Source organism: Rana temporaria, chromosome 1 (assembly GCF_905171775.1).
Source record: "Rana temporaria chromosome 1, aRanTem1.1, whole genome shotgun sequence".
NCBI classification, from domain to species: domain Eukaryota; kingdom Metazoa; phylum Chordata; class Amphibia; order Anura; family Ranidae; genus Rana; species Rana temporaria.
Window position 1 is genome coordinate 182,611,812 of NC_053489.1, and position 227,604 is coordinate 182,839,415.

The 227,604-nt window shown below is 43.4% G+C and overlaps 2 protein-coding genes across 18 annotated transcripts in view; both read left to right on the plus strand.

Moving 5' to 3' along the window:
- Positions 1–20,240: 20,240 nt before the first annotated feature.
- Positions 20,241–166,753, plus strand: MPHOSPH9 (M-phase phosphoprotein 9). Of its 5 annotated transcripts, XM_040347296.1 has the most exons (24): positions 20,242–20,347; positions 39,515–39,600; positions 46,240–46,363; positions 66,413–66,502; positions 72,734–73,242; positions 79,995–80,103; positions 82,931–83,015; positions 84,361–84,455; positions 86,187–86,303; positions 88,766–89,184; positions 90,512–90,685; positions 92,127–92,214; positions 96,995–97,210; positions 111,561–111,608; positions 111,790–111,854; positions 114,322–114,423; positions 127,178–127,330; positions 132,367–132,521; positions 136,903–137,064; positions 145,241–145,361; positions 145,532–145,620; positions 146,439–146,596; positions 165,138–165,206; positions 166,631–166,753. In XM_040347296.1, exons 1-24 carry the CDS (start codon positions 20,330–20,332, stop codon positions 166,730–166,732), a joined length of 3,354 nt encoding a protein of 1,117 aa, XP_040203230.1. In that variant the 5' UTR covers positions 20,242–20,329; the 3' UTR covers positions 166,733–166,753. The 5 variants fall into 5 exon arrangements, with proteins under 5 accessions (XP_040203235.1, XP_040203230.1, XP_040203232.1 ...); XM_040347298.1 differs by lacking the exon at positions 136,903–137,064; XM_040347297.1 differs by lacking the exon at positions 127,178–127,330.
- Positions 166,754–184,707: 17,954 nt separating this feature from the next.
- PITPNM2 (phosphatidylinositol transfer protein membrane associated 2) overlaps positions 184,708–227,604 on the plus strand; it is a 439,829-nt gene continuing 396,932 nt past the window's right edge. For 5 of the 13 annotated variants that reach the window (XM_040347302.1, XM_040347306.1, XM_040347308.1 and 2 more), the window contains exon 1: positions 184,716–184,999. The gene's annotated coding sequence lies outside the window, so the exon portion shown is untranslated. Of the gene's footprint in view, positions 185,000–227,604 lie in introns of all 13 variants that reach the window. The other 8 variants (XM_040347309.1, XM_040347312.1, XM_040347314.1 and 5 more) reach the window with 4 other exon arrangements.

Below are 227,604 nucleotides of genomic sequence, written 5' to 3' on the forward strand. Positions count from 1 at the left end.
CATATATTTTGACATGTTTGTCATTGGTCTCTGTATTTTCTGTGAGTTGACTTAAAATAAAGTATTCAAAAATGAAAAAGAAGAACACAGGGACATGACCTCTAACTAACTGGAGGAAAGTTTGAAATTAATCTTATGCCGCGTACACACGATCGGAAAATCTGACAAGAAAACCGTGTTTTTTTTTCCGACAGAATCTTGGCTCAAACTTGTCTTGCATACATACGGTCTCACAAAATTCCGACCGTCAAGAACGCGGTGACGCACAACACTACAACGAGCCGAGAAAAAAGTTCAATGATTCCGAGCATGCGTCAAATTGATTCCAAACATGCGTATGATTTTTGCGCGTCGGAATTGCATACAGACGATCGGAATTTCCGACAAGAACTTTTCTTGTTGGAAAATTTGAGAACCAGCTCTTAAATTTGACTTGGCGGAAATTCTGACAGAAAAATTCAGATGGAGCCTACACACGGTCAGAATTTCCAACCTAAAGCTCACATCAAACTTTTCTTGTTGGAATTTCCAATTGGGTGTATGCGGCATTAGAAAGTATTTTTTTACTGAAAGGGTAGTTGGTGATTGGAATGAACTACCAGCAGAAGCAGTGAGACAATCAACAGTAAATGGCTTCAAACATTGAGCTATACTCAGACGATACATTTAACCACTTGCCGCCCGCCAATGACAGATTGACGTCGGCAAAGTGGTCGTAGAATCCTGACTGGACGTCATATGACGTCCTCAGGATTCTGAGCCGCTGCGCGCCCCCGAGGGCGCGCATCACAGCGATCGTTGTTGCAGGGTGTCAGTCTGACACCCCGCAACACCGATCAAGGTAAAGAGTCTCTCACGGAGACTCTTTACCACGTGATCAGCTGTGTCCAATCACGGCTGATCACGGGGTAAACAGGAAAAGCCGGTAATGTCAGATGTGAGTAGAGGAGAGCCGATCGGCTGCTCCTGCTGTGACGGGGGGGTTTGTGATGATCGATTATCAGCACACCCCCCCCCCCCAAGGATGCCCACTGGACCACCAGGGATGCCCACTAGACCACCAGGGATTAAAAAAAAAAAAGGTATGCCACCCTAGACCACCAGGGATGGCACAAAAAATGGATGCCAATCAGTGCCGCAATGGATGCCAATCAGTGTCCACAATGGGCATCACTGATTGGCAGGCATTGTTTGGCACTGGCATCCATTAGTACAAAACATAGGATAGTGCCCATCTATGCCCATCCGTGCCACCTATCTGTGCCCATCCATGCCGCCTATCAGTGCCCATCCATGCCACCTATCAGTGCCCATCCATGCCGCCTATCCGTGCCGCCTATCTGTGCTGCCTATCCAAGCCCATCCATGCCGCCTATCAGTGCCGCATATTAGTGCCCATCAATGCCACCACATCAGTGCCACCTCATCGGTGCCCATCAGTGCCACCTTTTCAGTGCCCGTCGGTGCAGTACCATCAGTGCCCATCAGTGAAGGAGAAAACATACTTATTTACAATGTTTTATAACAGAAACAAAAAAAAACGTATTTTTTCAAAATTTTTGGTAATTTTTTATTTATTTTTGCAGAAAATAAATATCCCAGAGGTGATCAAATACCACCAAAAGAAAGCTCTATTTGTGGGTACAAAATGAAAAAAAATCATTTGGGTACAGTGTAGCATGACCGCGCAATTGTCATTCAAAGTGCAACAGCGCTGAAAGCTAAAAATTGGTCTGGGCGGAAAGGTGTATGTATGTATGGAAGTGGTTAACAAAAAAATTTCGCAGACTCAATGTCTTTTTCTTTTCTGCCTACACTTTTTTATGTTTCTATGAAAGGGAAGGCAAACGACCTACAGGTATTGCAGCAGAGATTGAGGCTCGGTTCACACATATGCAAAATAAATGCATCTTGAAAAACATCCAATTTTTGCAAGACAATTACTTAGAGTCCCCAAACATTTTAGCAAAGACCCTAGAGAATAAAATGGCGGTCATTGACATTCTTTATGTCACACAGTTTTTGCGCAGCGGTTTTTCATACCCAATTTTTTTTTAGAAAAAAAGCAGCCTTTGACCTTAGGGTTATGTACCTTCCTTCCAGGAGAGTTAGGCAGAAAAAACAGCACTTTAAGTGTTAACAACACTTTCCTCAGTACAGCTCCTCCCAGGGGGCGTGGTCCCCCGGGTATAACCCACACTCTGCCTCAGCAGCTCCAGTTTTTTTCTGCCTAATGTCAGGAGAGGACATGGCCTTCTGGAGTCCCTGTACTCTGGAATTTTTTTGTGATTTTTTTCCGCTTTTATTTGTTTTGTTCCTGCATTTTTGAATCCTGAGATTCTTCTATTAACTTCCGACTGGGTGACAGGCTGGGTCTTGACTCTTGTAGTCCCCCCATGTTCGGCCATCGAGCGTGTGCCGGCCCTCAGCTCAGCTCTGGGTCGTCCACGACAGGCCCTATTGCTCCAGGGGCGGCCGGGGAACTACATGTTCCATGACACACATATGACCGGTCTCTATGGCCTTGTCACAGTGTGTCTGGCCGACAGCCATGCCGTTTAGCGGACGTTGGTTCTGTCCGGGATGCCTCCAGCCGGTGGTCGCAGGACGGGTAAGTAGTGGCCCCTTGCCCTGGCAAGGTGGTATGGCTGGTGCTTCTCTGGGGAGGTTGACTGAGGGTCCGCCCTGCTTTCCTCTCCCTCCTTCCCCATACTGGGTGGTGGCTGTGAGGGGGGGCCTCCTGGGGTTCTATCGCTACTGAGGTGCTGTGATTTTTTTACGTTTGGGGGTGCTGCTGTGTGTGCTGGCCGTGTGTTGTGTCACTGGGTTTTTAAACTGCGTTTGGCCGCCATTTTGCCGCAGTCGCGGTTAACATGGTCGGCGGCCATTTTCCTGTAGCCCGCATGGTGCTTTTTACCTCAGACGGCGGCCATCTTGGAAAAGTCTTGGACTCTAGTGCCTGAAATAGCGCTGCTAAAGCCTGTGAATCATCCCTGAGGGACAGACGCAGCGCAGCCAGCACTTCTCAGCATTCCTCAGCTCACACTGCAACCGGGTGGGGTGGTGAGTCCCCTGGGGGCCCCTGCCTTCTGTTTTTTGCAGCCGGGAGGTGATCGGTGGGTTGTTCTGCTTTGCAGTACTAGGGTGGCACAGCGGTGGGGCATCATGGAGCTTCTACCCCAGCAATGCCGGAGTTAAGATTTTTTTTTAGCTGCTGTGTATTTGGAAAGGGCAAGGACTTTTTAACGCAAAACGGTGCTATTTTTTTTTTTTTGGTTCAATATACTTCAATGGAGAAGCTGCAGAAAAGCATGTAATGTGTTTTTGTGGCAATTTGTGTTTTGTAATCTGCCCAACAGATTGGCCCAAAAAAATTTAAAAATGCAAAATTTTTTTTTTTTTAAGACTATTATCCGATTAATCGGCCAACTAATCGATTATGAAAATAATCGTTAGTTGCAGCCCTAAACTGAACCGAACGCAGGGAAACCGCAGCCAGACATATGTGAACTGAGCCTGAGAGTTTTGTCATCTGTGCTAGAAAGGAGGGATTTTGGGTGAGGGGAATTGTGCTAGAAGGGGAATTTTAGAGAGGGGGAATGTGCACTAGAGGCATGATTTTGGGGGAGGTGATTTGTGTTAGGAAGGGGGATTTTGGAGAGGGAGGGGATTTGACATAGGAGTTGAGATTTTGGCAGGGGGGGGGAATTTGTACTACAAGCAAGGATTTTGGGGGTTGGCTCTTGTGCTAGAGGTGAGATTTTGGAGGGGGGGGGGGGTTTGTACTAAGAGAGAATGGGGGGGGGTGCTAGTAGAGGGGGTTTTGGAGGGGAGGTTGGTTCTACAAGGGAAATCCTTTTTTTTGGGGGGGGGGGGGGGGTTTGTAAAAGAAATGGAATGGGGGTTGATTTTGGAGGAGGAGGCGGACGTTCGAGCTAGGAGTGGGGATTTTGGAAGGAGAGATAATTTGACTAGGAGTGGGTATTTAGGGGAGGGAGAATTGTACTAGAAGTGGGAAATTTTGGGTGGTGAGGGGGTGGATTTTGTGCTAGGAGGAGAGATTTTGGAGGGGGGGGGATTTTACTAGGAGTGGGGAGTTTGTGGGGGTTTGCTAGTAGATGGGATTTTGCATGGGGGGGGGGGGTTAGTTCTGGAAGCAAATTCTTAGGGAGGGATTTGTACTAGGAGTGGGGAGTTTTGTGGGGGTTGTGCTAGTAGATGGGATTTTGCAGGGGGGTTTGTTCTGGAAGCAAATGAGGGGGATTTTTGCTAGGAGGTTGTGCTAGGAGTGGGTATTTTGTGTTAAGGAGGGAGGTTTGTGTTGGGAGGTTTTTGAGGGGGGTTGTGCTTGAAGCAGGATTTTTTTTTTGTGGGGGGTTTGGATAGGTTTGTACCAAGAGTGAGCATTCGTGTTAGGAGGGGGATTTGCGCTAGCAGGAAAGATTTGAGGGGAGCGGATTTACAACCTACAGACCACTGAACTCTGCCTCACACGCTACATTTTGGAGCTTGTTCACACCATTAATTCCTAATGGCATCCCCACCCACGCATCTAGCAAATGTGCGTGCCTGCTAAGATGCACAGTACTGTAATCATGCTGGCACCGTTTTTGCATGTTTCACGTGATCAGACTGATGTGGCCCAAGATTTTGCACAATTCTAAAGGTTGCCAGAATAAAGGTTGAGTAACGCTTCCATAGACTATCAGTATTTTCAGTCCTAATTAAAATGAGCAGTTCTATTTTTTTATATGCACACAATAAAGGACTACTCCAGTTGGTCATCATTTTGTAGTTTTTATCATTTTATTTCATATGCACATTTTTTTTTAGAGAAACATGTAACCTGCCATTGTTGACCTAAAAAAAATCTAGTTCCTGGATGTCTTTGGCTTCAAAAGTGAGAATTTCTTAATTGCCCAATCGTTTGGGGAACAGACATGGGCACAATTGTTGGTAGTCTTAGAGCTCATTAAAATGGTTTCAAAAGTCAGAATTCCTGAGCTGCGAGATTGCTTTAGGTACAGTAATTGAAGCAAAAGTGTTGTAGCCTCTGAGCCAGCAATGAAACCAATCATCAGCCATGATAATAAGCATGTTTGAGAATGTATAAGAAAAATGGAGAAAAGGTCAAGTTAGCGCAGGATTTAGGATTCAGTAAGTTCACGGTTAAATTGAAATTTTAATGAGTTTAAAAAAAATAACATAGCATAGCTTTTAATTATAGAAGAGGTTCAGTGTGTCTCTTCTGTCATAAATGCTTCATTTCTGCCTGCCAGCATTTTTTCTAATTGTACACAGGGTCACACATTTGAAGTTTAGTGTAGAATCTCGGCAGTCTGTGAGAGCTAGGAGCAAAGTAACTCCAATGTGCATATGTAGAAGTTGTGCCATCCCAGCCTGGGCAATCAAGCTGGCCAAAGACTCCAGACCTGAAAGAAGGGAGTGGCGAGGGGGTGCAGACATTGTTTTACCGGAGGAGAGCACTTTACAGTGCAAGTGTACCATAATGTGCAAATATCATGAGCGTGTTTGCACATTATGGCAGAGCGCCTGGGGGCCCGATAAGGTCCGCTTTAATAAAGACAAGTTTAATTCCACTTGAATTTTTAGGTGTGTTTTTGATAAATGTTCTTTCTTTTACAGTGAGGTTCATTGACGCAAGGTAATTAAAGCGGAGTTCCACCCAAAAGTGAACTTCCGCTCATTTGCCTCCTCCCCCCACCTCCCGATGCCACATTTGGCACCTTTCAATGGGGAGTGGATACCTGTCTTTGATAGGTATCCTGTTCCCACTTCCGGGAGCCACAGCCGCAGCTGCTGACGTCACTGCTCGGCTCCCTCCTCCTCCCCCGGCCGCCAGGCCAGTAGGAGAGAGGAGCAGAGCCTTGCGCATGCGCAGTAGGGTTCCCGACGTAAAGCCGTAAGGCTACACTGCTGAGTTCCCTTACCCGCAATGGCGGCGGCAGCACCCGACAGCTCATCGAAACATCAGCTGCGGTGCTGACAACGCTGGACTCCAGGACAGGTAAGTGTCCTATTATTAAAAGCCAGCAGCTGCAGCTGGCTTTTAATTTTTGCAGCGGTGGGCGGATCTTCACGTTAACATAGATATATATATATATAGATATATATATATACACTGTATAGGTTAATATCTATCCCAATACTGAACCTAACCTAAACTGCACTGCCACTGTTTGCTAGCATGGAAACAAATCTATATACATTAACACTATAGATCTATAGATTACGTAAGGAGCTGGACTACTGGTAAACACTAATGTATGCTTAATACATTTTGTCATATACAGTATACATACAATACATACACTGGCCATTTTATTAGGTACACTTATGTAATTGCTTGTTAACAAATTGCTAATCAGCCAATCACATGGCAGCAACTCAATCCATTTAGGCATTTAGACGTGGCGGAGACGACGTGGCACTGTTGTTGGTGCCAGACAGGCTGGCTGAGTATTTCACACACAACCATCTCTAGGGTTTACAAAAAAAATCTGAAAATAAATAAATAATCCAGTAAGCTTTAATTGTGTGGATGAATATGCCTTGAAAGAGGAGAATGGGTAGAGATGATAGAAAGGCAACAGTAACTCAAATAATTACTCATTACAACCAAGGTACGCAGAATACCATCTCTGAACGCACAACACATCGAACCTTGAAGCAGATGGGTTACAGCAGCAGAAGACCACACCGGGTGCCACTTGTCAGCTAAGAAAAGGAAACTGAGGCTACAATTTGCACAGGATCACCAAAATTGGGCAATATTGGAAAAACTTTGCCTGGTCTGATGAGTCTTAATTTCAACTGCGACATTCAGATGGTAGGGTCAGAATTTGGCATAAACAACATAAAAGCATGGATCCATCCTGCCTTGTATCAACTGTTCAGACTGGTGGTGGTGTAATGGTGTGGGGGATAATTTTCTTGGAAAAAGAAGAAATCTCGCACCAAACCATATATGTAAATAAATATATGAAAGAAATTAAATAAAACAAATAGCCAAGCTGCTCTCTGTGAAATTACATGGAGTGCAATTGAACAGTGAAATAGAAGTTAAGAGGCGCTAGCTCATAAGTGTTCATAACACTAAAATAGTGGATTATGCAAACAAAAGGGAAGGGGATGACCTATGTATAAATGAGTGAATGTAAATAAAATAAAAATTGAACAGTTGAATGTGATTAATAGTGACCATACATAATTAATTATACACAATGTTGAAAAATCAATTAATAATAGTGCACAAAAAATCCTTTAGGAGATAAGTGAAAATTGTGCCAAAAAGAAAGTCCATGTATATATAATATAAAGTGGATCCTCAATGTTAATAGATAGAAGATATTCCACCTTCACCAAGATAGAGACAGACCACCAAAAGTGCTCATGGATGGCACCTTACCGCAAATAATGGACCGCTTTAGTTAAAAAGGGGTCACATAAGCAAAGTAAAGATAGATTTCCAGGCTATGATCTCGCAGTCTTGATACCGCCACATTGAAGGGGTGCCTAGCCCCGGCACTGAGGTTGAAGACATGTGGTAGTATGGGGAGAGGAGATGTAATCCCGACGCCGGCAATGGAGCCTGCAGAGCCGCGATGGCATGCGTTCCAACCCTCTTTGTTGTGCTTTAATGCCCGGCGCTGTCACGGACAATACACACGTCTATGAGGCTGGGGAAGCGCACTGAGGCTTTATTATAAAGGGCTGAGCAAACAAGTCCCGTCATTTGCGATTGACGGGACTTGTTTGCTCAGCCCTTTATAATAAAGCCTCAGTGCGCTTCCCCAGCCTCATAGACGTGTGTATTGTCCGTGACAGCGCCGGGCATTAAAGCACAACAAAGAGGGTTGGAACGCACGCCATCGCGGCTCTGCAGGCTCCATTGCCGGCGTCGGGATTACATCTCCTCTCCCCATACTACCACACGTCTTCAACCTCAGTGCCGGGGCTAGGCACCCCTTCAATGTGGCGGTATCAAGACTGCGAGATCATAGCCTGGAAATCTATCTTTACTTTGCTTATGTGACCCCTTTTTAACTAAAGCGGTCCATTATTTGCGGTAAGGTGCCATCCATGAGCACTTTTGGTGGTCTGTCTCTATCTTGGTGAAGGTGGAATATCTTCTATCTATTAACATTGAGGATCCACTTTATATTATATATACATGGACTTTCTTTTTGGCACAATTTTCACTTATCTCCTAAAGGATTTTTTGTGCACTATTATTAATTGATTTTTCAACATTGTGTATAATTAATTATGTATGGTCACTATTAATCACATTCAACTGTTCAATTTTATTTTATTTACATTCACTCATTTATACATAGATAATTTTCTTGGCACACTTTGGGCCCCTTAGTCCCAATTGAGCATTGTTTAACCACTTACCGACCAGCAGTCGTCATTATATTGCGGCAGGTTGGCACGATCCCACGAGCCGCCGTAGCTGTATGTCTGCTCCTTTAACCACTTCCATACCAGGTACTTACGCAGCTTCCCGCCCAAGCCAATTTTCAGCTTTCAGCACTGTCGCACTTTGAATGGCAATTGCGCGGTCATGCTACACTGTACCCAAACAAAATTGGCGTCCTTTTTTCCCCACAAATAGAGCTTTCTTTTAGTGGTATTTGATCACCTCTGCGATTTTTTTTTTTTGCGCAACAACTAAAAAAAGGCTGAAAATTTGGAAAAAAAATTACGTTTTTATTTTTTTCTGTTAAATTTTTTGTAAATAAGTTTTCTCTTTCAATTACGGGCACTGATATGGCGGCACTAATGGGCACCGATGAGATGGCACTGATGGACATCGATGAGGTAGTACTGACGGGCACAGATGAGGTGGCACTGATTGGCGGCGCTGGTATGCGACACTGATGGGCACACATAGGCGGCACTGATGGGCACACATAGGCGGCACTGATGGGCACACATAGGCGGCACTGATGGGCACACATAGGCGGCACAGATGGGCACTCATAGGCGGCACAGATGGGCACTCATGGGCGGCACTGATGGATACTTATGGGTGGCACAGATGGGCACTGATAGGTGGGCACTGGGCATGGATGGGCACTGTGGGGTGGCACTGATGGACACTGGGGTGGCACTGATGGACACTGGGGTGGCGCTGATGGACACTGGGGTGGCAGCACTGATTTTTGCCAGGTTGCCAGTCAGTGCCCATTTGTGGGCACTGACTGGCATCTTTTTTTTAATGCTTTTTTTTTTTTTTGCAGGCTTTTTTTTTTTTTTTTTTGCCCACCCTGGTGCTCCAGGGTGGGCATCCCTGGTGGTCCAGTGTGGCGATCCGAGGGGGGGCTGCGCTGATAATCAATCAGCGCGAACCCCCCGTCAGGAGAGCCGCCGATCGGCTCTCCTCTACTCGCGTCTGTCAGACGCTAGTGAGGAAGAGCCGATCAACGGCTCTTCCTGTTTACATCGTGATCAGCCGTGATTGGACACGGCTGATCACGTGGTAAAGAGTCTCCGCCGGAGGCTCTTTACCGAGATCGGAGATGCAGGGTGTCAGACTGACACCCCGCATCACCGATCGCCGCGATGGGCGCGCGCGGCATGAAATCCTGCAGGACGTTCTAGAACGTCCTGTCAGGATTTCATAACCACTTCCCGGATGTAAATCGGCTATAGGCCGGGCGGGAAGTGGTTAAGCATGATAGCAGAGGCCCGCTGCACTGCGGGGGTGACGATGCTCATGACCGGCGATCGCGGGCATGAAAGGCAGAACTGGGACGTGTATGTGTAAACACAAACATCCCTGTTCTGTGAGGAGATGCAGATCGTGAGTTCTTAATAGCTAGGACCACGATCTGTCATCTCTTTTAGTGAGTCCCCTCCCCCCACAGTTAGAACACACACTAGGGAACACAGTTAACCCCTTGATCGCCCCCTAGAGGTTAACCCCTTCCCTGTCAGTGACATTTATACAGTAATCCAGTGCATTTTTAAAGCACTTATCGCTGTATAAATGCCAATGGTCCCAAAAGTGTCCGATGTGTCCGCAGTCCCGATAAAAATTGCAGATCGCCACCATTACTAGTAAAGAAAAATAATAATAATAAAAATTCCATAAATCTATCCCCTATTTTGTAAATGCTATAACTTTTGCGCAAACCAATATACGCTTATTGTAATCTTTATTACCAAAAATATGTAGAAGAATACATATCGGCCTAAACTGAGGAAAATTTTTTTTATTTTTTTTTTAAAAAAAATTGGGGATATTTATTATAGCAAAAAGTACAAAATATTGTGTTTTTTTTTTCAAAATTGTCGCTCTTTTTTGTTTATAGCGCAAAAAATGAAAACCGCAGAGATGCTCAAATACCACCAAAAGAAAGCTCTATTTGTGGGGAAAAAAGGATGTCAATTGTGTTTGGGTACAGTGTCGCACAGCCGCGTAATTGTCAGTTAAAACAACGAAGTGCCATATTGCAAAAAATGGTCTGGTCATTGAGCCAAATGTTCCAGGGCTGAAGTGGTTAACCACTTGACGACCAGCTCACACACATTTACGGTGGCAGGTCAGCTTGTTCCCACGAATCGCCGTACCTGCCTGTACGTTGGCTCCTTTAAAAGCCATAGCAGGTGCATGCGCCCGCTGAACGGCGTGGGACCTGATGCACGTGGCCAGCAGCCACGATGTCCACCGGCCTCCCTCGATCGTGGGCATGAGAGCCAGAACAGGGGATCTGTGTATATAGACACACAAATCCCTGTTCTGACAGGGGAGGAGAGACAGATCTGCTGTTCCTAGTAACTAGGTACAGAGATATGTCTCCTCCTCCAGTCAGTCCCACCCCCCCAGTTAGAAACACTCATGAGGGAACACATTTAACCCCTTGATCACCCCTTGTGTAAACCCAAATGTTGGTGGACAAGTGTCAATTGTCTAAGCACCTCGTCCCACTAAATAAAATGAAGAAAAGGGGGTACCAGTGGAACCCAGGGACTGTTAATCGGTGCACAATAGAGATTCAAGAGTCAAGGAGTATGAAAAAATAGAAAAATATTTTATTTAGACAATTAAATAACATCAATTACGATACATAAATGAGGTCTCCATTGGATGGTGCATAGGAGATCGAATGAAGCATTGACTGATATATTGCTCTACATGTTTCGCTCGATAGGAGCTTCTTCAGGAGCGTTATGAGCAATGCTGGGTATCAAAAAAATACAAACAATTAATTGACTGTAAACATTACATAAAGAAAATAGATGCAAAAATTCAATGCATATGGTTATTACAAAGTATACAAGGGAAATATGTGTAAACCCCTTCACTGCCAGTGACATATATACAGTAATCAGTGGACATTTTTAGCTCTGATTGCTGTATAAATGTCAATGGCCCCAAAAAAGTGTCCGATCTGTCCACAGCAATGTCGCAGTCCCGCTAAAAATCACTGATCGCCGCCATTACTAGTAAAACTATTTTTTTTTTATGTCATAAATCTATCCTGTACACGCTATAACTTTTGCGCAAACCAATCATACGCTTATTGCGATTTTTACCAAAAATATGTAGAAGAATACATATTGGCCTAAACTGATGAAGAAATTTGTTTTTTCTCAATTTTTGGGGAGGGTATTTTAATGCAAAATATATATATATTTTTTTAAATTGTCAGTGTTTTTTGTTTATAATGCAAAAAATGAAAACCGCAGAGGTGATCAAATACCACCAAAAGAAAGCTCATCAATTTTATTTGGGTACAGCATTGCACGACCACGCAATTGTCAGAGCGACGCAGTGCCGGAACACAAAAAATGGCCTGGTCATTAAGGGGAAAAAATTTCTGGGGCTGAAGTGGTTAAACGCCATGGGCTACCTGAGTATTGTTGCTGACCATGTCCATCCCTTTATGACTACAGTGTACCCATCTTCTGATGGCTCATTCTAGCAGCATAAAAGCTCAACTCATCTTACCACTGGTTTCTTGAACATGACAATGAGGTCACTGTACTCCAATGGCCTCCACAGTCACCAGATTCCAATCCAATAGAGCATCTTTGGGATGTGGTGGGAGATTCCCATCATGGATGTGCAACCGACAAATCTGCAGCAACTGCGTGATGCTATCATGTCAATATGGACCAAAATCTCTGAGGAATGCTTCCAACAACTTGTTGAATCTATGGCATGAAGAATTACGGCAGTTCTGAAGGCAAAAGGAGGTCCAACCCGGTACTAGCAAGATGTACCTAATAAAGTGGCCGGCGAGTGTATATATATATATATATATTTCACAGACCTAGCCAATAAAAAAAAACAAAAACACCACTGCAAAGCCCTCTATGATAGGACCTGTGTCCTATCAAACCTAATATCAAATTATTCAAGACTATTAACAACAGCACAAATTGAACCTTGTCAGTGCAGGGGCAGCTCTACTGCAAGGGAGGATTTTCCCTTTCTCCGGAATTAGGTTATAAATGAATATATTGCTATAGATAGCTCCTTTGTTTTATTAATGAATGCTTGTCATTCAGAAGTTGTCACTGCTTCTTGTAACTACTACCAATAGCAGTATGCTTTGCAAAGCAGCAGCACCATCTGGTGGTTAACATGATAAACACATAATACTGTGAGCTTATGAAAAAAATGAGTGTATGTACACCCTCATAGCTAGATTCACAGAGAGTTACGGTCGTAAATTTAAGCGTATTCTGGAAACCAGATACGCTTAAATTAGGTTAAGATACGAGCGGTGTAAGTCTCCTACGCCGTCGTATCTTAGGGTGTATATTTACGCTGGCCGCTAAGTGGCGCTTCCGTTGTTTGCAGCGTCGAATATGCAAATGAGCAATATACGCCGATTCACGAACGTACGTGCGCCCGTCGCAATTAGTTACGCCGTTTACGTTAGAGATATGCCGGCGTAAAGATAAAGCTGCTCCCTAGGTGGCGCAGCCCATGCAAGGTATGGACGTCGGAACAGGCCTATCTTTTTACGTTGTTTGCGTAAGTCGTACACGAATCGGGCTGGACGTAATTTACGTTCATGTCGAAACGGCATACTTTGGAGCAATGCACACTGGGATATGTTCACGGACGGCGCACGCGCCATTCGTTAAAAACTTCAATCACGTCGGTTCACCAGTCATTAACATAAAACACGCCCCCCTGTTCCACATTTGAATTAGGCACGCTTAGGCTGGCCCATTTACGCTACGCCGCCGTAACTTAGGAGGCAAGTGCTTTGTGAATACAGCACTTGCCTCTCTGACTTACGGCGGCGTAGCGTATATGCGATATGCTACGCCGCCTCAAAAGTAAGCCGCCCTACCTGAATCCAGCTATCAATCTATTCTTCAGTATATTTGTCATAAGGCTGTATAGGGTTTTACCGGAGGAGTGCATACAGCAGGCTTAATACATGTTGACATGTGTTTTGTGACTCCGTCGCTAGGTCTGTAACCTGGAAATCTAGCCAATACTCCCTGTTGCAGGCTGACAATGCTAATCCACAGCCCAGCAATGTAGTCGGCCTGCAACAGGTAGTGCTCCAAGGAAGAATCTCAGATTCTCAAAATAATGTGCATTGGGGCTTTTTTTTAACCTGCTTTGCAGAGCACTTTGAATGTCAGAGTGCATCATAACATGCCCTGGGTGCCAGGACAAGGTAACCCCCATGAACATGCGCAGGTGGTACATCATCCCTGGCAGGCCAGTCACAATTTTTGAAGACTACAGAAGTGGAGGAAGCACAGGAGAAAATGGCTAGTGTGACAAATAAGAATTAAATTATCCACCAATAATTGTCTTCCTTAAAGCAGGTGTACCCCTAAAAAAACTGATTCTGTTCCTGAATAACAGCACAGTGCTTGTGCTGTATAATGTGTCCCTTTCTATAATCTAAAATATCTGGCTGATCCTGCCTAGTGCTACCCTCCCCTCTGTAAACTGACCAAGTTTATCATGACTGCTGATCCATGACACCGTGGTAAGTTTACAAGCCTCTGTCAGCCCACTGTCTCTCCTCTCTCCCCCTCCCTCCCTGCCTGGCAACTAGTCTCAGTGCCCCTCCCCTATTGCTGCTATGATACTAAATCCTGCTAAAATAACTATGTTTTATTCCTAGAATCCCCTATGTTGGATTAACCACTTCCAGACCTTAGGTGTTTTTCAGATTTGGTGTTTGCAAGACTAAAACAGTTTTTTCTGCTAGAAAATTACTTAAAACCCCCAAACATTATATATATTTTTTTCTAACACCCTAGAGAATAAAATAGTGGTCATTGCAATACTTTTTGTCACACCGTATTTGCGCAGCGGTCTTACAAGCGCACTTTTTTTGGAAAAAATTCACTTTTTTGAATTAAAAAATAAGACAACAATAAATTTGGCCCAATTTTTTTATATATTGTGAAAGATAATGTTACGCCGAGTAAAATGATACCCAACATGTCACGCTTAAAAATTGCGCCCGCTCGTGGCATGGCGTCAAACTTTTACCCTTAAAAATCTCGATAGGCGACGTTTAAAAAATTCTATAGGTTGCATTTTTTGAGCTACAGAGTAGCTCTAGGGCTAGAATTATTGCTCTCGCTCTAACAATCGCGGCGATACCTCACTTGTGTGGTTTCAATACCGTTTTCATATGTGGGCGCTACTCGCGTATGCGTTCCCTTCTGCGCGCGAGCTCGTCGGGACGGGGCGCTTTAAAAAATGTATTTTTTTTGTTTTCTTATTTATTTTTATTTAATTACTTTTTACACTGAAGAAAAAAATAAATAATTTGATCACTTTTATTCCTATTATAAGGAATGTAAACATCCCTTTGTAAAAGAAAAAAGCATGACAGGTCCTCTTAAATATGAGATCTGGGGTCAAAAAGACCTCATAACGCATAGTTAGACTAAAATGCAAGAAAAAAAATTAAAAAAAATTAAACTGTCATTTTTTCAAATGACAAAAAAAAAATGTTTCTTTAAGAGGCTGGGCGGGACTGACGTTTTGACGTCACTTCCGCCCAGCAGAGCTATGGGGACGGGCGAAGGAGATTTTTCCTTCAGTCTCGTCCCCAGTCAGCAGCCGAACGCACCCGATCTCCTCCGCCACTACCGACGGCTCCAGTAAGCGGCGGAGGGCACGGGAGGGGGGGGCCCCTCTCCCGCCACCGATAACGGCGATCTCGCGGCAAATCCGCCGTGGAGACCTCGTTTGTGGCAGCAGCTGTTGCCGTTACCGAGATATCCATCTTTAAAAACAGGACGTACATCGTCGTGCGCAGGTCTGGAAGTGGTTAAAGTGATACTAAAGTCTTGGATTTGCACAGAGAAGCGCAAATCCTCCTCTTCTCGGGTTCCTTGTCAGGGCTCCTGGCCCCTCCCCATGCCAAGTGCCACCACAGCACAGCATTTTTTACTGACAAACATGGAAAATTTACTGGCGGAGCACATTTTTTACTTGTAACCTGAGAAATTACAGAACTCCTATTTAAAACTAACACCGTGAATATTTGAACAGTATAAACATGATAATGAAACACTTAAAAAGTCAACACAGAATGAAATTATCAGCCCCTAATATTTACTGGCAGTTGTAAAAAAAAAAGCACTGATTTTTACAAACTGTCAGTAAATTTACTGGCGGTTGGCAACCCTGCCCCACAGAAAGCAGCCGTGGCTTGTCCGCAGACCCCCTCTCTCCTCATAGGCTCACTGATTTTGACTGACAGCACCGGCAGCCAATGGCGCCTGCTGTTTGTCTCAGCCAATCAGAAGGGAGAGTCCCAGACAGCCAAGTCTCTTGTGCAACATCGCTGGATCAAAATGGGCTAAGGTAAGTATTAGGGGGGCTGCTGCACACAGAAGGTTTTTTTTATCTTAAAGGGGTTGTAAAGGAAACATTTTTTTTTCATAATAAGCATCCTTTACCTGCAGACATTCCTCTTTTCACTTCCTCATTGTTCGTTTTTGCTCAGAAGTTGCTCTATTTCTTCTCTGTTCTGTTCACTTCCTTCTTGTCTGATTGTTACTCACCACCGTGAAGGGAGGCTTTACTGCGGTGGTCAGTGACGTGCTCGCCCCCTCCTGGGAACTACATCTGTGTGGCAGGACGCTCTCTACGTGTTAGAGACTTCAAGGAGGTGTGAATTACTGGGCGTGCCGCAATGCATACTGGGAAATGTAGTTCTTACATGAACAAGTGATGAAAACCAGGAAGTGAATGAGAGAACAGGAACTAGAACGCCGGAGGTGATATAGATGAAGTAATTTAATAGGTATTTACTTTTTTTTTAACAGAATCATTACACTATTCTGTCTGTCTACCTTGCAGACATTAATTTTAGGCAAAACATTTTTTCCTTTACGACTCTTTTAATGCATAGAGTGCATTAAAGTGGTTGTAAACCCCCCTGACCTATTTTTACATATAGGTAATCCTATAATAAGACCTATATGAACTGAAAATATCTCTTAAACGTGCACCGTTTAGGAGATATTTGCCTTGTAGTACGCCGTTGATGTCATCGGCGCATGCACAGTGAAGAAACGGCCCTGCGAGCCGTTTCTTCCCCAGCGTGTGCCGTGATTGGGCGAAAGTGACTCCGGCCAGAGCCAAAGTCTGTGGTTGCAGGAAAGTGCCACATAATGGGCTAGTATGTGATGCATACTAGCCCATTATGCTTTTACTTTGCAGGGTAATAAAGAGGAAGTAAAACCCATCAGGGTTTACTTCCTCTTTAAGATAAAAAAAAACTTTTGCCTTTAGAACCACTGTAAAGTTATGTGCCCCAGTGTATCTGCCTTATAAAAAAATATGCAGCTTTATACCACCGCTTGGGGATCACGTGACCGCCCACCGCTGACGTCAGTGGGGGACTCTCAGCCCCTCCCAATCTAGTTCTCAGATCAGGAGAGGAGAGCGGCGGTGAGTCACGTGAGCGCCAAGTGCAACTAAGGTATGAAGCTGCATATTTTTTTTTATAAAGCACATACACTGGGACACATGAAACTTTATCTAACAAAGAGGATTCTAGGAATAAGATACAACCACTTTAAAGGCTGCCTACCCCACTTCTGCTGGACACAAACATATTGAAAATAACTGGCAAAAAAAGTATTAAGACCCCTTTCCCATTGGGGCGGTTTGCAGGCGCTATTGCGCTTAAAATAGTGCCTGCAAACTGACCCTAAACAGCGGCTGCTGTTTCTTCAGTGTGAAAGCCCAAGGGCTTGGCTTTCACACTGGAGCAGTGTGCTAGCAGGACCGCTCCAAATGTCCTGCTAGAAGCATCTTTGGGGTGGTGAGAGGAGCGGTGTGTTTACCGCTCCTCCACCGCTCCTTCCTATTGAAAGCAATGTCAATCCGCGGCTATACCGCCGGCAACGTGCCTCTGCAGAGGCGCATTGCCGGCGTTATTAACCCTTTTTCGGCCTCAAAAGGGTTAAAACTGCACCGCTAGCACCTGAATACTGCCGCATTTCCAACTGTAATAAGCAACGCTAAAAATAGCGGCGCTATACGCCACCCCACCTCCCGCCCCAGTGTGAAAGGGGCCCAAAAGTATTCAGTGTGCATTATTATTATTAATCATATTTACTTTACTTTTTGATAAACAAAGATGGTTTCTCCCCAGTATTGTGGGGATTCATATCGTCATTGGTGGGATATGTATTACTAATACCTAATCAAAATTCCCCAAAAATGTGCCCCAGGTTTTTTACTATTTGTGTTTAGGTGGCTTGCTCATTCTTAGCAAGAATTGCTGCTGTACACTTTCTTATGCGTAGGAAAGCTATTCAAACTTGCTCAGTGCGATAAGGAGTTGCCTAAACTAAGGCACCTTTCACACTGGGGCGGGAGCCGTGGTGGCGGTATAGCGGCGCTAAAAATATCAGCGCTATACTGTCGGATTCGCCGTGGGATTCGGCCGCTAGCGGTGCGGTATTAACCCCCGCTAGCGGCCGATAAAGGGTTAATACTGCCCGGCACCCGCAATGCGCCTCTGCCGCGGTTTCCCATTGTTTTAAATGGGAAGGAACGGTATACACGCCAGTGCATCACCTCAGTGTGAAAGCCCTCGGACCGCTCGGGCTTTCACATTGAGTATGCAGTGCAGGAGTTTTTCAGGCGGTATAGCAGCGCTATTTTTAGCGCCATACCGCCTGAAAAACTCCTCAGTGTGAAAGGGGTCTAAGAGCTAAGAAATTATTTGTTCCCAGGCTCCTATACCTGTGATCTCTGTTTAAGACCCCATTCACACCTGAGCGTTTTGTAGCTTGAAGCCTAAAGCTAAAAAACGCTGGAGAGGAAAAAAATCTATTATTCTCTATGGAGATGGTTCACATCTCCACTATAAAACACCTGAAGCCAGAAGTTCCAAAACGCCTGAAGCTCAAACAAGTTCTGGGACTTTTTTTTTAGGCAGATTTGGGCGTTTTTCTGCTTTTAACATTGGTGACCCTAGACCTGTCCAAAATTGCGGTAAAAAATGCCGCAAAAATCGCTACACTTAGGTGTGAATGCAGCCTTAGTTCTGATGCCTATTTACTACCTCTGCCTGTTTCCTGACAATCATTGGCTACTGCCTGTCCCGACTTTTTTCTGGTTTCATGATGACCTTGCTTGCTGAAGCAGGTGTGATTTTCTTCAGAGCTGGAGACAGGTGTAATTTTCTGCGGGGCCAGAGACAGGTGTGATATTCTGCAGGGCTGGGAGACGGGAAGACAGGTGTGATGTTCTGCAGGCTGAAGACAGGTGTGATGTTCTGCAGGGCTAGGAGAGGGGTGACAGGTGTAACGTTCTGCAGGGCTGAAGACAGGTGTGATATTCTGCAGGCTGAAGACAGGTGTGATGTTCTGCAGGCTGAAGACAGGTGTGATGTTCTGCAGGGCTAGGAGTGGGGTGACAGGTGTAACGTTCTGCAGGGCTGAAGACAGGTGTGATGTTGTGCAGAGCTCGAGATAGGTGCGAAGACCGATTTGAGGTTGTACAGGACTGATAACAAGTGTGATGTTCTGCAGAGATGAAGACAGGTGTGATGTTCTGAAGAGGTGATACCGCTCTGAAAAAGCTGCTGATCCCTTAAGTGGCTCCCGCCCTACTGAGGCTGACAGGTGCTGGCTCTGCACAAATTCATGGGATTGGAAAGAAATCCTGGACTGCCGCACTCTGTTAAACACCGTCTTTATTGGATAAAATCAAATCAAAACATGTTTCAAAGTGTTCACTTTCTATTTTTGACTGCACTGTTTTTGGATCATGTTTTGATTTGATTTTATCCAATAAAGGCGGCGTTTAACGGAGTGCGGCAGTCCAGGATTTCTTTCCAATCCCAGGTGTGATGTTCTACAGAGCTAGAGAGACAGGTGTGATGTTCTGCAAGGCTGGGAGAGGGGATACAGGTGTGATGTTTTGCAGAGCTAGAGGCAGGTGTGATGTTCTGCAGAGCAGGAGACAGGTGTGATGCCCTGCGGGGCTGGAGACAGGTGTGATGTTATGCAAAAAATAACAAAAATATGTTTTTTTACCTTAATAACTACCTCACATTGCTTTTTGCCTAGCATACTTGTTTGTGGCCTAAATACTACAATTTGCACCTAAAAATTTAATTTAGTAGCTTTTGTGAAATGCCAGTAAAAACGTGGCTGCCCCAGTAAATTTCGGGTATCGTGCCAGTAAATTTCAATCTGGTAGGTTGGCAACACTGACAGAGAGGAGAGTCTGGGTGCACCAGACATAGCGCCGTCTGCCCATCCCTATCACTGAATCAGCAGCCGTCACTTACTGTCTATTCCCCTCGGCCTCTGCCTTTCCTCTCCGGTCTGCCACGGACTGGGCACCGAACCTAGTGCGCGCGCGCAGCCCCGACCACCTCAGTCAGGCGCGAGCACGGGGTTTAAGCCCCATACACACTATCAGTTTTCCTGCAGGTTTTCTCTTCAGGTTTACCAAAACCATGTAGTGCAAGGGCCTGCCTCATTGCATACAAATTGAAACTCTTGAGGTTTGACCTCATATTAGATGGTTTTGGTAAACCTGAAGAGAAAACCTGCAGGAAAACTGATAGTGTGTATGGGGCTTTAGAACACACATGACCTGCTCTCAGCTGTCACCTTTGTGCGCTCATCTCTCTCTTCAGTGTTTGAATTCCGCAGACAGCCAATGACAGTCTCCTCCTGACTGGCCCGTTAGCACGGACCAGTCAGGGCCAAACAGTGGGCGTTAGTACACGCCCACTTGTCGCTCCGCCCAGCTTTATTGACACCAGCACAATGTTTACACCGCTGGAAGGCTGGATGGCCGGTGTGGGAGCTCTCAGTTATGGCATGGGACAAGCAGGTCAGTGAGGATGGGGACAGGGGCGGCTAGCATGGGGGTTGTGTGCTCTGTGCTTGATTCATATTCTGCTCGTATATGTGTGTCCGTGATGTGCAGCTTCCCCGGCTATGTGCGCTCTGCAGAGGGAATAAATAGAGAGGAGTTAGAGCAGTTCTATCGGGGACAGTGTCAGGCCTTTGTTATGGTTCAGCACACAGGAGCCCCGCCCCCCAGCACTGATAAACAATGTGTGACAGACTCCAACTATACAGGTTACCACGGAGTGTGAGCACTGCTTCTCCGACACATGTATTTCCTGTGTGCGGAGCCTGAGGAGAGAGAGGCCGGGGAGTGACGTCTACACCTCCCCCCCTACACGTCTGCCCCCTTCCCGCCAGCAGCTGGAGCGAGTAGGGCAAGCATTGGCTGATGCATAGCGGGTGCGTCCAATCACAAAGACCTACTACAGCAAGTTTTCTAGAACAGGCAGATCTGTCCAATGAAAAGGCGGAGGGGCGGGACTTGTATGAGACTGTTGGAAGCAGAGAGCTGAGGCTGGTGTGATATATATATATATATATATATATATATATATATATATATATATATATATATATATGTGTACTCGCCACCTTCTGTATTTTTTGCTAGAAAATTAATTACTTAAAGCGGGAGTTCACCCGATTTTTTTTCTTTTTTTTTTTTTAACATTAGATTGAGGCTCATTTTGTGAAGGGGAAGCGGGTGTTTTTTTTTTTTTTAAATTGAAGCAGTACTTACCGTTTTAGAGATACATCTTCTCTGCCGCTTCTGGGTATGGTCTTCGGGACTGTGACGTTCCTATTTGATTGACAGGCTTCTGACGGTTGCATACATCGCGTCACAAGTAGCCGAAAGAAGCCGAACGTCGGTGCGGCTCTATACGGTGCGCACCGACGTTCGGCTAGTTTCGGAAAATCGTGACACGATGTATGTGACCGTCGGCAGCCTGTCAATCAAATAGGAACGCCCATACCCGGAAGCGGCAGAGAAGATCGCTCTCTAAAACGGTAAGTACGGCTTCGATTTAAAAAAAAACACCCGATTCCCCTTGACAAAATGAGCATCAATCTAATGTTAAAAATTAAGTTTTCGGGTGAACCTCCACTTTAATATATATAGACCCTAGAGAACAGTGGCGGCTGGTGCTCAAAATTTTTGGGGGGGCGCCATCAAACGCAGCCACTGTGCCATGCCACCAAATGCAGCCACTGTGCCATCAATTGTCACCACTGTGCCATGCCATCAAACACAGCAACTGTGCCATCAATTGTCACCACTGTGCCATGCAACACAGCAATTGTGCCATCAATTGTCACCACTGTGCCATGCCACCAAATGCAGCCACTGTGCCATCAATTGTCACCACTGTGCCATGCCATCAAACACAGCAACTGTGCCATCAATTGTCACCACTGTGCCATGCCATCAAACGCAGCCACTGTGCCATCAATTGTCACCACTGTGCCATGCAACACAGCAATTGTGCCATCAATTGTCACCACTGTGCCATGCCACCAAATGCAGCCACTGTGCCATCAATTGTCACCACTGTGCCATGCCATCAAACACAGCAACTGTGCCATCAATTGTCACCACTGTGCCATGCCATCAAACGCAGCCACTGTGCCATCAATTGTCACCACTGTGCCATGCCATCAAACACAGCAACTGTGCCATCAATTGTCACCACTGTGCCATGCCATCAAACGCAGCCACTGTGCCATCAATTGTCACCACTGTGCCATGCAACACAGCAACTGTGCCATCAATTGTCACCACTGTGCCATGCCACCAAATGCAGCCACTGTGCCATCAATTGTCACCACTGTGCCATGCCATCAAACACAGCAACTGTGCCATCAATTGTCACCACTGTGCCATGCCATCAAACGCAGCCACTGTGCCATCAATTGTCACCACTGTGCCATGCAACACAGCAACTGTGCCATCAATTGTCACCACTGTGCAATGCCACCAAATGCAGCCACTGTGCCATCAATTGTCACCACTGTGCCATGCCATCAAACACAGCAACTGTGCCATCAATTGTCACCACTGTGCCATGCCATCAAACGCAGCCACTGTGCCATCAATTGTCACCACTGTGCCATGCAACACAGCAACTGTGCCATCAATTGTCACCACTGTGCCATGCCACCAAATGCAGCCACTGTGCCATCAATTGTCACCACTGTGCCATGCCATCAAACACAGCAACTGTGCCATCAATTGTCACCACTGTGCCATGCCATCAAATGCAGTCACTCTGCCATCAATTGTCACCACTGTGCCATCAATTGTCACCACTGTGCCATGCCATCAAATGCAGTCACTGTGCCATCAATTGTCACCACTGTGCTGTGCCATCAATTGTCACCACTGTGCCATGCCATCAAACGCAGCCACTGTGCCATCAATTGTCACCACTGTGCCATGCAACACAGCAACTGTGCCATCAATTGTCACCACTGTGCCATGCCATCAAACGCAGCCACTGTGCCATCAATTGTCACCACTGTGCCATGCAACACAGCAACTGTGCCATCAATTGTCACCACTGTGCCATGCCATCAAACGCAGCTACTGTGCCATCAAACGCAGCCACTGTGCCATAAATTGTCACCACTGTACCATGCCATCAAACGCAGTCACTGTGCCATGCCATCAAACGCAGCTACTGTTTCATCAATTGTCACCACTGTGCCATGCCATCAAACGCAGCCACTGTGCCCCTCAATTGTTGGCACTGTGCCAATTGTCACCACTGTGCCCTTTAATTGTCACCACTGTGCCCCATGATGCCACTGTGCCCATTGTCGCCACTGTGCCAATTGTCACCTCTGTGCCAATTGTCACCACTGTGCCCCATGATGCCACTGTGCCCATTGTCGCCCCTTTCCCTGTAAAAAGCACTTACCTGAAGCTTCCATGTCCTCCCTCGATGTCTTCTGCCGCTGTGGTGAAGCTTCAGCCAATCAGGTTCCTGATAACCAGAATCCGGGAACCTGATTGGCTGAAACGGCCGTTTGTCTTATGCAAGGACCGCAGATTTCCTGCGCTCCGAGTATAGACATCCGAGAGCCGGAGGGCGGTACTGGAAAAGCCTATCAGAGTCGCTGGCTTTGATAGGCAGTTCCCCTCCGCCAACCAGCTGCCGCTATTCGGGTAACCGGCGTCCCACGTCCGGTTATATGAATAGACCAGGCAGCTGGCAACCAACAATAACATACATTCGTGCATTTATGCACGAATGTGTGTTATTTGCGAGAGGGGGTGGCGCTGCAGCGCCCTCTATAGACGGCCGCCAGAACTGCGGTTAAAATGTCAAAATGACATTTTAGCCGAATAAAAGTTCTTAAAGGGCCCGTTTTTTTTTTCTTTTGTGTGACTGTGGGAGGGGGGGGGCGGCGCCCGTGCGTCCCTATGGACGGGCCGCCACTGCTAGAGGATAAAATGGAGATCATTGCAATATTTTATGTCACACTGTATTTGCGCAGCAGTCTTTCAAATGCATTTTTTTTTTTTACGAGAAATACACTTTCATGAATGGAAAAAAAAAACCCTAGTAAAGTTGGGCCAATTTTTTAAATATAATGTGAAAGATGATGTTACACCGAGGAAAGGAGAAAGTTGGCTGGTCATGTGATCGCAACCTCGGCAGTAAAATTGGGTATTTGCATCATTTATTTTTATAAATCGGACACAGAGGGGGTACTACAATAGGAGGCAGTGCTGATGGTGTATACAGGTTAGAGCAGCTTCACAACCACTTTAAGCACATTTTGTTATAATATCTTGTGACATAAAAATTTCAACTATCACAAGCTTATTCTTCGGTGTCTATGCTTTCAGAAAACATATACTGTATAATGATTTGGGGGATTTAAGTAATCTTCAGGCTTGAAATAATTAATTTAAATTGGGGGGAAAAAAATGCAAACGTGTCTCCAGCAACTAAAGGGTTAAAACATGATTTTGTCTGTATAACCACTTAACGACAGCCCCGTGTAGATCTACTGCTACAGGGCGGCCGCTACGCAGAATCACATATAGTGTGTGTGTGTGTGTGTGTGTGTGTGTGTGTGTGTGTGTGTGTGTGTGTGTGTATATGTATATATGTATGTGATTCTTCATTCTTCAGGGGTTTGCTCGCGTGCCCGGCTGTCATTCGTCACAGCACATGCCGATCACCGGGTCCTGGCCAATGATTGACCACAGGCACTCAGTCATTGGTTCTGAGCTTCACCAAACACTGGACCGTGAATGTAAACAACAAAAATCTGTGTTGAGAGGGGATCTTGTTGTTTGTTTATTCCCTGGGAATGAAAACCACTAGATCACCAGCAAAAGCAGCAGACAGTACATACTTGTTAGGCACACGTTTAACCCCTTGATTACCCTAGATGTTAACCCCTTCCTGCCCAGTGTTACTAGTACAGTGACTGTGCAGATTATTAGCATGGATCACTGTAATAATGTCACTAGTGATGTCAGTAGCCATTAGTCCCCCCCCAGCATCAGTTAGTGTCAGATTGGCATCGCAGTAACGCTATAAGTCACTGATCGCCGCCATTACTAGTACAAAAAGCAAATAAATAAAAATTCTGCTATATATCCCGTAGTTTGAAGATGACATATATATATTTTTTTTTTTACCAAAGACATGTAGCAGAATATATTTTGGCCAACATTTATTAAGAGATTACATTTTTTTTTTAATGGGACATGTTTTATAGCCAAGTAAAAAAAAATATATATTTTTTTTAAATTGTAAATGTTTATATAACAAAAAATAAAAAACCGAGATGCAATCAAAAACATTATGTACTTGACATACATTTTGTTTGGTTACAGCGTTGCATGACCATGTAATTGTCAGTTAAAGTAATGCAGTGCCACATAGAAATAAATGGCCCTGTCATGAAGGGGGTAAAACCTACAAGAGCTATAGTGGGTTATGATCGTGTTCTGTCTTTAGATTTCCAGACGCAGATGAGTGAAAGTGGTACAGTACCATGAAAAAGTATTAATTTCCCCCCCCAAATTTTGCACATTTTGTCATGTTGCAACCAAAAATGTATTCTATTGGGATTTTATGTGATGGATCAATACAAAGTGGCACATAATTGTGAAGTGAAAGGAAAATTGTAAATGTTTTACAAATAAATATCTGGAAAGTGTGGCATGCATTTGTATTTGGCCCCCTGAGTCGATACATATTTATGTGTTCAAGGGGTATGAATACTTTTTCAAGGCACTGTATGTAAGGGAAAAACTTTAGCTTTTTTGTCGTTTTGGATAAAGCGTGGAAGGATTAAACCCACCTCAATATAAAAGTGATACTCGAAATATTTAAATATTGTGCAAAAATTCATTTATTTCACTAATACAACTTAAAAGATGAAACTAATATATGAGATAGACTCATTACATGCAAAGCAAGACAGTTCAAGCCGTGATTTGTCATAATTGTGATGATTATGGCTTACAGCTCATGAAAACCCCAAATCCACAATCTCAGAAAGTTAGAATATTACATGCAATCAATAAAACAAGGATTGTACATAGAACAATATCAGACCTCTGAAAAGTAGAAGCATGCATATGTACTCAGTACTTGGTTTGGGCCCCTTTTGCAGCAATTACTGCCTCAATGCAGCGTGGCATGGAAGCGATCAGCCTGTGGCACTGCTGAGGTGTTATAGAAGACCAGGATGCTTCAATAGCGTCCTTCAGCTCTTCTGCATTGTTCGGTCTCTCATCTTTCTCTTGGCAATGCCCCATAGATTCTCTATGGGGTTCAGGTCAGGCGAGTTTGCTGGCCAATCAAGCACAGTAATCCCACGGTCATTGAACCAGGTTTTGGTGCTTTTGGCAGTGGGGGAGGTGCCAAGTCCTGCTGGAAAATGAAGTCAGCATCCCCATAGAGCTCATCTGCGGAAGGAAGCATGAAGTGCTCCAAAATCTCCTGGTAGACGGCTGCGTTGACCCTGGACTTAATGAAGCACAGTGGACCAACACCAGCAGATGACATGGCTCCCCAAATCAACACAGACTGTGGAAACTTCACACCGGACTTCAAGCATCTTGCAGTGTGGGCCTCTCCATTCTTCCTCCATACTCGGGCTCCTTGGTTTCCAAATGAGATGTAAAATTTGCTCTCATCAGAAAAGAGAACTTTGGACCACTGAGCAACATACCAGGTCTGTGTTTCTTTAGCCCAGGTAAGACGCTTCTGACGTGGTTTGTTGTTCAGGAGTGGCTTGACAAGAGGAATACGACATTTGAAGCCCATGTCCAGGATCTATCTGTGTGTGGCGGCTCTTGATGCACTGACTCCAGCCTCAGTCCACTCCTTGTGAAAGTTCCCAACACTTTTGAATGGACTTTCCTGACAATCCTCTCCAGGCTGCGGTCATCCCTGCTGCTTGTGCACCATTTTTCTTCCACACTTTTCCCTTTCACGTAACTTTCTATTAATGTGTTTTGATACAGCACTTTGAGAACATCCAACTTCTTTTGCAATTACCTTTTTGAGGCTTCCCCTCTTTATGGAGGGTGTCAATGATGGTTTTCTGCACAACTGTCAGGTCACAGTCTTTTCCATGATTGTGATTCCTACTGAACCAGACTGAGAGACCATTTAAATGCTCAGGAACCCTTTGCAGGTGTTATGGCTTAATTAGCTGATTAGAGTGGGACACTTTGAACCTAGAATATTGCACCTTTTCACTATATTCTATTTTTCTGAGATTGTGAATTTGGGGTTTTCATGAGCTGTAAGTCATAATCATCACAATTATGACAAATCACGGCTTGAGCTTTGCAAGTAATAAGTCTATCTCATATATTAGTTTCACCTTTTAAGTTGCCTTAGTGAAAAAAAAGAACTTTTGCACGATATTCAAATTTTTTTAATATCACCTGTAGTTTTAGCTATGTCTGTGTTGATGGGAAGATTTCTCTTAATTTTCTGTCTGAAAGATGGAACAGGAAGAAAGAGAACATCTGTGTGAAACAATTCATTAGTTTTTATTTTTTTTCCCCACAATTTGTGTTTTGAGAGACCGCTGTGCCATAAAATATTGCAGCAACCACCATTTTGTTCTTCTTTACTAAAAAATATATGTATTTATCGAATCCAACCACAAAGCCGAACAATACTAAGGACAATGATAATCAACAATTCCATACATCCTGAATCCAAAAAATGACCAGCATAACAAAAATAAAAAATCCAAAGTACAGATATATAACCAACAATAGGATAGTCATAGCATCAACCATGGCACCATATGGGGAATGTCAGGTCAAATGCACCCCGTTGGACACAGGGATGCACCGCAATGTAGTGAACCCAATAGCAGACTGCTGCGGACAGAGGAAACGTGAGCCCAAGATTCCCCAGGGCGCGGAATCTAAGGTTCAGCAGGTGTTCACCAGAGCCTCTAGTGGTGAGGATGGCCTTCGCTGCAACTGAACCCAGGTCGCAGCCCCTGGGGTCCCCCAGGTCACGCTCCATAGGGAGAGAGGGGAAGCAGCCACTCAGAACAGAAGGGATAGTGATGGGTAGCAACAGGCAGACGAGGGTAACCAAGGGACAGGCCAAAGTTCAGGGTCACAGGCAAACGGGAGTAGTCAGAGACGAGCCAAAATCGGTACACAGAAAAGTTAACGTAGCACACGGCAAACAGGAACTCAAGCTAACAAACAAAGTTAAACAACAAAGCAGACCTACAGTGCAACAGTTAATATAGACTTCCTGGGATGGCCTGGGGTGGGGCCATACAGGGAGGAGAGATGATAAAAAGGCAGCCAGAAGAGTCAGGCCTCTAATGGGCACATGGAGGAGAAGGTAAGCTGCCAGACATTATTGCATGTCCATGACAGGGAATATCCGAACAGAATTCTATTGCCCATCGATAATTGTCTGCGTGGCAGGACCCACAATTTTTTTTATCTTTTCTTAACAAAACAAATCAAACGGTTTGGCTTTTAGGAGGAAAGAACTTCCAAAAATAGAAAGAAGGCAAATGAGAAGATGGGATGGAAGGGTAAAAAAAGAGGGGGGAGGGATTTGGGGAAAGTGATGCAAATGTAATGCAACAACCAGTACAATAGGACACTCCGATGCATCTCCCCCTGCGAGGATCCTGGACACTCTGAGATCCAGTCAGATCTAACCATTGGCGAGGTAAGTATTATAGACTTGAGAATAGAAGAACGCTGTTCAATAAAACCAAGTCTTCTGCTGCTGTTCCTCCCTTCACCATAAGGCCACAGTAAGTTCCTCCATCAATTGAGTCTCCCCAGTCACAGCAGACCATTGGCCCAACGAGCAGGATCAGTACAGATTCCCATTTTGAGATACACAGACCCTAGACGCATTAATCAAATGGACCAACAGTGACTTTTTGAAATGGCATTTAGACATCAGAGTCAGATATAATAAAAAGGCCTTGGGGTGGTCCTCAAGCTGAAGATCTGTGAGCTCAAAGATCATCTCCTGGACTTTCTCCCAGAAAGAGCAGATAAGCTGGCAATGCCAGAAAATATGGTATAGCATTCCATGCTCTTGACGGCACCCCCAGCCGGGAAGATTTTCGACAACGTAGATTCTTTGTACCATCTGGTCAACAATTTGTACTCTGCCTCCTAAAACCCGTTTTGAGATTGTAGACTTCTGGAAAAAAAACATAACATGGTTCCTTTGTTCCTCAAAAAGCGTGGGACCTTTCCATCCTCTGAACAGGGAGGGTCTGCAGAAGATACAAGAGCCGGGGCAGGACATTCACCTTTTAATATATTGTTTTTCCCAAAGCTAAAGTTTCAGGCATGCCAGCGTTTAGGACTGCGCTAAAAGCTTTGGACAACATTTGAAGACCTATGGTGTGCTGGCGAATATGTTAATTTATCTTTGTGTCCAGTATCCAGCTGGTAATCGCTGAAGCACCCACTGATGACGAGTCCTGTTTCAGGAAAGTGTGAGATGGGATTATAGTGAAGATCTGCACGAATCATAGCCACCAGTGCCAGAAAGTTTCCCTAAAGATATCCAAAACCGACGGCATAATGTACACCCTCAAATACTTAAATGGATGTAAAGGCAGATTTTTTTTTTTTTTTATCTTAATGCATTCTATGCATTAAGATAAAAAGCCTTCTGTGAGCATCAGCCCCCCTAACACTTACCTAAGGTCCCTCTCTGTCCAGAGATGTCCACGAGTGTGTCAGCCATCCGAGATTCTCCTCTAGATTGGCTGAGACACAGAAGATTAGCTCCCGCTGCTGTCAAAGTCAGCTAGCCAACCAGGGGAGAGAGGGGGGCCGGGCTGGGCCAGGGCTCTGTCTAAATGGACACAGGGAGCTGTGACTCGGCTTGGGTGCCCCCATAGCAAGCTGCTTGCTGTGGGGGCTCTGAACAGGAGGGAGGGACCCAATGAAGAGGAGGATCTGGGCTGTTTTGTGCAAATCTACTGGAACAGGGCAGGTAAGTATAACATGTTTCTAAAGTTTGTTATTTTTACAGGGGGGGAAAAAATAAATAAAAAATCACTTTAAGTTTAGTGGTCTCTCATGTAAACAGGAAGTTAGCCTGGATTTGTTGCAGCCTTCTTATTAACCCACCCACCCAACATCACATGACGTCAGTAGGGAGGACCCTCACCATGCCAACATCCAAAATATATATTTAAGGATTGAGCAAGTCAAAAAAAATTGTGGGCACACAATGAGAGGGAGAATCGGTAAAAAAGTAAAATTTTATTACAACATAAACATACAAACAACACCTTGTATGGACACAGTTACCCAATAATACAGTTATAAAGGACTAAACCTATGGTACAAAAATTAATTCAAAAATGTGCTCGTCTAAGCGTTTTCACTAAAATATTAGCTTTCTTAGGACAGATACTGGGTAGGTGGCGGTAAACTTGTGGCTCAGGGTATGGGAGACCAAACTGGCAGACAACCAAAAAACAAAATTGCATACGTGTTTCGGTGGTAGTAGGATACACATATATCATGTGGTCTATAGTAGATACCACTGGTATATAATATAGTGGTCATGTATAGGTATTGGAGTATAAATCGCACACCATGGTAAGCGGTTACAGTTTCCCACTATAAGCGCGTTCAATACAGTATCCATTGTACCAAGAAGTGACCCATGGATACAGGACCAAATTATTAAATGGGTAAGTATACAGTCTAGAACAGTGATGGCGAACCTTTTTGAGCCCGAGTGCCCAAACCGCGACACAAAACCAATTTAATTTTTTCAAAGTGCCAACATGGAATAAATCTACCAGCGGCTCTGTACAGGAGGATAGGACTGATCATCCCTTTGAATGAGCCCTAAGGGACCAACAACCTTACCATTGTGTCCTGATAAAAAACCTTTGTGCTTTTTCAAAGGAGTGCATTGTGCTCAAAATACAGGGATGGGATGGATCAGAGATGGGATGCTCAAAATACAGGGATGGGATGGATCAGGTATGGGATTCTAAGAATACAGGGATGGGATGGATCAGAGATAGGATGCTCAGAATACAGGGATGGGATGGATCAGGGATGGGATTCTCAGAATACAGGGATGGGATTCTCAGAATACAGGGATGGGATGGATCAGGGATGGGATTCTCAGAATACAGGGATGGGATGGATCAGAGATGGGATTCTCAAAATACAGGGATGGGATGGATCAGAGATGGGATTCTCAGAATACAGGGATGGGATGGATCAGGCATGGGATTCTCAGAATACAGGGATGGGATGGGATGGATCAGGCACGGGATTCTCAGAATACAGGGATGGGATGGATCAGAGATAGGATGCTCAGAATACAGGGATGGGATGGATCAGGCATGGGATTCTCAGAATACAGGGATGGGATTCTCAGAATACAGGGATGGGATGGATCAGAGATGGGATTCTCAGAATACAGGGATGGGATTCTCAGAATACAGGGATGGGATGGATCAGAGATGGGATTCTCAGAATACAGGGATGGGATGGATCAGAGATGGGATTCTCAAAATACAGGGATGGGATGGATCAGAGATGGGATTCTCAGAATACAGGGATGGGATGGATCAGAGATGGGATTCTCAGAATACAGGGATGGGATGGATCAGAGATGGGATTCTCAGAATACAGGGATGGGATGGATCAGGCATGGGATTCTCAGAATACAGGGATGGGATGGATCAGAGATGGGATTCTCAAAATACAGGGATGGGATGGATCAGAGATGGGATTCTCAGAATACAGGGATGGGATGGATCAGGCATGGGATTCTCAGAATACAGGGATGGGATTCTCAGAATACAGGGATGGGATGGATCAGAGATGGGATTCTCAGAATACAGGGATGGGATGGATCAGAGATGGGATTCTCAGAATACAGGGATGGGATGGATCAGGCATGGGATTCTCAGAATACAGGGATGGGACGCTCAGAACACAGGGCCCTTCCCAACAAAGCATTGTCCTCTGCCCCCTTCACATCCCCCCCACATACACAGCAGTGTCCTCTGCGAGCCCTCACCTCTCCCTCCCTCACCCATAGCACTGTCCTACCTGTGCATGTGTTCAGCCACAGTCCTCCATATTGCCATGCTTCAGTGCTGGAGGCCCGGCCTGCACAGGAAGCCGCTCTCCTATTGGCTGCCCAAGTCCAGGAAGGGAGGATCATTCTTCTCTTCCTGGCTATTCAGAGGCATTGCGCGCTGCTTACAGCAGACACTCCCTCTGTGTTATTTCCATTGGGCTGCTTTAGTGTATGCAGGGAGGGCTTTACAAACATCTGCCGTCCCATTGCCCGATCGCATTAATGATAGAAAGGGAGCCGGCTACTCCGCGCCCGCACGAGTGAAAATAACTGCATTGCTGGGGGATTCCCTCTCCTATCCTGGGAGCCTGCTGAGTGCCCACAGAGAGGGCTTGGCGTGCCAGCTGTGGCACGCGTGCCACAGGTTCGCCATCACTGGTCTAGAAGTATAGTATAGAGGCAAATGGAATATCTGAATATGTAAATACTACGCTTATCACATAAGGGGAGACCTTTGTGTTGGCGGCTCAAGTTGGTATTGCCGCATACATAGGGGAAAAATGGGCCCTCTTTGGTGCTACACCCCTGTGTACGGCTTTCCTTGCTGTGTGTGCATAGTATTTACATATTCAGATATTCCATTCGCCTCTATACTTAAGAAGACTGTATACTTACCCATTTAATAATTTGGTCCGGTCAATCCTTAAATAAGTCCTATGACGTTGTAGACTTTGAGCTATAATATCTGAATGATGCCCGCAGCTACAGACGTCATTTAGATATCTCTTACAGCCAGCAATTCCCTTCACCATAAGAACAAACATAGTGGCTTTTTAGCCGATTGATCATTCTTACAGGAGGGGAGGTTCCCTCAATCCCCCCCCCCCCCCGCCGCCCTCCGGTGCATCTCCGGGCTTGCTCCTGTGGCCGGCCAGACAGTTGGTTCGCTGAAGTCTATATGATCGTTCGGAGGCCAGAAGTAATGCTATGACATCAGGCCCAGCCTCTGCATTTGAAAAAATGCTGCCGCCTCGTCTGGGAAGCCAGGATCCTTCTCTCCCTTTTTTTTTCTTTTCCTTTTTTTCTTTTCATTTTTTTTTTTTTTTTTAAAGAAAGCAGAAAAATAAATGTCCCCGCGTGCTCGCTCACAGAAGCGTTCAAACCACACGTGAGGTATCGCTTTGAACGTTGGAGCGAGAGCAATAATTCTAGCCCAAGACCTCCTCTGTAACCTGAAAACTTTTTTAAAGCATCGCCTATGGGGATTTTTAAGTGCCGAAGTTTTGCGCCATTTAACGAGCATGTGCAGTTTTGAAGCGTGACATGTTTGGTATTTTTTCACTCAGCGTAACATCATCTTGTGAAAAAAAAATTGGACTAACTTTACAGGATTTTTTATTTTATTTTATTTTTTTAATGTGTGGACCTTTTTTTCCCAACGAAAATTGTTTAAAAAAATTGATAAGCAAATACCAGGGCGAGATAAAAAGCAACTACCGCCATTTCATTCTCCAGGGTCTCCGCTACAAAAAAAACATATATAATGTTTGGTGTTCTGTGTAAATTTTCTAGCAAGAAAATATGATTTTAACATATAGGAGAGAAATGTCAGAATTGGCCTGGTAGTCAAGTGGTTAAATATATATTTTAAACGACTAATATAAATACCGCGATCTGACTTGGCACTATCCTCTTACATTTCCCTATACATTTGCAATTGGACTGGGAAGATGCAAACAAAAACTGCACCATGGTATGCAAATGTTCCATTGTAATATCTTAGACCCCTTTCAGACTGAGGATGTTTTCAGGCATTTTAGCACTAGAAATGGCCTCTAAAAGGTGCCTAAAAACTGCCTCTCATTCATTGCAATGAGTGCTTTCACACTCGGGCAGTGCGCTTGCGAGACGTTTACTTTAAAAAAATGTGCCCGCTAGCGCCGAAAAGCGCCTCCTAAAGAACCGCAGAAACGACCGGCGCTTTGGCGCTGCAGTGTGAAAGGGGTCTTAAACCCCTCTTGTCTGTAAAATAAAGATTATATAAAAGAGAAGTGGGAAGCGAATCAGCTGTACTGCATTTAACTGTATTGGCAAGAAGCATGCTTATATAGGAGGGATGAGCAAAGTAATGAAATCATTACCTTCTCACTGACTATCTAACACGTGTGCTTTAATGTCTGCAGCTTACATACAGTATGTGTCAATGCTGGCCATCGGACAGAGGACAACTAATGGCAGAAAAAAAAGTACTTTTGGGAAAATATCTGAACTGAAATTTTGTTTAAAAAAAAACAAAAAAAACTTTTACACAGACAAGATAAACAATTCCTTAAAGCGGAGGTCCACCAAAAAAAAATAATAATTAAAAACCAGCAGCTACAAATGCTACAGCTGCTGACTTTTAATATATGGACACTTACCTGTCCAGCGCGGCCATGATGTTGGCAGCCAAAGCCGATCTGTGTGTCTGCTCTCGGCGGCGGCGGCATCCTCGGTAAGGGAACCGGGAAGTAAAGCCGCCACGCTGCGCGTCCTCAGTGGTCCCTACTGTCTTCTGGGACCTGTGTGTCTCCCAGAAGACAGCGGGGGAGGACAGAGTAGGCGCCGGAAGTGGCGTTGATCACCGCAGTGATCTATGCCAGGAAGTGGGAGCAAATACATGTATTAGACAGGTATCTGCTCCCTCCTCCCCCCTGAAAGGTGCCAAATGTGAGACCGGAGGGGGGGGGAGGATTCCAGAAAGTGGAAGTTAAATTTTTGGGTGGAACTCCACTTTAAAAATGCAACATTATTACATTGCTGGTACCTGGAAATTGGCTTTTAATTTTAATTTCAACTTTTGAGTCTGATTGTGATTAACGAAAAGACATCTGTCTGTTGGCAAATGGTTGGTGTTTGGGTCCCGTTATTCTGAAAGCAATTAGTTTGTAAAGCTTTACTTTTCTAACCTGCCATATTTGCCATGGTGAACAGTTCAGTTGATGGAGCCTTGATATGTTTCCTTGTTCAGCTGGGGGTAACAGTGCGTTGAAAAAAGTATTCACACCCCTTGAGATTTTCCACATTTTGTCATGTTACAACCAAAACCCTAAATAGATTTTATGTGATAGACCAACACAAAGTGGCACATAATTGTGCAGTAGAAGGAATATGATAAATGTTTTTCAATTTTATTTATTTTTTTATAAATAAATATGTGAAAATTGTGGCATGCATTTTTGTATTCAGCCTCCCTGAGTCAATACTTTGTAGAGCCACCTTTAACCTTAATAGCTCAAGCTCTTTCAGATTCAATGGCGAGTGTCTGTGAACAGCAATTTGCTTGCAAGTCTTGCCACTGACTCGCAATTGGATTTAGGTCTGGACTTTGGATCATTCTAACACCTGAATTTGCTTTGTTCTAATTTTACCTCTGGCTGTATTTTTTGGGGTCTTTGTCCTGCTAGAGCAGGGATATGCAATTAGCGGACCTCCAGCTGTTGCAAAACTACAAGTCCCATGATGCCTCTGCCTCTGGGTGTCATGCTTGTGGCTGTCAGAGTCTTGCTATGCCTCATGGGAATCATAGTTCTGCAACAGCTGGAGGTCCGCTAATTGCTTATCCCTGTGCTAGAGGATGAACCTCTGCCTCATTCTCAAGTCTTTTGCAGACTCTTAACAGGTTTTCTTCTAAGATTACCCTGTATTGGCTCCATCCATCTTCCCATCAACTCTGACCAGCTTCCCTGTCCCTGCTGTAGAAAAGCATGGTGTGTTCAGGGTGATGTATGGTGTTAAATTTCCACCCCACATAGTGTTTTGCTTTTAGGCCAAAAAGTAAAATTTTGGTCTCATCTGATCAGAGCACCTTCTTCCACATGTTTGCTGTTTCCCCCACATGGTTTCAGGAAAACTGCAAATAGGACCTCTTATGGCTTTCTTTAACAATGGCTTTCTTCTTTCCACTCTTCCATAAAGGCCAGATTTGTGGAGTGCCCCATACACACGATAGAATCCATCCGCTGAAAAATCCCAGCAAATGGGTTTCAGCGGATAGATCCTATGGTGTGTACACGCCAGCGGATCTGTTTCCGCGGATATATCTCCCCTGGGATGGATTCCAGCAGATCGAATATTCGCTGACATGCAGAACATATGGATCCGCTGGTCTGTATAGACTCACCGGATCCATCCGTCCGAAGGGATCCCCCGCATGCGTCGTAATGATTCGACCCATGCGTGGAATTCCTTATATGACAGCGTCGCGCACGTCGCCGCGTCATAATCGCGGCGACGGCGCGACACGTCATCGCCAGAGGATTTCGGCGCGGATTTCAATGCGATGGTGAGTACACTCCATCGCATTAAAATCTGCTGAAATCCTCCCGTGTGTATGGGGCCTAATAGTTGTCCTGTGGACAGATTCTCCCACCTGAGCTGTGGATCTCTGCAACTCCTCCAGAGTTACCATGGGCCTCTTGGCTGCTTTTCTGATTAATGTTCTCCTTACCCAGCCTGTCAGTTTAGGTGGACGGCTATGTCTTGGTAGGTTTGCACTTGTGCCATACTCTTTACATTTTTGGATGATAGATTGAACAGTGCTCTGTGAGATGTTCAAAGCTTGGGATATTTTTTTATAACCTAACCCTGCTTTAAACTTCTACACAACTTTATCCCTGACCTGTCTGGTGTGTGTGTGTTCCTTGGCCTTTATGATACTGTTTTTTTTCATCAAGGTTCTCTAATAAACCTCTGAGGGCTTCTCAGAACAGCTGTATTTATACCAAGATTAAATTGCATACAGGTGGACTCTGTTTACACATTAGGTGACTTCTGAAGGCAATTGGTTCCATTAGATTTATGTGCCACTTCGTGTCGGTCTATTGCATAAAATCCAAATAAAATACATTTAAGTTTTTGGTTGTAATATGACAAATTGTGGAAAATTTTCAAGGGGTAAGATATATATATATATATATATATATATATATATATATATATATATATATATATATATATATATATATATATATATATATATATATATATATATATATATATATATATATAATCTCTCCTATCTAATTTTTTTTTTTTTTTTACTTAAAGCGGGAGTTCAACCATTTTTTTTTTTTTTCCTTAGCTTCCTGCTCGTTCGGTCTAGGGGAATCGGCTATTTGTATTAAAATATGATCCGTACTTACCCGTTTTCGAGATGCATCTTCTTCCGTCGCTTCCGGGTATGGGTCTTCGGGAGCGGGCGTTCCTTCTTGATTGACAGACTTCCGAGAGGCTTCCGACGGTCGCATCCATCGCGTCACTCGTAGCCGAAAGAAGCCGAACGTCGGTGCGGCTCTATACTGCGCCTGCGCACCGACGTTCGGCTTCTTTCGGAAAATCGTGACGCGATGGATGCGACCGTCGGAAGCCTCTCGGAAGACTGTCAATCAAGAAGGAACGCCCATTCCCGCAGCCCATACCCGGAAGTGGCGGAAGAAGATGCATCTCGAAAACGGGTAAGTACGGATCATATTTTAATACAAATAGCCGATTCCCCTAGACAAAACGAGCAGGAATCTAAGGGGAAAAAGTGTAGGGTATGGGTGAACCTCCGCTTTAAGGCACTAATTCCAGTCTCATGTGTTACATGATCATAACATAAGCCTGCCATTGTTTTCCATACGTTGTGTAAAAACATTTGATCTTCTGCTTTGGGGCTTGTGTAGTCCTGCCTATTTGTCAAAGGTTTCCTTTATGTGGCAGTTTGAGGAAACTCTAACACAGGGAGAACATGTAAATAAACTACATGGTAGTACCCTGGTTAGAAGCATCAGGACCCCAGATCTATCCAATGCTAATTCAGTATTTATTCCCCTATTAATGTCATTTATGTGAATTAACAGAATAAAATATGCAAGAATGTTCTGCTGCTAATCTGCAGAATGGGATCTTTCTTCTATTTCTAACCTTGTTTGGTTCCTGTAGCAGATGTTGGGATAGAATTACTACTTGTGTGCTTCAAGTACTGGTTGTAAATAATACAACACTAGGGAAACAATGTTTTGCCTGAAAGGAGACAATTGTTTATGCACCGTGCAGCTCCTTTTTATTAGTGCACTCTAATAAAATCCCATTTCTTGAGAGAATATATAAAGTTGTATCTTGTTTATCTGAATTGTGTTATGAATTGCATGTATTCCATAGTTTCATCATAATTGTCAAATTTTTACTATGTTATAAAGGTGAACTTAACTGTGCATAAATGCCCTCCTCCAAGCCAGCATTAAAAAATAAAAAAATAAAATAAAAACAGGCATGGGTGCAGTTGTCCTTTGGTCACTTTCAGATATTTGGGAGCTGGCAAGGACCAGAGGGATTTAAGGGGTTCCATAGGAAATTATTTCTTGACCGACCCTTTTACTTACTGGTGCTGCAAGATAATTCTTAGAATAAACATTTCTAAAGCCCTATACACACGATCGGTTTGTGCGATGAAAACAGACTGATGGACTGTTTTCATCGGACAAACCGATTGTGTGTAGGCCCCATCGTTTTTGTTTTCCATCGGTGAAAAAAAAATAGAACATGTTTAAAAAAAAAATTCCTATGGATAAAAAAAACGATCGTCTGTGTGGAAGTCCATTGGTCAAAAAGTCCACACATGCTCAGAATCAAGTCGACGCATGCTCGGAAGCACTGAACTTCATTTTTTTTCAGCGCATCGTAGTGTTCTACGTCACCGCGGTTTGGCACGGTCTGATTTTTGACTGATGGTGTGTATGCAAGACTGATGAAAGTCATCTTCATCGGATATCCGACGAAAAAATCAGTCGGATTAGATTCCATCAGATATCCGATCGTGTGTACGAGGCTTAAGACTGCTTTTTTTTTTTCTTTCTTTCTTTCTTTCTTTCTTTCTTTCTTTCTTTCTTTCTTTCTTTCTTTCTTTCTTTCTTTCTTTCTTTCTTTCTTTCTTTCTTTCTTTCTTTCTTTCTTTCTTTCTTTCTTTCTTTCTTTCTTTCTTTCTTTCTTTCTTTCTTTCTTTCTTTCTTTCTTTCTTTCTTTCTTTCTTTCTTTCTTTCTTTCTTTCTTTCTTTCTTTCTCTTGGTTTTATGCCTGTGTCCTAATTTGGGGGGATTTACCCTCATGCTCTTCTCCAGAGACATGACGGGAAGTAACTGGAATTCTCCCCAATGTGAGAGGAAATTCAACCTTTGACCAGAACAGATGACCCATTGCAACATACTCCAGTGGGGTCACCTGGATTCCCCCTTACACCCTATTTTGGAGAGATTACTTGAAGTAACTACAATTTTCCCCAAATTTAGAGAAGATCCCACCTTTGATTGCTTTCACCAGAACAGGTGACGTTGGTGGGGACCCTTATGTTTGTCCTAACTCTTGTTTCATTGGGCATAGATATGACAAATGGTGAGGCCAGATATTATTTAATTGAAACAGACAGCAATAGAAACCTGACCTGAGTTTATAACTCGACTCTTTCCAAAACAAGAAAAAAAGTTTTAGTTGGTGTACAACCGGCTATTTTACATGAGTCTGTAACTTGAACCTAATTTACATCCAGGAAAATGTGTTTCCCTTTTCCTTCATAGTGTGTAATAGAAGACCGTAAAGCAATCATGGATATGGACACATCAGATTACACCCAATCACCCCCAGAAGCCAGTATTGGAGGCGGGTATGTTAAGAAATGGCTAACCTTTTTACAGTATTTTATAATCCAAGTCAAATTGGAAGATTCACATAAGCTTTATTGAGGCCAGTCACCCACATCCACCACAACTGTGTATGCTATAAAAATGTAATTCCAAATTGTATAAGAAAGAGGGCAATCCTGTATTTTGCACAAAGATTTTCAAGCAAGACTTTTCATACTTTGTTTGCACTTAATTTTTCATTATTGCACGTATTAATATAGACTCCAGTACAAGATTATCACGTAATGCCTGCATTGGCTAACATATGTGGTTGTTGTGTCCCCAGAAATTTACATAAGCTTGTTCAACATTTTTGTTATAAGAATTATTGTAGTGTATTTTTAGAGTGCTTGACGCATTTATTTATTTAAAGCTTATCTCCAGGAATTCAGCTGCTTTGTAAAATCTGCTGGATTACTATGAGTTAGTTATTTGTAAAGTCTTGTTTAAAAATAACAAAAAAAAAACATGTCTTGCCTCCTCTGTGTAGTTGGTTTTGCACAGAGCAGCCTGGATCCTCTTCTTCTCAGGTCTTTCTTGGCTGCTCCTCCCTCCTGTCGAGTGCCCCCACAGCAAGCAGCTTGCTATGGGGGCACCCAAGCCAAGCTGCAGCTCCTTGTGTCCATACAGACACGAAGCTGCCATTCGGCCTCACCCTGTCTCTCTCCCATAATTGGCTAACTGACTTTAATTGACAGCCACGGGAGCCAGTGTCTCTGCCAGTCCGAAGGAAACTCGTGGACGGCCGAGGGACTCGTAGACATCGCTGAAGAGAGATGGGGCTCAGGTAAGTATTAGGGCAGGTCTTGATAAATTTGCTTGGAATCTAGGAGCCAGAAAACGTGCCCGTCCCGGCGAGCTCCCGCGCAGAAGCGAACACATACGTGAGTAGCGCCCACATATGTAAACGGTATTCAAACCACACATGGGGTATCGCCACGATCGTTAGAGCGAGAGCAATAATTCTAGCTCTAGACCTCCTCTGTAACTCAAAAGATGCAACCTGTAGATTTTTTTTAAACGTCGCCTATGGAGATTTTTAAGGGTAAAAGTTTGTCAGCATTCCACGAGCGGACACAATTTTGAAGCGTGACATGTTGGGTATCAATTTACTCGGCGTAACATTATCTTTCACAATATAAAAAAAATTGGGCTAACTTTACTGTTGTCTTACACTTTTTTTTAATTAAAAAAAAATATTTTTACCCCCAAAAAGTGCGCTTGTAAGACCACTGCGCAAATACTGCGTGACAGAAAGTATTGCAACGATCGCCATTTTATTCTCTAGGGTGTTAGAATAAAAAATATATATAATGTTTGGGGGTTCTAATTAGAGGGAAGGGAATGGCAGTGAAAATAGTGAAAGATTACACATTAGAACAGCTGTTTAACTTGTAATGCCAACGGCCACCACCAGATGGTGCCAGCTCACAGAAGGAAGAGCTTGGGACTTCACAAGGCCGCAAAGCCGCGGCCTAAATTACTGGCCGTCGCGGGAGGTGGGGGCACACGGAGACACAGGATCCTGTGCCTCTGTGCATTGGGAGTGTAGCCTCCAGTTGTAAAAAACAGATAAGTCCACGAGGTGGCACGTACCTCGTTGGACTTAACCCATAGTAATCCAGCAGATTTTACAATCTGGCTGAGATTTAGGCAAGCAGCTTAAGAGAAATGTTGACCAAAGCTTTTTTTTTATTTATTTTATTTTACTTTTCTTGAGGGTCACAGAGTACATTTACAGTTTGTTCTTCTGTGACCCAGAGTCAGCTTATAGTGGGCTATTGCCCATTATCAGCCAACAGAGCAGAGTCACACCAGGCTCGGGAAGCCTGCCTGATTGATAGGTGGCTGTACAGCTGAGAGCTGTGCTTACCTCCTTCCTCATCCTGGCCTGTTGGAGCAGCAGAGGCTGTCCATCACTGCTCTTCGCTCAGAGCAGACCAATAGTTGAGTGACTAATGATTAGGTGACTGCTCAGTTTTCTTAGAGCCAGTGTGTGACAGCTGCAGCATCACATGGAGGTGAGTATATAGGTTTGCGTTTTTTTATGTATAACTCCATCCTTCTCCTTGCACAGATAAAATACATACTGTATATATGAACTGTTAAACCAGTCTTGTGATCCAGGCACTTCTGCCAGAGTGCATATTTCACTTATCCTTCCAATACTTCTACACAAACAAAACCCATTCCTGGCTCGTTTAAAGCGGGAGTTCACCCATTTAAAAAAAAAAAAAAAATCTCCCCTTAGATTCCTGCTCGTTCGGTCTAGGGGAATCGGCTATTTATATTAAAATATGTGCAGTACTTACCCGTTTTCGAGCTGCATCTTCTTCCGTCGCTTCCGGGTATGGGTCTTCGGGAGCGGGCGTTCCTTCTTGATTGACATTCTTCCGAGAGGCTTCCGACGGTCGCATCCATCGCGTCACTCGTAGCCGAAAGAAGCCGAACGTCGGTGCGGCTCTATACTGCGCCTGCGCACCGACGTTCGGCTTCTTTCGGAAAATCGTGACGCGATGGATGCGACCGTCGGAAGCCTCTCGGAAACCTGTCAATCAAGAAGGAACGCCCATTCCCGAAGCCCATACCCGGAAGCGACGGAGAGGATGCGTCTCGTAAACGGGTAAGTACTGCACATATTTTAAAATAAATAGCCGATTCCCCTAGTAATAACGAGCATGAAGCTAAGGGGAAAAAGTGCCCTCTAAGGGTGAACCCCCGCTTTAAGCATTCATTCAGACTACTGTAGTTCCTTGCAATGTGTTTATGCACATGCATTATGTCACACACTAATGTGCATTGCAGTGAATAGAAAAGTGCACATTAGACTTTTTAGCAACACGACACACCGTGTTTGTTGGCTGCTACTGAACAGTTTGTCAGGATACTTATTACAATGAATAGCAATGTACAAAGGGCTACGCGTTGTGGTTTTATGCTGCAACGCATGTTACCAAAATGCACAAGTGAGAATGGACTCTTAAGTGTTTACTTCAGGGGTGTCCAAACTTGTTTCAAAGAGGGCCAGATTTGATGAAGTGAACATGCGTGAGGGCCGACCATTTTGCCTGACATTCTTTGACCCATTAAAAATTTGGTTCAAGTGTGTTTGTCAGAGCACTGCTCAACAAGAATTCTCTCGCTTTTGTGGCCCCAACGAATCCCCTAGCCCCGATCAGGACTAAGGATGAGCTTGGGCGTGTTATTGGGATATACTGTATTTATTGGTGTATAACAAGCACCTTCACTTTAAGAGGGAAGTTTCAGGAAAAAAATGTAATTTTAATGAAAAGAACTGTGAAGCAAAATAAAGGTCAGTGCCTATCGATGCAGCCTCACCATTGCCATGAATGCAGCCTCCCCATTGCCATGAATGCAGCCTCCTCATTGCCATCAGTGCAGCCTCCCCATTGCCATCAGTGCAGTCTCACCATTGCCATCAGTGCAGCCTGATCCATTCCCATCTGCAGCCTCGGAGGGGACAGGGGGGTGATGGGACGAGCGCCAACAGATTACATAAAGGAAAATCTCCTGTTTACTCGGCGGCCTCTTTAATACAAAGTCCCGCCTCCTATGATAGACAGAACGTCATCCAATGGCAGCCCAGGAGACGGGACTTTCTAGTACAGATGCCACTGAGTAAACGGGAGATTCGTAATCTGAGGGCGCTCGTTCTGCCCCCGCCCTGTCCCCTCTGAGGTAGCACCGATGAATACAGTATATATCTTTAGTGGCCCAGGGGGCCGCAAAAGATATATATATATCCAAATTACCAGGGGGGCCATATTAAACCGGAACAAGGGCCGCAATCGGCCCGCGGGCCGGACTTTGGACATGCCTGGTTTACTTCTACTTAGAGGGGCAAAATATGTGAACAGATGATGCTCATCATAGGGAAGAAAAATAACAATCGCAACAAGTTTTCTCATCTGTTCAATTGATGTCCCTGTGACCCCAGGAGCAGTCAGGCAACAAGAATCTGCCTGATTTATGAATATTAGATTTTCTCCTAATCCCACCGCTATTGTAATCTCATGTCTCTGGCCAGCTGTAGGCACATCTGTCATTGCACTGTAAGCAGAAAATGGAGATTGTATATGTAATGAACAAATATGATATGTAGTATACAAATAACAGATTTATTTTTTTAAACCATTAACTGTTTACTTTTAATGTTTAAACATTAAAAATACTATTTTTTTTTCTAAATAAATGCTACATATACTGCCATTGTGTAATTAATGCATGCATATTTCTTTCCTTTTTTGTAATACAACCATTTCATTAGTAGTAATTTCAGGTATTGTTTGTTAAAACAAAATTCTATATTTTTTTTTTTCCACTTCTCTCTTTTTTTCTTTTTTTTTATGAGGTTCTTACAAGAACAACACATGACTCATGCAAATATGTGAGCAAATGTGTGTTCATTATTTCCAGAACAGCAATCATCAAACTTGACAAAGATACATTTTTCAAACTGTAAGATGTACTGCCCACTCCACTTTGTAAAGTAGGCATAATCTAGGTTATTTAGCTATATTATGCTCTGGAGAAAAAAGTCTAATCCTATCCATTCTGTTTTGCTGCAACATTTAGGAAATGGTATAGATACAAATGGCCAAAATATTGGCAAATGATCAAAAAAGCCCTTTGAAGCCAGGAAGTCTTCTTTCTGTATATACTCCAGAACAGGGCTCGACAACCCCCGGGCGCCAGGTCGCAATTGCGACTAGAATTAGCAACCTGGCCCCTGGGGCGGCACAGCTGGGGTACCCCGTCTCCGTGCCGCACCCCCTCGCAATCGCGCCGGCCGGTAATTGAGGCCGTGGCTTTGAGGCCTTCTGCAGTCCTTTGGTTTCTTCTGGAATATGGCGCATTCTTGTGGTGGCCGTTGGTATGACAAGACAACCAGCAATGCTAATGGCGCTTCCCTGCCTGTTTTCATCTCCTTCCCATATATTTTACATATATATATATATATATATATATATATAAACACCCTAGAGAATAAAATGGTGGTCATTGCAATACTTTCTGTCACACCGTATTTGCGCAGCGGTCTTACAAGCGCACTTTTTTGGGAAAAAATACACTTTTTTTTATTACAAGATAAGACAACAGTAAAGTTAGCCCAATTTATTTTATATTGTGAATGATAATGTTACACCGAGTAAATTGATACCCAACATGTCACGCTTCAAAATTGCGTCCGCTCGTGGAATGGCGACAAACTTTTACCCTTTAAAATCTCCATAGGCGACGTTTAAAAAATTCTACAGGTTGCATGTTTTGAGATACAGAGAAGGTCTAGGACTAGAATTCTTGCTCTCGCTCTACCAATCGCGGCGATACCTCACATGTGTGGTTTGAACACCGCTTTCATTCTCACGTATACGTTCGCTTCTGTACGCAAGCTTGGCGGGACAGGGCGTGTTCCTGGCTCTTAACTTTTTTTAGCTGGCTCCTAGATTCCAAGCAAATTTTGTCAAGCCCTGCTCCAGAATGTATGTAAAAATGGAAGCTGTATATTATGATTGATACAATAATTATTTATTTCTGACATTTGTATAGCACCAACACATTACACAACACTTAAATGTCTGTTAAATAGTTTATTCAGCCAGAAAACTTGTGAGCTAATAAGTACCTGTACTGTCTGCCTCTAGACTGTTATCAGTTAACATTTTACCTTGTAATGAAGAAGGGAGGGAGGTGTTACGTAGCCCTTATGTACTCCCTGTCCTAGGGTGACAATGCTGCTCGATATGGTTGTCACCTTAGGACTGAAAGTGTATTAATGCCAGGATTATCAGGTTAAAATGAAGGGGGGGGGGGTGAACGCAGCCACCACATCTTTTATAAATTTTACTGTTGGCATATCGGGTATGAGGTTTAGTCACAGTAGATATATAGTAGCTGCGGGTTTTGTAATGTTGGCTTGCCCACAGGTCTTCTTTCAGAATGTTAAAGGGTCAGTCCACCCAAAATTAGTATTTCCATGTTTGGGTAATGTTGAAAGTGTCAAGATCTCCCTGTTTGTATATGGAAGATGCAGCAAGGAGTTGGAATAAAGAAACATGGAAAACTCTTATGCTGACAGGTACAGTGTTGGGAACTAGAATTTCTTCTTGGAATGTCCTAGCCAACCAGGCTCCAGCTGTAGCTTAGAGTTCACTTTAGGTGGACTGACGCTTTTTTTTAAAGAGAAGCTGTCACTTTATCAGTTCACAGCAAAATGTCCGTGTGCGCTTATAGCTCTCGCACCTTCACTGCCCCACTGCTCTCATTGTTTTGTCACAGCAGGGCTTCCAGGTGTATGAGCTTGTGACCTCCCCCATAAGACCGTATATCCAATTACAAGGCCAAACACTCTCCCTTGGAGAGTGATGCCCGTGACGTCTTTCACCCAGGTAAGCTCTGACAGTGCAGCTTACCCAAGACTCCTGTATTAGGAAGGCAACAAGGGAGTGTGGATAGGCAAGTATGGCTTCCTGGGGTGGTGGACCATCAACTCCTAAGAAAAAATGTATTCAGTTTTTTCTGTCTATGTATTGCTAGAAACATATATTTTTCTTATTCCTATTTTGTTTTTTTCTTTCTGTGTTATACTTGGCATCTAGAAGTACAATAAATAAAGGATTGCCCCTCTCTGAGAGCTCTCATCAGTGTCCTGAATCTCAGGCATCTTCTGCTGGAGAACTTTGTGGCATTGAACAGACTGATTCTGAAGACAAAAAAAGTGAGGTAATATTTAGTGCAGGTCTTCTGCATTAGACTGGTAATAAGCATAATAGTAATGACTTTGTGTTGTACATTGACATTTGTAAAAATGTAATTGTATTACATGTAGCTCACTGTTTACTACACCCAATACCGAGTGTAAAAAGATAAAGTTCTGTGAAGTGTTGGTGCTATATAAATCCTATATAATAATAGAATATTGGGCTTGTAGCAAGTTACTAATTTCTTTGGGCTTACCATGTAATAATTGTGTTCATAACGGCTTGGATATATAAGCACCATGTCGCCTGTCTCTGCATTGTCGCATCAAAACCAAAAGAGAAGGAGATGTAATAAACAGGTATATGATTTGTTGGTGGGGAGGGGAGACCAGGTACCTAGTTTCGGCTAGGCCATCCTAGCGGAAGACCCCCCCCCCCAAAGTCTTCTGGGACAAGTCAAAGGTTCAAGAAAACTGCAGGACCATTTACAAAGTACAAGCCGAAGCCGAAAGCAGCATAGCTGGCTGCCCAAAGTTAGAATACCGGGAAAGGGAAGGCTAGTGAAGAATTAGCCCAGGTTAGGACGGCGCTGGATCACTGGACAGAAAAGTGTCCTTTTATTAAGTCCCCTTTCACACTTATACGACTTGTCTCACGATTTTGCACTGCAAAATCGTATGACAAGTCATTCTCCATGATTTTCAATGAACACCATTCATACTGGCACGACTTTAAGTCGTGCCGACTTCAAAGTAGTCCCTGCACTACTTTTGTCTACTTCCATGCAATTTGATGTCCATAGACCTCAATGTTAAACCCTCAAGTAGCATACAAAATCGTACCTGAATAATATAGACACGAATTCAGTACAACTTTGTAAGCACAAGCAGCTTTTTAACTCTTGTCCCACCCAATCCTTTCAGCATAGAAGCCCCTCTCAAGCACATTTTTCGACAACACATTCACTTCCTGGTTATTCCCTCAGGAACAATGTGCTCCAAACAGGTAAAAGAAAAAAAGACGTCCTCGATAATGAGCAAATCATTCGTGCCCAGCGATTTATGATTTGTGTGACCCAAACTACAAAGACAATATCCCACTGACCACCAATGTAAGAAGCATTCTTCTCACTGACCACCAATGTTAGGGACATTCTTCCCACTGACAACCAATGTAAGGGACATTCTTCCCACTGACAACCAATGTAAGGAGCATTCTTCCCACTGATCACCAATGTAAGGAGCATTCTTCTCACCGACCACCAATGTAAGGAGCATTTGTCTCATTCTTCATTATAGAGGACCCAAAATTGACCCCTATCTTCACGATTGGCAATGATGGGATGTACCCAATATCAACGTCTTCTCCGCCTCCGCTTCTCCTCCTCTTCTTCCTCATGCACTGCTACTGCCGCAGCAGCAATGACAACTGCGGTGGCAGGAAAAGGAATTGCCTCACACATGTATGTTTTTATTGGTTAATGCCAAAGTTGTGCTGATCCCAAATCGCAGCAGCATAATCGCGGTAAAATTGCTGCAAAATCGCGCGACTTTGAAGTCGTATAAATGTGAAAGGGGCCAAAAATGTTGTCGGCTACAGTATTTGCAGCTGCTGACTTTTACTTTCAGGCCAAACATTTTCAGCAAGTATAGAAAACAATTATTTACTTAATCATGCATTGCAGGTAAATACATATTAGGGCTGGATCAACTAATCTACATAATCGATTTATAATCCAGTATTAAAATAGTTTGTCAACTATTTTCATAATCTATTAGTTGGCCTGCATACAGAATGCATTATTTGTTTACATATCAGAAAATCCGGTGCAATACACGTATATCTCACATTCAGTACACCATCCATACATGTCAGTAAGTGCCTAAAAAAAAAATTGTGAATGTATGAGGAGCAATACTTCATGCGACATGCAGACCTGGGCAGGAGAAGGAAATGATTCAAAGTGATTTTAAAGTGGAGGTCCACACAAAAAGTGAATCTCCGCTTTTCGGAACCCCCTCCCTCCCCTCCGGTGTCACATTTGGCACCTTTCAGAGGGAGGGGGGGTGCAGATACCTGTATAATGCGGAATAGTCACGCCTCTTTACCCCCCCACTGTCTGTTGGGAAACACACAAGTCCCAGAACACAGCCGGGAACAGTGAGGACTCGCGCATGCACAGTAGGGAACCAGGCAGTGAAGCCGTAAGGCTTCACTTCCTGATTCCCTCACCAAGGATGGTGGCGGGGGTAGCCGAGAGATGAGCGATTGCTCGGCTTGGGCTGCTGACATCTCGGGCACCCAGGACAGATAAGTGTCCATTTATTAAAAGTCAGCAGCTGCAGTATTTGTAGCTGCTGGCTTTTAATACATTTTTTTTTCTGGAGAAGCCAGAAGCACCAGTGCGGGCACACCAAAAGAGGCGAATAGGGGCTGCTCTGTGCAAAACTATTACAGAGTATGACATGGTGTGTATTTTTTTTTTTTTTTTTTTTTTTAAAGCCAACATTTACTATCACTTTAAGGTCTCTGTACAGGGAAGATCAGCATCTGAACCCAGAAAAGTTGGAGGGTGATAGACTGGAGGTAATATAAGGCATTACATTTAAAGGAAAAGTTTACCAGAATTAAGCATTATATTTAAAAGTCTCAGCCTTTAGTACTACTTTTATTATAAAAGATTTTCATCCCCCCCCCACCACCCTTCATATTGATTAATTTCTGACCTGACTCCCAGTTAAAATATCCTGTATATCCAACCTGGTGTGTGTATCTTTTTTGTTTTGTTTGACATGTGTCGCCCTTCCATGTTTTCCTTGCTGCAAAGGGCAGTTCTAGGTGGGGGCAGTGGCCATTTGTTTGTACTTTGGGTGTTGCTCTGTAGCCTGCAGAGGCAGTGGTGGAAATTTGTCGATACCTCAAAGTACCTCAAAGATACCTCAAAGCATATGCTCCATTCCAGGGGATTCTGCCATCTGGAAGATTTCTGAGAGAATCAGTTTCTTGGTGGATGATTTGAAAGACCCCAATCTGGTGATGTCTCTGGCTTTAAGTACCATCAAGGGACAGATCTTGGCCTTGCCTGTTCTGTTTCAGAGACCTATTGCATCTCATACCTTAGTAAAAGATTTTGTCCCTGTGAGACCTTAATGTAGTCTGGTCTGTCTTGCAGACTTCACATTTTGAGCCTTCCTGAGAGATTCCCTTGATGCTCCTTATGGGCAAGGTGGACTTTTTGGTTTCCATTACCACATTGACTAGCAGGGTCTTGGCGCTGTCTGTGCTCTCTTGCAAGGAGCTTTTCATGGTTAATCTCTAGGATAAAGTGGTGTTGAGGCCTGGTTTTCTCTCGCCTAAGATTGCTGTTTTTTTTTTCTGTTTGAATTGGAACATTATTTTGTTCTTTTATCCTATTCCCAACCATCCTAGGACTTCACTCCTTGGCTCTTGTTCAAGCTGTTCAAACCTATTTGAAGGCTATAGCTTTGTTTTAATTGTCTGAGTCCCTGTTTGTTCCATCTGAGGGTCCTTGCAAGAGTCGGGCTGCCTCTCGATCCACTATTTCGAGGTGGATTAGTCAGCTTGTTTCTCTGGTCTGTGGCATCAAAGGCAAGGTTCCTACTTTCCTAGTCAAAGCCTATTTCACCAGAAATGTCAGTGCTTTTTGGACAAATGAACATCATGCTCAAGTTTGTAAGACTGCTGCCTGGTCTACTCTTTATACATTCACTAAAGGCTAGTACACTTGGTCCGAATATTGGCCCGTTCAACAGAAACAAGCCACCATTCAGCCAGTGTATATAGCAGCCTGTCCGACAGAAGCCAGCCTAACGTCTGGCTGCTGTTAAGCAGACATGCCTTAAAAACCAGCAGCATCCCATCAGGAGTTTAGTCCTCCGGACAGTTCCCCTGTCGGAACACAATAGCTCAGTGGGGAGATGGCTGTACTAACATCACATTGTTAATTGGTACAGCAAGCTCTTCAGTGTGTTGTGTTTTTTTTTCCTTAAGCCCGCCAACTGCCTGTGTCTACTAGGCTTTAGTTTTACCGGCTAGATGTTCATGCTTCTGCAGGCGCCAGTTTTGGCCAAAAAAAAATTGCAGACAGATTTTTAGTGGGGGGGAATATTACAGTGCACACATACTAAAATAACATTTCAATTCTGAAAGGCTATTTAAAACACCTGAACATATATTCAGCAAATAAGCAAAAAATATGGGGATTTTGTCACACTATATGGCCACATAGGGCCAGATTCAGAGACAAGTTACGCCGACGTATCTGTTGATACACCGCGTAAGTTGTAGGATGCGCCGTCGTATCTATGTGTCGTATTCTTGAAACCAGATACGTCTGAATTTCGGCTTGATCCGACAGACGCAAGTCTCCTACGCCGTCGTATCTTTGGTGCATATTTACGCTGGCCGCTAGGGGCGCTCCCGTTGATTTACACGTCGAATATGTAAATGACCTAGATACGCCGATTCACGAACGTACTTGCGCCCATCACCGTAAGCTACGCCGTTTACGTAAGGCGTACGTCCGGCATATAGTTATCCCACATAAAGCAGGGGTAAGTCATGTTAGGGTATGGACGTCGGAACAGCCGTCGGATTTTACGTTGTTTGCGTAAGTCGTACGTGAATGGGGATGGGCGTAGGTTACATTCACGTCGAAAGCATTGAGCCGACGTATCTTAGGGAGTATATGCGACGTGATTCTGAGCATGCGCCGTTTGTTCGGGAATTTATTTACATGGGGTTACGGCTAATTTTAATACAACACGCCCACTACCTTCCTAATTTGAATTAGGCGGGCTTACGCCGGCCCATTTACGTTACGCCGGCGCAAATATGGGAGCAAGTGCTTTGTGATTACTCGGCTTGCCTCTCAATGTTACGTCGGCGTAGCGCATATGAGATGCGCTACGCCGGCACAAAGATACGCAGATGTACCTGAATCTGGCCCATAGTGCTTAAGCCCACTACTGCGTCAAAGTACCCCATCAGTGGGTCCTACACTATTCATAAAATGAAGATCCCGCTTCTCAACCATGGGAGAAATGCATGCCTCTAACACAGGTGAAACAGGATCTTTCATCCTGTGAATAGTGTAGCACACACTGATAATGGGGTACTTTTGACTGTAGTTTTTATTGATTTTTTTTATTTTTTTTTTTTAATTCAGTTTTTTTACCAAAAAAATGGGAGCCCTGTTAGGGGGGCTTTGGTGAAATATAAGGGGTCTAAACAGGGGAAATCTGTGCCACAGATCTGTGCCTAGGCACACCTGGTACACCCTGTGCGCACGCCTATGAATTTTTGTATGTGTGCGCTGTAATCTTTTACTCTGTTTGTGGGTCTTATAGCTGCACCATCTTCTTCTCCTTTTTTTTTTTTTTAAAAGATTTTTATTAACAAATCGGCATTACAATATAGTTCACAACCGACATTTCAGGTCCCGTAATTACAGTGTCAGGCTGAGATCTACATTTCCAGGTTGTAACATTTCACAAATCCATAAAGCCTTCTTCCTAACATTTCTCAGCCAGGGTAATTTCAAGCATTTTCCTGTCTAATGCCCAACCTTTAAGTTCGGAGGAGTATACAAATCGCTTTCTTCATGGAAAAATCCAAGGTACACAACAAGATTGCGCAAGTAAATTCAGTCCTTATCTGGCAGGATCGGGCGGCTCTCAGCGCAGAGAGGGGGGCCACTGACCCCCGGGCCGAACAGGGGGGGAATCCAACGCTCAGTCCCCCCCACCCGGCCCCTCACCCGCTTGCGTCCACCCAAGCCGACCAGACCCTCTCGAATTTTTTTTAAATCAAAAACGTCGTTTATTGAGCATAAAGAAAAAGGATGACGGGCACATTAATAGACCCTCTCGAATTTAGCAGGGCATCGCCTACTCTCGTATGTAAGTTTGTAAAGGGGTAGCACCGAATTCACCACCTTTTTCCAGGAGTTAATGGTGGGGGGGGATCAACCGATTTTCAATGCAGCATTATCTCCCTCCTAGCCTGAAACAGGGAAAAAGTAATGCAGAGCTTAGTGTATCTGCCCCCTCCACCTCTCCCAAGTGGTTGAGAAAGAGCACCAAGGGGTCAAAAGGGACCCTGGTGCCCCCTATGTTATTAAGCATCTCCGCCACCCCCTCCCAGTATGTTCTGAGTCTTGGGCAGTCCCAAACCATATGCTAAAATGTCCCCTTCGCGGTCCTACACCTGGGACAGTTCGGGTCTAGATGCGGGTATATTCTGGCCAGCCCTGTGTAAGAATTTGAGCTGCAATCATGGATGGGATATATGTGGTAATGCAGTCCTCCCATTCCTCCTCCCCCAAAGTAGAGATGTCCTCCTTCTATTTGTCCATTGAACGATTGTGTTTAACATCGTGGGCTACCATTAGGTATAGGTACAGGGTGGAAAGGGGTTTCCTCATTGTGCTAGAAGTCAGCAGTCGTTCAATGGAGTCAGGTTCCAGAGTTAATGCGTCAGGGAATTGAGCCCTCATCGCATGTCTCAGCTGGCAATACCTAAACTCAAAGGAATTGGGTAAGGGAGTACAGTCGTTTCATTTCACTGAAGGGTATGATTCTGATTCTGCCATTCGCTATGACATGCTTGAGGGTGGCGATCCCCCGTTTGGCCCACTGTGAGGGGTCCGGTACATCACAAAGGTGCGCTAATCCCATGACAAAAAATGTGTATATATCAACGTGTGTGTGTGTGTGTGTGTGTGTGTGTGTGTGTGTGTGTGTGTGTGTGTGAGCCTGAATATTCAGCTCATAAAAATTTGCAAAAAATGGTTACAATTGTGCAACCAAATATATCAAATGTGCATCCTTCACATAATAAAATTGAAAGCACTGGGAATGTATCCTATAAATCCTTCCCAAGAATGAATGTAAAACAAACACTGAAACAATTAAACGTCCATAGCAAATGACATTCACTGTGGATAGATGATGGATGGATCCTTAGATAAAAGATGCAGGTGATAATACTGTTTTTCACACCACAGCCAGGTAATAGGCAATAATAAAAGTAGCCACACAGGCTGCTTACCAGAACTGTAGGATCTCTATTACGGAGATCATATGGGCACATACAGGAGGGATCAATCTGGTCACGGACCGATCAGCTCACTCATCCAACCCGATCCTCTCCTCCACTTTTCAGTTCCAGGTGCTGTGGTGATCTCCGTGAAATCCTTTTCTCCAGGACTGGATTAGCTCATGCAGGATATTTAAAAGAGAAAAAGGAAGGCTTCATAGTGCAGTAGATTTAAAACAAAAGTTTTTATTCCATTTGCTGGGCTACTGACATCTTTAGAAGCAAAAAGTTGCAAACAATTAAAATGATGCTTCTCAGCCACAGCTCAAGCCTGTCAGCTGGTTAGTGGTGACGTCCGGTCCTAATGCTCCAACCGACGCAGCGTTTCTCCATAAGAGGCATTATGCCTCTTACAGAGAAACGCTACGTCGGTTGGAGCATTAGGACCTGACGTCACCACGAACCAGCTGACAGGCTTGAGCCGCGGCTGAGAAGTATCATTTTAATTGTTTGCTACTTTTTGCTTCTAAAGATGTCAGTAGCCCAGGAAATAGAATAAACTTTTGTTTTAAATCTACTGCACTATGAAGCCTTTTTTTTTCCTCTTTTAAATATCCTGCATGAGCTAATCCAGTCCTGGAAAAAAGGATTTCACGGAGATCACCACAGCACCTGGAACTGAAAAGTGAAGGAGAGGATCGGGTTGGATGAGTGAGCTTATCGGTCCGTGACCAGATTGATCCCTCCTGTATTTGCCCATATGATCTCCGTAATAGAGATCCTACAGTTCTGGTAAGCAGCCTGTGTGGCTACTTTTATTATTGCCTATTACCTGGCTATCGTGTGAAAACCCGTATTATCACCTGCATTCTTTACCCAAGGATCCATCCACAATGAATGTAATTTACTATGGACATTTAATTCAGTCAGTTTGTTTCAGTGTTTGTTTTACATTCATTCTTGGGAAGGATTTATAGCAGGGATATGCAATTAGCGGACCTCCAGCTGTTGCAAAACTACAAGTCCCATCATGCCTCTGGGTGTCATGCTTGTGGCTGTCAGTCTTGCTATACCACATGGAACTTGTAGTTCTGCAACAGCTGGAGGTCCGCTAATTGCATATCCTTGATTTATAGGATACATTCCCAGGGATTTCAATTTTATTATGTGCAGGACGCACATTTGATATATGTAAAGCACGCACATCTGAAAGATTTGGTTGCACAGTTTGTTTGTTTTTTGGATTGCGCAATTGTTACCATTTTTTTGCACAAACTGCAATATTTAACATTTTCATTTTTGGGTTTACATAATCTTTAAAGGATACCCAGTTGGTTATGGTTGCAGTATGGATTGGTCCCCTCTACTGAGGTTTTCATTAGTGTAGCAAGGTTCCTTTCTAAATATGCTAATTGTCTGCCTTACTTCAAGTTTAGTGTTTTTTTTAATTGAATGACTCTGAACAAGTATGCAGTATGTAAACTCAGAAATTTTGATATGCACTGCTTTATTGTAGTTCAGTGGCTCTGGTATCATTTAAACTATAGAATCAGCAGTGACAACCAGTCAGCATTTTTAGAAAGAAAGGTCAGCAATGGCAGCTTTTTTTTTTCTTCCCCCATTTCTGTTAGTAGCTGACAAATTCCTTTTTACCTTCTGGAAATGTTTGGCTGTGTGGAATAGCCATAAAATACTGTGTGTGTGTGTGTGTGTGTGTGTGTGTGTGTGTGTGTGTGTGTGTGTGTGTTTTTTTGTTTATATATATATATATATATATATATATATATATATATATATATATATATATATATATATATATATATATATATATATATAGCATTTCAGTGACAGGGGGTTGGGCAGCTGCATGACAGATGAGGTTCCATATCGAGAAATTTAAAGTTATGCACTTTGGTGCCAAAAATACATGTACATATTGGAAGCGGGTCCCCTGGAAGAATCAATTTTTTTTGCAAATTATGGTGGAAAGTAAGTATTTGGTTAATATCAAAAGTTCATCTCAATACTTTCTTATATATCATTTTGTTGGCAATGACAGAGGTCAAACGTTTTCTGTAAGTCTTCACAAGGTTGTCACACACTGTTGCTGGTATGTTGGCCCATTTCTCCATGCAGATCTCCTCTAGACAGGGCCGATCCGCCCTATAGGCTCACTATGCAAGCCGCCTAGGGCCCCGCAAAGCTGCGAAGGGCCCCCCAAATTACTAGAGGCCCCGCCTGGTGAGAAGTCATTTTCGCCCCCTCACCCCGCTTCTCAACTCGCTGGCTGCATGGGAGAAGAGGTAAGAAGTCAGCACCCCCTGCTTCTCAATTTAATGTAAGATGTCATTTCCGACAGCAGAACACCCCCCTCCCCCCCCCCCTGCTTCTCAACTTTCTTTAATGTGACATGTCACTGTCGTCAGCGCCCCCCGCTTCTCATTTTTAATGTGCCATGTCATTTTGCTTAGGGCCACAGGGAGGTCAGGATCGGCACTGCCTCTAGAGCAGTGATGTTTTGGGGCTGGCACTGGGCAACACGGACTTTCAACTCCCTCCAAAGGTTTTCTATGGGGTTGAGATCTGGCGACTGGCTAGGCTACTCCAGGACCTTAAAATGCTTCTCACGAAGCCACTCCTTCGTTGCCCGGGTGGTGTGTTTGGGATCATTGTCATGCTGAAAGTCACCATTTTGTTACATGTCACACCCATACTTGGGGTGTAATATGTGACATTTTATTTTAGAGCAGTCCTCGCACCCCTCGCAGATTAGATTAGAGGTTGGAAACAAAAGCTTAATTCAGTGTTTTCTGATAATACCAAATTTTGCTGAGAAATGGTTTTGGCACAGGATATAGCATCCATACGTCAAGACGTTAATAAAATAGGGGGGTTGTGCAGCTGCATGACAGATGAGGTTCCATATCGAGAAATGGAAAGTTATGCACTTTGGTGCCAAAAATACATGTACATATTGGAAGCGGGTCCCCTGGAAGAATCCATTATAGAAAAAGGTTTGGGGGTGCTTGTAGATCAGACTTGCCAATGGCATGTAATGCCAAGCCACAGCTAACAAAGCTCACAAAATACTGTTGTGTATTAAAAAGGGCATACATTCAAGAGATAAGTCAAAAATTTGACTGCTTTACAAAACACTGGTTTGGCCAGTTCAGCGAATGCCATCAAAACTATTAGGAGGGGTGGAGGACCTCCGCTAGGAGGATTGATTGCAAAGATTCTGGAGGCGCTCAAGTGGGGATATGATTACATTGTGCAAATAAAGGTGTATAATTTAATTAAAAGGTGACTTCAGTAACTAAACAGTTTAAGGTCCCTGAAGAGGACATGTGGCTACAATTTGAAGTTCCAGGAAAGGAGGTTTAACTTAAGGATGTGGAAAGGGCTCTTTATTGATAGAGCAGTTAAAATGTGTCAACCGCTGCACAAACATTGATATCTTCCTTTAAGAAAGAGAATATGGGAATTTCTCTTATCGTCCATGGACGGACACAGCTCCTTAAATCTTGACAAGTGGGTTATGTTCCCTGTTTACAGGAGAGGACTAGGCAGAAACATGTTAAATAGTTAAATACATGTTACATTAACAGAGTTGAACAGCCCCGCCCAGGGGGCGGTCCCTCCAGACATAACCCTCCTCACTGCAGCATGCAGCCTCAGTTTCGTTCTGCCTAGCAAAGGAGAAGGACGTATGGCTCCCTTTGGGCCCAGCGCCCTGAGGAGAAATTTTATTTTATTTTACTTTTTCTTGAAGAATCTTCTTTCAACTGTCGGCTGAGAGACAGGCTGGATAATATAGATCCTTGTAGTCTACTCAGTCCGACCAGCAAGCGTGGGCACACCTTTGCAAAGAGGCTTGGTCTGCCACGCCATACCCCATGACTCCTGGGGTGGCCGGTGAGCTTTGCTCCGAGGTCCTCCTGCTTCGGTGGGTTGGTACGGCTGGGCATTCCTGGGGTTCGGGGGTCCCTTCCCCTTACTTCCCTGCTCCTTTCCCTTGCTGCATTGCTAACATTGCCGCTGTCAGGGGGGAGGGGGCCTTCCTGAGGGGACTGTGTTATCTGGTCTGTGTTTTTTCTTTTTGTATTGGGCTTTCCTGTGAGGTAAAAAGCCCTGTGATGAGCACAGATGTTTATGATTATACTTCAGCAGACGCTGACTGATTGGTGACACCTGTAACGGTTTTGCTTTTTATGCTGCATCTGTGTCTTATCCTTTAATAAAACAGCCCTAGGAGGCTTTCCTGTTTAAACACAGGTCCCTGCAAAAGTTACCTCACGGTTCTTTTCCTCACAGGCAGCGCTGGGCAGTCTCCTCCTGAGGGAGTCCCCTGGTTACCCCTGGTCAGCGCAGCAAGTGGGTGAGAGGCCCTGAATAGGGCTCTAGGAGCTTTTGTCTATTTGTATGGACAGGTGTGCATATTATAATACACACTATGTAAATATTGGAGTCAGTATCTGGGTCCTTCCCCTACATGCTGGTGGTGGCAGCAGGTGTTAGCACCTGGGATTCCCACAGAGTTTTTATTGTTAGTCCTGGACACAGTTTGTGCCAGGGTGGGGGTGGACTGCGGGCGGGCGGTAAAAGAGTGCCCCCTTCCCCCGTTATCCCCTGGGGAATGCTCTGTTATGGAGCCATGGACCAGGTACCTAGTTAAAAAAAAAAAAAAAAAAAAAGCAGAATAAGGCATTTATGGGTGTGCTTTTTACTGCTGCAAGGGACTCTCCTAAGCTGCATAGTGCAGCTGGGTTTCCGCCGAGGGCTCGGTCTTTTTTGGATCACACAAATCAGACCGCTGTGTAGGTTTTTTCCTTCTGTGCCCTTCTTTGATAATTTCTGAGATGCGGAATGAGAAAAGCCGCTGAGGGCTTTTGTAGTCCCTCACCGCCGGGCGGGAACCCCCACATGTATGGATCTGACTGATAGAAGATCCGAAGTACTGACCCGTTCCATGTTTACCATGCTGGGGTCTGGCTTGCGGGCCTATTGTGGCCACTACACTGGGGTCTCAGTCGATTTTCCTGTGGCCGCGTTCTGAACGCTCGGCCATCCTGGAGTAGTCCTGACCCCCTAGTGCTGTATACAACTCAGAGTGAGCATTTTGCACCAGACAGTGGAGGAGCACCGACTCTCTCCTGAGGTTATTAGCCTAGCGGACCAGCTGGTCCAGGGCCTCATATAGGTCTGTGATTCCTTATTGAATGCTGCGCCCTTGTTATCCAGGGTGTCTGTTTCAGAATGGTTTTATGCACACGGTGGTGTAGTGCTTAACTCCAGTACTTGGCAGCAAAAGAGTCATTGGTTCGAATCTGCACACTGACGCCAATCTGCCTGGAGCTTGCATTGTCGCTCCCTGTGTCTGCGTGGGTTTCCTCCGGGTACTCCGGTTTCCTCCAAAGACATGTGTGCATACACCTACATAATATACATACACACTATGTGTGTGTATTATTTAGGGGCAACCCTCCCAGGCCGTCAAAGGCCCAGCTGGGGGACTAATCTGTCCCTGGGTGCATAAGCCGATCACGCCGGCACCCAAATCCTGCCAATGTATATAGCCTTCCCTCCCTGTCTCTAGGTGGCAGGGGCGGCTTGCAGGTTCACAATTCAGTGAAACCTCCCTGCTCTCCGACTAGTGGGTCTGCGAGGTGGTCTCTTCGGAGTACTAGATAGGGTTTCCTCCTATCCACAGAACAAAGTTCTGTCCTTGTGTCTTCCTCTCCCGGCCCGTCGGTCTGCCTTGGGCAGTGTGGGATTTGCAAAGCTGCGAGGTAATTTTACCTTTCCTGCAGGACGAGAGTTTTGGGGTTTTCTATGGGCCTCGGGCCCTAAATACCTTTGTGAACGTCGGGTAGTTCCGCATGGAATCCATTTGTTCGGTGGGCGCTTCATCCGGGGGATGTCCTGACGTCCTCGGACATCAGGGACGCATACATACATGTCCCGTTTTGCACATGTCACAGTGTTTTTTTTTTTTTTTTTTCTGTGCTTCGTGATGAGAGAAGGGTCTCTGTCAGCCTGTGGCCCTCCCTTTTGATCTGGCGTCGGCACCATGGGTTTTCAGCTAGGAGCTCGCACTTATTTGAATTTTGTTGGGACAGCGAGGCTTTGCCTCATTGGCTACTTGGACGACTTTCTTCTGAGAGCAGCTTCTGTCTCCGACCTAGTGAATGGGTTATTCCCATTCAGACCCTCCGAAGATTCGGGTGGATGTTAAACGTTTAGGCCAGAAAGTGTAGCTCAGTGGCAGCAAGCCTGCCCTCCATGTGTGCGACCCACGGTTCAAATCATGGGCATGCTAGGTTCCGACTCAGCGTTGGAGTATCTAGTGTTGATCCAGACTCCTCAGTGGCAAAGGTCCTTCTTCCCCTGGAGAAATTGCAGACTCTTCAGTCTGCGGTGAAGGTATTGGCATCACGCAATCGGTCTTCTCTCCGGGCGCCTGCTGGTTCGGGGTCTGTGGGTAGCCTCCTTCAAGGTGGTACTGTATGCCCAGTTCCACACCCTGGTTTTCCAGGGGAACTACTGTTCAGGTGGTAAAAATCTCTTGTCTCTGAAATCATTAGATTCCTGTGCGCCACCTAGTCAGAGTCTCTCTGAGTTGGTGACAGAGATTCCCGACTCTTCGGTCCGGGAAGTTGTTCCTTCCTTCCAGTGGTCGGTGTTTACGACGGATGCCAGCTCACGGGTTGTGAACCTGGAGGTTCACAAAACTGGGGGGTCCAGTCGGCCCTGAGTCGCTGGACTTGCGTGGACCTATGACCACACCTCCTTGAATGTGTCTGGTCTCGGTAGCTAGCCAGGGTCGGGCCTGGCTAGTGCCTGGTGGGAGACCGCCTGGGAATACCAGGTGCTGTCTACTGTTCATTGTCCTACTATTTTAGCCGATCAGGCTATGCTTCTCCTTGTGGTCGACCGATCTGGTTTCAGCCGGACAACGCCACGGCCGTGGCTTCAGTCTACCATCAGGTATGCCGGCAGGCGCACTACTGGAGTCGCCAGATGCTGGACCAGGGCGACTGGTCTTTGTGCTTGGGGTGTTTCGGCTCCCTTGCAGGAGGTGAGCCTCACATGGCATGGATCTCCTGGCAGCTTGTCTCCGCCGCAAGGGTGTCAACGTTAGCGGCCAGGTCTAGTGATCTTGTACAGACGCGTCAGTCGCGCTGGTGGCCCTGTGTTGTCTGTATCGGTAATTTTTTGCCATTCCTCCATGGTAGTTGCTTCCTCGGCCGCTCCACAGAGTGGATGCTGAGGAGACCCCGATGATTCTAATCGCTCCAGATTGACCTTGGCGTCCTTGGTACGCTGATATTGGGTGCCTGGTAGCGGAGGCACCCTGGCGATTGCCAGGGCAGGAGGTTCCTGTCTCAAGGTCCCATACTTCCTCCTGTTGTACAGTCACTGACTTGCTCAACATGGTTATTGGAAGCCAGACTTTAGGTGACCAGGGTCTGTCTGACTCGGTCATCTCAACAGGGCACCGTAGTCTTCTTCCGGAGGATCTACCGTCGCACCTCTCTTGGTGCAAAGGGATGGAGTGACGTCCACGGGCATACTCTCGGTGTCCAGGGTCCTGCTGTTTTTAAAGCTTGGATTGGATCTAAAAATTGCTTAAAGCACCGTTTGGGGGCAGATTTCAGCCTTGGCTGTGTTCTTTTAGTGGCCTTTTTGCGGCCCGTTCCCTGGTGGGTCCCCTTTTTTTGTGTGCAAGGGGTTTGTCATATACTTTCCCCTCTTGGCCCATCTCTTCCCCCATGAGTTTTGACTCTGGTGCTCTCGGTTCTTCAGGAACCTTCCTTTTGGAAACATCAGAGAGATTTTCTCTTGACACTATCTCAGAAGGTGGCCCCTTTAGTGGCCTTTACCTCTGTTAGAGGGGTTTCTGAGTTGGCGGTCTTGCAAGCCACCATGCTTGATCCCCCCCATAAGGATTAGGTGATGGTGCGCCCGCGACCTTCCCTTCTTCCGAAGGAGGTTTCGGCCTTTCATACTTTAGCCGTGGTACGCGCTTTGCGGGTATACCAGCCTACTACAGCTCCATTTCGGAGCTTCTGACTCTCTTTTGTGTCGGTGTCTGGTCCACAAAAGGGCCTGGCGGTCTCGTCGACCACCATTTCTCGGTGGATCAGGCAGGCCATCATACAGGCCTATGCTCCTAATGGGCGGGCCCCCCTTTCTGGTCACGGCACTTTCGACCAGGGCAATTGGTGCTTCCTGGGGTTTTTAATTTTTTTCCGACATCATGCGTCGGTCTCACAGGTGTGCGAGGCGGCGATTTGCTCGTCCGTTCACGCTTTTTCCAGAATTTACATGGTTGCTGTGAGTGCATCTTATGATGTTTTTTTTCAGCCGCTAGTTTTTGCCGGCGGCTGTTTAAAGTTGCACCTCCTCCGTTGAGGAGCTCTGCTTGTTTTGGGGTGAAGTTAAAAATTGTTTTTACTGATATATTTCCCACCCCTCGTTTTTTGACACTGCTTGGGGACGTCCCACTTGTCAAGATTTAAGGAGCTGTGTCCGTCCATGGACGATAAGAGAAAATAGGATTTTTTGTACTCACCGTAAAATCCTTTTCTCTGAAGTCCATGGACGGACACAGCTCCCACCCCTCCTTTTTAGGTTTGTACTGCTTGTTACGAACTGAGGCTGCATGCTGCAGTGAGGAGGGTTATGTCTGGAGGGACCGCCCCCTGGGCGGGGCTGTTCAACTCTGTTAATGTAACATGTATTTAACTATTTAACATGTTTCTGCCTAGTCCTCTCCTGTAAACAGGGAACATAACCCACTTGTCAAGATTTAAGGAGCTGTGTCCGTCCATGGACTTCAGAGAAAAGGATTTTACGGTGAGTACAAAAAATCCTATTTTTTGGTGTATATACATTTTTTGTGTGGGTGCGTACACACACACACACACACACACCAGATCTACTTTTTTTTTTTAACTATGTACTGATCACACTGCAGCCATTGAAGGGGTGCTGCTATTCTTTAATAATGAAGACCTCCAGAAAAAAAAAACTTTTATACCACCTCCTGGATCACTGCCTGTTATTTACAATTTACACTTAAATTGTACGCCATTGGTAGAGCTTTCTCTATCCTTCAGGTGCTCTGAAAGAAAATTTGTGGCAAGCAATCCTGTCTGCATCTACCGTCATCTCCCCTGTTTATTCACAAAATAATTTTGTACTTTGTGAATGGGTTTACATAATATAAGGTTTCTGTGATTGGACAAGAGGAAAAGAGGGGTTAAATGGAGCTATGGTCACTGTGTAGGATAGCTGAATGTCTCCTATAGGCGTGATAGAAGTGATGCCAAAGCTATAATGAGCACTCAGCCATCAATTGTGCAAGTTCCCCTACTTAAAAAGATGAGAGGCCTGTAATTGTCATCCTAAGTATACCTTAACTAATGAGAGACAAAATGTGGAAATAAATCCAGACAATCACATTGTCTGTCTGATTTGGAAAGAATTTATTTGCAAATTATGGTGGAAAATAAGAATTTGGTCAATATCAAAAGTTCATCTCAATACTTTCTTATATATCCTTTGTTGGCAATGACAGAGGTCAAACGTTTTCTGTAAGTCTTTACAAGGTTGTCACACACTGTTTCTGGTATGTTGGCCCATTCCTCCATGCAGATCTCCTCTAGAAGAGTGATGTTTTTGGGGCTGTGGCTGGGCAACACAGACTTTCAACTCCCTCCAAAGGTTTTCTATGGGGTTGGGATCTGGAGACTGGCTAGGCCACTCCAGGACCTTGAAATGCTTCTTACGAAGCCACTCCTTCGTTGCCCGGGCGGTGTGTTTGGGATCATTGTCATGCTGAAAGACCCAGCCACGTTTCATCTTCAATGTCCTTGCTGATGGGAGGAGGTTTGCACTCAAAATCTCACGATGCATAGCCCCATTCATTCTTTCATGTACACGGATCAGTCGTCCTGTTCCCTTTGCAGAGAAACAGCCCCAAAGCATGATGTTGCCACCCCCATGCTTCACAGTAGGTATGGTGTTCTTTGGTTGCAACTCGGCATTCTCTCTCCTCCAAACACGACGAGTCGTGTTTCTACCAAACAGTTCTACTTTGGTTTCATCTGACCATATGACATTCTCCCAATCCTCTTCTGGATCATCCAAATGCTCTTTAGCAAACCTCAGACAGGCCCGGACATGTACTGGCTTAAAGGGGTTGTAAAGGTTCGTCTTTTTTATTTTCTAAATAGGTTCCTTTTAACCCTCCTGGCGGTAACCCCGAGCGTGACTCGGGTTGGATTTTTTCTGCTGCGATCGGTATCCCCGAGTCATGCTCGGGGTAAGCTATGCAGAGCCTGCAGCGTGCGCTGGCTTACCTTGTCCTGGATCCAGCGATGTGGTCCTCCTGTGCCGCCGATCTCCGCTCCCTGCGACCTTACGACGCACGGGAGCGGAGATCGGCGCCAAATTCAAAAACGTAAACAAACACCTTACATACAGTATACTGTAATCTTATAGATTACAGTACTGTATGTAAAAAAAAAACACCCCCTTGTCCCTAGTGGTCTGTCCTGTGTCATGCATGTTCTTTTATATAATAAAAACCTTTTTTTCTGCCTGCAAACTGTAGATTGTCCATAGCAACCAAAAGTGTCCCTTTATGTCAAAAATGGTTTTAGATCCGCTAAAAAACAGCGATAATAAATTATAATCACTTGCAGAATTGTGCGATAGCGATTTGTGGGGAAATTCGTCATAAAAAAAAAAAAAAAAATTATGACAGCAACAATTCTGCAACTGAGAAAATTTCAGTGATTTTAAGTTGATTACATTATTGAATAATTTTTATTAGAATTATATTATTATTTGTTATAATTATTTATAATTATTTATTATATTATAATTTATCATTTTGTTTTTAAAAAAATGTCATACCCGGGATGCCTATTAGATTCTTGTTTGGTCAGATTTAAGTGAGTTATTCCTAAGAATTACAGGCCTACAGTATAAAACACCAAATTTCCTTGCAAATAATTGTACCGCTTTTGGTACGTAATTCCAGACAGAATCATACCGCCAGGGAGGTTAAGCTAGTGCATTGTTGGTTCACTTACCTTTTTCCTTCGATTTCACTTCTAAGTCCCTGGCGGCGTAGTGTGTTACTGATGGTAGCCTTTGTTACGTTGGTCCCAGCTCTCTGCAGGTCATTCACTAGGTCCCCCCGTGTGGTTCTGGGATTTTTTGCTCACCGTTCTTGTGATTATTTTGACCCCACGGGGTGAGATCTTGTGTGGAGCCCCAGATCGAGGGAGATTATCAGTGGTCTTGTATGTCTTCCTTTTTTTAATTATTGCTCCCACAGTTGATTTCTTCACACCAAGCTGCTTGCCTATTGCAGATTCAGTCTTCCCAGCCTGGTGCAGGTCTACAATTTTGTTTCTGGTGTCCTTTGACAGCTCTTTGGTCTTCACCATAGCGGAGTTTGGAGTGTGACTGTTTTGAGGTTGTGGACAGGTGTCTTTTATACTGATAACAAGTTCAAACAGGTGCCATTAATACAGGTAATGAGTGGAGGACAGAGGAGCCTCTTAACCACTTCAGCCCCGGACCATATTGCTGCTCAGTGACCGGGCCCCTTTTTACGATTCGGCACTGTGTCGCTTTAACTGACAATTGCGCGGTCGTGCAACGTAGCTCCCAAACAAAATTGGCGTCCTTTTTTTCCCCCACTAATAGAGCTTTCTTTTGGTGGTATTTGATTACCTCTGCGGTTTTTTTTTTTTTGCGCTATAAACAAAAATAGAGCAACAATTTTGAAAAAAATGAATATTTTTTCCTCAGTTTAGGCCGATACATATTCTTCTACATAATTTTTGTAAAAAAAAAAGGCAATAAGCGTTTATTGATTGGTTTGCGCAAAAGTTATAGCGTTTACAAAATAGGGGATAGTTTTATGGCATTTTTATTAATATTTTTTTTTTACTAGTAATGGCGGCGATCAGCGATTTTTATGGCGGACACTTTTGACACATTTTTGGGACCAGTGGCATTTTTATAGCGATCAGTGCTATAAAATGCATTGATTACTATAAAAATGCCACTGGCAGGAAAGGGGTTAACACTAGGGGGCGAGGAAGGGGTTAAGTATTTTCCTTAGGTGTGTTCTAACTGAAGGGGGGTGGGACTGACTAGGGAAAATGACTGATTGCTGTTCATACATTGTATGAACAGACGATCCGTCATTTCTCCCCCTGACAGGACCTCACTCTGTAACAAGCGATTGCGGGTGCCCGGCGGTGATCGTGCCCCCCGGGCACGCACGTCGGCACCAGGGGCGAACGGGGGGCGCCCCTATTGGCTGAAACGCGAGATGACGTAGAGCTACGTGATCTCACGCAGCCGAGCCGACCTGCTGCAGTATAACTGCGGCGCCTGGTCGGCAAGTACCGGTAGTTAAAGAAGAAGATACAGGTCTGTGAGAGCCAGAAATCTTGCTTGTTTGTAGAGGAGACCAAATACTTATTTTCCACCATAATTTGCAAATAAATTCTTTCCAAATCAGACAATGTGATTGTCTGTCTGGATTTGTTTCCACATTTTGTCTCATAGTTGAGGTATACCTTTGATGACAATTACAGGCCTCTCTCATCTTTTTAAGTGGGAGAACTTGCACAATTGGTGGCTGACTAAATACTTTTTTTCCCCACTGTAATTCTAATAAAATAATTGTTTAGTAGTTCTTTAAGGTACCATGGTAGGTGGAGACCTCTCTATGTGGTGGGGCATCCAATCAAATGGTGAATCTCCATTTTTTAAATCCTCTTTGACATATAGCCAGTTGTTATATGGTCTCTGTAAATAATTAATATAATTATTTTGCCACTGGCATCATTAATAATACTTAATTGTGTGGCCAACAAAAGTATACTAAACTTGTCAGTGGACTTTTCAACTCTAGCCTTTCAAATCTTTGTTCATCAGCTAGTTTAAGTATGTAATTCTTTCTTGCTTTGTTATTTAGGCCCGGTGGTTACAGTTATTTCAACTGGTAGAAAAGCAGTGTCAAGAGCAGATCGATGCCCAGCAAGAACAATTTTCCCATCAATTACAGGTAAGGCACATCTTTTATTTATTTTCTGTCCACATAGCAGCTTTTTTATACATGGTGTTTTTTTTATGTGTTTAAACATGTCTTCTGTTTGTGTGTGCGTGTGTGTGTGTTTTTTTTTTTTTTTAAGTTTGTTTTAGAATATTGTAGTATAATATCCTCAAGTTGGAATCAGATTTTCGGTTAGGATGGCTACAGTCTCTGGATATATTTTATAAAGTTGTGGGCGGCCCACCCCATATCTCACTGTAAAGAGGTCCTGTCATGTCATATTCCTATTACAAGGGATGTTTACATTCCTTGTAATGGGAATAAAAGTGATCGAAAATTATTATTATTATGATTATTATTATTATATTTTTTTTAAAGTGTCGAAAAAAAAAAATACAATTAACAATAAAACTTTTTTTTTTTGTTTTTTTTTAAGTGTCCCTGTGTGCTCGCACGCAGAAGCGAACACATACGCAAGTCCCACCCACATATGAAAACTGTGAGGTGTCACCGTGAACGTTGGAGAGCAATAATTCTAGCCCTAGACCTCCTCTGTAACTCAAAACATGTAACCGTTAAAAATTTTAAAGTGTTGCCTATGGGGATTATTAAGTACTGAAGTTTGGCGCCATTCCACGAGCGTGTACAATCTTGAAGCGTGACATTTTGGGTATCGATTTACTCGGCGTAACTTCATCTTTCACATTATGCAAAAAAATTGGGCTAACTTTACTGTTTTTTTTTTTTTAAGCATGAAACATTGCTGCACAAATACCGTGCGAGATAAAAGGTTGCAATGACCGCCATTGTATTCTCTAGGGTTTCTGCTAAAAAAACATATATAGTGTTTGGGGGGTTCTATGTAATTTTCAACAAAAACATTTGATTTTTACATGTAGGAGCGAAGTGTCAGAATTGGCCTGGGTGCCAAGTGGTTAAAAGGGCTAAGCTGGAAGGGAGCATTTGTCTTTTAGACACCTGCCCCTTCTATGACACTTCAGTGAGAGGCGTGCCTCCACTGCAGCATTTTTATTGGACAGGTGGGACTTTATATATAAATCTTCTTTTTTTTTTTTTTTTTTCATTGCAGGGGAGGCGGTGCCTCCCCAGACTGCACGTCCCTGCGAGACTGTATGGCCCAAAACGCAAACGGTTATTTGCTGACTCTTTCAGCAGGGGCCACAAATGTGCTCCCACTCCTTCTCTGGCAGTATCTGATTGCTCTACGGTCTTTGCGACCTCTGATCCTTCAACCCATCTCCCATTTGACCACAGAACATCTCCATATACTATGGTAAATGTTAATGTAAATATTCTCTCATCACCTCCTCCCATGCTCGTCTACAGGATTTTTCCAGAGCCTCTCCAAGCCTATGAAACTCCTTACCCCAATCTGTCCGTCTATCTCCTACTCTATTAGCTTTTAGAGGATCCCTGAAAACCCTCCTCTTCAGAGAAGCCTATCCTACCCACATCTAACAACTGTATTTTAATTTTGTCCATCTGATCACCCCCACATCTACTACCCTTTTGTTCCACTTGACCCTCCCTTCTAGATTGTAAGCGCCAACGTGCAGGGCCCTCTGATCCCTCCTGTATTGAATTGTATTGTAAATGTACTGTCTTCCCTGATGTAAAGCGCTGCGCAAACTGTTGGCGCTATATAAATCCTGTATAATAATAATGTTAAGGGGAAGGTGTTTTGTAAAACCATATATATTATAAAAGTCGCTAAGAAGACATGTGAGGTGAAAAACACTTAAAGCGTTTGTTAGCCCCAATATAATAAAAATAATATGCCGTTCCTTTAAAGCATGTTATACAGCACAATGCTTGTGCTGTGTCATTTGGCCCCCTCTATCACCTGAAATACCTGGCTGATCCTGCCAGTTTCTACTTTTCCATCTATACACTGATCACAATATGTCAGTGCTGCTGAGCCCTGACACTGTTTGTCAATGTACGTGCCTTCATCATACGCTGCTAACTGCAGCTCTCCTATGTCTCCCTCTGTCCTCCCCCTTCCCCTCCCTGCCTATCACCTCTCACTATTGCTGATCTTGCTCCTTTCCCCACTGCTTCAAAACAAACTGCCTTCTATGGTAGTTTTGAAGGCAACTCTGAGAGTATCCACCTCACAGCGGGATCACCACTCACCATTTTTATGTTGCATCCTTAAAGCGGAGGTTCTGCGGTTTCTCGTTTTTTTTTCTTTTTTTTTTTCTTTTGTGCATTTTATAGGGTTACAGATGAAATCAAAACACTCACTTGCTAGCCGCTTTGAAAACCGATCCAATCGATATCCGTGTGAAATATAAACTTTTAAAAAAACAGCCTGGAGTTTTCCTGTGCCGTCAACACTTCAGGGTTGCCATGACAACGGGTGTCGTCATTTTAAGTACACGCCCTGTTGTGATTTCTACCTGTATTCCCTCTTTTAAAATGGCGATTTCGGATACGCCCTAGACACGTGACCCGCTTGTCGAGTCATGTGACGAGGGAGATAGCACACATCTTCGAAATCTTGCGCTTCAGATCGTCTCCTGGGAATTATGACACAGAACTCCCAGGAGACATTGCGGACAGGTCCCAGCGCCCACACTGGGGCGTCAGGGAAAGGAACACCCACTCCCGTGGGGAAGAATACCCGGAAGTCACAGCATATACCTTTTTTGAATCTCTGTAATTACATAGAAATTAAAAATAAGAAATGTTGTTTGCAAAAGTATAAGCTCCGTAGATCGGGATTATAGAAAGTTAATATTATGGGTGAACCTCCGCTTTAATGGTTTCCAAAGCTGAGCCACAGCTTGCACATCTGTCTTGGACACAGAGTTTCAGAATTTCTGGACCAACCACTACATCAGGCAGATGTTTCTCAACTTCCAAGTACTCCTGATTTGCAAAGCTGTGAAATGCCCTTTGTTTTTTTTAGCAGTGACACAAGGTATGGCTCTGGTGTCAGGAATGCATCCATCCTGACTTGGATTTATGAAGAAAGGTTGCGAGCACTGAACTTGTGCTCTCTGGAGAGAAGACGCTTGAGAGGGGATATGATTTCAGTGTACAAATACCATACTGGTGACCCCACAAAAGGGATAAAGCTTTTCCGCGAAAAGGGAGCTTAATAAGACACACGGCCATTCACTAAAATTAGAAGAAAAGGGGTTTAAGTATAGAGGGTTCTTTACTGTAAGAGCGGTTAGGATATGGAATTCTCTTCCACATGCAGTGGTTTCAGCGGGGAGTGTCGATAATTTAAAAAAACTATTAGATAGGCACCTGAACGACCACAACGTACAGGAATATACAATGTAATACTGACATAAAATCGCACATAGGTTGGACTTGATGGTCTTGTCTTTTTTCAACCTCAACTACTATGTAACTATGCATAAGTATAACATGTTTGTTGTTTAAAAAACAAACAAAAAATGAGCCTTTACAAATCACTTAAAATAAAATAAAAAATACATTAAAATGTTAACCTTTCCGGGAATGTTAAAGGGGTATGTATATGGGTATTTTGGGAAAATACAGGACTGCAGAGAGGGGCTGGGGGAGAGGAAAATTCTGATTCTTATTATTATTTATTTATTTTTTATTTTTTTCTCTGTCTTTTTATTTTTTTATTTTTTTTTCGTCTGTGTTTTGTTGTTGTTCTTGTTTTTCTTGGATGCCCTTCCCGGGACTCCGGGGAGGGGAAGATACGAACGAAAGAGGAATATGCCCAATAGGGGATATATAATAATAAGTAGGATTGTGATGGTTGGGTTGTATTATTGCTTTTGTATTATGTAATATGTATTGTATTATTTTGCTTTAAAATAAAAAAAGAGATTAATTAAAAAAAAAAAAATAAAAATGTTAACCTTTCATTGCCACCGATTTAAAGCTTGCACACACACTTGCGGGGCTCTCTTCAAAAAACATATTTTAAATTCTCCTGCAGGAATGATTATTATTTTTTTTTTTTTTATAGGTGTGACAAGCCTGGGTCTTGCACCTCCATCTTGGTCCCGATTTTAGCCAGCCAGACCCCCGTTGATGCATTTAGCACTTCTCTGAACATTCTGTGAATGGGTTCTGCAGCCTCCTGGGATATGTGACAGGAATATCCAAAGAAGCTGCGGGAGTAGAACATGTAATTTTGAACAGGGCTATAATGGTGGTGGGGTTGGAGGCCCTGGGGCAAAACAAAAGCTAAAATAACCCTGCCCAAAAAATAAACACTGGCAAGTTTTTCCCTCGTCCCCCTTTTTTTTTTTTTTTTTTTTAAATATACACATGTTGCAGAGTTTTTACATTACATCCTGACTGTTAAAACCCTTGCCACCGGAACAGAAAGTGAGGGAAAACGCCCTATTTGGGCAATGATAAAGCCACATTGAATATTAAAGCAGAAGTTCAGTAATTTCTTATAACCTTCCATCTATGCCCTTAAAACATTTTTTTCTGCCAGTAAATGCCCTATACAGCCCACTTCTTGATTCTTGTCTGATTAAAAAGCCTAGGCTTATGACATCATGCACAGCTCTCCATTTCACTCTCATGAGCATTTGCCAGAAAGGGAGGGGGATGAGTCACAAGAGGGCCAATGAGAGCTGCAGAGCTGGAGGTGTGTGTGTCTGTGTAAATCCAGGAAGTGAACAGGCAGCAGCCCACAGTTAAAATGATTTCAGTCAGACTCGGTGGAGGGAGATTTCTGCAGCATATTTGACAAGTTCAGAATCACAGTGTATACAAAATAATATGCAGTGGTTGGAGGGAAGCTTTAGAATGGCAAAGATGTTTTTATTACAAATTATGGGAGCAGATTGCAGTTCCTCTTTAAAAATAAATAACAGTCAATAATAAAAAAAAAACATCTAGGGAGCTTTTCATAGTGAAATGCAGGATTGGTAATATACAATAATATTGGTGTTTTAAATGCTTATGCTGTATTTTATGAAGAAATGCTTTAGATATCTAGGGGGTCCAGAGCTATTTGTTCTGTGCAAATGGGAGCAAAATTGAATGTAATGCTGCGTACACACGATTTGAATTTCTGATGAAAAAAGTCAGATGGACTTTTTTCATCGGAAATTCCGATCGTGTATGGGCCCCATCAGACTTTTTTCCATCAGTGTTTAGAAATAGAACATGTTTTATTTTTTTATGATGGGGGGGGGGGGGTTGGAAATTTCTATCGTCTGTATGTAACTCCGACGGAGAAAAAACCCACGCATGCTCAGAATCAAGTTGACGCATGCACAGAAGCATTGAACTTAATTTTTCTCGACTCGTCGTAGTGTTTTACGTCACCGCGTTTTGGACGGTCGGAATTTGGTCTGACAGTGTGCATGCAAGACAGCTTAAACGGAATTCGGATTTTAGGCCATCGGAAATTCCAATCGTGTGTACGGTGCATTAGGCTTTTTTCTTTCTAGGTAGAAAGTTCTTCATAGAGTGAATCAGAAAAATACCATGTTATGATTACTAATTGGAGCCCACGATTGCAGTGAATTTGTATTTATTTCCTATGATCATCAGCTACATCTAGTGGCCATAATGGGATATTTTTCTGCTACACTCAACCTGCAGAGAAAATAGCCTTCTAACACTTGGTTATTGCCCCCATTCGCACAGCAAGATTTACATGCAGGTTCCGAGAACAAATATCTCTGCACATTTTTTTATAAATACACCCCTATGTTGTATAAATACATTTATCATTTCCACTAGCTTGCTTGACTTTTCTAGCATATTAACAATAACAAATATCGTTTGTCTAATATTTCAGGCTTTTTTTTTCTTGTTTGTTAAAATTATTATTTTTCTTGTTTTTAAATGTCTATCTATTTTTGTTGTAGTATCTCATTGTGTAAAGGTTAATGTTTATGCTTCAGTAGTAGCTTGCAAGTTTTTGGCAGCTGATTGCAGTAATTTTACTTTAATTAGTCCCCACGATCTTGGGAAATTTTCATATTCTAGTAAGCCTCCAATGCTAAAATAAGAGCACAATTTTATCTGTTTTAAATGATTTTTATTATGCATTTTTCTGGATGACATTATGTGGCTGTATTGCTCCAGGTTTGAAAATAATCAAGTTATGAAGTGTTGTGGATATTTGGCGGTGAACGGTTGTGGGATAGGGGTTTTTGTCCTTATCTCACCTATGAAATTCAATGTAGTATCCTGGATTAGTCATTCCACTGGTGAATTCTAATAATTATAGCTTCAATGCTTTTGTTTTACTTCCAGCTCATCCGCAAGGAAATTAAACATCTAGCCCAGTTACAGGGAAACAGCTCTCCTCGGAACTGTAGGACAGGCGATGCCATCTTGACTCAAGCAAGTTCCCAAGATGAAGAGAGGGGAGAAAGCACCAACACAGCATTCCATCTGTTTAGAGAACTTGATATCCAGAAAAGAGCCTTCATTACACAGGAGCACTTTCAGGAGAGTACTTCCATCAGCAGCGGCTACGGAACACTTTCTGCCTCTGAGCCAAATGCTTGTTTAAGCGGCTGTAGTCAAAATACCTCAGGGAAGGCCTGTCTTTCTACAAATCCGACTTCTGTAGAATGCAGAACTGAGTATACCAGGCACCCTCGCTCAACTCCTTCACCTGTAGACAGTGAAAAACCTTTCATACTGGTACCTGATGGAAAACATCTAACACACCTTGAGAAATCTTCTGAAGGAAACCTGTCAGAAAGCCATATGAACTATGAGAAAAAGGGTGTCAGCCAATCTAACCAGCCAAACAGGTAAGTACCATTGATGTGGTATTAACCCCTAGAGTCCCAGTACAGCAGTACAGCTTGTGGAACTGTTGTGCCTTCTTTTTCAAGACTTTGATAGATATATATATATATATATATATATATATATATATAATTAATAATATATAAAAAAAATCAATCTCTCTCAAATTTTTACTGTGGGTTTATTCCTTTTGTGGTCAAAGATAATTGAAGCTTAGGTGCCCAGGCCAAACTTGGCAGTGTCAGTTAACTTGACCAATTTGCCCACCTAAATGAAAAAATATTTTAAGCGGTTTTCTGCCAAGCTGTAGCTGCTGACCTTTAATATTGGCACACTTGCCTATCCTGGAATCCAGCGATGTCCGAACCCCAGCCGAAGTTTCCATCGGGTGGCGCGGCGGCCTTTTGGCTTCACAGCCAGGTACCTACCGTGCATGTGCCAAGCGCGCTGTGCTCTGTTACTGGCCCGGCAGCAGGGGAGGGAGCCGAACTTGTGGCGTATCTCACTGCGGCGAACAGGTACCCCAAATGTGGCACCGGAGGGGGTTGAGGAATCGAATAAGCAGAAAGTTCCACTTTTGGGTGGAACTCCGCATTTAAGGACACATCTTATTTGACACACTGATTTTAATAAAAAAAAAAAAGAAAAACTGTTTTTAATATTATAATTTTTTTTCTTTAAAATTATAAACACATTTTACTTGCCTGCTCTGTGTAATGGTTTTGCACAGAGCCACTCTGATCCTCCTCTTCTTGGGTCCCCCACTGGCGCTTCTGACCCCTCCTCCTTGCTGAAGGTAAAACGCCTTCAGCCTTTAGAACCATTTTAAAAATGTGCAGTAAATATTTGCAATACATGTGCATTTTTCGATGTTTCTGCTTTAAAGAGGAAGTAAACCCTGATGGGGTTTTACTTTTTTTTCCCCCTGCAATGTAAAAGCATAATGTGCTAGTATGCATTGCATTACCTGCAAACAAAGCCTGCAAGGTCCCCACTGGTGGCCGTGTCCACCTTCACCCCTCTTCCTTCCGGGGCCGTGGACTCTGGCTCTGTGAATGGCTGGAGTCACGCATGAGCGAGTGAGCCGATGGTCACAGCTCGTTTTTTTTTTAGAAATAGCACGATCGTGCCCTTTCTTTAGTGTGCATGCGCCGATGACGTTGGCGCAAGCGTTTATGGTAAATATCTCCTAAACCATGGCACATGATATAAAGTCATAAAAAAATTAAATGACTGTGTATTTACTAATGTATAGCAATTTATCTTAAAATACCTTTTAATTCAGCCCATATACTGAATATCTGGCCTCCTGCCTCCCCCTGTTTATTAAACATCCAACAATAATAACTGTAAAAAGAAGATAAATGCAAGCTACTTTAGACTTGTTAGTCCATTTCCATTGATAAATGAAGGCTACCATCTAGATCAGACCTGGGCAAACTACGGCCCGCGGGCCGTATACGGCCCGGCGGACCTTTTAATCCGGCCCACCCCCGCTGCCGAAATCGCCGCCGCGTTAATCACCGCGGCGGGGAACATTACAGACAGCGTTAGTTTGAACAGCTGTTTTCCCCGCCGCGCATAGACACTCCCCCTTGGACGGATCTGTCCAATCGCGAGCAAGGGGGAGTCCCATAGACACTCCCCCTTGCTCGCGATTGGACAGATCCGTCCAAGGGGGAGTGTCTATGCGCAGCGGGGAAAACAGCTGTTCAAACGAACGCTGTCTGTAATGTTCCCCGCCGCGGTGATAACAGTAGGCAGGGCCGGGAGGGGTCACTGTGCCCAATCACACGCAGCCACTTGTGCCAACACATGCAGCCACTTGTGCCAACACACGCAGCCACTGTGCCACCATAAATTGTCGCCACTGTGCCAATCACACGTAGCCACTGTGCCAATCACACGCAGCCACTGTTCCCATCAAACGCAGCCACTGTGCCAATCACACGCAGCCACTGTGCAATCAATTGTTGCCACTGTTCCCAAACACAGCCACTGTGCCAATCACATGCAGCCACTGTGCCAATCACACGCAGCCACTGTGCCAATCACACGCAGCCACTGTGCCAATCACACGCAGCCACTGTGCCAATCACACGCAGCCACTGTGCCAATCACACGCAGCCACTGTGCCAATCACACGCAGCCACTGTGCCAATCACACGCAGCCACTGTGCCAATCACATGCAGCCACTGTGCCCATCAAACGCAGCCACTGTGCCAATCACACGCAGCCACTGTGCCAATCACACGCAGCCACTGTGCCAATCACACACAGCCACTGTGCCCATCACACGCAGCCACTGTGCCCATCACACGCAGCCACTGTGCCCATCACACGCAGCCACTGTGCCAATCACACGCAGCCACTGTGCCAATAACACGCAGCCACTCTGCCCATCAAACGCAGCCACTGTGCCAATCACACGCAGCCACTGTGCAATCAATTGTTGCCACTGTTCCCAAACACAGCCACTGTGCCAATCACACGCAGCCACTGTGCCAATCACACGCAGCCACTGTGCCAATCACACGCAGCCACTGTGCCAATCACACGCAGCCACTGTCCCCCTCCTGTGTCATGTCCCCAGCCTCTGTCCCCCTCCTGTGTCATGTCCCCAGCCTCTGTCCCCCTCCTGTGTCATGTCCCCAGCCTCTGTCCCCCTCCTGTGTCATGTCCCCAGCCTCTGTCCCCCTCCTGTGCCATGTCCCCAGCCTCTGTCCCCCTCCTGTGCCATGTCTATAACAAGTACTCGTACCAGTTTTCCAACAATGATATTTACTGCTTTTTATAAAGAAATACAATTGATTTTATGCAGTATTGAGTTTAGCCTTTTGGCCCGGCCCTCAAAAATATTTTTAGTTTCTCATGTGGCCCCATCGAAAAAATAATTGCCCACCCCTGATCTAGATTTAACAAAACATTTTCCTTGGAGTAAGATTCCTTGTTGCTGACTTTATTAGAAATTGATTGTATTGCACAGCCTTTCAAATCTTATCTCTTTCTTCACAATACTTTGAGCTTTTTATTGTAGCTTCTTTTTCGTTTCTGATTCTATTCAGTGTCTGTCCTTTTCTTTGACTACTCTTTACCTGAATACACATTACTCAAAAATAGCTTATAGATAAAGTGTGCTAGCCTAAACGATTCATGTTGCCAATAGCCATCAGTAGGAGTATATGGTAAATATCTCCTAAACTGTGCCGGTTTAGGAGATATTTCCAGTACCTACAAGTAAGCCTTATTATAGGCTTACCTGTAGTGAAAAGTGGTGTGTAAGGGTTTACAACCAATTTAAAGTGTGTAAGTTCATTGCGCAGTTTAGAAAAATGTAGCCATACTTGTAGCACAGATGCTGAGCTCAGCCGCTGTGGTGGTAGAGGCAGGAAAAGTGCACTACGCATGTGGAAGTCTTAAAAAGTAGGGCTGTTACTGATTAAAATGTTCGTGTTCGATTTAATCAATTATTATTATGTGGATATTACAGTGGGGGAGAGGTCTGTGGATATTACAGTGGGGGAGAGGTCTGTGGATTATTATTATTTTTTTTTAATCGACTAATTTCGATTAATTGTAACGCACGTACATTTTTCAGATCACCGCAATATATAGTCCCCACTGTAATAGCCACAGACCTCTTCCCCCCCCCCCCCACTGTAATAGCCACAGACCTTCCCTCCCCCCACTGTAATAGCCACAGACCTCTCCCCCCCCCACTGTAATAGCCACAGACCTTTCCCCCCCCACTGTAATAGCCACAGACATCTCCCCCCCCCCCCACTGTTATATCCACAGACCTCTCCCCCACTGTAATATCCACAGACCTCTCCCCCACTGTAATATCCACAGACCTCTCACCCACTGTAATAGCCACAGACCTCTCCCCCACTGTATAGGAAGATTAGTGCTTGCTTAGTCGTACCAGAGAAGCCAGCCGAACAAGAGCAGTTGAGGCTGGGTGATGACATCAGCGTGCCGCTCTAGGCTCACCTAGGCCGCCGCCAGGTGGACCAAGATGGCCACCGCTCCGGGAGTAAGGCCGAAGCCGCGGCCTTTCCTATGGCCGAGGGAGCAGCGGAGCTCCGGATCATGTGGTGTACCGATCTGCATATCTGCACCCATTCGGATGACGGATCATTTACGATCTATTGCACCACTAGTACCGATCAAAGAATTTTGATCGATCAAAAAAATGTATGATTAATCGAGGAATTAATCTTTAATTTCCACAGCCCTATTAAAAATGAAAGAAAAGCTCTGTCCTGCATAGGATCTAATCACTCACAATAGTAGTTTTTTGACCAGGCTGCGAAGAAGCGGCACCTGGTGTACAAGTATAGCATTGACAGCAGGAGTAGAAGCATAATGACAAACATGCATACACACCTACAGTATGTGGCTGCAGCATTGTTCAGATGCTGCAGCTGCCCCCCTGCATGCTCTAAGACCAACAACTGAGTGAATACATGATCGCTGGTCCCGCAGATTTCAGTCTTCACTTGGCGAAGAACAGTGACTGTCACTGGCGTCTCTATGCTCTGCCCCTCCAGCACTCACTGGAGAGCCAGGTTGGTAGGGGCATGGGAGTGGCTTGCTCAGGCTCTCAGCGACGGGCTGGGAGACTGAGCCGGATGCTGGTCAGGCATCTGAGTGGGTTCGGATATTATTGTCGGGTCGGCTCTGTGATGTCAGCTGACGGCAGGATTTTGCCTAATGTCGGCTGAAATAAGTGCACTCCTGTGACCTAAATTGCGCGGACTCAGTACCTGCCTGTGAGAATGTGTTTCCAGCGCGATCTCATCGCGCTGGTTCTTGCGACAGGGTGCTGTACATGTCGCGCTGGCTGCAATAGGAAAAACACATTACAGTGACGGGGATCCAACTTGGATTTCCGCCAATTCCAGACACTGTGTTTGATATGAATCATTAGGGGGAACTCCATGACAAATTTTAAACAAAAAAAACGGCATGGGTTCCCCTCCAGGAGCATACCAGACCCTTGGGTCTGGTATGGATTGTAAGGAGAACCCCCCTTACGCTGAAAAAACGGCGTGGAGGTCCCCCCAGGATCCATACCAGACCTTTATCCGAGCACGCCGGCCAGTCAGGAAAGGAGTGGGGACGAACGAGTGCCCCCCCCCTCCTGAGCCATACCAGGCTACATGGGGGGGCTGGGTGCTTTGGGGCAGCGGGTGCCCTTCGCCCCCCCACCCCAAAGCACCCTGTCCCCATGTTGATGGGGACAAGGGCCTCTTCCCGACAACCCTGGCTGTTGGTTGTCGGGTCTGCGGGTGGGGGCTTATCGGAATCCGGGAGTCCCCTTTTAATAAGGGCGCCCCCAGATCCCGGCCCCCGACCCTAAGTGAATGAGTATGGGGTACATTGTACCCCTACCCATTCATCTGAAGGAAAAGTGTAAAAATGTAAAACTTACTACACAGGTTTTTAAAGTCATTTTATTAGGCAGCTCCGGAGTCTTCTTCCGACTTCGGGGGTCTTCTTCTTCCGACTTCGGGGGTCTTCTTCTTCCGACTTCGGGGGTCTTCTTCTTCCGACTTCGGGGGTCTTCTTCTTCCGACTTCGGGGGTCTTCTTCTTCCGACTTCGGGGGTCTTCTTCTTCCGACTTTTATATAGGTCTCTTATGACGTCAGTCCCATCATGCTACGGGTGGTGACGACATAATTACCAGCCCCTTATGTCGTCACCCCCGGACGCATGATGGGACTGTGACGTCATAAGAGGCCTATATAAATCGCTGCGCACCGCACACCCAGCATTACAGCGGGAGGGAGCGTCATGGCAACATCAGAAGAAAAGAGGAGGGAAGAAGACGACGGAGGAAGACCGTGCCGCTGCTAGTAAAAGAGCTGTAAGAAGGTAGAGGAGCAGCCCAGCAGAAGGAAGAAGGCACCTGAGAGCGGGAAAAGAACCAGAGAGCGCAGAGACGACACCGGAGAGCAGAAGAAGAGAGCGGAGAAGTCGGAAGAAGACCTCCGGAGAACGAGAGGAGAGAGCGGATAAGTCGGAAGAAGACCCCGGAGCTGCCTAATAAATGACTTTAAAAACCTGTGTAGAGTGAGTGTTTTTTTTTTTTTTACTTTTTACCCCATACTCCTACTCACCTAGTTTGGGGGTCCGGGATCTGGGGGCCCTCTTATTAAAGGGGGCTCCCGGATTCCGATAAGCCCCCGCAAAACCTGACAACCAACGGCCAGGGTTGTCGGGAAGAAGCCCTTGTCCCCATCAACATGGGGACAGGGTTCTTTGGGGTGGGGGGCCCCCAAAACACCCAGCCCCCCCCCCATGTTGAGGGCATGCGGCTTTGTACGGCTCAGGAGGGGGGGGGGCGCTCCTATAAGGGTCTGGTATGGATTTTCGGGGGAACCCCCACGCCGTTTTTTTGGCGTAGGGGGGTTCTCTTTTTACAATCCATACCAGACCCAAGGGCCTGGTATGCGCCTGGAGGGGAACTCATGCCGTTTTTTATTTGGCGTGGAGTTCCCCCTCATGATTCATACCAGTGTCTGGAATTGGCAGGAATCCAAGTCGGATCCCCGTTCATTGTAAGTCGGACGTATGTCGGCCTTTTCCCTTCCCTGCGAGCCAGCTCGGCACTGGGTCACGGGTTGCGGGTCGTAGGTGGTCAATCTCCGCGATAAAAGCAGCGAGATTAACACAATATCGCGGTCACCTACTGTATGTGCATAATGCCAAAATGTTTTTACATGGCTGTATTGATTTTGTTTTAGTAAACCACTGACAACATGGGCCCAGAAGCTGAGAAAGACTCATCAGAAAAGATCTGTTCAAATGGAACAAAGTTCTTCCAAACAGTCCAATCCACACCTAGAAAGAGATGTAAGTTCTGTTTTTTTTTTTCTTCCTTAATATGAGTTGACACTGAACTTCTTGTATTGTTGTGCAGAGAGTTTTGTTCACTGTGTTGGGAACAGAGCTGTCGGTGCATATTGTGTTCTATTTAGCTGTGTGTCAAATTGAATTTGAAAGTAAAATACTACACCTTTTTTATTACCAGAGTGGGACACAGAACTAAATAAAGTGGAACTGAAAATACTAATCTTTCTTTTGTTCATTGAGAGACACAGCTGTTAATTGGAGATCGACCATTTACAAGTGGGCTCTAGTGCCATCCACAGAAGTAGGATGTGATGTGCACAAGAAAAACAAAGCTGGCAGCTAGGAGGATAGCCACCTTTTTTATATGGCTTAAAGAGTAAAATCACCTTTACAATAAAATTACCCTAGCACTTCAGCATCCCCAGTACTTTAAAAACACTTGGTGTTACTAAACCTAGGACCCTGCGTTCACGATATCTGGTCTCCCACAGTACATATAAATGCAACAATGTTGGTAACTATAAATTGCTAAATACCTTTTCTCATCAGCAGTATATAGCAGCCATGTGACTTCTATCAGTGCCTGGACAAAGTTTGTAGTTTTCACACTGAACTGGCTGTCTTATCAGGATCCAGGACCCCTGACCCTCTGTTTGGATAGGGCTGATTGGCCCTGTGCTAATTATATGCACTCTCCCCACCCCAAAAAAGCAAACACTAAAAATACACACCAAATTCTGCAAGGCATTTTGATAAGCAATCACCAATATAATTGGTCGTAAAATAAAACAATGAACACATAAGTCAACAATTAGTCAAGGGTAGTCGGAGGAGAACCACCTAAGGGCTTCCTAGGGTGACATATCGGGGACTAATTCAGAATACAAAAAGTCTCCTTGACTCCTAGAAGAGACTACTCCGTAATGAGGGAGAAGCAAAATGTAGGAGTCAATCTGAATTATGTGCTATTTTATTTTTGTGGATCCTCATAGCAAAACACTCAATAAATGCATTAAAGGAGAAGTACCGCCAAAGCTCATTTGGCTGTACCTTTGCTGTGGATCACAAGAGTGCAGTTCGTTCTGCACCCCTGTGACTCGTTTTCAGCTGATGTCCAGCTGTCGGCTGACGTCGGAGTTGGTTCAGGCTGGGGAAAGATCACAACCATATGGTCGGGATCTGCTCAGGAGCCTGGACCGGCACCTGGTTTAGCCTCTCAGTGAGCTGCTTCTGAGCAGAGCAGAGAGCAGTAACTGATAGTCAGTAGCTCTCTGCTCAGGGAGCACTGAGAACCAAGCAATTAGCAATGTTTGATCACTCCGTTCTCACTCCTAGAGCCAGCGGGGCACAGATGCAGCATCAGGCAGATGCCGCATCAACCTAGGTAAGTATAATAAAAATAAAAAAAAAACACACTTCACTGCTGGCTCTTGTCCCTCACACACCGCAGTGATTTCCATTGCTTACAGTAATTTTCTAATGCTTGTGCCATATGCTGTCCACTTCATTAATCTGATGCATTTATAAATGGCACTGCTTGAAATGCAAAGAAAGACAAAACATGTAAAGTGCAAGTTGCTCTTTAAATATGTCACCTGAAAAAGACAAAATACAAAGTAGTATGAAATTTTAAGATACATAATGTAAATGTATAAATGTATCCTTACCTGTTTAGGACCTGCCCTAAGAAGCACAGCATTGCTCTGTAGAACATGGGGACATAGAGCTTGTTTTTCTAAGTTTTTGAATGGGAAATTCAGTGGCACTTTAAAATGTAGCAGAGAAAGCACACATATACAGTAACCTTAGCCATAGAATGCTCAGTAGGTCATGGAAGTTTAGGAAAATCATATACTTTCCTATCAGCAAAAGTGTCATTGTTAAAATATACCTTTTAAAGCCAACATGCAAAATTGTTCTCCAATGACAAATCTATGGCTGTCATTGGAGAACTGAAATACTGTACAGGGTGTTCTGAAAGCATTCATTTAGAAATGTCCAACATTCAGCATTAGTAGCCAAATGGTGTTCTGTTTTAGTTTGCTCTATCCACACTGTTTAATGTAGAACAGCATCTCAACCTTTTCTCAGTTGTGGCCCTCTTAACACTATGCAGAATCTTGCAGGACCCAGTCTAAAATGTAAAAAAAAAAAAACGTAAGTATTATTTATCAATCGCAACCCTGAGCTTGGGACGATGCACACAACCACCTTGATCAAACTAACTGTTCTTCAGAAGCACCCCATCCTGTCATAGGTTTCCTCACATTTGAGCCTCCTTGATGTCAGAGGAGCCTGTGTGTGTGTGTGTGTGTGTGTGATCCCCACCCATCATAGTCTGAGTCCCCTCATCAGAGTCAGAATCTCCCCCATCAGACAGTGTCTCCTATACATGAAAGCCCACCATCATATGGAAGTCGCCTCATCAGTACAAAACCTTTTCATCCATCTCTGATCTACACCATCGCGGGGAACGCTCACACCATCCCGGGGAACGCAATTGGCACCACAGGGTGCCGCAGGACCCTACTTGTAAAACAATGTAGAAGACTGACAGATTAATTGGTATTGCGCTACAAACTGACTTTTGTGTGAATGAATAAAGTTTAGCTGATTATGTACAGATAATGGAAAAGATGGGGGACTGCCTTGTATCAAGTCAATAATGCCAAGATGGTAAAAATGGGCTGCTAGAACATATTTAACATATTTCTCAATTTTGGCATTACTAAGGTGATACAAACTCTCAATCTTTGATGTTGGTGTAAAAGAAGTTATGTAATGCAATAGCCCTTCTAACTCCCTACAAATCTTTTTTTTTTTGCAGTCTGACAACACAGATCTCTCTTCAAACATGTTTTCCCTCAACAATCGTGCAGAGAGTGTAAATTCCTTATTTTCTGCAGGATCAGGTAAATATGCCCACAGATATGAAGTGTTGTCTACTTTACATTACGTTTCACAGTGTCCCTTTTTGTTATTCCCCCCCCCCCCCCCATTTATTTATAGTTTAAGTAATGTCAAATCGGAGGGTGGGTCATATACTAATAACTTTTTAAGTACTATTGAGTATATCTGACGCACTGTGTTAGCGATTTATTAAGCATCCGTAGGTAAAATTTGAATAAATTGCCCTCAAATGTCACAACATTTGTGGACCTGGGGTTCTTTATGCAAAGAAACCTTCGCCCACCTAATGCCAAATGCAAAAGTTGTTTTTCTATGGACAATAAATTGCAGGGAGGCAGAAAAAATCTATTTTATGCAGAATATTTTTTTTAGCTACAGGGCATATGATGGTAAGATGATAATTTGTTTTGGAGAAAATCTTAACTCCAGGGATGTCTAATAAGTCAAAAAACACCCATTGCAGAGATCATGGCAAATAGTTTACTAGATGTGAGTTGGCATAGCATACTACTGCAACCCAGAATTGCTTCTGGATATCCACATTTGAGACAGCAAGAGGAGAAGCTTAAAGCGGTTGTTAACCCACTATAATATGATCATGCCATCCTCTGTTATACTGTATAACGCTATGTGCACCTGTGCCCATTATATCGCATATCAGAGCGGCTCCCTGCGCTCACGTGACTCCTCGGGTCTCTCATGCTGACTGCTATAGTGGGCAGGGCCGAGCACTGCCGCTGACGTCAGCCGGGGGGGGAGAGAGAGTAGAGAGATCCGGGGAAACGCATGAGCGCCAGGAGCCGCTCTAAGATACGGTATAATGGGCATTTATTTTTTTTCAATACAGCACAGGGGCACATGGCGTTATATAACGGAGGGGATGGCATGATCATAGTATAGATTTGATTTCACCAGGAGGGAGAATTGTGGAGTGGACAAAGCTGACAGTCGGGGGGCGGGGGGTTAGGAAGAAGAGGAGCAGAGAGTAGGGCTGCGGATGACTGAAGCGCGTGAACTGACCACGGCGTCAGGGCACAGCAGCCATGATGTACCATGGTCAGTTTACAGGGGTGGGGGCATAGCCAGGCAGGATCAGCAAGGTTTTTTTTAGGTGATACGGGGGGCCAAGTTATACAGCACAAGCACTGTGCTGTATAACATGCTTTAATGGGATGGGATCCATTTTTTTTTTTTGTAGGCTAACAAACACTTTAAGTTCATAGGATATGATGGGTTTGGGGATATAAAAGAATGATAAAAACCACAAAGTGTCTTTCTCAATTCATTATAACTTTTGATTGTTCAATGTCACTTTTCTTTAATGTTTTCTCTTTTTGTTTTGAGTAGGGTTTACATACTGGATGTTGGATGAGAAGGACTTGTATCATCCTTTGCCTGACAACCTTGAAACTGGCGTTTCCAAATTTTTTCACTCTAAAGAGGTATATATACATAAAGGAGGCCAAAAATATTGTTTCTTTGATTTTACATACTATTTTCTCATGGAAGAGGGTATGTAAGCCCTTCAGCTCCCACCCACAAATTTTAGTAGTTCTTAAATATTGGGGGAGAGAACCTGTTGGGTCCCTAACGAAATCTGAATATCAACTCTGCAAGAGAAGAGAAAGTATACTCGCCTCCTGGGTGGCCTGTGACTCTTGCCTCTACTCCATTCCAGAGCTGTAGCTACCATTAGTTTAACAACATTTGACACTTCAGGAAAAGTCAGATGCCTGTGTCCCTGCTGTATGCTGTGGTTTCTTTCTCTGACCCCTACAACACTTCTGAATCTTGGAGCGGTTGTTGGATTTCTTTAAAGACCTGGCAAGGGGCAAACTGGCTTAACATTACAATTTTTAGTAAAATCCTGCACTGGCTTTTAACACCCATTGGTAACTTCAGCGTACGATTCCCCCACTTATTCTTCAAGCTCTGACCTTTACCCCTAAAATAGTCTCATTCCTTCTGCTGCACTCCCATTTAAGTAAAATAATGAAAAGGCAATAGGCAGAGAGAGTGCCTGGTCATAATGGGCCAGATCCACAAAAGGGATACGACGGCGTATCTACTGATACGCCGTCGTATCCCTGTTTCTATCTTTGCAACTGATCCACAGAATCAGTTTCCAATAGATAGGCAGAAGATCCGACATGTGTAAGGGACTTACACTGTCGGATCTTAGGATGCAGTACCGCATCCGCCGCTGGGGGCATTTCGAGTCGAAATGCCGCCTCGGGTATGCAAATTAGCACTTACGGAGATCCACAAAGCTTTTCAGCTTCGTTTTTTCTCCGTAAGTATTAGTTTGCAATCCTAAAATTAGGGCTGCTTTTACAAGGCCTAAACTGTTTAGGCCTTGTAAAAGTAGACCCTTCTATCCCGCGTCGCTGTCTTTTTTTTTTTTTTTTTTTTTTTTCAAATTTATTTTTTCCGCCGCAACCTGGCGCAACGTAAAACCGCGCAAAGCATGTCTGGAAAATGACGTCGTGAGCATGCCTAGTACGCCCGGCGCGGGAGCGCGCCTAATTTAAATGGGACTCGCCCCATTTGAATAGGAACGCCTTGCGCCGGCCGGATTTAAGTTACACAGCCGAAAATTTCTAGGTAAGTGCTTTGTGGATCGGGCACTTAGGTAGAAATTTTCCGGCAGTGTAACTTAAATGGGAATATTTAAGTTACGGCGGCTGGCTGTGGATCTGGCCCAATGTCCACAGCAGAAGGATGGATGTGAAATTTAGGTTTTCAGTTAATGCAGTGTTCTGTATTAAACAACATTTTAGTATATGATGGTGGCTGATTGTGAGCTCTGGAAATGCCCATGTAAAAGTTTTTTTTTTTTGTTTTTGTTTTTTAACATTTCATAGTATATGGAGTTCCATGTTTGCATATTTCCTTTTCTTGGACGTGTAGAATCGTTTAATAATTTCATTACAGTTCCCAGGGGACAGCATGAGTAAGAGAAAAGATCAGAGGATAAATCCGCTAAATCAAATAAGAAAACTTTGTATTTTTAATTCCTTGCAAAAAATTACTGTGTTGTAGTGGAGTTTTGGTTGTCATTGTTGCTGCTTATTACATTTTTTTTTTTCCAATTAACATTTTTTTTTTTATTGGTATAAATCGGTTCTGCTTATTACATTTTAATTACATTTTTTTCCCCTTTTATTTCTAAGCCTGATGAGGCAAGGATTCCATCTCTCACAGATCTATATCAACAGAAGCAAAGAGAATATGCACAGCGGCCTGCCTGGGAACCACTCTCTCCTTCTGAACACACTCACCCTCCAGAGGTAATCATTCTATTAGGCTAAGCTGCTGATGTACTAAAGGGTCTAATGGATTTAGGGTTGTGTGTTTAGGCCTCCTGCACACAGGACCTTTTTTGCAGCTGCTCCTAGGGGCGTCTGACTCTTTCTTTTTTTTCACTGCCACTAAACTCCCCTGCATGTTAGCCAATGGGGGGCATTTACTAAAGGCAAATCCACTTTGGACTACAAGTACACTTGGAAGTGCAGTCGCTGTAAATCTGAGGGGTAGATCTGAAATGAGGGGAAGCTCTGCTGATTTTATCATCCAATCATGTGCAAGCTAAAATACTGTTTTTTTTATTTTCCTTGCATGTCCCCCTCGGATTTACAGCGACTGCACTTCCAAGTGCACTTTCAGTGCAATTTCAAGTGCACTTTTCACTTGTAGTGCAAAGTGGATTTGCCTTTAGTAAATGACCCCCAATGTGTCCATGCACACATAGGGGGTTATTTACGAAAGGCAAATCCACTTTGCACTACAAGTGCTAAGCAGGGCCGGACTGGAAATAAAAACCAGCCCTGGAAAAAATTTCATACCAGCCCCACAGCATTATTATACCAGCGTAACAGCATAGCGTCATTATTTTCTTGTTCATGAAAAGAAAATTCCAGTTAATAGTGGTAAAAGTGGTCAATCATCAAGGGGGACCCCAGGAACTCAGAACGTGGGGGGGACCGCCTTCCACAGAAAGAATACACTAAGGTAAGATGGGTTACTGATATAAGACGGAAACCTTTATATCAGTGCCCCCTTACATTATCATATTCACTTCCCCCTTACATCAGTGACCCCCCTCAGACTGGCCTAGCGCTGCTGTCACTGACCTCCTCTCAGGTGCACTGTACAGGGCTCAGTCAGTCGGCTCCAGCTCAGTGGCTCTGGTTTTATCCTATATAGTCTCCTCTCCACAGTCCACACACATGTTACTTCTCCCATGACCCCCATCCCGGCGGTGCTCCCACTCTTGACTCCTCTCCAGACTCCCTCAGAGACTGCAGATATGAAACAGGAGATGGTCAGAGGCTGCAGACATGATACAAGAGCTCAATGCAGCCTCTTTAGTGCCCATCAAATGCAGCCTCTTTAGTGCCCATCAAATGCAGCCTCTTTAGTGCCCATCAAATGCAGCCTCATTAGTGCCCATCAAATGCAGCCTCGATGTGCCCATCAAATGCAGCTTTACTGTGCCCATGAATGCAGTCTCCCTGTGCCCATCATTGCAGCCCCTCCTATGCCCCATGACCCAGTCTGCAGTCCCTGTCTGTGGGAAGGTGTGTTGTTGATGCTCGGTACGGTACCTGCAAGCATTCAGCGGCTGTATGGAGGAATATAGAAAGCTAAATTCCTCTATATACAGCCCCCTGCCGAATCCGATCCTCCCATAGGGCGAGCTGTACGGCAGGCATCTCCTCTCCTGTGTATCATCACTGTGCTTGCTTGCATTCCAGGTCTGTGTTCGGCGGTGAGGCTGTAACACCGTCCCGCCCCCCTAGACCGGTTTGTGTGATAGGCTGAACACTAATTCTATCTACTATCACATGAGCCGGTCTAGGGGACGGAACCGTGCTACAGCGTTACCGCTGAACACAGACCCAGCCAGCTCCGTGATGATACACAGGCAGGAGAGAGGAGACAGGGAGCACTACAGCCCTGCAACTGAAACCGGCCACAGGACAGGCAGCCTACCGGGAAATCTCCCGATATCCCGGTAGGCCAGTCCGGCTCTGGTGCTAAGTGTACTTGGTGGAAGTGTAGTCACTGTAAATCTTAGGGGTAGATCTGAAATGAGGGGAAGCTTTGATGATTTTATCATCCAATCATGTGCAAGCTAAAATTTTATTTTCCTTGCATGTCCCCCTCGGATCTACAGCGACTGCACTTTCAAGTGTACTTTGCACTTGTAGTGCAAAGTGGATTTGCCTTTAGTAAATAACCCCCATAGGCCTTTATCAGCATTTAGAAGCAGAAAAATCGTCTGCCAGTGAATCCAGGAGGAGCAGAGTTTGAGCAGAAGAAAATGCTTGACTTCTTGTAAATGTAACACAAGGTGAGTTTAGTGCTTGAGCGTTAATTCCTTTCAATGGCCAGAATAAACATGCCTAAATGCATGGCCCAACTATTTTATAAGGGCAACATCTTTTAAAAAAAAAAAAAGGCATTGTAGCTTTGGTAAAAATTAGGAATTACACCTAAATGAAAATAATTTCGCTGACTGTTCAGCTTGTCATCACTCGATGGTAAACATCCCTTGTGACGGTAATAGGCAGTGAAATGTACTCTTTATGGAGGGATGCACTCTGCACTTGAAAGTATTAAATTTTTCATAATGGCTTTATTGAAACGTTCTTCGAAAAAGCATGCATACGCTATATGTTTGGTGTACACATTTGCTTAAATAAAGTTTTTAAGAAAAGGCATCCATTTTTTCTTTTCTTTTTTCCAGATATTAACTTTGGATCCAACTCTACACAAAAAGCATCTTCATGGTGTTAATCTGTGTAATGATGGCTACACAGCTCCTTTAACACCAGACTCTATTTTGGAAAGTGCTCCATACAAGCAATATGATGAAGAGTCGTTGTCTGCTGCCTCTTCACTGTTGGATTCACCAAACAGATCTCCTCACAGCCCAGTGGCAGATTCTGAACAGTGGAAATCTAGTAGATATCGAACAAGTAGAAATTTTAACTACCAGCTATGTCAAGGAGATGCTAGTGTTGATGAAAGAATGAACTGTACTGAGGATGATGCCAATAGCTTGACTCCTTCCTCCATACCTCAGTCACCATTGCCAGTTGCAGAAGAGAATTTATCCCACCCTTCTGGTGTCCTCTCTGTGGATCACCCTGTGATGCTTTCTAAGTACGTGCTTGTTTAAAAGTTCATTACAGTATATTGCTAAATTTGATTCATGTCTGTGGTGTCTTGCATCTAAAGATGCCAAAATCTGTGATTGGATTACTATACCATATTAAACCTTGTTCAACCATGCAAACATTTTATATGGAAGGAAAAAAGATCTTATTGAATGTCCTCCAGGTTCCAAAGAACAATTAGTTTGGAAAATATTTCCTAATTCACTATCCTTTTCTGAAAAAAGCTGGTCCTGTGCACTATAAGCTGTGGTAACTTTTTGCCTGATATGTACTAAACCGTGGAAGTGTGTGCTATATGAATCAAAAATATGTGTTTCTGATGTTTATAAAGAAATAAGCTATTGAGGTGGATTTACTAAAGGCGAAAATACTGTGCATGGCAAGTGCAGTTGTCCGTATCTGAGGGGCAGCCGCAGGCATCATCCCGGTACCGTTGTTTAGAGCGGGCGATCGGCTATCCAAGCATAACAACCGATGCGGCTAAAAGCCGCTCGGTTGTTATGCCGGAGGAGCGGGAGGGGACATCCCCCCCCTCCCGCCGCCTTTCGCCGCTCTGACCGGGCCTCCCGTCCCACCGGGAGACCCGATCCTCCATCCGCCGCGTTCTGTGTTCAGGCGGAGACTGACACTAAGCCGTAAACGGCTTTGATTCAGTCTCCGCATTGAAACCACGGAAGCGACGTCATGACGTCACTTCCGGGTTTCTCGGCTGCCAATGCCGCCGGATTTAAAAAAGTACACAGTATTCAGAATTGCCCTTTTCGGCGATCTGAATACTTTGAAGTGCAAAGGAGGGCTCGGAGGTCTTTTAGACCCCGATCCCTCCATAAAGAGTACCTGTCACCACCTATTGCTGTCACAAGGGATGTTTACATTCCTTGTGACAGCAATAAAAGTGATCAAAATGTAAAAAAATAAAAAAACACAATTTAATATTATAAAAAAAAAAAAAAAAAATAAGAAAACAAAAAAAAAAATGTTTTAAAGGGTGAACCTGCTTAATCGCGCGATTAATCGTGAGTTAACTATGACATTAATGCGATTAATCGCGATTAGAAATTTTAATCGCTTGACAGCACTAATATATATATATATATAATGTGTGTATATATGTGTATGTGTGTATATATATATATATATATATATATAATATGCGCATAAGCCCATACAGTTCCTTTAGAATTAGTTTTTGCTCTTGTATACTTATTATTATTATTATTATTATTATTAATAATAATTATTTATTATTATTTGTTTTGTCTATTGCTAGCTACTTAAAACTTTGATTGCATATTTCTTCTTCTTCTTTTCAGTATCAGACAGAGTTTAAGAGAAAAACATGCTCGCCACTTGGCTGACCTGCGGGACTACTATGAGTCAGAGATCAGTAATCTCAAGCAGCAGCTTGTAGCCAATAACAAATCTACTACTACTACTACTACTACTACCTCAGAGGAGCTGATGAAGATGAACAGCTTGACTGAGCAGTAATATACTCAACTTTGTTCATATATATATTTTTTTTCTTTTAGGAATGAGCATATGTATTTACCAACCTTTCAAAAGGCATATGTGTTCTCATCTGTTGTGTTTCTTTTAGTACTTGTTCTATCCTCAGTTGTTTGAATTTTGGTAGAGCAAGGTATTACAATACCATCAAAGTTGTCTTAGACAGGCATTTCATATTCCTTCTTGTAAGTACATGTGGCAGACCCATGGCAGAGTAGGAGTACACAGATAGGAGAAGAAAGCTGACTGATCCAGCCTTTTTGTGCTGCCATTTGCTATCACTGGGAAAGTCATGAATTAGGAGCTTTAGAAAATGCTCTCCCTTAACACTTTTTTCTAGACTAAAAAGCCATGACAATTTCCCCATCCTTGCTCTGTTCTGTTGCAGATACTTTTATACTCCTCTAAACTATGCTTTAAAGCATGCTCCATTTGATTGCTTTCAGGGTGGTTAGGTTGTGCATGCATCTTTGACCATCCTCTAATGTGGTCAGCCTTAAAGTCAGTACAGTGTTTAATGTTCGTCTGGCTCGTAATACGTGCACAAAATACTGTATGGCAATGAATTTGATTTCTTGGCAGCTGTACCTTTTTTTTGGTAAACGGCTTCATCAGATGTTTGTGATTTATATTAAGGAAGTGTTCTAGAAACCTATCATATTATTTGAACTGGTAATTGTTCCTATTTATCTTAAAGCGGAGCTCCACCCTAAAGTGAAACTTACGCTGATCGGTAAAACCCCCCCCCCCCCCCTCCGGTGTCACATTTGACACCTTTCAGGGGGGTGCAGATACCTGTCTAAAGACAGGTATTTGCACCCACTTCTGGCCACAAAAGTCTCGGGCAAACTGCGGGCATGACGTCCCCTCCCGTACTCCCCCTCTTGTGTGCTGGGAAAACTCGGCTCCCAGTACACAGCGGGAGCCAATTGGCAGGTGCAGCGTGACTGGCGCATGCGTCGTAGGGAACCGGGCAGTGAAGCCGGAGCGCTTCACTTCCTGGTTCCCTCACCGTGGATGGCGGGGGAAGCAGCAGAGTGACGAGCGATCGCTCGTCCTCTGCTGCGGACAGCGCTGGACTCCAGGACAGGTAAGTGTCCTAATATTAAAAATCAGAAGCTGCAGTATTTGTAGCTGCTGGCTTTTAATATTTTTTTTTCAGCGCACATCCGCTTTAATGTAGGACTGATTTTATGAAAATTATTGAAGTGGGAAATCGGGACTGTTTTTTTTTTTTTTTATCCATGTTGGCTTTCATTCTCCAGTTTGTGCTAGGAAAATGTAATTTTATATCTGGTCACTATGTGCAAAAGCAGCTTTTATTATAATTTTTTTCTAGTTTACTTTAATACTAAAATTCTTAAGATTTTCAACTAGTGCTACTGATAGAAAAAAAGATTCTTACTTTTTTTTCTTTAGGTGTGCGAATATGGAAGAAGCTTTGGCAGAAGCCAGCAAACGAATTCGTATGCTTGAGAACAAAAATAATGATTTAGAAAAACAAGTGGTAAGAATTGTATATACAGTATCTCATTTTTCTGACATAACACATGGAGAAATTAACAATATTGCTTCACAGTGCATAGAAAATTCTAAAGTATTGAATAAGTTAGTTTTATTTACTACCCAGTCTCCTTCCATAGTAAAATTTTCCTTGTGCCCAGACTGTATGCTGAATAAAGGTAAAAAAACTGTGGCCTACATGCCAGCACTAAGGGCCCTTTCACACGGAGCGGATCAGTAATGATCCGCTCCGTGTGTCTGCAAAGCTCAGTGGGGATCCTCCGTAAAATCCCCGCTGAGCTGGCAGCTGACAGGGCGGTCTCCGCACTCTGTGCAGGGACCGCCCTGTGTTTCCTCCGCTTTCCCCTATGGGGGATCGGACGAACACGGACTGTATGTCCGTGTTCATCCGATCCGGCAGACGGAAGAAAAATAGGATTTTTTCCGTCTTCAAATGCGGATCTTTGCGGAGGCGGACAAATTACGGGTGTCAGCGGATGTTTATCCGCTGACACCCGTAATCACATAGGGACCCATGTATGTCCCGTTTTCATCCGCAAACGGACGGATGAAAATGCGGACATACGGTCCGTACGTGTGAAAGGGCCCTAAAAAGTGATTCTCACAATCAAACTTTAAATGCAATAATTGAAATAAGTGTAGCAGTTAAATCTAAAACAAAATCTAAATGGAAAAATAAATCAATGTAGCAATAAAAACTGTGCTACCTTGCTCTGCTCAGTGCCAAACCAATCAGTGCTCACATCAAAATATAGGCATATAATTAAATGAAAATAACTCAATGTCCATTGCAAAAATAGTTAATAGTGAATTGCCCCCCTACCACTGCTGCAAACTTCAAGTCTTGAGGTAGCAAAGCAGCCCCAAATTATAATGCGCCCTCCACCAAGCTTCACGATCAAGATAGTGATTTCTGTTCCTTTTAAGCCTGATATTTGATGCAGGATGACAAATTCGAAGAAAAATTGGAAACCAAGGTTGATTTACTAAAGGCTAATAGACTGTTTACTTTACACAAAGATTTTCTTTTAGAAAAAGTCTGCTGACTTTCATCATTGCTATGTACATATATATACACACACACACACACACGGGATTGACCGATTTTATAATTTTTTATTTTTATTTTTTGTTCAGGGCGATTTTTTCGGTTGCCTTTCAGGCTGAAAGCAGATATCAAGGTTGTTCTTGCACTTTTTTTTTTTTTTGCTTTTGTAAACATCCCTTGTGACAGTAAGAGGCAGTGGCAGGTACTCTTTATAGAGGTATCTGCTGCTGAGCCGCATACGTTTTGTTACTGATGCTTCAAAAAAAGTGAATATCAGCCCACCCCTAATATATACACAAAAAAAGGATATAAGAAGTCTACACACCTCTGTTAAAATGTCAGGTTTCTGTGATGTAAAGAAATGAGACAAAGATAAATAATTTCAGAACTTTTTCCACCTTTTTAATGTGACCTATAAAACTGTACAACTCAATTGAAAAACAAACTGAAATCTTTTTTTTGGGGGGGGGGACTAAAAAAATAAAATGTGGTTGCATAGGTGTGCAATCCCTCTTATAGCTGGAGATGTAGCTGTCTTCAGAATTAAACAATCACATTCCAACTCATCAGTGCCTCTGATTAACCCCAAATAAAGTTCAGCTGTTCTTGTAGGTCTTTCCTGACATTTTCTAAAACAAAAACCATGGTTCACAGAGAGCTTCCAAAGCATCAGAGGTTATCATTCATGAGAAGGGTACAAAATTATTTTCAAGGCATTAGATATACCATGAAACACAGTGAAGAGAGTCATCAAGTGACTGCACATCACCAAAAGAACACCATACTCACAGTGAAACATGGTGGTGGCACCATCATGCTTTGGGACTTTTTTTCTTCAGCTGGATCAGGGGCCTTGGTCAAGGTAGAGGGGAATTATGAACAGTTCCAAATACCAGTCAATATTGGCACACAACCCTCAGGCTTCTGCTAGAAAGCTGAACATGAAGAGGAACTTCATCTTAAGCATGACAACGACCCAAAACATACATCCAAATCAACAAAGGAATTGCTTCACAAGAAGATTTAAAGTTTTGGAGTGGCCCACCCAGAGCCCAGACCTGAATCTGATTGAAAATCTGTGGGGTGATATGAAAAGGGCTGTGCACAGGAGATGCCCTCGCAATCTGACAGATCTGGAGTGTTTTTGCAAAAGATGGGGCAAATATTTTGCAAAGATGTGCCATGCTGATAGACTCATACCCAAAAAGACTGCGTGATGTAATAAAATCAAAAGGTGCTTCAATAAAGTATTAGTGGTACAGTTTATAGGTCACATTAAAAGGTGGAAAAAGTTCTGAAATTATTCATCTTTTGTCTCTTTTTTTATTCTTTTACATCCCAGAAACCTGATATTTTACCAGGGGTGCGTGGACTTTTTTTTTATATATAAAATATGTTTCTTTTCTTTGCAAAGGGAATTTTCACCACATTTGCAAGCCTTATTGCTTTTAGTAAATCAACCCAATAGTATATTGTCTGGATTCGCATATAATTTGTATTACTGTGGAGCGATGAACACCTGCACCTTTTAAAAAGGCATTTGTAGCAATACTTTCTCTTTTTTATCTTTACATCTTAGAAAGGTCCTCTAAAATGTATTTTGAATAGGACATGGATCACTTTTTTTTTTTTTTTTATAAAAGACAAATGCCGCGTACACACAATTATTTTTTTAAATGGTCATTAAAAATGATCGTGTGTAGGCTCCAGAGTATTTTTCATGACGTGAAAAATGGGCGTTTAAAAATTTAGAACATTTTCTATTTTTTTGTGTTGTGAAAAACGGTCGTGTGTAGGCTTTAACAACGTGAAAAAAATGCTAGAAGCAAGTTATGAGACGGGGGTGCTCATTCTGGTAAAACTAGCGTTCGTAATGGAGATGGCACATTCGTCACGCTGTAACAGACTGAAAAGCACGAAGACTGAAGAGCGCGAATCATCTCTCACCAAACTTTTACTAACACGAAATCAGCAAAAGCAGCCCCAAGGGTGGCGCCATCTGAATGGAACTTCCCCTTTTATAGTGCCGTTTTACGCCACCGCGCTTTGCGCGAGCATTTTTTCTAGACCATTAAAAAAACTCTTATAGTTACTTACTTTTTCAGAACGCCTTTCAAACCACACTACTAATCCTTTCTGGGGGTATATGCAATCGGCTGTATAAAAATATGGCAAATGGTGTGCAGGATTTTGCTGACAAAGTGGCATCAAGATCCTGCAAAAGAGGGCTTTGTATGAATGCAATGTTTAAGCTGGCTATAGATAGAGATGTTTTCTTTCCTGCAACCATGGGTTACAGGAAAGAAAATCACTTGATTTCCCCTGTCAGCACAGTCAGTGTTAATGGGGAGGGAATCCCTTCCGCAAAGCCATTGTCTTTTCCGGCCAGGGGGAGCCATCCCCATCAGGAGGACACAGTGATTATTGCTAGTGGCTTTAATAGCGGCTAGCAATAATCGCATATAACATCTTACAGGTTGGTTGTATCCAAGTTGATCATTTGATCAACTTTGGTATATTCAGCCTGCCCATACATGGTATCTCGGTCACTCCCTGCTGAACCAGCTGAGATTCAAACTGTCTATGGCTAGCTTTAGGTAATGCTTACATGCTCACAGCATAAATGGCTTCCATTGACCACTACTGCTGTTCCAGGCTGACAGTGTGTAGTCAGCAATGCCTGCGTCACTGATTACACACTATTGATAGAAGGAAGCCGCCTAGGACACGGGCAGCTTTTGCCACCTATTGTTCATCAGTTGTTAGGGTGCAGGTGGCTTCTGCCTCCTAGTGTCCTGTTGCTTACACCTAATGCCACGTAGACACGCTTGGAATTTCTGACAACAAATGTTCGATGGGAGCTTTTGGTCGGAAATTCCGACCGTGTGTAGGCTCCATCGGACATTTGTTGTCGGAATTTCCGGCAGCAAAAATTTGAGAGCTGGATCTCAAATTTTCCGACAACAAAATCCGTTCTCGTAAATTCTGATCGTGTGGACAATTCCGACGCACAAAATTCCACGCATGCTCTGATTTAAGTGCGAGATGGAAGCGATCGGTCTGGTAAAACTAGCGTTCATAATGGAGATGGCACATTCATCACGCTGTAACTGACTGAAAAGCATGAGGCTGAAAAGCGTGAATCGTCTCTCACCAAACTTCTACTAACATGACCGGTATTGACCTTCCCTTTTCTAGTGCTGTCTTGCGTGTTGTACGTCACCGCGTTCTTGACGTTCGGAATTTCCGACATTTGTGTGACCGTGTGTATGCAGACAAGTTTGAGCCAACATCCATCGGAAATGTATCCACGGTTTTGTTGTCGGAATGTCCGATCGTCTGTACGCGGAAATTATTTTATTTTTTTTTGTTAAATAAAACTATATTATTCATTAGATCCATATTACATTTTTTTGAGCCTTCCATTAAAAAATCTGTGTGATCTCAGTTGGTGCAGAACTATATTGTACAAATGTATGTGTGAAAAGTATTAATGACTCCCTATACCAAACAAGATTTATTTAGGCTTACAGTTCATAATTAAGCAAAAGTGTATAATTTCTCCTACCTAATGGGTAGCAAATTATCTTTTATAAGCAGTCACTATGTTGGCAATCTTATCTTTTTTATTTTTTCGGTCTAAGAACAGTCTAAAGATGAAACTAAAAAAAACCTGCGTCTATTCAATTTGCATTATTTTACAAACCTTTTTTAGGCTGAGTGGAAAGAACGCTATTGCAGCGCCAGCAATACTTCAAAAGATCTGCAAGAGCACATTGAGGAAATGAGGACAAGGAGCAAGGAAAAGGAAAATGCAATCAGCCGACTACAGTCCAGGCTCAAAGAAGTTGAAGGTTCATTTGAAAAAGCTTTCAAACAGTCTGATGATAAAGATGAACGAATAAAGCAAGAGCACAAAATGTTTCAAGATGTAAGTTACAAAGAGATGCATATAGACAGTGGCCTTTTTTTTTTGTCCCGGTGATTATTTGTTGCTTACTGATTTGGTAAATACAATCATTTGACTGTTGTCAAGCTACCATTTAGTCTGTGCATAGTAGTCGTCGTAAAAGTGCAGTCTCTACTTCAAAGTGGATGTAAACACTCCATGTACCCAGTGAAGTGAAAAGTCTCAGATAATACATAGATATGAACCAAATCTCCCTACATGGGTTTTACATGTATATCTGCTGTCTTCACATTTATATACTGTTTAGAATGTTCAGATTGTGTTAGGAAATTTTCTCTTCCTGTTTAACACAGAGTGTGATGTCTGGGCATACAGCCATGATAGCTAAAAATTGCTGATTGGAGGAAAGGTGCGCACACACCTCCTCTCATCATAGGCAGAGACTCTCAGAGGTGTTTTGTAACAGGGCCGGCTCTCTGCTAATTTATTTTAGCAACCTCCCCTGACAGAAATTTCAGGCTGCTTTTATCTGATTTGTCAGGAGTTATCAGGCGGATAACAGAGGAACTGTTTAGGAGAGAGCTACAGGACTTGGCTCTTTGAAGAGGGATAACTAAATACTGCAGATATGTGGCCAGCTCAATTTCATGAATTGGGTTTACACCCACTTTAATAAACAGTATATCCACAAAAGGTGGACTCCCCTACTTTCCACTTTTTTCTGCAGGCTGAATCTCATGGAGTGTTACATAATTATTTGTTGCACAGTGGGCACAGTAACCTGTATTTCTCTTATCGTCCATGGACGGACACAGCTCCTTAAATCTTGACAAGTGGGTTATGTTCCCTGTTTACAGGAGAGGACTAGGCAGAAGTTAGATAATTAAATACATGTTACATTAACAGAGTTGAACAGCCCCGCCCAGGGGGGCGGTCCCTCCAGACATAACCCTCCTCACTGCAGCATGCAGCCTCAGTTTCGTTCTGCCTAGCAAGGAGAAGGATGTATGGCTCCCTTTGGGCCCAGCGCCCTGAGGAGAAATTGTATTTTATTTTACTTTTTCTTGAAGAATCTTCTTTCAACTGTCGGCTGAGAGACAGGCTGGATAATATAGATCCTTGTAGTCTACTCAGTCCGACCAGCAAGTGTGGGCACATCTTTGCAAAGAGGCTGAGTCTGCCACACCATACCCATGACTCCTGGGGTGGCCGGTGAGCTTTGCTCCGAGGTCCACATATGACTGGGCTGTGGTGTTGTCTCACTCACAGTGGACCGGGCCGACAGCTACCTCCATTGCGGTTGTAGTTCTGTCAGGAATGCATCAGCGAGTCCTCGCTCGGATGGGTAAGTACAGTCCCTCCCGCTTCGGTGGGTAGGTACGGCTGGGGCTCGGGGGTCCTCTTCTGCTCCCTTCCCTGCTCCTTTCCTTTGCTGCATTGCTAACATTGCCGCTGTCAGGGGGGGCTTCCTAAGAAGACTGTTATCTGGCCTGCGTTTTTTCTTTTCTGTGTGGGGCTTTCCTGTGAGGGGGTTTTCACTGATAAAAAGCCCTAGGAGGCTTTTCCTGTTTGAATGCGGCAATTTGCCACCATTTGGCCGGCGTTGGCGCCATTTTTTTGGGAGGTTTTCAATTACATTAAAAACTCCCATTGGCGGCGATTTTATCATAGCCGCGCTATGGCACAGCTTACATTGCTGTCAGCCATTTTCCTGTGGCCACATTCTGAACACTCGGCGGCCATCTTTGTGTAGTCCTGACCCCTAGTGCTGTATCCTACGGCGCACACAGGTCCCTGCAGATGCCGCACAGTTACCTCGCGATTCTTTCTCTCACACACTGTGTGCTGAGAGCGGACGGCAGCGCTGGGCAGTCTCCTCCTGAGGTGAGTCCCCTGGGTACCCCTGGTCAGCGCAGCAAGTGGGTGAGATGCCCTGAATAGGGCTCTAGGAGCTTCTGTTTATTTGTAAGGACAGGTGTGCATACACCTCCATATTATACATACATGTAAATATTATTAATATTTGGAGTCAGTATCTGGGTCCTTCCCCAACATGCTGGTGGTGGCAGCAGGTGTTAGCACCTGGGATTCCCACAGGAGTTTTGTTGTTAGTCCTGGACACGTTTGTGCCAGGGTGGGGGTGTACTGCGGACGGGCGGTAAAAGAGTGTCCCCTTCCCCCCTGGGGGAATGCTCTGTTATGGAGCCATGGACCAGGTACCTGGGTAGTAAAAAAATAAAAAGCAGGAGAAGGCATTTATGGGTGTGCTTCTCACTGCTGCAAGGGACTCTCTTGAGCTGGTTAGTGCAGCTGGGTTTCCGCCGAGGGCTCGGTCTTTTTTGGATCACACAATTCGGACCGATATGTGTAGGTTTTTTCCTTCTGTGCCCTTCTTTGATTATTTCTAAGATGCGGAATGAGAAAAGCCGCTGAGGGCTTTTGTAGTCTCTCGCCGCCGGGCGGTTCAGTGACCCTTTGAGGAGAGCCTTTTCAAGAGGTGGGCTTCTTCTCAGGTGGTGGACCCTCCGGGTGTCATGTATAGGTGACCATTCTCCCTATTGCGGAAGGCCCCGCTTGTATGGATCTGACTGATAGAAGATCCGAAGTACTAACCCTTTCCATGTTTACCATGCTGGGGTCTGTCTTGCGGCCTATTATGGCCACTACTCTGGGGTCTCAGTCACTCACGGAGTGAGCATTTTGCACCAGACAGTGGAGGAGCACCGACTCTCTCCCGAAGTTATTAGACTAGCGGACCAGCTGGTCCAGGGCCTCATATTGGTCTGTGATGCTTTATTGAATGCTGCGCCCTTGTTATCCAGGGCTTCTGTTTCAGAATGGTTTTATGCACACGGTGGCGTAGTGGTTAACTCCATTAATTGGCAGCAAGAGAGTCATTGATTGACACCAATCTGCCTGGAGCTTGCATTGTCGCTCCCTGTGTCTGCGTGAGTTTGCTACGGGCACTCCGGTTTCCTCCAAAGGCATGTGTGCATACACCTACGTAATATACATACACACTATGTGTGTGTATTATTTATGTCCAACTCTCCCAGGCCGTCAAAGGCCCAGCTGGGGTTCTGATCTGTCCCCGGGTGCGTAAGCTGCTCACGCCGGCACCCAAATCCTGCCAATGTATATAGCCTTCCCTTCCTATCTCTAGGTGGGGGGGGGGGGGCGGCTTGCAGGTTCACAATTCAGTGAAACCTCCCTGTTCTCCGACCAGTGGGTCTGCGGGGTGGTCTCTTCGGAGTACTAGATAGGGTTTCCTCCTATCCACAGAACAAAGTTCTTTCGTCGTGTCTTCCTCTCCCGGCCCGTCGGTCTGCCTTGGACAGTGCGGGACTTGCTAAGCTGCGGGGTAATTTTACCTTTCCTGCAGGACGAGAGGTTTGGGGTTTTTTATGGGCCTCAGGCCCTGAATACCTTTTATGAACGTCGGGTAGTTCCGCATGGAATCCATTCGTTCGGTGGTAGCTGCGCTCCACCCGTGGGACGTCCTGGCGTCCTCGGACATCAGGGACGCATACATGCATGTCCAGTTTTGCGCATGTCAGTGTTTTTTCTGCGCTTCGTGATGAGGGAGGGTCTCTGTCAGCCTGTGGCCCTCTCTTTTGATCTGGCGTCGGCACCATGGGTTTTCAGCTAGGAGCTCGCACTTATCCCAACTTTGTTGGGACAGCGAGGCTTTGCCTCATTGGCTACTTGGACGATTTTCTTCTGAGAGCAGCTTCTGTCTCAGACCTAGTGGATGTGTTATTCCCATTCAGACCCTCCGAAGATTCGGGTGGGTGTTAAACATTTAGGCCAGAAGGTGTAGCTCAGTGGCAGCAAGCCCGCCTTCCATGTGTGTGACCCAGGGTTCAAATCCTGGGCATGCTAGGTTCCGACTCAGCGTTGGAGTATCTAGGGTTGATCCGGACTCCTCGGTGGCGAAGGTCCTTCTTCCCCTGGAGAAATTGCAGACTTTTCAGTCTGCGGTGAAGGTATTGGCATCATGCAATCGGTCTTCTCTCCGTGCACCTGCTGGTTCGGGGCCTGTGGGTAGCCTCCTTCGAGGCGGTACTGTATGCCCATTTCCACACTCTGGCTTTCCAGGGGAAATACTGTCCAGGTGGTAAAAATCTCTTGTCTCTGAAATCATCAGATTCCGGTGCGCCACCTAGTCAGTCTCTCTGAGTTGGTGACGGAGGTCCCCGCCTCTTCAGTCCAGGAAGTTTTCTTCCTTCCAGTGGTCGGTGTTTATTGGAAGCCAGACTTTAAGAGACCGGGGTCTGTCCGACTCCGTCATCTCAACAATGCTGAGGGCACGGTAGTCTTCTTCCGGAGGATCTACCATCGCACCTGGCAGGCTTGCATCTCTTGGTGCGAAGGGATGGAGTGACGTCCATGGACTTACTCGGTGTCCGGGGTCCTGCTGTTTTTACAGCTTGGAGTGGATCTAAAAATTGCTTAAAGCACCGTTTTGGGGGCGGATTTCAGCTTTGGCTGTGTTCTTTCAGTGGCCTTTTTGCGGCCAGTTCCCTAGTGGGTCCCTTTTTTTGTGCAGGGGGTTTGTCATATACTTTCCCCTCTTGGCCCATCTCTTCCCCCGTGAGTTTTGACTCTGGTGCTCTCGGTTCTTCAGGAACCTTCCTTTTGGAAACGTCAGAGAGATTTTCTCTTAACACTATCTCAGAAGGTGGCCCCTTTAGTGGCCTTTACCTCTGTTAGAGGGGTTTCTGAGTTGGCGGTCTTGTCTTGAAAGCCGCAATGCTTGATCCTCCATAAGGGTTAGGTGGTGGTGCGCCCGTGACCTTCCCTTCTTCCGAAGGTGGTTTCGGCCTTTCGCCGGAATAAGGACATTGTTCTTCCATCCTTCTGTCCTTGGCCGGCGCATCCTACGGAGGTTGCTTTTCATACTTTAGGTGTGGTACGCGCTTTGCGAGCGTACCAGCCTGCTATGGCTCAGTTTCGGAGATCTGACTCTCTTTTGTGTTGGTGTCTGGTCCACAAAAGGGCCTGGGGGTCTCGTCGACTACCATTTCTCGGTGGATCAGGCAGGCTGTCATACAGGCCTATGTTCTTAAGGGGCGGGCCCCCCTTTTCAGTCACGGCACTTTCGACCAGGGCAATTGGTGCTTCCTGGGGGTTTTTTTCCCGACGACATGCGTCGATCTCACAGGTGTGCGAGGCGGCGACTTGCTTGTCCGTTCACGCTTTTTCCAGAATTTACATGGTTGCTGTGAGTGCATCTTCTGATGCTTCTTTCGTTTTTGCAGGTGGCTGTTTTAAAGTTGCACCTCCTCCGTTGAGGAGCTCTGCTTGTTTTGGGGTGAAGTTAAAATTGGTTTTACTGATATTTTTCCCACCCTTCGTTTTTGACACTGCTTGGGGACGTCCCACTTGTCAAAATTTAAGGAGCTGTGTCCGTCCATGGACCATAAGAGAAAATAGGATTTTTTGTACTCGCCGTAAAATCCTTTTCTCTGAGTCCATGGACGGAGTGAGGAGGATTATGTCTGAAGGGACCGCCCCCTGGGCAGGGCTGTTCAGCTCTGTTAATGTAACATGTATTTAATTATCGAACATGTTTCTGCCTAGTCCTCTCCTGTAAACGGGGAACATAACCCACTTGTCAAAATTTAAGGAGCTGTGTCCGTCCATGGACGGTGAGTACAAAAAATCCTATTTATAATTTCCATTTTCGGTGAGTACAAAAAATCCTATTTATAATTTCCATTTTCTTCAAAATTAACTTTTATTTTCTCAACTTGACATTAGCCTATGCCATGCGTGGTTCAACCTTCTCTGCTGCAGACATCTTGACCTGTCACCAACAGCTGAGTCTGTTTTTTACTCCTAAATTTAATTTTAAAATGGTAATCTCTATATTTTACCAACAGTACAACTTGCTGTTGACTGGACAATGTATGTTTGCCCACAAATAAACGATCAGTCTATCATTTTGATGGTTAGTTTATTTTAACAGTGAGAGACAGAATAACAAAAATATCCAGAAAACGCATTTCAAAAAGGTTTAAATTGATTTGCATTTTAATGAGTGAAACATGACTAAGTACTTCGTGGCAAAACGCCTGTTGGCAATCAGAGGTCAGACATTTCTTGTAGTTGGGCCCCAGGTTTGCACACATCTCAGGGGCGGTTTTGTCCCACTGCTCTTTGCAGATCCTCTGAAAGTCATTAAGGATTCAAGACTGACATTTGGTAACATGAACCTTCAGCTTCCTCCACATATTTTTTTATGGGATTAAGGTCTGGACTGGCTAGTCCACTCCAGGACTTTATTGTGCTTCTTCTCGAGCCACTCCTTTGTTGCCTTGTTCATGTGTTTTGGGTCCTTGTCATGCTGGAATACCCATCCACAACCCATTTTTAATGCACTGGCTGAGGGAAGGAGGTTCTCACCCAAGATTTGATGGTACATCGTCACTTTCATGTGGTAAAGTTGTCCTGTCCCCTTGGCAGAAAAACACCCCCAAAGCATATCATTTCTACCTCCATGTTTGACGGTGGGGATGGTGTTCTTGGGGGTCATCGGCAGCATTCCTCCTCCAAACACGGTGAGTTGAGTTGATGCCAAAAAGCTAGATTTTGGTTTCATCACTTTCAACACTTTCGTCCAGATGTTCATTAGCAAACTTCAGACGAGCCTGTACATGTGCTTTCTTGAGCAGGGTGAACTTGCGGGCGCTGCAGGATTTCAGTCCTTCACAGCGTAGTATGTTTCCAATTGTTTTCTTGGTGACTATGGTCCCAGTTGCCTTGATCATTGACAAGATTCTCCCATGTAGTTCTGGGCTGATTCCTCACCGTTCTCATGATCATTGAAACTCCACAAGGTGAGATCTTGCATGGAGCCCCAAACTAAAAGTGATCGGCAGTGTTTTTTTTGTTTTTTTTTTAATTTGCGAATTACCGCACCAGCTATTGTCACCCTTTCACCAAGCTGCTTGGTGATGGTCTTGTAGCCCATTCCAGCCTTGTGTAGGTCTACAATCTTGTCCCTGAAATCCTTAGATAGCTCTTTGGTCTTGGCCATGATGGAGAGATTGGAATCTGATTGCTTGTGTGAACAGGTGTCTTTTTTATACAGGTAACAAACTGAGATTAGGAGCACTCCCTTAAGCCCTGATTCACATTAGTACAATTTGACATTTCAAATCGGTGGCAATTTCTGGCAATTCTAGGCGATGGCACTGTCCAAATCGGTGCGATGCTGCATTTGCGGCGCTGCACTGATTTAAAAAAGTAGTTTCTGTACTTCTTGTCCCACTTTCTCCTTCCGCCTACAGGCCACCTAGGCGGCGACTCCTCTCGGCCTAGGCGGGCCCCTCTGTAGGCGATCTCCTGGGACACGTGACATGTCTCATAAGATCGGCTGTCCACTCCGATGGCGCATGTGCAGTGCGTGCCCGGCCGTGAAGCCGAAAACTGTCTCGGCCGGGTGCCAAGAGTGGCAATGGAGGTGCCGGCGGAGAGGAGGGGGAGAGGAGCGACGCTCCAGGCGGCCGCATCGCTGGACCATGGAACAGGTAAGTGTCTGTTTGTTTATTAAAAGTCAGCAGCTACACCTTTTGTAGCTGCTGACTTTTAATAAACATAAAAAGCCTGGAACTCCCCTTTAAGGACCTGTAAGCTGCAATACTATGATTTAAAGAAGCTGACAAAGGATATAGTGGTGTTGGCTGCCTTGCTGTAAAGTGTGCAGGAGTGTACAAATCATTTGATTAGCTAAACAGCGCTTCATATCTTTTGGCAAGTAAAACATTTTACATATGTATGTTTCCGCTATGCTTTTTGTAATTGGTATTGATTTTTTGTTTAAAGCCCAACAAAAAGGATATTTGTGTTCAGCATGCACTGTTGCTGGAACATTGAATTAATCATACCTTTATTGCTACCTACCATTACTGACCACCCTTCTGTCTGTTCCCCCCATTGCGCTTTTAATACAGGACACTGATATCTCCTTTTGGGTTGAGCCCCTTGTTGATGTCCCTCACCACCTGTAATGAATCTGACTTTCAGTAGGGCTTTGCTGATCTTCTAGATCAGGGATATGCAATTAGCGGACCTCCAGCTGTTGCAAAACTACAAGTCCCATCATGCTTCTGACTCTGGTGTCATGCTTGTGGCTGTCAGAGTCTTGCTATGCCTCATGGGAATTGTAGTTCTGCAACAGCTGGAGGTCCCCTAATTGCATATCTCCGTTCTAGATGCACCCTACTACCATAACTGGCTGCATCTTCAGTATTCAGGAATGTTAAAAATGCTTTCTTAAGCATCCATTCAAATTTGAGCACTATTCCCGAAGTGTTACAGTGATGAAGATGAAAAATCCCTTTTATTCTCAATAGACCAGTTCACACCTGATGCCGAGTACACACGATCATTTTTCGGCATGAAAAAAACTTCGTTTTTAAAAAAATGGTAATTTTAAATGATTGTGTGTGGGCTTCACGTCATTTTTCAGGTTCTGGTTTCGGGTTGTAAAAAATGATCGTGTGGGCTAAAACGATGTTAAAAACCTGCGCATGCTCAGAAGCAAGTTATGAGATGGGAGCGCTCGTTCTAGTAAAACTACCGTTCATAATGGAGTAAGCACATTCATCACGCTGTAACAAACAAAAAAAGCGCGAATCGTCTCTTACTAACACGGGAATCAGCTAAAGCAGCCCAAAGGCGAATGGAACTTCCCTTTATAGTGCCGTTGTACGTGTTGTACGTCACCGTGCTTTGCTAGATCATTTTTTAAAAACAATGGTGTGTGGGCAACGTCGTTTTAATGATGAAGTTGGAAAAACTTTGTTTTTTTTCAACATGCTGAAAAATGATCGTGTGTACGCGGCATAAGAATTGGGTCGTCTGTCGCGTGAATCTCAAAAAAGCACATACGCTTCTTTTGGCACAGAATTTCTCCCGAACCTAAAATACTCTCTAAAGAAAATGCATGCATTACATGCGTTTTTCAGGCGCCCTCATTTAAAAGACTATGGGGCTGAAAACTCATGATTCTTCTGTACAGAAAATGCCTCTAAACCGCTTGGCTATGCTGAAGTGTGAATTGGGGCTCATAGACTTTCTGTGCCATCCTGTAAAATGTGAGATCAAAGAGATTGATGAGGGGGTATAGTTCACAACATGTAACTACATGCTACATGCATATGTGGCGAACAGCATGGTGCAATAAATCTATAACATACAAATAGGACAAATTAGGAGGGGGGAGAAATATAAACCCTCAATGTATTACCAAGAAACTGTTAAAAATTAACATTGGTTAAAAGGTCAATGCTAGATTATAGATATCAAACTAGTCATTTGTAAAAAGCTGTATAATTTGGTGATTATTTGCATGAGTACTTGGAGGCAAAGTTTCTTGTATAGAGAGAGGGACAAATTAAATTGGGCTTTAGAATCGGGAAGGGGAACAATCTCATCTGTTCCTGTTGAGGTTCAGTGTTTAGCTTCTGCAGTAAAGAGTTTAGGCTCAGTTACATGAGATTAATAGGCACAAGGAGGGAGGAAACTAATCTAAAGGGGAAAATTACATGTGTTTTTTTTTTTTGGTTGGTTTGTTTTTTAAACAAGAGAATTTGATGGTAAGAATCCCAAAGTGAATGGGCGTTACTGATTTAGAGTTGCCAAAATTTGAGAATTTTGTGATTGACTGTACGAATGCTAGTAAATTTCTCATCATTTTATACATATTTTTTTATTAATAATTTTTATTAAGATTTATCATTGCAAGAAATAAACTATTATACACATACTTCCATTATTAATCGTATTCATAGTATCTTAGTTTGTGTATATCACTCAATATACATTATAATAAAACCACACCAACAAAAGATCAAAACGACAACAATGGGGAAAACAAAACAAAAAAACCTTTTGGGGAGGTGGTAGAAGTAAAGTCCCCTGTACGAGGTTGAAAAATCTCATCCCATTCCTATCTTGCGTGCCGGGAAATATCTCATTACAGTGACCAGCCATTATTGTAAATATGTATATTTGTATTGTATGAGGGGGGGGGGGTAAAAGGGAGGGTCTCTTGCACAAGGCAAGGCACTGAGTTCATATAAAAGTTTTGCATCTGAAGTAATATAGAGAATCTGCATTCCAAATAAAAGGAAAGGTGTTTTGCAGAAATGTTGCCATTACTGATGGTACATGACTGGGTAATGCTACGAACTTCTCAAAATTTATTTTAAAATGAGATGAAGTACCATATCTTTGAACTTCCGATATCAAGGCAGGTAGAGATTCCTTGGGTTTGGAAAATCAGCCTATGCTGAAACTTTGTGTTCCCCAGAACCAATTCCAACCCCAACTATTTTCGTTGTTTTTCCTCACTTTACAAAGAAAGGGTTCCAAAAATCATAGCAAACAATAATGAGGAGTGGGGACACCCCTGTCTGGTATCGTTGCGTATATCAAAGTAATTAGATAAGGTACCATTAACCTTGACCCTGGCTCTTGGGCCCACATACAGAGCTGTTGCCCATCCCATCATCTGCTCCCCCAGGCCTATCCCCTTCAATACTTCCAGGTGCATTTTGCATCCAATGAAGGATATGAAGGGCCCGAATGGTATTATCTCTAGTTTTGCAACCCTTCATTAAACATGTCTGGTCAAAATGGACTAGTTGCACTATATGGTCCTGTAATCTAAAGGCTAAAACCTTTGCCAATAGTTTAGTGTCTGAGTTAAGGATAGAGATAGGTCTGTAGTTTGAATAATATTGTGGGTTTTTTCAAGGTTTCAGAAGAACTGTGGCATAGGCTAGCAATGCTTCCGAGGGTAGAGGGTTAGTAGTCGTGATTTTATTAAGATAACTACAAAGAGGGGTTACCAGTATAGAGATACATTTCTTGTAATATGCATTCGTTGGACCATCTGGTCCTGGGCTTTTGCCCATTGGCAGAGTTTTTACTGCCTTGCTCGCTTCCTCTATAGTAATTGGTCGTTCTAATTTCTCTATGGTCATTGGGGACAGGGCTGGTACGGCAGAGTCCCTGATATATTCCCTAATCTCTTCCACCTGCCCCCCATCCACAGCCCTCGAAGAAGTTGGTTGAATGTCATATAAGTCCATATAAAAACGATGGAATTCCACAGCTATGGACTTAGTATCCACTACCCATTTATTATTAACTAATATATTATGTACATGACAGAGGTCCTGTTGCTTTTTTTTTTTTTTTTTATTGTCTGGCCAATAGTCTGCCACATTTATTCCCTTGTTCGTAAAAACGATGCGCACAATATCTATATTTATCCTTGGCCCTTCTATCCAGGTATCCAGGGAGCCCTATTCTGAAGCCCTGTACACACGATCAGTCCATCCGATGAGAACGGTCCTTCGGACCGTTCTCATCGTTTAACCGATGAAGCTGACTGATGGTCTGATGTGCCTACACACCATCAGTTAAAAAACGATCGAGTCCAACGCGGTGACGTAAAACACAACGACGTGCAGAGAAAAATTAAGTTCAATGCTTCCAAGCATGCGTCGACTTGATTCTGAGCATGCGCAGGTTTTTAACCAATGCTTAACCATCGGTTTTGACCTATCGGTTAGGCGTCCATCGGTTGAATTTTAAAGCAAGTTCTACATTTTTGGACCGAAGGATAACTGACTGACTGGGGCCCAAACACGGTTGGCTTGGACTGATGAAACGGACCTTCAGTCCATTTCCATTGGTTTTGACCGACCGTGTGTACGCGGCCTTAGTGTTCAGCTGTCTGACATCACCTGGGTCAAGATTAGCGGTATATTTAGTCTCCAAATCATGTATTTTTTTGTTTATTTTTTAACAGGTCCTCAATTTCATTGCCGTTTTCTCTTTTAACTCGTGAGCAATGGTGCTATTCATTCCCTTCTAATAACAGCTTTATGGGCTTCCCAAACCATTTGATCCGGCACTTCTCCATATGCATTTATTTCAAAATACCCTGCCAATTTATGCGATAAGTCTTCCGATATCTTGTATATCCATTTTATACATTTATGTAATCTAGATTTCACCTCTGAGAAAGGGATGCAACACTTCTCAAGGAATCTGTTTAGCTAGTATAAGAAAGAACTTTGATTCTTGTTGCCACTTGGTACCGTATATCATTGACTGGAAGGTTGTTGAGCCCCACACAGGGGCACACCAGTATGCAAAATCTAAGGAAATGGGTTAAGAAAAACCTTGATCTCTAAACCAAAGGCAAGTTATCTTTGCACAATGCCAAGGTGCCTAAGCTCTCTTGCATCTACAGCCTTATGGCTGTATATCTGCAGTTTGAGATCCAAGGTACTACTGCCTCTCTGACTTCTAGTCTCGGCAGATTTGATGTGAGATTCAGAAATGTCGCAGATAAGCTGCTCACTATTCTACTTGCTGGAGGCTCTGACATAAGGAAGCCTTACCTTTGCCAAAATGGCTGCCTCCACACAGACACAGACACAGTGTAGGAACAAGGCATGGTAAGTTGGTGACTGGGTACAGATCTGCTTCAGACCGACTGCAGGCAATACTGGTGACTCGTCCTTTGCCCTCTGGCTGCCTTTTATTGTGAGTACATCTTCCAGAGTTCTGTTACTCTTTAGGATGGGGATGGTTTGAGCTGTGAATACTGGCACATTTCAAAGCTGATTCTGCAGACAGGATATTCTTTGAGCATGGTATGGTGGGCCAGGTTGTCTTCTATTGTATATACTCGAGTATAAGCCGAAGTACCCAATTTTACCACAAAAAAATGGGAAAACGTATTGACTCGAGTTTAAGCCTAGGGTGAGAATGCAGCAGCTACTGTAAGCAGAAAAGAGGGTCAGCAATGCCCATTTGCAGCTTCACTGTGCCCACTGCAACCTCACTGTGCCTGAGTCGGTGTACCTGAAGTTCTTGACAGGCTGCGGGCGTTCATTTATTGTTTAAAAGTCGCGGTCTTCTCCTGGTCCCTTCCACAATAGGAACTGTGTCTGCTGGGAAATCACGGAAGGGACCAGGAGGAGGCCGCGACTTTTAAACCATGGACACCCGCAGCCGGTCAAGAATTTCAGGAACACTGACTCAAGTATAAGCCGAGGGGGGTATTTTCAGCCTTAAAAGGGCTGAAAAACTTGGTTTATACTCGAGTATATACAGTACTTTTATTGCAAAAAATACCTTTTCTCCGATTTCAAAACTGCCATATTTTAAAAGAATCTAGGGTCACAAGCTATCAAGAGATTGATTTCATAAGCCAAAAAGCTGATTCTGTGTGTGTGTGTGTGTGTGTGTGTGTGTGTGTGTGTGTGTGTGTGTCTATATAGATAGAGAGAGAGAGATGGAGATTTCCTTCTTTCCTCATGAATGGGCACTGGGCTACTGCCAAGCGACTGTACGGTCTACCAGTCTGTGTGTTCACTGTCTTGGTTTCTGATTTTCAATTGTAAACTCCTTTACTTAAATACATAACACATTTTTTTTTTGTTTTTTTTTTCCTTTTCAATTATGTTTTTTCAAAGATTATAAAAGTAGAGAGATTTTAAATGCCATTATACATAGCAACACACAACATATCCCTTTTGTAAAAAAATAAAAATGAAAGGTTAAAAATATATAACGATAACAACCTTCCCAGTATATAAAATGAGTAACAGGAGATCCAGGCTATCACTGTCTAACGTATGCTAATTGATATTACTGGTCAAACATTCTTCCCGACTGGTCAACCTCAGCACATTAGGAATGACTCATTACCCATCTACCTTTTAAACAAGCTTATCATGGAAATGTGCGAAGACATAAGACGCAGGGTAACCATGTGTAGAACCTGGGTAGCCCAGGCTCTGTGAGCACCCTACGGCTACACAGGCTGCATGCCCCATAAACCTCAATCCTCCACACTCCCCACCCTACTTCCGAAGGAGTTTTTTCCTAAAACGTTGGGAGATTAAAAAATGTTGTCTATTTTAACACTCTCAAGCTACACAGAAACAAAAACTATAAACAAGCTGATGACTACTGACAGTGCTAGAACTTCTCAAAGCTGTAACATTCAAAATTAGAGTGATCTGAAATGGGCAAGAGCATATGTAAACATTCAGGACCAATATACAGATAGTACTAGTGGGCACTTTTGGAGGTCAGCATTTGCGGATAAGTGGCATGATTTGGAAGTTGGGAGAGGGAGAAATGAAAAAAAAAAAGGGGGCTGGAGGAAGAGACACGAAAGTGGAAAAACAGGGGTGAGCCTCCATTGGATAAAAATAGAAGACAGGAAACATGAGAAAAGCAAGGGGATACGTAGAGGAGAAAAGGTGTTAGGTTTTGTTAAAAAAAATAATAATGGTGTTTAAGAGCTAATATGATTAATTTTGTTTTACAGCTTTTGTTGGAATACGAATCCCTTGGAAAGGAACATGAAAGGGTTAAAGTAAGAAACGTTTGTATTTTACATGGACATGCTTAACTTCTTGAGGGAGTTTGACACTGTATTGTGTGCCACTGGTGCCACCATTTATAGGCAGATAGCTGCATGTCCAATAGCAGAAAAAAAAGTTTGCACAAACAAGTACCAAACCTCCAGAATGGCTTTTTACCTTCTCTCTTTTTAGGACACATTAGGCATGACAGAAAACAAGTTGTATGATGCACAAACTGAAGTGAAGGAGCTCAGAAGGTAATGGTGCTTTCTTTACAAGACAAGTGGCAATATTGTGTCTGTTAGTGTTTTGTTGGAAAAAATAATCTAGAAAGTTGACATAAAAAAAATGAATTTATTAGGAAAAAAATATGTTTTTGAAAAGTAATATGAAAATGGCATATTGGTATTTCTTCAGCAGACATTTGTGGGAGTTTGTAGTTGGTAATCCAGGCACAAACCCTGTGCAATAAAAAATTGTTAAGGTGCAAAAGAAAAACATTATTTTTTTCTTCTTTTTTTCTTTTATTTTTTTTCGCCTTGGTTCACACCAGTGCTTTTGGCAAAAGTACAACCTGCTGCATGTTTTTCCATCTGAAACGTGATACGATCCTGGAGGGTCAGGAAAGTAGACATCAGGAAATAGACTATGGCCCGGATTCACGTAGAACCGCGTATCTTTGTGCGGGCGTAACGTATCCTATTTACGTTACGCCTCCGCAACTTTGACAGGCATAGCGTAAATAGGCCGGCGTAAGCCCGCCTAATTCAAATGTGGTAGATGTGGGTGTTTGTTATGTAAATATAATGTGACCCCACGTAAATGACGCTTTTTACGAACGGCGCATGCGCCGTCCGTGAAAGTATCCCAGTGCGCATTCTTCAAATGAACCCGCAAGAAGCCAATTCTTTCGACGTGAACGTAAATGACGCCCAGCCCTATTCGCGAACGAATTACGCAAACGACGTAAAATTTTCAAAATTCGACGCGGGAACGACGTCCATACTTAACATTGGTATGCCTCATATAGCAGGGGTAACTTTACGCCGGGAAAAGCCTAACGTAAACGGCGTTAGGGCGTACGTTCGTGAATTTGCGTATCTAGCTGATTTACATATTTCTAGGCGTAAATCAGCGTACACGCCCCTAGCGGCCAGTGTAAATATGCAGTTAAGATACGACAGCGTAAGAGACTTACGCCCGTCGGATCTAATACAAATCTATGCGTAACTGATTCTAAGAATCAGGCGCATAGATACGACGGCTCGGACTCAGAGTTACGACGGCGTATCTGGAGATACGCCGGCGTAACTCGTACGAGAATCCGGGCCTATGCTGGGTGATTTTTAAGGGATATATTTTTAAATTTAAGACATTCGCCAAACATCACAGCCACTGCAAGTGAATCTTCCTGGTGCATGTAGTACATGCACCTGATACATTATACTGGTTGAATTACCTTCGGTGAATTTTTGCTAGAACCTTTCTCTATGTAGTGTCTTGTTTAGCCTTAGTATTGACTTTTCATATTCATTTTTGGTTAACGGATTAAACTAGACATTGCACATTTATTGTAAATAATATTGCTTAGTTTAAATAAAATTATATTGCTGAAGGGTTTATCAGTATTTAACTAAACTTGTTTAATGGGAGTTCTCATTGTGATTGCTCCCTTCCTGTTGAATTCCTAACATAACCCTTGTACAGTTTGCATCATTGGCACACAGGTACAGTGTAGTAGTGTTCAGGCTTCGGAATCTTGTGAATCTCAAACAATTAGCATTATTTTAGCTTTAGCTAGAACATAGATAATCAAGTAAATAACATGGAGTACATGATTTTTGTCAGTTCCAATACTGTTTTTTCTTAAATGAAAATGTTATGAAAAGAAGGGACTGTGGGCCAGATCCACGAAGCGCGGCGCTTCTATCCGAGAGATACACTACGCCGCCGTAACTTACAGCTTTTTTTTTGTATCCTCAAAGAATTCCCGCCGTAAGTTACGGCGGCGTAGTGTAACTTAGGCGGCTTAAGGGCGCGCAATTCAAATGTATGTGATGGGGGCGTGTTTTATGTTAATACGTCTTGACCCGATGTAAATGACGTTTTTTTTAACTGCGCATGCGCCGTCTGTGGGGGTATCCCAGTGCACATGCTCGAAATTAACCCGCAACAAGCCAATGCTTACGACGTTGACGTCATTCTACACAAAGCCCTATTCGCAAACGACTTGCGCAAACGACGTAACATTTTCAAAATTCGAAGCGGGAACGACGGCCATACTTAACATAGGATACGCCTCATATAGCAGGGGTAACTATACGCCGAAAAAAGCCTTACGGAAACGACGTAAAAAAATGCGCCGGACGTACGTTCGTGGATCGCCGTATCAGGCTAATTTGCATACTCGACATTCGACGAAAACGCCACCTAGCGGCCAGCGTAAATATGCACCTACGATCCGACGGCGTACTAAGACGTACGCCTGTCGGATCGAGCCCAGATTCAGTCGTATTTTGTTTTTTGGATACAAAACAAAGATACGACGGGGCATTTTAAAAATGACGCGGCGTATCCATAGATACGCCGGCGTTATTCGTTTGTGGATCTGGCCCTGTGTGTGTGTGTGTGTGTGTATGTATATGTATATGTGTGTATGTGTGTGTGTGTGTATATATAATATATAATATATATAAAAATTTATGTATTCTGATTTTATAACAGGGCAGTCATGAAGCTGGAAACGCAGATTAAGCAACTGGAGCATGAAAGCATGGGGAAACTTCGACACATTACTGAAGGCCAGTCATGGACATCTAGTTCAAAGTAGGTTGATTTGGTTATTGCACATTGTCTTCTTTGCATCATTATCCAAGTTGTAATTCTTGGATGTTTTTTAAGATGTGACTAAAGGGGAGAGCAGTCGAAAGGAATAATTTGTTGTTGTGGGTAGAAGTTAACAAACCAGACTGACAAAATTGTATGCAACTGCACATTGCTCAAAGAAGTTGTGCCTAATGGAAAAACTGCATATAGTAATAAACTGACAATGTCATAAAAAAAAATGCATCCTTTAAAAGAACAGTATTATTTACCCATCTTGCCACCCATGCCTCTTCTTTTCAAGGTACATTGGCCAAAAAATCCTTAGCATCGGAGACTTCCACATGCTTCCACATGCTTTGGATGCCTGGACCAGGGATTGCTGTACTATGGCCCTGAATAGCTGAGCCATTGGGTGGAACTGCAGCAGGGATGTACTCACCCGACACAGGCAGATATATCTGACATTTTTTTTGGTCGGTGTAGCTTTCCAAGAGTAAATATTGGGAGGGGGCCTAAGTATCAGGGCAAAATTTTGTTTTTCTATATGATGACATGACGTATTTTTTTCAGCAATCTTAACCGCTTGCCGACCGCCCACCGCAGTTTCACTGCGGCAGGTCGGCTCGGCTGCGCAAAATCACGTAATATACCGTGATGTTGCTATGCGGCCACTAGGAGTGCGCGCCCCCCTGCTCGCCACTGGTGCTGATGCGCATGCCCGGCAGGCGCGATCACCGCCAGGCACCCGTGATCGCTCATCACAGAGCGAGAATCGGGAGCTGTGTATGTAAACGCACAGCTCCCGGTTCTTTCAGGGAGAGAAATGACTGATCATATATTCATACAATGTATGAACAGTGATCTGTCATTTCCCCTAGTCAGTCCCATCCCCCCTTTCGTTAGAACACACTTTAGGGAACATAACCCCTTGATCGCACCCTAGTGTTAACCCCTTCCCTGCCAGTGAAATTTTTACAGTAATCAATGCTTTTTTATAGCACTGATCACTATAAAAATGCCAATGGTCCCAAAAATGTGTCAAAAGTGTCCGATGTGTCCGCCATAAGGTCGCAGTAGAGATCGCAGTTACTAGTAAAAAAAAATATTAATAAAAATGCCATAAAACTATCCCCTTTTTTGTAGACGCTATAACTTTTGCGCAAACCAATCAATACACGCTTATTGTGATTGTTTTTTTTTTTTTTACGAAAAATATGTAGAAGAATACGTATCGGCCTAAACTGAGGGAAAAAAATCGTTTTTTTATATCTTTTTGGGGGATATTTATTATAGCAAAAAGTTAAAAATATAGCATTTTTTTTTTCAAAATTGTCGCTCTATTTTTGTTTATAGCGCAAAAAATAAAAACTGCAGAGGTGATCAAATACCACCAAAAGAAAGCTTTATTTGTGGTAAAAAAAAAAGGACGTCAATTTTGTTTTGGAGCCACGTCCCACGATTGTCAGTTAAAGTGACACAGTGCGGAATCGCAAAAAGTGGCCCGGTCATTGTACACGAAAAATGGTCCGGGGCTGGTTAAAGCATTCACTGTTAAACAACATTGTGTTAAAGACACATACACAAACTGTGTGTGTGTGTGTGTGAGATATATATATATATACACATACATACATACATAATATAATGTATTTAGGGTCGTTGTCCTGCTAGAAGACGAACCCCCGCCCCATTCTCAAGTCTTTTGCAGACTTTTAACAGGTTTTCTTTTAAAATTGCCCTGTATTTGGCTCCATCCATCTTCCCATCAACTCTGACCATCTTCCCTGTCCCTGCGAATGAATAGCATTCCCACAACATGATGCTGCCACCACGTTTCACGGTGGGGAGGGTGTATTATGGATGATGTGCAGTGTTATTTTCCACCCAATCATAGCATTTTGTCAAAATTCTAATTTGGTCTCCTCTGACCAGAGTACCTTCTTCCACATGTCTTCTCACAAACTGTAAACTGGACTTTTTATGGCTTTCTTTTAACCGTGGCTTTCTTCTTGGCACTCTTCCATAAAGGTCATATTTGTAGCGTGCATGACTAATGGTGGTCCTGTGGACAGATTCTCCTACCCGAGCTGTGGGTCTCTGCAGCTCCTCCAGAGTTACCATGGACCTCTTGGCTGTTTCTCTAATTAATACTCTGCCATGTCTTGGTAGGTTTGCAGTTGTGCCATACTCTTTTTTTTTTTTTTCATTTTCAGATGATAGATTGAACAGTGCTCTGTGAGACGTTCAAAGCTTGTGATTATTTTTTTATAACTTAACCCTGCTCTTAACTTCTCAACAATTTTACCCCTGACCTGTCTGGTGTGTTCCTTGGCCTTTATGATACGGTTTGTTCACTACGGTTCTCTAACAAACCTCTGAGGGCTTCAAATAACAGCTGTATTTATACCAAGATTAAATTACACACGGAAAGACTCTATTTACTAATTAGGTGACTTCTGAAGGTAATTGGTTTCACTAGATTTTAGTTGGGGGTATCAGAGTAAAGGGGGCTGAATACAAATGCTTGCCACTTTTTTCATATATTTGTAAAACATTTTAAAAAGCCATCTATCATTTTCCTTCTACATCACAATTATTTGCCACGTTGTGTTTGCCTATCACATAAAGTCCCAATAAAAAACATTTACGTTTTTGGTTGTAACATGACAAAATGTGGAACATTTCAAGGGGTATGAATACTTTTTCAATGTATGCTGCTGCCTTTAGGAGACTGGACAAGACAAACGAGCTATAAGGCTCAGTATAACTATTTCCACTCACAGCTTGCCTCAGTTTTATTTTTTTTTGTCCTTGGTAAAACTGATATATATTTTCACTGTTCTGGGAGAAGCAAACTACTTGTTTTTCCCTCCCTCCCTCCCTTTTTTTTTTTTTTCCTATCAAGATTTATTTCTACTATCTTCAGTTGCTACAGAACTGTGGGGGCTCATTTTTCTGCGTTACTGATCTACTGCATCTTGGCTTTGACCTGGGGGGGCTGTACTTGGATAAAGAAGAAAATGTGAGACCGGGCTTAAATGTGGCCATCTGGATGAGTGGGCTGCAGAGTGCTGTACTTGGCTGCATGCCATCCCTGAAGACTCTGTAGTGATTTTGCCCATCAGTAGAGCACACTTCATATAAAGTCCCGCCCTTTCTGCTCTTTTCTCACCACTGGATATAGTTTGTTTCTAATATTCTACCCATCTACTGGGGGGGGGGGGACCGCAGGATGAACACTTGCTGTGGTCCCCTAAAGGGTTGAACGACAGATCGTTACCATTTTTCGGATTTGGTCCCAACAAGGCTTTTAGCCCAGGTGCCCATATAAAGTCGGCGCAACCCCCTACTGGATGGGTGAATTGCACATATGCACCATCTTGGTACAAGGGCCAGGTGCAGCCTCTGCCTCCTTCACACCCACATCAGCACTGCAATCCAATAAGATATTTATCAATAAGATATTTCTGGACTCCATGCTGCCTCCAGTGATGAGTCACAGACCACATCAACCCTTCCTGATGTAGCTAGAGCTTCAAACTCTAGCCACATCAGCTTTTGCACATTCTGATAAGGATGGTAACTTGACTGTTTTTTAGGATGTTCAACTTGCTGACATTTACTTTATGTGTAAGCTTACTTTTACGATCCTTATTGACACGTGGGCATGTTCCTTGACCTAGCGCAACCTGCATCAACCTCGCCAAAGGTTACCAGCTTGAGCGCTCTAAAATTGGTTCAGCTGCCAAAACCTTTCCTGCAGACGTGCTTTTACAGCTTGTCTTGTACTGTCACTCCTCATCTTCATCCCCTTCTATGCATTTTGCCCAGCAATATCCTCTTGACAAGGGTTTTGTAAAAAAAAGAAAGTGGGCTGTCTCTGCTGTAGACCCAGCCATGTCTTGTCTTAAAGTGGATGTAAACCCAAATCATTTATCATAATATGAGTTGATCCATGGGTCATTGTATATTACCAGGATGTGTTATGTGGGGGAGGGGTGGATTTCTCACTTTTTATACTGTGGATCACCTCATATTATGATTAACATAACATATGATAAACATGTCCAAGCAAGATATGTAAATAACCTGTCACTCAAAGCAAGGAGAGAGGCTTTCGGACTTTTCATTTAGACTGGGTTTTATCTGAAAGTCTGTTAATTTTCACTGAACAATAAAAGAGGATTGCTCAGAGCTGGATTAACTCTGTGTGGCAAGACTGGGCACAGATGATAGGAAATCTTATTCTCTACATTGTGACATCCACTTTAAGGCATTATAGTAAATAATCTAGTGTTTAGGACCCTGTGAATAAAGGTCTGAAACCCCTATCGAAGGCCTTGTTCTTCCTTTTAGGCCCTGCCATGCAACCTGCTGTTGTGACTGTCCATCTGCCCAACTCTAGCTTTCTGGTCTAAGGCCATGTCTTATGATCCTCATTCTACACTGACAGATCCTTATGTCCTCCAACTTGTGGAGCTCCTGCCCATAACCCTGCTCTATTTTATAAATACGGTAGGGGACACTTTTCACCAAATATCGAGAATTGGCCTCCTTTCAGTGCATATGCAGAGGACCCTTAGGCTCAAATGTTGATCTGTGAAGCACCAGTGCAAGAATAATTTCCGAGGATGGCTGGAAAGCGCCCTCTTTTTTTTTTTTTTTTTTTCTTTTGTTTAATTCCTGGAAAACGTTATCAAGGAAGAGCATCCTTTTGCACCAGAAGAACACAACAACTCTAATGGGTTAATTTTCTACTGATACAAGAAAAAAATCCTCTTGCTTACCTCAGGCCTTCAGGTCCACGGCCAAGTCTGGATCTCGGTTCTGCCATAAGCCTTGAACTCCCAAATCCACCAAGTTCTCCTTCCACTTGTCAGAGTAGGGGACTTCTGCTTTACTTTGCAGCTAGTCTGGTCCCAGGACATTTCAGATGCTTTGATCTGGAATGTTGTATCTAGGAGCTATAAACTAGAATTTCTATCTCTGCCTCCACCCTGTTTCATGGTATCAAGCTTGCCAACATCTCAGCAAAGATTACCCGACCTCCACACTACTCTGGTGCATCTCCTCTCACAAGGTCCATTGTCCCAGAAAGAGAGGTTCCATGGGTATCTAGTGAAACCTTTTCTCTGTCCTCGGGGCAAGAGGGCATCAGCTGCATCCTGAATTTTTCATCGTTTTTTTTTCCTCCAGGTACAAAAGTTTTGTAAGGAATTTTCCAGGTCAATCATTGCTTCCCTTTGTCTTGGGGACTTTCTGGCCTCTGTGGACATCAAGGATGCCTACTTCCATGTCCTTCTGGTGCATCAATTCTACCTACATTTTGCTGTGGGCATGCAACATTACCAATCTGTTGTCCTTTCCTTTTGGCCTGTTACACAGCATCTCAGGTTTTCACCAAGCTGTTCTTGTTCTGCTCTGCTCTCTGAGGGAACAATAGTCTTGATTCTTGTCAGTCAATGTCCTCTGGACCATGCAGAGCCTACAGAGATTTGAGTGGATCATAAACCTCCAAAAACAGTTCTTGAGTATCGGGCCTAATCTTGGATACAGTCCTGTTCGCGGTTATTACACCCCCCACCCCACCCCAAAAAAATCCAGTCTGTCAGCAAAAAAAAAATACTCAGGTGTTAAGAAATGCTGTAAAGTAAGAATGCTGTCAAAAATGTATATATTTGAATTGTTTATTTTTATTAATTTACAAAATGCAAAGTGTGCGAACAGAAGAAAAGTCTAAATCAACTCAATATTTGGTGTGACTACCATTTTTGGCTTCAAACCAGCATACATTCTTACAGTTCCACACTTTGTACACTTGTACAAAGTCAGGGATTAGAGTCAGGCGTATGATTTAACTAATTATACCAAGCAGGGGCTAATGATCATCAATTTCATATGTAGGTTGAAACAGTCATTAACTGAAACGGAAACAGCTGTGTAGGAGGCTTAAAACTTGGCAAGGAAGAGCCAAACTCTGCTACTAAGGTGAGCTTGTGGAAGACCGTTTCTTGTTCGAGGTCATTTACCATGGCAAGACTGAACACAGCAACAAGACACAAGGTAGTTATACTGCATCAACAAGGTCTTTCCCAGGCAAAGATCTCAAAACAGTCTGGAGTTTCAAGATGTGCTGTTTAACCTCTTTTAAAGAAGCACAAAAAGCGGGCAACATTGAGAGCCGTAGATGCAGTGGTCAGCCAAGAAAACTTTAATGTAGCTAGACATGTGCACTGCTCAAAAATTTGTTAGGCAGAAAAAAAACACTTTAAGTGTTAACACATTCCTCAGTGCAGCTCCTCCCAGGGGGTGTGCCCCCCCCCCCCCCCGGTATAACCCACACCCTGCTCTAGCAGCCTCAGTTTTTTCCTGCCTAACGACAGGAGAGGTCAGGCACTTTCGTATTGTTTTTGTTTTTCTTCTGGTCATTCGTTATGATCGAAATTCGTTATTTTGAATTAATTGGATAATTTGAAATCCCAAAATTCGGAATTGCGAAATCTGGAAATCCCAAAATAAGAAAGAGAATCCGAAAATTCTAAAAAGCGAAAAATAAGAACAAAAATCCCAAATCGTAACTATTAAATTATAGGTATTGGAATTTCCTTTCAAATTTGGCTGTTAGTGAACATAAGGAATATGAATTTATCCAAAGTTACGAATTATCCGAAATAATGAATGCCGCATCTAGACAAATGGAACATTAACGTTCCATTTGTTTAGATGCAGCATTTTGAAATGTAATAGTTATTAGTAAGTTATTTCAGATTTTGAAATTTTACTGTTTTGTAACTTTTCATTCTTATTTTCGATTCTCGGATTTTGTGAATTTCCAAATAATTCAAAAAACAAATTCGGAACGAAACTAATAGCACATGTCTAAAATGTAGCAGATGAAAGACAAATCATGCTTATAGTGCTTCAACATTGGAAGATGTTCAGCAGTGCCATCAGCACAGAACTGGCAGAAACCGGTGGGACCCAGGTACACCCATCTACTCTCCAGAGAAGTCTGACCAGAAGTGGTCTATGTGTAAGAATTGTGGCCAAAAGCCGTACCTCCAAGGGCTGGAGAGCGGTATGATATTGATTGTCTGCAGGCAACTGTAAAGCATGGTGGAGGTTCCTTGCAAGTTTGGGGCTGCATTTCTTCAAATGGTGTTGGATATTTGGTCAGGATCAATGGTGTCCTCAATGCTGAGAAATGCAGGCAGATACTTGCCCATCATGCCATACCATCAGGGAGGCTTGTGATTGGCCTGAAATGTATTCTGCAACTAGACAATGACTCCAAACATACAGCCAATGTCCTTAAGAACTATCTTCAGCATAAAGAAGTACAAGGAGTCCTGGAAGTGATGGATTGCTCCCCACAAAACCCTAATCTCAGCATCTGTCTGGGATTACATGAAGAAGGCCTACATTCACAGAAGATCTGTGGTTTGTTCTCCAAAATGTTTAGAACAAACTACCTACCGAGTTCCATCAAAAACTGTGTGCAAGTGTACCTAGAAGTAGTGATGCTGTTTTGAAGGCAAAGGGTGGTCGCACTTATATAGAGGGCATTGTATACATTATATACAACACAATAGCATTCATGGTTTTACAATACAACCGTAGAGGTGGTCACATTCTCTTTTTATCAATGTATGTGTCTTGTTATATGTAGCTTTCCATAACTTTCTGCCTTTATTGAGATGAAAGTGGGCTGTGAGTTTTTGTTTTGTCAAATGTGGAGGTGGTTGAGCTAAATTCATATTTTTTTTTTTTTTTTTTTACACATGGTTGCACCATTTACATTCCATTTTGTTAATTGATAAAAAAAAAAAAAAAAAAAACTATTAACATGTCTATTTTTGAAGGCATCTTTAATTTACAGCATTTTTTGCGCACCTGCCTCAAACTTTTGCACAGTTCTTTTCCAAGGATCATTTTTAAAGGCTCACATTGCTTCCCCTGTACATTACCCAATGACACTGGATCTCAAGCTGGTTCCATCGGCTTTATAAAAAATGCAGTTTTAACCTATTGGAGATACTCTCTTGCCTACTGTCACTAGGTTGCCTTCCTAGATGTCCTAACCTCTGTAAGGCGAGTCCCTGAGCTGGTGACCTTATTCTGCAAATGAACTCTTCCTTGTGTTACACAGGGATAAGGTTGTCTTGACTAATGCCTCCTTTTAATTTCCTCCACTCCTACGATTGTTTTGCTTCAAAACTGAGGCAGGCTGGGAGTGGGAGGGGTTAAACTGAACTGTCTTTACAGCCATTGTTTGCCAGTGTCCAATCTCCTGAAGGCAGCAGCATAACACTATGTTAAAGCGGTTTGTATACACGCAGATTTCTTTATTTATTTTGTTAAACCTGTAAGGCAGAAGGCATAATGAGCTAGTGTGCACCGCATACTAGCTCATTATGAAATGCTTGCCTTAGAACGAGGCGTCAGCAGGTGAACCCGGTCCATGCCGAGGGAGCTGACATTTTCCTTCTGCGTGTCTTCTGGGTATCATGGCTTTGGCGCTGTGAGTGGCCGAAGCCGCGATGTCGTCACTCCCGTCGCCACTCAGAGCGCATGCAACGGTGACGTCAGCGGCTGCATGCAAAGGGAATATCCCCTTAACCGTACAGGTTTAGGAGATATTCTTTTGCCTTCAGGTAAGCCTTATTATAGTATTCAGAAGTACTAATCACTGGCCCCCCTATTTAAGTACTGCCCTGCGCTTAGGATGAAATTGAAGGTCCAAGAAATAAAATCTGTCCAAATAAAACACCATATAAACAATAAAAGCAGCTGCTTAAATAAAATAGTCCATATATAAAAGCAGAAAAATAAAAACCGCTCGTACAGAGCTGATATAACGTCCTGCAGCAGCGCTGCAAACCACTGGTTTGATATGTATGCTGTGTATGCTGACTCGATCAAAGAAAACAATAATATGTGCTCCAATCACCAATCAGGATTTTACCACGTGGGGGGATAAAGGGTCCCCTTTGGGGAAAGAACTCACCAGATGGCTACTTTAAAACCGCATATGATATAATGTATCGCTGTCAGATGGTAGATTGGAACAGCATACCCCTTTCCTCGATCACCGCATAGATTTCCACTCTCCAAGTAATAGCAGTTTATGTAAGGGAAGAAAACATCCACATAGCGCAATATAGTTTTGATGATGTTTAATGTAACCCAAAACATACATGCGTATCCCCTTTAAAAAACATGCGTACCAGATCAGTGAAATAGTCAGGCAAAATGTATAACAGGTATGGGTGTTTGTGTCACTCTCACTGTTTCTCGGGACCCCTGAAGACCGCTTGGATATCTTTCCTGTGGCTTGCTTCCTGGTTCCCTTCCACGAGTGGAGCGCACAACGTCACTTCCGGTTTAGGATGCTGGATAGCAGCTCTGACGTTTCGTCCGTTCGGACTTCCTCTTAGAGCGTGCCTATCACAGTCATCCACCGGACTTAAGTAGTATTGCTCCGCCCCCCGACCAATGACAGAGCTCCGGACGGTGTAGACACATCCTCCGTGTGTCATTGGTACAGTCCTCTCCTCCGGGCGCCGTCTTAGCCACGCCCCCGAAGGGGAGGAGCCATGCGGGACATAGCTTTGTACTGCGCTCCAGTTTCACTCACTGTTCTCCCCATAGAGCGAATTTGTGAGTGAAGATAAAGAGGTAGCAGTAAATACTACTACATACAGGGGCCAGCGCTGAACAAGGAACTTCAGCGCCTAGCATTTTAATACAGTGAGGAGATATCTGCATCTGTATAAACGCTTATGTCAAATAGTGTGTGACCTGAGAGCAATTAACCCTGGGTGTCACACATAATCTCAGCAGTATTACTGTGAAGTTTTGTACTCATCTATGTGATACACTGTAGACACATAGTAAGAATAAATGTTAACATACATTAAGCTGGATTCAATCATTATTCAATCATTAAATATTAAATACATAAAGAAACTTAAATGATATATCCATAAATATATATATGTACATATACATACAAAATAAATTATATATATATATATACAGTTAAGAATATGGTACATATATATAAAGATATTAATAAAAGATTGTTTAAAAAATATATAGACCATGATTTTATGAAATCTTATAAAAGATATAAAAATGAAGCATTATTATATATATTAAAAATATATTAAAAAAAGTAGATCAAATTAGAAATCTACAAAATAGAAATCTAAAAAAATATAGTGATTTTATATAGATAGAAATCTAAAAAAAAAAATATATATATATATATATATATATATATAAAAAAATATATATATATATAAACTGTAAAATAAATTACGTAGAAACACAAAATTGTCACACATATAAAATGGAGGATGTATATGTATATATAAATATACGTACATAAGTATATCCATTAGACATATTGGAATCTAAGTCTAACCTTATGTGAAACTATATATCCATATTGGACCAGCAGACCTTTTAGGGTATATAGCATTATACAAATAGTCCATTCTAATCATTATAATGTGCAACACTGTATATTTAATATGCATGGGATATGTTCATTGGAATTTATATGCGAAAAAATGTGTAGTGGAACTTGAATGAAGGATGTCTATCAGGTGAGCCAAAATGTCTGTGGTAATGGTGAGCTTATTAGAACCCCCTTTGTTATCCTATATATTTTGGCTACCCCTTTGATCGTGCTTAAAAGGACTCTTACTCTTGCATGTCATGACTCTATATTTGTCTATTTCCATTTAAGTGTCGCTGATAAAGCAATTAATGTCCAGCTCAACGTTTAATCCTTTGGGCATTAATACATCCGTCAAAAAAATCCAGTTCGTTTCTCTTTTTGAAAGTTCTCGTACTCTATGGGAGCCTCTCCAGTGGGTTTCCACATGTTCGATCCCCCAAAATTCCAAACCGGATGGATCTTGGTTATGTTTTATTTTGAAATGAAGAGACACGTTATGATCAGTGTATCCTATTTTGATATTCTTAATGTGTTCTCCGATTCTGATTCTAAGCCGTCTCTTTGTGCGTCCGATATACAGTAGGCCGCATGGGCATCTAAGTGCATATACGACATGAGTGGTATTACAGGTAATGAACTGCTTTATTTTGAATTCCTGGTGATTTGTTGGTGATGTGAAGCTAACCAGACCTCTCTTCAGTACTCTAACTTCTTTGCACGGTTTGCATCTTCTACAGGAAAAGAAGCCATTTTTATCCCAAAAACTTTGGGGTTTAGCCGGTAGGTCCAAGATTTTTTTCACAATCGTATCACCGTAGGTAGGTGCTTTCCTGTAGATGAATTGTGGATACTGAGGTAATATGGGGCCTAATTTCTTGTCCAACAGCAGAATGTGCCAATGTTCATTAAAAATAGACTCTACTTCTTTATATTGGCTGTGAAATTGTGATATGAACCCCCATTCTGCCGGATTTGATTCCTGGGCTGTATCTATCACTTTCTCTTCCAAACATTTGTTTCTAGGGATTTTTTCTACTTCCACAATTTTTTCCAAAAACTGTGGATTATATCCTTTCGCCTTGAACCTGTCTGTCAGGATTTTAGATTGGCTGAGAAAGTCATTATTTATAGAACAGTTTCGCTTAACTCTCATAATCTGACCCTTCGGAATGTTTTTTAGCCATTTTGGGTGATGTCCACTTGTAATCGGTAAATAACTATTTCTATCTGTTTGTTTAAAATACACCTTTGTTTCTAATTTATTGTTTCTTCGAAAAATAGTCACATCCAAGAAATTGATGGTGTCATTATTCCATTCGGATGTCAATCTGATGTTATTGTTATTATTATTTAAAACGTTTAAAAACACATTCAATGACTCCTCTGTTCCCTCCCAGATAAAAAACAGATCGTCGATAAAACGTTTATAAAAAATCAGTTCAGCTTTCCTTTCTTTAAAAATCGACTTGTCCTCCCACTCGGCCATGAATAAATTGGCAATACTTGGGGCAAATTTAGCCCCCATCGCCACGCCTCGTTTTTGCGTATAAAACTTATTACCATACCAAAAATAGTTATGTGATAAACAAAAGTTTAAAACGTGGCCAATAAAAACTTTTTGATTGTGGGGTATATCATCCCTTTGGCTAAGAGCCCAATTCAGGGCTAGTGAGGCATCGTCGTGCTGGATGATTGAGTATAGTGAGGACACATCTGCTGTGACTAGTAAGACTTGCTGGTTTTCTGTAAAAGTGACATTGTGCAAACAGTTTAGGAGATCCTTTGTGTCCTTTAGATAGGATCTGGTCATTCTAACACTCTTTTGCAGGAACTTGTCGAGGTATTGGCCCATTCTTGCAGTTATTGAGTCTATGCTGTTGACAATCGGACGGGCTGGAGGGTTAATGGGATCCTTATGAATTTTAGGCAGTGTATAGATGTATAGATATTATAGTATTACCTGTAGGTAAAAGTAAAAAAAAAAAAAAAAAAAAACAGTATACAACCGCTTTTAATGAATGCTTGTTCTGTATCCTGTAATGTACTCCAAGTAAATGATTGTACAGGTAAGAAAAATATATTTATTTATTTTTTTCTCACCAGGTTGATTCTGTATTTGCAAAGCTCTGTTTGTACAGAAAAACAGAAACTGCATGACTTGAGTATCTAGGAGGCTGGCTAGTGATAAGCAAGCTCTGTAGAGTTTCAAATATTAAGAATATTTATTATATATTGCATATTACAAAGCTATACATAGACCATTTTGTTTTTATGCTGTCATTTTAGCAAGCAATTGTCACACACTGCTGGTAGCTTGCATACTGTGGATACTGGACACTGGAAGTCGGTTAAATCTGGAACACTGTGTACTGGTCAACCAGTTGACAAAAAAGCCAAAGAGATTGAGAATAAACATGACACTTCATATGTGCCAAAAAGGTAGGTAAACAAAGAAATGAAGAAGGTATTGGGAAGGGTGTGCAAGGATACTGCGCCTTTAGGCTCCAGGTCTACGCAACGTCACAATAAAACGAGCCATATGCATTACGTTCTGCTTGTATCCTCCACTGAGTTTGTTTCTGCACACTATTTGTTATTGGGTAGTTTAATCCTACATTTGTAGGTCTTGGAAGATATGATATTGGGATCTACAGTATATCCACTTTCTGCACTTGTGTACCTCTTTTACATTTTAGCTATGAGAATGTTGAATCGGCAGTTATGTTGTCATTCCATATAACAATCAAACAGACAAAAAGTAGTGCAAGCATTACTAATTCAGATTGTACTGCACCAGACCGTTCTGTGTTGGATGCATATTTGGAATGTCATTAACAAATAATTGGCATCTGTGCACGTCTTGCAGGGGGCAAGCTCGTTCATGTGTGCCACAGGAAATGTGCAAAGAAACTGAGCCTAAAATGAGTATCCTTCCCAAATTTCTTTACCTCTTACAAACCTTACTAATTTGTATCCCTTCTAACTACTTTAACCACTTAAGACCCAGACCTTTAGGCAGCTAAAGGACCTGGCCAGTTTTTGTGATTCGGCACTGCGTCGCTCTAACTGACAGCAACTGTATAAATTTGCTGTCCCCTCAAAATAACTCGACACAGCCATGTCTAAACCGCTGGCAACAAAAGTAAGTGCACCCGCAAGTGAAAATGTCCAAATTTGGCCCAAAATGTCAATATTATTATTTATGGCCACCATTATTTTCCATCACTGCCCTAACCCTCTTGGGCATGGAGTTCACCAGAGCTTCACAGGTTGTCACTGGAGTCCTCTTCTACTCCTCCATGATGACATCACAGAGCTGGTGGATGTTAGAGACTTTGCGCCCCTCCACCTTCTGTTTTGAGGATGCCCCACATATGCTCAATAGGGTTTAGGTCTGGAGACATGCTTGGCCTGTCCATCTTTACCCTCAGCTTCTTTAGCAAGGCAGTGGTCATCTTGGAGGTATTTGGGGTCGTTATCATATTGGAATACTGCCCTGTCTCCAATGGGAGGGGATCAGGCTCTGCCTCAGTATGTCACAGTACATGATGGCATTTATGGTTCCCTCAATTAACTGTAGCTCCCCAGTGTCGGCAGCACTCATGCAGCCCCAAACCATGACACTCCCACCACCATGCTTGACTGTAGGCAAGGCACATTTGTATTTGTACTCCTTACCTGGTTACCGCCACACATGCTTGACACCATCTGAACAAAATAAGTTTATCTTGGTCTCATCAGACCACAGGACGTGGTTCCAGTACTCCATGTCCTTTGTCTGCTTGTCTTCAGCAAACTGTTTGCAGACTTTCTTGTGCATCATCTTTAGAAGAGGCTTCCTTCTGGACAACAGCCACGCAGACCAGTTTGATGCAATGTGCAGCATGTGGTCTGAGCACTAACAGGCTGACCCCCCCCCTCTTCAACCTCTGCAGCAATGCTGGCAGCACTCTTACATCTATTTCCCAAAGACATCCTCTGGGTATGATGCTAAACACGTGCACTCAACTTCTTTGATCGACCTAGGTGAGGCCTGTTTGGAGTGGAACCTGTCCTGTTAAACCACTGTATGGTCTTTGCCACTGTGCTGCAGCTCGGTTTTAGGATCTTGGCAATCTTCTTATAGGCCATCTTTATGTAGAGCAGCATTTCTTTTTTTTTTCAAATCTTCACCATGAGGTGCCATGTTGAACTTCCAGTGACCAGTATGAGAGAGTGAGTATGACACCAAATTTAACACAACTTGTAACACTAACAAGTCACGTGACACTGGGGAGGGAAAATTGCTAATTGGGCCTAATTTGGACATTTTCACTTGGAGGTGTACTCGCTTTTGTTGCCAGTGGTTTAAACATGGCTGTGTGAGTTATTTTGAGGGGACAGCAAATTTACACTGTTATACAAGCTGTACACTCACTACTTTACATTGTAGCCATGTGTCATTTCTTTAGTGTTGTCACATGAAAAGATATAATAAAATATTTACAAAAATGTGAGGGATGTACTTACTTTTGTGAGATACTGTACATGCATATGTATACTATATGGCACTAATATCTCACACATGCCTTGTAGTGACTTTTAGAAAAACAGTACATCAGGAGCACCCAGGTGTACTAGGGGAGTGTTTTAAAGGATTATTTCACCTTTTAATAACATGTTGCATATTACACCCATATTTAGGGTGTACGTGGTACTAACTGAGCAGCCCCTGATCTTCTCCTAGCACCCGCTGTCACAATTAAAAGACAAAGTTGGCCTTGCAGGTTTCTGCCCACCACTCATTCATGGGGGTTTGGTAAATAAGAGAAATACAACTACTGTCATTAATTGCGGCTGATGGCTTGTAGTTTTTCAATGAACCACCATGAGCACTCTTGATAGTTAATTAATGCTTCCTTTCCTTCAGTAACTACCTGCCTGTACAATATACGGGCAGACCGCTACACTGACAAGTCTGCAGGAGCCTGAGATTTATTTTTTAAAAGATGAACTTATCCTTTTAATTCATAGCACACAAAAAAATGTATATTGAGTTGCCCATTTTTATATTATTATAATTACCTGAATAAGTGTCCACATCAGAAGATTGTTCCTTTTCAGGTGACAGATCATCTGTTTGGATTTTCCTTCATTTTCAGGGCTGTTGGATAGTTTAATATTTTGATGATGGTTTAGCTGCAGAACTAAGGCTTTCATCATGCACAAACATAATTACAAATCGTATTTGGGACAAGGTTATTATACCGTTACCTGATATTGGTTAGATTTCATTACTCTGATGGTGTTCACGCTGCCAATTGAAATAAATCTTTAACATATATGTAAATATACATCTTTTCTAATTGTATTTCTATATCTACCTATAAATCTTTTTTTCTTCTTCTCCAGTGATCTCCTTTTGGAGATATCTGTCGCGGGTCTGTGGAGATTCTTCTCCTAATCATCTTCAGTTATCTTTCTACTACCTTTGAGACTACTTTGCTATGGGTGTTGCCAACTTCCATGCTTTCCCTGTTCTAAGCTCAAACTTTCTGCTGCTTTTAATGGATCGCAGTTCTTTTTATTTTCACTTTTAGCATATTTGAGTTTCTACTGGATGTCTGTTTTTGGGCTTGAGCTGTAGCTCTGCTGTTTCTGATTACTCTGCCGTGCCTCAATACTTTTTTTCTGTACATATAATTGTCCACTATTTCAGTCCTGAATCAGCCTGGGTGGCCATCTTGCATAGGGAACATGATACTCTGTCATGCAGTTTTCTTGTCTCTGACACTTGTCTTAAGTGACTGGATTTGGACATTTGCCTGTAATTTTTTAGCTGGAACTTTGACATTTGCATGTGATGATGTCATCACATGTGGGTGGCAATGATGGGAGGGTTTTTTAGGGTATACAGCTGTGGCAAAAAGTTTTGTGAATGACACAAATATTAATTTTCCCAGAGTCTGGTGCTTCAGTGTTTTTAGATCCTTTTTGTCAGATTTTACTGTGGTATAGTTGCAAGCATTTCATAAGTGTCAAAGGCTTTTATTGACAATTACATTATGTTTATGCAAAGAGTCAGTATCTGCAATTCACCCTGGCATGCTGTCATCAGCTTCTTGGCCACATCTTGGCAGCCCATTCTTGCATAATCAACGCTTTTGAGTTTGTCAATTTTGTGTTTTTTTTTTTTTTTTTTACCCGCCTCTTGGGGATTGACCACAAGTTCTCGATGGGATTAAGGTCTGGGGAGTTTCATGGCCATGGACCCAAAATTTTGATGCTTTCTTCCCCAACCACTTGGTTATCACTTATGCCTTATGGCAATCATGCTGCAAAAAGGCATTGTTCGTCACTAAACTGTTCTTGGATGGTTGGGAGAAGTTGCTCTTGGAGGATGTTTTTGTACCATTCTTTATTCATGGCTGTGTTCTTTAAGAAAAATTGTAAGTGAGCCCATTCCCTTGGCTGAGAAGCAACTCCACACATGAATAGCCTCAGGATGCTTTACTGTTGGCATGACACAGGACTGATGGTAGGGCTCACCTTTTCTTCTCAGGACAAGACCCCCCCCAGGATGCCCCAAACATTCTTAAAGGATATTCATCAGAAAAAAAATACTTTACCCCAGTCCTCAGCAGTCCAGTCTTTGTACCTTTTGCTGAATATCAGTCTGTCTCTGATATTTTACCTGGATAGAAGTGGCTTAGTTGCTGCCCTTCTTGACACCAGGCCATCCTCCCAAAAGTCTTTGCCTCACTGTGCATGCAGATACACTCACACCTGCCTGCTGCCATTCCTAAACAGCTCTGCACTGGTGGCGCCCCAATCCCACAGCTCAATAAACTGTAGAAGATGGTCCTGGTGCTTCCTGGACTTTCTTGGGCACCCTGAAGCTTTCTTCACAAATTCAGAAATGTTTTTTATGGGATTAAGTTAATTTTCATGGAAAAGAGGGACTTTGCAATTAATTGCAATTCATCTGATCACTCTTCATAACATTCTGAAGTCTATGCATATTGCCTTTGTAAAAACTGAGGCAGTAGACTTTGTGAAAACGTATATTTGTGTAATTTTCAAAACTTTACACCACAGCTGTATATGTTGTGTTGCTTCACTTTACTGTTGTCCTGAGGAAGACAAGCTTGTGCTTTATTGAAACGTCAAAATAAAACTTCATCACCTTTCAAGCCTCATGAGTGCTGCTTTATCTTTTGGATTACATGTACCATCTAATCTTCATATATATTTTTTTTAACCAGAAAAATGTTGTTTATTGAGATGTATAAGAGAAGTACATACATGTTAAACATTGGATCAACATAATCCAGCATTGAATATGAGGTTTGCAGTCATATACTGTACATTTCAGGCGTATACGCCGTTTCTAATCTTCATATTTACCCTAGAAGTCTTCTTTATTATATTGATAATGTACAGATTATTATGCTTAATAATGGACCCAATAATAAAATTTCATGAATCTTGTTAAGGTACCATTCCCCACCAGAAAAGGATGCTTTACATGATTATATGGCAGCTAAGAAAGAAGACGGTGGTACTCAGGAGAGTCCAATTCTAAAAGCCTTAAGAGACTATGAAGAAGAGAAGGGTCTGAAAGGATGGAATAAGGAAAGCTCATTTCAAAGTAAGTTGGTACATCATCCACATTAATCATGCGAACACATTTCTTCTGTGCTGCTCCAACACTTCTACTCATTTAGCAGTGTATAAACAATAGGGTGCATTTAATGGAAGAAAACAGAGGTCATTTATAACTCTGTCACATGCTGAAAACTGGACAATGCCGCCCTTTATATATTTGTCTGAAGCTTTTGTGTTCTTTCCTAGTTGTATATTAAAGCAGAATGCACAATTATGCCTTTGTGAGAGAAATGGCAAAACTGCAAATTGTTAGTTTAGATATTTATTGCCTGCGTTTAAGCCTGTTGGCTTTATAATCTTTCAGGGGCCTCTAACAAAGCAACACTATCTAGAAATAGATGAGATAAATTGTTTTTGTAGGGAGCAAATAGACCTTGAACCAGGTTAAACATTAGCCCAAGAAGTTAGTCACTGACCAATTAAAAATAATTATATTCTGGAACCAAAAGATGCCTCTAGAGTATTGTGGAAACACATACTACAGTATGTAAGTATTTATATAGATCACAACTGTAAATACCTAACAGTGAACTTCTCTCATCGGCTCCCGTTTTGAATCTTAAAGGGGTTGTAAAGGATTTTTTTTTTATCCCTAAATATATTCCTTTACCTTAGTGCAGTCCTCCTTCACTTGACTCATCCTTCGATTTTGCTTTTAAATTCCTTATTTCTTCTAAGAAATGCTCACTTCCTGTTCTTCTGTCTGTAACTACACACAGTAATGCAAGGCTTTCTCCCTTGTGTGGAGAAAGCCTATTGAGGGGGGAGGGGTGAGCAGGCAAGTCAGGAAACTCTCTACTTTGCAGATGGAGAAAGAAGCTGTGTGTTAGTGGGCGTCCTGCTCGCCCCCTCCCCCCTCAAGAGGCTTTCTCCACACCAGGAAGAAAGCCTCACATTACGGTGTGAAGTTAGACAGAAGAACAGGAAGTGAGGATTTCTCAGAAGAAATAAGGACATTTAAAAGCAAAATCGAAGGATGAGGTAAGTGAAGGAGGACTGCACTAAGGTAAAGGAAGCTATTCAGGGGGGGGGGATGTCCTTTACCATCCCTTTAAATACATTTTTGAAAGTGTTTAGTTTTTGAGTTCCATAAGTGTGGGGGGAAAAAAATACCTGATTTTTTTTTATTTTTATTTTTTCTGAAATCCCCTGGTCGTGGTTGCTGGAAAGTAATTATCTTGATTCCCCCCCCCCCCCCATCAACACAGTGTTCACAGCGGAAACCATCCTATTGTTCTCCCGGCAGGTGGGCAAGGGAAGCTGTCCCCGCCAGGAGAACTCTGTGATTATTGCTAGTAGGTATACTAGCTGCTAGCGATAATATCATGTAAAATCCTGCAGGCTGGTTGTGCAAAAGTTGATCGATCAACTTGGTAAATTCAGCCTGCCCATACCTGATTCGAACCTTCTATGACTGGCATTAATTCTTACAGCTGCAAAGCAGACAAATGCTAAGGCCTGGAAGTGCCACATCCTTGGTACAATATAAACCAGATCTGGAAACTCTTAATAATAAGTAATGTTACATGAGAAGATGCCAGATTTTCTGATGCCATCACCAAATTTTTGCTGATCTGGCAACCTTCGGCTGAACTTTACTTTCTCACACCACACCCCCTTCCCCCTCCTCTCTCTCCACCCCATGCATGATTCCTCCCAACCCCTTTTTTCCCTGCACATTTACAATGTCAGCGACCCTCTGAGGATTTTCTGTGTGCTTATGCCCTGATATGCTACTCTATGGTTTTTGCTTGTACATTTCTATACCATGGCCTATATGGGGTCTATACCTCAATATGCAATACATTACTTCATGCAATCTTGAAGATTTGTATGAATTCTCATTAATTTCAGTAAGCATATAGAACAAGAACCTGTTGATCATGCCAGAAATTCAAGACAGTCCACTGTACGTTTGTTGCATTATGTTAACGCAGAACTTAATTCTCTCAATCAACATTGACTATTTTTAATCCTTATGCTGCTAGCATTAATAAATCTATAGAAAAGTATATCAGATTTTCTTGTTTTAAAGGATAAGTTCGCCTTTGTACAAACAATAAATGTATATCTTTTTGCAGGTAAAAAGAAATGTGCATTTATTATTTTTTGTATTAGGAGCCTGTAAAGCATTGCACCAGCGATCAGATCGCTGATGCCATGCAAGCCTCCTCCACACTGTCAGTGTATCTGCTTACACCGTACATCCCATATGGGTAAGCCAATACTGACAGGAAGACTCAAACTACCACAGCACTCTACAGCGCCATGGTAGTTCTTTGAGAACTACAAGCCGACAGTCGCTAAGGCTGTTGGGACTTGTAGTTCATTCATACACAGAGCTCTGTGTATGAATGATGCGGCCAGCGTGGGCGGAGCCCCGCATTAGCCACGCTGCTTTAAAAAAACTGACAGCTAGTACGGGGAACTTTTCACCGTATTGCTGCTACAGAGAGGGGTGCAGCAGGCAGTGGCTGCAGCACTGGGAACCTGTTACATGTTCCACCCTAAAATCAGGGGGGACATATAACATGTTCCCAAAGATGAACTTATCCTTTAAACTAGGGTTGTCCCGATACCACTTTTTTTTTAGGATGGAGTACAAGTACCGATACTTTTTTTCATGTACTCGCCGATACCGATTACCGATACTTTTTAATGTCATGTGACAGTTTGACTAATGGGCACTGGAAGATGGCACTGACTGATAGGCACTGATAGACAGCACTTATGGGCACTGACAAGTGGCTGATACTGATGGTCGGCACTGACAGGTGGCACTGATGGCACTTATGGGCACTAATAGGTGGCAATGATGGATGGCACTGATAGTTGGCACTTATGGACACTGATGGCACTGACAGGTGGCTAGCACTGATGTCTGGCACTGTTAGATGGCACTGACAGGTGGCTGGCACTAATAGGTAGCACTTATGGGCACTGACATGTGGCTGGCACTTATGGGCAGGCACTGAAATGCCGCAATAAATGACATAAGGAAAGGAATTTTAAATGCTATGCTGCAAAAGCCCATCTTGGTACACCCTGCACTCAGCATCAGTAAGTATCAGCAGACATCTTGTTACTACACCCAGCCCGAACTATATGGGCTGGGTGTAACAAGATGTCCGCTGCTGGCTTACTGTGGCCAAGTGCAGGGTGTACCAAGATGGGCGTCGGGATGCCCAAGCTGACGGCGACGAATGTGATGGCTCCGTTCACCAATACTGATGCAAGTGAGCCCTGCACACTGCACCCTGCCAGCTTACCTAGCTGAGGACTCGCTCTCCGCCCCACTGACTGCCTACGGACGCATCCCACCCACTCCGCCCGCCCCCTCCGCTCACAGACACCGCCCACCCCCTCCGCTCACAGACTCCGCCCACCAACCAGGTATCGGGTAAGGCATCGGGAGCATTTGTGTGAGTACAAGTACTTGCGAAAATGCTCTAGTATCGGTATCGGGACAACCCTACTTTAAACTTTTATTTTTACATTTTTTGAACATTTCTTCAGTTACTTCCTGAATTCTAGGCCTAGGTAAATTATGTTCTACATCCAGGAGTCTTCATAGGAGGTGGGGTTTTCTCAGCTAAGCAGATTCTCCTGTGCGCACGCCTGAGTAAAGGCAGATGGATTCCAGGAAGTATAATGCTACATGCATCATCTGCCCTTACTCAAGATGAACATGGCCAGAAAGGCTTGGGGGGTGTTGAGTGATTTCTCAGCAAAATAAAACATGGAGACATGGATGAGTTTCCATTTTGAATATTAAAAACAAATTAAATGGCATTTTTGGTTTGCAGTGCTCATGGATGCAGTGCGTTTCCTCTTTTGATGAGGGTAATTAGTCCTCCTAGTATGTATTTTAGGACTACAGAATGATTGGTGTCCAGAAATGGAGGAGTGGGTGGGTTTAAGTAGTTTAGCAAAAAGAAAACTACAAAAAACTGGCTGAAAACATGTAGCCCACAAAAAATGCTGTGTGTTGTCCGCTCACAACAGGATTTAAAAGCCAAGTGTGTTTTCGGCAGTTTACCAGGCGTTTTTCTGCTCTTGTACTTTCTTTAAAGAGCTTCATATGCATATATTACAAAAATGTTATGTTTTATATAGATGGATAACTAGAACAGTGCATCCGTTTCTTCTGCCCACCCGAAAACACTGGAATCTCATGCACAGGGGCTAAACGTCCAGTCGTAAACCTTTGATTGTAGGACAGCAGTAGTTTACTGGAATGCTTTGGGAGTTTTCTGACTGATTTTACTTAGTGCCTGGAATTGGCCTTTTAAAGGCTTAATTGACAGTAGGTGTATAGCTGTTTGTGTGTTTGGTCAAGAAGTTCACTGTAATCAATCTTTCAGGACTGTCCTCTAAACATACTGTGGGATTCAATGACTGCTGTACTCCTCGTGCTTCTCCAGATAAAAGTAGAGATGGACAAAAACGCCTTAATTCCCCAGCTGGCCCACGATCCTCCTCACTCCCACCTTCAATCAGGAAGACATCCACTGTTACCACCCCAAGTAAGGGTCTTTCATTTAAATTGGTAGAAAGCAGAATGTTGTATGAATCTTTTGATCTTTCCTCTAGTACAAGGGTGTCAAACTCAATTTCATTGTGGGCCGCATCAGCATTATGATTGCCCTCAAAAGGGCTGGTTGTATCGGTAAGATTAGATGTCCAGCGCATTCCTTCCCCTTAAATTAGATGTCAAGAGCCACCCCACCATAAGAAGTTGAGTCCCCCACCCTCCCTTACATCACAGTGCACCCCCTTTCCGTATGCTGCTGCTGGGAAGAAGCTGGATGCATTACTTGAAAGCATAAAGTAAGGGTCTGGAGTAGGACCAGAGGAGGGCTGGTGCGAGGGCCACATGAAATGGCCTAGAGGGCCGGATTCAGCCTGCGGCCTTGTGTTTGACACCTGTGCTCTAGTATAAATGGATGAAAATGAAATGTGTTATATGGGTTTAAAAACCAGCATAGGCTGTCTTCAAAAATCGGTTAGAATAAGTTCAGGGTAATTGCAAAATTATTTGTTTTAGAAAACCAAAAACAAAACCGCATCTGGTGAAGGCAGGCGAACTGCACAGGTAAGGTATCTTAAGGTTTTGGTTCAGGTGGGCATTCTAAAAGATAATGCCAGGACAACCATTACAATTGCAAAACGGAATCTGCACCTATGTGATACAGTCATGGCGAAAAGTGTTTATCATTTTTTTTTTTTTAAATCGGAATCCCCCTCAGAATTCCCCCCTAAGGACACTGCAGAAGTCTAGACATCACAAGTTCTCTAGGGCTTAGACCAGGTGTATCCAACCAGCTTGACCATATGCGTTCAAACCTGCCCGGGCATCCCCTGTACTGATAAATATATTTTTCCATAATAAGGGTATTCCCCATGTGAGTTATCCAGGAGGTGCTATTGGGTGGTGAGATGGACTTCCAGCCCATTAAGATTAGTTTCCTGGCCTGAAACTGCACCCTAGAGAATGCCACCCTGATCAATTCCTCAGGGATCACGTCCTCCAGAACCTCCAGTTTACAACATATACAGTCTGTAGGTACCTTCGTTTGAAACACCATATTTAGTGTACCAACCACTTCACTCCAGTACCGATGTAGCTTCGGGCAGTGCCACAAGAGATGGATGACTTTTTGTGCCACATTCAGAGAGCATGTGGTTACGGATTGCAGGGCTTCCTTCCACTTGTCTCCCATAAGTTGGCTGAGGTCCCTCTCCCACATAGACACTGCCTTACAGGGGTAAGCCCGCAGGTGTCTTGTAAGTAACATTTGGTAGCATTGGGATATGATCCCCTTAGTTACAGTGCTGGAGTGCAGTACATGGAATGCCGGAGTGGGCAACAGTGCCCACTCTCCTGCATCCCCCAAGCGTTTACCTTTATCATTTAAAATGGTGGCCCTACTGCTCAAACAGACCCCATCACCAACTTAAAAAATGACAGGTACATACAAAGAAAAAGCAAGTATTTTTTTATTCTTTATTTAAGGTATGCAGAATGAACAATAAGGTATGGCATTACATACAGAAACTAATGACATCCGTAAATAGACATTAAAACCATCACTTCAAATAGGCAGAGGATATCCGCGAGACAACCAGCAAAGTTCCCTTACAATCATATGGAAAAAATTGTCAACGGTGGGTAATTGCCTCTACAACAAATATAGCCTGTTTTTCTACCAGAACTGTGGTGGGAACCTCAAATTATAAAAGAAAATATTTTTTTGGGTCATACACATACCTAGAAGAAAAAGTGGATGAAACAAATGTGACCCTAACTAGCAGGTGCCGAGCCATCTTAAACTGTACCAGATACGGCCCTCTTCCCCGGTATTTAGGGTCGGCACCTATTGATCATTGCATACTGGTAGATTTTTTTTCTGGGTAATCTAGAAAAATGGGTGACAACTTGGGTGTCAAGAAGGGAGAGGAAAAATCAAGTATTTTAAAGAGACCTTGTTGCCGGACCATTTTTTTTAATAAATGCCTTCATGTGTGCATTTAATATATTTTAGACGTTATTTACCTGTGGACATCCAAAAGATATGAGACACTGTTCTACTCCCCGGAAGCTAGGATGGGGAGGGGTAAATTAACTAGACTAGCACAGAGAGTAATCGGACACTCCCAGGAGAGGAATATGAAGTGCAAGTTGTGAGGGGGCAGTGCCGGGGTATATACTCCTCCTTGGAGTAGTCAATTTTTTTGGAAGTTAAAATACTTGATTTAGGAGGAACATTATTCCTATTTTTTTTAAGATATTCAAACATCTCTATTGTTCATTACCAAACAACCCACTTGTAGGTTGCAGCTTTGTGGTCTACCTGGTATGCCTATAATCGATGGATTGAAGTAGAAAAACTCTGCATGATGTCTATACACCCCTAGTGTGGAATAACAGATGCTTCTGTAGAACTACAGTTGTATGCAAAAGTTTAGGAACCCCTGACAAGTTCCATGATTGACATTTATAAATATTTGGGTGTTTCGAACAGCAATTTTATTTTGATCTATCAAATAACTGAAGGACACAGTAATATTTCAGTAGTGAAATGAGGTTTATTGGATTAACAGAAAATGTGCAATATGCATCAAAACGAAATAAGACATAAATTTGGGCACCCTTGTCATTTTGTTGATTTGAATACCTGTAACTACTTGGCACTGATTAATTGGAACACGCAATTGGTTTGGTGAGCTCATTAAGAACTTCATAGACATGTGCATCCAATAATTAGAAAAGGTATTTAAGGTGGCCAATTGCAAGTTGTTGTTCTCTTTGACTCTGCTCTGAAGAGTGGCAACATGGGGGCCTCAAAACAACTCTCAATTGACCTGAAAACAAAACATGTTCTACATTATGGCTTAGGGGAAGGCTACAAAAAGTTATCGCAGAGATATAAGCTGTCCGTGTCCACTGTGAGGAACATAGTGAGGAAATTGAAGACCACAGTTCACACAGCATTCCAAGAAAAACACTTGCTATCCACAGTAAAATTTGGTGGAGGTTCCATCATGCTGTGGGGCTGTGTGACCACTGGGAATCTGGTTAAAGTTGAGGATCGCATGGATTCCACTCAATATCAGCAGATTCTTGAGAATATTTTTGAGGAATCAGTCACAAAGTTGAAGTTACGTCGGGGATGGATATTTCAATAAGACAACGACCCAAAATACTTCTCAAAATCTACTCCGGGCATTTATGCAGAGGAACAAGTAGAATGTTCTGGAATGGCCATCCCAGTCCCCAGACCTGAATATCATTGAACATCTGTGGGGTGATTTGAAGCGGGCTGTCCATGCTCGGCAACCATCAAACCTTAATGAACTGGAGATGTTTTGTAAGAAAAAATGTTTCAAAATACGTTCATCCAGGATCCAGACACTCATTACAGGCTATAGGAAGAGTCTAGAGGCTGTTATTGAGGAAGAAAAGTGTTACTGCGCTGATCTAATTATCCAGAGGTATTAAATCTCTGGGAGTATGGACATAAGTGAAATATCAGGGCCACAATGTACCCAATCTTAAATGTGAATAACCTGGATACAAACAATATATAAAAAAATATGAGAAATATATGAGTCATACAAATGTGACACAGTGATTTCAAACTTGAATCGTATATCTAGATCAGTGTGTCAGCATACAATCCATATGCCACAGTGCTTCTATGAGAAAAATGGCTGTTGCTGCTACTGACCAACCAAATAGTGAAAACAATACGAAAGATATTACAAAAAATATTGTGTATATATGTGTATAAAACTACAATATGCAGTATGCCAACTGCACCGTGAGTTGTCCAATAACCGATATTGGAACAAAATAAATATCAAAAAAGTGAAATAATTATCAAACAACCATACAAATGTGCAATGTGCTGACTGCACTTAAAAATAGTCCAAATGGCAGGCAATCTTGCGCTTATACAATAGGTTCCAGCAAACACAAGGTTCAATGTTGGTAGTACTGTGTAGAGGAAAGTGCCGCTATCTCTTCCACCCGACAAAGATGTGCCACCATCACCAATGGTTAAAATCAACACTCACCAGACCCCAGATATTATTAGGCTCCAAAGTGGTGTCTTTTCTTTGTCCGTCAGTGGGTGTTGCCTCCTTTTCCCTTTTACAAGATGTCATCAATTCCTCAAAAACAAGGGGCTCATCATGGTGTAGTATATTAAAATATGTATTTATTTAAAAAAGGTAAAAAAATAACACTTACAATATAAAGTGCCTCTGACCGGCACTGAGTGTCTTTGGCAGTGTCAACCGTTAAAAGCCGCTGACCAGCATTTAAATGGCGTCCTAAGAGGTGTGCTTGCCCCGCTGTGCTCCGCATGTATTGCTACAAGGGGTCCGGGCGCGCTGGTGTGCTGCACCCTCTATGTGCGTGTCCAAACAGCCTCTTAGAGGCTGTTATTATTGCTAAAGGAAGCTCTACTAAATATTGACGTGATTTTTCTGTTGGGGTGCCCAAATTTACACCCCTGTCTAATTTGGTTTTGATGCATATTGCACAATTTCTGTTAATCCAACAAACCTCATTTCACTACTGAAATATTGTCCTTCAGTGTCCTTCAGTTATTTGATAGATCAAAAAGAAATTGCTGATCCAAACACCCAAATATTTATAAATGACAATCATGAAAATTGTCAGGGGTTCCTAAACTTTTGCATTCCACTGTACATGGGCTCATACATACACTATCTCTTTCCTCAGCGGTCTTTGGAAAACTACTAGCCACCAATATTCTCTAATTTTAGAGGCATCCTTAAATCGCCCAATTCATTACATCCCCTCTTGCAATTCTCCAAACTACCACCTGTTGAAAGAACCTTCCCTTATGGGTCTTTTGCAAAAGGGAATAATAGCAGACAACTACAAAATATTGAGTACACTCTCTTTGCAAATCACAGAGAAACATTCCTACATGTGTTAATTGAAGAAAATGGACATAAGAAAGAGGTCCACAACATCTGCTTACTGTGAGTCGGTCCACACTCTTATCCACTGCATCTTCAATTCAGTCATTCCTTTTTCTCCCAAAACTTTCCTTTTGGGTTTACCTCCACTGGCCTTCTCCTAAAATTCCAACAAACTATTATCCCATATACTTTTTGGCACCAAATGTCTGGTGTAAAAAAAAAAAAAAACGCCATCCCTTCTAGCACTACATGCCAATATTAGTTATGTTAAACTGATGGAGAACCTTGTGGCACAATTGCATGATATTTTAACCAATACAATAGTTTGGGAATTATGGGCCAAATCCTCAAAAAACGGGCTTAACTTAACTTTTCCGAGTTAAGTTACACTGCCGCAAATCTCCCAAGTTAGGTGCCGATCCTCAAAGCACTTACCTGGAAATTTTCGGCAGTGCAACTTAACTCCGTCCGGCGCAAGGCGTTCCTAATACAAATGGACGATTCCCATTTAAATTAGGCGCGCTCCCGCGCCGGACGTACTGCGCATGCCCGTGACGTCATTTTTCCCGACGTGCATCGCGTGTTTTTACGATACGCCGAGTTTTGAGGATCGCGCCGCGTTAAAAAATTGCGACGGGTTAAAAAAAAAATCAAATTTAAAAAAAAATCGCGGCGATCGAAAAAAAGGTCTGTTTTTACAAGGTGTAAACAGTTTACACCTTGTAAAAGCAGCCCTAATTTTACGCATGCAAACGTAAACTTACGGAGAAAAAACAAAGCTGAAAAGCTTTGTGGATCCCCGTAAGTCCTCATTTGCATACGCGAAGCGGCATTTCGACGCGAAATGCCCCCAGCGGCGGATGCGGTACTGCATCCTAAGATCCGACAGTGTAAGTCTCTTACAGATGTCGGATCTTCTGCCTATCTTTGGAAAACTGCTTCTGAGGATCAGTTCCAAAGATAGGCACAGGGATACGCAGGCGGAACAGCAGATCCGCCTGCGTATCCCTTTTGAGGATTTGGCCCTATAAATCTGGGAGTAGAATATTGCAGTTACAGGGAGATTGTTGGGATTATGTGTGGGACTATCCATAAAAACACTTGGTCTCCTCCAGGGATCGTCTTGTACATTTTTAAATTCCTGCATAGAATCTATTTGACACTTGCGAGACTGACCAGTGTATATCCTTTTTATTCCGCTGTATATTGGCATTGTGTCCACTCCCCAGACACATTTAGCCACATTTTCTGGCATTTTCCAGTAGTTCAGAAGTTTTGGTTGGATGTAACCAGATATTTATCTAATACCCTAATGACCTCGATCCCACAACTGTAGGACTGGTGGAAGGGGTTGCCTCTACCACAGCTCATAGGACGCTGCTTAGTGTCTCTTATTATTTTATGCCCGTAATGCCGCGTACACACGATCATTTTTCGGCATTAAAAAAACGAAGTTTTTCGGCATGTAGATAAAACTAAGGGCCAAATCCTCAAATATCCTGCCTAACTCATCTTTTCCCATTTAAGTTACACTGCCTTAAAATTTCTACCTAAGTGCCCGATCCACAAAGCACTTACCTAGAAATTTCAGGCCGTGTAACTTAAATTCTCCCGGCGCAAGGCGGTCCTCTTCTCCAGGGGGCGATGACAATTTAAATGAGGCACGCTCCCGCGCCGGCCGTACTGCGCATGCTCGTGATGTCATTTTCCCGACGGGCAGCGCGCGAAATTACGTTACGTCGGGCTTTGTGGATTGCGACGGGACAATAAAGTTGCGTCGGGTAAAAAAAAAGTTACGCGCCGGAAAAAAAAATCAAAATTTAAAAAAAATCGCGGCGATCGAAAAAAAGTTCTGTTTTTACAAGGTGTTACTAGTTTACACTTTGTAAAAGCAGAACTAATTTTACGTATGCAAACGTAAACTTACGCAGAAAACACAAACCTGAAAAGCTTTGTGGATCTCCGTAAGTCCTCATTTGCATACGCAAAGCGGCATTTCGACTCGAAATGCCCCCAGCGGCGGATGCGGTACTGCATCCTAAGATCCGACAGTGTAAGTCTTACAGATGTCGGATCTTCTGCCTATCTTTGGAAAAATGCTTCTGAGGATCAGTTCCAAAGATAGGCACAGGGATACGCAGGCTGAACAGCAGTTCCGCCTGCGTATCCCTTTTGAGGATTTGGCCCTAAGTTTTTTCCAACTTCATCATTGAAACGATGTTGCCCACACACTATCGTTTTTAAAAAATGCTCTAGCAAAGCGCGGTGACGTACAACACGTACGACGGCACTATAAAGGGGAAGTTCCATGTGGATGACGCCACCCTTGGGGCTGCTTTAGTGGATTTCCTGTAAGTAAAATACGATTCGCGCTTTTCTGTCTGTTACAGCGTGATGAATGTGCTTACTCCATTACGAATGGTAGTTTTACCAGAACGAGCGCTCCCATCTAATTTTTTAATTTTTTAACGTTGTTTTAGCCCACACACGATAATTTTTTACAACCCGAAAGACGACATCGTTTAAAACGTCGTTAAAAAATGCAGCCGGTTCGAAAAAATGTTTTGTCGTTTTTCAGAACCCGAAAAATTATGTGAAGCCCACACACGATCATTTTAAATTACATTTTTTTAAAAAGTTTTTTTCATGCTGAAAAATGATCGTGTGTACGCGGCATAAGGCAATTATTTTACGTTGGGGGGAAAAATCTACACCTACTACAGCCTTTTGGACAGACCTGGTCAACGCTCTGGTGCTACATACTAAATAAAGCTGGCTATTTGAACAAAGGATGGGCAAAAAAAAAATTTTGTTTGGAAAAGCTGGTTACTCAAATATGCTGCTTTTAATTCTGGGCGATTACTATCCCTGACCTCTGATATGGTCTGCTTTTGTGTCTGACTGTTCCTTTATAATTTCACTGACCCTGAAGATTTCAGGCGGATAGACAACTGATGGGTAAATTAATAGCCATCTGGAACCTTTTAAAATGAGGACAGTTCTGCATGAAGAATGGGGTGAGGTTTTAGGGTGTTGTGTTTTTTTTTTATTATTATTATTATTTGTTTCTTTAGTAAGGCCCTGTGTGGCTGAACTTTGTGCTACTCTGCAATAAGGGGTCTATCTGCGCTGGAAACCCCCTTTTAATGTTATGTAATTAGATTGGGAATATATTATAGCTGTCAATTGCTTGGTTTGAGTGTTTCAGCATAATGCAGACTTTCTATTAACTTTGTATTGCAGCAAAGCGTGAATTGATGTTAATCCCTTTACAAGTGAAGTGCAGCCCGAAGCGTTCTCCAAGTGAGAATCTTTCTCCGGGGTTGAGTCAGTTGTTATGCGATGAAGAAAACACAATGACAAGGTATCGGTTTTAATACAGAAGTTAATTTTACCTATTAACATATATGAGGACAAGTCTGAATTTTGCTTAGGTTTTCAAAATTCTTCAATAACTTTGTTTTTTTTATTTGTCAAAATTATTAGTGGATAGATATTTGCTTTTTATATACCAATTGCTTCCTGTGCTTGTAGGTTTGATGTTGCTTGGGCAGAGTCGTCAAAATGTAAAGATCCAAGTCCCAGAAAGAGGCTTCAGTTTATGTCTTTGGAAGATTCAGGAGGTAAAGAATAACTGAATTTCTCTTTCAGCACAGACTGTGGAACACAGAGTACCCAACTTCATTATAAGGTCCCCACTATACTTTTATACAGTGTTCACTTGCAGTTCCATCTATTTAATTGTGTATTTGTGAGATACAGTTGCAGTATAAAAATAGAAAAAAGTTAAGATTTTTGTTTACATTTTTCGACAATTTGTGCCTCCCCCCGCAAGCCTAATATTAACTTGTCCCCCACCTGCTGAAATCTCAGATTTGCAGCTTCTTTGGTGCCACACAAACTTTTGTAAGCATATTCTCTGTCAGGCTGGCACATGCGTGCTGCATATTCCATACAGTCATTTGAAAAGGTCACATTGCATGATCAACAACTTCTCCAGAGGTACCAATGAAGAATGTTGTCCACATGTGCATGTACGATGGAGAAAATTCTGACAGCAGGCTGTGCAGTGTCCTGGAGGCTACATGGCCAAAATCACAGCAAAATGGGGACAAGCGAGTATAAATCTGGGTGGGCAGGTTAGGAAAATACTAACGATTTCACTTTCACTGGTCAAAACCCCAGTGAGCTCCTAATTTCCTGTTTGGGATTTCAATGTAGCAGAAACAGCATTGCAGCCTCCCCAAAGGATCAACTGGTATTTTTCTGTATTTGAAGTGTTTTTTTTTCAATTATTTTTCTCAGACGTACACTTCAACCATAGTAGATCTTTCCTACCATTTACCTTTTCAAGATGCTTCTATATTTGTTTTATTTATTTTTTAGAACTAAAGTGCTAGTTTAAATGTAACATTGTTTTCTTTTTCTGTCTGCTTTTCAGAAAGGCAAAAGACTGTCATTTATCCAGAGAGCAACACCCAGTCACAGCTCCCTCTAGTTATACCACCATATGAGACTGAAATCACATACAACGAGAGGATGAAAAACATGGCCGACACAGAGAGACTGTTTGATGAGCTAACGGAGGAGAAAAAACAGGTACAATGCTCAACTGTAAGCATGTTCGTTTTGTTTGACCACTGTTTAAGAACCATATCAAGAATTAGACAGAAGTGTAGCCAATGTGCCTGCCTTGGCTACTGAGTAATAATGGAAAGCTGTATTCTGTACATATTTCTAAAAGCAGCAATTATTTCTTCATCCTGAAGTTTTTCTGACATTGTCATAAAGTGCCTATTTTATTGGAAACTAACATAACTTTTTTACAGTATAAGGGAAACTAACATAACTTGCATACAAAATTGGCAGGTTCGCCATCCAATGTCAATAACTGCCTCAGGCCAGTCTCATGACCAGATAGGGAATGTTGTTCAGTCTGCAAATATTTACCCCTAATTTACTTGAACCAGGAAAAGTAAAGTTGAAATTCATGTACATGTAAGTAACATCTACATCTTTTTACTTCCTCAATGAATTTGAATCCTCCTTGGCACGTTTTTTTAAATACATTTTTTAATACAGTAGCTTTTAGAGCAGTGGTTCTCAACCTTCTAGTGCCGCGACCCCTTGAACAAATTTCCCAAGTTGTGGGGACCCCCTAACAGTAAAATTATTTTCATAGCGTGGGTTGAAAGCACTCAAGGCAAGACAATCAATTTGCGTCCCTAACCCACGGTCATTTAGCGCTCCCTGAGTGCCTTCCACTCGTACAGTATTAAAACCCCTTATGGTACATTTTAGGATGTACAGTAAGTACCACTCTTTCTAAAGAGAACAAAGGTTCTCCTTTCTTTCCCTTTTATCTCTCTCTATCCTAATTCCTTGTTCTTTTCCCCCATCTTTCCCTCTAACTGTCTTTCTTGCTCTCTATTTTTTTCCTTTCGCTCCCTTTTTCTTTTTTTCCTCCCCCTCTTATCTCCCTTCCTGGGAGAACAGTGTGGGCTTCAGGAACAGCCCAGGATTTGGTGACCCCTGGCAAAAAATCATTTGACCCCCGAGGGGGTCCTGACCCCCAGGTTGAGAACCACTGTTTTAGAGTAACCATAAACAAAAAACGGATATTGGAGATACCAATATACAAAAAAAGGCATACCATGCGTCATCATAACATCAGTAGTAAAAGAGTGATGCAATAATTCTAAACAGATTTAAAAGCATTTAAGTCTGTATTATATAATTATAGACATGGCATAGTCATGGGTACAGCCAATACTGGTGTACTGGAGGCATAGATGAAAATCACTCCCAGAGGCATAGAGCATGCTTTTTTGTAAATGCGTGGATCAGAGCAAAATAGACACATTTTTAATGAAATGAAGAATGGGAAAACAAACAAACCAACCAACAGTCGGAAAAGCGCACGGTGTCATGTGGAGTCCCCCAAGGATCCCCCCTGTCACCGGTGCTTTTCAACATCTATCTTCGCCCTCTCTTTGATATGATCAGTAGCCAAGAACTACTCTATCACTCTTATGCAGACGATACGCAATTGTATTTTCGCATCTGCAACAAAAAGGATCATCATCCCAGTTTAGAGAAATGTCTCTCTTTGATAGAAAACTGGATGACTAGGGCCGAGTACTCACGAGCAAACATGTCCGTTCGAAATGTCCGACGGGCTGTTTCCGGCGTACAAGGCTGTTTTTTCATTTGGCCCGCTGGCTTGTACACACCAGCGGACGATATTTCCCTGCGGACCTGAACGCGTGCACGTAATCCACGTTTGACGTCACTATAAAGGGAAAGGCCAAAGTCAATGGCGACGCCCTCTGTTCCGCTTTTGCTAGTTACGGCTTTGCTCGTGTTAGTGAAGGTTTGGTTAGAGCTGATTCGCGCTTCTCGGTCTCCAGGCTTTAGCAGGTAGTATTTTCTCGTTCAGTGCGTGTGCTTGTGGGTACGTAGTTGGCATTCGGGTACAGGCGTGCAGTTCGTTCTGCTTAGCAGATTCGTACTGTGCGTTCGTATCTGTGTGTCGTGCGTTCTTTGCAGGTACCGCTGGATTTGATTGTGCTTTCTGTTGGAGTGTGTTCTTGACTGACCAGCCGGCCGGTTTGAAGCCATGATGGAGCAGCAGCGTCAATTTTCGCGAGTTGGTGCTGTTTATGGGATGGCTGCTGGATATGTTCATTATTCCAGTACTTTGGCCAGAAACAGGGGGCGGAGGCGTTTCTGGACCAAGAATTGGTTGCGCCAGCGTGACCAGTTCTCACATATGCCTCTGCTTAGGGAAATCCAGGAGAATAATCCTAATGACTATAGGAATTTTCTCCGCATGACGGACCCCGTATTCAACAGTCTGCTGGATCTTCTGTCCCCCTATATCACGAGGCAGGACACTGTGATGCGCCAAGCCATCACGGCCGAGCAGAGGCTTATTGCCACGTTGCGGTACCTGGCGACTGGGAGGAGCCTGCAGGACCTCAAGTTCTCGACAGGCATCTCTCCGCAGGCGCTTGGGGTCATCATACCGGACACGTGTGCTGCCATCATTAAAGTTATGCACGAGGAGTATATGAAGGTAAGTTTCCTCATTTTAACCTCACAATGTGTCTTTAATAATGTGGCAAACTAACTTTTGATTTTATTTCCCAGATATGCTGTGTGTTTAACTAACGTTCCCTTTTCTCACTATGCATGTTGATATCAGCTTTTACATGTTCTTTTTATTTTGGCCTACCTGCATATTTTGATCTTACCCAATATTAACCTGTCCAGCATGCTATCTTCGGGCCAACCCCCACCATGCCACTTTATTTTAATTTTTTTGGTTTTCTAAAAACAGTTTAAACACCCCCCACCCCCCCTTCAAAGTGTTTTTGTCCCCATCAGAGGGCTGTGGAGTCTGTTATTAATTAAGTGGCCCTATATATTTGTGCCCCGAAATTCTCCCTTCAAAATTTGCAAATGCTATTTAAAAATTGTAAAGTTGCACAAGGATGCTTGTAGGATTATGTTTGCAATGTTTATGTGCCAAAGTACTAAATCTCTTTTTTTGTTTGTCCCCACAGCTACCCTCCACACCACAGGAATGGCAGTCTGTGGCTTCCCAATTTGCCGAGCGGTGGGATTTTCCTAACTGCGGTGGAGCAATAGATGGGAAACACGTCCGCATTGTGCCCCCACCCCACTCGGGGTCCTACTATTATAATTACAAGGGTTATCATAGTATAGTGTTGATGGCGGTGGTGTCGGCACAGTATGAGTTTCTCTATGTGGACGTGGGGAAGAACGGCCGGATGTCAGATGGGGGAGTGTTCGCACGGACTGATTTCTATGATCGTCTCCAAACTGGTGGTCTGGCATTGCCACCAGATGAAGATAATGTGGAAGGACTTCCGTTTGTGTTCCTAGCGGACGAGGCTTTTGGCCTTGGACCTCACCTAATGCGGCCTTTTCCCCAGAGGACCCTCACCTCAGAGAGGAGTGTGTTTAATTTTCGGTTGTCCAGGGCTCGGAGGGTAGTCGAGAATGCCTTTGGGATCCTCAGCAACCGGTTCCGCCTGTTCCTGACATCGATACATTTGGCGGAATATAAATTGAACACCGTTATATTTGCCTGCTGCATTTTGCACAATTTTCTACGCAGGCACTCCCAGACGTACCTAGCCCCCATGGGCTCTGAGGCAGGACTACCCTCAGAGAACATTCCTGGCCTGGACACTGGTCGCGCTGGCTTGGCCCCCCAATCTGCTCGTGAGGTACGCGACAAATATGTTGAGTACTTCATGGGTCGGGGGGCCATTGCTATGCCAGATCATATTTCTTTCTAATTCGGCCCCCAAAAGAAAGGAATATTCTCACAACTAATAAATAATTAGACCATTGGACTTTATACAGTTGTTTGTCATTACTGCTTTTTCTCTATTTTTCTGTCTTCCAGGTTATCTCCAAAAATAGTGCACTTCTAGTGCCACATTTACTTACTCAGATGTATTAACTAACCACATTTGCACATTATTCACTCATCTACAAACTGGGTATTCAGTCTATAAATAAGAAGCCACTCTTTTTTCTGCTTTTGATGTCTCATTTTTTTTTTTTATTTTAGTCATTTTTTAACAAGAAATGTGTATTTTTAGGCAGAACACATTTCCTGCAAATTCTGGAGACAAAATATTGGCTTTTAATTATTTATTTTTTGGTCTTTATTGACAGTGATTATCAATAATAATGATCGAAACACAATGTAACAATAATTTCACTGAAACTATACGCAAGAATTTTTGGGCTTGTCATTTGTTTGTGTCTAATTTTTTAAACAAGATTTTAACACAACACAAAAATTTTTTTGTTTTTTTCTAAAATTAGTTAACTTCTTTCTTTAGGTGAGATTTATTGTTCGTTTTGTGATCTGAAACTGGAAACATTTACAAACCAAAAAAGATCAACACCAAAAAAAATTTTAAAAAAAGAACAGCAGTCAGTCATATGGATGGTGTGCTTTCACACTGGAACACGCCAAAATTTCTAAATGCACACATTCAGTGAAAACTCGCCAAATGTCATTGGTTAAACAGACAAATGGCCACATGTGCTATCTGACATCATGGGTGATCAATGTCTGTGTTTTGTGGGAGCAAACCCTTCCTCTCAACTAGTTGAGGATCGAGGAGGGGTTTGTACCCACAAAGCACAGACAATAGATAGTCTGTGATGGCAGATAGCACATATTGGCACACTGTGTGTGCATTTAGAAATTTTGGCGTATTATAAAGTACAAAAATTAAAAAGGGTTTTGTGGGCGGGGGATGGGCTTCTGTGGTTCAGTCTTTGACACGGCCCATCATGTCCATGATATTTTTGTAATTTTGGTTGATGACTAGCATCCTTTGTCGCATGTTCTCCATTTCCGTGCTACACTCAGAAATGACATTTCGCACATTCTGCTCCATGACTAGCATCCTTTCCTGCATAATGTCCATTTCCGTGCTGCACTCCATTAGTTGCTGTACAATGATAGAAGCACTTGCACGTGAAAAATGTGCTACTCCATCTTGATCCCCTAAAAAGAAACAAATTGGCATTCAAAATATGTAAATAATTTCCAGCCTATCTGCATATGTTTGGCCCTATTAATATAGGGGTGACACTGACCTGATGGCCTGATAATTTCCACATCCCCAATTTCTTCATCTTCTATCACTCCTCCTTCTTCCACCACCTCCCCATCATCTTCTATCACTCCTCCTTCTTCCACCACCTCCCCATCATCTTCGACTCCTCCTTCATCCATCAATCCACCTTCTTGCAATTCGCCAAATTGTTCTTCCGCCACTTGCCCTTCATCTGATATAAATTCTAAGTCCAAAATAACTTCTTCCTCCTCTCTTCCTTCCTCCTTTCTTCCTTCCTCTTCTCCTTCCACATCCTCTTCTCCTTCCACATCCTCTTCTCCTTCCACATCCTCTTCTCCTTCCACATCCTCCTCTCTTCCTTCCCCAGCCTCCTCCTGCTCAACATGTGGAGGTGTTTGATTTTCCGGGTGTCTGGCCCTCTCTGCCTCCTCCAATTGCTGGCGTCTTCTTTCCCCTATAAGAAATAATAAAAAACAAAAGGGATACTCATCAGCACACAGATATTGGATATCATAAATCGCACACATTGCATAGACGATACATTTATGATGATTTTTGGTTGTTTTTTCTTTCAGCAATCCTCCATTTTTGGCGTAGTTCTAGGCCAAGCTCAGATCCTGCCCCTTTTTTGCAAAGAAGTGACACACATGGATGTCCCCCCAAAACATTAATTCTCGTCGACCCTCCAAATAAATATACTTTGATTTTTGAGACACAGGTGCTTTGCATTTCAAGATGTTAAAACATCAGCTTTATTTGCATTTTGGAGAATGAATCTTGTTTGCCTGTCACATTCACTCAATTTAATTTCTGTGATTTTGCTAGTCAACAATGTTGGAAAACCAAGTTTGGGGCCAGTCAGCCATGTCCAGGTGTGTTGTTCCTGGAGTAACGTCACATTTTTGCGAAACAATGTCATATTACGCGTGTTTACTATTTCACCAAATTTGTTTAAGGTTGTTATTTGACATAAACACAATACAGTATCTACACATGTTCAAAAGTAAAAGCAGGCCAAGGAGGCAGATGTGAAAAAATACATGTCAACACATTATTGCAGACATTCCCCCCCCCCTTAAATAATATGGACTTACTTTTACGCAGAATTTTGAGGATCTTCTTCATGTGATGTGGCTCCCTCAATTTTAAATCGGACCAACGCTTCCGTAGTTGCTCCTTTGACCTGGTGACACCAAACATTCTCCTCATTCTCCTTGCCACCTTGTCCATTATGTGTGACTTCCTACGGTTCGGTGTTTTGTAGGGCCCACATTCACCATCATAATCCTTCCTCCTCATGATGTAAACCAACTCCACCATTTCTTCGAACGCCATATTAGTGGCTTTATATCTTTTAGGCCTGGATCGGGACGGTCCAGCCTCTGTCCCTTCACTTGCGCCATGAGAGCTCCGTGCCCGCTCGTGTGACATCGCCATCTTTCCTTCCCACAGAGATTAGGGGCGTGGAAACGAGGAAATGTCCCGTCAGGGGCGGAGATGAGGGCGGGGATTATTGCATATGCGGAGTGTCGCGAATGCCAACAACGTATTGACGTAGGTTACGCGGAGAATATTCGCGCGATTCCAGAACCTACACAGTTAACGCCATATTTACTTTTTCAATTGATTAGGGGCATGGCAAAGGTGACGAGGGCGGCGTTTCATACATACGCGGAGTGTATAAAAGGCGCTTGACGTGATTACGTAGGTTACGTGTTAATTTAGCGAGCGGAAGAAACGAGGATTGTGAGAGAGGCAGGTAAGAAATTTAAACATGGGATCAGCAGCGGGCTCTAAAATGTAGAGCAATGGGATGGGGGTTTGGTCTGTTGGTTGCACAGTTTTATTAAGCTATTATGTCTCTTGGATACCAGAATGTGATTTTCGTACCCAAATGCTTTTGTAGACATCACAAAATAGAGAGATCAAAAATGCTGTGACTCATTAGTAATTATGTAGGGTGTATTCAGATCAGGCCAAGTATTGTTCTGTGTTGGTTGGACAGAGGTCATTAGGAAGTTTCTTTCATGTAATCAATGCTGAGGGGCAGGATATCTACACATGCAATAGTGCCTTGATGAATGCTGTCATTTGTAATAATTGTGTATGGTTGTAGATTTATATTATTTCCTGCAATGTAACCAAAGGGGCGGCATGTTAAAAAAAAATGTTAGCTAAAACCAACCAATGGGGCAGAGCTGGCCAGCATTTTCTAAACAAGAGACACTGTGTTTGTATTTCTATATAGGTACTACTTTTTTAACAACATATTCTATCAATGTAAATGCTGAGGCTTTTTTTAATTGTGTTTTTGGTTTCTTTTCATTTTTTCAATCTAGAATAAAAAAAAAAAAATATTTATTTCACAATGGATCTCCTGCAGAGCCAAGACATTATCCAGCATTTGCTGGATAAATTTCGGGAAATGCCCATCCTGTGGGATTCAAAGCAGGACCATTACCACAATAAGGACGTACGAGCGGCAGCACTTGAACAGCTAGCAGCATACATGAGGACATGGGTGCCAGAATGCAGTGCCAACATGGTGAAGGATAAACTTGCCAACCTCAGGGGCACATATAGGAGAGCGTACAAAGCTCACCAAAAACAGCTAAGATCTGGAGCAGCAGCAAGACCACCAAAGGAACCCAAGCTGTGGTATTACAACCAGATGTCATTTTTGCGGGATCAACTGGAAGGCAGGCCATCAATGTCGAGTCTGAATCCCAACCTTTCCTCCACGCTACCTCCCAGCGGGACTTCCCAAGATCACCACAGCCCTGCAGAGTCAGATGAAGAGGGCCTGGCTGACAGAGAGGCAGATCTGCGCCTCTACGATGATGAGGTATAGTAGTTTCATAACTATTTATGTAATAATATTAATTATTGTTTGATTCTTGACTTGATATTGGTTAATAAAATACAAGCTGGGAAGTAAAAATCTAAAATCGTGGGCAAACAAATAGGTGTCAGGGATGACAACTGCAGGGGTCAGAGGGTGAGTCTGTTTTCAAGTTTAAATTCAAGGCAAAAAATAAGATTCAAGCATGAAAATGTGAGTGAGTATATTCCTAAATATATTACAACATGTCCCTTTTTTTTACACAGGAAGAAGAGACCAGCCAGGAGGTGGCAGATCCTCTCCTCACTGACAGCCAGGCCGAAGGGGTCAGTGGCAGCCAGGAGGAGGCCGGGCCCAGTGGCGTTCAGCAGCTCCCCAGGACAAGCACCACCAGCCAGGCTCCTCCCCTTTATATTAGGCCACCAGGCCGTAAGAAGAAATTGGGGGCAGTGGAGGAAGCCAGCCTCCAAATGATTAGGGAGGCGAGTGCCATCATGAGGGCCCCCCTCAACCCCACTGAGGCCTACAGTGCCTCCGTGGCACATGACCTGAATCAAGGCACGGAGGAGCAGAGGCAACTGGCAAAGGGCGTGATCAACCAGGCCCTTTGGTGGATGCAGAGGGAGCTGCTGACCCCAGACACTGGGCTATGTGACCCGGCCCGGCTTGCTGAACACCATTCTCCTGCTGCCACATCATCCCCACCTGCAAGGGCCCAGGGAAGACCCGCTGGAAGGCAGCCTGGAAGGAAGGTTTCAAGGAAGAGGAGACGTTGATGCCCTGCCTTCCATTTGATCCCCCACAAATGGCATCTTGTTTGGACTACCACAGCTTGGGTTCCTTTGGTTATGTGCTGCTGCTTCAGATTTTATTTAGTGTGCTTCCTGAGGTTGGCTAGTTTATCCTTCACCATGTTTCAAATGCAAGTTTGCATGTATGTTGCTAGCTGTTCAAGTGCTGCCATTCTGTTTTTGATCCTTTTTATAATTTGCTCAAATAAAAGCCTTTTTGTTGATTTGAAAAACTTGCCTATTGTTTGTAATACTGTGGGTATTATTTTAGGCATCAAACATTACAAACAAATAAAATGATTAATCTAAAATATTCACTAACTCATGTGGGGGGGGGGGGGGGGTCATTTGGTGTGCCAACATGGTAGACAATTTAAACAACCTTCAACAAAATCATGTTAAATATACAAACAAAAGCTAAATCAAAAATATTTCCTATTAAAATATTCTAAATGGTGACATAACTATAAACACCTAAAGAAAGTGGGAAAGATAACCATTAAACATTAAAAGCCAAAAATTTGAAATGTGGAGGACCACTAAAAATATGATACGTCGGGCCAATAAAAGTTTGCAAAAATCTTACTACATCACAGCTAACAAATGTCACTTTTCAGTATGGAACAACTCAGTTGAAATAACATGAGCTAAATAACTGATTAGTTATAGCAAGAGAAGAATGAATAAAACGACGGCATCAAGCATTGGTTATTGTGTGTTTTGCTTCAGTGTTCTATTGCTAGAATTAATCTTTCTATTGACGAATGTGCCATATCCCAAAGAAACGTGAGTTTTACCTGAACGAGCGCTCCCGTGGCCTCATTTAGTCTGAGCATGCGCGGGGTTTTTGTACGTTGGTTTTGTGTACTCACCACCAAACATGTACGTTCGGACAGGATTTGAGCGGACGGTTTTAAAACAAGTTTGGAAATAAATGTCTGCTGGAAAACGGCCCGGCGGGCAAATGTACGGTGAAATTCTGTACGCTCGTAACTACACACGACCAAACATGTATGCTGAAACTGGTCCGCGGGCCAGTTTCAGCAAACATGTTTGGTCGTGAGTATGGGGCCTAGGAGTTATCTTAAACTCAACAGTTCAAAAACAGAACTCCTTATGTTTCACGCCAGCCGAAAGAGTCAACTGGCAACAACCTGGACACCGCCGCCCATTCTGGGCCAAATCATCACCCCTAGCTCCAAAGTCAAAAGTCTCGGGGTCATCTTCGACACCTTCATGACAATGGACGCACAAATAGGGTCAGTAGTCAGCGGAGCGCACCATCTGTTGCACCTACTACGCAGACTTATTCCATTTATCCCCAAAGAAGACGTAGCAGTCGTGGTGGGAACAATCGTGAATTCCAGACTGGACTATGCTAACGCCCTGTACCTCGGACTCCCAAAGTACCAAATCTCCCGTCTGCAAGTCGTTCAGAATACGGCCGCCAGACTGGTGACTGGGGAAAAAAAATGGGAATCAATCTCACCTTCGTTGAGAACCCTTCACTGGCTGCCAGTAAAAGACAGAATTGCATTTAAAGCACTCTGCCTGACACATAAGTGCATCCATGGGAAGGCTCCGCAATATCTTTGCGACAAGATAGAACCTCACAATTCGAATCGCGTTCTGCGATCCACCGACCAAAATCTGGTCAGGGTACCAAAAACCAAATACAAGTCCAAAGGAGAAAGAAGGTTTGCTTTTCAGGGTCCTAGACTATGGAACGCTTTACCAACCAGCATTCGGTTGGAGGAAAACCACCTGACTTTCAGAAGACAGATTAAAACTCTGCTCTTTTGATGTCATGAGACACGAACAACTAGCGCCCAGAAGCGATTCAGTTCGCATGCGCCGCGCTTTATAAGTTTTTTTCATTCATTCATTCAACAGACCATCTAGTAAACTTGGCTCTCAGGAAGCTAGTTAACATAAAATCTAGGGATAAAAGCTCAAGCCTACCCAAGTAGTTGTCAATGGTGTCATGAGAAAGATTATTTGCAAGCGGATAATGCATGTTCCATAAAAACTTGCCATCTGGCAAAAAAAAGTTTAGTAGGTCCATAATTGTGTATAGCGTTGCCCCCATGGGGTCGCTGAGTGTAGTAGTTTATACATGTCACCCTGCACAGTCCAGCATTCACTTCCAGTCACTCCCCACTGAACATAGAACAGTCCATCAGCTTGTTTTTGTTGGGGTAAATATTTGCAGTCTCTAAAGCTCCATACTCCTTTAGCACATCACTTATAAGTAAACGCTGCTTCCTCTACTGCACAATGCTTGATTCCTGGCACAGGTAGCACATGGCTAGGCCCCACTCTGAATAATTGCCAACAGTTATGGATTCGCCATTTGCTGGTAGGGATCTACAGTCCCCTTTGGTGTAGCAACCAAGAACAACTGAAAAGAGTCTTTGTGCTAGCTGTGTTTTAGGTGGACAGTCCTGTGCAGACTCTACCAACCCTCCTAGCTTCAGCAGCCTGTGTCTATTGCCGGCATCATTAGTCTCTCCCTCCTGGCTCTACATCCATTCCTGGCATGTCTCTCCCAGATCATCTGACTGTGCCTGTCACTCACCGAAGCACAGATGGATCCCTCCTGATGACTTTCCCGTCAGTGTTCCCCGCTGTCCTCTCTTGCTTCTGTTGATGACGCCCCTCGTTTGGGTTGTATGGGGGGGTTACTTCCCAGCTCTCTGAGCCCTGGTCCAAAGTGCTCCCTCAAAGGCCCTGACAGCCTAGCACTCCATCACTCAGTTATTTCACCTGACAACTTCTCCCCCAGCAGGCTGACCCAGGATATATATAGGAGCCTGCCCCCCTGCCAATCCTAGTTGGGGATTGGTCAGGGCTCCCAGATACACCTCATGCCACTCCAATTCTCTCTCCCCACCTCTTTTCTAGAACCTTCCATAAACCAAAGGGAGGTGCCAGAGAGATGAAGCCACATGTCAGTCACCTGCTGCTGCTCTCATACCACTCCGAGCCCCCAGATCAAAAACAAACAGCTAGGCCATCCTAAATTTACCTGCACTGGCTGAAACAAAAAAAATAGCTCTAGCAACTTACCTACCTAAGGTAGAAGGTGAGCTACATATGCACTATGCTGAGGCACCTAATTTTACCACAAAAAAACTGGGAAAATGTATTGACTCGAGTATAAGCCTAGGGTGGGAAATGCAGCAGCTACTGGTACATACTACTGGTCTTCTCAGAGTGTCACCATCAGTTTTTTTTTTCAGTATGTCCCCATCAGTATCTTATCAGAGAGTCCCCATCAGTGTCTGATAAGACTCTGATAAAACACTGATGGGGACACTCTGGGGGAAAAAAAATGACGGGGACACTCTGATACAACACTGACGGGGACACTCTGATAAGAGTGTCCCCATTAGTGTCCAATCAGAGTGTCCCCATTAGTGTCCAGTGTCCTCATTATCGGTGTATGTCCACACTGTACTGTATTGCTTGCCTTAGTTATTATTAGAGCGGACTTCCGCTCTCTTTCATCTCCCGACCCCGCCATAAAATGCAGTGCAATACAAACAGCGGGTGGGTAGCCGAGAGGTACCGAGCCAATGCTAAGATTAAGGGGTGGGGTGCAATGGCGCTTACCAATAAAAGAAAATAAAAAATAGCAATGCTTGTTAATAAAATATTACTCCAAAGTAATAAATCCAAATGACTGATGGGTCAAAACCGCCACCTGCTGTGGGTCTAAATATGTTCCACTCTAAATGAATCCAAGAATACCAACCAACGTTAATAAGGTAACGTGGAGGGTACTAGGAGTGGTAGATTAATAGGTATCTAATCAGGTGAACAGCTGTGCCAAACTCAGCACAATGTTGATATAACACATATAAAAATTTCAAATAATGACAAATAGTGAATAAATAAATGCACTACAAATAAGTGAAAAATCCATAAAGTGCTTCATCCATTTAAAAGTGCATAGTGCAATAATCTGTGAAATACTGTGAATAATTGTCCCAAACACTGCATAAATGTTGTAGACAGAAAGTAAAAACGTTCAATGACATGCACAAGTGGGCATGACCACAATAATCTTTCTGCGGTGAAAGTGTCCCAAATGATCCACCAAGGAATCAAACATAAACCAGTGTAATAATCGACGTGTCCAGTGCACAAAACAACGTGCAAAATAAATAAATAATAAGTCCAGAGAAATATATTTCCTTCAAACAATAGTTGTTCTTAAGTGCATGAGTGCTTCAAAAGATCCATAAAACATAACTTTAGTGCTTGATGATGAGCGTGCATATGTGCTGGTAGATAAAACCGCCAGGCTTTCCACAGTGTATAGCAGATTGGGTGTTCCAGCCCCTTACCTTACGGAGGCTTAAATATAGCCTATATGAAGTGCTGTTTAGAGCAGGTCCCACAGCCAGCCTGCTGATCCGATCCCATATACGGCAGCTCACGGGGTTAAGTGATGTCACTCAAACAGAGAAATAAGGGAAGCCTCCATAGCATAAAATCATTTGCGATTTATTAAAAAAAAACAAGTAAACACTCACAGACAGCTCAGCAAGTTCAGCGTGTGTATCCACATGTGTCTCCGCTCTGCGGCCGCGAGCAGATGACGTCACCATCGAACCCTCCTAGTCTAGGACTAACCAAGCATTGCTATTTTTTATTTTCTTTTATTGGTAAGCACCATTGCACCCCACCCCTTAATCTTATTGTTGTCAGTGTGTGAACACTATTTGTCGTAGCTGCTGCCTATTAGTTGTAATTTATTATATTTATTAGCTTAGTTGCCCGTGGGTAGGTTGATTTGCGCATTAGTTCCCCCCCCTTTTTTATACCGAGCCAATGCTGTCACTGGCTGCTAGGACATGGCAGTCCCAGCAGCCAATCCTAGTGCAGAGTGTCACGGCATGGGCGGGAGTTTCGGCAGCGGCTCTGCTACAAGCGAAAGACTAGCGAGTGGAAATACCGGTAATACACGAGCGGGAGGGATGCGAGCTGCGGGCCGGGATACAGAGACAAAAAGTAAACCCCCCTGGGGGAAGATTAAAGAAGAGTGCCCCCCCGGATAAAGATGCCAAGACTAGACCGTGCCGCATAAAAAAATGGTTTATTGGTACAAAAATCAGCAATTACATGATATCAGACACTCAAATGCCCCTCACCATCACCCAAGTTAATTCAAATTAATCAGACAACGTTGTCTAAATAAACCTAAACTGTGTTGTAAAGTGCATGCATGCAGAAATACTCTGGCTGGGTCACCAGCTGGAAGTATATCCAGTTAGCTATATAGCAATGTAGGTTGGTTAATCCAATGGGACTGACCAGATCCTAATGAGGATGTATAACAGAGTATATTGTTGTTGGCTAAGCGTTGGGGCTCATCTGGGAATGGTAACAAGCTTGAAGTCCTCATATCAAAGGCTGGCTTTATAAGTGTATCAATAGGGAAAGGGCCCATTCCAGCGCAGAGCGCATGCGTCCGTACAGCGCAGACTGTCGGTGACGGTGTTGACATCACGACAAGACCTTTGACCCCTGCCCTAGAGGAGTGACACACCGGAGACAAGTAAGTGGCAGCATGACTCCAGTATAAGCCGAAGGGGGGGCATTTTCAGCCCCCCAAAAAAGGCTGAAAAACTCGGCTTATACTCGAGTATATACAGTAGATTTTTTACTGCCGTAACAGAAGGAGCAGAGGACCAAAACCCACGATTTGAGGATCGCACCGTGAGCTGTTGATAAGAAGAGTAGAGGCCAAGAAAGATTCAGTTTAACAGGAATTGTAGACACTAAATAACTGTCCAGCATATCCAAACACGCAGAGCATAGGATCCTTGGTAACATGGACTGTTGGGACTTCAACTATGTAGTTAATTATTTGATCCCAGAATATAGAGATTATACAACCGTCCCAGAGAGGTTGCACTGGAGTGGGATGACCTGAGTCACACCAGGAGCAGGCATATGCAATAGGGTTAGTTTCATCAATCAACCTTTTGCTCATTTTAGGGAAATCTGCTGTAAAAAATATATGTGGACTGCTAATGATGTGTTTCTTCTGAAAAGCTAGGTTAGTTGTAATGCCGTCTCTCAATTTTCAAACAGCTTAGGAATAGTAATTTAAATAGGGCTTTTTGGGTGGCAATAAAAATACTAAACTCTCAGTTGTTAAGCATTTCAACAGCTGTTTGTATCACTTAGTATGCCACTTCTTTATCTTTAATACTTGCCTGTGTTCCAGTTTAAGATGCTGCCATGATCACTGCCCTAGGTTTCCCATTTTGGGGTGGCTCCTTTCTCTTGCACCATCCTATGGAGCCATCTTTGCATGTTTATAGTTGCTTGTTTTCAGAGATAGCCAGGTCACATGATTTTGGCATCACACATGTGGGCGTGTATTCAGAGGGGCAGATGAACCATTTTCTAATCACTGGGTTTAGTAACACTTTAATGCTTTCCATTGAAGACCAAAGGTTAAGAGCACTGAGAGAGCAGGAACCAACAGTATTGAAAGTTGTAAACTGCAAGGGCTGGGGTAAGAATTTTAACAAATAGTTTACTGGAAAATGTTTGTTTTTAATTGTGCTCAATGTGTTAAGCTGCAATAAGTTTTAATACTTTTTAATGTCCTTTTTTGACACCCAAAAAGTACCATTTTGTTCCTAATTATGTTTAAAAATGGACAAGTTGTCTTGATCAAGCTAACATGTTTCCCTCATAAGTGGTTTAATTTCTTCCATAATTTTGGACTTGGGGCACAAAAAGTAGAAAAGTAATGCGACATGCATAGCGCGGAGTGGCAAAAAGTGGGTGTGGACAAATTGTGTTTAATGGTGTGAGGGGCTTCGGGTGCGTCATTTAAAAGTCTTCTTGTACCCAAAAAAATTATGCTTAGATTGCTGTGGAACAGAAATGTATACACCTCACAATTATTTCAACAAAAAAATAATAAAACACTTCCATTACATATGATGTGTGCACTGAACATGGAGGGGGAACACTTCATCTAAGCCTACCTTAAACACACAGGGCCAGATTCTTAAAAGGCTAACGACGGCGCAACGTAATTTGCGCCGTCGTAAGTCCTAATCTGGCCCGGCCTATCTATGCGACTGATTCTTAGAATCAGTTACGCATAGGTATCCCTTAGATCTGACAAGCGTAAGGCTCTTACGCTGTCAGATCTTAAATGCAATTTTTTTTTTCCGCGGCTAGGTGTCGCCTCGTTGTTTTCCTTGTCGTCTATACAAATTTACTATTTATGTCGATTCCCGAAAGTACGCGCGGACGACGCAGTGAATTTACGCCATTTCCGTAAGAGTAAACTTGCCCCTGCTATATGAGGGGCAAGTTTACGTAGGTCCGTCGTATGCCATGTTAAGTATGGCGTCGGGTCAGCGTCGTCTTTTTCCATCGTTTACGTCGTTTTCGTAAGTTGTTCGCGAATACGACTTTACGTCAATGACGCTCACGACGGCGTCATTGACGTTTTCCGTCGTGAGCTGGAGCATGCGCACTGGGCTGTTTTTATGCCCGGCGCATGCGCAGTTCGATCGTCGCGGGGGCGCGCTTAATTTAAATACAAGCCGCCCCCTTTGAATTATGCGGCCTTACGCCGGGACATTTACACTACGCCGCCGCAAATTACGGAGCAAGTGCTTGGAGAATACGGCACTTGCTCCAGTAATTTGCGGCGGCATAGTGTAAATGCCTTGCGCTACGCTGCCGCGGATTATACCAGAATCTGGCCCACAGTTCATTAAAATTGCCATGAACTGCTTAGCAACCAGCAACAGTTGAGACAATGAACATTTAGATCAAAAGTATGTAATTTACAATATAGTGTATAATTTATAAAACAAAATAAGCAGCGCTATAAATATATGTGAACAAACAAGGAGTTGTATAAAGAGCAGTCGTGCAAACATAATAAAAAAGTGACCTCCTTGACAAAACATAACCAACATATAATCAGTAAAATGCATAATAAAGTGCAAACATGCAGATAACCAGCATATATAAGTTATTGACAAGGCAAACTGTGAAAGCCCATAAATGGTGAACAATCCATAAGTGAAGCAAATCAGTCCAACCAGGAAAGTGCAATGTAAACAAGCAAAGGGGACCCGCCACCAGAAACACCCTCTTGACATACGCCTCTTACCAGTTAAGCAGGACCATAGATTATAATGGTCAAAAATGGCCACTCCCCTCCACTGATGACTCCTGGCTTGCCAGGGGGTCTGACTCGGACTGATGTCCGGGGGATGGTGTTGAAGAGCCACTGGCAGCAAATGGCCCAGCACCCTCCTGCACATCTGTGGATGACACAAAACATTCACATGTTGGAGGACCCACACACTTGTCACATGTTCCCTTCCACCCCCACACATGCTACACACCAGATAGAAGATAAAACACACTTACCTGTCCTCAAGGCATCCTCAACGGAGTCAAAGCCCTCAACTCCCTCCACTTGATGCCTGTGGAGGCACTGGGCAACCACCTGCTCCTCAGGAGTGAGCGTCAAGGTAGTTGCTGGTCCCCCTCCAGTGCCCCTGGCATGAGCCCTCATCTTCGCCATCTTGCCTTTGACCAGGCGACGCAGATCATTAATCTTTTTTTGAATGTCATTGGGGGTCCTGACCTCGTAGCCCAAAGCATTCACATCAGCCGCAATCTGCGACAGGATCTCTGTCCTCCTGGCCTTGGTGGTGTTGGCACTCTCTGCACCATGGAGGAAGACATCAAACTGGGACATGGCCCTGATAATCACCTCCTTCTCCTGGCGAGAATAGTTCAACTTCCTCCTCTTATCAGCAGCTGGAGCAGACATGGCTCAAAAAAACACAGCAACAAACCAACCAGCAAAAGTACCTTGCTTCAGGGGGGGAAACAAGCGGATGTACTTTTGCACTCGACGGGCGCATGTCTGGGCGTATTTATGCCCTGAGTGTATCTCAGTGATTACGCCGGGCCTAGTTCTGAGCATGCGCGGGACATAGTCAGCGTCACAGCGCATGCGCCGTTCGTTCGGCCCTTCATTTGCATGGGGTCACGGTTCATTTCAATGGAACAAGCCCACTTCCTTCCTACTTTGAATTACGCCAGCTTACGCCTAGGAATTTACGTCGCACTGGCGCAACATTGGACGGAAATACTCTGAGGATACGGTACTTGCCTCTCTAAGTTGAGCCGGCGTAGCGGAAATGAGATGCTCTACGCCGGCCTATATATGCGTATGCCTATATATGCGTACGTGGATCTGGCCCCTTATGTGAAAGTAGGCTGCCTCAACTCCTCCTATCTCTTCATGTAATCCCAGACAGACTTGATGTTGAGGGCTCTGTTGGGGCCAAACCCTTACTTCCAGGACTCTTTGTTCTTCCTTACCCTGAAGATGGTTATGAATGACATTGGCTGTATGTTTGGTGGTGTTGTCCTACTGCGGACTACATTTGGGGCTAATTGCATGCTTCCCTGATGCTATTGCATGATGGATCTGCCAGTATTTCTCAGCATTAAGGACACCATTGATCCTGACCAAGTCTCCAACTCCATTTGCAGAAATGCAAATAAAAACAATACGTTGAATGTAGCTTCTACAAAGGAGTGTAGTGCAAAGGCACCACAGCCAAAAAAAGTGCTGTAGAGTGCATGCTAACATACATGTTTAATGAAGGTTAAACGTAACCTTGGTAAAACCTTTGCTACTTTATTCAAATGTATCTTATTCAAGACTGATAAAGCATTTATAACAGAAGCAGCAAACATTTTTCTGATCACTTTTAAAATTGGTTCTTTATTCTTGATTTACTCTTGTAGTATGTATTCCATCCCTTCTCTAAACTACATACTGTTTGTATCCACAGATAGAAGCTGCTCTCAGCCGAATGCCAAGTGTTGGTCGAAGAATGAACCTGCAAACGAGAGTCATGAAGGTAGCATTTTATCTTTTTGTTTTTTTCTTAATGAAATGCATCATAATAAATAATAGAAAGAATTAAAGTAAATGATAATAACCGATGTCTGTACACATGGGTACCACTACACAATTGTTTCCCAAAATCAAATCAAATTGGAATGTCTAACCAAGGAAAAGGAATACCGTATTTGCCGGCGTATAAGACAACTGGGCATATAAGACGACCCCCTATTTTTCCAGCCAAAATGTTGGTTTTGGGATATACTCGCCGTATTAGACTACCCCCTTCCTACTAGTCATTCCTCGCCTCACGGTGCCCCCATTACATGCCAGACTGTGCCCCATTACATGCCAGACTGTGCCCCATTACATGCCAGACTGTGCCCCATTACATGCCAGACTGTGCCCCAGTACATGCCAGACTGTGCCCCATTACATGCCAGACTGTGCCCTTACCTTATCCCAAGACATGCAGAATCGCGGCCGTACGATTTTTCAAAAGCCGCGCCTTCTACGTCTTCTGTTCCGTGATAGACGGAAACACTCAGCTTCCCAGGAGGCACTGTGTTCAGTGTTCGCCTATCACGGAGGCCCTCTCGTCCGAGGACGAGAGGGCCTCCGTGATAGGCGGACACTAAACACAGGACGAGAGGGCCTCCGTGATAGGCGGACACTGAACACAGTGCCTCCAGGGAAGCTGAGTGTTTCCGCCTATCACGGAACAGAAGACGTAGGAGGCGCGGCTTTTGAAAAATCGTACGGCCGCGATTCTGGGATAAGGTAAAGTTAGGTTACCGGCGTATACGGTAGTAGAACATCTGCCATTTAATCTGTTATATATGTATTCCAGCAAAATATAACATTGTCTGTCTACGTTTCTTGCCCTGGGCTGTTGGAGCTAGGCTAAACATGTTTCAGTAGCCTTCTTGGAAATGTTTGTATGTTTAATGAACTAGGCTAGTAGAAATAGGCTATAAATATGGTTTGCATGGCTACAAAGACCTAGTAATACATCTACATTTGCATATCCAGTCCACTAACATTGTTTACCAACCCTCCCCCCAAGGAGTTCACTTGATACATAATTTGTATCATATATCCCACCCTTAACCTTACTATAATAGGTTTGTGTTTTGGGGCGCATAGACAGGTGGCTTTTTTCTTTCCAGTCATTGCATTTTTTTTATATTTTTCATGAATAGTAGAAAAATAAATTAAAATATGATGGTATCCAGAGGTTTTTATGGCAGGACAAGAGAAGCCAGGTAATGCTTTTTTACATAGGTGTTTTGATTCATAACATGTTGCTTTGCCTGCTGTATGTGTTCAGTTCAATAAATGTAGAATGGACTTCCACTCATAAGATGGGTATAGGAATGAAGAAGAGACATTTTTAATAGAATGATAAATAGCATTTGATATTCTTGTTTTCTTTTTCAGGAAAACTTGGAAGATCGCCTGGAAAAAATTAACCGTGATCTGGGGTCAATCCGAATGACGCTGAAAAAATACCATATTTTACCAACGTCTGCAAATATTTAGTAAACTTATATATCATGTGAACTGGCTGTTTTTTTGCACTACTGTGAACTTATGCACTGACTTCAAGGATAATTCCACTTTTATTAAGAGAGTTATATCTGCAAGGCTTGCTTCTGCAAATATAGCTATTATTTTGCTATATATGGTTTTGCTCCACCTAACAGGCATCATACAATGTTTGCGTGTCGTGTATGCACATGCCCCAATATGATTCCCTGTGCCCGTTATTGCTGGACAGTGGCCAAAGTGATGTTACATTTTATTTGCAATGATACTGATGCTGATTGTTCATTATTTCTGTTTTGAATATCCTGACCTCCACACAAGTGTGATTTAGGTGGGGCGCAGTTAAAATCTTCCTTTTGTACATCTTTGGTGCAGTTTCACCAAAACACTTGTTGCCAATGGTAATGCATGTAAAATACATGCATTGCTTAAAGGGGTTGTAAAGGTTCCTCTTTTATTTTCTAAATTGGTTCCTTTAATCTCGTGCATTGTTGGTTTACTTACCTTTTCCTTCCATTTCCCTTCTAAATGTTTTTTTTCTTTGTTTGAATTTCTCACTTCCTGTTTCTCCTCAGTAAGCTTGCCCCCATCTTCCGAGCGGTGGAAAGTCATTCAGAACAGCTTACTGAACAGCTTACTGAGGAAGAACAGGAAGTGAGAAATTCGTGAACCAACAATGCACTAGCTTAAAGTAACCTATTTAGAAAATAAAAAATGAACCTTTACAACCCCTTTAAGGTATAATCAGAAAAAGTTCTGGGGACACAACATTACTAATAGTAGAATAAAATTATAAACGTTTAATAAAGTAATTTCAAAATATTTGTTTTAATACAAAAAAACTAAAATTTTGCCATACCAAGGCCTCCGTTAAGTATGGAAAGAATGTAGATACAATTACTCAAATTAGTTTATCTATAATTTAGTCTTTCAACACATTTGAGTATTGTTAGGCTGAGTATTTGGGTAAAATTATTTATAATCTAATTTTAAGTTATTACTTAGGTGAGACCTAATTAAATATAGCAACGTTTAAGGCTTTTGGTACAATTGAAATGCTTTTAAATTACTTTTATTAAAAATTACATTTTATTCGACTGATGGTAATGCTTCTGCTTCCCCAGATGTTTTTTTGATCGCACTTTTTGCTGTTCTACACTGATGCTTGTTTTGTTTTTTTTGTGCATTGACATTTATAAGTTTGACAGTCAGCATATTATATTACAAAATAAAATGCATGCATACATTGCTCCCCATCTAAACCGCAAAGGTGTGAACCAGTCCTAAAGCGAAACTACATCTGCAGCGTGTCCTTGGAGCATTTTTTATCGTTTTGGAAGCATGAATGGCATACTTGCATGTTATAGCACACATACTTCCATATGTGCGGTCCTCCAGTGAAGCAAGGTCCGTCCTCCCCCCTTGTCGCTCTGTTCGCAGCTGCAGCCACCACCTTTTCCCTATCTTCTTCTACATCCAGCCTCCTCTTTCTATGGCCATTGAAAACCAATGATGGTGTAACTTCAGCACAGTTGTACTAAAGTTGCACCATCCCCACACCCAGCTCCATTATCGGCATCCTACAAAAAGTACACTGCATAGTGCTTGTGACCCAGGCAGTGTACAAAAAAAGACAGTAGACAAATAAAGCAGTTGATTGACAGAAAATATACTTTTACCAAAGAAGCTCTTCCTGCTAGCAAATGTGAAGGATAATTTCACCCACATAGCCAGGTCATTAATTTACAGGGATCTGTAAATGAATAAACTACAAGTTCAGTCTGTCACTACAGCAGATGGCTTGCAGTTCTCAATGGACTGATAGTGCACTGATCAGTACACTTGTAGTCCATTGAATCTTACTGTCTTTGTAACTGAAAGCCTTTATGGGCAGAAATCTGGAGGGAGAGTGTGCAGGAGTCTGACACTGCACCCGCAATCCACTGATCAATGTGCAATACTTTGCAGGTAAAAGTGCACTGTGATTGTGGGTACGAGGATTTACAGAGGTGTTGCTTTACTACCTATTCTGGTAACGCCCAAATGTTTGGTCAGGATACAAGCTAGTAAGAAATCATGCACTGGTTGGTCACTGTACAGCAATATAATTTTGATATAAACACACCTAGAACATGGCTTTACCGCATATCTGTTTACATACCTTTGCTTAGATTTGAGAAGGTAACTCCCTTCATCTGCTGTTTCCCTTCAGGATCCCACTTGTCTAGTTCAGTTATCTAAACTGATTACATTGATCAAATGATTTTATAATACTTCGCTAACACCAGGGTAAGGGCTTTGGTTATTGGGTAGCTGCACTGCCGAAAGCGGGGCTTCCTATTTGCTCTCTATTGTTGGAACTATGTGGACACTAAAAAATTGAGTTTTGCTTTAAAGCTTATAACTTGCAAGCATAAAAGCTTCAGCCTCCCAAATCATACATTACAGAGGTTCCAAAACATGTCCTCAGGACACCCCAGCAGTGCATGCTATTTTAGTTCCTCACTGCAGGGAATAGTCACTGAAGCAACCAAGTAGGTTCACTTACCCGTGCTTCAGTAATGTGATCACAAAAGATATACTTGTGCTTGAAGATCAGTTTGGGAATTTCTGAGGAACTGCTTTATTGACTTGTTTTTACGTCACACTTGGCACTTTTTACCTCAAATACATATTTTTGTTACATTAGATGAAGCGTGAACTGTATATTTTATATTTTAATATCTGGCAAAAATGTTAGCAGCATTTTGCTGCTGTGTAAGCATACATGTATCGGACAACCTGTATTGTCCTGGCATCATTCCAGTTTACTGTCTGGCTGATTTTATCACAAGTGTAAAATGTCACAGGGCTTCCAGAGGACAGTTCCATTAAACAGCCAGCTTGTGAAACATATTTTTACAAATGAAGTGTTCAGATACCATGCGTATCAGTTTGGTCTGTGTTGTAAAGACCTTCAACGCTTTGCTGGGCAATGCATTGCAGGCGCAACCTTTGTTTGTTCAGTTTGATAAGTGCTTTGTAAAATGAAGTATAAAATGAAATAGATCTATCTATCTCTATATCCAGTAATGTGACACTTTGAAGAAAAGCACAGTACAGCAATAAATATTTTAGAAGAGTTAATTGTGGACATTTTGCCATATTAAATTATATATTTGGCATATTTAAAAAATGTGCACATTAAATATGAACATTTGCCTAAGAACAAAGTTTTTTTTTTTGTTTTAAAGTGGATCTAGTCTGCGCTCAGTGCACTTAAAGTGGACCGTGCAGTAATATGCTTGACCCTCCTAAATAAAAAAAAAAATATATATATATATATATATATATATATATATATATATATATATATATATATGTCATTTTAAATGAGGATAACCGAAAACATATACAGTGCCTTGCGAAAGTATTCGGCCCCCTTGAACTTTGCGACCTTTTGCCACATTTCAGGCTTCAAACATCAAGATATAAAACTGTAATTTTTTTTTGAAGAATCAACAACAAGTGGAACACAACCATGAAGTGGAACGAAATTTATTGGATATTTCAAACTTTTTTAACAAATAAAAAACTGAAAAATTGGGCGTGCAAAATTATTCAGCCCCTTTACTTTCAGTGCAGCAAACTCTCTCCAGAAGTTCAGTGAGGATCTCTGAATGATCCAATGTTGACCTAAATGAATAATGATGATAAATAGAATCCACCTGTGTGTAATCAAGTCTCCGTATAAATGCACCTGCACTGTGATAGTCTCAGAGGTCCGTTTAAAGCGCAGAGAGCATCAAGAAGAACAAGGAACACACCAGGCAGGTCTGAGATGAGATACTGTTGTGGAGAAGTTTAAAGCCGGATTCGGATACAAAAAGATTTCCCAAGCTTTAAACATCCCAAGGAGCACTGTGCAAGCGATAATATTGAAATGGAAGGAGTATCAGACCACTGCAAATCTACGAAGACCTGGCTGTCCCTCTAAACTTTCAGCTCATACAAGGAGAAGACTGATCAGAGATGCAGCCAAGAGGCCCATGATCACTCTGGATGAACTACTTTGGAACACTTTACCAACCTCCATTCGGTTGGAGGAGAACCACCTGGCCTTTAGGAGAAAGATCAAAACCCATCTCTTTTAAGGTCAAACAAGCGCCCAGAGGCGATTTAGTTCGCATGTGTAGCGCTATATACGTTTTTCACTCACCCACTCAACTGCAGAGATCTACAGCTGATGTGGGAGACTCTGTCCATAGGACAACAATCAGTCATATACTGCACAAACTTGGCCTTTATGGAAGAGTGGCAAGAAGAAAGACATTTCTTAAAGATATCCATAAAAAGTGTTGTTTAAAGTTTGCCACAAGCCACCTGGGAGACACACCAAACATGTGGAAGAAGGTGCTCTGGTCAGATGAAACCAAAATCGAACTTTTTGGAAACAATGCAAAACGTTATGTTTGGCGTAAAAGCAACACAGCTCATCACCCTGAACACACCATTCCCACTGTCAAACATGGTGGTGGCAGCATCATGGTTTGGGCCTGCTTTTCTTCAGCAGGGACAGGGAAGATGGTTAAAGTTGATGGGAAGATGGATGGAGCCAAATACAGGACCATTCTGGAAGAAAACCTGATGGAGTCTGCAAAAGACCTGAGACTGGGACGGAGATTTGTCTTGCAACAAGACAACGATCCAAAACATAAAGCAAAATCTACAATGGAATGGTTCACAAATAAACATATCCAGGTGTTAGAATGGCCAAGTCAAAGTCCAGACCTGAATCCAATCGAGAATCTGTGGAAAGAACTGAAAACTGCTGTTCACAAACGCTCTCCATCCAACCTCACTGAGCTCGAGCTGTTTTGCAAGGAGGAATGTGCAAAAATTTCAGTCTCTCGATGTGCAAAACTGATAGAGACATACCCCAAGCAACTTACAGCTGTAATCGCAGCAAAAGGAGGCGCTACAAAGTATTAACTTGTTAAAGTTTGAAATATCCAATAAATTTCGTTCCACTTCATGATTGTGTCCCACTTGTTGATTGTTCAAAAAAAATTACAGTTTTATATCTTTGTTTGAAGCCTGAAATGTGGCAAAAGGTCGCAAAGTTCAAGGGGGCCGAATACTTTCGCAAGGCACTGTATGTATTTTCCTGCATGCAAAGCAAACCTTTCGGGCAATTTTTTTTTCTACCATGCAGTGGGGCTGTGCCTGCGCTGCGTAGGTCAAGTGCTCAATTTGGTCTAGGGGGTATGGAGAGCCGTTAGATACTTGCCTAATTTTCCCAGTGTAAGATCAGACCCTTTAGCTCCTGCCCCCCCATCCACTGCGGTACAGCGGTCTTGTGCAGTGCACTGTTCCTAGACCAGCGCTGGCCATGAAGATGCCAGGAACAGTCCACCCTGGAGGATCAATGGATCGGGTGAATATAGGTGATGTGTTCATCCCTAGAGAAAATGAGCAGTTAACCTATGCAGTGCAGGCACAGCCCCACTGCATAGGAAAAAAAAAAAACTTTGCCCAGAGTTGGGCTTTAAACCTAAATTTACACAGCTGTTTAGCAGTGGATCGTTTGCATTCATAGGCAAATTAAGTATCGCCTCTGAGCGCAACACTCTGTGCTATGGCTGCATACAAACTGACTGATTAACTGTGGTCAGTTTGTGTGGCCAAAACTCTGCAGAAACACTGACCCTGGATGCACACTCTGCATCAAGGGTCATCTGGGGGCTAGTTTCGCCAGTTACCGCTCAGATGATCAGTTACAGCACCAGCCATTTATTTGTACAGAGTACAAATCTGACAGCAGCTGTTCGTGCACAGTGTGGGCAGGCAGCATTTACAACTGAAGAAAAACTACTGACTCATTTTCACTGACTGCCCCTGGACGCTGCTAAACTGCTACGTAAATATAGCCATACATTTAAAGATATCTACATTTGCTTTTATGAAAACCTGTTATAAAAGAAACACAGTGGCTGCCATTTCTGAACACTTCTAAAAATGTTACTTGCTTGGCTGTTGTTTTGACCCTTTTGACTTTCTGACATTCCTGACCTGGAGCAAGTATGCAAAGCAGGAAAGTGCTAATGTTCTTATCTGTATACCTGTTCTGAGTTTGTTACTCAAAGTATTGAAGCTGCAGAGGGTCATCGTGACATCCAGGCAACAAGTCATGTAAAAATGAATTTAAGGTGAACAAAATGTACTTACTAAAAATAAACCATTTCTTGTGGACTTGTTTAATTGCTCTTACTGTAGAACGTTTTGCACAAATAGTCCTGCAGCATTGCTACGGAATCTTCATATAAGTGCAGCGGCCTTTAAAATTCAATCAGTCCATGCACATTGACAATGTTGCAAAAATCTAAAAAAGGGAGTTACCGCTCCAGGTGGTTATGCTGAACAATCAATGACTTCTCAGGAGATCAAGGGTGCCGGCAATGCACAAGGCAAAATGTAGAGGCTATGAAATGGACAGCTGCACTCCGAAAAACCTTTTAGGTTGTCTTTTTATTGTAAAACCGATGGAAAATGCACTACAAAATACAGCAAAAATAGGGATAGCAGCCTACGCGTTTCACACAATTTTTGCTGTATTTTGTAGTGCATTTTCCATCTGTTTTACAATAAAGACAACCTAAAAGGTTTTTTGGAGTGCGGCTGTCCATTTTATAGCCTCTACATGTTGCAAAAATCTAGTAACTATCTGTTTTTTTTTGTTTGTTTTTTTGGTCAATAGGCTGAACAAAAATTAAAACAGAAGAGCTCAGGAGGAGCTGCTGTACGAACTATCCGATGTTAGTACAGCGATCTCCCCTGCTGATCTATTGTGTTTTGATAGGGGGACATCTTTATCGATCATGCCCCTTCAACAGAAGGCGGCTGAACAGCTGGCTTCTGTTGGACTAGCTGCCGTACACACAAGTCGAATGTTGGCCAGTTTCTATTGAACTAGCCAATGCCCCCCAATTTATTCGGGCTGTGTGTACGGACCTTCAGGTTACATTCACACAGGCGGCCAGATTGTTTGATGCCAGCTAAATGCAGCAACACACTGCTATAAACCTAAACCAACGTTGGGGTCTCCACTCCGGCATATGTCCCCCATTCACTGTGTTCCACTGAGGGTGCAGCACAGGTTAGGAGTCTGCCTTGACTCCATGTAATCCACAAAACAAATGGAGAAAAATCTCAGCCAACGCACACTATACAAGCCCAGCGTTTAATAAGTGATGGCAGCCTTAGCCTAATTCCATCCAGGCCACACCTCCTGGCATGTTTTTCCCCACCTACAGGGCTTGGTCATGAAGGTGGGTAGAGTTAAACATGTCAGGGGGTGTGGCCTGGGTGGAGTTAGACTGAGGTTGCTATCACTTATTACACGCTGGGCTTGTATGGTGTGCGGTTCTGTGGAACTGCTTTGACCACATAATAAACTGGCATATTAGCTGTGACCAGTTTGCATGCGGGCAAAACTGCAGAAACACCGACCCTGGATGCACATTGACTGTGTCCAGGGTCGATCAGAGGCTCTTTTTGAATGTAACCATTTAGATGAATGGGTGCATGCAAACATTGATGTCACTGGCTATTAATTTGTACAGAATACAAAGCTTGACAGCTGCTGCTGGTCACATACAGCACATTCAGGCAACATTTTGTACTGCCACTGGCGCCTGCCTGAACCACCCCTATGCCCCATGTGAACTTTCAATTTGTAAAGGTGTAAAATGGTTAAAATCTCTGTAAAGATTTACTTTTTCCTCTGACATGTGGGTGAGGGGTATCCTCTCAATCAGGGACATAGACAGGAATACAAACACATTTTTTGTTTGTGTTTGCAGGGGGAATTGTGTTTTCCTGTGTCCCTTTTGAGGAGATTTCTCCCTCATTTCCTTTCCTAGTGACGGTTGTCATTTAAGCAGGAAGTAAGTGAAAGTCTCTGCAGTGTGGAAACCTAGACAGCAATAAATATCTTACAGATATAGAAAGAAGCACCAGAGAAAAAAAAAAACGGATGAAAGTGTTCATGGTGATTTTAATTGTTGGTAAATAGATGTAAACATGCATTTTGGGGGCCAAATCACTCCCTCATCAAAGGAAACGGGGAACACGCAGATCTATAATGGGATCGGAAATGAATTCTCCTTGTCGGTTAATATTACAATAGTTTCTGAGCAGCAATAGAGGAGATTCTTCTATTAAAGTCCATTCAAGTTGTATTCTGTACTGAGCCCTGGTGCAGAGTGGAGTGGTTTGGCACCCAAAATGTGTTGGCTGTTTCTATATGCCCTATTTCCAACAATTCTATTTACCCTGTATGCTTTCATCTCTCTTTTGGTCTGACGCTCATTTCCATATTTTTATTTTTTTTGTCGTTTCATTTTTTATTGTGTGCATTTTAAACCTTTATATACATACAAAGTATACGGGAACACCAGCTAAAATCAAGGTACAGATACAGAGGGGGGATTTACTAAAAGTGGAGAGTGCAAAATCTTATGCAGCTCTGCATAGAAACCAAATCGGCTTCCAGTTTTTTTTTTTTTTTAAAACTTCAATTGAACTGGCTGAAGTTAAAAGGTGATTGGCTACCAGACACAACTGCACCAGATTTGCACACTCCAGTTTTAATAAATCAACCCCATAGACTTATAAAATTGTCACAAATTCAGGGGCAGTTAAACCAGGGATTAAAGAGGGAACAAAGCAGATTTCCTTACTTTCACCTTTTTAATAGCAATGGTGATTATAGTCTGTTACAGTACTTGGAGTAACTTCACTTTTGTTTTAACAAACTGTTGCAGATTCCTTTTTGTTATTCTGAAGAAATCCATGTGCGTTTGTCTGTGTCCATGTGGCAAGTAAATCTAATGGGGGTGGTTTCATAATTTTCAGTCAGCTGCTCCACCTACAGGGCTCTGAGGAAAATTGCAGGGTCTGCATCCCTTTAGACGTGATTTCCTATTGGGTATCTCACAAAAAAATTGTTGCAGGGGGGATGCCTGCTATCTGATTTTGTATCTTAGTGCAAAATTCTGGGAAAATCGGTGTGCCAATCACAAGCAGGAAATTCTGTTTCTGGGAGGAGGACTGTATACACCTCCAGGTAGCCATATTGCATTGCATTTTACACAAATTGCAAAGCTGCAGATTGAAACGGAAAGGTAATTTTTATTAACATTGAACTACAATATGACTTGAGTCGCAATTGTATGTGCTATATGTTTGCATTTGTTTTTCCACGAAAGTGGATTTACCCTATAAATTTCAATCCTTCAACCCATGTAGATGCAGAGGGCTTCTTCAGAATCTGTCCAAAAAATAAAGAAATAATTCTCTCTGACCCTGGGCTTCCTGTATTGCTATGATTTGAGTTGTATACCTATTGGGGAAGCCTTGCCTTGTGAGAGCGGTCTTCTTGGGGCTATTAAACTTGTTTGAGATTTTTCTTCAACTGGATGCACATACAGGTTTGAAATTTTCCAGTGCATTCTTAGGTCGGGTTCACGCTAGTGCGATGTGAGAACCCTGCGAATCAGCTGCGGATTCCCGCATCGCACCCGATTCACATTGTCAGATGTGCTAAAATGCATGTGTTGTAAATCTTCACTATAAAGATAAGAAATTGCAAAAAGTCTTATGCCGCGTACACACGATCATTTTTCGGCATGAAAAAAAACAATGTTTTTTAAAACGTCATTTAAAATGATCGTGTGTGTGGGCTTCACATCGTTTTTTAAAATGTCGTTTTTCGTGTTGTAAAAAATGATCGTGTGTGGGCAAAAACTACGTTTTAAACCCACGCATGCCCAGAAGCAAGTTATGAGACGGGAGCGCTCGTTCTGGTAAAACTACCATTCATAATGGAGTAAGCACCTTCATCACGCTGTAACAGACGTCTTTTACTAACAAGGAATCCGCTAAAAGCAGCCCAAAGGCGAATAGAACTTCCCCTTTAGAGTGCCATTGTACGTGTTGTACGTCACCGCACTTTGTTCATCATTTTTCAAAAACGATGGTGTGTGGGCAACATCGTTTTTAATGATGAAGTTTGAAAAACTTCGTTTTTTGGACATGCTGAAAAATGACTTTTTTTTCATGCCGAAAACAGCCGGGAATCCCATCAGGCAAAAAATGTCAGGTTTCCTGGCAAGCTTGTCTCGCAAAGCCGTGCATACAGTCGGCCATTCAAAAGAACCGCCGTTCTTTTGAATGACAAGAACGTAGTAATAAAATGAAAAAATGCCTCTGCGCTACTACAGACTCCTTAATGGTGATAGCCCAAAACAAATAAGGTGCAGCAAAACCTAATAGTGTTTACAATACACAAATACAGAAATCATAAATAAAGGGGTTCTGCGCGAACCAACACACTGGTGAAAAAAGGTAAATCACTATAAATATATATATATACAGTGAATGTGAGCAAATAATAAAAGATGAGATTGTGAACAGTCCCAATATGTGAAAGAATGAATAAAAGTGTGAGGCTCAAAAAATTAATTGAGCAAAAATCGAATAAATCCAAAAATTGAGGTGATCAAAATAAAAATGAGTGAAAGATGAAGACACGTGATCCCGTGTCGTAACGCGTAGGGATTGGACAGGACGTACACCTGGAGTGACGTAAGCCGACGCTGAAGACACCGCTCGTGTGTTTTATTCGTTGCACATTTTTTAATGTTTTGATGTAAGAGCAGGTTTTTCTAATAAATTACCCCCCTGAGTCTTACAATATCACACTATTGGAGCCCCTGTGTTCTCTTTTCTCCCTCCCCGTTTTGGAGCTGTATTAGGAATTGGCCGAGGAGACGCTCCAGCAGATATTAGTAAGAGAGAAGATCTCTATGGTGGTTAACAGAGAAGTTGCACTCCAGGATCTATTGGATGCATATTAATTTATGTTTTGAGGTAAGAGTTCTGGGTGCCTGGTGAGGGAGTGAACCATACATCTGTCAATTATCCGCCTAGTGGAAATTCAGCTACACTGCGACCACCAACTGACAGCTTGGCACACCATTATTGGGACACTTTTTTACTCATCTTTCACTCATTTTTCATTTTTATTTTGATCACCTCAATTTTTGGATTTATTCGATTTTTGCTCAATTCATTTTTTGAGCCTCACACTTTTAATCATTCTTTCACATATTGGGACTGTTCACAATCTCATCTTTTATTATTTGCTCACATTCACTATATATATATATATATATATATTTATAGTGATTTACCTTTTTTCACCAGTGTGTTGGTTCGCGCAGAACCCCTTTATTTATGATAAGAACGTAGTAATGTCATAGACTACGACGAGGCGGCGCTCTTCACATTTGATGCTGTCGCTGCCATCTTGCTACACCCCACACTAAACTTGTATGCTACCGCGCATGCGTCGAACTCTTATCGAGCATGCGCGGGTTTACCTGGGGCAGGTAAGCATACAGACGACCGGTTTTCTCGGCAGGAAATCGCGACGGGAAAACTGCTAGGGAGCATACACACGGCCGGGATTCCCGGCCAAATGCTCTCCTGGCAGTTTTCCTGCCGGGAAAACCGGTCATGTGTATGAGGCTTTAGTGACACTTTTCTGGTAGTATGGCCCTTTAATATGGGTAGCTTTACTGACGTGCAGCAGATTCAGGTAGGTCTTAACAGCGTCACTTTTACAAAGTGGTGCTATTACTGCAACAATTTCAAAATTAAATACCACCAGTTCATAAACAAGGAAACTGGAGGTAATTAAAGTAGAACTATAGGCAAAACCTTTTTACTTTTTTGGATACAGTAAGGGAGGGTTATAACCAGGGATGGACTGGCCATTGGGACTACAGGGAGTTTCCCGGTGGGCCGATGGCTCAGTGGGCCGGCTTCAGTGACAGTGGACCGCCGCCCCCCTCAGCTCCTCTGTCTTTCCCTCCCCGCAGTGCTCACCTGGGGGGAACAAAGAAGCAGAGGGAGGACCAGAAGAGCAGGGAGGGGACAGACAGCTGACTCAACAGCTATGGCCTGGGAGTTTCTCACTTCTGCCTAATCTGGTCCCATAAGGGGGGCACCAAACTGATTCTTTGCCCGGGTAAAATAATGTCTAGATTCCCCAGTGGTACTGCCTATAAGAGTACCAGTACCAGCCGTTCTACTCTAATAAAGTAGAACAGCTAGTGGCTAGTGAAGGGGGAGAGGGGGCTTGGGTGGCCGGGGGAGGGGGGGTGCGGGAGTTGTCCGGCCGCCATGGGAGAGACCTGTCAAAGTGGGCCAGTCTGGATGAAGTCAAGGGCCAAATTTTTGTCCCAGTCCAGCCCTGGTTATAACCACTTTCAGATTTTTTTTTGTTCACCATCCTGTGTTCCATTGGGGAGATGAAGGCAATGATGCTGCTAACAAAGAAAAAGGGGGCAGCGCTTGCTCTTGATCCCGAGTAATCAGTAGTCGATAACTACACATATTGCATGTCCATGTATCAGAATTGTGTGGCTATAGTGTAGAGGGATTGCCTCAGCAGATAGATCAAACATATGGAGCTAAGCTAAGAGTCCGTAGCCTAAGTTGCAGGATGGACCTACCAGCAAATATAGGGTTCAAAAGACTGCCGGAGTACCAGTGGTGATATGACTGAGTGGGCATGAGACAAATTGAGCCGGACATAAGAGGATAAACTGTCTGTATGGCATACTATGTATGCATGAACTACACAGTTCCCTGTCCCAGTATGGCATGTCAACACCATGCTCAGTGGTGGAAAAAGTTCATTGGGTATTAACAGGATGATGAGGGGGGAACAGAGAGGGTTGTGAATACAAGTTTCTTGGAGGCCCTCACCACTCTGAGATCATGGCTACAATGGCCATAGCAATTAGAGCCCCTTCCCCTCGGTATTCAGCCTGTAGGTAGACGCTGGTATGGTTCATCAGCGTGTGGCAGTCTGATGTTTAACGTCCATTCTCTGATCGGAAGTGAAGTAAGGTGGCTACGGAGGCCCACAGGTGGATGCGAAGCAGGCTCCTCCAGTTGTTCCAGTCGGAAGTGGCGGTTTGATGTTAACACGCACACTTGCTGGAACGCATGATGGAACGTGGTGGATCGTTGGGCTGGGTTGGAGCTGCCAACGTAAACGTGTTTCACACATGTGATCGTATGCTTCGTCAGGACACGAATACATGAATTTGTTACCCACACTGACACTTGTCATGTAGCGGCACAGCAAAATTCTAAAAAGCCTCTTAGATACGCTCTATAAATCCTTGCAGGTTGTCTGTTTCCATCCATGTGATGAACAATATAAAAAAAAAATCCTGTGTTTCAGTATTGGCAGGCACATTAAAGTCAATGGCAGCGCATATAACGACTTTCTCCAGAGCCTCTCCCTTCCTCTGGAATGCCCTACCCCAATCTGTTTGTCTTTATGCAATCCTTAAAGGGTAAGTTCACCTTTACAGAAAAATCTGTAAGGTGAACTTACACTGCAACACTCCCCATCTAGCCCGTTCCCGCTGTACCTGAAGCTGGCGATCTTCCACAATGACACATCATAAAGCCGCTTTGCCGTACTGGGGATCAGAAATCCCCCTAGGCTTAGACCCGTAAAGGTACATATAGGAGGCACATGGGTGGCACCGACCAATCGGAACCCGCGTAGCCCATCCTGTCGGTGGGGGGTAAAAGAGGAAAGAACGCCTCAGGGATTTCAAATCCCCGGACCGTAAAAGCGACGATACCATGTGTCAGTGCAGGAGATTGCCAGCCTCAGGTGATTTGGGACCGTGTGCGATGGGGAAGGGGGTCCAGTGTAAGTTCACCTTACAGATTTTCTGTAAGGGTGAACTTAAGCTTCCCTGAAGAGATAGGTAGGTAGATTCAGTAAGAGTTAGGCCGGCTTATAAGTAGATAAGCCGACCTAACTCAGAATCTACGCCGACTTATGTTTAAGCGTATGCTTAAACAGAGATACGCTTAAACATATCTAAGATAAGACGGCTTGCGCCATCCTATCTTAGGTTGCAATTTTTCGGATGGCCGCTAGGTGGCGCTTCCATTGCGGTCAGCGTAGAATATGTAAATGAGTTGATACGCCGATTCACGAACGTACGCCCGGCCGCCGCAGTAGATTTACGGCGTTTCCGTAAGGCATTAGCAGGCCTAAAGTTATTCCATCTATTAGGTGGAATAACAATGTTAAAGTATGGCCGCCGTTCCCGCCGCGAGATTCGAATTTTTTACGTCGTTTGCGTAAGTCGTCCGCGAATCGGGATTTACGTTGTTTACGTCCACGTCGAAATCAATAGGCCCGTGCGGCGTACTTAGCCGCAATGCACACTGGGAAATGTAGGCGCCCGGCGCATGCGCAGTAAAAAAAAACGTGAGGTCAAGCCTCATTACCATAAAACACGCCCCCTCTAACACATTTGAATTAGGCGCCCTTACGCCCACCGCATTTACGATACGCCGCCCTAAGTAAGGAGGCAAGTACTTTGAGAATACAGTACTTGCCTCTCTTACTTAAGGCGGCGTAGTGTAAACACGCTAGGCAATGCCGCCTTAGATTTGCGCGCCCCTACCTGAATCTACCTAAGGGTTTTTAAAGTGTACTCATCCGCAGTAAGTCCCTAGAGTTTAGAAGTCGGCAATTGGACATCTTTATACACCCACCAGTGTCTTGCTCTTCAGTTTTTTTTAACAGTAAACTTGGCTTATATCGTGAAATACAGTGTATATATAAGCTGAGCTTACTGTTAAAAATAACCGGTAAAAGCAAGACTCTGGTGGGTGTATAAAGATGTCCGATTGCGGGCTTTTAACTCTAGGCTTACTGCGGATGAGTGCGGGTGTACCAAGATGGCCGTGAAGCAACATTCCTTCAGTTGCATATTCTGATTGGCATCCAGCATCCCCATATGCCGGGAGAGACTGCTAGTGGGCTTCACATACCCACAGTAGCGATGGAAGCGCTCTGCACATCAGGAATAAACAGTAAGTCCGTTTTTAAAACTGGGAATTGAGCGGCGATATGTTAAATGGCATGTGTTTAATGTTTTAATATAGTGTATAATTTTCCTTTTTAGATTTACCAAAACCATATAATATGAGGTCAAACCTAAACACTTTAATTTTGTATGCAATCAGGCAGGCCCTTTCACTACATAGGTGAAGGTAAATTTAAAGGAAATTGAATACGAAAATTGTATATTCTATGGCCACCCGAAGTCTAAATTCGCACAGCGTTTAGCTACGGTGTGATTGGCAGCGGCAGGAATCTGCTGGTTCATATTGCAGTTTTTGACAGGTGTGAACAGTTAGCTGTGGCTGCTGAGTCTGTACGTTTCAGTGACAGGTTGTAGGCCCAGCCAGCGATCACCTACCATGATCGCTGCTGGATGAACTTTGGATGAACTATTCATGGTTGTCCGCACAGCCAGCGATCACTGCAGGTAACTGCTGACTGTGTGGACAGCCACGAATAACTACGGCAACTAGAGATGGGCCCGACTCGAACATTGGGTGTTCGTTTGTTCGTAGAACAAACGAACATAGGGGGCGCTCTCGGGATGTTTGTGCGCTGTTGAGCTCTCCATAAATCATTGTGAGTTAGGTATTAGAGAGATTAGGCAGGATAGTTAGTGGATTGAGCATGCAGTCAGTGTAGTGAATATAATGCAGTGCAGAGTATTGAAGTGGTTAGGGGGAACCCTATGACAGAATTAAGAAAAAAAACACATGGGGTCCCCCCAAAATCCATACTAGGCTCTTTGGGTCTGGTATAGATTTTAGGGGGACTACACGCTAAGACTAAAAAAAAAAGTCGTGGGGTCCCCCCAAAATTCTTACCAGACCCTTATCTGAGCATGCAGGCCATTAAAGGGGAGGACGAGTGAGCGGACCCCCCCCCCCACCATACCAGGCCGCTTGCCTTCAATATCACACATGGTCCCCATGTTGATGCAGTCAAGGGCCTCTTCCTGACAACCCTGTGCTGTGGGGTCTTATCGGAACCAGATCCCAGCTCCCCCTATGTGAATGGGTAAATACCTACCAGTTTACCAAAAAAGTGTCAAAACGTAAAAGTCACAAAAATAAGTTTTTGACCAATCACTTATTAAAACCAACACCCCAGCCCCCCCCCCCCCGGTTTTTTCTGACTGTGGTACCATTATCGGTAACCCCAAGCCTTGGTATTGCATTGCAGGATCCTAGTGCAGGTTACTTACCTTGTCCCCAAGATCCTGCGATTTTCCCACCGCTTTGTCTTCAGCACGATGTTCTGTGTGCTGGGCTCCATTCTCTGTGAGTGTTGCGACGCATGGGGGCGGAGCCCTGCTGCAAATTTAAAAACTACAAAATACATAAAGCATACAGTACACTGTAATCTTACAGATTACATTACTGTATGAAATAATTTCACCTCCTTTTTTGTCCCTAGTGCTTTGTCCAGTGCCCTGTATGTAGTTTTTTTAACCACTTAAGGACCGGACCAATATGCTGCCTAAAGACCCAAGGTGTTTTTACAATTTGGCACTGCGCTGCTTTAACTGGTAATTGCGCGGTCATGCAATGTTGTACCGAAACGAAATTTGCGTCCTTTTCTTCCCACAAATAGAGCTTTCTTTTGATGGTATTTGATTGCCTCTGCGATTTTTATTTTTTGCAATATAAACGGAAAAATACCGAAGACTTGGAAAAAAAAATATTTTTCTTATAACAAAAAGTAAAAAATATCGAATAAACTAAATTTTAGTCAAACATTTAGGCCAAAATGTATTCAGCCACATGTCTTTAGTAAAAAAAATCGCAATAAGCGTATATTTATTGGTTTTCGCAAAAATTATAGCGTCTACAAACTAGGGTACATTTTCTGGAATTTACACAGCTTTTATTTTATGACTGCCTATCTAATTTCTTGAGGTGCTAAAATGGCAGGGCAGTACAAACCCCCCCAAATCACCCAATTTTGAAAAGTAGACACCCCAAGGAAACTGCTGAGAGGCATGTTGAGTCCATTGAATATTTTTTTTTTGTCCCAAGTGATTGAATAATGACAAAAAAAAATAAAATTTACAAAAAGTTGTCACTAAATGATATATTTCTCACACATGCCATAGTTATATGTGGAATTGCACCCCAAAATACATTCTGCTGCTTCTTCTGAGTACGGGGATACCACATGTTTGGGACTTTTTGGGAGCCTAGCCACGTACGGGACCCCGAAAACCAAGCGTACGCAGGGCTCGCGTAGGGTTGTGAATCGACGTTAGTATGCAATTTGCATACTATACGCTGACCACAACGGGAACGCCACCTAGCGGCCTGCGTAAGAATGCAGCCTAAGATATGACGGCATAAGGAGCCTTATGCCAGTCATTTCTTAGGCTGCAGTCGGCGTATCGAGGTTCCTGAATAAGGAGCATTCGATACGCCGGGGCAAGTAAGCAATTGCGCTGCGTAACTATGCATAACTATGCAGACGCAATTGCTCTCTGAATCTACCCCTATGTGGTTTCCCTGCAGCTGCATTTTTAAAAAAGTGTGTGCGCCTTTTTCCTGTGGGAAACGCAAAATCAAATGAATGCGCTGCTGTGCCCAAGCAAACATGGCCCGCAATAGTGCGAACCAAGCCTGACTGGGCCCTGGATGTGAGATTATTGGAGGAATTTACTAAAACTGAAATAGCTGTGTATAGTAAGCAATAAGATTCTAGCTCAGGCTTGTTCAGTCATGCTTTGAAAATGAAAGCTAGAAGCTGATTGGTCACCATGCACAGCTGCTCCAGTCTTGTTGTATGTCACAGATGCGCCTCATCGCACAGATCCTGGAGATGACCTCATACAGGTAAGGCTGGCTCAGGCGACAGCGCCACCTACACCTTGTAGTAGCGGAGTACATCCAGCAGGTGGCGCTGTCCCCCCGCATTGAGCCATGTGTGGGCACCCCCTCCCCGGACTGAGTGAGGGAATGTGATGCAGACTCGGTGTCAGCGCTGTGGGCCAGGCTTCCTATTCATACCGAAGCTGTCAAACCAGTCCCCCCCACCCCCTCCGTACTCGATATACCGCGCTTCCTCACCGTGCCCGGGGACAGCAAGCCCGATCCCTGCCGAGGCTCTGCCATGCCAGAACCCGGCAGCAGGAAGGAGTGTGCGCTGCTCCAGGCCGGCTCCGTCTAGTCTGTCCTCTGCGGGATGGGGATGTGGGATCTCCCGGGACTCTGCATGCCGTGTGTCCGTACATACATCTCTACCGCCTAGGCCCGGGTGTCACCGGAGAGACCACCGAGGTAGGTGCATCCGTCACTCTTTATATACAAGGCACGTACACTCACTGACTGACTGACTGCTGTGTATACCTACTGCACCCCCTCCCCCCATCATCATCCTCCTCCTCATATGTAAACATCATCATCTCCTGTGTGTACATCGTGCAGCACCCATGTCACCGGACCTACATCACTCTCATCTCTCCATCATCAATGTCTACAGACACCTCTCCATCCCACACCAGCACCAATGTGTGTCCGAGGAGATGGCACTGCTGGGCATTCTCCGTAGGAGATGGCACTGCTGGGCATTCTCCGTAGGAGATGACAAGCTGGGCATTCTCAATAGGAGATGCTGGACATTCTTCATAGGAGATGGCAAGCTGGGCATTCTCCATAGGAGATGGCAAGCTGGGCATTCTCCATAGGAGATGCTGGACATTCTTCATAGGAGATGGCAAGCTGGGCATTCTCCATAGGAGATGACAAGCTGGGCATTCTCAATAGGAGATGCTAGACATTCTTCATAGGAGATGGCAAGCTGGGCATTCTCCATAGGAGATGGCAAGCTGGGCATTCTCCATAGGAGATGGCAAGCTGGGCATTCTCCATAGGAGATAACAAGCTGGGCATTCTCTATAGGAGATAACAAGCTGGGCATTCTCCATAGGAGATAACAAGCTGGGCATTCTCCATAGGAGATAACAAGCTGGGCATTCTCCATAGGAGATGCTGGACATTCTTCATAGGAGTTGGCAAGCTGGGCATTCTCCATAGGAGATGGCAAGCTGGGCATTCTCCATAGGTGATAACAAGCTGGGCATTCTCCATAGGAGATAACAAGCTGGGCATTCTCCATAGGAGATAACAAGCTGGGCATTCTCCATAGGAGATGCTGGACATTCTTCATAGGAGTTGGCAAGCTGGGCATTCTCCATAGGAGATGCTGGACATTCTTCATAGGAGTTGGCAAGCTGGGCATTCTCCATAGGAGATGCTGGACATTCTTCATAGGAGTTAGCAAGCTGGGCATTCTCCATAGGAGATGCTGGACATTCTTCATAGGAGATGGCAAGCTGGGCATTCTCCATAGGAGATGGCAAGCTGGGCATTCTCCATAGGAGATGCTGGACATTCTTCATAGGAGATGGCAAGCTGGACATTCCTTATAGGAGATGCTGGACATTCCTTATAGGAGATGCTGGACATTCTTCATAAGAGGTGGCAAGCTGGGCATTCTCCATAGGAGACACCAGTGCCGGACATTCCATATAGGAGATGGCATTACTGGCGATGGCAGTGCTGTACAATCCTTATAGAGAATGCTGGACATTCTGTGTAGGAGGTGTGAGTGCTGGACATTCCCTATAGATGAGGCCAGTGTTGGACATTCCCTATAGGGGATGGTGGACATTCTGTATAGGATGTGTGAGTGTTGGACATTCCCTATAGGGGATGGTGGGCATTCTGTGTAGGCGGTGTCAGTGCTGGATATTCCCTATTGGAGATGCCGGTGCTGGACATTCTCTTCAGGGGGTGCTAGACATTCTCTGTCGGAGGTGTCAGTGCTGAACATTCCGCATAGGGGACGCCAGTGCTGGAGTATCTTTTTAGGTGATGCTTAACATTCTGTGTAGGTGTGAGTGCTAGACATTCTCTGTAGGAGACATCAGCACTGGAAATTCCCTATAGGGGGTGCTGGACATTCTCTTTAAGGGATGCTGGACCTTTTCTGTGGATGATGCCTGTGAGCCACAAGCAACAGATGTGGAGCTGTGACATGTCCCAGTACACACTGGAGGAAAGCATCATGCCAATGTATACATGTCACTTGCCACCAATAGCTGTTGGGATCGACAGTGATCCTACATGGCATGAAAATGATCCATCCTACTTCCATGTTGTGTAGATAAATGCAGATCCAGACTTCTTGTTATTTTCCCTCCGACATTTCCTTGGCTAGTATACCAATCCAGTTGAGGTTTTCATTAGTGTCTGGATTTCAGTTTCTTAGCTTGTGAGTGAATACTGACCTAGGAATCACACACATGTTGCAGCCATGTAAGGGCACTCAGCTTGTATTAGATGTCTCCTATTTTGTATTGTGGTTTCAGAATGCCAGTATATGAGAACCTAAAAAAGGAATTGGTACCAGAGGAGATGTTAGAGATGTGGCCCTTGCTTGCTCAGCTGGTGTAGCATGGACAGGGTAGCATTGGTAATCTTCTTCCTGTGTTGAATGCCTTTTACAGAAGGAGAGTATGAAGACATCTAGGCTCATTCATAGGGCACCAGTTTATTGGGTTAGTGTGTGTTTTTTTCCTTTTTGACACAAAAATTAGATAAAAGCTTGATGTGTCAGTGAATACTTGTGTATATAAAAAAAAGAGCTATATGAGTGAGCCTGCAATGCATGGTTCGATATAACACAGGCAGGATTGCTGGAACACTTCATTAACAGGTACAGCATCTTGTCCACCCATGATTTCAGTTCTTGATTGCTGTGGGCATCCACGTATATTTTATTATTTACTTAGAGGTTTTTAGATGGCTCTGACAGTTCACTCTAAGGTCCCTAACTCACAACCATACATAGTCCCACTTGGGCCAATTTGGAATGGAGGTAATTAACCTACCTGTATGTCTCTGGAGTGTGGGACGAAACCAGCGTACCCAGAGCAAACCCATACCATTAAATTAAATGTTTAAAATCACAATTGAAATCACTATTAAAAAGGCTCGATTTAAATCATAATTTTTAAAGAGCAACTGTCATCTTCTGACCCGCTGTTGGCCCCTCCTCTGACCCGCTGTTGGCCCCTCCTCTGACCCGCTGTTGGCCCTTCCTCTGACCTGCTGTTGGCTCCTCCTCTGACCCGCTGTTGACCCCTCCTCTGAACTGCTGTTGGCCCCTCCTCTGACCCGCTGTTGGCCCCTCCTCTGACCCGCTGTTGGCCCCTCCTCTGACCTGCTGTTGGCCCCTCCTCTGACCTGCTGTTGACCCCTCCTCTGAACTGCTGTTGGCCCCTCCTCTGACCCGCTGTTGGCCCCTCCTCTGACCCGCTGTTGGCCCCTCCTCTGACCTGCTGTTGGCCCCTCCTCTGACCTGCTGTTGGCCCCTCCTCTGAACTGCTGTTGGCCCCTCCTCTGACCCGCTGTTGGCCCCTCCTCTGACCTGCTGTTGGCCCTTCCTCTGACCTGCTGTTGGCCCCTCCTCTGACCCGCTGTTGACCCCTCCTCTGAACTGCTGTTGGCCCCTCCTCTGACTCGCTGTTGGCCCCTCCTCTGACCCGCTGTTGGCCCCTCCTCTGACCTGCTGTTGGCCCCTCCTCTGACCTGCTGTTGGCCCCTCCTCTGAACTGCTGTTGGCCCCTCCTCTGACCCGCTGTTGGCCCCTCCTCTGACCTGCTGTTGGCCCCTCCTCTGACCTGCTGTTGGCCCCTCCTCTGAACTGCTGTTGGCCCCTCCTCTGACCCGCTGTTGGCCCCTCCTCAGACCCGCTGTTGGCTCCTCCTCAGACCCGCTGTTGGCTCCTCCTCTGACCCGCTGTTGGCTCCTCCTCTAACCCACTGTTGGCTCCTCCTCTAACCCCCTGTTGGCTCCTCCTCTGACCCGCTGTTGACTCACTGACAGTCCCATTTACTTTAATGGGACGGCTGGTGATGCGGCAGTGACACAACAAGGTGAAGGACGTGGCGGCAGCAGGTGAGTGGATGCCCGCTAACAGGCGCTGCCATGATGGATCTGAAATGACAGGTGCTCTTTAAATGTAAGGACTCATTCTTTCTGGTAGTTAGAATTTTTAATATTCGCAAAAAAAAGGAGGTTTTCTATTTAGAATAATAAGCTGTCAGGCTAGTAAAACGGCGATAGCCAAAGCCCCCCCCCCCCCCCTTCATTATTTTATATCATGATAACTAAAATGTTATTTATTAGAAAATCTGATTAAAAATGACATAAATCTTTCCCCCTATTTTGTAGACATGATAATTTTTACGCAAACCAATCAATATACGCTTACTGGGGTTTTTATTTTTTAAACCAAAAATATGTAGCAGAATACATATTGGCCTAAACTGATAGACATTTTTTTATAGCCAATATCTATAGGAGGGGTTTCTACCATCCCTGCTAAGTTACATTTTATACAGTATGTCTCATTTTCAGTTTGATGTGTATTATATGTAAAGCTGCGTATCAGTGACCGGTATTGTCGTAATATTGAAGCCTATTGAGATTTCCATACATTAGAGCAGGGGTCTCCAAACATTCTAAGCAAAGGGCCGGTTTATGGACCTTCAGACTCTTGGAGGGCTGGACTTTGGCCGGCGGGAGTAGAAATTTTCCAGGCATCATTGTTGGTAAACATCTAGTATTAGGGGGGGGGGAATAGTGCCCCATTGCTGGTATCATAGGGAGGAATAGTGCCCCATTAGTGGTGTCGGTGGGAGAAATGGTGCTTCATCGTCGGTGTCAGATGGCAGAATAGTGTCTCATATCAGTGGGAAGGATAGTGCCCCAAGGGCCGGATAAAGGCAAGCAAAGGGCCGCATCCGGCCCTCGGGCCACAGTTTGGAGACCACTGCATTAGAGGATTCCACCATTATTGTTAAGTTATTGATTAGTAAGTTAGCGCTGCAATTTTTGGTTTGTGGTGTGGGAACACATAACGGTGCTTAGCGGCAGGCCTTTTACTGACTTTTTTTTTCTCAGTAGTGTATTGTAAATAGTAGTGTGTTGCTTACCTATTATACTAAGAGCCCATTCACACAGGAGCAACACGACTTCTAGCACGACTTTGGGAGGCAACTTGGACACGACTTGAGTATGAATCATCAGGCAACTTACAAGGCAACTTCAAGTCGTCTCCAGGACAGGAGGATTTCCAGTGGCCAATCAAACAACAATCAGCTCTGTGGGAGAGAGGGAGGGGTTTGCCTGAGAAATGTATGTTATCTTCCTGTATTGTTGCTTCTGTTAAGACAGTGATCCGACTTCTGAGGCGACTTCCATTGAAATCTATGGGTACAAGTTGCCTACAAGTCGCCTAGAAGTCGGATTGAAGTAGTACAGGAACCTTTTCTGAAGTCGGAGTGACTTCAGTAGTGTACATTAGCACGGCTCCATTCACTTCCATGCATTTTCTCGACCGCGTGACTTGGGGCGTCTTAATGTCGGATCCCAGGTCGCCCCAGTGCAAACCGGCTCTTAAGGTCAGCATGTGGAATTAATAAACATCAACAGATTTCAGTTGTGCCCCACCTGGCTGGGCCCCCATGGACAATGTGCCTGGCTGCTGAGTTATCGCCCTATCCCTGCACTCGGTGTACTGATTGGCGGCACTGATCAACATCACTAATGGGCCCTGATTGGCACTGATAGGTGGCACTGATTGGCAGCACTAATGGTACTGATTGTTAGCATTTAGTGGCTCTGATTGGCAGCAATGGTGGGCACTAATTGTCAGAACTGATGGGCACTGACAGTGAGCACTGATGGGCGCTCATAGGTGGCACTCATGGGCATTGATTGGCAGCACTCATGGGCACTGAAGGGCAGTACTGATGGGCACTGATTGGCACTGGTAGGTAGCACTGATTAGAAACGCTGGCACGGATAGGTGGCATTGGCTGGCACTGGTATTAGGCGGCACTGATTGGCAGATAGGTGGCATTGGCTGGCACTGGTATTAGGTGGCACTGATTGGCACTGACATGTGGATCTGATTGGAAACACTGACAGGTACTTTGCAGATGGCACCGATTGCAAGCACTGATTGGAAACACTGGCAGGTGTCACTGATTGGCAGGTGGCACAGGTTGACACTGACAGGTGGCACTGGTTTGCACAGATTGGCACTGGCAGGTGGTACTGTTTGGCACTGGCAGGTGGCACTGATTGGCACTGGCAGGTGGCACTGGCTGGCACTAGAGCTGCACGATTGTGGCTAAAATGAGAATCACAAATTTTTTTGCTTAGAAGATAGAACACGATTCTCTCACAATTCCCGTGGCGTAACCTCATCTTTCACATTTAAACAAAAAAAAAATTGGACTAACTTTACTGTTTCGTTTATTTTTTTAATTATTATTCATCGAAGTGTATTTTTTCCCAAAAAATTGCATTCAAAAGACCGCTGGGCAAATACAGTGTGGCATAAAATATTGCAGCAATTGCCATTTTATTCCCTAGGGTCTCTGCTAAAATATGTATAATGTTTGGGGGTTCCAAGTAATTTTCTAGCAAAAAATATTGATTTTAACTTAACCACTTAAGACCCTGACCATTATGCAGGTAAAGGACCTGGCCAGTTTTTGCGATTCGGCACTGCGTCGCTATAACTGACATTTGCGCGGTCGTGCGATGTGGCTCCCAAACAAAATTGACGTCCTTTTTTTCCCACAAATAGAGCTTTATTTTGGTGGTATTTGATCACCTCTGTGGTTTTTATTTTTTGCGCTATAAACAAAATTATAACGATAATTTTGAAAAAAATCTATATTTTTTACTTTTTGCTATAATAAATACCCCCAAAAAAGATATAAAAAAAAAAAAAAATTCTCAGTTTAGGCCGATACGTATTCTTGTACATATGTTTGGTAAAAAAAATCGCAATAAGCGTTTAACGATTGGTTTGCGCAAAATTTATAGCGTTTACAAAATAGGGGATAGTTTTATGGCATTTTTATTAATATTTTTTTTTTTTTTACTACTAATGGTGGTGATCAGTGATTTTTTTCGTAACTGCGGCCAGCATTATGGCGGACACATCGGACAATTTTGACACATTTTTGGGACCATTGTCATTTTCACAGCAAAAATTGCTATAAAAATGCATTGTTTACTGTGAAAATGACAATTGCAGTTTAGGAGTTAACCACTAGGGGGCGCTGTAGGGGTTATGTGTGACCTCATATGTGTTTCTAACTGTAGGGGGGCGGGGCTGGACATGTAATGTCACTGATCGCCTTTCCCTATATCAGTGAACAGACAATCAGTGACATTGCTACTGTGAAGAATGGGGAAGGTGTGTTTACACACACCTCTCCCCGTTCTTCAGCTCCTGTGACCGTTCGCGGGACACCGGCGGCGATCGGGCTCCGCGGTCATGGAGCTTCGGACCGGGTCGCGGGCACGCGCGACCCACGGCTGGGCACTTAAAGGGGACGTACAGGTACGTGCCTGTGCCCACCTGTGCCATTCTGTCGACGTATATGTGCAGGAGGCGGTCCTTAAGTGGTTAAGCAAGTGTCAGAAAAAGATTTGGACTCTAAGTGGTTAAACTTCCTGCATTTACACACAGAAGTTCGCTTTAAAGCGGGAGTTCACCCATTTAAAAAAAAAAAAAAAAATCTCCCCTTAGCTTCCTGCTCGTTCGGTCTAGGGGAATCGGCTATTTATATTAAAATATGTGCAGTACTTACCCGTTTTCGAGCTGCATCTTCTTCCGTCGCTTCCGGGTATGGGTCTTCGGGAGCGGGCGTTCCTTCTTGATTGACATTCTTCCGAGAGGCTTCCGACGGTCGCATCCATCGTGTCACTCGTAGCCGAAAGAAGCCGAACGTCGGTGCGGCTCTATACTGCGCCTGCGCACCGACGTTCGGCTTCTTTCGGAAAATCGTGACGCGATGGATGCGACCGTCGGAAGCCTCTCGGAAGACTGTCAATCAAGAAGGAACGCCCATTCCCGAAGCCCATACCCGGAAGCGACGGAGAGGATGCGTCTCGTAAACGGGTAAGTACTGCACATATTTTAAAATAAATAGCCGATTCCCCTAGTAATAACGAGCAGGAATCTAAGGGGGAAAAGTGCCCTCTAAGGGTGAACCCCCGCTTTAAGAAGGAAGCGTTCGTTCGTTACAATGTTTTATGTTGTTACAAACTTGGCAGACTTCCCAGATTTTTTCTTTACACCCATCCCTTTGCTCTAAGAAGGAAGCATTAGTTACAATGTTTCCTGTTAAGAACTTGGCAGACTACCCAATATTTCTTTTGACAGCTGAGAGAGCAGATAAAGTCTCTCCACTGTTATAGGAAAGAATTGGCAAACTCTGCATTGGCGTTAATCAGGGGGGTTGAATTGAGATCACAATTTTTTTAACGATTAATTGTGTAGCTCTAGTTGGCACTGACAGGTTTCACACTAAGGCCTCGTACACACGGCCGAGGAACTCGACGTGCCAAACACATCGAGTTCCTCGGCCAGTTCAGCACTGAAGCCGCCGAGGAGCTCGGCGGGACGAGAGCTCCCATAGAACAACGAGGAAATAGAGAACATGTTCTCTATTTCCTCGCCGAGCTCCTCGTCGGCTTCCTCGGCCGAAAGTGTACACACGGCCGGGTTTCTCGGCAGAATTCAGCCAGAAACTCGGTCGGAAGCTGAATTCTGCCGAGGAAACTGGTCGTGTGTACGGGGCCTGAGCCGATATAGTGTGTGTTTGAAACTGACATATGTAACAATGCAGAGAGACGCCAGCTGTCAAAATTCAGCGGTGATGTCGGGGGTGGGTGGGACTCAGCAGCTATCAAACACCAGCCAATGATTTGGCTGCTTAAGAAAGGGGGCAGGGCCACATACACGTAGCAGCCCGCCCAGATCCCATCCCATTGGCTGGTGTTTGATAGCTGCTGGGTCCCGCCCACCCCCAACATCAACGTTTGTAGTGTACATAGATTTGCAAAACAATTGGATAAAGGAATATTCCTGAACTTTGTTTTATCTCATGGTTACTGTGACAATGTGTGACTGCATCACTGCAGTGCATGTTATCTCAGCTTGCAGAGCTTGGATTCATTGAATGAGTTTACCAAAAATGTAACTAATGCAGAATATACATCCTTATACTACATAACTAAGCTCAATTTCATGCTGAATAAACTAAATTATTAATGTATCTTAAATAGAAAACTATATTTTAGATAGAATTTTACCCCAACAACATTTTATTAAAATAATTTTGATAAAAATCGAAAAAATCTATTTAAATAAAAAAAAACTTTTTTTTTAATTATTTATTTGTTATTTTTTAGGGGGTTCTTTAAAAAAAATCTTTGATTTATTGTCACCCTGCTAAGACTTGAATAATGTTACTAGGAAATTCTCCAAATAGAAAAGAGCTTAAAAAAAAAAAAGCTAATGCAGGCAGCTCAACCAAGGACTGGCAATATACAGTTGTGCTCATAGGTTTACATACCCTGGCAGAATTTATGATTTCTTGGCCCTTTTTTAGAGAATATGAATGAAAACACAAAAACTTTTCTTTCACTGATGGTTAGTGTTTGGCTGAAGCCATTTATTATCAATCAACTGTGTTTACTCTTTTTAAATCATAATCACAACAGAAACTACCCAAATGACCCTGGTCAAAAGTTTACATACCCCAGTTCCTAATACCGTGTATTGCCCCCTTTAACATCAATGACAGCTTGAAGTCTTTTGTGGTATTTGTGGATGAGGCTCTTTATCTTCTCAGATGGTAAAGCTGCCCATTCCTCTTGGCAAAAAGCCTCCAGTTCGGTAAATTCTTGGTCTCTTGCATGAACTGCACGTTTGAGATCTCCCCAGAGGGGCTCAATGATATTGAGGTCAGGAGACTGAGATGGCCACAGGTTGACTTGGCCTTGTGTTTGGATCATTTTCATGTTGGAATGATGAATGCAATTATTCCCCTAGTATTTTTTTTATAGCATACTACATTCATCTTGCCATCAATTATGACCACATTTCCTGTGACTTTGTAGCTCACACATCCCCAAAACATCAGCGATCCACCTCCATGTTTCACAGTAGGAATGGTGTACCTTTCATCATAGGCCTTGATGATTTCTCTCCAAATGTAGTTATTATGGTTGTGGCCAAAAAGCTAAATTTTGGTCTCATCACTCCAAATGACTTTGTGCCAGAAGGTTTGAGGCTTGTCTCTGTTCTGTTTGGCGTATTGTAAGCGGGATACTTTGTGGCATTTGCGTAGTTCTTCTGGCGACTATCAGAATGTAGGTAAAACAGTGTTTATTGTTCACAATACATCCTGGTTCACTTCTAATGGTTTATCCATCCCCAGCTATCTAGGCTATTAAGCGCTGTCTACCTTCTCTGAATAAGTGAGTTTTCAAGGATTGCCTAAAGGTGGACCGTGTAGGAGCTGACTGGACATACTAGCGCAGGGAGTTCCAGAGGATGAGAGAGGCTCTGCAGAAGTCCTGGCGGTGAGCATAGTTAGTGTTAGGATTTTCTTCCACTTTAAAATATAAGGATTGATCGATGATTTTGGATAGAGATGGGGAGGGATTAGAACAGCTGTCAGTGTTGCCATCTGTGTCCCCACTAAGCAAATGCATGCTCTCCGTTAGTCCTGTTTGCTGTTATCACCAAAAGCAAAAGAAAATCCACATTTTTGAATTGCCACCAGAACTGGAATAAAGGGGAAATCTTCCCATGAAGAAACTATTTTTGGCACCAACCAGAGATTCCTTAACTCTGGAGCAATTTTCTCTCACTCCCAGTCAGGGCCGATCCTAGGCAGGGTGCACGGGGTGCTCCGCACCCAGGCTCTGATGGGGGAAACTAATGAAGACATCTTAAAGGAACACTAAAGGTTCATTTTTTATTAGATCAATTGATTGCTGTAAGCTAGAGCATTTAAATATCACTTACCTCGTTTTTCCTTTTGACCTCCAAAATACAGTAATCCAGGTTGGAAAATGCCATTTCCTGTCTCTCCTCTTCTTGCTTTCCACCAGCATCTGAGCCGTTTTGCATGGTGGAAAGCAGAATGTGCTCACCCCCTCCCTATGGCTACAGCCCTGCGTGAAGATGCTCTCTTATCCCTCACAGGCATGGAGGCTAAGCCTAATGGGAACTGTAGTTCCAATTAGGCCGTGATGCAACAAGAATGAATGCGCACCGCAAACCAGGAAGTCCGTCATAATAACGATTCAGGAGTGCTGGAGGTGAATAAAATAGCTCGATTTCAACAGGTATCAAACTAGTTATAATGCAAAACATTACTTTTTACTTTATCAGCTACTGTCAGACTTTAATTTAAGAGGAAAATAGTTTTGTCTTTACAACCCCTTTAAGGGAGCATCTGTGTTTGAGTCGTAAACATAGAAACATGTGTAAAGGGGAGGAGTTAATAAGAGGACTACGCCCATGTGGGGGCGCCAGAAATATTTCTGCACCCAGGCGTCTGTGACCCTAGGATCTGCCCTGCTTCCAGTTTTGGATTTGCGACAGGAAGTGAATGGAAATTTCCCAATGAGACAAAGATGGCCAATTTAAAAAAAACTGTCAGTGGTTATAATATACTTATCAACTATAATATAATATACCCCTTATTTATTAAAGGGTTCACTATACAGTAGGAAAACGAAAATAAATTAATCGTCTTAATGCCTTGCACATTTTTTTTTTTTACTCATTTGAATATACATAATCGGAAATTGATTAAATCCAGGAATTTCCTAGATCTGTGATATTCAGATTTTTCAATAAATGAATTGTTGCTTCTCTTGATCTGGTAATCAATGGTAGGTAATGTTCTCTGTGCTGGGTGCACTGCGTCCGCGCAGTGATGACATCATACAAGAAGGTAGCAGGCTGTCTGACCAGGAAAATAATTTTATGTGAAAGTAAATCTAACATGACTGTGAAGAGATGTGCTAATGTTGGTTTCCTCTGTTTATAAAGCCGCTTTCAGTTTATGTTGTCACCGGCAGTGAGAATAAACACAGCTGAACTCTACCTGGGATCAATATTCATGGTTAAGGATAGCCAATAGATATACTGAATACTTTTAAAATAATCTGATAGTAAACACAATTTACAACCTAAATTTACATGATTTTTTTTTTTTTTTTTTTTTTCGTAACACGTTGGTGAAAAATGTCAACCATCCCTTGGAGGCCAATTTTACATTTCCTCTTCCTGCCTTGCTAAAGGCTTAAGGTTCACACTAACACGGGCAGTTGTAGTTGTTTGTTTGCTATGAGAGGTTTAAAATGCATGTATAGCTAAAACCTTATTATTTTTAATTATTGATTTTTTTTTTTGTCCGACTAAGGGTAGACACCTGTAGTAACGCACCTCATCCCAGAAAGTAAATTTATTCAAAAAAGGGATGGGACTATAGCGGTGCCCAATCATTTTATTATGTGATTAAGCACCGCTATTGTCCCATCCCCTTTTCGTTACTTTTTTAAATAACTTATTATTTTTAGTTCTGGATCGAGTAGGGAAGGGTTAGAAGATCTGTCAGTTTTTTATGGCCATCTGTGTCCCTGGGGATTCTTCCTCTCTGCATCCCTGGGGATTCTTCCTCTCTGCGTCCCTGGGGATTCTTCCTCTCTGCGTCCCTGGGGATTCTTCCTCTCTGCGTCCCTGGGGATTCTTCCTCTCTGCGTCCCTGGGGATTCTTCCTCTCTGCGTCCCTGGGGATTCTTCCTCTCTGCGTCCCTGGGGATTTTTCCTCTCTGCGTCCCTGGGGATTCTTCCTCTCTGCGTCCCTGGGGATTCTTCCTCTCTGCGTCCCTGGGGATTCTTCCTCTCTGCGTCCCTGGGGATTCTTCCTCTCTGCGTCCCTGGGGATTCTTCCTCTCTGCGTCCCTGGAGATTCTTCCTCTCTGCGTCCCTGGGGATCCTTCCTCTCTGCGTCCCTGGGGATCCTTCCTCTCTGCGTCCCTGGGGATCCTTCCTCTCTGCGTCCCTGGGGATTCTTCCTCTCTGCGTCCCTGGGGATTCTTCCTCTCTGCGTCCCTGGGGATTTTTCCTCTCTGCGTCCCTGGGGATTCTTCCTCTCTGCGTCCCTGGGGATTCTTCTTCTCTGCGTCCCTGGGGATTCTTCCTCTCTGCGTCCCTGGGGATTTTTCCTCTCTGCGTCCCTGGGGATTCTTCCTCTCTGCGTCCCTGGGGATTCTTCCTCTCTGCGTCCCTGGGGATTCTTCCTCTCTGCGTCCCTGGGGATTCTTCCTCTATGTGTCCTGATGACCATTGATAGTAAATGATGGCAAAGGCAAAATGTTACAGTTGCCTTTACCATCAGGACGAGAGTGAAAACAGGGGACGTCTGTTCTGGTGACAATGGTCTGTCTCTGCAGGTGGGGAACACGTGTGACATGCTGCATGTTTCTGACCTGCAGAGTAATGCGTTGCACTTTAGCATGCATGCATGTCTGCAATTAAAGTGATTGTAGAGCGTTGCATTTTATTTTTTTTAAATAAAAAAAGGTTCTACTTCAAGTTCCACAAAGTAGCCCCGATCCACAGGGGTCCCCCGCCGGCGCTCCTGCCCCCTCCCCCTACGATGAGTGCCCACCATAGCAAGCCCCTGGGGGCACTCGTGTTTCCTCACTCCTGAGCTGGCTCTGTGTGTCTGACACACACTGGAACACATAAAAAGCAGTGTGCACTACTTTTGAAAAACATTCTGCACCAAATCACAAGGTACTTTAGTACTGTGTGACCGCAAATGCTCTGCATTTGGGGTGCTGTTTAACAATATTTTGGCACCAGCAGTTTACAAAGGCAGCGTGTTTTGGAACACATGTAGAAAAGTCATTTTTTTTGCTCCCTTGTAAAACGGCACTCACTCATGCTCTGGCAGTGGACTGTCCCTCAGCTTGATCCTGTCCACTGTAGGGCTATGGACCCTGCCTCAGTCTTAATGACATCGGAGACCCTTAGAGTCAGAGAGAAGGGGCTGCAGGAATCAGTCCAGCCGCATCATCAAGCCTGCCGGGAGAGGACCAGGTAAGTAATACTTCTTTACCAAGTCCCCTCAGCCTTAAATGAGCGGGAACTTACAGTTCCTGGAGTTAAGCTTTAAGACACCTGTTTAGTCCATAATCTGTCCTTTGTGCAATAAATGGTATTGAGGATTGTCAGTAGGTTTGCCCCTGTTTTGTGTAGCAGTATTGGGTATTTTCCAAATATTGTTAGTTTAAGTGCATTAATTAGGGCTGAATTTAATTATTCTGCGCTTGTTGAATGGGACCATTGACTTCAGTAAGTCGTACGTTCCAGCTTTTAAGACATGTGAAAAGCAGATGAGTGACGTGATCACTCCCTCTAATTCATGCAGTATGTTCTTCCTCTTTTATGTTGAATATGTGTTCTTCATGGCTACAATCCTAAACCATATCTCATGGTGATGGTCTGGTTTTATTATCTGTTGACCAGGTTAGGAAGTAAAGCTTACTATACACGTATAGTTTCCTCCATCCATGCTAAACAGTGTGGATGTAGGAAACTCCTCTGCCAGACATTGTATTCTGATAGCCTGCAGCCCAGCACCAATGGCTGTCAGAATACCTGAAGAGTGACTGCATCTGATTGAATGCAGTCACTGTTAGGCCAATAGTTTTGCACCTGGCTCCTTTGGCGAATGTTGTTTGGAAAATCACAGGAATCGCAGTCTATGGCAGCCCGCACAGATTATCTTTCCACTGGGGATACAGATAATAATTAAACAGATTAAATTAGGTTTTGACTATTCCTCACTCCATCCAAAACAAAACCATGTCTTCTGGGGCACCCTGCGAGTCCTCAAATTGAAGGGGCTCTTAAAAGTTTGTCTCCCTAACTCCCGTGGCTCTATGTGGGTAATGAAGCCATTAGCTCAATTGATAAACCAAAAAGCAGCCAAAAAGGCTGGGACAAAAGTCAACATGAAAGTTTGCCTACCAGAGTGCCCATATTTAGAAAAACCCACAGAGGGTGTGATAATTAAAAGTATACCAGTGTATTAGGTGAGCACAAATTATCTATATCAGGGCTTGCAATTTGCTTTGAATCCAGGAGTCGCCTAAAAAAGTTAGGAGCCAGGCGCCCAGAAATGCATGTCTGGGGCGTTGTGCAATAGAAATTTCTCACATCTGCAGTGGTGTAGTGTGAGTTGTCAGCGCTCAGGGCAAGACAAGTAATTTGCACCTCCCCAACCAGGACTTTTAGCACACTTTGAGTCCCTTCCACTAGTTCTGCTTTTACTTGTTCTTCACAGTCTTAGTCTCTGGCTGCCTGCAGCCTTTTTATTATCGGTAGTCAGAGCTATCTCGGATTCAATCAATAAAAGGCTGGGGGCAGCCAATCAGAGACTCCGGCTGTGAATAGCGAGGAGGTGGAGCCCTTACTAAACCATTGCAACAAAATAGCCAGTCGCCAGCCCCTGTGGAGAGGGGGATGCAGCCAGGTGGAGGGGAGGATGGAGCCAGGTGAACAGAGGAGAGGGGGGACGGAGCCAGGTGGACAGAGGAGATAGGGGATGCAGTCAGGTTTAGGGGAGGATGGAGCCAGGTGGACAGGGGAGAGGAGGAGATGCAGCCAGGTGGACAGTAGAGGGGAGGGGGATGTAGCCAGGTGGACAGGGGAGAGGAGGGGGATGCAGCCAGGTGGACAGTGGAGGGGAGGGGGATGTAGCCAGGTGGACAGTGGAGGGGAGGGGGGTGCAGCCAGGTGGACAGTGGAGGGGAGGGGGATGTAGCCAGGTGGACAGTGGAGGGGAGGGGGGTGCAGCCAGGTGGACAGTGGAGGGGAGGGGGGTGCAGCCAGGTGGACAGTGGAGGGGAGGGGGGTGCAGCCAGGTGGACAGTGGAGGGGAGGGGGATGTAGCCAGGTGGACAGTGGAGGGGAGGGGGGTGCAGCCAGGTGGACAGTGGAGGGGAGGGGGATGTAGCCAGGTGGACAGTGGAGGGGAGGAGGACAGAGCCAGGTGAAGGGGAAAACAGAGCCAGGTGGACAGGGGAGAAGGGGGATGCAGCCTGGTGGACAGGGGAGAAGGGGGATGCAGCCTGGTGGACAGAAGAGAGGAGGGGAGGCAGCCTGGTGGACAGGAGAAGGGGGATGCAGCCTGGTGGACAGGAGAGGGGGGAATGAAACTAGGTGGAGGGCAGAACAGAGCCAGGTGGACAAGAGGAGAGGAGGGGATGCAGCCTGGTCCCCTGGCACAACTCGCCTGGTAGGGCTCTTTTTGTTTCCCCAGCTGTGCTGTGACATATGAAGGCCCAGACAGTGAAGTTGGACCAAGCAGCTGTGCCGACCGCAGTCACCCACAGGATAACCAGCTGTCTTCTCCCGCTCATGACCAGTTTGACCAATCACAGGGCACCCATCGCTTAGCTCGGACAGCCAGGGGTGCCTTGGCTGCTATTGGATATAGAGCGACTTTCAGCACGCAGTCAGTGCAAGGAGTGACAGGCTAATGTTCAGAGTGATCGCACAAGAACACTCTGGATTTGGGAAAGCAGGCGCTGAACAGTTAATGGAATGACAAAAGCCCTGGCGCAGGACCTAATTTCTAGTTGCCATGGCGACCTGATGCCTGAAATTTGCCCCAACGTAATTACCTCCGTGGGTGATGAGCTGTCAGTGCTCACTCCGCTGGTGTAGTAGTTCAGGGATTTGTAATCTCCGCTCCTCTCCCTTTTCTTTCTGCAGTGCTTCTAGGGAGGATCAGAGTTATGCTTTGTGCCAGTGTTGACCAATCAGAATTACTCTGGTCTGTCCTGGAAACGCTTCAGAAAGAAGAGGGAGAAGAGTGGGGATTACACATATCTGAACCGCTACATAGGCTGCTTGGGGACTGACTGACAAAAGTGCAAGGGGTAAGGTTGGGAGGGTATACGCTGCTCACCTTTTAAAAAAAAAAATTCTGAAAAGTTTTCCACGTAAATTCAGATAGTATTGAAATTTAAAGTTCAATAAATATATTAACACTAGTTGGTTCATTTTAAAGAGTTGGAGACATTTATTGTTTCAAATGTTCTTAGACCCCTTTCACACTGGGGTGCTTTTCAGGCATTTTAGCGCTAAAAATAATACCTGTCATGCCCCCCCAGTGTGAAAGTTTGAGTGCTTTCACACTTTGGAGGTGCACTTGCCAGGCGGGAAAAAAGTCCTGCAAGCAGCATCTCTGGGGCAACGGGGGAGTGGTGTATACACTGCTCCCAAAATGCCCCACCCATTGAACATGGGTACTTTTAACCCTTTCTTTGGCCGCTAGCGGGGGTTAAAAGCGCCCTGCTAGCGGGCCTGAAAAGCGCTGCTAGAACAGCGGTAAACTACTGTCATTTTACCACTAAGTGTGAAAGAAAGACCATCTCAATCTTCACATCCTTAGCCTGAAACTGTCTAAATTTTATGGTCTTCAGTTTCCCAACAAACTGCCAAGAAAATATAGTAGAAAAAGTTGTTTTTATGCAGAAACTACCACATGTATTTTTATTTGATCGTGTATAGATAATTCAATTCAGTATAAAGGGTGTGCAGTATATTTTAGAAGACATAGGGCCAGATCCACGTAGCGGATCGTATTTTTATGCAGGCGTAGCGTATCCTAGTAACGCTACGCCGCCGCAACTTTGAGAGGCAAATGCTGTATTCACAAAGCATTTGCCTCTAAAGTTACGGCGGCGTAGCGTAATTCTCCCGGCGTAAGGGCGCGCAATTCAAATCTATGTGATGGGGGCATGTTTTATGTTAATACGTCGTGACCCGACGTAAATGACGTTTTTTTTTAACGGCGCATGCGCCGTCCGTGGGGGTATCCCAGTGCGCATGCTCGAAATTAAACCGGAACAAGCCAATTCTTACGACAGTGACGTCATTCTACGCAAATCCCTATTCGCGAACGACTTACACAAACGACGTAACATTTTCAAAATTCGACGCGGGAAAGACGGCCATACTTAACATAGGATACGCCTCATATAGCAGGGGTAACTATACACCGGAAAAAGCCGAACGCAAACGACGTAAAAAAATGCGCCCGCCGGACGTACATTCGTGGATCGCCGTATCTACCTAATTTGCATACTCAACACGGAATTCGGCGGAAACGCCACCTAGTGGCCAGCGGAAAAATGCACCTACGATCCGACGGCGTACTAAGACGTATGCCTGTCGGATCGAGCCCAGATTCCGTCGTATCTTGTTTTGTGGATATAAACCAGAGATACGACGCGGGAACTTTGAAATTACGAGGCGTATCCATAGATACGCCGGCGTAATTCATTTGAGGATCTGGCCCATAGTTGTCACTAGAAGCCGTTCACACTGTGGGGTGACTGGCATTTTTCTGATCAATGCCATTAACTACAAGGGCACATAGAAAATGACCGTTTTCTGGTTACACCACAATGCTGGTGTGATGTGTGGAAAAATGCTGACGTTTTTTGCATTCTTCCATAACACATTCCTTCTGTCCTCCACTTTCTGTCACTATCTTATGGCTGATGTAGTAACATGCATTCTACTGGACAAACACAGACAAGTGTGGACAGATCCTTAAAGGGAAGCTATAATTTTTTTTTATTGTTTTAGATTTATGTGATTGTGAGCAGCTTTGTGTAAACAGTTTTTAAAGCCTTGTTTCTGTGTACATCTAGTAGAATTGTGTGTTTTGTTTGTATCTGGTTTTAACTAGAGCCATATGACTGGATTATTGAAACTACTAGGATAAAGGGTGTCAGAGTAGCATGGTAAAGCTACACGGAGTGCATTTCCTGCTTCCTGATCAGCTGGGGGGTTGGAAGGTTCTCTCTCATTTTTAATTAGCTGTTTTATCTCCATAGGCCAGTGCACTTTATATTTCCTTGGTCTGCATATATTACATTGCTGTATCCTTGCTTGAACTTTGGGGGCCAGATTCAGAAAGCATTTACGTCAGCGTATCTCCAGATACGCCGCCGTAATTTCAAATGTGCACCGTCGCATCTTTGCGCCGATTCACAAAGCGAGATACGTCCAAAAACATGGCTTCAGCCGTCCGACGTAACTTGCCTACGCCGGCGTATCGTGGGCGCATAGTTACGCTGGACGCATTCGGCGTTCCCATTATAAATATGCAAATGACCTAGATACGCCGAATCACAAACGTACTTGCGCCCGGCAAATTAATATACGCGGTTTACGTAAGGCGTACGGCCGGCGTAACTTTCCCCCTTATAAAGCAGGGGTAAGTCATGTTAAGGTATGGACGTCGGAATGACCGTCGAAATTTACGTTGTTTATGTAAGTGGTACGTGGATAGGGCTGTGCGTAAGTTACGTTTACATCGTAGGCAGTGTTCGACGTATCTTAGGCATTCTAGCCGACGTGATTTTGAGCATGCGCACTGGGATACGTCCACGGCGTCGTTCGTTCGGGCCCTTCATTTACATGGGGTCACGGCTCATTGTAATACAACATGCCCACTGCCTTGATAATTTGAATTAGGCGGGCTTACGCCGGGCCATTTAAGCTACGCCGCCGTAACTTAGGGCGCAAGTTCTTTCTGAATGCGGTACTCGCCTGTCTAAGTTATGGCGGCGTAGCATATATGAGATGCGCTATGCCCGCCGAAAGTTACGCCATTCTTTCTGAATCCGGGCCTGGATCTTTTACATTTGTACATTTTGAAGTATTTTTCACATATCCAAATCTGTGACATTTTGCAAGTGGTGTATCCAGAGTATGGCAGCTATGGCACATGCCCTGGGTTCCACTTAAAGGGGCACTCAGCAGTCTGTGAATCTCGTTCTCTACTTCTAAGTCTTTCGCTCTGCCAGGCCGCCCTGTGGTTTCCAGTACAACCAGATTCCTCTCTTGAGTAAAAACTTGCCTCTGCAAGCAAATATTCAAATGTTAAGATACTGTATGCTCTATAGTTAGCACATCTTCCTCCAGTGACGGACACAGCTCATACTTTCACCTTCTATACAACTTACTCATTCTTTTACTAAGGTAGCCCACAAATGAGTTTTCAGCGGGCAGCGCTGATCAAGCGGCAGAAATCCAATAGAGTAGTTGTAAATAAGTTGATCAGTAGAATTTGTCCAGTCCTTGCTGATCCAGCCAAATTTACAATCCATGTATGGCTGGCTAAAAAGGGTTGTAAAGGCAGAAGTTTTTTTTATTTTTTATCTTAAAGGAGTTGTAAAGAAACAATTGTTCTTCTTTTCTTTTTTTTAATCTCTGACGTAGATAATAAAGCAAACAATACTAGGTGCGACAGTCTACCCAAATAGTATTGATTCCCTATGGGAAACTTTGATTTGATTTCTCCAGCATCAACTAAAACCCATTTCTGTTTTAGCGTGCACTCTGCTTTAAATGTAGGCTTTCTGATAAAAATCTACATTTTAAATGAGTGCTATGGCTTATATAGTTGAGTAAAGCTGTAAGTATTTTGTCTTGTGTTCACTGGTAACAGATTCTTCTCTTTGGATCAGGTGAAAGTGAATCTTTTTTTTTTCTTCCTGGAAATGGTTGGGATTTATGACAGTTTAAGGGCTTGTTTACACGGGCAGTTGGAGAGCAGTATAGATGTGCCGTTGAGCCGTAAATGTACTGTTTTTCCGCTCCCCCTTAAAGTAGTTGTAAACCCTCACATATACCCAGTGATACACAAAGATGAAACAAATCATCCTACATAAGTTTTACTTGTTTATCTGCAGTCTTTCCCTCTCTACAGCCTTTCCAATGTGCAGATCCTGTTAAAAACCTTTCTTCATCCATCAGCAGCACAGAGAAGGGGGCGGAGAGACTGCAGAAATACAGGGTGGGCCATTTATATGGATACACCAAAAACAAAAGTTGGATTCAAAATGTCCGACTTCAAAATGGTCGCCATGGTCACCACCCATCTTGAAAAGTTTCCCCCCTTACATATACTAATGTGCCACAAACAGGAAGTTAATATCACCAACCATTCCCATTTTATTACGGTGTATCCATATAAATGGCCCACCCTGTACTATCTGAGAGCTGATTGGAGGAAGGGAACACACCCCTTCTTCCAAGAACTGTGAAGAACTGTGCTCTGAATTGACAAACTGCCTGCTGAGCCCTTCCTCCCCCCTCTTCCTCCCCCTCTTCCTCCTCTCTCTTCCTTCGGAGTGACTCGTGCTGATAACCAGTAAACTTAAAGCTTTGGAGAGAGATTGGTAAACTCTGCACAGATGCCGTGACTCGGCTTTACAACCAAGGCATCGGACAAGGGTGTACATATGCATCGGCAAGAATTAAAGCCCCTGTTGCATTTGTTGGTCAGTCCCACTGCGGAATGCGACTGTGACCTATTCAACCGGTGGTGAGGAAACACCATAGCGTTGGATCGAAGAAGGCGATGCTAGTGTAAACTGGCTTTTAGGTAACAGCTTATGTTTTATTAGTGAAGTACCAATGCAGTCAATTAGACATTTAAATGTTTTTTTTTTTTTAATAAAGTGTTTACCTTTTCAGAAGCAATGAAAATGTGAACTAACTCTGTGCATCTACTACATAGTCCTTGCTGTACTTTCATTGGTGGGTGGTGAGTTGCCAATGCAGCCGTCCCGGGATTTGAAACCTCCACTCACTCTTTTTTTTTTTTTTTGCAGCATTTATAGGATGGATCAAAGTGATTCTGATTGGTCAGCGTCGGCACAGAGCAATCAGAACCGTTCTGGTCCATCCCAGAATTCTGCAGAAAGTAGAGGAAAAAGAGCAGTTTCTAGTGAATATGGGTTATCCTGGCACCTAGCATTTTCCACGTCGGTACTTTTTAAGTTTGTAGTTTGACACTTATGTAAAAGCAGATTTGTTTTTTAACCACTTGCCGACGGCCGTACGACTTTGTATGGCCGCAGGGTGGTTCTACTTCTCTGAGTGGCCGTCTTTATACGGCCTCCGCTCCTCCTGGCCACTGGGGGGCGCCCGCCACATCACTGGGATGCCGATGCGCGTGCCTGGCAGCCGCGATGTCCGCCAGGCTCCCGCGATCAGCGGTTACAGAGACAAGGATGTGGATCTGTGTGTGTAAACACACAGATCCACATCCTGTCAGGGAGAGAGGAGACCGATCTGTGTCTCTTGTACATAGGGACACAGATCGGTCACCTCCCCCAGTCAGTCCCCTTCCCCCACAGTTAGTAACACTATGCAGGGTACACATTTAACCCCTCCCTCACCCCCTAGTGTTAACCCCTTCAATGCCAGTCACATTTATACAGTAATTGGTGCATATTTATAGCACTGACCGCAGTATAAATGTGAATGGTGCCAAAAATGTGTCAAAAGTGTCCGATGTGTCTGCCATAATTGTCGCAGTACCGATAAAAATCGCAGATCGCCTAGTAAAAAAAATAATAATAATTCTGTCCCCTATTTTGTAGGCGCTATAACTTTTGCGCAAACCATTCGCTTATTGCGATTTTTTTTTTTTTTTACCAAAAATATGTAAAATACGTATTGGCCTAGACTGAGAAAAAAAAATTTGAGCTATTTATTTTTTAGCAACAAGTAAAAAATATTATTTTTTTTTTCAAAATTGTCGCTCTATTTTTGTTTATAGCGCAAAAAATAAAAACTGCAGAGGTGATCAAATACCACCAAAAGAAAGCTCTATTTGTGGGAAAAAAAGGACGTCAATTTTGTTTGGGAGCCACGTCGCACGACCGCGCAATTGTCAGTTAAAGCGACGCAGTGCCGAATCGCAAAAAGTCCTCTGGTCAGGAAGGGGGTTTAAGTGCGGAAGGAAGTGGTTAAAGGACTTTTCTATACCTCCCATTTGTTGCATGTATGCACATAGTCCTTTTTGTATGAGAGTAAATTACTTTTTGGCTAATATACTGTGGATGGCACAGCAAAGCTATGTTTTATCCCAGGGCTATGCAAATAAAGTTTTTACATGCTTATACAAAGCCATACCTAAATCATACAGGAAGAAGAAAAATATTTGAGCGTTACATTAAAATAAAATATGCAACTATGAATGGGTTATTGAATAACTCATGGACAGACAATCTTTGTTACCTGATACATGTATCTGTGCATATAACTGCGTATGCTGCGCATTACAGCTGTATAAAGTCGTCTTTTTAAATGCTTTTTATTATACTGATTTGTAGTGTAAAGAATGCCTTTTTGTTGTCTGAAAAAAAAATGTAACAAACAACTATTGTAGTTTAGTATGGCCAATTTGATAATTGGTTACACACCCTTAAACTGTGGCTCTGGTTTTAGGCTTCATTCACATGGTATACTAAAGTGTAAATACATGGGTAAGGCTGCCCATGTGGAATGCACTGGTATTCCATGCGTCCCCATGCAGGCAGTCCCTTTCATGTCAGTTGGGACTCAGCCGCAGCTCCCAATTTAACAGCCACCTTGATATAGGGCCCCCAAACACAGACAGTGAGGTCAGGGACATGCATCTGCCAGACACAGATGCCATAATGGGAGCAGTGGCTGTGTCCATGTAGCTGCTGAACCATAGTTGACAAGAATGGGACTGCCCGCATGTGGATGTCCCCTGTAATGGACGAAGCATAGACACTTCATTATTTGGTGATGCACCTGTACATTGAGGGGTACAGGCATCAAATGGACTCCGCTCAGATAGATTTCTGATTGTTGGGGAGGGCTTAAGCCTCGTACACACGATACGATTGTTGGCAGGGGATTGTCTGTTGACAGACTCTTGTCCTAAAATCTTACCGTTAGTACGCTCCTTTTGGCAATTGTTGTTCAACGTTCGGCCAACAAATGTTGGATGACAGGCTAGTAGATTTTCGGCAGACAATGGTTTGACGTCTGATTTTCATATGGTCAAGCTACAAATTCATCACAAAAGTCGAAAGCACAAGCACGCATGCTCAGAATCAATGCTCACCAAACACGAAATTAGCAGAAGGGGCCCAAAGGGTGGCGCTCAAGAGCTGAAATTCCTCGTAGTACGTCACTACGTTCACGATTGTGGCACAACAATTGTGTAACGTTAGTATGCAAGACAGGATCCTGGCAGACGCCCTTTTGACAAAAATCAGATGCTCGGTTGGCCAACAATCGTATCATGTGCACGAGGCTTTATTGTTGGATGGAATTCTCTTGTGTGTCCTGGGGACTGTTAATGGGGAGAGATCATTGTTGGATGGAACTTTCTTGTGTCGGGGGCACTTTATTTTCCCACAAAAAAAAAAGTAACAGGAAATGTAAGCTTTGACAGACAATAAAATTCATGAAACTATTTTTTCCCAAATTTCCTGCCTGTTATTATTTAATTGTTCCAGGTTTCTGGACGTAAATGCATGTCTTCCAGATACCGTTACTGCTGCCAGGTCTATCGGTCATTATATCAAAAACGAAGTACCCTGCCCATTAGCAAGGGGCACATCTGTGTGTGGTTGATGGGTACCCTTTGATGTTGATGAAATATGTGTCTTCACCAGCATTGCCTTGTGCAATCACCGATGAGTAAAAGCGAGCCTTACATGTGCCAGAGATCCTCCGCTCTCCTCGTCTATTGCAGTTTTTTAATACACCCTGGATATTGTCCCATGTGAAGGATTTTGCAATCATTTTGGATAACATTTGCTCCAGCCAACACTACTCTGGCAGGGATTTGTCACAGCAAGATTAGCAAATATATCAAGGCAATTTGGCTGAATTGTGCACACACTGGCAGCCATTGCATTATATGTTATAAAACAGGATTCACAAGCCGGACTATGCTCAGGAAAGCAAGTATAAATGCTGCAAATTTGATGCATGAACAATAGAGGACTCCAATATCGACTCACGGTTGATTCACTCAGTGAATGCTGCTGTTAGTGAGTATAAGTAAGCAATGAATGTAAAAAGTACAAAGGTGTTACCATTTGTAATGTTTGTAAATGAATCATTGACAATGATTTTCTAATACCGCTGTACAAAATACGGTAAATTATGGAAAGAGTTGGGAATATGCAAACAATAATAATATGAAACATTTCCAGTAAATAAGACATAACTGTATAGCCAGAACATATACTGCAATAGACAAAGAGAGCGGAGGAGACGAAACATGTACGATCATATGTACTATAGCAGGGATATGCAATTAGCGGACCTCCAGCTGTTGCAGAACTACAAGTCCCATGAGGCATAGCAAGACTCCCAAAGGCAGAAGCATGATGGGAATTGTAGTTTTGCAACATCTGGAGGTCCGCTAATTGCATATCCCTGTACTATAGCATCATGGAACCCTATTAACTATTTGCTGTCAGAATACAAACCGTGGAAATGCCAAGTCTGACCTATTTGAACTGCTTGTCTACTGGGGCACTTTTGAAGTTTTTCACATTCATGCTAAAATCAGTATTTTTTTTGGGGGGGGGGGGGGGGGGCTAGAAATCAGAGGTCGTGGAAAGTAAAATATTGGCTGTTGCTATTTTTTGTGTCACGATAGTGGGCAGCCATGTCTCAAACGCAAATTTTCAGGAAAAAATGCACCTAAATTATTTTCTATTACACAGAAACACTATATAATGCCATTTTTTTTAAGTAAAATGTAAATAGGTTGCATTGAGTAAATAGATACAAATCCTTACATGTGGTGCAAGTGACCATTTACATATACGTGCCAGACCTGCATTTTTGCATTTGCATGCAAGCATACATTCAATGTACAAACAGGTATTATCAGCAAAGGCACCGATAGGCGTCCTGGTGGAATTGTGCACATACTGTATATATAGATAGTAATAGAGATGCATTCAGTTGAATGTTGCAACAAAGGGCCAGATTCTCAGAGCAAGTACGCCGGCGTATCTACTGATACACCAGCGTACTTTCAAATTTGCTGCGTCGTATCTTTAGTTTGAATCCTCAAACCAAGATACGACGGCTTCTGGCTTCGATCCGACAGGCGTACGTCTTCGTACGCATTCGGATCGTAGGTGCAATACTTCGGCGCCCGCTGGGTGGAGTTTGCGTCGTTTTCCGCGTCGGGTATGCTAATTTGCTTTTTCCGTCGATCCACGAACGTACACGCAGCAGTCTCATTCTCTTACGTCGTCGCTAGTCGGCTTTTCCTGGCGTATAGTTAAAGCTGCTATTTCGTTGCGTATAGATAGACTTGTCATGTTAAAGTATGGCCGTCGTTTCCGCGTCAAATTTAGATTTTTTATTTTTTTTGCGTAAGTCGTCCGTGAATAGTAAAGGACGTAACTCACGTCTAAGTTCAAAAAATGACGTCGGTGTAACGCGCAAAGCACGGCGGGAAATTTCGAAACAGAGCATGCGCATTTCAATCGGCGCGGGGACGCGCTTCATTTAAATTAATCCCGCCCAATTTGAAATACGCGCCGAGAAATACACTACGCCGCCGTAACTTACGGCGCAAAATCTTCCTGGATTCGAAATTCGGCCAGGTAAGATACGGCGGCGTAGCGTATATCTGATACACTGCGCCAGGGCAATTCTATGTGAATATGGCCCAAAGTCTCTAGTAGCAAGAGCCCCTGAGGATAATGCAGTCTCTGTCTTTGTATTGGAGTCCTAAAGGATCTACGGTCATGGGGGGAAACCTCCAACTGTTATCCAACCAGCTTGGAACGCAGCTTCTCACTGTCAGGAACTGTAGAGTAGAAGTGGCATTCAGAGTCTGCCTATCTACTCTGTGCTTTAATCCCTCTGTAATAGTTTCTAAACTTGCAACCGGATCTCTAAGCTAACAATCCCGAAGTGGCCACCGGAAGCCTAACCTGTCCGTAGCCTATGGTGGTTAACGAGCCATATGCTAAAACTAACTATAGACTTCCAGACCAGAAAAGACGGGGTTACCTAGAATAACAGCAGCTGCATATAAGCTCTATTGCAATAAACAGCTTCACCTACTTTTATACCACTACACATGTACAGTAGCACAGACCTAGCTATCTGGCACTGTGCATATGAAATATTAGCAAAGACGGGGAAGAGGTGCACCTGTCTGTCACAAGGATTTGGATCAGGGCTGCTGTTAGAAACCGCAGGGCCCTGATATTCATGCAAATATACAGAAATGATTGCTAGTGGACACAAATACAACATAACTTACCAAATTCCTGCTAAATCTAAAAAATACAAGTGTATGAGTTAATAAAGCTGTGTTTCTGAATGAGGCCTTGAGGCTCCTTCACATGGGTGCTGTCCCCTGTACAGTGTGAATCAGCGTTTTGTATTATTTGCCTGGATCTGTTTGTAAGCAGCCTACGTTACCCTACGGGGACGCAGCAGCTGTACAAACTCAGCCGTTGGTCAGAATTTGACAGGCATGTTGCTGCAGGTGTATGGCCCTGAACACAGACAGTGTGCATGCAGGGCCAGGATACTCGCCAGCACCTAAACACCTGTCAAATTAGGTGTCCCAATAGAGTAATGGGCAAATCCAGCCACACAAACCATTCATTCACACTGTATGAACCAGAGAACTCATGTGAATGAGCCCTTAATTAAAAAAGAAAAATATTACTTACAATTTTTGTTTTCACAACACTGTTGGGTGGTGGCTTTGGTAAAATATCAGGGGTCCAAACAGATCCCTGATATCTCTGTAGAGAGAGAAAGGAATTGAGGACATAGATCCCCAATCCTTTCTCTGCATTCTTGGCTTCACTGAGACTCCTGTTCATTCAGAAACTGAAGGCATAGTAAACAAAGTTTTTTTTTTGTTTTTTTTTATCGTGCTTCAGTTATAAATGAACCCATTGAGTGATCGGTACTGATCACCCACGGTGTTTGTTCAGGAAAGGAAGAGGTTGGTAAATATGACATCTTTCTCTCCCTCTCCAACAGGAAGTGCATACATAATATATTTTACACACATTTAAAAATTCAGACAGTAGAGAGCAGCGGATTATTACACCTCTGGGGGGGAAGACCATTTAGGAAGCTAGTGTATAGCCCAAACTACTTGCACTCAGCAAAGACAGACATAGTAATGTTAGATCAATGTCTCCTTTCCCAACCACAGTTCCTCCAGAGATTGTCTGGAGTTCCTTGAGCTTTAGGCAGTGACAGTTTGATCTCCCATCAACAACGACCACCAATGTAAACAGCAGCTGCATCTGACATCCAATGGTAGGAGTCACTTCTACACTAATCACCAATGTAAAGACTTTTCTGCACTGGCCACCAATGTGAGGGGGGCATTTTTCCATTTGCCACCATGTAGTGGGACACTTTTTCAAAAAACTAGTGTAGGGAAATACTTTGAGGCCCAGATTCACATATAATTTACGTTACACCGCCGCAGGTTTACAGCGTTAGTGCCTGATTCTCAGAACACTTACCTGTAAACTTGCGGCGGTGTATCGTAAAAGCGCTCGGCGCAAGCCCGCCCAATTCAAATGGGGCGGGCACCATTTAAATTAGGCGCGTTCCCGCGCCGAGCGTACTGCGCATGCTCCGTCGGGTAAATTACCCGATGTGCATTGCGCTAAATGACGTCGCACCGACGTCATTTGCTTAGACGTTAACGTAAATGGCGTCCCGCGCCATTCACGGACGTCTTACGCAAACGACGTAGATTTTTTAAATTTCGACGCGGGAACGGCGGCCATACTTAACATTGGCTGCGCCTCATAGACCCAGGGGCAACTTTACGTGTCGCAAAGGCTACGGAAACGTCGTAAATTCTCTGCGTCGAGCGCGCGTACGTTCGGGAATCGTCGTAATTTGCTAATTTACATAAGCGACGGGGAAAACGACGTCGGCGACACCTAGCGGCAGGAAAAAAAAATTGCATTCAAGATCCGACAGCGTAAGAGCCTTACGCCTGTCAGATCTAATGGGTATCTATGCAAAACTGATTCTAAGAATCAGTAGCATAGATACCCGGGGCCAGATTAGGACTTACGACGGCGCAAATGGTGTTGCGCCGTCGTAACGCCTTTGAGAATCTGGGCCTTAATTTTTAAGTTTGTGCTTCTTTTCTGACCATTATCATTTGTGTCACTTAAATATTATTTCCATATTAAGCAAGGGAGTATTGAAAAGTAATCTGCTCTAGGTGTCAAATGGTTATGCCTTGTTCTTCTATTTCTAAAAGATTCTCCGTTTGATCATGCTAATGTACCACAACCTGTAGTTGTAATACATTTTTAGCAGAGGTTCCCGACACCTTAAAATTATTTTAAGGATTCCTCTGGGGTAAAAAAAAAATTGAGAGAGGATGGGTTAATGTATACTCCATATTTGAAATGGGTGCTCCCACCTTACACAGACACTAGGGCCCAGATTCACAACCGAGATACGACGGCGTATCTCCATATACGCCGTCGTATCTCTGAGTTGCGCCGTCGTATCTATGCGCCTGATTCTTAGAATCAGTAATGCATAGATATCCATTAGATCCGACAGGCGTAAGTCTCTTACGCCGTCGGATCTTAACTGCATTTTTTTTTTTTGCCCGCTAGGTGGCGCTTCTGGCGAATTCCGCATCGAGTATGCAAATTAGCTAGATACGCGAATTCCCGAACGTACGCGCGGCCGACGCAGTAAAGTTACGACGTTTACGTTAGGCTTTTCCCGGCGTAAAGTTGCCCCTGCTATATGAGGCGCAGCCAATGTTAAGTATGGCCGTCGTTCCCGTGTCGAAATTTTAAAAAGTTACGTCGTTTGCGTAAGTCGTCCGTGAATGGGGCTGGATGTCATTTACGTTCACATCGAAACCAATGACGTCCTTGCGGCATACTTTGGAGCAATGCACACTGGGAAATTCAACGGACGGCGCATGCGTCGTTCCGAAAAAACGTCAATCACGTCGGGTCACAGTAGTTTTGCATAAAACACGCCCCCCTGATCCAAATTTGAATTGGGCGGGCTTACGCCAGCCGATTTACGCTACGCCGCCGCAACTTACGGAGCAAGTGCTTTGAGAATACAGCACTTGCCCGTGTAAGTTGCGGAGGCGTAACGTAAATCAGATACGTTACGCGGCTCTACGTGAATCTGCCCCTAGGTCTAACCAAGCTAGCCCAGGGTTTATATTGAACTGCAGATGAGTTTCTTAGACCCTAAAACTGTTTTGCGGTGTGGCGATCATTTGTGCTGCCTGTTTTTGTAGATCAGAATAGTAATTGTGTAATTAAAGATCATTTTATTGTGTGGATTGCTTTCCAAGCTAGGCTCCGGCATACAGTTGTGAGAATGCCAATCAGCAGTGTTCAAACTTTAATCAAGAAGTGGAAACTGAGGGGTTCTGTTGAAACCAAACCACGATCAGGTAGACCAACTGAAAAATGGCCAAGAAATCATAAATTCTGCTGGGGTATGTAAACTTATGAGCACAACTGTATATAAACCCTCTCTACATATGCCAGCAGTTTCTATGTATGACAAATTGCTGTACATAGATTTGCCACTCCACCCATATTTAGTTTCACTAGCACAAAGTAAATGTTTGATTTTTACATTTCTTTATGTAGCTTATCTTCCCTGTTTATTATCAACGTTTAGCAGCAGCATGTGATAACCCAATGCAGCCATGGGTTGCTGTAGGGTTATAATTCTTGCTGTAGTTTACTGAATAACCTAAAAAGATTGGGAATATTGAGTGGTGCACTCAATAAATAACAGTAAGTAACTGATAAACAATTGATTTTCAGATTTAGTGCACTCAGTCAGGTGAGTTAATTTGTTTGTTACCCTTTTTACATAGCTTTTTTCTTAAAGTGGACGTTGGTGCTAGAAGAATACGATGAACATTTAACCACTTAAGACCCGGACCAAAATGCAGCTAAAGGACCAGGCCAGGTTTTGCGATTCGGCACTGCGTCGCTTTAACAGACAATTGCGCGGTCGTGCCTCCCAAACAAAATTGGTGTCCTTTTTTCCCCACAAATAGAGCTTTCTTTTGATCACCTCTGCAGTTTTTATTTTTTGCGCTATAAACAAAAATAGAGCGACAATTTTGAAAAAAATTCAATATTTTTGTACTTTTTGCTATAATAAATATCCCCCAAAAATATATAAAAAAACATTTTTTTCCTCAGTTTAGGCCGATACGTATTCTACTACCTATTTTTGGTAAAAAAATCGCAATAACCGTTTATCGGTTGGTTTGCGCAAAATTTATAGCGTTTACAAAATAGGGGATGGTTTTTATAATTTTTTTTTTTTTTTACAACTAATGGCGGCGATCAGTGATTTTTTTCATGACTGCGACATTATGGCGGACACTTCGGCCAATTTTGAGAGTTGCATGGTGTCACTGGTTACAGATGGTTTTCAAATGTTAATTGCTGGACAACCAGAGTGTGGACGGAAGTCCAACATGGTAGTTTGCATTTATCAAGTTGCATGTGTTCTATGGCTGTTTAAAGTATAATTAAAGGCAAAACTTTTTTTTTACAGTTTTGGGTAGAGTGGAGAGGGATTAGGACCCCTGTCAGTTTTTTATTGCTGTCTGTGTCCTCATAAGGCTTGATTCACACCTATGCATTTTTTTTTCCCAAACCAAAGTTTTATTAGAACAAAAAGTGCATACATGTTATTACATACATTCAGAGTGTCAATTATTTCATGGAGGTGTACAGTAATCAGAGTACAGGCATTCCAAAACCAATGCCATAAAAGAAAGAGAATGGCTCCTGGGGTCGACCATGTACGCCATCCAGACCAACAATGATATAAAAGGCTAGGGGTAGGCCATCCATCTGACAACATAGACCCAGGGCGCCCTATGTACAAGTGTCGGAGTCCTGTAGCCAACAATCCCATATTTTGTCATATTTGGCCGGGCATTCCCTGTGAAAATACATAACTTTTTTGTACGGTAAAGTATTGCTAACGTCTACCTTCCACCAACCTAGGGGGCATGGGTCTCATCCAGTTCCTCGCAAAAACCTTCCACACCGAGAACAATGTCTCATGCAGGAATGTCTTTGTATATTTGTCTATAGTGTCCGGAAGCAACCCGAGTAGGCACTGTTTTGGGTCTAGTGTGACCGGAGAGCCCATGTGATCGCGCAGAAAAGTCACAACTTGCGTTCACAGGCCTTGTATTTTGGGACATGACCATAGCAGGTAAAAGAACGTGCCTACCTCCCTCCCACACATCTGACAAAGGGTAGATTGTGTGTTTCTATATCTAGCAACCCCGGAGGGGGGTAAGATATGCCTGATGAATAATATATTTGAGTCAATCTGTCGGAGAGCTTGGGTGAAACAGCCTTGGAGGATTCCAAGGCCTCCTCCCATTCCTCATCCCTCAGCGCGGTTTGAGTTTATATGCCAATTTAGTGGAGACCGGGGTAAGTAGCATATTGTGAAAGGCCGATGTTAATTTTCGGGGGTCAGTACCATAAGTACATTGGGGGCGGTTAACGGGGGGGACTCCAGAAACTGAGACCGAGTCTCACCTGCAGGAATCGGAAGAGCATGTACACCTATTCATTTTTAGTGTTCTTTGCATTTTGCAGATTCGCTCTACAGAACGTGTTCCATAGAAAAATGTTAAATGGGCTGTAGTGCAAAATGCAAAAAGCACTAAAAATGCGTAGGCGTGAATCAAGCCTTAGGGAGATTCACCCTCTCTAGTTGTCCTCTTTACCATTATTATTCAAAAGTGGAAGAAAAAGAAAATCCCAACTTTTGGGTTGTCCCCGGAAAAGTAATAGAGGGGAATCTTCCAATGGGGACACTAATTCTAATAACTTGGGGTTCCCCAAGGAATTCCCTTTATTTACAGGGATTTCCTCTCGTTTTCTGTTTGGCTATAGGACAGGAAGTAAAGGGAAATCTCCCCAATGGGTCACAGCTGGCAGAAAAAAATCTGACGGGTTATAACCCTCCCTTGCTGTATCCAAAGACTCAAAAAAAAAAGTTTTTGCCTATACAGTAATTCTACTTTAATGTTCATGAAGGACTTTAAAGATGGGCTTCAACTTTTAATAATCCTGTTTATGATCTACTAGCTTTTTCAGCCAAGCTGCTGTTCTAATATTGCACTGGTTAGACATCTAGGTAATAGGCAGATGTCTCAGGCTTCCAGTTAGATTACATCAATTTAGTCAGTCACATGGTAAGAAAAATGGTGGAGCTACAGGATTCTGGCTAAAATGAGAATCACAATTTTTTTGCTTAGAATAAAGATCACATTCTCGTGGTGTAACATCATCTTTCACATTATACAAAAAAAAAAACGTTACTGTTTTTTTTTTTTTTTTAATTCAAGTGTATTTTTTTTTAAATCGCGTTTATAAAACTGCTGCACAAATACGGTGTGACATAAAATATTCTCTAGGGTCTAAAAAATATATCATGTTTGGGTGTTCCAAGTAATTTTCTAGCAGAAAATAATGATTTTTTCTTTTGGGGTTTGGTCTTTAAATGGTAAAACTTTCTTCATCTACAGTTCTTTCCTTTGATAAAAGAACGAAAAGATACTTGTTTCTACTTATAAAACTTGCCAAACTGACTTGATTACCACCGTAATGCGAGGCTTTCTCCCTGGTGTGGAGAAAGCCTCTTGAGGGGGGAGGGGACGAGCAGGCAAGTCCGGACACTCTCTACTTTGCAGATAGAGAAAGGAGCTGTGTGTTAGTGGGCATCCTGACACTCCTGCCCGCCCCTTCCCCCCTCAAGAGGCTTTCTCCACATTGGGAAGAAAGCCTTGCATTACGGTGGTGAGTTACAGACAGAAGAACAGGAAGTAAGGATTTCTCAGAAGAAATAAGGACATTTAAAAGCAAAATGGAAGGATGAGGTAAGTGAAGGAGGACTGCACTAAGGTAAAGGAAGCTATTTAGGGAAAACATTTTTTTCCTTTACAACCCCTTTAAATATTAACAAAGCACATCCCTCTATAGTGTGTACTTGCCTCAATTAAGAGTACTAAGTGTCACGTTTGTCGTCTTCTTCATTCCGCTATCAGCATGAGTCTCTTCTGACAATTTTTCTGACACCAAGAGAAAAATGGTGACACAGGAGGGATCTCCAGTTGATTGACAGCCCCAGCACTGGTCCTGTGTGCTGTTTGAAGGGGGTGTGTCCCTTCCCTCCAATCAGCTCCCAGAGCTCTCCTCACTGAGCTCTGCAAAGTGTAATTTCAGCTCTCCCCCCCCCCCTTTTTTTCTGAACTCTCGGAAAAGCTTTATAATTCAGCACTTTGAACGGATGTAGCGCAGAGAAGACTGCAAATGGACTGGTACAACTTGCGTAGGAGTATTTGTTTCATCTCTGTGTATCACCCGAGGCCAATCACTTCACTGGGTATATGAAAGGGTTTACAACCACTCTAAGCTGCATTGATCAATGCAGTCTCAACACCAGGACACACAGAAAACATTTATTTTTCCTATTTGCCTTGTTCATACCAACACACTGCCTTGAGGTGGGTTGCTAGGCATAGTGTTAAAATGCAGACATACTACATTTTTTCACAGTGTACAGCACCCCACCTAGGCCAGCCCCGGGCCCTGTGACGCAGCTTATTTGCAATACTTAGAAATATCATTTTGGGGCATTTTTGGTTGATGTGAACGAGCCGTAAGCCCTGTCCTTCAACTGTCAAATGCTTGGGCTGTTACTGCCCACTGGACTTCTTGCATTTGACAGTTGAATGTCTGGGGTGGGGCTTTTATTGACTGGGCAAAGTTTTTTTTTGTTCAATAAAATTTTTATTAGGTGAAAAATGTATGTAACAACATACAGTACAAAAAGAACATAAATAAAATAAGGGAAGACACAACATAAATCTGTATCCAGAGCCTCGGAATCACCATTATTAGTGAACAGAGATAGCCCGACCGGTAGTACCAGAAGAAGCATGAAGATATATCAATGCGAGAAACATATAATAACATTTATACAAGCATCATATCGACAAATAAAGCTAGCTCTCCCTCTTTCCCATGTTACTCCACTGCTCGCGAGCCGGGCTTTACCTCACACGGTACACCTAGACGTGATATTGAGAGTCTTCGGATCATAGATAAAACTTAAAACGAACATAGAGAATAGAAAGAAAAGTAGAGAGGGGGAGAAGAAAAGAAGAGAAAGGGTGGGGAGGGGGGGGGAAGGGAGGGGGGATTCCTCTGCTCCTGGCCGCCACCTCGAACCAAAAAGAAAAACCTCAAGGATACAACACTATATCAATCCAACAGTAATGTACATAACTCAAGTAGGTTGAGACATAAGGTCAGCATATGCCGACTGATACTTAAAAGCGAACCAATCGGACCATGTTTTCCGTGTCAAATCAGATTTGTTCCTAAGAGAATAAGTAAGGTCCTCCATGTGATATATATGATCAACCGCTTCCAGCCATTGACGCAGCGAGGGGACCACCGTCTGTTTCCAGAATCGGGGAATAAGGGACTTTGCATCATTTAACAAATGCGGGGTGAGCGATTTTTTATATGATCCGATTGGTTCGGCTGTACAGTGTAATAGTACCACCCAGGGATCATGTGGGGTTTCAAAACCTTGTATTTCTCTCATCCAGTGAAGGACTTTTAACCAAAATGGGCGAATGAGCGGGCAGAACCACCAAATGTGTGCATGGGAAGCACTCTCACCACAACCCCGCCAGCATAGCGGGGGCGTCGCGGGGAAAACCCCATGCAGCAGACTGGGCAAAGTTGACCACCCGTGTTGATGACCAGTGAGGATTCACAGGGACACTGGCTTTGAAGGCTAACACAGGTACAGTGCCCATACTACAGCATTGTCATCCTAAACACATTTTTTAGGCTAGCTAAGGTCTACTTTAAGAAATTAAAAACCTATAGGGCAGCGGCTCCCAACCACTGGGCCCTGGCCCTCCCTCCTGCTTGTTGTCTAAAGCTTGGACAGGTCAACCCAAGTTTTCTTTGCTGGGCATTGGTTTCCTAGACTCGTAAAGCCCTCTTTAAAGACTTGGTTCACTTATACAAAAAAAACTGCCTATGCAGGAAGGGGGTGTTTGTACCTAAAAACAAACCGTACAGCTTTGACTAATGCTGAAAAATGGATTTGCTATAGGTGTAGCCCATTTACATACCTTCTGAAGGTTGACTGGAATACTCCCAGGATGATGCTAGGACATTGTTAAGTGAGGCCTAGTTGTTACTGCACTTTTCCATCACAGGGGTGAGCTCTCAAATGCTGAGCTCAGAGTTACTGCATTGGGGGAGAGTGATCCAGGGGGCTTTAAATCACAGGTGATGAAGGCAGGGTGAGCAGTAATGACTAGGCCTCACTTGGCAACCTCCTGTGAGTATTCCAGTCAGGCTTCAGGAGGTATGTAATAGCCTACATTATTGCATTATTCAGCTTAAGGCCCCTTTCACACGATCAGACCGTTCAGGTCTGCCTGTCAGTTTTGACGGAGGACCTGAATGGCTGCTCCATACAGTCCTATGGAGCGTCGGATGTCAGCGGAGACATGTATCCGCTGACATCCGATCTGCCAAAATCAGACGGATGTCGATACGTCCCCATCCGTCCATATCGGATCGGGTGAGATCTGATGAAAACGCACATGCTGTCCGTTTTCATCAGATCTCACCATAGGAGACAGCAGCGCTGCACAAGCCCCTCAGTGAGCAGAGAGGGACTTGTCATCCACCAGATCAGCGCAGAGATCTCCGGCTAAGCCGGCAGGAGCTGGTGGACTCCGTAGCGATGCAGTCCGTCTGTGTGGAAGAGGGCTAAGTCAGAGCTGCCCAGTTTGTTTTTATTTACAGATACCTCTTACCTGCATAGGCAGTTTGTTTTGTAAAGGTGAATTAATCCTTTAAGTGACTACTTGCCACCCACCCCCTTTTTTTCGGGCATCAGTAGCAGTCTGCTGCTAGTAAAGCCCAATCACATCTTCCCCAGTGCTGCTGCGTGGCCTCCTTGCATGGCTGATACTGAATGGTCTGAAAAGTGTTAGAATAGGCTGACTACTGTACGGGTGTGCATGCGTTTGGAGTTCTGTATTGGCATTCTTTGGGTATCACAGCATTTGGATGTTGGATTTCATGCACATTGCTGTTTGTTTCAGCCTATTGGCATTTTTGACTAAATATTCCCTGTTGAATTAAAATGTTAAATACATATTTTGCATTTCTGTTTTTAATGCATCAGTAGAACCCCCCCCCCCTTTTTTTTTAATTACGGTTGGGGCATGGAAGGTGTTGGTCTTACTAAAGTTGAGAACCACTGATATCTGATATGGGGAACAAAACCACAAAAAAATACATATTGGATTTGAATGATGAACATACCAGATCCTGCAACAACTGTTTTCTTGTTTTCATGGAGCATGGGCTGGTTAATGTTTTACAATATGACGTGTGCTGGACAGTGTGGTGCATTATAAAGTTTTATGTTCAAAATGATAAGTGTTTGCGACTATCTTATCATGTATAATTGCTATAGTATTGCTTCTGTAGTGTGCAGTGTCTGATCTGAGCCATCCAGTAATATATTTCCCTCGGGGATGGAACATTTTGTGAATCATTATCTTTGTGTTTCAGAATGATTCCTTCCATTACTAGTAAAGAACTAAGGGTTGGCCATACATGGTATAACATTTATACGCTGCAATGAACGGAATGTTGGTTTTAGTGTCATGAGTGAAGGAGTGTAGGTTTTGGCACTGAAACCCAATGTCTCCCTAATTGTTATAAGAAAAAGAAAAAATCGCGCCAATCTATAAAGATTATTCAAACCTATGTGACAACACAATTAGTGTAGTGAATGAATGTCCAAAAAAGAAAAAGAAATAATGTCCCTATAGCATGTGAAATATACCACACTAGCATGTGTGGGAAACATTCAAATCCTTATTGGAATAACCATAATGGTGAATTATATTAAAAGTCCAAATAGCTGTGAAGTTTCTTGGGACAAACAACACCCGGTGCACAAATGATTGAGTGAGCCACCACCACATGGACTGGGGCTTACCAGAACACATATAAGTAACAGCGTTATTTAAAGATTGCAGCAGGGGTCTCCAAGGGGTATGGTCACAACCCAGGATCAATGGATGTACAGCATATATCTTTCACTGGTATCTCCACGGAGGGATAGGATAAACTCGTACTGACAGACTCTCGGACCGTAGCAGGAAACAATAGCATGTCATGCAGAGAGAAAGCCGCACATAGCGTAATACGTCCAAAAAAATACTTTTATTAAAAGTGTAAAAACCTACTTACATCAATAGAATGAAGTATAGGCACATAAAAACAATTTGCCGGCCGGCATGGATAGGAGCCCTTCCTCCTTGTATAAACGCGGTGACGTCACTGCACGCCTACGACCCAGACGCGTTTCGTTATAGGATAACGTTTTCAATGGGATGGGCTCTGCAGTGATTCACCGCTTTAAATAACCAGGCCTCGCTTTGATCGCCAGGAACCGGAAGTGGCGAAAACGCCATTTTGGATTTGGGAAATTGAAGCAAAACGGCATGCCTAAACAGGGATGCCTCGAGTGGAAAAGACAGGGAGATCCATGTCGTATGAGGACAGGATTATTTAAAAATTAAACTATATGTATGTAAAAAATGATGAACCTAATAATAATAGTCTTTATTTAATCGTGATCAACCAAAAATTAGTACCTGCATTGCGGACTAAAAACTCTGACTCCCCCATGTGGGGAAGCGTGGAATTACGTGCAAAAAATATTATATTACAACTTAAAAAGGCAAAAAAAGGGGGAATTAATACCTCCTTAGCCAAATGTGATCAAAACACACAATAATAGAACACTAAAAAGTGTTACTTAGTGAATATACACTAATAAGTGCTAAACTTCAAATAAATGAACAATAATTATATGTTCAAAAAGAACAACATTATTGTTTATCAATAAAAATAGTGACAACCAATAATTATGAGTAAGTGTAGATTAATTAAATATAGGAGGAGGATGTCATCTATGGTGTTAATGTGCCTGAGCTCATGTTATGGGCCAGGTATATTGATGACATCCTCCTCCTATGGGATGGCCCTCTGGACAGGTTGGAAAACTTTATGTCTGATTTAAATCGGAATCAGAGAGGTATCCAATTAAAGTTTGAAGTTAGTCAAACAGAGGTACACTACCTCGACTTAAATGTCCGGATCAAAGGGAATGAATTTACTACTTCTACCTTCTTTAAGGTTACGGACCGCAACTCCTTTATACCACTAGGAAGTTGCCATCACGACCAGTGGCTTAGGTCAGTCCCGAAGAGCCAATACTTGAGGCTCCGTAGGAACTGCTCAGATCCCATTGAATTTTCAGAGCAGGCTAAGGTGTTGACTGACCGATTCTTGGAGAAAGGTTATGATCTAAATTCTTTGGAAGATACCTTGGGGACAGTCAGTTCCATCCCTAGAGAGGAACTTTTGGTTGAGCGGCCACGAGACCAAAGCGAGCAATTTCAGGGCTGTGCCCCGTTCATCACTACATTTTCCATTCAACATGGAGGTATCAAACAACTGATAAATAGACATTGGCACCTGGCAAGAAATGATCCTGTCCTTAAAGAACTTTTGCCAGAGAAGCCTAAGGTCATATTTAGGGGAGCGCCCTCTTTACGTAATCGTATTGCCCCCAATATTTTAAATCCTCCATGTAAAACTTCAAGTTTTTTTGACCAGTTAACAGGTTTTTATAGATGTAGACGCTGTAGGGTTTGTACCAACAACTCGTGCAGAAGTAGACGTACTACCACCTTTACATCTACTGCCACTGGCAAGGAACATCTTATAAAGCCTTTTATCACCTGTGGGACCACGGGTGTTGTTTATTTGTTGCAGTGCCCTTGCGGCCTGCAATATGTAGGTAGGACCAAGAGGCCACTACGCGTTCGTTTAAATGAACACATTACCAACATTATTACTGGCTTCAAAAACCATTCAGTGTCAAAACACTATCTGTTGAAACATAATAAAGACCCGTCGAATACTCTATTCCTGGGTATAGATACTTATAAGCCCAACTGGAGAGGTAGCTCCTTGGTGAGGGAAATATCCAAGCTTGAAATGGCTTGGATACATCGCCTTAAATGTTATATGCCACATGGTCTTAACGTGGATACAGACGTGAATGCGTTCATTAATAATGCTTGATCTGCTATAAATTTATTTATAATATGTGTATATATATTTTTACATTTTTATGTTTTGGTTATTGATTTGGCCTAGCTTTGATCTCACCAGGATGGTGTTTTGTTCTCGATTATACAACCACTAACCCTGAGAATCCAATGTTATTCACCTTATTGGATATGATTGGGAGTATTTGTTTATATTTAATTAATCTACACTTACTCATAATTATTGGTTGTCACTATTTTTATTGATAAACAATAATGTTGTTCTTTTTGAACATATAATTATTGTTCATTTATTTGAAGTTTAGCACTTATTAGTGTATATTCACTAAGTAACACTTTTTAGTGTTCTATTATTGTGTGTTTTGATCACATTTGGCTAAGGAGGTATTAATTCCCCCTTTTTTTGCCTTTTTAAGTTGTAATATAATATTTTTTGCACGTAATTCCACGCTTCCCCACATGGGGGAGTCAGAGTTTTTAGTCCGCAATGCAGGTACTAATTTTTGGTTGATCACGATTAAATAAAGACTATTATTATTAGGTTCATCATTTTTTACATACATATAGTTTAATTTTTAAATAATCCTGTCCTCATACGACATGGATCTCCCTGTCTTTTCCACTCGAGGCATCCCTGTTTAGGCATGCCGTTTTGCTTCAATTTCCCAAATCCAAAATGGCGTTTTCGCCACTTCCGGTTCCTGGCGATCAAAGCGAGGCCTGGTTATTTAAAGCGGTGAATCACTGCAGAGCCCATCCCATTGAAAACGTTATCCTATAACGAAACGCGTCTGGGTCGTAGGCGTGCAGTGACGTCACCGCGTTTATACAAGGAGGAAGGGCTCCTATCCATGCCGGCCGGCAAATTGTTTTTATGTGCCTATACTTCATTCTATTGATGTAAGTAGGTTTTTACACTTTTAATAAAAGTATTTTTTTGGACGTATTACGCTATGTGCGGCTTTCTCTCTGCATGACATGCTATTGTTTCCTGCTACGGTCCGAGAGTCTGTCAGTACGAGTTTATCCTATCCCTCCGTGGAGATACCAGTGAAAGATATATGCTGTACATCCATTGATCCTGGGTTGTGACCATACCCCTTGGAGACCCCTGCTGCAATCTTTAAATAACGCTGTTACTTATATGTGTTCTGGTAAGCCCCAGTCCATGTGGTGGTGGCTCACTCAATCATTTGTGCACCGGGTGTTGTTTGTCCCAAGAAACTTCACAGCTATTTGGACTTTTAATATAATTCACCATTATGGTTATTCCAATAAGGATTTGAATGTTTCCCACACATGCTAGTGTGGTATATTTCACATGCTATAGGGACATTATTTCTTTTTCTTTTTTGGACATTCATTCACTACACTAATTGTGTTGTCACATAGGTTTGAATAATCTTTATAGATTGGCGCGATTTTTTCTTTTTCTTATATTGTTTGTGTTATGACACATTATTGCTGCCTTTTTTTATATTCATTTATATAATCACGTTGTTTTGGTTAGCGCAATTTTTCTTCTAAAAATCTTGCACCTTATTATTATTGCTGCTTACCTTGATCCTAGATATGGATATTTTTGAATTCCGGACCGCTAACATGGTCAAATTAGATGGGGTCTTTGAGGTATTTAAGGAGGATGAGGGTGACCTCGGTGGTATCTTCACTAGATTGAAAAACCTTCTGATATCAGAGAACCATTCTAAATGGGATATTGCTTATTTGGAGACCTATATTAAGTTACAGATGGTCCCACGCAGCCTCCGATGGGATGTGGCCCCCCAAAAAGGGGACTTAGACCTCGAAGAGTGGTACAAGTACTTTAACCAGGCTGGGGTATCATTTTTGAAATTTCTTGTTACTAGAAAGACCAGCAAACTACTTAAAATTGATGAAGAGGTTAAAGCCATTAAAGAGAAACTTGCCCCTTTTGCTACAAGCGAAGAATATAAGGAGAGATCCTTGGCCCTCTCAAAAGTCCTTGAAAAGGAGGATAAGGACCAGAGAGTTAAAAAAAAGAAAAAATATAATAGGGACATTGGAGACTACCAGGGACAAGTCGTTTTTAACTGGCAGAAAAAGTTCCTAGAGGAGGTGGCTAAGTCGGTATCCAATGAGATGGACACTTCTGCACCACCAACCTTTGGGGGTACTTTAGGTTTTACACAAGTTCCCTCCGCTATCCCCAAAAAGAATCCTGTTGTTAACAGGGGTAGGGGAGGCTCTTCCTATCAGTCCCCAAGGAGAGTCCCCAATACCTCCAGAGGTGGTACCTCTCAACAGTATCACAGTCGCCCCATGGCCCCCCCAGGGGCACCTTATCATCAAGGTCCAGGTCCCATGTATCAGGGGACCCAATTTAAACCGAGGGGGCATAACCCCCGAGGGAGAGGGTGGAATCACAATCCCCCTAGAGGAAGGGGGTTCCCCACCGACTATTCTGAAAATTGGAGACCCAGTCAGGAGTCGGATTGGGGCCCCTATTCCCCTTCAACCTATCGGACAGTGGGCACTTCAGGCTGGGACTATAATGTGCCAGTCCAGAATTCATTTTTTCCATTAAGGGATGGAGAGAGTCCGGATAATTATTGGGGGTATGATTCTGGCCCTTCTTCATCTTATCAATCCAATCATTTCTTTAACAATTCAGCCAATCCCCCGCTTCCTCGATCATCAAATGACCAAGCCAGTTGGGGTTTTCACAAACCCCCTCAAGGCATAAAAAGACAGGGAGAAAGAGGAGAGGAACCAGAGGGGGGAGGCGGCTCAGAACCATTAAAGCGGCCAAAAATGTAACATTAGGACAGGGCATTTTCAATCTTAGCTCTAAGGTCCTAACCAAAC

What these genes read in the sequence shown, in the direction of transcription:
- MPHOSPH9 (XM_040347296.1), top strand. An exon ending in ATCCACACCTAGAAAGAGAT is followed by an intron (nt 80,104 to 82,930) that starts GTAAGTTCTGTT and finishes TTTTTTTTGCAG; the next exon opens with TCTGACAACACAGATCTCTC. An exon ending in TAACGGAGGAGAAAAAACAG is followed by an intron (nt 146,597 to 165,137) that starts GTACAATGCTCA and finishes TTGTATCCACAG; the next exon opens with ATAGAAGCTGCTCTCAGCCG.